This window comes from Vulpes vulpes, chromosome 6 (assembly GCF_048418805.1).
Source record: "Vulpes vulpes isolate BD-2025 chromosome 6, VulVul3, whole genome shotgun sequence".
Taxonomy (NCBI): Eukaryota; Metazoa; Chordata; class Mammalia; order Carnivora; family Canidae; genus Vulpes; species Vulpes vulpes.
In genome coordinates this window covers 96,218,372-96,499,015 of record NC_132785.1, presented here as the reverse complement: position 1 = coordinate 96,499,015, position 280,644 = coordinate 96,218,372, and the positions used below count along the sequence as shown (strand labels likewise).

At 37.4% G+C, this 280,644-nt stretch overlaps 3 protein-coding genes and 1 pseudogene across 20 annotated transcripts; 1 reads left to right on the top strand and 3 right to left on the bottom strand.

Annotated features, from left to right (window-relative positions):
• Positions 1-43,825: 43,825 nt before the first annotated feature.
• On the bottom strand, positions 43,826-45,083 carry LOC112921326 (myozenin-1 pseudogene; annotated as a pseudogene).
• A 23,498-nt stretch (positions 45,084-68,581) lies between these two features.
• On the top strand, positions 68,582-86,279 carry DHRS7 (dehydrogenase/reductase 7). Its single transcript, XM_026000578.2, has 7 exons — positions 68,582-68,820; positions 74,876-75,028; positions 78,086-78,192; positions 78,606-78,845; positions 81,182-81,304; positions 82,562-82,777; positions 86,055-86,279. Exons 1-7 carry the CDS (start codon positions 68,688-68,690, stop codon positions 86,100-86,102), a joined length of 1,020 nt encoding a protein of 339 aa, XP_025856363.1. The 5' UTR covers positions 68,582-68,687; the 3' UTR covers positions 86,103-86,279.
• A 636-nt stretch (positions 86,280-86,915) lies between these two features.
• PCNX4 (pecanex 4) lies at positions 86,916-133,213 on the bottom strand. Of its 4 annotated transcripts, none has more exons than XM_026000580.2 (12): positions 132,778-133,213; positions 119,226-119,967; positions 113,591-113,770; positions 112,992-113,500; positions 112,658-112,758; positions 112,411-112,533; positions 107,814-108,174; positions 105,028-105,131; positions 99,856-100,889; positions 99,245-99,431; positions 90,486-90,752; positions 86,916-87,938 (listed from the first exon to the last, which is right to left on the bottom strand). In XM_026000580.2, the coding sequence occupies exons 2-11, from the start codon at positions 119,912-119,914 to the stop codon at positions 90,501-90,503; spliced, it is 3,540 nt and encodes a 1,179-aa protein (XP_025856365.1). In that variant the 5' UTR covers positions 119,915-119,967; positions 132,778-133,213; the 3' UTR covers positions 86,916-87,938; positions 90,486-90,500. The 4 variants fall into 4 exon arrangements, with proteins under 4 accessions (XP_025856365.1, XP_072617782.1, XP_025856364.1 ...); XM_072761681.1 differs by having other exon boundaries at positions 90,674-90,752; XM_026000579.2 differs by having other exon boundaries at positions 86,916-90,752.
• A 22,053-nt stretch (positions 133,214-155,266) lies between these two features.
• On the bottom strand, positions 155,267-280,305 carry LRRC9 (leucine rich repeat containing 9). Of its 15 annotated transcripts, XM_026000583.2 has the most exons (34): positions 279,766-280,230; positions 272,107-272,162; positions 270,889-270,969; positions 270,359-270,577; positions 268,726-268,866; positions 268,129-268,192; positions 267,773-267,843; positions 262,948-263,130; positions 257,049-257,204; positions 254,335-254,531; positions 253,339-253,470; positions 247,010-247,186; positions 246,570-246,687; positions 232,090-232,219; positions 230,082-230,204; positions 229,057-229,172; positions 225,807-226,019; positions 220,460-220,579; positions 213,021-213,212; positions 211,775-211,900; positions 209,318-209,452; positions 207,974-208,151; positions 205,357-205,577; positions 203,721-203,843; positions 202,307-202,437; positions 199,739-199,847; positions 194,064-194,203; positions 190,123-190,259; positions 183,608-183,825; positions 179,500-179,568; positions 163,764-163,904; positions 159,444-159,588; positions 157,677-157,845; positions 155,267-155,548 (listed from the first exon to the last, which is right to left on the bottom strand). In XM_026000583.2, exons 3-34 carry the CDS (start codon positions 270,934-270,936, stop codon positions 155,401-155,403), a joined length of 4,590 nt encoding a protein of 1,529 aa, XP_025856368.1. In that variant the 5' UTR covers positions 270,937-270,969; positions 272,107-272,162; positions 279,766-280,230; the 3' UTR covers positions 155,267-155,400. The 15 variants fall into 15 exon arrangements, 13 of the variants coding, with proteins under 13 accessions (XP_025856368.1, XP_025856369.1, XP_025856371.1 ...); XM_026000584.2 differs by lacking the exon at positions 272,107-272,162 and having other exon boundaries at positions 279,766-280,305; XM_026000586.2 differs by lacking the exon at positions 163,764-163,904.
• Positions 280,306-280,644: the final 339 nt, after the last annotated feature.

The window sequence follows — 280,644 nt, the reverse complement described above, 5'->3', positions numbered from 1 at the left end:
ATTAGTGGATAGTGCCCCTAAACTAATTTTATGAGTGGGGGGTATGCCCCCCACCCTAGCCCTCTTTTCTCCATCCTCCCCCCTCCCCCTCCCCCTACCATATAGGGTCATGAAAACCTTATGTCTTGAAAGCACTGTCACAGAATAAAAAGGATTAGAGAATCCAGTCCTATGTGACATCACTGAGGCAGCTCCATTAGGGTGGAGCAGATGGGAGCCAGCAGTCTCATGTTACCTCTGTGACTTCTCCCCTCCTGGGCCTTTTAAGGAGAAATGTGGGTGACCATGAACACCACAGGCCAAATCCTAGGGAGTCTTTACAGTAGGCTCTCACCTACAAGAGAACTGTATATGGGGGCATCTAGGTGGCTCAATCTGCCATTGGCTCAGGTCATGATCACCTCTCTTTCTCTGTGTGTGTGTGTGTGTGTGTGTCTCTTATGAATAAATAAATATAATCTTAAAGAGAGAGAGAGAGAACTATAAATGGCCAGAGCCCCACAACATTGGTGCAGATCCTTTTGGACAAATTCATTTTTTCTACAGATAGCTATTATATGCCAGGCTGGTAGTAGATAAGGACATGAAGGGGCAAAAGGATCTGATACTACAATCAGGGTAAAGACAAAGAAGCAAACAAATAAGGAAATTAAAATTGGGATCAGTGCTATGAAGGCAATAGATTGGGGACATGACTTAAAATGGATGTTCAGAGAAGACTTTTGTAAGAAGATAGCATTTGAATTCAAGGGTGAGGGGGAGTCAACTTTGCAAAGAATCACGGAAGAGCTTTCTTGGCAGAGGGATCAGCATAGGCTAAGGGCCTGATGTGACATAGGCTTTGGCAGAAAGGTTGTCTACAGACCAAGAAGTTCAGTAAGCTCAATGTATATGTTTGATAAAGTCAGTCAAGTTTAGATTTTCATCCTGTGATATTTGGGATACTTAATCCAATTTAAGATTAGGAAACCATCTTGAACAGAGGGGCATGATCCATGCCAAATAACTTCGTGAATTGGCCCAAAAAGCAAAGGAGCTTGAAAACTCGAAATTAAAAATCAAAGGACCTTTATTCAATTATTGAAAATAAGATGCATTTTACAACCCCAGAGAGATATCCCCTCAGACAATCCAACAGCAGCTAGAAATAAGTAAAAAGAATCATTTTTCTCCCAACATAGATAGCTACTCTTAGTGGATGAAGACTAGCAAAAATTTGGATTTCTTAAGAACAATTTTTCTGGGTGTTTACTGTCTACTGTGGGCATTAGAGAAAATGTCAAAATGAAACCATATCTTTGAAAGCTGCAACACATTTTGCATCCTTAATCATGGTGGCCTGGTTGAAAACCAGTGCTGAAATGATCATCATATTAAAGGCTTTTTTCTGTATCTGCCTCTGCAGTTTTCGAAGCACTGTCACTTAGGCCCAACTAGTTTAATCCTCACAGCATCCTTTATGGGTAGGCAAGGTAAGAACTGTTCTAATCCTTTACAGAAGAGAAAACTGAGTGTAAGGTAGCAGCAATACAGGGGCACCAAAAGTAATACTTGGTAGCCAGGTGTTTCCCTGTGTGCTACAGATGGTCCTAGCTTTTACATGCAGTAAGGAGACTCGGTGGCATATGCAAGGACTTAGGGTCAACAGTGACATGTGGAACTGGCTTATACTACCTCATAAGAGGAGACTTAAATTTTCAGGAATTTTTCCAATTGTTTGTTAAACAGGATCATTATTAAAAATTAAATTATATAAAACATCTAATTAAAGAAAATGTAAACAAAGCTAAAGTATATTTAAAAACTCATCATTTCCAAACTTTTTAAATGTATCTTACTATTATCTATGCTCTTGAGGTTACTGACATGTATTGTGTCTGTGTGATGAAAATTCTCTATAATGTATTACTGCACATTTCTCCCCAATGCTGTATTCAGTGACTTTACTTTGGTAGCTTAAAATTGGCTATGAAGAAATATTTACACCATGGAAGTCACTAAGTGTCACAAATCAAGGCTTGACTTAGGCTTTGTTGATTGTCTAGACTTAAGTGACAAAGAAGCTGTTCATGCAGATTAAACTTTAAAAAGCGTGTTGTATCTATAGCTGTTATATGGTGAATGGCACAGAACATCCAATTCAACAAAGAAGCCCTCACATCATTGACAAGTAAGTTCCCATATACATGTTTACTGTTGCAGTTTTATCAAAATACTAACCAACAGCTATGTCAGAACTGTATTCGGAAAGTTGGTTATTAAATATTTACCAGCATACCAGTTCAGCAAAAGAGCACTCACATCATTGATAAGTAAGTCCTTGACCACCATGTCCTTCTTCCTTCTCACTGGTGGATCTTTCTCTCACTACAGTTTGAAGATGGATAATGTCTCTCCTAGTCTCTCTCATAGCCAGAGCACAGTTTCCAATCATTATGCCAGCACACACTGGTGTGTCTTGAATGATTTAAAGATATGACAATGTATTGATTCCTTAAGCCCTTGGAATATTTGAGTGAGGGTCAGCTGCTGAGACTGTCCTGTCTGGCCACAAGAAACTACGCCTTTACATCATAAAAACAGTATCTTTCTGTTTGCATCATGATGTGAAAAAATTGGGAAGTAGTGGCCTAAGACATGGGTATGTGAGGCAGTTCTGACCAATGAACCTGGGGAAAAGTCTTGGGAGATGGACCTGGGAAAGATTTTCTTCCTAATAAGAAGAGTCACCCAAGAGAAAATGCCTTCTTCAACCATGTGCGGTCATGTCTGTGAGTGAGCCTGGAACTTCTGAGCCATCTCCAGTGTAATGTGGAGGTGAATGATGACAAAAGGGTGGGTCCTGCATATTATTGAGCCTTTGAGCCACTCTTGCAACCGTCTACCTTGGGAATTTATTTTCGGAGTGGGAGTGGATAATATTTCTCATTGTTTAAGCCACTTTTATTTTTGTATTCAGTTATTTGTGGCTAAAATCATCCAAATACAGAATAACTGGTACATCCTTGACACCTAGAGCAGAACAAGAACCAATTCATGGGAATTTCAGAGAAGACCATTCTAGTTCAATATAAGGGGAAGGGAATGAACATGGTCTAGAATATGCCAAGCTCCATACCAGGCCCCTTAAGGGTGTTATTTAATTCTCACAATAACCTGTCAAAAAAAGATACTCCATCCCACCCCCCATTTAACAGAAGAGAAAAATAAGGCTGAGAAAGAGAGCTCTTTTCAGATCTGAGACCATCTGAGTCCAAAGGCACTCCTTATTTTGTCCCAGGGGCTGACTGGGCCCACTTGAGGTGACTTTCGGTCTTCTTGAGACCCTTTCCACTGCAGTTTTCCATCCAAGAAAAGAAGAACAAGTCCAAGCATGGTGCCTCTGCTGAAGATGTCTTGGGAAAGGAAGTACACAGCACATTGAACAGTAAAATCTTTCTCATGCTACCCGTAAAATCACCACTTACCTCAGAATTTTATTTCTAGCTGTCACCAATTCCATTCTCCTACTCTCTCTACTCAAGGAAAACTCTCTTGCCTTCTCCCAAGACTGTCTTTTCTTGTTGGCTTATTCTTTACAAATCCCACTTAGCAAGACAAAAGCCAGAATAACAGCATTGACCCCCAGCGCAGGGGTCCTTAGAGAGCATCCGGTCAATGATACAAACATGGCAGAGGCTTCCTGTAGAGAAACAGCAGGTAGAAGGAAGAATTCAGATTAGCGTCAGAGACTGACAACTCTAGAGCCTGTGGGAGGGGCCAGGCAGGCCCACTGCAAGTGTGAGACAAGGCCTGACATAACAATAGGCAGTGGTGAAAACTGTGGAGGAGGAGAACATATTTATTCTGTTTGAAGATATTCATAACAATCATTTTTAAATATTTTAAACATGTGAGAACCAAAAAGGACATCCCAAAGCCTATCTGTGCTCTGTTTATCCTGTGGACAAGTTATTAACCTCTCTCAGCTTCCATTTCTTCATCAGGAACATAGAAATAATCACCTTGCAGAAACAGAAGAGATCTTGCACAGAAAGAACCTACCACATTGGGACCCCTGGGTGGCTCAGCTGTTAAGCATCTGCATGCCTTCGGCTCAGGGTGAGATCCCCGGATCCAGTATCAAGTCCCTCATTGGTCTCCCTGTGGGGAGCCTGCTTCTCCCTGTGCCTATGTCTCTGCCTCTCTTTGTGTCTCTCAGGAACAAATAAATAAAATCTTAAAAAAAAAAAAACAACAACCACATTGCCCGATACCATGGTGTGTAGACACACAAGAAAACATAACTGTTTCTTTAAAACACATGATACTTTTCATAACACATTGCAAATGATTTGACACCTTTCATGCAATATTTTATCTCTTCTGTAGGTCTACATGGGTTCGCAATAGAGCTGTCGGTTGTAAGGCTAAAATTATTATTTTCAAAGCCTGTTTTGACTTCTAGACCTTAGGCTTCCTCAGAGCCTGTGGGAATGTATGTGTGACCTATGACAAGGATCCTCTGCTGGAGCGGTCTGCCACCCACCACATTGCTGATCCTTTCTAGTGATTTTCTACTTCATGTGGTTTACACCAGAGGTGATCATTTGGTTCTGAACCAAAATCAGAACTCTGGATTGTTCTTCTTATACTGCTTTAAAAGAAGGGTTCCAAACCCTGTATTTTATATGTTATAGTGTTTGTCATTTTTATATTATAGGCTTGAGTCACCACCATGCATTTTACCTAATCGATAGGTATTGAGTACTTCAAAAATGCCAGGCAGTGCTCTAGAGGCTAGGGATATTGTGAAGAAGAAAGGTAGTTTTCATAGGGCTTATTTGAGGTTAACAGGAAACAAACAAGATTCTTAGGAATAAAAACTGTAATAGATGTAAAAAAAAGAATGATCTGGACAAGCAGTGTGGAAGGGGGTGCAAAGGGAAGGTTCCTTTACACCAACTGGTCAGAGAAAGCCTGTTTGAGAGGTGGCTGCTGGGCAGGCCAGGATGACAGACGAAATCACCATGTAAAGCTGTAAGGGGAAAGCCCAGGCAAGAGCAAAGTGCTCTTGGCATGTCAAGGAACAACAGAACTCTGGGATGTCTGGGGCACAGTCAAGGTGCAGAGAGTGCTATGTAGGCAGGGTGCCTATAGGCCACAGCAAGCATTTTGATTTTATTTCAAGTTTGATGGAAAACCACTGGAGGTTTTCATTCAGGGGAATGATGTGATCTGATTTATATTTTGCTCTTGCTGCAATATGGAGAAAAGATTTTAGAAAAGTAAGAGTGGTAGTAGAAAAATCCTTTCGTGTCAGTTTCATAAATCCTTAAAGAGGAAGTGAAATTAGTTTCCAGCTTTAAATGGCAGAGAATGATTACATTTTGGTGATAGGAATGTGGTCTTTTAGACAGCTCTTATTACTGGAGCTTATGTTTTCATTTTCTGAGAACTATACTTAGATATTTTTGCCAATGACTCATCATGTAACCTTTCTTGGTTTGTATAGTAAAATGTAGCAAGGAGTACCCTGTAGGAGAGGTTAAATTAAGAGTAGGTAAGATAGACTCCAATTCAAGTGGTTCAATTTCAGGTGAATATCTAGTGCCCTCAAAAATACTCTCAACCATCCTCATTAATCTCTCCCTCTCCACTTGATGCTCTCCCAATACACATCTGAAGGCTGAAGACTCAAATTCTACCAGTTATTTATATCTTGTGCTATCCAGTGAAAATGGTAGTTTAGGTGTCCTTATCTAAGGCAGATATTTTTACATCTTAATATGAAAATCTTTAGATCTTTTGAATAGTCAAATTTTAATGCTTGGGAAGCAAGTTTTATTGCTGTGCATTAATGGGATAGGGTAAGGGAAATTTGAGAAGGAATTTGGTAAAGACCTCAACAAAATCAAAGATGAATTCTACTTCTCCCACAGCCATATCTAGTTTCAATCTTGCTCATGGACCAAGAATGAAATACAAATATTTCATGTTTAGTCTTCTTATTTGCTACTGAGTTTTCTTCCATTAATTTAATGGCCGTATATTCGCAATCTTCAAAGTAAACCTAGAATAGGTGTTTGATAAACAAGTTTATGTTTAATCTACATTATAAATACCCAAGAAATATTTCATGGTAAAAATTGTTATGGCTATTATATTACAACTGTAGGATATGTAGTCTGCATGGGTGGGCCAGACAACAATTTCTGCCTATGGTGCCAGATTCAGCCTGTGCACTAGATAGTGTAAATCATAAGCATCTATCACTGGTAAAAATAATCCGTCATTCAAAACCAAGACTGATTATGAACCTACAATTTGTCAAATGTGGTTAAATATGGAGAAGGATGCAAATAATAGTTGCTGCAACATATCGCAAACTTCCTATTTATCAGACTCTGGTATATGTCATGTCAATTCTATTAAAAATATCTGTTAGAAATAATATATTGTTTAAGTTACATTTTATAGCCATCGTAAGTTCTTGAAAGAATATTTAATAAAAATATATGGATCTGTACTTTTAAAAAACCATATGTACATCTCTTGGGGAGGGGCGGTCAGTAAAATTACTGACCTTTGTCCAAGTAGGCAAGACATACAAAACTCTTTTGTGTTGTCAATCACAACAAAAACATGGAAAGGTTAAACGGAACAATGTGAGTCCTTGAAACATGGGATGCCAAAAAAAAAAAAAAATCTTGGCTTGATATAAAATACCAGTGATTTATATGGACTGGTGAGTCATGTGTATCATATCTGGGTTATGTACCCATAAACATTGCCTTAAAGGCAGTCAGACTATTTGGACTGTCATCACTAAACTCATCATCACATGTCAGTCCTGCCTAAATTCAAAAGAAAAAACTAAAATACAGAAACACATGGAACTGACAACATATAAAATTTCTTCTGTCCTACACTTAGAGTCCCAAAGGCAATGTTACAAAAGGGTATTTAAAAGTCCATGAAAAAAAAAAGTCCATGAAATGCTCCTTGTAACTCTATCTAATTTGGATTAGATAGATCCTTTTTGATTATTAACTTTTGTTTGAAGCTATCAAGGGCAAGATATTTCACTGACTTAATAAAATGCTCTAGATAATGTAAATCACAACCTCTATACCTATGAAAAGAATTGTTAGTCAAACACCAAGTTTGGAATAAAAACATAGTACGTGAGATGCCTGGGTGGCTCAGGGGTTTGGCGCCTGCCTTCAGCCCAGGGGGTGATCCTGGAGTCTTGGGATCAAGTCCCACATCAGGCTCCCTGCATGGAGCCTGCTTCTCCCTCTGCCTGTGTCTCTGCTTCTCTCTCTCTGTGTCTCTCATGGATAAATAAATAAAATCTTAAAAAAAAAAAAAAGAAAAGTAGTATGTGTCAAATCCCATTAAACATGGCAAGAGATACAAATGGGGGCTACCATTTATTGAGCACTTCCTCTTTTGCTAGAATCTTGATTTCTACAGTATCTATAATATCCCTTTAAGGTAGCTGTTATTACTATATTTCACAGATGAGAAGTGGAAGCTCAGAAAGGTTAAGTCACTTGTCCAAATTCATAGAGCAAGGGAGTGGATAGAATTTGAATCCCAGGTGACTCCAAGTATTGCTGGTTTTTATAACATAAAATTGACGTTTAAAATATGATATTGGGGGCGCCTGGATGGCTCAGTGGTTTAGCGCCTGCCTTTGGCCCAGAGCATGATCCTGGAGTCCCGGGATCGAGTCCCGCGTCGGGCTCCCTGCATGGAGCCTGCTTCTCCCTCTGCCTGTGTCTCTGCCTCTCTCTCTGTGTCTCTTATGAATAAATAAATAAAAATTAAAAAAACAAAATAAAATATGACCTTGGTGTCTATTAAGACATCAGGTTATACAAAGACCCTCTAGCCTCGGAAGTCAGAACACAGGGTTTTAGTCTTGGCTCTGATACTATGCCATTGTGTACAACTTAGTCAAGTCATTTCATCTTTTTGAATTTTGAATTTCCATTTTTGTAAAATGAAGGTGTTGAGTCAAATAATCCTTGTAGTTCCTTCCACCTTCAACATTCCACTGCTCTAGCAATGAAAAAACCCTGACTCTGGAATTGAACTTCTATTTCTTCCACATTCCAGTAATAGTAATATACATTTCTTTAGGAAGGATCACCTCTTCCTCTCAGTATAATTCCTTCCCCTGATCTCAGAATCTGGTGCAAGGTTGGACACATGACCTAAGTGGACCAATTTGGGTAATTCCTAGGAATTGCTTGGGAGTCATTAGAAGAAAGACATCTTGTTCCTCTATGGTTTTTAGCAGTAAAGGTGATGAGAGTATGGAGCTTCTTGGGACATGTGCAAAGATAGCCTCTCCTCTGGAGTGTATAGTTTCTTGAGGCAATACATTCTCTAATTTATTAAGTCAGTTTAACTTGGAGTTTCTTTCTGGCTCATAGAGTCACAATACATGTACTCTTTGAAGGATAGGCTGGATTTTCTTTAAGTTGGATTTCAGAGCGGAAAAGCTATGCCCAGAATCTTTGAGATGGGCATGACTCTCTTAACTGGATTGGAAATGAAGTGTGAAGAGGTGATTGGATATCAGCAATGAAAACTGGTTTGTAATAAATAGAATCTTTAAAAAAAATAAAATAAAACTGGTTTGAGACCAAATTTTCAAACACATGTTGTTAAGCTGCCAGGAGGACTTTAGACTTGGATGGTTATGTCAGATTTTATGTTTCAAAAAAGGCCCCTATGATATTTCGAGTTCCACCTCTCCTCTTCCAAACCTTGACATTTTTCCATCAAAAGGTGGGAGAAGATTTATATCTTTTCCCAGTGATCCTAGATAAGTCTTTAAAACTGCCTCAACAAATTGAATGTGATTGAAGCAACACTGCATTACTTCCAAGGCTAGGTAATACAAGGCAATGTGGTTTCCATCTGGTTCTCTCTCTTTCAGAACATTTGCCCTTGAAACCATACTACCACGTTGTGAGCAGAGAACCATGTGTAGGTGTTTTAGTTGACAGCCTGTTTAATAAAGAATTTGGACTTTTTCCCCAGTTCCTGGGAAGTTACCTTTAAAACTTTGGAATGTCCTGGGAAGCCTGAGTGGCTCAGCAGTTAAGCGCCTGCCTTCAGCTCAAGGCATGATCCTGGGGTCCCAGGATCGAGTCCCACATCGGGCTCCCTGCACAGAGCCTGCTTCTCCCTCTGTCTATGTCTCTGCCTCTCTCTCTCTCTCTCTCTCTCTCTCCCTCTCTCTCATGAATAAATAAATAAAATATTAAAAAAAAAACTTTGGAATGTCACAAGTGATAGTATCTTTGTTATTCATCATGTTCCCTGATAGTTCATGCTGATTTGTTGACTAACAGTGGGACCTTCAATAATTTAAACAAATGTGATGACCCAGGATAGAAGCTGCCCATGCCAGAGAGACCAATCGTGTGAGTAGAGGTTTGGGGTTTTGAACTGGGTGATATTAGCCCAACCTACGTGAAGGGGTTCAGAACACCTAAAACACAGGCCAGTGGCTTTTAGACCTAGGAGCAGAAAGAGGGTAAAAAGACTTTGAGGAGAGTTAGTGAAGAAAGTTTTTTGTAGTATGAGGGGGCAGGGAGGGGGGATAGATTTCAAGCAGAAACAACATTTTGTGCATAGTATTGGGTAAAAAATTATGAAGTTCTCAAGCAGTTTCAAATAATAGCGCCTGCTTATTTTTGGGGGGAAGGAAGATAATGCAGTGAAAAATTATGGGTAAGAGGTGGGCCTCAGCTTAGTAACTAAGATCCTTGTATCAAAGTTTTATAGAAGGACATCCGTGAGCCATGCAAGAGTCAGTAGGGAAATGATAGGATTTGATAAGCCTTTTGGAAAGATAACACTGAAGGAAATGTGCAATCTGGGCAGGAAGGCAGTGATCATAATCACAGAGGTTTAACATTACGCACACAGTTGGGAGTCATTGTAAGGTTTGCCGACATCTAATGACTAGCAGCCAGAATCAAGGAAAAAGAGTTTGGGGGAGTCATAAAGAAATAGAAGAGGATGATCCCAGAGCCATCTAAAGTAGACAGCCTTCTAAGATGGCCACAATGATCCTCATCTCCTGGTATTCTTATCATTTTGTACTCCCCTTGAGTACGGGCTGGACTTAGTGAGTCCTTTCTAACAAACAGAATGTGGCAAAAGTGATGACCTGTTACTTTCAAGATTAGGTTGCAAAAGACTGTGGTTTCTGTCTTGCTAGATCTCTCTCTTTCCTTCCAGCTTGTTTGTGCTGATGAAGGAAGCTGGCATGGTGTGAGCTGTCTTCTCCATAGAGAGGTCCATTTGGCTAGGAACTAGGGGCAACCTCCAGCCAACAGCAAGTGAGGAACTGAGGCCCTTGGTCCAACAGTGTGGAGAAACTGAATCCTGCCAACAACAGCGTGATCAAGCTTGGAAGGGGATCCATCCCCCATTGAACCTTGAGGTCACAGCAGCTCTGTCCAACATTTTGATTTTAGACTGTGAGAAACCTTGAGCCAGAGGACCCAGCTAACCCACCCCCAGATAATTGAACAGACTGTGAGATGTGTTTGTTGCTTTAAGCCACAAAGTTTTGGGGGTAATTTTAAAGCAGCAATAGATAACTAATATAGCATCTAAGCCCATGATTTCTATACTACCTCTAACATTAACATTCCAATGCTGCTTAAAAAAATTTTTTTTGCAGCACAGTTCTTTCTGTGTGCCCCAATATATATGGTATATTTGTTTAAAGTTAGGGTGAATAAAAATAAGTTTCATCTTGACACATTTTTAAAAAGTTAACAATGTCTTTGGAAGTAGTTAGAGAAATCCTATAATGTCCCAAACCCAAGGGTGCCTATAATTTTGGAAACTAAAATGGACTGAAAGAGATTATATTCTCTTCTTCTCCAAAGATGTTCAAATCTTAGCAGGTTTATTCCAGATTTGTTACTTACCAATTTTTTAAAGATTTTAATTATTTATTCATGAGAAACACAGAGAGGTAGAGACACAGCAGAGGGAGAAGCAGGAGACCTACACGGAGACCGATGTGGGACTTGATCCTGGGACCTCAGGATCACACCCTGAGCCAGAGGTAGACACCTAACTGCTGAGCCACCCAGACATCCCCATTTTCTTAATTGAAAATCAGAATACAGATAGATCTAGAGTCCAGAATTATAAGTAGGGAGGATGTGGCCTATTAGCATCTTATAATAATAATTCTTCCTTAATTCTATGTATGTATATGTGTATATATATTTAAAGCAAATATTCTTACAGTGTGGTGAACAGAATAATGGCCCCAACAAAATATTCACCTCTAATCCCTGGAACCTGCAAATATATTACCTTATATAGCAAAAGGAACTTTGCAGATGTCATTAAGTTAAGGATACAGAGGTGGGATGATTATCATGGATTGCCAGAGGTGCAGTGTCCTTTTGGGAGTGAATCAGGAGGAGCAAAGTCAGAGAAGAATATGGGATGATGGGAGCAGAGGTCAGAATGATATGAAGAAAGGGTCTCAAGCCAAGGAGTTAGGTGGATCTCTAGAAGATGGAAAAAGCAAGGAAACTAATTCCTCCATAGAGCTTCCAGAGGGAACATGGCCCTACAGGTATGTATCACTATTTCTGATCTCCAGAATGGTAAGATAACACACTTATGTTGTTTGAAGCCACTGAGCTTATGGTAATTTTTAAAAAGATTTTATTTATTCATTCATGAATAAATAAATTCTCTCATTCATGAGAGACACAGAGAGAGGCAGAGACACAGGCAGAGGGAGAAGCAGGTTCCCTGTGGGGAACCTGATGCAGGACTCGATCCTGGGACCCCAGGACCACGAACTGGGCCAAAGACAGAGGCTCAACCACTGAGCCACCCAGGCGTCCCTATGGTAATTTGTTATAGCAGCAGCAAGAAGCTAGTGCATATACTTTACTTCTTTCAGATCTTAATTTGCTTCTTACTGCTATTAGAAGATATTTTCAAATATAACTAATTAATGGCATTTTATTTTTTTAATTTATTTTATTTTTTATTTTTTTAATTTAAATTCAATTTGCCAAGATATAGTTAATATCCAGTGCTCATTACTGTATGTGCCCTCCTTAATGCTTGTAACCTGGTTACCCCATCCCCCTATTCACCTCCCCTTCAGCAACCCTCCATCTGTTTCCGAAATAATGGCATTTTAGTACAGAAAACCAACTGAGCATCAAAATCACTTGGAAAGCTTTTTTTAAAAATACATTTCCTTGAGCTTCATCCCCAGGGATTCTTTGCTCCAGAATAAGTACGGCTTAAAGGGAGAGCCCACTGTAACAGGATGGATGGTTAAAGTGTAAATGGCAACTTTTTTAACCATTTATGGTTAAGGTATATTTTTAATGAAACTTTTACAATCAGGCTAATAGTTTTTTAAACCTAGGATCTGGACTTCTCCAGCATTCACAAATATCCCTTTTGATGACCTCTATCTGATGAATGAACTCGGATGCAAGCATCACAGAGATAAGCTGATTGCTATCCAGTGATGGTAAACAAAACAAAACAAACCTCAGTGCGACTGGAATAGGTCCTGACACAGATGCGCCAGCACCACAGTGGGTTGAAGATTATACTAGTACCCTGGGGCTACCATAACAAAATGCCACAAGCTGGCTGGCTTAAACAACCAAAACTTATTGTCTTACAGTTTGGGGGCCAGAGTCCACAATCAAGGTGTTGGCAGGGCCATGCTCCCTCTGAAGGCACTGGGGAGGAATCTGTTCTGGGCCTCTTTCCTAGCTTTTGATTGCTTAGCTTGTGGCAGCATAATGAAAATATTCACATGGCATTCTCCCTGTGTGTGTGTGTCTCCAAAGTTCTCCTTTCTTTGAGGACCTGGTCGTATTGGAATAGGGGCCCACCCTACCGTAGTATGACTTCAACTTGACTCATTACATCTACAAAGACCCCATTTCCAAATAAGGTCCTATTTTGCAGTACTGTCCATTAGGATTTCAGCATGAATTTGGAGAGGATGCAATTCGACCCAAAATAGGTATGAAGGTCCTGGGAGACTAAAAATAAGGCTTGTCAAAGAGATGGTGGGGTAATAACAGCCACCTTTTATTCTCACAGAGATTGTCCCAAGTAGGTGTTTTTCTCTCTTGCTTTGAGATGAGGAATCCGAGCCTGAGAAGGCCGAAGCAATTGCTCTGAGTTCACGCAGTTGGGGGGCCCAGCTGGGTACCAGCCCAGGTTTCTCTGGCTCCAAAGCCCGAACTATCAATCACTTTACCCCGCCACCTCCAGGAATAGTCACAAGAGCAAAAGACCTGGTTTGTAGGCCCAGTTCTGCCACAAAATAACAAAGACATTTAATAAATCATTTAACTTCTCTAGGGCTTAATTTTCTCTCCAGTAAAATGAGCCTAATAATAATATATGGGGAAGTAGAAAGTGCTTCATAGACTGTAAAGCATCCTGCCATTGTAATAATTGTTATTAAGAGCAGCATCAGCATAAGGCAAAGACAATTAACGTATTCTCAAGGGAGAATGAGGATATATTTCTGTTCCCCAGGTTTTTAGACTTTGTGTTGCTTTTATGACCCTCCACCCTCCCTACATGGGCCTCCCCATCAGTCCATACACCTATCATCTAATCTTTTACTCAGTTCAGACCTCCTGCTTTGAATGGACAAATGAATTCCAGCCTGTTTTTTTTTTTTTTATGATTTTATTTATTTATTCCTGAGAGACAGAGAGAGAGAGAGAAAGAGAGAGAGAGAGGCAGAGACACAGGCAGAGGGAGAAGCAGCAGGCTCCATGCAGGGAGCCTGATGTGGGACTCGATCCCGGGTCTCCAGGATCACACCATGGGCCGAAGACAGACGCTAAACCGCTGAGCCACCCAGGCTGCCCCTGTTTTGTTTTGTTTTGTTTTGTTTAATGCAAGTTTCCTGGGGTACCTGCATGGCACAGACAGTAAAGCGTCCAACTTTTGGTTTCAGCTCAGGTTTCCATCTCAGAGTCATGATCTCAGGGTGGTGAGATCCAATTCTGTGTCAGGCTCTGCACTCAGTGGGGAGTCTGCTTAAGATTCTCTCTGCCCCTGCCCCCTTGTGGGCGTGAGTGTATGTGTGCCTGAGTGTATGTGCTCGTGCGCACTCTCTCTCTCAAATAAATAAATAAATCTTAAAAAAAAAAAAGTTTCCTAAATTAAAATCATTGTTTTATTGAGACAGTTCTTTGAGTAGCTGAGAAAAAAAAAATACAGTGTCTCAGTTCAGGCTGTTACAACAAAGTACCACAGACTGGGTGGCTTATAAACAACAGAAATTTATTGCTCACAGTTCTGGAAGCTGGGAAGTCCAAGATTAGGGTGCCAACAGATTAGAAGTCTGATGAGGACTGCTTCCTGATTCATAGATAGCTGCCTTCTCTCTGTTTCCTCATATGGTGGGAAGGGTGAGGGAGCTCTCTGGGGTCCCTTTTATAAGGGCAATAATCTCATGCCTAAGGGCTCCACTCTCATGATCTAGTCACCTCCTCAGACCATCACTTTGGGGTTTAGGATTTCAACATATGAATTTTGGGGGGAAATATATGCATTTGGTCTGAAGCATACAGAAAATGGGGCATTAGATCTCTTCAGAAGCTTGCTAAATTTTCCACCATCCTTTGCAGTTGAATTATCTACTACCAAACTGCAAAAGGGAAACACAACCAAACAAAAGACCAATTAACCCACTTGACAATTTCAGATAAATCTATTTGGTTTTCTAATGTAGCTTTTGTTTACATTTTTGATATCAGCAAAAATAGTTCATAATATAGCATTAGAAGTTACCCAATAAAGGGGAGCCTGGGAGCCTGTCAGTGGATTCTCTGACTCTTGATTTTGTCTCAGGTCATGATCTCAGTATCGCGAGATTGAGCTCTGTGTGGAGCCCTGCATAGGGCTTGGAGTCTGCTTAGGATTCTCTCCCCCTTTTCCTCTGACCCTCCCTACTCCAAAAGAAAAGAAAAGAAAAAAGAAAAGAAAAAGAATTTACCCAGTAACTACCATGAAAAGAAAACCTACCAATAATTTCATATCCAAGAGAAAGAAACTATTAACATCTTGGTTATTTGTGAAAAAGTAGATTTTACTGAACATTTTGCTTTTTAAATTTAGTATTATGAGTATTTTCATACCATTGAATGTTCTTTAAGAATATGATTTTTAATTACTATATAATATTCCATGCCATAGATGTATTATAATCCATTTAACCAATTCCCCATTGTAGAAAGATTATATTCAGATTGTTTCCATGTTTTTTCTATTATAAACAGGGCTTGGAAGGATATCCTTTTATTTAAATGTACACATCTAATTATTTACTTAACATATGTCTAGAAAGTGAAATTACTAGGTTGGAAAGCTTCCTGTACATACTACTATATCAGTCAAACAACAGAAACCACTGCAGGAATTTATTGCAAGGTGTTGGGCAGCCCACAGATTTATCAGGAAAGCTAGAATCTCAGGCTTAGGTAGTGGGCAGGAATGGAGGAAAGCTGGGCAGCCAGAGCCCCAGCCAATGTCTAACCAATAACAAAGTGCAGCAAGAACTCCTCTGCCACTCCCACTGAGGTGGAACGGGACCCTGCACTTGCTGCCACTGCTGGCACTGGGCCTGGACATTCGACACCACGCTGGCACTGCTGCCCTGGTGGCTCTCGGACACTGGATGTGGCTATGGCAGCCAGAAAGAGTTCTGTTCTCTTCCAGTTTCTAGGCATGACAAACAATGGACACACAATCTTGAGTTGTTACATCTAAGAGCCCAAACCTAGAGGCTATGAATGACAGTACCGGTGTTTGTACCTCTTATGGGGAGAGATGCTTTCCACCAAGACTCACAAGATGGGAGAGTCCACTCACTGCCAGTTTGATAGGCAAAAATTAGTCTCTTTGTCTTCCTTTAATTTGCATTTATTTATTTGCTAGAGATGATGGATCTTTTGGATAGAACTATTGATAGCTTGTGATTTTTGTTGTTGTTAACTCCTTAATCACATCTTTTGATGCCTTTTCTATAGGAATATTTCTATTGGGGCAATATCTGTCCTTTTTGTAAATACTACTTTTAAGATACTATGAACACTTTAACAGCCAAATATGTTTTATCTTTTCCCCAACTTGATCTTTAACTTTATTTAGTTGTTTGTAATTTTATTTTATTTATTTATTTTTTCAGTATTGGTAATTTTATACTTAAATCTATCACCTTTTCCCATTAGGGTTTCTCACTTTGCTTTTAAAATTAAGCCTTCCCTAATCAGGAGTAAGAACAATGGTCCCCTATATTTTCTTGCTAATCCAAATAAATCTAACTTCCAAATTTTCAAGTGAACTGGTCAAACTGTCATAAAGTCGCAGAAGGGAGGTGCAGTTCTACATCCTAGAACACAGGAGAAATCTACCAAAATTCAGCAAACACAACATAGGAGGGGTGTTCTTTTCCCTTCAGCACTCCTAAGGGCATGTGAAAGCTTACTGCAGAAGTAGGTTAGAAGTAGTTGGGTTAGTTAATAGTGCATTCTACTCTGACCTTACTTTGATGAGCTTCCATGTTGTATGAAAGTGAAAAAATGAAGTGGCTTCTTATTCAGAGTAGTGGAGTTTTAAAAAGGTGTATTACTGTATAACTCTCTGACGTTTGAGTCTCCGTATCAGAAACTCCCTTTATTTCTCAGACTATGTGTTCATGACCTCAGCGCGGTGGGATGGATGTAGGAGAATATTGAAGAAGAGTGGAGGACACTAATGTTGCCAGAGAAAGACTGTGACACATTCAATTATTACTTTTTATTGACTTGAAGTTGCTTCTGAATTCCCCCCATGTTGTTGTTGGCATTGTAAGAGTTGGTAACTTGCTAAGTCTGAACTTAGTAAGGTGGGCAAGTCTGGGAAAATGCAGCATGCAGCATTCCAGAAGGGCAGCAGAAGGAGTCAAAAATCTGTAGGGAACAGGTGCATCCTAGGAGTGCTGAGAAGCAGGCACAAGAACTAATAACCTCGGGATGAACTTCAGGAATGGTGTGGGCTGTTTTAATTGCCCCTGCTTCACCCCATCCATAAGGGAAAGATTCCCACCCTAGGATGATGGGGATGGCTGTGGCACTTGACCCTGAACAGATGAGATCAACAGCAGTTTATTGGTCATTCATACTTAGCCTGAGGGAGGACACTCCATTCCACACAGGGCCACATGGGGGTTGCATTTAGGGTCAGAGTGGAAAAGCAGGGCCTATGGGAGGTAGACTTCATAGTATCAAGAGGATGAGGTGCCACTTGACTCCCAAGGGAAGATGTGATTGGCTTGTTTGAATAATTCTGTGGGCCTGCAGGGAAATGAAACCTACAACTCAAGGATGAGCAAGTGGTGTGCCTGGTCCCTATGATAAGGAGGGTTGCTTGACTAAGAGACCTTATCTGCGTGAAGAGGGCAGGGAGGGGAACTTGCAGTTAGGCCACTGGGGGACTTCTAGATTTTATAAGATGTCAAAACAGCAAATAATATTGAACCTTCATTTCATGTCTTATACCACGATAGCACTTCGGGAGATTGGTTGATGCTGGGCTCTAGTGGTGAGAAGGAGAGAAATTCAAGTTCTGGGCTGACGTTACTTTATGCCTTTAGAAATCAGGAATCTCTAAACCAAATGGCACAAACAAGTCAAATTATCAGGACAGGTTGGGAGTCAAATGTTTGAGCTAAGAAGGATCGCTCTCCCCTTGGTAGCAGTCAGGATGCTGCTTGTTGCCCCAAACCAGTGCCCAGTGCATTGAGTAAAGAAAATGCCTATGTATAACTTAACCTGTTCTCTACAAAAAGTATGTATCCCTCAGCCAACAGTGTGTGTGTTGCACTGTGAGAAAAGGGGAAGGGAAAGTGAATGCCATTGGACTGGTCTCCGGAGACCCACATGTCACTCAAGTGATGGCGGCAATAGAAAGCAGCCAGACAAACTTCTGGGGGCTTCCCAGGAATGTTTTGTCACAGTCTGACATAAGGTGCTGGGGTGGTACTTTCCAAACAAGCAACCCTATCTTGGACCTATGGTTAGCAGCATAAAATACACGGTCCCAGTGTACGGTCAGTGCTTCATGAAGTATTTGATGAACACTTACCAGACACCAAGAATTCCATATCAGGTCTGCATAGGACAGAATTCCTTCCCTCGTGGGGCTCCTACTTTGCTTGGGGGAATAATGAAATTTTTATATGAAATGATGGTGTAAGAAGGTGTATGTATACATTCCAAGAAGAAGAGCATGGGGAAAATGCAATAATAAGTCAGAATGTTTTCTTTGTAATTATATTGCTCGTATTCTATGATTTAAATAACTTCCCATACAAAAGACACTATATGGTGAAACATTTTCTTGACCTATGAGATGAATCTCTTACAAACTAATAATGGCTAAAGTTTATCATTGCTTTAGAATGTGTCCATTTTTGTCCAAGTACTTACAGGCACCAGTTAAGTGGGGTACAGTAGAGAGGTCTCCTCACTCTGAACCTTGCAATGAGCACATGGCCTGATAGTGTTCAGTGTCTCCAATCCTTCAGCCAACCTTGCTGAGATCATTTTCCTAGCTCCCTGTCAAGACACTACAGAGATATCCAGGGGAGATAGTTAGAGGAATACATTGAGATTTGGTCATTTGGATATCAAGTTGGATGAATCTAAAAGGTATAAGTCAGTTGGAGACTTTCCTAATATATCTTCCCCTATTCCAGATGAACTCCTATCCAAGGGTAGAGTTTGAATCAGACTGGGTAGATTTGTGTCCTTGCCATCCATGGAACTTGATCATATTGTGAGTCCCAGAGAATCTGCCCCAACTCCCAGTCATTCCTGACCCCTGGGTCGGTAGTGGGCAGTCTTGGCTGTCCCTTAGTCATCTGTGGGGGTTTTAACTATACAAGCCCAGTTCCTATCCTTAGAGATTCTGATTTAGTATGGAACTTGTGCTACAAAATCCATGTGTCAGGGTTGAGATGAAGACCAGGCATCCACTTTAATGTAAAGGGAAAAATTTCAAACAGTTATGACTGATCGATAATATGATCCTTTGTGTGAACTCATTGTTACTGGAAGTTTTCCAGCAGAGGCCAAATTTATGAACAATTACTTCTCTGTCTTCATCATAAAACGTAACTATACCCTAAAGTACCTTTCTACAGCATCTCATTAATCTGCACAAATGTCCTACGGGAGAGGTGTCATCATTATTCTCATTTTGCAAATGAGAAAAGTAAGATACAGGGAGTATAAATTATTTTTAAGAACAAATAGTCAAGAGAAGATGAAGGCAGAACTACTGTGAAGATAATTCCTGATCTACTATATTACCCTGTGTGGCCTCAATTCTGAAGACATGCCTTGGCTCAGGGACATGGCTGAGAACCTAGGCCACCTGTCAGTCCATTCAAGGACCCTCAGATCAAATTGGAGATCAGAGTGGTCAGGGGTGGGGTCACCACAGCCAAAGATCACAATACTGCAGATTTTCTTTCCTAGTCCCTTCTGCTTATGCATCTGAGGCCCTTGATTTCTTCTGCTCAGTAGTCACTGAGGAAATAATTACCATTTATTAAGGACTTCCGATGTATCCAGGATGTTGTGAGCTGATTTATATGTGCTCATGTAATCATTACAACAATCCCAGCAGGAAAGTATTAGATCCATTTCCCAGATGCAGAAACTGAGGCTGAATGTCTTGTCCAGGATCATACAGCTAGACCCTGAACCAAATTCAGATTTTTTTTGTTGTGAAAGCCTGTGCCCTACAAAGAGGTCACTCTGGGCAATAACGTTCTGAAAGGCAGGTAGGATCTATAGGAATTCACTGCAGCTTTGGAGTCTCCCACTGTCTCCCTGTGTAGGCTGGTGAATATTCATGTAGTTAGCCCAAGGAGTACCAAAAGATGACATTTTGTTGGGGTGTCCCCAATTAGAACCATTATTAGATATAAGAGGCTCTAGGATTCCTGGAACTCAACTGGCTGTTAGGGTTATAGCAGGTACAGATGCAATGTGCTCAGACGGAAAGCATGGTATGTGTGTATATGCGAGCGTGCATGCACTCACACACACACGCGCACGCGCGGTTATATGATGTACAGGATGTTAGGAGCATGAGGTTCTGGCCTTGTCTGCCACGTGTCTGTACATTTAAGAAAGTCCAGAGAGGAAGTAGAGAAGATCTAGGGCTTTCTGAGGACATGGGTTTTACTCTTCAGAAAATCTTAAAATAAACTCTTCAGTCTCCTCACCCTCTAGCCTCAAGCACTTTTTGGCAGCTATGAATCTCCCCAGGCCATCACCAGTTCCTTTCTCTGAGTGGGGTCTGGGGCCGCATCGCTGGCATGGAGGTGCATGGGAAGCCACGAGCGTCTGCTCCTGGGACCATTTAATGGCCACTGTCACCTTTCAGAGCTCAGAACCACAGGAAAATCAAGACTTCCAAAGGGTACTCCCTTCTGTATATGGAAGTACAGCCTACTTTAAAACATGATTTGGAAAATTATGTCCACTTTTGATACTAATTGTACTTTGAGTCCTGAAAGGTGTCTTGGTGTCCTGCTCCCACGCTTTCTAACACTGAACGTGACATGTGTGTGTCATCCTCTGGCTGTGCCTTCCCTAGGGCACAGAAGCCTTTAGAAACTAGGTGGTCTAAAGAGGCTATGCATAATGGCCTCTCTAGAGCACCTAAAAGCACAGGCCTTTAGAGCAGAGAGCTGTCTCCCCAGGGTTGTTAGTTTAGGACATGGCTTTGGACTCAGACAGACTGGAGTTTAAATTCTGATTCTGACCCGAGTAAGCTGTATGCTCTTGGGAAGGTCACATGCTCCTCTGACCTTTGTTTCCTCCTCTGGAAACCAAGGGCATGAATGCCTGCTGTGCAGTGGCCTCAGATAGCCTCTGGCCCTGACCTGGCAAGTGCTGACTGCACAGAGGTGGTGTGATTTTAGTGGCACTGAGAAGGACCCTCGGGCCAAAACAAACCCTTTCTCAATCAACTTCCTGACATGTTCTGGCCTCTACCCACCTCAGCTTCAAACAGGAAGAAAGTTCTCACTCTGCTTCTTGAATAGCACATGCTTTCTCCTAATGCCAGATATCGGTCTCTGTGTTCCCTCTCCCTGGAACGTTGATCTCCTCGCACTTCCTCCCTGTTCATCTGGTTAGTACCTTATCTTCAGGTGTCTTCAGGAGTCTCAGCAATGTCCCACCTGTGTGATTATTTTATTAATGGGGGGAAGACAAGCATTGTTTAAAGAACAGAAGCTTCATGAAGGTGCCCATTTTACCCACTGGTGCCTCAGTAACTATTTGTTGAAAGAAGAATGAATGAATGAGAGACTCATTCATTTAACTTAAGGGAATGCATTTGTCCCAGTGCTAGTGTCCCCTAAAATGTGAAATTATCCTGAGGGCACAAAAAAGTCCATGGTCAGATAAGTTGGGACACCTTGGATAAAACAAAATTAGATAGGTTCCTTCTCTGGGGCTTCTCCATACTTCAATATGCTAATGTGCACTGTGAATTTCTAGGAGGAAGAGGGTCAAAACCAAACAAGGGGCCATATTTGTCATTTATACCTCATTGTGAATGAGTGTAACCAACACTTTGCGAGTGAGTGAGTGATGAAGAAGTAGAAGATGTGAGTTCTGAAGATGAGGAACTCTGCCTCTCTGCCGCTGCCCCCAAACTCAGAGCCCACGGACTCCTGGGAGCAAAATCAAATCAAGTCTTATATATCTGAGGCAAGGAGATCATTCACAACCCCCCCGTCCCCACAACAGAATCTTGGCCCAGCAGTCTCAGCCTGGACCTGAGTTCTCCTTACTGCTCTTCTTACCAAGACTTCTTACTTACATCAGCGACAGAGGGATTTTATCTGTTTGTCATCTTCAATAAAAAGTGACTCCGGCAATGTGGTGTTAAGGTTGACGTGTCCCAAGAAACAGACCTGTTCTCTGTCTGGTTTTGTTTTCTTTTATTGCTTTTGAAATCTAACGTTCTTCTTTTTTGTTGCTGGCTTGGGCTACAGGGCAGTACTGGTTTCACTCAAATGGAATATCTATTTGGAGATGATTGAAAAAACAAAGCTGGCTACAAGAAGGGGCAGGCCAGTCCTAAAGATAATTACAATAGAAATAAAAGGGTGACACATAAGCCAGATGGGTATCCAAAACTTTGTCAGTTTCTATATTCCAAATATCAACTTCTGGGAAACCATGTTTGAGGAGTGTGATGTGGGGCAGTGCCTGAAGCCTCACAGCGCACACAGTGTGCGAATGAGGTTGGATAGAATGGAGTTGACATGTGGCTCTGAGTCCTACTGCTTCCAACATGTCCCCACAGTAAACAGGAGGAGTATTTATAGGCACATCAAAACTTCTGGGTAGGAAGAGTTTGTCTCCAGCCCATCTTTTCCACATCTTGCTGCCTCCTCACTCACTCAAGATTCCATTGCTGCTTCCCACCTCAGCCTGCTGGAGGAGCTAACTTATTTCCAATCCCATTCATTCAAGGTCCTGCTCCAGCTTTGAAAAACCAATGGATGAAAAATGCGACTTCTTTCAAGCTGAAGCATTTGAATTTTAACAAGGGTCTTCTGGCTGACACCAAACAGTGGGAAATCAGGCACTGGGTGGATATTTCAGGGTAGATTGTCCTTTGGTTCCCTTCGAGGCCTCCACAGAGGCAGCTGTCTGCTCTGGCTTGGCAGGGCTGGCACAGTGACAGGTCTTTGCTGTGCAGTAAAGGTGGGTGAAAGGGCGGTGGTGCACCAAGTGGAACCGAGAATAGAAAACAGCACATGGAGATGGTATTTGGTCCATGGATGGGGGATTACTATCCTAAGCAGCCAGGATTTTTCCAGTAGACTTTTACACAATAAAATAAATGTGTTCTGCACTTTTAGTGTTTAAATAAACATGAAGGATTTATTTCTAGCTATAATGTAAATTGGTGATGTGGAAAGTTATGGAAAGAGAATGCATGCTAAAACTTCAGACCTCCTGGTTTCTGTCACTGCTCTGTATACTTGAACAACACTGATTCCTACAGAAATAACTTACCTCTTATATAATATCTGTAAGATATTTTATTCTAAGAATATATATATTTATATATATAAAATTTTCCCCCACTGGAGTTTCTGATTTCCTATATTTGTGTTTAAAATTATAATTGGAGATTATGAGCCAAGATACACCGTCCTAAAATATACTCTGGATATTTGTCCCATTTTTTTACTTTGACCTGCAGTAATAAATCTATTTTTCCTTGTAATCTAACATACACACACACGCACACTCACACACACACACATACACATACACCGGAAAAAAAAGTTTCACAAAACTAAGCTTACACTTGTTAAATGCAATGCACTCCAGTATTTTTATTCTATTTTTCTCTAATTTATTTTTCTCTCTTATTTTTAAAAAAAAAAATGGATTGGGACCCTCAGTTTAAAAAACACTTCCTGAGAGGAACTCTTGCTCACATGTGTAAAAATGTTCATAGGAGCACTTTAGAAATATGAAAAAAAAGGTGGGAAAATTGCATCCAACCAATGATAAACATTGTGTATGGAGTAATGGCAGGGGTAAAACTTGGGTTGAGGTGTCAGGAAAGAACTTATTGAGGAAATGACATTTAAATTTAGACTGGAAGGCAAAGCCTGGAAAATAGCATTGTACACTGAGCAGATCCTGGATAAGCCAAGAACTTGGCGCTCTCAAGGAACCGAAGGAGGCTAATGTGGTTGGGTCACAGGGAGCCAAGGGGAGAGACACGTGATGAGACTGGGCTGGTAAGAGGGAGATAAATTATGCAATGCTTTAAAGGCAACACCAAAGTTAGCAGACTTTTTTTTTTTTTTTTTTTTTTACAGAAAACAAACTGATGGCTGCCAGAGAAGAGGGGGGTGGGAAGTTGGGCAAAATGGGTGAAGGGGGAAGGGAGATACAGGCTCCCAGTTATGGAATGAATAAGTCACAGGAATAAAAGCCACGGCATAAGGAATACCATCAATGATATTGTCATAACAAGGTAATGGGACAAATGGTAACTTTACTTGTGGTGAACATAGCATCATGTATAAACTTGTCAAATCAGTAAGTTGTACACCTCAAACTAATGTAACATTGTGTGTCAACTATATTAAAAACAAGAATACACTTCTGGTGATGAGCACTGAGTAATATATAGGATTGTTGAACACCTGAGATTTATTTTACATCTAAGATTAATACAACACTGTTTATTCATCATATTTGACTAAAAAATTTTTTAAAAACCCAAAGATAGCAGAGTTTTATTCGAGTGAAATGAGTAGCCATTGAAGGGGTGTGCTAAGCTGGGAAATGGCATGATCAACTTTATCTTTTCAATCATTGCCAGGCTTATGTGTGAAGAATGAATTAGAGAAAATATAGAGGAAAATCAGTTAAGAAGCTATGATAAAAGCCTGTGGTGGTTTAGATTGTTGTTAGGACAGAAACAACTAGAAGTGGATTGATACAGGGGATATTTTATTTTATTTTATTTTTCTTTATTTATTTATGATAGTCAACAGAGAGAGAGAGAGAGAGGCAGAGACACAGGCAGAGGGAGAAGCAGGCTCCATGCACCAGGAGCCCGACGTGGGATTCGATCCCGGGTCTCCAGGATCGCGCCCTGGGCCAAAGGCAGGCGCCAAACCACTGTGCCACCCAGGAATCCCCCAGGGGATATTTTAGAGGTAAAATTTGTAGGACTTGGAGATGTCTTATTTGGAATTGAAGTTGGGGTTGATGGAGGGAGGTGAGCTGGAAGGTAAGGGCCATGTCAAACACAAAGAAATGAAAAAACACAATTGCACTACTAGGTATTTATCCAAAAGATGCAAATATGGTGATTCGAAGGGACAACTCCCCCCCAGTGTTTATAGTGGCAACGTCCGTGATAGCCAAAATACGGAAAGAGCACAGATGTCCATCAGCAGATGAATGCATAAGGAAGACATGGTATATATTTACAGTGGAATACTACTCAGCCATCAAAAAACGAAATCTTAACTATTTGCAATAATGTGAATGGAACTAGAGGGTATTATGTTATGTGAAATAAGTCAATCAGAGAAAGACAATTATGCTCTCACTCATGTAAGAAATAGTGAAAGGGATTATAGGGAAAGGAGGGAAAATGAGTGGGAAAAATTAGAGAGGGTGACAAACCATGAGAGACTCCTAACTCTGGGAAAGGAACAAAGGGTAGTGGAAGGGGAGGCAGGCAGGGGGATGGGGTGACTGGGTGACCAGCATTGAGGAGGGCACTTGATGAGATAAGCAGTGGGTGTTATACTATATGTTGGCAAATCGAACTTCAATAAAAAGTATATATATGTATAAAAGGAACTTAAGAAACAAAACAGATAATCATAGAGGAAGGGAGGGAAAAATAAGACAAAATCTGAGAGGAAACAAACCATAAGAGACTTAACTAGAAGAAACAAACTGAAGGTTGCTGTAAGCGAGGTGGGTGGGGGGATGGGGTAACTGAGTGATGGGCATTAAGGAGGGCACTTGATGGAATGAGCACTGGGTGTTATACGCGACAGATGAATCAGAGACAAACTCTATCTTTGAAACTAATAATATATTATATGTTAATTAAATTTAAATAACAAATAAATAAACATTAAAAAAAGAAAAAAACAGAAAAACATTCCATGCTCATGGATTGGAAGAATAAATATTGTTAAAATGTCTATACTGCCCAAAGCAATCTACATATTCAATGCAGTCCCTATCAAAATAACACCAGCATTTTTCACAGACTTAGAAGAAACAGTTCTAAAATTAGTATGGAACCAGAAAAGATCCTGAATAGCCAGAGTAATGTAGAAAAAGAAAACCATGGCTAGATGTACCACAATTCCAACTTCAGCTCTATTACTAAGCTGTAATCATCAAGACTGTATGGCACTGACAGAAAAACAGACAAATAGATCAGTGGAACAGACTAGAGAACCCAGAAATGGACCCTCAACTATGTAGTCAACTAATCTTCAACAAAGCAGGAACACTATCCAATGGAAAAAAGTCTCTTCAACAAATGGTGTTGGGAAAACTGGATAGTCATATGCAAAAGAACAAAACTGGACCACTTTCTTATATTATACACAAAAATGAATTAAAAATGGATGAAAGACCTAAATGTGAAACAGACATCCATAAAAATCCTAGAGGAAAACACAGGTAGCAAGTTCTTTGACCTTGACCTCAGTAACTTCTTACTAGACATGTCTCCACAAAAACAAAAATGAACCATTGGGACTTCATCCAGATAAAAAGCTTTTGCACAGCAAAGGAAATAATTAACAAAACTAAAAGGCAGCCTATGGAATGGGAGAAGATATTTGCAAATGGCATATCAGACAAAGGGCTAGTATCCAAAATCTGTAAAGAGCTCATTGCACTCAACACCCAAAAACCCAAAAGTCCAGTCAAGAAATGAGCAAAGACATGAACAGACATTTCTTAAAAGAAGATATACAAATGACTAACAGACACATGAAAAAAATGTTTAATATCACTCATCATCGGGGAAATACAAACCAAAACCACAATGAGATACCACCTCACACCAGTCAGAATGGCTAAAATTAACAAGTCAGGAAACAACGGATGTTGGCAAGGATGTGAAGAAAGGGGAACCTTCTTATGCTGTTGGAGGGAATGCAACCTGGTACAGCCACTCTGGAAAACAGTATGGAGCCTCAAGAAGTTAATAGAGCTGCCCTATGATTAGGGCAGCAATTGCACTATTAGGTATTTATCCCAAAGATACAAAAGTAGTGATCTGAAGGGGCACCTGCACTCCAATGTTTATAGCAGCAATGTCCACAATAGCCAAAATATGGAAAAAGCCCAGATGCCATTGACAGATAAGGACCTCGCTCTGGTAGTCATCCTCTCTGTTTTGTATCTTCAGCATCTTACACAACTGAGAGTCAGCTGCCTACACAGATGAGATCATTCTGGGATGACAGAACAGAAGAAGAAGAAGAAGAAGAGGGATCCCTGGGTGGCGCAGCGGTTTGGCGCCTGCCTTTGGCCCAGGGCGCGATCCTGGAGACCCGGGATGGAATCCCACATCAGGCTCCCGGTGCATGGAGCCTGCTTCTCCCTCCGCCTGTGTCTCTGCCTCTCTCTCTCTCTGACTATCATAAATAAATAAAAAATTAAAAAAAAAAAAGAAGAAGAAGAAGAAGAAGCAGCAGAAGCAGGAGGAGGAGGAGGAGGAAGAGGAGGAGGAAGAAGGAAGAGGAGGAGGAGGAAGAAGAAGAGGAGGAGGAGAAAGGCTAGGAGAGAGCCATGAAGAGGGCCAACATTCAGAAGCAGCTTGAGGAGGAATCAGAACAGGAGTTTGAGATGCCTGGGCCACAGGAGTGGTAGTAAGCCATGAGTATGTGGTCTGATAGGAGACAGATAAGAGTGTCGTCAATAGTCAATGGTATCAAATGCTGCTAAGAAGTGAAATACGATAAGGCTGAGAAGCATCTGTTGGATTTAGCAACATAACTGTCACAATGATCTTAGTAGGAGTTCTTTTTTTAGATTGATGGCATAGAAGAAGGAAAGGAAGTAGAGAGGATGAGTGAGCCTTGGCTGGAAATGAGAGAACAATAGGAATACAGGCAGTGAAGAATGTATCATCAAGGGAGGTATTTTTTGTTTGTTGTTTGTTTGAGAGTGGAATATATAAGAGGCTTTGAATGTTGTTTGGAAAGTTTGGGTGGAGAGTAAGAGGCTGAAGATGCAAAACAGAGACAATGATTACCAGAGCAAGGTCCTCAGCTGGAAGGCAAACCACATGTGGCTGAATGACTTTCGATCAGAGGACAGATGTTCCCTCTACTGTGGAAGAAGGAGAGAAAGAGTGTGGGGGGTCCAAGAAATTCTGTGGGATTCACGGTTGGGAGGCACTGTCTGTATTCTCTGTGACAAATGAATAAGAGGGTGAGTCAGTTTGGGATGCTTTGGCTGCAAGTAACAGAATGCCCAACTAAAAGCTGCTTAAACAAATTAGGGTTTAGTTTTCTCCCTTAATCATAAAGCCCAGGACTAAGCAGTTAGAATTATGAGAATTGAGTATCTTCATCTGAGAGGATGAAGATAGTTCACATCCTAGTTTGCATTTAATGAACTTATTGTCCTAAACTTGAACATAAATAGAAACTCTACTTTTCATAATATAGTTAAATCTATGCTGTGAAAAGTTACAGAAAATAAGAGAGAACGAGGGGCAGAAGATAATGGGCACTTGTCAATTCAGGCTTACAAAATATGTAATGATGGTTGTTAATGGGACTGCCTGAGAATGGTGCTCCCTGGGGTTGTACAATGTTGTAGCACTAGTTGGTAAGAGCATAGTAGAATCCACTGCATATTTCTGTTGGGATAGTCCAAAACTTGTACAAGGATGGTAGGTATAAATCAACTAGCAAGGGCATGCTTGATGTAGACAGCCAGTTGAAGATGTTCACTTAAGGAAAAATGAATGTGGATTTACAATATTCAATAATTTTTTGGTATATAGTAGTGAAAATGTTATCCTACTAGTCTGAACAAATAAATAAAACATTAACTGTAATTCGTGGTATTTTACTCTAAGCTGTATTGTTACCTATGGGAAGTCAGCACAGAACCTTTCACCTCTTCTTCCTTGAAATCCAACAAAATACACAACTGAGGCACAATCAGAGACACAGATAAAAGAAAAGTATTCACCTGATACTTTTCACTACCGTGAATGGTAAAGATTCAGAGAGTAACTCTAATGCAGATTGGTACTAGCCAGCGTGCTTATTACAATCTTGAATATATGGAGGAATCCCTAGGTGGCTCGGTGGTTTAGTGCCTGCCTTCAGCCCAGGGCGTGGTCCTGGGGTCTTGGATGGAGTCCCACAACGGGCTCCCTGCAGGGGGCTGGCTTCTCTCTCTGCCTGTGTCTGTCTCTGTCTCTCTCTGTGTCTCTCATGAACAAATAAAATCTTTAAAAAAAAAACAACAATCTTGAATATATGAATTCCAAGAGAGGGAAATCCTGGAATCTTGCCAAAGACAAAACAAAGTACACCACCTTTAACATTTCTTAGAAGTCATTAAACGAAAGTTTTCATCCCTCCCACACTCTATATCATAATTCAAGATATCCTGACATAGATCAAATGTCCCATTTCCAAAACTATGCTTCACTTCTATTGGAAATATATCAAAAAGCCATGAATTCCTATCATAAGTTTATGATGCCTTAATTAAAGAAGCTTCTCTGATAATATTTTGAAATCTCCCTTGATTTACTGCATCAGAGCTTACAACACTGTACAATTCCACATGGTAAGATTTAAAAAAGGTGAAATGCATGAATTTATTCTATAAAGCCAAAAAGGGTAATTGCCAGAGTGATGTGAGAATAGAGGACCAGTAGAACATTTTCAGGCAGATTAGTGCAGAAACATTTGTTCAAATGTGATTCCATGTCACTGAAATAAAATCAGGATTTCATAACTAAGGACAAAACTACAATATCTGCTACAGGTGGTCTTCTGAGAGTCAGGGTCAAAGGAGGTCAGAGAAATAGTGGTTGGGAAGTTCAAACTTTCCAGAGAACAAAAGATTGAGTTCTTCATAGAGAACAAAGTAAACTCCCATTGAAATCTGTCATTGAGATTTTATTGTGATACTAACCTGGATTGATTTTGTGACTCTTGTTATAATACACAGTTGCTCAGGCACAGCCACAGGGGGAGGTGGGTGGTTCATCTAGGACTGGAGTCCTGTAAGTAGATGCTGTGAAAGAAGCAGCTCAGTAAGCCCAGCATATTTGCAACTGGACAAATATAAGCATGTGCCCAGGAATCTAAGCTGGTATGGGGGAAAGGAGGAGAGAAATACAAACAAAACCCTCAAACCACAAAAGAACCAAGGCAAAAGGATCCATGAATCTAAAAGCTCAATGAGGCCAAGTGGGAAAGCTACAAAGGGGAGGTCAGGGATGAGAAATGGGATGTCCGAAGTTATGATTTATGAGGTGATGAATTTCTGGTGGTAACAAGTACAGAATGCAACCATGGGTGGCTGTGGAGGAATGGAGATCATTAGGAATAGGGAGGTTAAGGAACTGAAATGGAGGGATGTTACACTCCCGCATGATGGAATCTTCAAGAGTAATGGTGGGAGCCATGTAGACAGCAAGGCCCTTCAGTCAATGGGAGCAGGAAGCAAAGAGGTGATCAGCAGAGAGTTATGCCAAGGTGGGTAGAGCATGATATAGTCTGTACAGTGTGAACCAAAAAGAAGAAGAGTTTAGGATGAAGAAGAATAGCCTGAAAGTGTCCCAAAGAGCCAGAATACTTCCACTTCCCAACTCTGAGGGGTCTGGTGCTTATCAGATCATATGAGCTCTTTGTATGCTAAACAGAATTCCACTTGCCTTCCAAGATTGAAGTAACATTATGATTGTTTGTAGTTCTCCTGAGTGTTCGCATGGGGTTAACCCTCAAACTTTGTATACCTGACACTGAGAAATAAAATTAAAGTGAAAAAGATTCAGTTGGCCCTTAAAAACCATACGACCCTTGAACTACAGGGTTCACTTATATGCAGACATTTTTCAGTACATGTATGTACAGGTCTGTAAATATATTTTCCCTTCCTTGTGATTTTCTGAATAACACTTTCTCTTCTCTAGCTTACTTTGTTCTACGAATATAGAACACACCATACAAAATATGTGTTGACTGTTGACGTTATTGGTAAGGCTTCCATTCAACAGTAGGCTATTATTAGTTATGTTTTAGGGAGTCAAAAGTTATATGTGGATTCCCTACTTGTGTAGGGATAGGTGCCTTTAATCCCTGTGTTGTTGAAGAGCTAACTATACTTAAAAATTCATATTTTCCAAATGCACGGATGCTTATTTTACAGAAAAGAAAAAACAAAAACAAGAGATGTTCCCAACACTTTAAAATTTTCAGCCACATCTTTGGTACTCTTTTTTCCTGAATTTAGGTAAGATGCAGACCTTCTTACTCTATGGAAAGATATTAAAATTTATTTTTTTCAAATTCTACCAACAGAATAATTTTGGATTCCATGGCCTGTACCTACTTTTTCCTTACATAGTGAGTGCCAGTCACTATGCCAGGCATGGAGTCAATGGTTAACAAAATATAGTTTTTCTCCCCCCAAGGAGATTAATTTTTTTTTAAGTTTTTATTTATTTATTCATAAGAGACACAGAGAGATGCAGAGACATAGGCAGAGGGAGAAGCAGGCTCCCTGCAGGGAGCCTGATGCAGGACTTGACCCCAGGACCTAGGGATTATGACCTAAGCCAAAGGCAGATACTCAACCATTGAGCCACCCAGGGACTCCCAAGGAGATTAATCTAAAAAGAAAAATAGTAAAGATTGACATTAGATACCTCATTAATATATTTATCTATCCATACATTGATTTATCCATCATTCTCCATTCATCCTTTTGTCAGCAAACATTTACCTTAGCAACTTTGATCATTGTGCATCTATAAAGATCCATAAACTGTAATTATGGGTCTGATCAGTAAATTCTGGTGTTCCTTAAGGTAAAAAGCACATTTTATTAAAACTTGGCATTTGGTAAAAGGCATGCATATGACCACCAAAATGCTCTAAGAGGCAGTAAAATGTGGCTAAGAGCCTGGATTTTTAAGTCAAATCGATTTGGATTTGATCAGATGTCAGGCAAATTTAATCTCTGTGCTCTTCAATTTCCTTATCTGTAGATAGGGAATAACACTCATCTCACAGAGCTGTTGGAATTGAGCAAGATAATATCCATCTAGTGGTGAGCTTAGTAACTGACATGATGCCATTGACAAATATTTATTAAGGCAAATAGAAACAGACAAGACTGTATGGCAGCACTCCATCACTTCTTTCTTGCCTTCCTTTCTGTCAAATTCAATAACAACCATTTTGAAAAGAAAGAATATGGAAAACACAAACATGCACACACACACACACACACAGAGATCTGTGAACCCGCAGGCAGAGTGGAGAGTCCTGACAGCCCACAGGGTTCCTATAACCTCTGTGACAAAAGGCTTTTTCCATTTTACCAAGGAATGAGCTGTTCAGAGTGCCAGTTGTAAAATCGCCTTGTCTAACAGAATTTGAATTACATCGGTGAGATGCTTCGCCTGAGGCTGAGAAAGCCACTGCTTCAGATCTGACAGTGTCAGAATTTTGCCATATTTCAGTTTCATGTTTTTGCCATCTTTGCCATTGTGGCTTCGCCTGATCAATGAGTGAAGGTTGTTAATTCCTATAGATCAACTAATACTTTAACTTCCTGTTGCACAGAGGCTTTTTAACTGCCTGTGCGTTAAAATGTTCTGATGCCAGGTCCCACCCACAGAGGTTCTGATCTTACTGATCTGGGATGCAGCCTGGCCATGGGGATTTTTTTAAGGTGCCCATGTGATTCTGATGAACAGCTGGGGTACAGAATCCCAACCCTAGAGCCTAAGCTCCAGCTTAAGTCACAGAGGAGTTCCCATCTATATTGTGAGAAGCAGATGGTGTCCATACACACACACAAAACACTCTAGCCATCTGCTATCTTTGCCACCTCACTGAGAAACCACAAAGTTTGTGTTCAGTCAGCAAGGTGGTTGAGGGCAAGACAGTTTTTCTATCTTGTTCAGCATCTAGAGGCAGGACTCAATGAATTATTCTCAGGCTTTTCTCCTGGGCTAGGGTTACGAAAGTGCCATGGGCAACAGCAGCTGCTCTTGTCATGTGAAAAGCCATCAGAGTCTCTTCACAGGCTATGGTGAAGACAGGACATCATGTGCACTTGGAGGTTCAGATTAGTGAAGGGCTGGAGAAAGGAGTGTGTGCTTTCTCAGGCCTTGAATGGGAGCCGTCTTGGTTGCTCACAGCTAGTCACAGTTCTTTCTATGGTTTACCGTGTGGAAAGCTGCAGACCTTCATGAGGATAAGCAATTGCTAGAGTGGAGAATTCAGATAATCGTGTATGTAGAAATCTCTTGGGAGACTTGGTAGTATGCAGATTTGTGGGCCTTGGTCCTCTTCCCATTCTGATTCATTAGGTCTGGGACAGGGTCAAGGAATCTGTACTCTAACAGGTGCCATAGGTGTTTTTCATGCAGGTGGTCCACTGATACCTGAGGACCCTAAGCAAATTGGTTGTCAATTATATTTAACAAGTCAAAAATATGAAGTTGCATTGGAGGAGCATACAGTCCAGTTACTATTAGAAGATATGTGTATATGAGTGTAAGAAACAAGGGCATTATAACAGGCCGTAGGATATAATGACTGTTATACAGAGATGCAAACCACGCATGTGGGAACTGAAATGAGACAAATATCACATTTGGCTTAGAGGAACAGCAGAAACTCCATGAAGGAGGTAGTGCTGAATTGGACTTGGATGTATGGATAGGCATTCTAAAGGTGGTAGTGGAATAGAGCAGAGGAGAATATTATTGTACCCTCACAGAAGGGACTGTCAGTAGGCAGGAAATACTTGACATCTCACACTCTAGCTGATTGGACAGTAAATCAGGTGATCCCACCATCTGGTCAGAGTTCATTAGACCAGGTATTGCCATTTCATTAGAGTGAGCCCACTCATAGGCTTGCCGGCTATCTGCTTTTGATATGATCTGCTCACAAAAATATGTTCTTCTCCTGGGAATAGGGAACTGGGAAACTGAGTGACTGAGTAACACTTAAAAGAAAAGTTATGTCAAGATAAGTTGTTTGGAGTTACTGGGAATTGTTTTGGGGCATAAAATAACCTATCTGTGTTTTGGAGGAATTTTAAAATTACTATTCAGTATATTAAAGTATACAACTTTATTAAATTAGGTTTAGTGAAGTATAATGAAGTGGAATGAGGGATAGATTAATGATGACAGGACAATTGGGAGGTTACTTTGATAGTCTAAGGAAAAATTAATAACAGCATTTACCTAGTATTTATTAGATTGCAGGCATAGTACTTAACATATTATTTCATCTAATCCCAACAACAACCCTATTAGTAAACGCTATTGATATTCCCATTTGAAATGGGAAATGAAGCTCAGACAAGTTAAGTACTTGCCTAAGGTTATGGCTTATAAGTAGTAGAGGCAGAACCAGAGTCTGAACTTAATATACCTAATTTCAGAACCTCTGCTTTGAGCCAGTACTCTATGCTCCCCAGACTACAAAAGTGAGAGCCTTTTGACAATGGTAACAACAGGCAGAGAAAGAAGGGATGATGGCAGGAGGCAGCATCCACTGGCATGTATACAATCATGGAATGTTGAAGTAGAAACAGATCTTAGAGACCATTTAGCCTTTCTATGGATATTGCTTTGAGACCCTGAAAAGAGAACACTTCTCCTGTGAGCTCATTGGGCTACAAGCAAAGTCTTAACATGGAGATGATGTTGAGGAGAAGGGAGAAGGAAGGGAGAAGGAATCAACAATACTTTGGAGGTTTGGCATCCAGATGACCAAAAGAAGGAGGTAGGGGCAGATCATGATGCTGAGTTTGAGGTAGTGATGGAGCATAAAAATGGAGATGTCCCATGGACCATAGGCTAAGTTTAAAGATTGCCCGAAGTCATCGGAGAGGGTGAGATCATTGGGAAGACCTTACATAGAGAAATGAAAGTCAAGACAGAATGAGTGACAATGAGAGAAATAAAATAATCCATAAAAAGTATAGGGAAGGACTAGTAAGAGAGATAGGACATCCAGAGAGTGTATGGTAGCTAAAGACAACATAAGGAAATTTCAGGAGGGAGAAGATTCAGTTTCAAATGCTACAAACAGCTAAGGGAGGATGTAACTGAGAAGGAGGCTTTGCATGGTGAGAACATCCTTATCAGTCAGGGTTTGTGGTGGCACAAACCACGTGGTACAAACCAACTCCAGCTAACCTCAAAAAAGGATTCATTGGAAGATTATTCGATAACTCAAAACAGTGAGAATGGAGAACCAGACTAAGAACATTGGCAGGAACCAGAGAAACTGAGAATTAGAGAACATGATTAGGATCTTGCCCAAGGGGCTGTCTGGTGAAAAATTGCCACGAGGTCCACCACTATGACATATTCACTGCATTTAACCAGAAAGTTCAATCTCACCTCTGCTTCTATGAACAATTTCTAGCTGATCTGTGTCCTTGCTTCATTCTCTCCTAAATCAGAGTTTCTTTTTCCTTTTTAGCCAATCCCATTGGCCAGATTTAGCTCATCTACTGACACCCTCACAGAGAGAAGGACAAGTCTTATCCTCTTCAACTTGCATAAAGGGTCAAAGAAATCTGCATCCACTAAGCCTTATGAATGGAAGCGTTCTCATATAGGAAGGTGTTTCTGTGCTGGATAACCCCACATGACCATCACACCACTTGGGACTTTTGAGACCAGGGTTGCAGGAAAGGCTTTAGTGGCAAAGACTGGTTAAAGAGTGAATAGATACTAAGGAAGTTTTAGCTGTAGTATAAACTATTCCCCAAAATGGGAGAACATAGTTGTAGGAAAAAACCTTTTAGAATGGGAAAGACAGGGATAATTTGTAGGTAAGGGAGAAGACATTCATTAGAGACAGAGAAGTGATAAAAGTCTCATTGACCATTGGATATTCAGCACCTAGGATAGGAAGAATGAAGGAAGGAAGGGGAGGGGGCAAGAAGAGAGAGAGAGATGTAAAAGAACAAAGATGTACAATATACAAAGTATGCTGGGGAAGAGAAGACCCTATGCTAGGCACATATTTGTTGGGTTCCCATCAATTTAATTTGTGACTTTCTTTAACAACCACATCCCAACACTGTCATGGATAATTATGGCCTAATTAGGATGCCCCTAACTGAGCACATTTCCTATTTTTCTTTTTTTCTCCCAGTGATTTTACAACAGGCATCATGGCCTGATTCTCAGCCCAGTCCAGCTCAGCCTGCAGTCCATGAACTAAGTATAATGCATTCTAATTTGCTCTGATGTTATGCTGCTGCTCTTTGATTGGAGCAAATAGATCTGTCCCGGTGCCATTTACATGGTCTTGGTTGGGGCTTCTCAAAATCTCCAGCTCTCATTTATTAATTCTGGCAAAGTTTAGAGGTTCAGTAGGGACTGAGGAAGAAAATGCAGCTAAGTGGCCCTGGAAGAGATTACATTCAAGACTTTGATCTCTTTATATAGTGTTCAGCACAAAGGGAAAGGGTAATCAATTGGTGTCAGTAGCTCCTTCCCAGAATCACTCATGCGATCCAAAATAATCAAGCTTAAAATGTGCACTTTTTCTACCTAACTCATTTTCACTAAAATGTTCATAAGGAAGATTTAGTTACATGACAATGAACACCAAGAACATACAGCCTCACTCCTTTGTCATGGCTATCTTTTCATGTAGACTTTTCAGTTGCCAGCAGCTTGATGTTTGATGCCCCTAGAAATAATTCTTTAAGATCTAAAGAATAAAAAAATGCCCCAAATATGAGAACCTGTGAGTTCCCTATTAACCTAACACACATTCTATAAATTGTGAAATGGAATAAGAAACAATAGGGCAAGCTTTAAAATGATTTCTGAAAAAAGATGATGCCACCAAGAGACATGGCAAAAGATACAAGCTAGTGGTGCAGATATAAAAAGGTACAATAAAATTTAATACAGCTCATATATATATATATATATATATGCACATATGTATAGAGTCATTTACCTTAGCAATTCTTTTCTTAGGAAATGAATACCTTGGGAACAATTAGTACAAGGATAATGTATAATAAAAAGGGATTGCAATAATCTAAAAGTCCATCAGTTGGGTTTGTTGAATAACTCATATACAGCAGCAAATACAGTGGGATACTGTAGAGCCATTAATAAAGATGAAGAAGTGCTTCATTTATTGACACAAGGAGATGTTCACAATATTAGGTTAAGTAAAAACGGCAATGACAGAACAGTGAGCTACCATTTTGAAGTTTGGAAGAGACATACTACAATGTGGCAGGGTAACAGGAGAAGTTCACTTTCTTCTTTCTCTATGTCATTGATTTTCTACAATAAGCATTCATTGCTTTTATACTCAGCATAACCACTAAAGCTATTCCACTCACACCTCCCATAAAACACAAAGAAATGAAAAATATTTGTGCAAGCTAGTAAAAATTTTTACACAAGGTAATAAAGCTATTGAACCCCCCACCTCTTTTCCCTGGTGTGGGATTTCAAGATCAGCATCACCGTGGTAGTGACAAATGGGGGAAGATTTGGTAGAGGCATGATGTTCCAAGAACTTTGTTGAAGAAACCCGCAGCCATGAGGATTTGAGGAAAGTCTAAAATGCTATCTCCTTTTATGGTATGCATGTGTAAGCTTGCATGCCGCTAGACAGAGCTTCTCAGGCAGCATTTCCAATGAAACTCAGAGCCTCTGGGTGAATGTCAAGGGTGTGGTCTCCCCTCATATTCCCTTCCTCTTTCCTAGATCTCCAGAGGAAGTCCTCCTTTTAGAATGCTCAGGTGATCCCAACCCTAGTCCTGAGAAAACTTCAAGTACAGGAGCCTCACCCCACCTCCTTCCTCTCCGTGGGACCCTCCTGCTCCTTCACTTCTGTCACATGAGGTTACTTATTGTTCAACTGGCTGTTTGTAACTGTGGTCTCCTACCACACATCCTGTACTCTTAGAGCCTTTCTCCTCTCCAGGCTCCAGAATAACAGCACCTTCTATTTCCGTCTTTCCTTTGGACTGTGATGACTTCTATCAGGTCAGGGATCATTTCTCAGCTGGGAGGAATTGAAATCACACCATAGTATAGATAACACATGCCCCAACAAGTATTATGTCACCAGGCTAGTTACACCCTAGAGAGTTACCCTTGAGTAATGAATTTGTAATAGTGGCATTTTTGTAAGACTTACAAACTAATAAGGAAGATATTTTTTTGTGGTGGTTAAGCTAGTTAGCACCAATAGAAGTACTAGAACCTAGTTTTCCTATTGCCCAGTTCAGGGCTTAGTTTTGCAGCCTCTTGTTTTCTCCTTTGTAGAGATTCAGAATTCTTAGCGCTATGCTATAATGTAAATAATGCTATAATGTAAAGAAAATTCTAAAAAAAGAAGAAGAAGAAGAAGAAGAAGAAGAAGAAGAAGAAGAAAGAAAGAAAAGAAAATTCTATCCTTTATCATTTTATTTTATTTTTTTTAAAGATTTTATTTATTTATTCATGAGACACACAGAGAGAGGCAGAGACACAGGCAGAGGGAGAAGCAGGCTCCATGCAGGAAGCCCGATGCGGGACTCCATCCCTGGTCTCCAGGGTCACGCCCTGGGCTGAAGGTGGCGCTAAACCGCTGGGCGACGGGGGCTGCCCTCCTTCATCATTTTAGAGGAAAAAATATATTGCTATAGAATAGGACATTGTTTTTAGTCATTGTAATATGAGGCTTATTACCTCATAATATTTCCAGTTTAATAAAAAAAAATCATCAAGATAATATTAGTCCTAGCTAGACTGTTCGACAGATAGTGAGCTCTGGACTGCCCGGACTTAGTGAACCTGGTATGCGCCATAGCTAGCTCAGCCACACACTAGCTATGTGACCTTGGTGAGCTTACTTAAACTCTCTCTGTTTCCATTTCCATTCTGTAGAACACAACCAGCGAACATACATAGCTTATAGGGTCACTGCTAATATCAAATATTAAATGAGTTGATGTGTGTAAAAATACTTGTGTGCCTGGCACAAAGCACTCAATAGATGTTCTCTATCAGAATTTAGCAGGCTGAGAAATGGAAGTACAGTGTATAATCTACATACACATTTAGTTGGATGCTCAAGGCAGTAAAAGATTTGTCAAATATGTTGCTAAAAATAGTCAGGAAAACTTTTAGAAGCATAATAATAAAATGAATGCTTGTATTTCCAGGCATTACAATAGACAAATCAATGCAATCAATAAAACAAAGTGAGAGTTTTCCAACAGTAAGCAAAATAAGGGGACACTACAGAAATCTTTGAAAGCAACTCCAAACACACCAGAATTTAGTATCTGACAAAAATGACTTTTAGAATGTGAATTTGAAGAAAAGTGAAGCCACTCAATCAATAATGGTGAGATGAATGGTGAACAAGAAAAAGTTGTGGTAAGAAAGAAAAGTTTTCATGGGGCACCTGGATGACTCAGTCTGTTAAGCATATGACCCTTGGCTTCAGTTTAGGTCATGATCTCAGAGTTTATCTGCAAAGATATTCATTGAAAATTTCTCACAATAGAGAAAATTTGAACAAAACAAGGGATTGAGTAAATAGATTATGATTTTCCCATATGAAGGAATTATAAATAGTCGTCAGAAATAATGATTATAGGAGATATAATGATATGGAAAACTGCTCACGGTATATTAAGGGAAAAAAAGTAGCTTATAAAACAATATGATACCAATATGTTTAATATGAATTTTTAAAAGTCTGGAAGGATATACTTCAAAATCTTAACAGTTGTTTATTTCTAGGTGATAAATTTGAGCATTCTTTTATTTGTCCTCTTTATATTTTTTCTTTGTTTTCTATATTGCCTGCAGAGAGTGTGTTTCATTGTTTCAGTTGAAATGTTAACTGAGATAACTGTATGCTCACATACAATTTTAAGAAATAATACAAGGAGATCCCAGGTACCCTTTATACAGTATCCCCCAATGTTAATATCTCACAAAAAATAGAGTATCACAACCAGAAATATTGACACTGATACAATCCGTTGGTCTTGTACAGATTTATTATTTCATTGTACTTGTGTATGTGTGTTGGGGGGTACTACACAATTTTATCACATCTGTTGGTTTGTGTGTCCACAATCATATGCAAGATACAAAATAGTTCCTTTATAGTAAGAAGCATCCCTCCAGTTCTCTTTCATACCCACACCTCCCTCCCTCTTCTCCCACCCTCCCTCTTGATCCCTAATCCAGGAAACCACTAATCTGTTCTCTGCTTCTCCAATTTCATATTAAATAGGGTAAATAAATGTTTCAATTTGTTAAATAATTTAAACTATGGAATGTTAAATGTCCAAAATGTTAAAGTATATTAAATTTTAAATTTTGGAATGTTAACATTTAAATGTTAAATAAATAGAATAATAGAGTATATAGCTTTTTAGGATTGGCTTTTTTTTTTTTTTTTTACTCAGTATAATTCCCTGGAGATTAATCTAAATTGTTGTATCTATCAATAGTTTTCCTCACTCTCTCACTTGCTCATTCTCTCTTTTTTTCCTGCTGAGTGGTATTTTTGATACGGCTGTGTTACAGTTTGTTTATTCATCTGTTGGAGGACCTCTGGGCTGTTTCCACTTTGGGGCTATTATGAGGAACATTTGTGATGAACATTTGTCAACTATGAACATTTGTGTACAGGTTTTCATGTGGGCATAAGTTTTCATTTTTCTGGGATAAATGCCCAAGAGTGCAATTGCTACATTGTATGGTATTTGTGTGTTTAGTTTTCTGAGAAACTATCAAAGTATTTTCCAAGAATGGCTGTTCCATTTTACATTCTCACCAGTAATGTAAGAGTGATTTAGTTTCTCCACATTCCTTGCCAGCATTTAATGTTGTCACTAACTTTCATTTTCATCCTTTCTGATAGGTGTATAGTGATATCTTACTGTGGTTTTAATTTGAATTTTCCTGGTAGCTACTGATGGTGAATATCTTTTCACGTGCTAATTTACCATGTTCAGTGAAATATCTGTTCATGACTTTGACCATCTTCTTGGATGATTTGAGGTGCTGGTGTTTTTTTTTTTTTTTTTAGTGTTGAGTTTTAATTGTATATATATTCTAGATCCCACTCCTTTGTTGGATATATGGTTTTCAAATATTTTCTCTCAGTCTGCAGCTTGTGTGTTTATCCTATTCACATGGTCCCTCACAGAGCAAAGGCTTTTGTCTTTCTTTCTCCCTTCCTTCCTTCTTTCCTTCCTTCCTTTTTGCCTATGATTGTCCAATTTATTTTAAAACCTATCTAGAGGGGTACCTTAGCGGCTCAGTTGGTTAAGTGTCCGATTCCTGATGTTGGCTCAGGTCATGATTTCAGGGTTGGAGATGGAGCCCCGTTTTGAGATCCATGCTAGGCATGTAGTCTGCTTGGGATTCTCTCTATGCCTCTGTCTCTTCTAAATAAATAAATAAATAAATAAATAACCTATCTAAAAAAATAAAACCTGTCTAAAGAATATTTCAGGGGGTGGGGCAAGATGGTGGAGGAGTAGGGTACTCAAGTCACCTGTCCCCACCAACTTACCTAGATAATTTTCAAATCATCTTGAAAACCTACAAATTCAACCTGAGATTTAAAGAGTGAATAGCTGGAATGCCACAGAGAGAAGGGTTTTCACTTCCAACAAGGTAGGAAGACAGAAAAAAAATAAAATAAAAAAGAATCAAGTGGGGGAGGGGCCCCATAAGGAGCCGGATTAAGGGGGGTGGCGAGAGCCTCCAGGCCAGGAAAGCCCAGTCCCAGAGAAGCGGGAACTTTAAAAATCAGCACCGAATTCTTCCTGGACAGAAAGATGCTGGCAGGTCCCCAGGAGGGGCAGGGGAGCCCCCAGGCTCCCAGGGCCACTAACAGAGGAGGTGTGCCCCGGGGGGAGAGGGCCCCACACACCGCGGGCTGAGCTCCCTAAAGGGCTAGAGCGCTCCCAGTGGGCCCGGGAGCAGCTTAGGCGCCGGCTCCGCGGAGGGGACTGTGCGGCCCCGGGAGTGCAATCCCAGCAGCGCAGGCCCCAGAGCCCAGGGTGCTGGGGACACAGCCCAGGATCCTGCGCTCCCCCCGGGACAGGCGGAGTCCAGGAGGACTCAGGACAGCGAGGACGCTCCTGCCACCGGGCGCCCCCGAGCTGTGCAGGTCAGCGCCCCCTGCCCTCCAGAGCATCCAGGCCCCTGTGGACTGGTTGCTGCGGGAGTTACTGCGGGAGCTGACTCCAGGGCTGGAGAGCTGGCCGCCACCAGTGCTGGTGTCCCTCCTGGTGTCACCCTGTGCCTGGGACGGAGCAGGGCGCCAGGGAACTGGAGCCTCACAGGATAAACAGCCCCCACTGAGCCCGGCACCCGGCAGGGGGCGGGGCAGCTACCCCAGGTGCACACACTTGAGACTCAGCACAGCAGGCCCCTCCCCCAGAAGACCAGCTGAAAGGACAGGAGAAGAGCAAGTTCTTGACTGAGCAGTGCTGGAAGGCTCCAGGGGAAGTCAAGGGATTATAGTATAATAGAACCAGAGGATACCCGTCCTTGTTTTTTGTTTTGTTTCGTTTTTTCTTTTTTCTTTTTTTCTTCCTTTTTTCAATACAACTCATTTTCACTCTGCATTGAGCAAAATGATTAGAAAGAAGAACTCACCACAAAAGAAAGAATCAGAAACAGTATTCTCTGCTACAGAGTTACAGAATTTGGATTACAATTCCATGTCAGAAAGCCAATTCAGAAGCACAATTATAAAGCTACTGGTGGCTCTGGAAAAAAGCATAAAGGATTCAAGAGACTTCATGACTGAGGATTTAGAGCTAATCAGGCCAAAATTAAAAATCAATTAAATGAAATGCAATCCAAACTGGAGGTCCTAACAAACAGGGTTAATGAGGTAGAAGAAAGAGTGAGTGACATAGAAGACAAGTTGATGGCAAGGAAGGAAGCTGAGGAAAAAAGAGAAAAACAATTAAAAGACCATGAGGAGGGGGATCCCTGGGTGGCTCAGTGGTTCAGCACCTGCCTTTAGCCCAGGGTGTGATCCTGGAGTCCCAGGATCCAGTCCTGCGTGGGGCTCCCTGCATGGAGCCTGCTTCTCCCTCTGTCTGTGTCTCTGCCTCTCTCTCTCTCTCTCTCTCTTTCTATGTCTATCATGAATAAATAAATAAACTCTTAAAAAAAAACATTTAAAAGACTATGAGGGAAGGTTAAGGGACATAAATGACACCTTCAGAAGGAAAAATCTATGTTTAATTGGGGTTTCCGAGGGTGCCAAAAGGGACAGAGGACCAGAAAGCTTAGCTGAGAACTTCTCTAACTTGGGGTGGAAAACAGGCATTCAGATCCAGGAGATAGAGAGATCCCCCCGTAAAACCAATAAAAACCATTCAACACCTCAACATTTGATAGTGAAACTTGCAAATTCCAAAGATAAAGAGAAAATCCTTAAAGCAGCAAGAGACAAGAGATCCCTAACTTACATGGGGAGAAGTATTACATTAACAGCAGACCTCTCCACAGAGACCTGGCAGGTCAGAAAGGGCTGGCAGGATATATTCGGGATCCTACATGAGAAGAACATGCAGCCAACAATACTTTATCCAGCAAGGCTCTCATTCAGAATAGAAGGAGAGATAAAGAGCTTCCAAGATAGGCAGAAACTGAAAGAATATGTGACTACCAAACCAACTCTGCAAGAAATATTAAGGGGGACTCTGTAAAAGAAAGAGGAAGCCCAAAGAAGCCAGAAGAACAGGGACTGAATAGGTATTATGATGACACTAAATTTATATCTTTCAATAGTAACTCTGAAATTGAATGGGCTTAATGATCCCATCAAAAGACACAGGGTTTCAGACTGGATGAAAAAGCAAGACCCATCTATTTGCTGTCTACAAGAGACTCATTTTATTTTATTTTATTTTATTTTATTTTATTTTATTTTTTCATTTCCTTGAAGTTTATTGACTGTTACCAGTGGCAGAGCAAATTCCATAAAAGAGCAGGTTCCATACAGAGCAAGTGGAAGGGGAGCTCTGAGCTGGTGAGGAAGGATGCTTGGAGGGGGGACTTGGAGTGAAGACTGGAAAGATAGATATTTCCCTCCTTTTCCCCTCCATTCCCACCAGGATACTGGATTTACAGTAGGGACATCTTGCTTAGCATTCCCTTTCAAATTGAACATGAGAAGAGAAAATTGATACAAAGTAGAGGAGGAAACACCTCACAGCTCCTCTGTTTCTCCATTCAAGGGGATGCCAATATCCATATTGTAATCTACTCATTCCCCAGAGCTCAGCCAAGGAATAGGGGTTCGATTGAAAGAAGGCCTGTTGGAGAGGCTCTGGTTGTAGAGGACCAAGGGTTCACTCAGTAGAGGCCCCAAGTCAAACTTGGGCATCTGGAAGGTCACGCATTTGGAGGCCTTCTCATATCCACCATAAGGCATTGCCGTCCTGTTAAAGGACTTATATTGGGGAAGTTCAGGTTTGGCCCCATAGGCCAGTAAGTCGATGCCAAGCTCCACTTTCTGCTGAGAGTCCACCCCCATGGCTCGCTCCCATGGGGAAATATAGGTCTTGAACACAGTGATATGTTTTCCTTCTCCACCCGTCAGGTCTCCTGTTCCTGTTTTGCCAACCCGTGCTGTTCCGGCAGCTCCTCCTCTGCCAGTCTGGCCCCCAGGACCACCTGTACCTCCAGATCCAGACCCGGAGCCCTGATGGTGATGCTGGTCAGAGCCATGATGTGTGGCAGAGCCACTTTCCCCTGCCTGGCCTCCACTGTTGCCTTTGCTGTTGGAGAATCCCTGACGAGCTGTGCCCAGCTGTCCCCCAACAGTGGGAAGGAACTTCTGGAAGTGATCCATTGAGCTGTCGGAGAAGACATCAGGGTGGTTTTCATAAATAAATTTCTCTACCCGCATCTGCCGCAGTTTGAACATCTTGGAGCCCCTATTAGTGAGCAGCGACAGCTCTTCCAACATCACATCCCTTGGGACACTGATCTTCTTGCCCAAGTTCAGGTCTGAGCTTTCCCATCCACCTCCAGTGAGTTCCATGATTAGCTTTCTGGGTTTCCTCTTCTTGTTGGGGGCTGGGGTTCCTGAGAGTGGCATTGTGGAGGCAGATTCAGCCGGCTGCTCAGGTGGTGGTCAGCACTCCCTGGGGTCCAGCAGCTTTGGAAGACTGAGCTGCTGTGACCGGAGAACTCGAGCTGGGCAGGCGTGGGGGCAGCTCTGTCTGCTCGTCTCTGCCACTTGGCAAACAGCTCCCCACCCCTGCCCTGCAGCCTGGTCGGCTTAGGGATTCCAGCCGAAGGGGTTGCCCCATTCACTAGCCCATCAAGGAACCCCCGAGGCGCCGAGACTCATTTTAGACATAAGGACACCTACAGCCTGAAAATGAAAGGGTGGAGAACCATTTACCATTCAAATGGTCCTCAAAAGAAAGCAGAGGTAGCAATCCTCATATCAGATAAAGTTTATCCCAAAGACTGTAGTAAGACATGAAGAGGGACACTATATCATACTCAAAGGATCTATCCAACAAAAGGACCTAACAATCATGAATATTTATGCCCCTAATGTGGGAGCTGCCAAGTATATCAATCAATTAATAACCAAAGTAAAGACATACTTAGATAATAATACACTAATAGTGGGAGACTTCAACATGGCACTCTGCAAATGACAGATTTTCTAACCACAACATCACCAAAGAAACAAGACCTTTAAATGATACACTGGACCAGATAAATTTCAGATATTTACAGAACTTTACATCCAAACGCAACTGAATACACATTCTTCTCAAGTGCACATGGAACTTTCTCCAAAATAGACCACATACTGGGTCACAAATCAGGTCTTAACAGGTACCAAAAGATTGGGATTGTCCCTTGCATATTTTCAGACCATAATGCTTTGAAACTTGAACTCAATCACAAGAAGAAATTTGGAAGAAATTCAAACACGTGGAGGTTAAGGACCTGCTAAAAGATGAAAGGGTCAACCAGGAAATTAGAGAAGAATTAAAAGATTCATGGAAACTAATGAGAAGGAAGATACAACCATTCAAAATCTTTGGGATACAGCAAAAGCAGTCCTAAGAGGGAAATACATTGCAATACAAACATCCCTCAAAAAATTGGAAAAAACTCAAATACACAAGCTAACCTCACACCTAAAGGAACTGCAGAAGGAACAGCAAATAAAACCTACACCCAGCAGAAGAAGGAGTTAATAAAAAGATTCAAGCAGAACTCAATGAAATAGAGACCAGAAGAACTGTGGAACAGAGCAACAAAACCAGGAGTTGGTTCTTTGAAAGAATTAAAAATATAGAGAAACCATTTGCCAGCCTTATTAAAAACAAAAGAGAAAAGACTCTAATTAATAAAATCACGAATGAAAAAGGAGAGATCACAACCAATACCAAGGAAATACAAATTATTTAAAAACATTATGAGCAGCTATATGCCAATAGATTAGGCAATCTAGAAGAAATGGACACATTTCTGGAAAACCACAAACTACCAAAACTGGAACAGGAAGAAATAGAAAACCTGAACAGGCCAATAACCAGGGAGGAAATTGAAGCAGTCATCAAAAACCTCCCAAGTCACAAAAGTCCAGGGCCAGATGGCTTCCCTGGGGAATTCTATCAAACGTTTAAAGAAGAAACCATACCTATTCTACTAAAGCTGTCCCGAAAGATAGAAAGAGATGGAGTACTTCCAAACTCGTTCTCTGAGGACAGCATCACCTTAATTCCAAAACCAGACAAAGACCCCACCAAAAAGGAGAATTACAGACCAATATCCCTGATGAACACAGATGCAAAAATTCTCAACAAGATACTAGCCAATAGGATCCAACAGTACATTAAGAAGATTGTTCATCATGACCAAGTGGGATTTATCCCCGGGATGCAAGGCTGGTTCAACACTCGTAAAGCAATCAATGTGATAGATCATATCAACAAGAGAAACAAGAACCATATAATCCTCTCAATAGATACAGAGAAAGCATTTGACAAAATACAGCATCCATATCTGATCAAAACTCTTCAGAGTGTAGGGATAGAGGGAACATTCCTCAGCATCTTAAAAGACATCTATGAAAAGCCCACAACAAATATCATTCTCAATGGGGAAACACTGGGAGCCTTTCCCCTAAGGTCAGGAACATGACAGGGATGTGTACTCTCACCACTGCTATTCAACATAGTACTAGACATCCTAGCCTCAGCAATCAGGCAACAAAAAGAAATAAAAGGCATTAAAATTGACAAAGAAGAAGTCAAACTTGCCCTCTTTGCAGATGATGTGATAGTGTACCTAGAAAACCCAAAAGACTACACCCCAAGATTGCTAGAACTGATACAGCAATTCGACAGTGTGGCAGGATACAAAACCAATGCCCAGAAATCAGTGGCATTTCTATACACTAACAATGAGACTGAAGAAAGGGAAATGAAGGAGTCAATTCCATTTACAATTGCACCCCAAAGCATAAGATCCCTCGGAATAAACCTAACCAAAGAGGTAAAGGATCTATACCTTAAAAACTACAGAACACTTCTGAAAGAAATTGAGGAAGACACAAAGAGATGGAAAAATATTCCATGCTCATGGACTGGAAGAATTAATATTGTGAAAGTGTCAATGCTATCCAGGGCAATTTACACATTCAATACAATCCCTATCAAAATACCATGGACTTTCTTCAGAGAGTTAGAACAAATCATCTTAAGATTTGTGTGGAATCAGAAAAGACCCCAAATAGCCAGGGGAATATTAAAAAAGAAAACCAGAGCCGGGGGCATCACAATGCCAGACTTCAGGTTGTACTACAAAGCTGTGATCATTAAGACAGTGTGGTACTGGCACAAAAACAGACACATAGATCAATGGAATAGTATAGAGAATCCAGAAATGGGCCCTCAGCTCTATGGTCAACTAATATTCGACAAAGCAGGAAAGACTATCCACTGGAAAAAGGACAGTCTCTTCAATAAATGGTGCTGGGAAAATTGGACATCCACATGCAGAAGAATGGTGAAAATTAACAAGACAGGAGACAACAAATGTTGGAGAGGATGTGGAGAAAGGGGAACCCTCTTGCACTGTTGGTGGGAATGTGAACTGGTGCAGCCACTCTGGAAAACTGTGTGGAGGTTCCTCAAAGAGTTAAAAATAGAGCTACCCTATGACTCAGCAATTGTACTACTGGGGATTTACCCCAAAGATACAGATGCAGTGAAATGGCAGGACACCTGCACCCCGATGTTTCTAGCAGCAATGTCCACAATAGCCAAACTGTGGAAGGAGCCTCGGTGTCCATTGACAGATGAATGGATAAAGAAGATGTGGTTTATGTATACAATGGAATATTACTCAGCCTTTAGAAATGACAAATACCCACCATTTGTCTCAACGTGGATGGAACTGGAGGGTATTATGCTGAGTGAAGTAAGTCAATTGGAGAAGGACAATCATATGGTTTCACTCATATGGGGGATATAAAAAATAGTGAAAGGGAATAAAGGGGAAAGGAGAGAAAATGAGTGGGAAATATCAGAGAGGGTGACCGAACATGAGAGACACCTAACTCTGGGAAACAAACAAGGGGTGGTGGAAAAGGAGGCGGGTGGGGGTTTGGGGTGACTGGGTGACCAGCACTGAGGGGGGCACTGGATGGGATGAGCATTGGGTGTTATGCTATATGTTGGCAAATCGAACTATAAAAAATATACAAAAAAAGAGTATTTCAGAAACTAGATATTTTTGATAGTGCTAACATAGATTGCTGGGTTATATACAAAACCAATTAATGTCCAAAGGGCCACAGTATAATATTTGGGGTTACCTGTTCCACCAGGCAGAAGTTATGTGCACCAGACAAGAAGCTCTATGTTCACCTCCACTCCTTCAGAGCTGTAAGTCCCCCAGACAACAGTATGTCAAACTTTACACTACAATGCAAGAGGATTGAGTAACCTTTTTTGCTTCTTCCCAAGTTTAATAGTGTGCCAGGAATACAAAATTAAACTAAAGCCAGTGAGAATCTTCAGATTTGAATTTGAAATGATAGACTTCAAATGCACAAGTAATCGATGCAAACTTCTGGTTCTTGGGAGAATGTTTAGTTTGGGGCAGATTATCCATGCTGACCAATCAATGGAACAAATTGCTCGGTGTTATGCTTTCCAAGTCAGCTTGAGAAAGGCTCAATAAGCTTAACTAGTATCTTCTTGGGCAGCTGTTCATAACCTGGGAGTGCTTTAGGTGGTTTCTCTGGTTGTAGCAAAATGTCATGACAACCCTCTACTCCTCATTACTCTCTCATTCTAGGTTCCATTAAAAATTGTTGGAGTCCTGCCTCCAGGCTAAGTCCCTGAAACCTTTTCTTTTTCATTTCAGAGAACTTCCAGAGGCCACAAGCCCTATGAGGATTGTCCAGATAACAAACATGCCTGTGTTCATAACTCTTCATGACTGCTAGAGACAACCTGAATTCAGGTACAGAAGCTGCAATCTCAACTTCTCTGTTGGCAGGAGAAGGTGCCAGCCTGCATGAAAAGAGGACTCCTCCCAGTGCATGAGCCTCCAGGACCTGCGGAGAACTCTCATTTCCACTGTATGGAGGAATTGTACGCTTTCCAAGGTACAATTCTTGCTGGTAATACCTTGCTTTGATGAATTCAAAAGACCACATTTATTTACTAGGTAATGATTCTGAATCATGTTCCTGGACAACCAAATCCTGAAGGTGGTTTGGTTTCATTAATCAAGATCTCCATTAATTTCTCTACCTTTCACTCCTACTTCAGTAACTTGAAAAAGTGGTTTCTGTTTCTAGAAAAGGTGATTTCTCAACCTCCTTACTCCTGACACACAGGAGTCTTCTCTCTTTGTTAGGGTCTCCTATTTTTTCTTTTTCAACATATAAACTACAAAGAAAGGAATATAAAACACAACTGTACCACTATTTAAAGTAAAATTTTAAAGTGAACATCTGCAAAACACCATCTCATCAAGAAGGAACACTTCCAGGCCAGAAGCCCCAGCGTGCTCCTTCCTTCCTTCCTTTCTTTCTTTTTCTTTCTTTCTTTCTTTCTTTCTTTCTTTCTTTCTTTCTTTCTTTCTTTCTTTCTTTCTTTCTTTCTTTCTTTCTTCTTTTTCTTTTTCTCAGGGGAGCCCAAAGCAGGACTTGATCCCAGGACTCCAGGATCACAAACCAAAGGCAGACACTCAACCACTGAGCCACTCAGGTGCCCTCAGTGTGTCACTTTCTAAACAAACTCTTCTTCCCTTCCCTCTCCAGAGGTAACTACCATCTTGACATCTGAGTTAATCATGTCCTTACTTTATAGTTTTGCCAGTTTTGTAAGCATCCCTAACTGGCATAGTTTAATTTTATCTGCTTTTAAACTTTTCATGAATGAAGTCATACCATGTATCTTGCTTCTTTCATTCATGGTCATCCTTATGAGCTTCATTTTTTTTAACGTTTTATTTATTCATGAGAGACACACAGAGAGAGGCAAAGACATAGGCAGAGGGAGAAGTAGGCTCCCTGCGGGGAGTCTGATGTGGGACTTGATCCCAGGACCCCAGGATCATGACCTGAGCCATAGGCAGATGCTCAACCGCTGAGCCACCCAGGTGTCCCTTCATTTGTTTTGTTAAGTCTAAAAGTAGTTTGTATGCATTCACTGTTATATAGAATTGCGTGATTACACTGTATGCTTACCTTTTTTTTTTTTAAGAAAATCCATTGTAGTGTTAATGAACAATTAGCTAAATTGAGGGGCACCTGAGGGGCACAGTCTAAGTTCCTGACTTTTGGTTTTGGCTCAAGTAATGATCTTGGGGTCATGAGATGGAGTCCCTTTTTGGTCTCTGTGCTTAGGGCAGAGTCTGCTTAAGACTCTCTCTTCCTTCCCTCTGTCCCTCCCCCTCCACCATGCTCTCTTGCTTTGATCTCAAATAAATAAATATATCTTTTTAAAAAATGAGCACTTGAATCGTTTTCAGTTTTTGGTGACTAGGATAATGTGACTGTAAACATTTTTGTATGTATTTACTGGTGTAAATGTGCCAATAGTTTTGCCAGAGTAAATACCTAGGAATGGAATTTCTGGGTTATGGTGTAGTTACGGTTATCTATGGTTGTAGATACCTCTGTCATTACTAGACAAAGCCAAAGATGTTTGCTAATGTACCCTTACCAGCAGTTCGCAGTGATCCATGTGAGCAGGAGTATTTTTAGAGTTCTGGTGGAAAGAACTATGTGGCTAGTGATTTCATAGAGTGATGCCTTTTTCCTTTGGTCCTGCAGATCCATGCACACTAAAGGAGCCAGGTTACCCAAAGCCCAGATTGAGTCTAACTCCAAGACAGTAAGTACCAAAGTCATCTTCACAGAGTAGGTAGCTATATTGCCATAATATCACTGAAACATTACCAAAGAAAGGATATTATGTTGACCACAAGATAATTTTGTAAAGCATAAAAATATTTGTCACACTGAGTGACATCAGCACAAAACAAGAATAAAATATTTTTTGACACTTCTGCCACTCAATGGATCACACTGTTTTTCTGTTTCCTTCCAGACCTAGCTCAATTTACTACTTCAGTTTTTTACAAAACTGTAGTCACTAATGGAGATATTTTGTCTTTTGCTCTATTCCCTAAACAAGATAGCATGAGCATTTTTTCCTCCCTTGCTACATAAGCTTCCTAATAATTATTTTATTCACTGTGCAATTTTCTGCCAGTGGTCACAGGTGTAGGGGAGATAATTGGGGTTTAATGTCCCCCAATCCCACTCTTCATTCCCCACAAGCAACCCCAAATAAATATCCTGTCTTAAAAAATAATATTCTGTCTAAGGAAGAAAACAAACATGTACTCTGTCTAAATGCAGCTTTGAGCCCTCTGGCCTCTCTCCAATGGAATTGTATCTTAAACCCTTACCATGTGGAAATGCTGGTGTTCTACTGATGGCCAAGGCCTTACCATAACTAACTTAATTGTTCCCTTGGTGGAGAGCGTTCAGATAGTTTCTCATGCCTTGAGATTTTAAATCATGCCCATTCATACATCCATTTTCCTTTCTTTAGATTATTAGCACAAATTCTTAGAAGAAGGTTAATGAGGGGCATCTGGGTGGTTCAGTCGGTTAAGCATCCAACTCTTGTTTTCAGCTCAGGTCATAATCTCAGGGTCCTGGGATTGAGCCCCATGTTGGGCTCCTGCTCAACAATGTGCCTGCCTGAGGATTCTCTCTCCCTCTGCCCCTCCCCCACCACGTGCGTGTGTGTGTGTGTGTGTGTGTGTGTGTGTGTGTGTGTGTGTGCACAAGTGCTCTCTCTCTCAAAAAAATAAATAAATCTTTAAAAAAAGAAGAGAGTTGATGACTCAGAGATGAATTTTTTTTGTGGATCTTGATATATAATACTAAAGCACTTTATAAAAGTGATGTTTCAGTTCATATTTGCACTAAGGATTTATAAATGTATATACTATAATATATACATATATACTATGTTAATCAGGATTCTTAGTTGCAAACTAAGGAATTTGTTGGTGCAGAGAGTAAGTCTTGGAGACTCAACACAATGAAGGATATCCATGCCACACTGTAGGGCTGTTCCAGAAAAGAATGTCGTCATCAGGAGATACCACCACAGCTCATCTGCTGAGTCTGGGCAATGGCTGATGCCAGAAACTGCTGCCTTCAAAGCTGGACACTCTGCTATCATCGCCAACAGGAAATGAATTCTGTGTGTCATCTGCTTCCTCCTATTTCCCTCTTCTATATCAGATTCCCAATTGGATGTATTTGTGGGTTATATGTTGACGTCCCTGTTGCAGAGGAGCTTGGGAAAATGAGTTGTGTCTTTTTTCCTTTAGAGACACAATTCATAATTTGATAACTTTTCCAAATATAAGAAATTTGTTCAAAAGATACTGGCGGCCACCAACATGAGATATGTCTGCCTCCCCTTCCATAGCTGTGAATGTTAGATAATTAAATTGTTTTTGCTGACTAGTTATAAAACAGTTCTTTTTAAAAAATTTATCTGATTACTATTTAAATTTCTTTTCACATTTCTACATGCCAGTTTTATATCCACTCACAGACTCTATCAGTCCATCTTCTTCATCAATTAGAAATATTAGAAATATTTCTACCAGAAATCTCTGTGAGTATATTTATTAATATATTTCCTGTAGCTGTGTAGAAACTTCATTATCCTGCAGAGATAAAACTTAGTTGTCAACATTTTTATCTTTCGACATCTAAATGTCATAATCATTTCTATGCTGGGTGAAGGCCAGGTAGGCTCAATCTGTCTGGTCTTTGTGTCCCTTTGTTGCCATGATATCGTTTATTCTAAGAGGTAGCTAGTCTCTTGAGACTTATGCCCAGAGGACTCCTGGTAACTCAAAAAAGGGAAGAAAAAAGTGAATCTGAAACAGCAATATTTGTTTTGTGCCTTTGTACATATCATATCATGACTCTAGTTATGTAAGGAGGCATGAGAATATTATGCCTGTAAGTGGCTGAAATTCTCATGTCTCAGGCGGTATTTTTTGAACAAGAGAGATGGACATGACCTTGACATCTTTCTCCTGGCTTCATCATGGATTGATGAGACAGGCAAGGGAAATATTTATTCTTTATATCTAATCTTTCATCCAGAGGATCATTAGTTTACAAACATGGATCTCAAACTGAACCAAAACCCTAATTCTACACTCTAGAAATGGCCATTTTACACGTATGGGATAAGCAGCTAAGGTATTTTATTAAGGTTATAAATACTTTACCGTCAGCGTTGTAAATTGGATATTTCTCAGTTTTGACCTTTATTATTACTATCTCATATGCTGTTTATACCAAATTGTACAACCGTCAAGTCACATTTTCAAGAGCACAAAAAGTGCAGGTTATCTCATAGACCATTGGGCAAATGCCTAAATCCTTCTGGATCAATCTGCCCACACTTCTGATGCACAGGGATTTGCCCTTGCTAATGCTGCCTGTGATTATAAATATCTATGGTAGCACTTTGATGGATGAATGGCACTTTCTACTTCCTGGTGAATTGTGTGCTCCCATGGATAATAAAAACAAATACAACCAAGATTATTGCATTTCAGACAAGGGGTGGTAGAGCACTGAGCAACCAATCAAAAGTATCTAAAGCACCAAATTATGCCCCTGAGGAGTCATCTTGCATATCCTTGGTTCTGTTTCCATGGTAGTAAGGATTGCTTGGGATATTCAAAGGCAATTTAAATGCATTTAGGCCACAGCTTACAAGGGGATAATCTTAGAAAAATCAGAAGTGAGTAAACATTAACAGCTAGTAAGAGAAGCAGTATTAAAAACCATACTCCATCTTGCTTGCTTTTTTATTTAGTGAAAAGTAAAAAATTTTTGACATCTGGAAATTATGTCTGCTTCTAACTTGGTCTTGGGATGACTCATTTCAAGAAAGTGCCACAATTTCCATATGCTAGAACACAGTAATTTGAGGCTGCTTGTTTTTTTAATTTAATTTTTAGGCTCAAAGGTATGAATTTGCATTATTTTCCCAAGCCAGCCTCAGGCACAGACGGATTTCCACCCCCCCCCCCCCATCTGAAAATACAACTCCTCACTGACATGTCAGTATTGCAGGTTCATTTCTTTCTTTCTTTCTTTCTTTTTTTCTTTCTTTCTTTCTTTCTTTCTTTCTTTCTTTCTTTCTTTCTTCTTTCTTTTTCTTCTTCTTCTTCTTCTTCTTCTTCTTCTTCTTCTTCTTCTTCTTCTTTTAGATTTTATTTATTCATGAGAAACACAGAGAGAGAGAGGCAGGAACATAGGCAGAGGGAGAAGCAGGTTCCCTGTGAGGAGCCTGGTGTGGGTCGCAGGACCTGAGTCAAAGGTGGATGTTCAACTGCTGAGCCACTCAGGTGCCCCGCAGATTCATTTCTTTCTTTCTTTTCTTTTCTTTTTTTTAAGATTTTATTTACTTATTCATGAGAGACACAAAGAGAGAGGCAGAGACATAGGCACAGAGAAGCAGGCTCCCTGTGGGGACCTTGACGCAGGACTCCATCCCAGGACCCCGGGATCACGCCCTGAGCCAAAGGCAGAAGCTCAACCGCTGAGCCACCCAGGCAGCCTGCAGATTCATTTCTTTAAGCTCTGATGATTTTCAGTCTTTCAGAGTCTCCAGGGGGAATTCAAAAGCCACTTGGAAAAGGAAGCTGAGATTGGCATCTTAAATGTGATCTGCTAACACCCTGGTAGGCACTCGAAAAGGGTGCTCAAGATAAAGGAAGAAGGAACCAAAAGAAGGAAGTGCAGGTAGGAAAGACAAAATGCCTATTTCTTAATTTTCCCCTAGGGCTTTGCTTGATTTAAAAAATGAGACAAAAGCCTCCCGAGGCTTTATTTATTTTACAATTTTGTTTAACAAATACTTGTGTAGTACTTGCTAGGCCTTAGATACCATTCCATGCACTTTATGAATACTAGCTCCTGTTGTTCCTCATGGCTACCTTAAAAAGGCACGTTTGATTATTTCCAGCAGAAAGATGAGGAAACAAGCACACATGGTGAAGTGTCCCAAGGGTCCCCAAGAACCAGTAAGTGGAGAGCTGAGATTTTTAGTTCCAACTCCAGATATGTCCCAGAGTCTCTGCTCTTAACCACTCCACGCTACTCATATACAAACCACAAAGTTTTTCAACTCTCTTTGAAAGCTTTGGCATTAGGGGCTGATGGAGGAGGAGAAAGGTCAGTTTAATGAAACAGCTAGCCCCCAGAATTCAGCTTTCAGAAGGAGAATGTATAATGTGTACAGAAAACTCAGGAGACAAGAGCCTTTTTTTTTTTTTTTTAAGAGTCTTGAAATCTAATTCCTTAGTTGGCTTTGCTAGCATTTGGAGAGCTATAGCAACTCCTGCCTGCCCTATTTATCTTTGAATGGAGATTTTGATGTTGATCAGATAAGAATCAAATTTTCATATAAAAAAAAAGGTTGAACTCCCCCAAGGGGCAATTGGGCATTAGCTTGATAGCCTGTGAAGGAAACCACTTTTTGTTCATTTGAAAGCAGAGAATAGTCCCATGGGAGGAAAAAAAGGGGGGGATTTGAAGTATTGTGTGGAATCTGAAACTTCTCTTAGCATCATGGGAATCATCTTGGTCTTTGCTGTGAAGGTGGCATGACCCCCTCTCTATGAGAGATGTGAATTATTCACCATTTCCAACTGTACAATTGCTTCATTATGTCCACACCCACATTTTTCTGTTTACAGCCAAAGAAAGGCCCATTGTTGATGCCAAATAACTACCTGGAAACCAGCATATCATAATTCACTTAAAATATCTTAGACTTTTCTGGGGAACATTGTATTTTATTTGACTCTGGGAAAGCATTTTCAATCATCCTTTACTTAAGAATATAGTATTAAATCTTTCTAGGTATTTTAAAATGACCTAGATATTTAAATGTGTTAAATCTTTGAAAGAATTGCAAATAATCTTTCCCAACCCTCAAAAGGTGTGTTTTACTTTTTAAAATGTTATGTGTCTTTGCATGTTAGTAGTTTATTCACAAAAACCTGGGTTTCTGGCCTTTGAGAGCTACAGGACACTGAAGTGGCTGTAAGCCATTGTTCAGAGACCAGTGCATACCAATATCTCAACGGAGAGTGATTTTGGTCCCCCCGGGGGACATTTCTTTGGCTGTTAACAGAGAACCGGTGGTGGGATGTTTTTACAGGCATTTAGTGGGTTGTGGGTAGAGCACCGCTAAAGATCATACAATGTGCCAGATAGGTCCCTATGACAAAGAATTCTCTAGACCACAGTGTTAATAGCGCTGAGATTGAGAAACACTGAAATAGAGATTTTCCAAATCTTAGTTGTAGGACTTTTTACATAGGCCTTTTATTTTATGTTACTTGCCTTATAAGCCCCCTGTAGGCACAGCTAGTCAGTCCATCTTGAAATTTACCAGCTTGTGATTGGGTGTCCAGGACCATCAGGAACTCAATATTCACAGAGGGTCAAAGAAGCACTATTTCAGGGCTTAAGCTTCCAAACCATATTAAAAACAATTTTGTGAGCTTGCTCAAGAGCCTAACTTTCACTTTATAGCTTAGAAAAAATACTTGAAAAGTTCTGGTCTTGGAATGAAATTTTGGCATGTACCTGTTCGAAAATTGGGTACCACCCCGATTGCAATCCTCAGTTCACATCCTGAGATAACAGATGTGTCTGCATTGTTCAATTTCACGCTCCGTAGCTCCTGGGAATACTAAAGAATAATCACTAGTAGTGGGATGTTCTGTCTGCAGAGTGCAAAGTATCATGGAGTGGGGGTATGATGATGGGCTTTGGATCCAAGTGTCGTCACTTTCGTGGTCTTCCTGGCTCTAATCATCAGTACATTCATCTGAAGACACCAATTTTTAAAGATTTGTTTGAATGACATCAAGTGGTTTATCCAAATCCCGTGCTCCAGTGTCTGGCACATAGTAGATGTTCAGTATGTGCTAATTCTCTTCTCCCTACCTATTTTTCTTGGAGAGAACACTTCCCTTCCTCTCCCAGCCCATCAAAATGAAATGACCATCCATTTCACATGGAGCTTTGTGTTCCCTCTGGGTAGATGCAGACCTCAGGGGGTGACCAACGGGCTTGATGAGCAGACTGTAGTTTATGCAACACAGACTCAAACTGGCATTCCTGTTTGGCTAATGAAGTGTGGGTTGGGTTTCGGGTCCCACCTGCCCCTTGGCTAGCACCCTGTGCAGGGGACAATTAAACTATTGTATACATTCTCCTTTTTAGAACTGCCCTGACTGCAAAGAGCACACATTTTCCTTTGCCCCTGATTCTGTGAGCTAGCACAGCTGGGTCAAAGCCTAAGGGTAGGCTTTCAGGGGCAGACCTGTCTCATCTCTGTGTTTGATAGGTATGAGGCAGGCGACTACTCAGCAAGCCTTGCCTAACTTCCAGGGTCTAGAAATCTACACTGGGGGGGATGGAATAGGAAGACTGATTTTGGCTCCTAAGGCCACATGGCACTCTCTGACTCCTAACTCTGTTGCTCTGTAGATGAAAGAGGTAAGATTAGCATTTCAGAAACTCCAACAACATATTATTAATCCATGAATCCATTTTTACATTTATTGCACAGATGTTTTTCGACATGTTCATATGACAGGTGCGATGCTAGAGCTTGGGGGTGAAACTTTGAATCAGACACAGTCCCTCCTTGAAAAATACCCATACCCCAGTGGGGAAGAGAAAACAAGTCACAACAACACTGTAACTCTTTAATAGAGGCACATGTGGGGGGCTCTGGAAACATGTGACCAGATCAAGAAGTTAAGTCAACCTGAGAGGAGCAGAAAAAACCACGCTCTTCTCAGAAGTGACCTCTGAACTGAGTCTTGAAGGCAGAGAAGGAATCTTTAAAGTATGTGAGGAGGTGAGCAGAAGAAGGGCATCTAGAGTGATGTTCAAATGTCTGACTTGGACAACTAGGTGAATAATGGTGGCTGTAATTAGGAAATAGGCAGGAGAGAAAGGAGTTCTAGACATGGTGCTTGGAAATGATGGCCCGTGTATCACCCAGAGGCTGTCTAATAACTGGGTGGATAGGGCAGCCCAGGTGGCTCAGCGGTTTAGCGCCGCCTTTAGCCCAGGGTGTGATCCTGGAGACTTGGGATCGAGTCCCACATCTGGGTCCCTGCATGGAGCCTGCTTCTCCCTCTGCCTGTGTCTCTGCCTCTCTCTCTCTCTCTCTCTCTGTGTGTCTCTCATCAATAAATAAATAAAATCTTTTTAAAAAATAGCTGAGTGGATATAGGAGTTTGGAAGGAAGACAAAAAGAGAAAAGGACGGTAGTTTTTAAAAACTTTTTAGAAAGATTTTATTTATTTATTCATGAGAGACACAGAGGCAGAGACATAGGCAGAGGGAGAAGCAGGCTTCCTGTGGGAACTCCTGACTGTGAGATCAAGACCTGAGCTGAGATCAAGAGTCAGATGCTTAACAAGATGAGTCAAGTAGTAATATCTTTTAATGACTCTTTATTTTTTTTTCTTATCTTAGAAGTCAAAATTTGGGCTACATTTCAGTCAGTTTTAATGCTACTACTATGTCAGGTATCAGGTATAACAGTTTGCTGGCTGACTCCCAACCAACCACAATTTAATCTGCTCAGGTAGGAACATACCATTTTCATAGCAGGAGAAGCGATCATTACAGTTGACTAAACTCAGCTTACATTTTGTCTCAAGAAGATAAAAAGTTTATCCCATGAGCCAGAATTAGCACACACATTAGAAGAACTGCAGCTGGTGATGTCACAAAGAAAGCATTTACTTGAGTTTATTTTTGAGGTTGCCAAAGTAGGAAACCAGTCCCCATGTGCTCAGATGAGAATTCATTTTCTCTCTCTCTCCCCTCTACCTTTTTGTCTCTCTGACATTTTCTTTGTTATTAATATATGTGAATTCATTTTTTAAACTTATGATTCTCAAAACTAGAAAATGAAGCCCTTTTTCTCGAGGAACTTTTTATCTCACCATATTAGTAGGTATGGAGGGATATCTAGACAGCTCCGATGTCCTAGTTTCCATTAGTTTTTCATTGATGTTAAGAAAAAAATATCAAAAATCCTATTTTAAAAATCATTTGGTGGTTATTTATTGAGTAATAAACACAGATCATCCAGTAGAGGGCAGTGCTAACTTATTCATGGATGCCTTCAATGAACGATGCAAAATTTGGTATATAATAAAAGCCTTAAAAAATGTTTTTAATTGTAGTTAAGACACAATGTTATATTAATTACAAGTGTACAACATAGTGATTGTATAAATCTATCCCTTATGCTATGCTCACCACAAGTGTAGCTGCCATGTCACCATATACAGTGCTATTACAATACTGTTCACTATATTCCCTAACTTTGTCTTTTATTCCCGTGACTTGTTCACTCCGTAAGTGGAAGTCTGTACCCCCCCCTTCATCCACTTTACCCATACCCCTTCCCCACACTCCTCTGGCAACCATCAGTTTGTTCTCTGTATTTATGGGTCTGTTTCAGATTTTTGTTTATTTTTTTATTTTGTTTAAAAAACAATTTTTTTAAAGGAAGCCTCTGACAGACAGCATTCATCAAACATGACTTTGTTACCAAAGAGAAGCATGGTCATCAGCTTTGTTGTCAGAACATCCAGGTTTCTGTGCTGTCTCAGCCCAGGCACTGATGAAAAGGTACCTTTCTGAGTGCTGAGCCAAGACTAGGATAGTATAGGCACTATGTCCCACACTCCCAGGGCCAGGCCCCATTAATGTTCCTTTATAGACTTAGCTATGGGGCTTGTGCTGGGGAAGATGATTCAGAGTACCATCTTGTCCCTACTGGTCCTTAGGCTGGTCTGTGGCTCCCATGAAGAGAAAGGTTTGAGGCTCGTAGGGTCTAGTGGAGTTACACAAGCTTTGTGAAGCTGATGGAAGAGAATAATACATAAGGCATAGGGGAGGGAAGAGACTCTTAGGGAAACCAGTGACTATCCCACAGAATGGAAATATTGGAGACAAAAGTCTTGATACCTAACTTGATGTTCTTGCAATGGTGGGTGGAAGCAGTGAGGTTTCCACAATTGATTCTGTAGGAGTCAGTCATGAACAAGTGGGAGTAGAGGCAAAAGATGAGGATAGATGATTTGAGGTTGTTGCTGACATTCTGCTTTGTAAGTCCATGTGAATTTCCTCTTTGGGGACACTCAACTATAGATGGGAGACATCATTTTTAAAATGATGTCATATCTTTTAAATTGAGATATAATTGAGATATTATATTAGTTTCTAGTGCACAGTGTAATGATTTGACATTTGTATATACTGCAAAATGACCGTGGCAGTAAGCCTAGTTAACATCCATCACCATATAAGATTGCAAATTTTTGTGTGTGATAATAACTTTTAAGACCTACTCTCTTACCAATGTTCAAATACACAATGCAGTATGATTTATTTTAGTCACTATAGTCGCTGTATGTTACAACTCCGTGACATTTATAACTGGAAGTTTGTACCTTTTGACTACTTTCACTCATTTTGCTCACCTCACACCCCATGCCTCTGGCATCATCAATCTGTTCTCTGTATCTATGAATTGGCTTTTTTTTTTTTTTTAAGATTCCACATATAAGTAAGATCACATGGTATTTGCATTTCTCTGTCTTATTTCACTTAGCATAATGCCCTCAAGTTCCATACACATTGTCACAATGGCAAGATTTCATTCCTTTCATGAATGTTCTAGTATATGTGTATAACACATTTTCTTGATCCATTTATCCATTGATGGACGCTTAGGTTGCTTCCCAGGCTTGGCTATTACAAACAATGCTGCAATGAACATTGAAATGCATTGATCTTTTCAAGTTAGTGGTTTTGTTTCCTTTGGATGAATACTCAGAAGTGGAATTGCTGGATCATATGGTAATTCTATTGCATTTTTTTAAAGGAATTTCCATACTATATTCCATATTGGCTACGCTGCCTTACATACAACCAACAATGCGCAAGGGTTCCCTTTTCTCCACATCCTTATCAACACATTTTTTGCCTTTTTGATAATAGCCTTTCTAACAGATGTGAGATTATAGCTCATTGTGGTTTGATTTGTATTTCTCTGATGTTTAGTGATGTTGTGCACCTCTTCATGTACATGTTGATTACCTGTAAGTCTTCTTTGGAAATGTCTATTCAGGGATCCCTGGGTGGCGCAGCGGTTTGGCGCCTGCCTTTGGCCCAGGGTGCGATCCTGGAGACCCGGGATCGAATCCCACGTCGGGCTCCCGGTGCATGGAGCCTGCTTCTCCCTCTGCCTCTCTCTCTCTCTGTGACTATCATAAATAAATAAATAATTTAAAAAAAAAAAAAAAGGAAATGTCTATTCAGATCCTCTGCCCATTTTTAATTGGATTGTTTGTTTTGTTTTGTTGCTATTGAGTTGTATACGTTCCTCATGTATTTTGGATATTGTCGCCTTATCAGGTAATACAATAGGCAGATGGTTTCTCCCATTCTGTTACGTTGCCTTTCATTTAATGGTTTTCTTTGCTGTGCAAAAGAATTTTAGTTTGAGGTAGTCTCACTTGTTTATTTCTGCTTTGTTGTTTGCTTCTAGTGTCAAATCCAAAAAAAATCATTGCCAAGGCCCATGTCAAGGAGCTTACTGCTTGTTTTCTTCATGCAGTTTTATGATTTTAGGTCTTACATTCTTTAATCCATTTTGAGTTAATTTTTGTGTATGGTGTAAGATAGTGGTTCAGTTTTATTCTCTTGTGTGTAGCTGTCCAATTTTCCTGACATTAATTAAAGAGACTGTCCCTTCACTATTGTATATTCTTGGCTCTTTTGTCATAAATTAATTGATCATATATGTGTGAGTTTTTTTCTGGGTTCTCTTCTGTTCTATTGATCGGTGTGTCTGTTTTTATGCCAATGCCTTATTGTTTTTTTTAAAATGGCTTTGTAATATAGTTTGAAGTCAGGAAGCATAATGCCTCCAGCTATGTTCTTTTTCGCAAAATTGCTTTGGCTATTTGGAGTCTCTTGTGGTTCCACACAAATTTTAGGATTGTTTGTTCCATTTCTGTGAAAAATGACATTGCAATTTTGATGGGGAAATTCTTCTACTTTATCAGATGTGTCTTTTATAATACTTTCTCCTTGTCTGTAGCTTGTCTTTTCATTCTCTTGACCTGGTCCTTGCCGAGCAGATATTCATTTTTTTGCATATGAATGTTCAGTTGTTCTATATCATTTGTTGAAAAGATTGTTTTTGCTCCATTTTATTTCCTTTGCCCTTTTGCTAAAGATCAGTTGACTATTTTTGTGTAGGTCTACTTACAAGCTCTCTATTCTGTTCCATTAATCTATTTGTGTATTCTTTCACCAATACCACATTTTTTTTTAAGATTTTATTTATTTATTCATAGACACAGAGAGAGAGAGAGGCAGAGACACAGGCAGAGGGAGAAGCAGGCTCCATGCAGGGAGCCCGATGTGGGACTCGATCCCGGGTCTCCAGGATCACACCCCAGGCTGCAGGCGTCGCCAAACTGCTGCGCCACCGGGGCTGCCCAATACCACATTATCTTGATTTCTGTGGCTTTATAGTAAGTCTTAAAGTCAAGTAGTATCAACCCTCCAGCTTTGTCCTTCATCAATATTAGGGTGTCTATTCTGGGCTTTTGCCTCTCCATATTCACTTTAGACTCAGTTTGTCACTTTCCCCAACATAACTTGCTGGAATTTTTATTGGAATTACATTGAATCTATAGATCACTTGCGAAGAATTGACACCTTGTTGAGGGTGTTTCTGGAAGAGATTAGTATTTCAATCAGTAGACTGGGTAAGGTCACCCTCACCATTATGGGTGTGCATGATCCAATTCATTCAAAAAAGCAGAAGAAGGGCACATTTATTCTCTGCTTGAGCTGGGACATCCATCTTCTCCTGCCCTAAGACATCAGTGCTCCTGGTTCTTGGGTATTTGGTCTTGGGTGGTGACTTACACCATCAGCTCCTTTGGTTCTCAAACCTTCAGACTTGGAGCCAATTACATCACTGTTTTTTCTGGTTCTCTCTCTTACATACAGCAGATCATGGGACTTCTTGGTCTCTCTGATTGTATGAGCCAACTACTATAATAGATCTCTTACACACATACCCATAGCTTTTGGTTCTGTTTCTCTGGAGCCCAAATGCACTCTTCTCTCTTAGCATATCAATTATACTTTTTAAAAAACTTTTTTTAAGTGATTGCCCTAGAATTTACATTGTACATTTATAATCAATCCAAGCAAACCCCAACACTATTTGGCTTTCCAGGTAGTGCAAGCATCTTATAATAACAAATTATTCCTACTTCAAAATAATTACAGATTTACAGAAAGTTGCAAAAATGGTACAGAGAAGTCCCGTGTACTCTTCACTCCATGTTCCCCACTGGTAACATTTTACATAATTTTAGGACAAAAACAGAACCAGGAAATTGTTATCAGCACAATTCATAGACCTTATTAAAATTTCACCAGCTTCACATATATGCATCTGTGTGTGTAGGTGTGTGTGCCTGTGCATATAATTCTAGGCAATTTTATCACTTATGTAGATTTGAGTAACAAACACCACTGACCAGAACAGTTATTACCAAATGTAAGGGGAAGTTTGAAATGAGACATTTCATGAGAGAGAAGGGGGAAGGGACAGAGACAGAGAAGGAGAGGGAGAGGGAGAGGGGGAGAGAGTGAATTAAGTCTAAGAGACTCAAGATCTTGTGGAAATCGGCTATCTAAAAAGACGATCGATTCAATGATATGCAAGAACTACATGTGGCCAACAGTACAGTGAAATTTTCTCATTGAGGAATCCCTTAATACTAAAGATAATGAAACAATTTATATGAGACACAAAGACACAAAACTATTCAGGTAAGACCAGATCTGCCTGCAAGAATATCAGAATAGTACACAATAGCCAGAATGCATATATAATAAGTCCAGGCAAGCAGATGCAGAGGAATGCGAGAATATCTCCCTTCATCAGAGAAGAGATCAAGGGGCACGTGTCCACCAAGGTTGGGCTGTACGATTTCTCTACAGGGACACTGGGGGCTTTTGGGGCCAGACAATTCTCTGTTGGGCATGCTCTTATATGCTGCCCAGATCTTTAGCACTTCTGGTCTTTGGCCACCTGACACCATGAAAACAAAGTATGTTCAACAAAATAAGTATCTAGAGGTTGTGATAATAACCCCAAGCAAAAAGCACAAACCCATTCTTCGTCAGAAGAATAATCTTCTCCCCCACTTCATCGAGGCTGTGTTTATACTCAAAGGGTCTTTCTTTTTTGTTGTTGTTGTTTTGTTTTTTTCCCCAGAGACAGCCAATAATGGGAGATCTGGAGTTTTTTTGGATCTGGATTTTTAAAGTTATTTTTATATGTGCTTTTATTATGGAAAGTGACCGTTTTCTTACACGTGACTGACTTCCATCTCTGCTGGTCTATCCTGAGTAGGCCTGAGCTCATACCACCAAAAAGTGAACAGTACTGAAAGGAAAGAAGGGGTTACCATTCTATCACAGCTGAAATTTAAAAATAAGGGTACAAATTATACAAAAGGCCTTGGTTGGGATTTTATTAAAGTATTTTAATGACACTCAGGGAAGATTGATTTGCTAAATTCTAGCAACGCTTATTCTATCAACTTGAGTTAAGAACTACAAGGAGGTTTAACTTTTAAGAAAAGGAGAGTTCAATTCAATGTGGGCTTATCCTTTGTTGTATTAACACTAAGCTAAGTATTGTAGACTCTTCAAAAGAAGTACTAGCTTTGGTACTTGATCTCAAGAAACTTAGTTTCATTGGGGTAATAATTTATTAACCCTGAAAATAGAGATATTAGATATAGTTCCCATCAGAAGTAATTATAAAAAGAGGTGAGCCTAGGGAAGAGGTGTTTATGACTCCTGAGAGGCACAAAAATCTTTCTAGAGGTGGATGGGAGTGGGGAGCTGGGGTAGAGGTTTGCAACAGGGTTGGAAAGGGAGAAGGAAGGCTGTTTAAGGAAACTTAGTTATTGCAGGTAATAGTCAACACATTTCAAGACAAAAGAGAGCAGAAGCTTGTTAAGCAAGACTGAAGAAATAAAATGTTGAGGAAGGAAGCCATTGTCTCTCTCACTTTCATCACTGTTTTAAAGTTACAGGCCAAGTAACAGCCTTTGACACCAGAGCATAAGAGGTATTCTAGGAATTAGAGAGGATGGACATTCTATTGCATCAACACCTATGACATTCTCCATTAGACTCTCTATGGTTCTCAGCCATGACCTAATTTCTATGCACTCTAACTAGGTTCCTAGGGGTCTTGTGGATCAATATCCCTTATTTTTATAGTCTTAATTTTAACACATGTAGGTGTTTAGAAGGAAGTAATTAAATGTTTTGAAGCACCTTTCTAGTGGAAATGAATCAAGAATAATATCTTGGTATTTTGTGTAATTAGTGCTGTTTTGATTATATTCTCTGTTTTTATTCTGCTGTTTCCTTTGGGAGGTAAATCACAGTGTGGGAACAGGGATATTTAGCACCCAACTAAAATTTGCTTTGCCAAAACAGATAGTTTGGCTAAGAGTAAGCTTGTGTGCTATCAGAAGCACATTGTAAAGCACTGAAATACGGCATGTGGCATTAGTCTTTTTTTCTCTAACTGTGCAAGGACCCTGTCCTGAGGGGCCATGGCCTTGGCTCATGGGAACTTGTGTGATGGCCACTTTACATCAGCACTGTCCTGGCTTCATGAAAAGATATGGAAATGTGAGTAGAGGGAGCAGTCGAATGTTCTTTCTAAGTGGGAATGAAGAAGGGGGTGAATGGAGAGTGCTTCTTTCTTCGACTCTGGCAGTCATTTAAGTTTCTCTGTTCATAATGGAAATAATGAGCTGGTATTTGAATCTACTTTTTAAAATTATTGGAATTTTATAAAATGATTGAAATTGTCTGTCCCTGAATGAACTAATCCAGTAGACGCTGGGGTTCCACTGTTCTGCCCATTGTCCCCTATGGGCCTCTGAGGAGTCCCTTCTTTTGTTTATTAGTCTTTTATCTGCTTTGAGCACTCTGGCTCCAGTTTTGAGATAAATTCTGCTCAAAATAGCAAGAGGCAATCCTGATGGATGCTACTGCATTAAGAACTTGCTGAGTATCTTCACCAGAGGCAGCAGATTCTGAGGCTGGATTTTTCTCACTGGTGAATAAAACAAATGAGGACAATTAGGCACTGCAAAGATACTCGCTGTCACAGTTGTTTTTCTGAGCATAGTGACTGCTTCTTTAAACATCTAATTGAATTCCAAAATGAATTATGCTTCCATTCAGGCAAAATGAAATTTATAATGAAATTTGTATATTAATCTATTTTTTAAAGATTCTATTTATTCATGATAGTCATACGGGGGGGGGGGGGGGGCAGAGACACAGGCAGAGGGAGAAGCAGGCTCCATGTAGGGAGCCCAGCATGGGACCCGATCTCGGGTCTCCAGGATCGCACCCTGGGCCAAAGGCAGGCGCTAAACCGCTGCGCCACCCAGGGATCTGAATCTGTTGTTATTTATAATCTGCTAGTGAGGTTAAATGACCCTGTGGTTTTATTAAAGTTTGTGTATTAGTCACAGTTTTCCATAAAAATAGCTCTGTTCCCCTTTCACCCTCCCCAGAGCTGGAGTTTGTGATGGAGAATCCAGAGACACATCCATTGTATGGTCTGGCTTGGGACACTAAATCTAATTCAATCCTTACATTTTACAGAAGGGGACCCAGGCTCAGAGGAAACTCTTGAAATTTTTTCACAGGAGTGAGATTCAGTGTGGTATTTTTAAGCACCATAGTTTAAAAGTCATTTATCATAAGACAAAACCAATATTGCAAAAGTAAACTAAAGAGGGCAGCTCTTGAGCAATATTATATCAAGTTGTAATTGAGGTAAACAATCGATCAAAATCTAAGTTTAGCTAGTGTACATATTCCTTGGAGAATGAGATCCCTATCAGTACAGTATCTGATACATCACAATTTAAACACTCTTACTGCTTTCACGAGCAAGGGCAATTCTATACGACCAGAATATAGCAGTTTATAAACAAAGTCCCTGTCTTTCAGGTTGGACTCTAAGAAGCGATAATTATAGTGGAGAAAATAAATAATAATTAATAATGACAATTCTCATAGTTATCAAAGAATGAATATAATCATTGCGTACGAACTACTGTGCCCTTCACTGGCATTTTATTTAAACCTCCCTATTCTTTGTAGCTACCGAAAGATAAATGTACTTAGGTTGCTGAGGGTGGAACCTGCTTGGGTCAAGGTCCCCAATCCTGCTAGTCCTCGTGGACGATCTTGACTGAAACTGCACTTTCTCGTCCAGCAAGGAGGCAACTCTCTTTGCAATTGCTTCCCAAATGTAAACCGACAGGGTGGCAACTCAGACTCGCGGTTATTTGGGTGGGGGCAGGGTGGAAGACAGTTTGATAGTTTGTTCGGTTCGTTTAGTTAAAAATAGAAAGGTGGGATCCCTGGATGGCCTAGTGGTTTAGCGCCGCCTTAGGCCGAGGGCGTGATCCTGGGGACCTGGGATCGAGTCCCGTGTCGGGCTCTCTGCGTGGAGCCTGCTTCTCCCTCTGCCTGCGTCTCTGCCTCTCTCTCTCTGTCTCTGTGTCTCTCATGAATGAATAAATAAAATCTTTAAAAAAAAAAAAAAAGAAAGATGAGGATGGAGGAAGTGGCGACCTTAAGTTGTTACATCTGTGCTCTTCCTTTGACACAACCCCAACCTTGAAACTACACGCCGTCAAATCAACTGTTAGAGAATCGTTCTTATCTCACACCTTGTGGCCGGTGCCCTGGCAGCAGGTGGCGTCCAGCCTTAAGCCGTCCACGCCTCGGGTCCCTCCTGCCGCCCTTGGCCAGGCGCGGTGCGGGCCCAGCGCGCCCCTCTCGCGGGGTTCCGCGGCGCGGGCGTCGCCCACACTCCCCGCCCAGCCCGGGCCGCCCCTCCTCCTGCCACTCTCTGGGCGGGGCCCGGGGGGCGCGGCTCTCGGCCGGGGGAGGCGGCCGGGCCGACTGCCGGGAGCTGCGGCGGCTCCGAGGCGCCCAGTCTTCCCCGGCGAGCCGGGCGCGCGCGGCCGCGATGAGCTGGGAGCTGCTGCTCTGGCTGCTGGCGCTGAGCGCGCTGCTCGCGCTCCTGGTGCAGCTGCTGCGCTTCGTCCGCGCCGATGGCGACCTGACCCTGCTGTGGGCCGAGTGGCAGGGGCGACGCCCAGGTGAGGCCCGGCCGCCCCCGCGCGCCCCGCAGCCCTGGGGGCGTGCAGCCTGCAGCCTGGGGCGGCCGGGGCGGGGGGCACGGAGCCGGGCCGAGGTGGCTGGCGGTCGTGCGCCGTGGTCTCCCGTCGGGGTCGGCGAGGGCTTGCCCGCTGGCCGAAGGAGGGGGCGCTGCGCTGGGCGGCGCGCGGGCGGGGCGCCCTCGGGACTCGCGGCTCCCCCCCGCTCCCCGCGTCCTGCTGCGTCAGCGGCGGCCCCGGAGTTTGTGGGCCCCAAGGCTTCTTTCGAGAACCGGAGCCCGGTTTTTCTACTTCCTGAACTTGTTCCTTCTCCCTGAATTGCGAAATAAAATGAGATAATCCGGAGTGACTCCCCTAACTAGCCACGGTCTAGAAGTATCACCCCAGTTAGAGCTGGATTTTGCGTGGCGTGAGATCTCTACTCGCACGCTCAGGGCGTTGAGCCCATCCCACTGTTATCTGTGCCCTGGTGAAAATTTGGTGTCGTTTACTAAACACATTCTTTGTGCGACAGCCATGTGCTCCGCCCTGCGCACACCTGACCTCTGGCCTTTACAGACTCTTACAAAGTAGGCATCATTCATCTTACTTTCCACACAGGGAGACCAGGCTTTGGATCCCTAAGGACTAGGGGCAGTGGGGTTTCCCTGGACTTTGTTCCCTGGACCCAAAAAGCATGTGAGGAGCTTTACTGGGAAGCGATAGCAGTTCAGAACACAGACTCCTCTTTCAAAAAGGTCCTGGGAGGGAAGGGAAGAGATAGGGCTCCTCAGGGTGTCAAACCTGGTTCTTGAGAATCAGATAAAATCTTAGATGGTACCGTGTTTTGTGTCCCTCCCAAGCCCAACCCTACTGGACAAAATTTTATTCCTTAATGTTTCGTTTCTCCCGTTGCATTTTCTTGGGAATAACATCTGGAGTGCTGCCATTATTGGGTTCATGGGAAATGCACCTATGCGAGGTCAACGCTACAAAGCTATGGCAAATAGATGGTTGGGATTGTCAGGCCTTCTCTCCATGGGTCTTTCTCTTGCCTGATGGCTGCCTTGTGGCTGCTTTAGTGGATATTTACATTTGACCCCCAGCGCTTTTGTGTTAACTTGGACTTTGAGATTACCTAAAAATAGCTTTTTTAAAAGGACTGAATTCTGCAAAAGTCATTGGATCCATCAGTTATGTCAAGTGGTGAAGAGGAAGAATGTTGACGGATGTCTGAATGAATGAATATCTAACAACTAGTTATATTAAGGTTTTCACCTATTAAGCAAAAATTAAAAGTTGACTAAAACTAATTTTTAAGAAATTTATTAATCTGTTCAATGTTTTGCTGGAAAAATAATTTTGAAGGATTTTAAGATACATTTAATTACATTGCTATTATTATGAACTTATGTAATAGGCTAATTTGCATACTAATTTGATAGGTTATCATTTATCTAATTAGGTTATCATTTATCTAAGTAGATAAATGACATTAAAAGTTATTCTGCAAATACTATAATAAAATTACATGGTAATGGCTTTTAAATTTTAATTTAACTTTTAACTTAATTTTTAAATTTAGTCATTCTCAAACCTGCATTGACTGAAGAATAAGCTTTCTTGAACTTCTTTTTTATGTATAAAGCAGAGATATATGTATGTACAGTACATAAACAGATATATAGTATATCTGGTGTTAAAATTTCATGGGGGAGTTTTTTGGAAACAAAAATGCTTAGAAAGACTACTGAGGTTTGGGAGAGTGATAATAAAACAAAGTTAAAGGCACATGGAGGGGATCCTTGGGTGGCTCAGCAGTTTAGCCCCTGCCTTCGGCCTAGGGGGTGATCCTGGAGACCCAGGACCGAGTCTCGTATCAGGCTTCCTGCATAGAGCCCGCTTCTCCCTCTGCCTGTGTCTCTGCCTCTCTCTCTCTCTCTCTCTGTGTCTCTCATGAATGAATAAATAAAATCTTTAAAAAAATTGTTTAAAGGCACATGGTGATGCACTCAGGTTCCCATCAGGTTCTCAGAATAATTTAGACTGGAAAGATGGGCAGACTCTATTAAGGTACAAAATATATATTTTTAAATAAATAAACAAATTCTCCTTGTCTTCTCCATAGGTTTATTGTTTTTGTCACCTTAAAAAATAGATAATATATTCACATGCTACAAAATTTAATGATACAAAAATAATATGGTGAAAAGTTGCCCCCAGCCACCAAATATGCCTCTCTGGAGGCAACTAATATTTCCCACCTAGAGAAATTCTAGAGAAATTCTCCATCTTCCAAGCATATATATCACATGGTAAAATTTAAGGGTGACTAATTTTAGATCCTGCTCCTAGTTCCAGAAAGATCCCTGGCACTAGTCCAGAGTAGGGAATGTCACCAGCAGCAGTGTGCCAGAGGAGAACTTGGGTTTTAGTTGGCAATAACCTCCATCTGAGTGACCTGTGAAATGACTGCCAAGAAAGATTAGGCAAGCCTAGGAGGTTTGTCATGTCTGAAGCAACAAATGGCAGTGCACAACAGATGCCTTCTAAATAACTGCTTGTATGTATCTGCTTCTGTGCTGGACCCTGGGACACCCCAGTGACTGAGCCAGCCATTGTGGAGACCCCACAGGTATCCTGGATCCTTTCTGGCCACTTCTCTTCAATAGGAATATTGACCAACTAGAGTTTGTGCAGAGGGATATGAGCCAAAGAGTGGGGAAACCTGAAGCCACGTCCTCTGAGGGAAGGTCGCAGACATTGGAAGTGTTTATTTAGCCTTCAAGAAGGAAGAGATGAGAGAATTTAGGGAAGACACGTAAGCCATCTTCAAATTGGCCAAGGATTGTCATGTGCAGTCAGGCCTGATGTATTCTTAATGTTGGCACAAGGCAGAGCCGCTGCCAACTGCCGCAGGGCAGGAGAAGTTAAAGGTATATCACAGTATAAGAAAGAATCCTTGGGGATCCCTGGGTGGTCGGCGGTTTGGCGCCTGCCTTTGGCCCAGGGCATGATCCTGGGGCCTCGGGATGGAGTCCCACATCGGGCTCCCGGCTTGGAGCCTGCTTCTCCCTCCTCCTGTGTCTCTGCCTCTCTCTCTCACTCTCTCTCTATGTCTATCATGAATAAATAAATAAATCTTAAAAAAAAAGAAAGAAAGAATCCTTGACCCCTTGAAGGATGAGACTCCTCCAGAAAAGGAGGGGGTGCTTTGGAGATAACTAGCTTCCTCATCCTGTGAAGGAATTAAGTAGACATTAGTCAATAGCTTGAGGAGAAAATTTTCAAACTGGGTTGGGGTTGAACTCTCGTGAAGTTTTCTTTCCAACTCTGAGAATCTGCTTTCAGAGACTCTGTAGGGGAGCCATTATGTCTGCTAGATTCTATGGAAGTGGTAAACAAAAATTGATGCTAAATACAAGTTTTCTTCTTCAGGGTGGGAAGAAGGGGGCCAGAACTACAGGTGAACTAAGGTCAGCATGAGCCTGGGGGGGTTTTCATCATTGGTTTTAAGTAATATTTGCTTAGTAGTGTAAACATGAAGAAATTTTTATTAATTTTATGCTGGTTAATGAGTAGTTAACAATATTTACTCTGTAGTCTTGGGTATTACAGAACTTTGGAACAAGGAGTCTTCAATGAGTGAATATACATGATTATCTGAATATACATTCTGCTATTCCCGATGGAGTCCTCTGTTGTGCATTTCCATAAAAGCACATCATATGATAGGAAGACGTTGTAGCCTAGACATAGGCTATTTGGGATGTTTCCAACTTTAGTTCAGATCTTTACATGAAACTTTTCTGAAGGCAAGGTGTATTTTCTTGAATGGCTAAGAAACAGTTGGGCTTTAAAATATTAATCATATTAAAATGTGGACACCATGGGCTAGTGGTCAGAGTGTGGGCTTTGGAACTAGATGTACTTGGGCTTATATCCCAGCCCTGCTAGGGTTGTTGGGTGTTTACTCAACAGTTACTGGGCATCCCCCGTGGCGCAGCGGTTTAGCGCCGCCTGCAGCCCAGGGCTGATCCTGGAGACCCTGGATCAAGTCCCAAGTCAGGCTCCCTGCATGGAGCCTGCTTCTCCCTCTGCCTGTGTCTCTGCCTCTCTCTCTCTCTCTGTGTCTCTATGAATAAATAAATAAAATCTTAAAAAAAAAATACTCAACAGTTACTGATGGAGTTCTTACTATATTCCAGGCTCTGTGCTAGGCCCTGAACAGTGAACAAGGCAGACAGGGTCCCATCCTTAAGGGAGTATGCAGTCTAGTTGGGAAAATTCATGTCTATGATCCTCAGTTTCCTTTTTTACAAAATTAAGAAAATTCTTATTTCATAAGTTTCTTGTGAAGGTTTTAATAAGGTAATGTGTTTAAGCACATAGAAGTCATAGAAATATATTAAGCCATTATAGTTAGTAACCCCATTGCCCCTGGCTGAACACATGAGAACACATATGTTATTGCGTGAATATTTTATGTTTTGCTGCTAAAAAGTCTATTTGTTAAACAGTTTAGCAATAATTAGTTGACATTTCATTAGGCACTGAATATGTATCAGACACTGCTCTGGAGACTTATTTTAACTCATTTTTCTCAACAGTGCTATGAGGGAGGTTTTATTATTTATCCAGTGGAAAATTAAGGAACCAAGTTTTCTCATGGAGGCATTTCATTGTTCTGGGTGACAGAGCCAAAATTTGAACCCTGGCCGTCTCCAGAGCTTATACTGTTAACCTGACAGTTAGGTTTTAGATTTGACTAAAAGAGTAAACTGATTTCCCAATTTTAATTTTTATGATCTAAAATCAGAAGTCTGTGTGGTAAGTGATGCCTTGTTTATTGTTTTTTGCAAAGATATTTGAGAAAGAAAGAGAGCACGAGCGGGGGGTGGGGGCAGAGGCAGAGGGACAAACTCATTCCCCATTGAGAAGGGAGACGGATATGGGGCTTGATCCCAGGATGCTGAAATCATGCGAAGTCCAATGCTTAACCGACTGAGCCATCCAGGTAGCTTGCTGTTTTTGATAACACATATTTTAATAAAGAAAGTACACAGGAGTGTTGTACCACAATGACTCTCTAGGAATTCAGATAGACAGTGGTTATCCTGTCCTACAATGCAACTTAAGTTTTTCATTGGAGAAAAGGAGAATAAACCACCACTCATTGCTTGAGTGCTATAACTTTTTTTACAGTCTTTAACAAGAACATAATTGGGCAGGCAGAGAATAGCATTTCATTTCTCTATCGTGTACATTTCATCTTGGGTGAGCAGTTATTTTCCAAGATGGAAGCTCAGGCATTTGGGGAGCACTTTTACAAAATGGCCTTCACTTGATAGGTATCAGATACGATTGGCAAATGGGGAAAACAAAAATCCAGAATGATTCCACCGTGCTGTACGGTAGAACTTGGTATATTCAGAGTCATCATCAATACCTCCATTGCAAGAAATCAGAATAATAGAATTCAAAACTGTCATGGGATCTTTAGTGATCATCTTATCTGAATCCTTCATCATGGGTAATGAAAGTGAGAAGGTGAGTCCAGACAGACTCTTTTTCCACTTAGTCTTACCTTTCTTAGTTGAATATATAGATAAATAGACCGTTGGAGTCAGACCATCGAGTTTACAAGGCTCACCCTAAATAAAGTCTGGAAAATGCGCCCAAGAGTGGAATATCCAAGGTAATGTGTTGATAACTGTTACTAGTAAGATTTGTATTCATGCTTTTTAAAAAAAATTAGGTAGGTGCTTTCTGAGGATATTTAATTAAAAACATTTTTAAGTCACTTTATTGAAGTATGATTAGCATGTTAAAAAACTGTATATTTAATGTATACAACTCAGTTAGTTTGAGGTAAGTGTATACCTGTGAGATCACCAGAATCAAGACCAAAATATAGGATATTAAAAATTAAAAACTCCACACATTGTGTGTTCATATTTAGTGGTAGTGTTTAAGACTATCTTTTTGGTAGTCTTTTATTTATAGGTATAATCCATAACTTATTTTCTGCCTTTGCTCTATACTTGTTTCTCACTAGAATGGGAGCTGACTGATATGGTGATATGGGTGACTGGAGCATCGAGTGGGATTGGTGAGGAGCTGGTTTACCAGCTGTCTAAACTAGGAGTCTCCCTTGTGCTGTCAGCCAGAAGAGTGCAGGAGCTGGAAAGGGTGAAGAGAAGGTGCCTTGGTGAGTAAATCTAAAATGGCAGCAATGCTTCCTAGAAATAAACCAGAATCCAAATTCAAATACAATTTTGAGAATTTTAGAGGAAAGAGTGGGATTTTCCTGGGCAATCCACTCTGGTTCCAAATGCTTCAAATGCTCAGATCCAAATCCTCTTCCTTTGGGCATCCTCTCATTAGCTGCCCTGGCCTTTTTCTTCTCTTTTTCTGACACCTTTCTACTTTTCTTTGTTTTGTTTTTTAAGTTTTAGTTTTAATTCCATTTAGTTTACATACAATGTTGTATTAGTTTTGAGTGTACAATGTAGACATTCAACACTTCCAAACAACACCCAGTGCTCATCACAAGTGCCTTCCTTAATCCCCATCACCTATATCCCCCATCACCCAGCCACCTCCCCTCGGGCCACCATCAGTTTGTTCTCTATACTTAAGAGTCCACTTCTTGGTTTGCTTCTCTCTCTCTCTCTTTTTTCCCTATACTTGTTTGTTTTGTTTTTCAGAGCTTGCTTTGGCAGCACATATACAAAATTGTTTTGTTTCTGAAATTCCACATATGAGTGAAACCATGTGGTATTTGTTTTTCTCTGAATGGCTTACATCAGTTAGCATAATATTAACTCTATTCCATCTACATCGTTGCAGATTCTTCCCATTTCTTTAGTTGGGTTCTTTGTTTTTTTGGGGGTTGTTTTTGTAAGTATCCAATATATATTTTGGATACTAGCTTTTTACTAGATATGTCATTTGGAAATATCTTCTCCCATTCCAGAGGTTGCCTTTTAGTTTTGTTGATTGTTTCCTTGGCTGTGTAGAAGATTTTTATTTTGGTGTAGTCCCAAAAGCTTTTGTTTCCTTGCCTCTGGAGACATAGCTAGGAAAATGTTGCTATAGCTAATGTCAAAGAAGTTACTGCCTGTGTTCTCTTCTAGGATTTTTATTATTATTATTATTATTAAGTAGGCTGCACACCCAGCCTGGAGCCCACCCAGCCTGGAGCCCACCGTGAGGCTTGACCTCAAGTGACCCTGAGAGCAAGACCTCAGCTGAGATCAGGAGTCAGATGATTAACCGACTCAGCCACCCACGCACCCCTCCCTTCTAGGATTTTGATGATTTCCTGTCTCACATTTAGGTGTTTTATCCATTTTGAATTTATTTTTGGGTATGGTCTAAGAAAATGGTCCAGATTTCATTCTTTTGCATGTGGCGGTCTAGTTTTCCCAACACCATTGTTGAAGAGACTGCCTTTTTCCTATTGGATATTCTTTCCTGCTTTGTCAAAGATTAATTGACTGTATAATTGTGGGCTTATTTCTGGATTTTTTCTGTTCTGTTCCATTGATTCATGTGTGCCTTTCTACGTTTCTTTTGCACTGACTCTTGGTGTTAGGGAGTGACCACCAATTCTCTCAAATGCTGGTGGGTTTTCAGTGACCACATATCTTACATTCTTTTGTCTTAAAGAATAGTTTGGTTCTTATGTATGGCATACATGTATGTAATCATAGAAGCTTAATTAGAAAGGATCCTTCATTTTGATAAAATTTGAGATATTAAAGTCATATGGGATACTATAAGATTTTTATCAAAATGAAAGAACAAAAAATGAAAGAACAGGCATTAAATTAGGTCTTAAGATGCAGCTTGAGATAATATTCGTATTTACAGAATATTGAGCAACAATGTTCATTTTTATTTATTTTTTGGTTTGAGTTTGGTATAGTTATGTTCACTTGAAAGCAGTCTCAAGTAATAAAATAAAAATGTCTCATGGGACATTTAGTACCTAAAATTAGATAATTTTGAATTTTCAAGCAGACCATTTTTTTGGTCATCTCTCTACTTGTCATTCCTTTAACATCTTTGTTTTAGTTTGCTGATGATGTTAACCACCCAAAAAAGAGAGTCAGTAGCCAAGGCCACAGGGCCTCTGAAGGCAGCTGTCATGAAAGAGGCCTCTTGTGTTTCGCACTGAGACACGTTGCCTTCAGAGGCCTCTTGTGTTTTGCACTGGAACACTTCTTATGGTGGTTGTTCCTCCAGCTGTTGAGAGTTTGCAAGTCCTATACTGGCAGAAAAGCACCATGTCAGCATTTCTTGGCTGATTATTTTCCTTTTTTCTGTCTGATCATTGGTGCAAACATTTCCATTTCTTTTAAAACAGGTCATGTTTCACAGTTTACACTTTGCCCATAAAACCTTTCTACCTCTTATGTTTTCCCTACTGGCTTATTTTTCTTATTGGCATTCTAATTGTATTTTGAAGTTAGAGTCTTATTCTTCTGATGAACAGTAATAGAAATGGCCAGTATAGGTCAACATGTTTCTTTTTTTTTTTTTTTAAGAATTTTACTTATTTATTCATGAGAGACACAGAGAGAGAGAGGCAGAGACATAGGCAGAGGGAGAAGCAAGTTCCTCGCAGGGAACCCGATGCGGGACTCGATCCCTGGACCTGGAAACACACCCTGAGCTGAAGGCAGATGCTCAACCACTGAGCTACGCAGGTGTACCTCAACATATATCTTGATTGGGAATTTCAGGATTGTGTCCTGTTCCTTGTTTGCTTCCTGGAATCTTTTTCTCTGGAAGGAAGATTCTGTGTGTCGCGTGACTGGGGAATTCTGAATGCCTTACGAGTATAAAACATAAATGGTTTTTATTTTTCAATGTGTGTTAAAGAGCAGCTATACTCTGTGAACCTATCATAAGACAAATATACCTCTGTACTTGAATAGCTCCAAAAAGATTTTTTTTAGCTTGTAGCATAATCTTGATTTCTTCTAGAGTCTGTTCCAGTGTTAGACTATATATATTCCAATTGAAGAGAGCCATTCTACTTCCTGTGTACCCAGCCAGCTTTTTGTCTGATAAGATGTTTCCTTATTACCACCAGTCCTCTTGGGCACTGAGAGAAATTCTTCTACAAGGCCACCCAGAAATGAGTTCGTTGCCAAGTCCAGTTGTAAGAGCGGGTGTTAAACTGAATTCAAGTAGAAAGAAGCTTGATTGAACTATCTCATGACTTCTACACTAATTTTTAAATGTTTTTATTTAGAGAATGGCATTTTAAAAGAAAAAGATATATTCGTTTTACCGCTTGACCTGACCGACAGAAGTTCCCATGAAGCCGCTACCAAAGCGGTACTCCAGGAGTTTGGTAAAGTAAGGAGCTATTTTGAATTGATAAGTCTTGCTTTGATATAGCAACAACAGAGATTCCTGTCTTTGTTCTATCATTGAAAGGGCTTGAGGTAAGTGGGTCCATGTAGTGAGATCAGTGCCCATGAGTCTCTTTGTCTTTATGCAATTAGTACTTTCCATACCTTAACAAGTGCTAATTCCTTGATATAGAACACAAGGAGGTAAAAATTCACTCTGCCTTTCATTTTTATGACATTTAGAAATTCCATAGGTGAATTCTGGTTTTTATTTTATCTCTTTATTGCTGACTTCTGGAAATTCACCATTCCGTTGATTTTCCAAGTTAATGATACCACCAGCCATCCCTAAGAATTCCATCATTCCATTTACAGGTCATCCTCAAAGTGCCCCTTTTTCTGATTTTATTTAACTAGATCGACATTCTGGTCAACAATGGTGGACAATCCCAGCGTTCTTTGTGTGTGGACACCAACCTGGATGTGTTCAAGGAGCTAATGGAGCTTAACTACTTAGGGACAGTGTCCTTGACAATGTGTGTTCTGCCTCACATGATCGAGAGGAAGCAAGGAAAGATTGTTACTGTGAATAGCCTCCTGGGTATCATATCTGCACCCCTCTCTAGTGGATATTGTGCCAGCAAACATGCTCTTCGGGTAAGGCTGCTCAAACTCAACTCTGATGGTACTGATCTAAATAGGCATATGGGAGATATGGCCATCAATGCAAGAGGTCATTGGAATTGGGCAGTGATGTAGGGAGACAGCAAGAGACCCAAGGAGACCTTTGGTGAGGACATCCCCAGAAGATGCTAAAAGACTTAAATCTCACATGCCTCTTCTGAATTCAGCAAACATGTATTGAGTATCTATCTACATTTTTGCCATGCCCTTGCACTGCCACAGATCCTGGGGATATAAAGATAAGAAACTGTCCCCACCCTCCAGAAATGTATAGTCTAGTCAACCTGTCACCCATATCCTCATGTCTACCACATTTTCATGGCAAATTTGGGATCTACCCCTCGTTTCTTCCGCACACACTTGAGGATGTACATGTCCTTCCTGTTTCTGTGACTTCTTTATCCTTCCCCATTGTAGTTGGTATTTATCACACACACACGCACACACACACACACACACACACAAATAGGAGCTCCCCATGGGATGATTAGCCCTAGGTTTTATATCCCTACTGGGACTGGGCTTGACTCTATTGACCAAGGCTTCACTGAAAGAAGAAAATCTAGTCAAAGCAGAGGCTAGGAGAAAATCTTGATTTGGGTTGCATAACTTACTAGATGTAAATATTGGAAGCAAATGCAGTTTTAGTGCTGGCTTAAGAGTGGATATGAAGAGTTATTAAATTGTAACATGGAACAAATTAGAGCCTAAAGCCAAGACACATAATTTATAGTTAATGATGTTGAGGGTCAATGTAAGTAGAATGTTTCACTGTTGGAATAATGAGATGCAACATCTGAATGGTCATCACACTTTCATGAAGATCTGAAACTTTGGTTCTTTAGGGTACCCTGTTTCTGCTGTGGAGAGCAAACGGTTGCAAACTGGTGAACCAGGATGCTACCCTAATGATTTCCCCATATTTGGTAATGGGGTAGTAGTCACTTCCTGCAAAACAACTGGGCAAGTCTCAGGCAGGCAGATGAGGGAAGGCAGCCAAGTTTCTCATTGACATGCACAGTGCTTTCAATAAAACACAACTGCATTGTCTGGCCTGGCTTCCAGGACTCACTGTTTTATTACTGGATTTGATCCTCTGATACAATGTAGCAGGTTGAGACTCTAGTTCCTTAAGCCAGTAGCTGAACACTGGCACCAGGAGGCACTTTTTTGAAGAACAGTTTCCTACCCTGATTCCTGATAAGCTGTAGAGTCAATTTGTTTATCATTAGAAAGTTCACACCCTATACCAGTTGTGACTTCAAACAAGGAGATGTATTAGCATCTGAAGGATTTGTGTTCATGGTGTCCTGTCTCCTCTTTTGTTATAGAAAGGCAAAAGGTTAAGGGTAGGGGAATTCCTGAATTTACAAAGCCTTTCTTCCTGTCCATCTGGGTCAGGTGCTTTGTAAGTCTGTCTGACAGTGTGAACCCTTACAGTCTGTTCATTAGTGGTCAGCATTAAGAGCTGGTAACTGTTTAATGTTACCATAAATGAACACACTCTGGGTTAGCTGTTTAGGCTTTTCAATAGTTAACTCAGCTTATACAAATGTAGTCTTTGAACATTTCCTAATTTAGGAAAAAGAGACGCGGGGAAGTAGATGTTTACTCCCTAGTTGGTCTGGAAATGGCCAGTATCTTTAAGTCTAGAGGGTCTGGCTTGTTTTTACAAAAGCCATCAAGTTAAGCAGTCATATTACATTTTTAACCAGCCATGTACTCTCTTGCTAACCCTAAAAATTTTGCTGAAATGAATTGTCCATTAAAATAGTAATAGAAATAGAAAAAGTTAAATCCTTCCTAATAATTTCTGTTAAGTATTACTAACCCCTCTCACTCCCTCTGGTGCCAACATTGGCACTGTAGACCACTTTGAGGGATAAAAGAAGCCCAACCTCAGTGATTCTTAAAGGAGAACATGCACCTTTGGAATGGGGAGCTGGGGACTGGTGTGAAGGTGTGTCTGAAAAATCTCCAGGGATAGTTTTTCACTTGTCTAGCACCTACCATAAAAAAAATCACTGATGTTATGAGCCACCACTGTCAAAGGGGTGAACTATTCATACCGGAAGATGATGACACCTAAGGATGCCTGTTCTAGATTCCTCCAGTATTACAGTTAATAATGTTTAATAAGCTTGCCGAGTTATATTACTTTGTCCTTTACTTGGCATTTCAAAACATATTTTGATAATGGGCCACTATTGTCCCTCATAAAAAGTTGAAGAAAAGTAATTCCATGCTAATAGCAAACATGAGATATGTATATTTAATTCTATTTGTTGCCCTTTTTTTTGGCCTCTTAGGGTTTTTTTAATTGCCTCCGGGTTGAACTTGCTGAGTACCCAGGTATACTAATTTCTAACATCTGCCCAGGACCTGTGCAATCAAATATTGTGAAGAACTCCCTAACTGAAGAAGTAACAAAGGTAAAAATGTCTAGCTGGAGAATAATTTGGATGCTTTATTAGTTATCTATTTGTATTGTACCACTCTGTCTCAGGGCTTAGAATTTTTTCTAACATGTTAGACTAACATGTTATCACATTATGAATTGTTTACAAAACTTAACTCATGGCATTAGGAACACTGTTAAGGTTAGCTGATGGTGCTTTGGCATTCAGTTTTAATAAAGGCTAAAGAAATTGATAAGATACTGCTTAGAAGTAATCCACTATTATGTGGGCTGTCAGTATTTTTAAAACCGAGTTTCTATCAATTCACAAGTTATAGCAACATTGAAAGGTTCTATGTGGCTGAGTTTTAGTACATCAAATCTTACTGGAATTTCAAAGAGGGGCTAAAAGTGAAAAAGCCTTGGTGAATTGTGATAATTTTAGATTAGCTTCACCTGTACCAACCAACCACAAGCTTGTGTTTCCCTTGGCTCATGGATTACGCATAGTGAGTTCCCCAGTAGATGACAAATGTCTTCTGAAGAATCCAGTATCACTCAATAATACAAAATCCCACTAAAGATCTTGAAATTTTCTTTCTTCTTCATAAAGATCACTTTCTACTGAGATGTAGATCGATTTATGATTCTATGTAAAAGTTTACAGATACAAATTTATATTTTCACATTTTCTGTGAGGCTCTAAGTAAAATAGAATGAGCATGCTATTATCGGAATCAAGTGATTTGAATGTAGACCTGGTTACTGCTAATGATCTGTGTGAGCATAGAAGAGTCACTAACTTCCTGGCCTCAGTTTATGTATTCATAGAGTGGTGGTGGGTTAACTAGATGAGCAGTAACAGATTTGTTCACTACCAGAAACTGCTTTTATTTTCTTCCTCCATTTTATCCCTATGAACTCCACGTTTTATAGAATTTCACTTGCTAAATGTATTAATTTGTTTAAAAACTTTCATTGCCAAAATGACATATAATTATCAGTAAATACATTAAAGGCGATCTAAGTAAAAGCAAAGAACTTTCATCTTTTATTTAGCCTGTACAATCTTATCTGGTAAGTGTATGATTTCTCTTAGCTTTTTGAAATTTTACAAATAGCTTATAGACAGACACTCATTAGTACCTGTGGGGCTACGAAGGGGAATGAGGTCCCAATGAAAAAGTCACTAAATGACCTATGCATCCTTTCTAGCTTAAAAGTTCTATGAAATATCTTGGTTAAAATACTCAGCATTCACTTATTTTTTTTTTTTTTAACATTTTCTTAGTCTGTAGGCATTGATACAGTCCAGTCCCACAAGATGGCGACCAGTCGTTGTGTGCGGCTGATGTTAATCAGCATGGCCAATGATTTGAAAGAAGTTTGGATTGCGGATCACCCTTTTTTGTTAGTGGTATATTTGTGGCAATATATGCCAACCTGGGCTTGGTGGCTAACCAACATATTAGGGAAGAAAAGAATTGAGAACTTTAAGAATGGTTTGGTAAGACCAATTTATACAATTCTTAATCAGTCTTGTAGTAAAGTATGGCATTTTCTAGTGCTTGAAAACTTTTTAGTAACCCTCCACCAACGTGATGTAAGAATTGTGTCCCCCATGCATATCTGTTGGTTTACTATAAATCACTACTGGTCTTGGAGAAAGAAGTTTCTACAAGGTAAAGACAAATCATACACTGCCATTTTATCTTCAACACTTCCTGATTGGTGTATGTGTCAGAATACTCTTTTGCTCCTGTTCTTCACAAGTTCCTACCTCGTATCATCTCCTTGGGTTGCTACCTGGCATCCCCTCCCAATTTCTCCCCAGGACATGTACCTTAGCTCTGTGCTTAATTCTCTCAAAGCACTCTTAACACTCACGTACTCTCTCTGTATAGTGCTGCTTCCTTTGGCCTCATTCTGGAAGCACTGTGTACCTATGAGATGTACCAAAATGTCCGTGTCTGAAAAAAATATAGTGATTATTCATTCTTTAGGCACTCATTCTTACAGAAAAGTGAGGAATGTTTTGAACTATTTCTCAGAAAATTGTGACCATCACAGGAGTTTAATGTATAAAGAGCACAGAAAATGTAATGGGTTAAGCTAAAAATTATGGATACAATTATGCAAAGAAAGCCCATTTCTGTGGATAGTTTTTATTGTTAAAGTATTTTTTCAATGACTACTAGAAATAAGGTAGCAGGGATCAATACATAAAGAGAATTATTCAGTGGGAGCATACCATATGTATCATTATATAACCTACCAATATTTAAACAATCCACAAATTGTTAGGCACTTAATTTGTTACCAGTTTTTGCAGGACAGTGAACATGAATCCGTGAAAAAAGCAAAAACAAACTAAAATACTTAAAGAGACTTAAAGATTATAAAACTTCCATGATACACTAACAAGTCCAGAGCTTGAAAAAAATCATAAAGGGGGCTATTCATTTCTACCAAGGTGTAATGTGGGCCGTTTATAAGTGTTTTGGTAATGTTGGGATATAGAAATGTGGGATGGCTCCAAAGGTAGAGCTTCAGCAAAGATTTACATGTGAATTTTAAAGTCAGAGGATAGCTGATATAGTGATATTGTGCCCATTGATGGATAAGAGTTGAGAAAGGAAGGCCTCCATACTAGGGAGGTGACATAGCATCCTGGTTAAGAGCATGGAGCCTCGTACCAGGCTCCCTGCAATGAAATCCCAGCTCTATCCTGTGACCTCATCCCTCAGTCTCAGGCAGGTTCTTTCCTGTAAGTCAATCTTCCCATCTACAAAATGATGCACTTAGTCATAGGATTGTCATGGGGATTAAGTGAGTTAGTTTATGGAAAGCACTTAAAACATATCTTGGAACGTTATGTTAGGAACTAGCCCTTAATGCTTTTCTTTTGATGGTAGTAGGATATTTAGCTAATAGTAAAGATCATAGAGTTAAGCAATAGGGTGAAGAGAGAATACATTATAGAAGTGATTGTTTTTGAAGGAAGAGGGGACCAGGGCTAGAGTTTTGGTACTACAGTTATCAATTGTGCTATTTGAAATGTCCACAGTAACATTATTTTGTTTGGTGTACAGATCATCTAACTGTAAAATGTAAATATTACTCAGTAAATCAAGCATTTGATTATGTCTAGTCTTTGCTAAAATGATGGCCTTTCTCTTCCTAACACCAACTTTAATATATTGCTTATTACATGGTCTTTTCTTTTTAAAAGATTTTATTTATTTGAGAGACAGAGACAGCAGAAGCAGAGGGGAGGGGCAGAAGCAGAGGGAGAGGGAGAAGCAGTTTCTGCTGCTCAAGGAACCCAACATGGGGTGGGGCTCAATCCCAGGACCCCAGGATCATGACCTGAGCCGAAAGCAGGTGCTTAACTGACCAAGCCACCCAGGTGCCCCTGCTTATTGAATGGTCTTATTGCTAATCACTTTTTTAATGATTATAGACAAGGCATCCTTTCATGTCCCAAGAACATTTCTGAAATAAAATACCTCATTTTTTACACTCCATATGAACTTAAAAAAAAAATTGTTCCTTTTGTCCTCAGTTTTCTCTTCCTTTTTCCCACCCATTATTTTGTATTGCATGTATATATGCAATACAGATTATATATATATATATATATATATATCTCCTTTATTAAAGAACTTTTAAAGATATTTTATTTATTTATCTATGAGACACACACACACAGAGAGGCAGAGACACAGGCAGAAGGAGAAGCAGGCTCTATGCAGGGAGCCCGAGGTGGGACTCGATCCCAGGACTCCAGGATCAAACCCTGGGCCAAAGGCAGGCGCTTAAGTGCTGAGCCACCCAGGGATCCCTCATATATTTATCTCCTTTTTGAAATCTGCCTATAAGGCATATATATTAAGGTAATGCCAATAAAGCTAAATGTACTTGTTGATAATACTTGAATTTCTGTTTAGAGTAGGAGCATTATGTCTGGAACTTTGTTTTTATGAGTGTATATAATTTTTCAGGATCAAGAACAAAAACTGCACTGAATTGTGTTATATTTTTTTTTATCTTAGTGCAAATTGTTAGAAGTGGTAAATGCATATCTTCCCAAATGAAATGTCATGTTTTAAGGTTTATTGAGTTACCTTGGTTTACTCTGTTAAGCAATGTACTAGAAATTCATACATCATTTTAGAGTTGTCTGCCAGATACTTAATTCTAAATACCCTGACCAATTCTTTGTATTTATTTAGTTTTCTTTTTTAAAGATCTATTTTTTTTTTGAGAGAGAGAGAGAATGCACATGCACAGGTGTGAGCAGTGGGGGAGGGGCAGAGGGAGAGGATCTCAAGCTGACTCCATGCTGAGTGTGGAGTCCCAATGCGGGGCTTGATCTCACGACCCCGATATCATGACTTGAGCTGAAATCAAGAGTTGGAGGCTTAACCATGTGAGCTACCCAGACGCCCCAATTCTTTGTATTTATTATAGGTATGAAAGACATGTTGGTCCAGAATAATAATAAGACGTTTCAGCATTTAAGAAGTGGCATGAGCAGATGCCAATGATATTTATGCCTGATAGAGGATGTAATAATACTAAGCCCTACAGAGATATTTTTCTATAGATCTAGAATTCTGGCTATGACTTATTCTAATTTGAGCATTTGCCAGGTTTTAAAAGGATTCTTAACAGTGAATCATAATGATATAGCTCCTAAAAACAGAAGGAATTGGTAAAATAAAACAAAAAAAAAATAGTAAATATGAGGAGTTGATTCATGTTCTGTCACTTTGTTATAGGATGCAGATATCTCTTACTTTAAAACCTGGAAGACAAAACATGATTGAAGGAGTGCTTGCATTTTTTTAGACCGCTGGAGGGAGAACTGAAAACTGCAATCTTCTTATACACTGAAGATTAACTTCGGATTTTATTTTTCAGTAGATAAAGCTTTTCTTTCAACATGTAATAATAAATAAAAGATTGCCACGAATCTTGCAATAAAGATATTAACACATGCTGCATTCTTGGATAAAATGGTTTTTTTTTTTTTTTTTTTGGTACTTGTTTCATTAGTTTCAGAGGTAGAGTCTAGTGACTCATCAGTTGCATACAACACCCAGTGCTATTTCAAATGTCCTCCTTAATGCCCATCACCTTGACAACCCATCCCCCTACCCATCTCCTCTCCAGCAAAAAGCATTTTGAAATGCTTCAGCATATATATTTAAAATCTAGGTTAGTAGAAATGCTAACCAAAAAATTATAGCAACCCACTAGACATAAATGTATGGACTATTATATGAAACAGAGTGCAGGATAATGAGCAGATATAAAGACGTAGCTGAAGTGGACCTGCCTCTAAGGTACTTACACTCTCAGAAGAGCTGACAGGTACAAGTGACTATAATTTGAAGCAATGGGTAGCTCATAGCAGCCATTATTAGACATCTGTCCTATGGCGTTTGCTGTTGAGGTGCTTTGTATGAGATAATTCATTTATTCCTAACAGCCCACTAAGGTATGCGTGGTATTATCCATCTTTACAGAGGAAGAAAGAGATGCTCAAAGCAAGTAGGTATTACTTTCCCAAAGTCACAGAGCTAGTAAGAGGTAAAGCTAGGATTAAATTCAACTCAGGAAAACTCCATTGGCAACTCTTTAGTTATTAATTTTACTTTTTTATTATGAGTTTTACTTTAATGTTTACCTCTTTATAGTAGAAAACATACATAAGTACAACAGAAAATCAGCAAATATTCCTTGACTACCTACCATCAAGAGGGATGTAGAGAAGAAAAATGTTTCTTTTTTTATAAGCAGTTAATAGTTTAGCTATAGTCAACATACATAAAATAACCAGAATAGTTGGGTAAGTTCGAGGCCACTCGGATGGCTATCCTTAACAAAAGGGGGAAGGTGACAGAGGTATACCATGGGGTACAGCAGCAATGGAATAAATGAACACATGGCAACATGCTTATATCCTAGGAGAGTGGCAATGAGTAGAGGACATAAATGATGAGCCATAACACAATTCTGTTTACATGCACTTAAATTTATGTGCATGGAAGGTAGTGCTCATTTTATAAGAAAACATACAATAAAAAGATATACATTAGATTTATTAAAATGGTAACTCAGGATGAGGAAGGCAATGAATGAGGGTACAGTATGGGGATAAAATATAATATACAAGAGGGCTCTTGCACAACCAGTGATGAAAACGGGCATTATGATTAATTGAATACACCACACCTGAGGTTAAAAAAAAATGAATTGTTGGAGCAATTCTAGAATGCTACAAAATAATATTGTCACATGGCATGGTACTATAAGCACAAATAATTAAGAAAAGGGAGAGATTTGAATATAGAATAGTGCAAGGTGAACATGATAATCACTATGCTATGGAAACCCCTCCGGGGCAGTTAGAATAGTGTGGAAATCCTTTGTGGAGAAGGTAATTTGCACTGAGCCTTGAAAGGGTGGAATTTAGACGAAGGTTTCAAGAGACTGTTATCCAGGTCAGTTCTGTCATTAAATCTCCAAGACCTTGTCATGGTCACCAATGTTTAGGATTTGTTGAGAGTATGCCAGTCTTCCAGAATGTCATGAATGAAAACTCATAGCACAGTATGAGGATGAAGGAACAATGAGTTCGGTTTGCTCAATTACTCCAGCTAATGAAGAGTAGAAGAGGCATAAACAAATTAAAATGATCTTTACAAATTCATCTGTATGGCGTTTTTTCTATGACATATACAATTATGTACCTTTCTGTGTTATAAACCCTCTCTTCCTCGGTCTTTTTTGTGAGCAGTCCGAGATGGAAAGGCAGCTTTTTGTCAAAGATAGTCAAGAGCTATGAAACCAACTGTTCACATACATTTAGAAGTTTATTATTTTGCTCTGACCTCTCATTTCCTAATCAGCTCGACTGGCCCTTTGAAATAGGAAGGAAATGATGTGCTCATTCTATCAATGCTGAAAGTGAGGCAGAGATGGGGTTGTGCAAGGTGACAACTGGTGAGCCGATTAGAAGAGTCACCAGCAGAAGCTATGGCTTCAGGCTTAGTCTGCTGACTACTAGGTGCTGCAGTAAGTCACATCAGACCTCAGGCACAATCAGTTATTCAGGGGCGAAATAAACATATCTTATTAAGTAAATAAATAACCTATTATTTTTAACACCTCTACTGAAGTATAATTGATGTACTATGGCTCCACATATTTAAAACATACAATTTGAAATGTTTTGACATACAGGCCACACTTGTGAAACTATTATTAGCACAATAAAGAGAGCAAACATATCCCTCAGCCTCCAGAGTTCTTTTGTGCCCCTTTTTAATTGCTGCCCCTGCCTATCCCACCCCAGGTGACCAATGATGTACTTTCTGTCACTATAGATTTGTTTGTATTTTCTAGGGTTTATATACATAATGCTGGTGGGAATGTAAAATGGTACAACTGATTTGAAAAAGTTTGGCAATTTCTTAAAAGTTAAAAATACACCTACCATATGATTCAGCCATTCTAGATCTAGGTATTTTCCCAAGAGAAATGAAAACATATGTCCATACAAACACTTGCAAATGAATGTTCGTAACAGCTTTTACATAATAGTGCCAAACTGTAAAAAACCCAAATGTCCATCAACAGATGAATGAAATAAACATATTGTGGACTATTCCATACAATGGAGTATTAGCAAGAAAAATGATCTATTGATACATGCAACAATATGGCTGAATCTAAAAGAAGAGCATCTGAGTCTGGATTATTCTTTTTCAGGAGATTTTAAATTAAAAATTCAATTTATTTAATGGTTATAAGATATTGGGATTGTCTATTTCATCTTTTTAAATTTTGGTTGAGTTTTAGTAGTGTGTGGCCAAAATCAAGAGTCGGATGCTTAACCAACTGAATCTCCAGGCACCAGGAAGCAGCCATAGCTTAATATTTTTTATTGGCTACAATGGATATGGAATTTAGAAAATGCTTACTATTTTTTAAAAATTGAAATATCACTGACAGATAACACTCTATTAGTTTTAGGTATATATAATGATTGAATATTTGTATATATTATTCTGAAATGATCACCACAGTAAGTCTAGTTAACTAACATCTGTCACCATACAGAGTTATAAATTTTTTTTTTTTTTTGTGATGAGAACTTTTAAGATATACTCTTAACAACTTTCAGGCAAGTGACATGGCATTATTAACTATAGTATCATGCCTCCCCATGACTTATTTATAACTGGAAGTTTGTACATTTTGATCTTCACCCATTTCATCCTCCCCTACCCTCTTCCTCATGCAACCATCAACTTCTTCTCTGCACCTATAAGCAGCAAAAGAATGAAAATTCTGTTCGTATTATGAAAATTTTTCTCCTATTTCTTTCTGCCTTTAGATACCTAAGACACTAGTAACCACTAGTCCTAGTGGGTCAAGTAATTCTCCAGAAGCAGTATATTTAATTGAGAAGAAATTCTTAAGGAGTCACATCTACAGAATGGTCTCTAGCAGTCACTCATTATGTTGTACCCAAACACTTAATTCTGATGAACAAGATAAACCATTTCCTTTCACATATATCAAAAGGATACTGGGAAAGGAAGGAAAATATTTTATTGGAAGATGTTTTATTAAAAGCTTTTAAGGTTTCTGAATTGAAGCATATGAAAAGAAAATGAATAGATCATATGAAGACACTCAGACCATGTTAAACGTTAAAACAGCACAAAGTTTGAAAATACTATAAAATTTAATATTTTGAATAAATATATACACATTATGCAACTTTCAATAGGACCCATTATCATTACATGAAAACACTGATATGTGTGTATATCTTCTAAGTAAAAGTCAACATTGTTGACTTCTGTAAGGCAAGTCACCTATCACATATTTAAGAAAACATTAAGAAACTCATTACCTATCTTATACAAATGTTTCATATTTGCTAAAGTCTACTATACTACAGTTCATAGGGCACAAATATTGGCCAACTAGTTCTAACTTTTATGTTAGACAAAGTTTGTTTGCTTTTTTAATCATTAAGATAGCTAAGAGAATCAACTTTACACAGCTTGCTTTTCCCAGGCATCTGACTTGTAGGAGGAAAAAGAGAAGTTCAGTGAAATTATAAGAAATAACATTGTTACTCTTCTAGAATGAAAAAATAAAAACATCTCAATTGATGATAATACACTTACAAGTCAAAATGGGCTCTAATACAAGTGTATGTGGAGAGGTTTTGAAGAATAAATTGGATATCCCAAGGGAGGATCAGCTGCTTGTACCGTAAGGTTTCTTAAAAGTAGTGGATGAGCTTGTATACTATATCGTTCCTCATCATCGTTTGTGGCATAAAGCAATTCCCATGAAAGATTGGCCCACTGACCTCTAACAGCTTCAGCATTTAACTTCCCAACTTGGACCAACATTTCTTGAAGAGTAAGTACTCTCCCAGTGTAAACTCCCTTTGAAGTATAAAAGGGGGATAAAGAGATTACATTCAAGCCTTTATATTTTATTTATAAACTCAGAGAAAAATTCCATTGTGGTTAGGCAAATTTAAACAGAAAGTAGTGTATTAAAATGTACACACAAGTTACTTGTCTTCATAATCAAGAATCACCTCTATTTGGTAGCTCTCTTGAAATGACACTCATTCAATAACCCAAACAGCAAAATCTCAGCCCTTCTCTTTCCTTTCCTTCTCTATTCCTTCATCCCATCCGGCTTCAACAGAGATAAGTCAGTCATAAATACTAGTCAGTGGATAATTACACAATAGACTCTTTTTAAAAACAGTTATTGAGATATAATTCACATTCCATACCATTTACTCATGTAAAGTGTATAACTCAATATTTTTAGTATATTCAAATATATATAAATATCTCTACAATTTTAGAACATTTTCATGACCTCAAAAAAGAAACCCTGTACTCTAGCAATTACCCTCCTATCCCTTTATTCTCTCAGTCAGAAGCAACCACTAATGTACTTTCCATCTCTATAGTTTTGCCTTTTCATATGAATGGAATAATAAAAAATGTGGTCTTTTGTGACTGGCTTCTTTAACTTAGCATAATGTTTTCAAGCCTCATTCATGCAGCATATATCAGTATTTCATTTCTTTTTATGGTGGACTAATATTCCATTGTATGGATAAAACACAATTTCTTATTGATTCATAGTTGATGGATACTTGGACTTTTTCCACCTTTTGTCAGTTATGAATAATGCTACTATAAACAATGATGTACAAGTTTCTATGTGGAACTATGCTTTCATTCCTCTTGGGTGTATGTGTACTTAGGAATAGAATTATTGAGTCATATGGTAACTCTAAGTTTAATCATTTAAGAAACTGCCAAAATGTAAAATGGTTGTATCATTTTACATTTCTGCCAGCACTATATTAGGGTTCTAATTCTCCATATCCTCACCAATACTTATCTGCTTTTTTAATTCCTGCCATCATAGTATGTCCTATATGAAGTGATATATCATTGTGGTTTTGGTTTGCATTTCTCTTATGCCAAATGATATTCAACATCTTTTCATGGGCTTATTTTTGCCGAATTGTATATCTCCTTTGAGTAGATATCTATAGAGATCTTTTGCTCATATTTTAAATAAAAATGCCCTTTTATTATTGAGTTTTAAGAGTTCTTAGAATATTCTAGTAACAAGTTCCTTATCAGATATATGCAAATATTTTTCCCTTTCTGTGAGTTGTCTTTTTGCTTTCTTGATTGTATTTTTTTTTTAAAAGATTTTATTTATTTACTTGACAGAGAGAGAGCACAAGCAGGCGGAGTGGCAGGCAGAGGGAGATGGTGAAGCAGGCTCCTCACCAAGCAAGAAGCCTGATGTGGGGCTCATTCCCAGGATCCTGAGATCATGACCTGAGCCAAAGGCAGATGCTTATCCTACTGAGCCACCCAGGTGCCTCTGATTGTATCTTTTAAAGCACAAAGGTTTTTTTTACTCTAGATGAAGTCCTATTTATTTTTGTTTTGTTTTCATGCTTTTGGTGTTATATCTCAGAATCCACGGCCATATTTGAGATATAAAGATCTACTCCTATGTTCTCTTCTAAGATTTTTATAGTGTTAGCTCTTATATTTAGGTCTTTATTTTGAGTTCATTTTTGAATATAGTATGAAGTAAGGGTCTGCAGTTGGCTGAATACTATATCTTAAAGAAGACATATCCCAGTCCTAATGGTAGCTGTAAATTTTATCTGGACTATGTCTTTGCTGATGTAATTAAGAATCTTGAGTTAAGATCATTCTGAATTTAGGTCATCTTAAATCCAGTGGTTGATACCCTTAGAAAGGGATGGGAGAACTGACATGGGGTATATAGAAAAGGCATCCATGTGAAGACAGAAGCAGTGATTGGAGTTATGCTGACACAAGCCAAGGAATGTGAGAGGTCACCAGCAGATGGAAGAAGAAAGATTCTTCCCTAACATCTCTGGACAGAGTGTGGCCCTGTTGGCATCTTGATTTCAGGTTTTTGACGTCCAGAATTGTGAGAGAATAAATTTTTGTTGTTTCAAGCCACTCAGTTTGCAGTAATTTGTTGCAGCAGCTCTGGAAACTACTAGAGTCCAATGGCATTCTTTGAATGTGGCTGTCTCAATACCACTTGTTGAACATGTTTGAAATTCCTATGAATTTTAAAATCAGCTTGACAATTTCACAAAAAGGCCAGCTGAGATTCTGATAGGGACCGTACCAAATCTGTGAATCAAATGGGGAGTATTGCCATCATATCACTTTGAACCACGAACGTGGGTTGTTTTTCCATTTTATTAAATCTTTATTTCTTCCAACGTTTTACAGTTTTCAGAGAATAAGTTTTGTGCTTTTCTTGTTAAATTTTTTCCTAAGTATTTTATTCTTTTTGACGCTATTAAGTAGAATTGTTTTAACTTCATTTTTGGATTGTTCATTCCTAGTGTATACAAATACAACAGATTTTTGTATGTTTATCTTGTAACCTGTAACCATGCTGAACTAATTAGTTTTAAGTTTTTTAGAGAATTCCTTAGATTTTCTATATGCAAGATCATGTTATCTGTGAATAGAGATAACTTTACTTCTTCCTTTCCAATCTGAGTATTTTTTTCCCTGCTTTATTACTTTGGCTAGAATCTCTAGTATAATGTTTAATAAAAATGATGAATAAAATCCTTGTCTTATTACTGATCTTAAGGAAAGCATTCAGCCTTTCATCAGTAAGTATGAATGTTAACTGTGGGTTTTTCATAGATATCTTTATCAAATTGAGGAAGCTCCTTTCTATTCCTAATTTAAGTGTTTTTAGTATGAAAAAGGATTTTGTTTGTTCTATTCCTAATTTAAGTGTTTTTAGTATGAAAAAGGATTTTGTCAAATGCCTTTTCTGTATCTACTGATATGACAACACAGTTTTTTTTTTTTATTCAATTGATATGGTGTATTATAGTAATTGATTTTTGGATGTTAAAGAAACCCCACATTCCTGGGATAAATACCACTTTGTCATGGTGTCTCATTCTGTTTATATGTTGGTAGACTCAGTTTGCTATTATTTTGTTACAGATTTTTACATCCATATTGATAAGAGATATTAGTCTGTAGTTTTCTCTCCTTGTAATGTCTTTATGTGACATTAAAGACATTTTAATGTCTTTAATGCTTTTGGTATCAGGGTAATTCAGGCTTCATAGAATGTGTTGGTAAATGCTCCTTTTTCTTCTATTTTTTTTGGAAGAGTTTTTGAAGAACTGGTAGTATTCTTTAAAATATTTGGTAGAACTATGTAACAAAGCCATCTAGTTCTCAGATTTTCTTTACGGTTAGTATTTTGATTATTACTTGTTATAGGTCTGTTCAGATTACTTCTTCTTGAATCAGTTTCAGTAGTTTGTATTTGTAGGAATATGTACATTTCATCTAAGTTATATAATTCACTGGCATACAAGTGTTCACAGTTTTCCTTGATCATCATTTTTATTCTTATAAGGTCAGAAGTAATGTTCTCTTTTTTTTTGTATTTCATAATCACCTTTCTTATCTTTATTAATTTTTCTTCTGTATGCTTTTAGTTTCCTCTTTTTCCAGAAGTGTTATAAGGTGGAAAGTTAAGTTATTGATTTGAAATCTTTCTTCTTTTTAAATAGGCATTTTAAAGCTACAAATTTTGTTCTAAAGACTGCTTTAATTGCCTCTTACAGGTTTTGGTATACTGTGTCTTCTTGTCATTTATCTCTTGGTATATTCTAATTTTTTCTTTGACCACTGGTGACTTGGCACATGTTATGATTTCCATATATTTGTAAGTTTCCTAAATTTCTTCCTCTTACTGATTTTTCATTTCATTTTCTTTTGGTCAGAGGATAAGTTTTGTAGAATTTCAATCCTTTGAAATGTATTTTGTTTTATGTCTTAGTATATGATTTATCCTGGAGATTGTTCCATGTACACTTCAGAAAAATGCATATTCTACTGTTTTTAGGTGGAATATTAAATAGATGCTTGTCTGCTGTTACAGGTTTATAGCGTTGTTCAAATATTTTTCTGCTGATCTGCCTACTTGTTCTATCCATGACTGAAAGTAGGGTTTTGAAATCTTAAATTATTATTGCTGAATTTTCTATTTCTCTCTTCATTTCTGTCAATTTTGCCTCATAGATTTTGATGATTCACTGTTAGCTCCACTGAACTGGACTGACACTTTTATCACTATAAAATGTCCCTCTTATTCTCTAGTAACCTTTTTTTTTGTTTCAAAGTCTATTATTTTATTCTTTATTTAACTTAAATTCAATTAGCCAATATATAGTACACCCTTAGTTTCAGATGTGTTCAATAATTTATCAGTTGCGTGTAAAACCCAGAGCTCGTTACATCATGTACCCTTAAAGTTTATTATCTTCTGACAATAGTCTAGATACTTCAGTTTTCTTGTTGCTGCTTGCCTGATATATCTTTTTCACCTTTTTACTTTCGGTTTGTTTTTTTTATCCAGTCTGACAATCTCTTTCAACTGTTTAATCTTTTAATGTTAGTAACTATTGATATAGCTGGATTTAAGTCTGTCATTTTCCTTTTGTCTTCTAATCTCATCTTTATCCCTCTATTCCTCCTTTACGGCTTTCTTTTGCCTTAAGTGAATATCCTCTAATGCAGAAGTTTAATTTATTTAATGATTTTTTTTTAAGATTTTATTTATTTATTTATGAGAGACAGAGAGAGAGGCAGAGACACAGGCAGAGGGAGAAGCAGGCTCCATTCAGGGAGCCTGACTTGGGACTCGATCCCAGGACTCCAGCATCAGGCCCTGGGCTGAAGGCGGCGCTAAACCGCTGAGCCACCCGGCTGCCCTGATTTTTTCTTTTTCTTTTTTCTTTTTTGCCCGATTTTTTCACTTAAAACTTTCCTCAGTGGTTGCTCTAGGGCTTGCCATGAATAATTTATTAGAATCAGCATTAGTTTATACTAATTTAGGTGAGATATATAAAAAATAATCCTGTATAGTTCTATTCTCCTTTTGCCACTTTTTGTGGTATTGTTATACATATTATATATTTAATGTTACAAACCCAATAGTATATTGTTATAATTATTTTACATACTTTTATATCTTTTAAAGAAACTGAGAAGAAGAAAACAAGTATATATTTATTGCTTTTGCTACATTAACTTATTTACTATTTCTGGTTCTTTTATTCCTATGGATTCAAGTTACCATCTGGAATCATTTCTTTTGCTTAGTATAGCTTTGTTTCCACTGACTTCCATTCTGCAATTATTGGCAAATACACCTTTCTATGTGATATAGACACAAAAATGCACTGAAATCAGGAAGAATGACGCCTTCAGCTTTGGTCTTTCTCAGGATTGCTTTGGGTATTTGGGGTCTTTTGTGTCTCCATACAAATTTTGGATTGTCTGTTCTATTTTTGTGGAAAGTGCCACTGGAATTTTGATAGGTATTGCAATGAATCTGTAGACTGCTTTGGGTAGTATGCACATTTTAATAGTACTAATTCTTCCAATCCATCTTTCCATTTATTTGTGTCTTCTTAAATTTCTTTAATCAATGTATTATAGTTTTCAATGTACAGATCTTTCACTTCCTTGGTTAAATTTATGCCAAGGCATTTTATTTTTTGATGTAATTGTAACTTGTTTTAGCTTCCCTTTCTGATAGCCTGCTATTAATGTATAGAAACACAATAATTTTTGTATATTGATTTTGTATCCTTACTAAATTTGCTTATTATTTCTAAGTTTTTTAGTAGAGTACTTAGGACTTCCTATACATAATATCATGTCATCTGCAAACAGTGACACTTTTACTTCTTCCTTTCCAAACTGGATGACTTTATTTCTTTTTCTTGCCTAATTGCCGGGGCAGGAATTCTGATACTATGCAAGAGTGGGTATCCTTATCTTATTCCTAATCTTAGAGGAAAGGCTTTCAGCTTTTCACCACTGATTATGAAGCTGGCAGTGGGCTGTCATATATGGCCTTATTATTGAGGTACTTTCCTTCTATATCCACTTTGTTGCCTACTTTATTTTCTTCTTTAAGTATGATTTCTTTCAGCCCTTTGAACACTTTTATAATGGCTACTTTGAAATCTTTGTTAAATCTGACATCTTAGTCACTCATAGGCAATATCCCCTCCCTGGTGCATGGGTCTGACTTTCCTGTTTCTTCTTATGTCTTATAATTCGTGTTGAATACTGGATATTTTATGTAACACCACTGCAATTCTGAGCATTGATCCTTGCCCTCCCCCCCCCGCCCCTTACCCTGGGGCTTGTTATTTATTTGCTTGTTAGTTTAGTAAGTGGCTGGATGACTTTAGTGAAATTAATCCCTAACCTTCCCAACAAGTATGAAGCCTTTGATGTAGTTCCTCAGGGACTGCAGCCTTGTGAATGTCCACAATTACGATGAGATGGCAGTGGTTTTAGCAGGGCTCTCTTCATCTATAATTGCTCACACTCAACTGCTAAGCTCCAATGATTGCCAGGTGGTTGCTTTGTTTTCAACAATGACCTGGGAAGTAAATTGTTTTATAGACTGATCCAATTAAACATGGGACACTTTTGACCCCAGGAGGGCTCTTCTATGGATTCTTCCCCTGGATCTATTTACCTATTCAGCCTAAAGTTTAGTTTATGTATCTAACAAATTTACCCGTAGCCCCTTAATTACTTTTTACCATAAGCTCCATTGTTTTTGAGAGCATCTTAGGTGTCAATGTATACATACTGCTGCAAATAAACTAATTTCCTGTGGGAGAAATTTAGAGTTCTCTTTTTCAATGGTCTGTTTCTCCCACTGGGCAAAATCTCTGAGCCAGAGCTCTGTATCTGGGGATGAGACAATGGCATGCTTCTCTCTGACAGACACCTCTGCTTTAGGAGGTAGAAGGGGAGCAGTAACCTCAGGCTTTCTTGGCTTGCCTCTCCCAGTGTGGAACCTCTACCTTCCAAGGAGGTAAGGGTGGCCAGGGCCCCATTATTCTCAGTGGCACCAAATACAGGGTAAAGTCTCCACCCAAAGTGATGGGGTGGCCAAAAAGGAATTCTCACCTCTTAACTATATATGCTCAGAATCTAACCTCATAACAGGCAGCTAAGATAAGAAACGCCGAAGCCCTGACTCTCCCAGGAAAACAGTCCTCCAACTAGATAGGAGCTGAAGTGAGAGGGAACTCTTTCTGTTCATATCAGTCTGGGTGGAATTTCTGTCTTGAGTTGGGAAGGAATGGTTCAAATACTGCAGTCCCTCACTCTTACTGGGTTTTAGTTGAAACTCTTGAATAAATGTTTCTTCATTTGCATATGCCCTGAGGACCATTCCAAGTCTTTAAATGGTTGTTTTTTAAAAATAATTTTTGGGTGCCTGGGTGGCTCAGTCCGTTAAGTGTCTGCCTTCAGCTCAGGTTGTGATCTCAGGGTCCTGAGATCAAGCTCCATGTCAGGCTCCCTGCTCAGTGGGGAGCCTACTTCTCCCTCTCCCCACTGCTTGTTCTTTTTCTCTCTCTCGCTATCTGAAATAAATAAAACCTTAAAAAAAATAACTTTCATTATTTTTGATGGAGAGCACATCTGTGGAGCTCCTCAAGCTGCAATACCAGATATGAAACCTATAATGAGCTTATAACATTGAATCACATTGTGCACACTTGATGACATTTTAAATGTAATGAGAAGAGCCACTAATTTCTTTAAAAAAAAAGAAACTCCTGGGGATCCTGGGTGGCTCAGTGGTTTAGCGCCTGCCTTTGGCCCAGGGCGTGATCCTGGACTCCCGGGATCATGTCCCACATCAGGCTCCCTGAACGAAGCCTGCTTCTCCCTCTGCCTGTGTCTCTGCCTCTCTCTCTCTCTCTCTCTCTGTGTGTCTCATGAATAAATAAATAAAATCTAAAAAAAAAAAAAAAAAACAAAACAAAACTCCCAGAGTCTCTGATTTTTCACAGGTCAGAGTTGCTTCAAATAAAACATAGAAAAAAAAAAGAAAATAAATAAAACATAGAAGTCAGCAAAAGGAATACTCTGCCACTTATAAATTAATTTTTCTTTTAGGAGTCAAGTCCAAAATGATAAGTCATGACTCAAATTTGGCATAGGAATATAATCCATGTAGTCAAATATGTTATAGCAATTTAAGAAATTAAGTTTACTTGGCTATCTTATAGGTCAGTTATTACACAATGGCTACACATTTTTAATTGGCTCACATTATGTTTCCAAAAGAAAATAGTCATTCTAGGATTGTACTATATTGGCCATAAAGTCACGGTTGCAAATGCCTTAACAAGATAATTAATATATCCATACCCAGAATGTTGTATCTCTATCAACTAGTTCAAATACTTTATAACTGATTTCTGTTCTTTAAGGTTAATATACAAAAAGGTTTAAAAACACATTTTTAACCTTACCATATTAGGGTCATATCCCAGAGAAAACAAGTATGGTTTTTCTTGTAAAACTGCTTCCTTCCACTTTTCATCAGATACCAAACCAATGTACCAGTCAGTTTCATATTCTTCAAGGCAGTTAGTCAGCTCTTTAAAGTCTTCTATTGAACCTAAACTTGCTTTATCAATCATTAATTTCAGAGTATACCTTAAAAATGGAGAAACAAAGAATTTTAGAATTTTTAATAAAATTTATCAAATCAACCTTATAGGTGAAATAGATTTTGTTCAATCAATATTTTTAAGACACTGCACTGAAATCATACATATTTTAGATAAAAAGATCAAGGAGAATGATGGAGTGAAGTGAAAGTGAAGAAATCCATTAAGTCATACGACAAACAGGTTCTCCACATAAAAAAATAAAAATATAAGAAGAAGTAAGTAAAATAAAAAGAAGTCGAAATTAAAATGTACTCCTGATATAATCACTGTATATGCTAAGCATCTTTTTCCCTATTTTTAGGAAAGTGATTATTTTTGAAAGTTAGAAATGAAGTATCTTCTTCTAGGTTATTTTAAAATAATCAGTATTTTCTACCAGTAATTTATATATAATCAAAATGAATTACCTGAAAGCTTTCAGTGCTAGTTGGAACAGTTCTGGCTTTTCTGTGAGCCAATCCAAGGCAAGAGACCAAGGCAAAACACCACTGTAAACTCTCAATAAATGACCAGGACTGGGAACCATATTATCTACTCCAAATAAACTAAAATAACAAGTCATTACTGCATGAACATAAAAGTCTTTTAAAACTTTGTCCTTTGCAATTTCTTCCAGTACATTTGAGGCATTTTCTTCTGAATGAAAACATTCCAACTGCCTTAAAACAAATTGATACCACTCTTCTGGAAATAATGAGCTCATCTCCCTCATTTTGGAATTAGGCAAACAATTAGATGTCCACTCTTCAGGTAAGCTTAACAAGTGAGAATGAGAACAACTGAACTCCAGGAGAGGGATATATGCCATATCTTTTGGTTTTCCTTTGTCAACCACAGGGTATCCCAATATAACTGACTTGTAAAGACTGCTTTCAGGAACTGTGCCTAAAAAATGATCGCCAACCTCCTGTGCTTCTAGTGATCCTGGAATAGGCAAATTTATACCTGGTACAACCTTTAATTGATCTTTTTCTTTTCCTTTTTTGATAGTTGGCTCATCGCCAAAAATATTATCATCAGACCAGTCATCCAAAATTTCTGAATTTAAACTATCTGTGTCTTCTGGGGATTGGGTTTGTGGTGAAGCAGTCAAAGCAGGCAGGATTATTGGGGATGCTTTCCCTTTATTTTCCATTTCGTGAACAACCTCCTGCACGTTGGGTCTTCTGGAGCAGTACTGAACAAGTATCCACACAAGTACTTTAATAAGGTCACCATTAAATTCCTTTAAATTGTCATGAGAATCGATTATGCCAGATAGAACATTCCTGGCATCAGAATAGAGTTTTACTGGCAAAACAGTACAAGGTGTCAAGACATTTCCAAAGTGTTCATTAATAGAACATATTCTTGAAGATTCTTGTTCAAAGGCACTTTGAAAAACTTCATCAACTCTTTGAGCTTCAGCAGTATGACAGGACGTCTCTTGCAATTCTAACCCCTAAACAGGAAATAAAAAGTACTTCAGTTTATGATCACTTATTACACAGAGAAAAGCAACTACTTTTGTATGTGCCCACATATTGGATTATAATTAAAATATAGAAAATGCAAAAAAAATTTAACTCAAGAACTATACCTTTACTCAAACTTATTGCCACTTAAACACACTTGATGCTGCATACAGATGAAAAATGCTATTTTAAAAGAAATTATAGAAATGCCACTAGAAATTACCAAAACAATTTAATTGACTATGACTGCAATTTTGAATGACTATATATATAGTCAAGGTCAAATTACACTTACAAAAAACTTTTTAATATAAAATTCTGGAGGATAAGAGGTAAAATTGGAATTATATAACATATACAGTAGTTTTTTATCCTACTTTATATGAAAGCATTATTCTACTGTATGGATACGCCACAATGATTTACTCAATCATTTTCCTGTTCCAGTTTTTAATTATAACATCATCATCATCATCATATAGATTTATGTATTTGGTTACTGTCTGTCTCATCTAACTATAATGTAAACTCCATAAAGCAGCTCTCTTTTGGATACTATACCTACAGTGCCTAAACCAGTACTTGGCACACAACAGGTATGCAGCAAATATATGCTGACAGAATGAATATTATGGATGTGTTTTTATTTACTTTTTACCTATTCCTTTTTATTTTTTTTTAAAAGACTTTATTTATTTATTCATGAGAGACAGAGAGAGAGGCAGAGACACAGGCAGAGGGAGAAGCAGGCTCCATGCAGGGAGCCCAATGTGGGACCCGATCCCCGGACAGTAGGATCACACCCTGAGTAAAGGCAGATGCTCAACCGCTGAGCCACCCAGGCATCCCCCTGCCAAGAAATGTTAAAGGGAGTCTGACGCAGGACCCGATCCTGGAACTCCAGGATTACGCCCTGGGCTGAAGGCAGGCAATAAACCGCTGAGCCACCCAGGGATCCCCTTATTTATTTCCTTTTTAAAGATGTATCCATTCATTTGAAGGGAAGGAGGAGTAAAGGGAGAGGAGACAGTACCAAGTAGACTCTGCACCCAGTGTGGAGCCCAATGTGGGGCTCAATCGCATGATCCCAAGATCATGACATGAGCCAAAACCAACTGTGATGCCCAACCAACTGCGTCACCCAGGACCCCTGAATGCGTTTTTATGTGAATTTTAAACACATTTTTGTTACTTCTCTACAAGGAACCACTTGAAGAGGATGAACCAGGTCACTGTTTTCTGTTATTATTGCTACCATTGTTCATTTATTTACACATATTTACAAAATTACCAGTGCCTTTAATAGAAGACAATGCTGTCAGGTTGTATTAGGATCCAAGCAGTGAGTCTGGAATGTGACATCAGAAGCCATTTTTAAATCATGGCTTTTCTTTCTCTTTCAAAGAAAACTAATCCTTGCACATAGGGTTATGAAGATTTAAGTAATAAAAGTGCTTTGTTGGGGTGCCTGGGTGGCTTCATCAGTTAAGCCTTGGACTCTAGATTTCGGCTCAGGTCATGACCTCAGGGTCCTGAGATCTAGCCCCAAAACGGCTCTGTGCTGGGCGTGGAGCCTGCTTAAGATTCTTTCTTTACTTCTCCCTCTGCCCCTCCCCTCTAACAATCTCTTTCTAAAAAATAATTTCTTAAAAAGTGCTTTGTAAACTTTAAAGCATACAATAAATAAATATCGGTAAGATGATATTGCTAAGCTACCTTGTGTCCAAATAAATGAAAAAGAAAAAAGTCTGTCATCAAAAAAGTAATCTTTACATATATGACAGAGCACAAAAGATCAATAAAGGATCCATATTATTAGGTATTATAAAACATACCATTTTAAAAATACAGCCTAAATGCAGTATGTCCTCAATATTTTGCATGAGTTTTTACCTTCTCTTACCTGTACAGGTTAGACTAGGTTCTCAAACGTAAGCTAAGTCAGAACCACTGGAGGGCAGTTAAAACAGACTGTCGGGACCCCCCTTCTTGTTTCTGATTCAGTAGGTCTGAAGTGGTGCCTAAGAATGTCCATTTCTAATAAGTTCCAGGAGATGTTAGTATTACTAATCTAGGGAGCTTAATTTGGAGAACCACTGGGTAAAAGAAAAAGCTTTTTAGTCACCAGCAATTTTATCCTGTTGGTGCTAAGACAAAACATTCATTCATTCACCACTACTCATTCAACAAATATTTATCAAGGGCCTATTATGTGCCAGACACTGTTCCAGGGGCTTAGGATATGTCTCTTCAGAGAGCCCTGCCCTTGTGACATTTACATTAGAGAGTAAAGGGGACACAGACAATCAACAATGAAAATAATAAGTAAATTATATAGTTTGTTAGAAGGTATAAGTGCTATAAAAATAAAGAAAAAGTAAAGCAAGCCAAAGATGACTGGGACTGCCAGGATGGGTGTGGGAATACAATTTTAAATAGGATAGCCATAGTAGATCTCACTGAGAAGGTGACATTTGAGAAAGACTGGAAGGTGGTAAGGGAGTTAGCTGTGTGCTTATGTGAAGGAGGGGTGTTCCAGGTAGAGAGAAGAGCCAGTAGGCTGGAGTAGAGAAGATTCAAGTAGTAAGATGAGGCCAAGAGGAAATAGAGAGCCTGACCATCCAGGGCCCTTGGCTTTTACTCTGAATTAAAAAAAAAAAGAGATACACTGTATGGTTTTGAGTAGAGAATTGACATGATATGAGTTAGATTTTAAAGATAACTCTAGTTGAGAAAAGACATAGGGAGGCACAGGTAGAAAGAAGCAGGGAGACCATTTAGGAGACTATTGCAATTACCTGAAAAGAGATAAAGAGAGCTAATAGTAGGGTGGTGAGAAATGGTGGGATATAGGACATGGCTTAAACACAGAGCCAACAGGATTCTTGTTGGAGTGCATGTGGGGTATGAAGTAAACAGGAGTGAAATATCACTGGACTAAAGATCAGATGCTTTGGGGCTGAGCAACCAGAAGTATGGGGTTGTCACCAAAGACTGCCAGGCTCTGGGGCAGTCTGATATTAAGAGGTCAAGAAAGGTACCTGGGTGGCTCAGCTGGTTAAGTGTCTGCTTTGGGCTCAAGTCATGATCCCAGGGTTCTGGTATGGAGCCTGGCATCCAGCTCCCTGCTCAGCAGGGAGTCTGCTTCTCTCTCTTCCTCAGCCCCTCCCCCACTCATACTGTCTCTCAAATATATAAATAAAATCTTAAAAAAAAAAAAAAAGAGGGATCCCTGGGTGGCGCAGCGGTTTGGCGCCTGCCTTTGGCCCAGGGCGCGATCCTGGAGACCCGGGATCGAATCCCACATCGGGCTCCCGGTGCATGGAGCCTGCTTCTCCCTCTGCCTGTGTCTCTGCCTCTCTCTATCTCTCTGTGACTATCATAAATAAATAAAAAAATTAAAAAAAAAAAAAAAAGAGGTCAAGGGAAAGAGAAGGAACCATTAAAGGAGACTGACAAGGACTGACCCATGAAATAAGCTAAAAAAAGACACTGACTGTGTCAAATGCTACAGACAGGTCAAATAAGACCAGGTCTGAGAACCAGTCATTGGATTTAGTAATGTGATAGCCACTGGAAACTTGGGACAGTTTTGGTACAGTAACAGGCAACAGGGTCAAAAACCTAGGGTAAGTTGAAGAGAAAATGGGAGAAATGAAATTTGATGTTTGATTATAAGTAATTCTATTAAGGCATTTTGCTTTAAAAAGAGGAGAAAAACAGGGTGAAGCAGTTAGGGGAGTAAGGATCCAGAATAAGCTTTTTAATTACGTTGAGAATGCTTACGTGATGTAGGAGTGAAAAAATATTACTGAGTCACACTTTTGAGATGCTCATCTAGATAAGGATAAAAAGAACAGGACTGGACAAAAAGAGGGCAGGTGTATTTTGTTACTATGCTCTATTATGCAATCAACAGTAGCCTACCTATCAACATGTGCATATTGAAATACACTTTAAAAAATCCCTAGGTGTTTTCACAGGTTGATAAATTGATACTCCTTTTTTTTTTAAATTGATACTCTTAAATTGAAATATTAAGTGTATGATATGTCTATAACAGGTAAAAAAATTTTACACACGTGCTATAAAAATACTAGAAAGAGGTTTCAAATGTACAATGACCTTAATGTTAATACAGCAGTACGTATAACCACATTCTAGAATCATTATCCATATTAAACGATCCTGAAAACGGCCCAAGTAATGAGACCCAGGTAAGAGGAGACCTAAAACAAATTAGAGAAAAAAGGTAAGTAATATTCAAGCTTGTTTTATTTTGCCATGTGAATCTTCAAAATTGATAGCACATTTGGAATGATTCATAGCTCCTTTTATTCTCTCTTTATGTCAAGAATAGAAACAATTATTCATTGCATATCAGGGGGCTAAATTAAAGCTCTTTACTGGAACTGGAACAGGAACAGAAGAGAAAATCTATAGGTGATAATACATAAAAATTCAAGGATATATTTTCTAGAGAAACAAGTAGAATCTGCTATATAAAATCCTAAATACAGTAGGAAAAATACTAAAAGTATAAAAGTATTAAATGTAAAAAATGTATAAAACTCAATTTCACATTAATTATTTACTTAAAGCATTTTGGACACTTTTATAGAGGCATATAAAAATGTTTTGTGGTGTTAAAATTTACATTAAATGCTAACTACCACACTGTACAAAAACTTTAAAAAATTAGTTTTCTCTCAACATTAAGTGTCTGAGATTTGCCCATTGTTGACTGCAAATAGCTCATTATTCATTGCACCTATAGTTGAGAATTCACTGTATGACTATAGCTTAATTTGAATATTCATTTCATTGTTAAAAGCACATTCAATATATTTCCTGTATTTCCAGTTTTTCTCTATCATAAATAATACTTCAGGGATTAGCTTTGTGTAAGTCTGCTTATACAAATGTGCTGTACAGTAAAGAGTTAAAATAGCAGAACTGATGGCTACCCTTTAAAAGTCCTACTTGCAAAGCTGGTTGATGGTGGTGACCCTGATAAAAGTCTCACCGTGCCTAAACAGGTTGTACAACCAATAGTTTATTATTTTTTTAAGATTTTATTTATTTATTTATGAGAGACACAGAGAGAGGCACAGACCTAAGCAGAGAGAGAAGCAGGCTCCATGCAAGGAGCCTGATGTAGGACTTGATCCTGGGACTCCAGGACCACACCCTGGGCTGACAGCAGGCACCAAATCACTGAGCCATCCAAGGATCCCCCTGTACAAACAATACAGTTTATACTGGACACCTGCTTTCCCTCTGGGAGTCTGGAATTTTGGTACATGCTAGGTAGAGGGTCTCAAATAAGCTTTCCTAGTAGTCACCATATATACAAGTTGTGACAACATATGGGTGGGGAATTAAGCACGTTCTGTGGCATTCTATTGGGAGAGGACATCTGGAAGCTTGCACCATGTTTCACTCTACCTAACTTTTCTGTTCATTGATTTTATTCCACATCTTTTTGTTATAATAAATCTTAGCCGTGAGTCCAAAGATATATTGAGCTCTGCCAGTCCTCTCGTGAATCACCAAACCTAGATATGGGCTTGGGGACCCCCAAACCACATGTGTAGAAGTTCCTCCAGAATTAGAATCTAATTAGAATTATGGAACCTAAAGCTAAATCCCTAGGTTATGGGATATGTACACCTTTACTACAGACTATTTACTCTTCAAGGTGGTTCTATGAATTTATATTTCCTTCCGGGAGGGTATGAAAGTTCCCATTCCACATACCCTAGCCAGTATTTGGTAATTTTAAACTTTTATATTTCTGCCAGGCAGATATATGTGAAATGCTATCTCATTGTTTTTTTTTTTGTCCCCAGGGAAACTTTATGACACACTTCTTTGCTGAGTATAACTGATTTGATTATAAAGTATTAATTTCTACCTATTTATTACTTCAGATGTAAGTCAAATCTCACAGGTATTTTTAAAAGTGGCATAGTATTAGATAATAAACATTAATTAGAAGTGGATGAAAAGATTAAAAGGGTATTTTCTTTGAGAAAGAAATATTATTCATTAAAAAATTTATACTACAAAGTTTTTCCTAGATTACCTAGCATATTTTAGATAATAGATAATTAGAAAAGTTCAATCCAAGTAAGCATTTCATTAAAATTCCAATTTGAAATTGCTATTCTGCCTGGAATAGGTTTGCCAAGATGTCACTGGAGATTTCTAAAACAAGTTTCAAGAGCTAAGGCATATGGTAGGAGACAACACACTACTGTCATCAGCTTGTGCCTAACCTGAAACTAACCTCAGAAGTTCAATATAGTTGAATTTGTAGTTGGCATACAATGAAAGCATTAATTCATAAAATTAGTTCATCCTCATCAAAAATATTTTTCCTTATGGATACTTGCATAGTACTTCATTTTTGGGGACTACCGATCATTGACCACAGCTTTTGTTATCTTGCCCTGTAACCTTGTCAGACTGCTTACATTGCTATACAATAACTAATAAGATATGAACAAACTCTCATAAGCCCTTCAATCTGATATTAAAGCTAATTTTTCCTATTTATGGATCTAAGCCATTGCATCTACTTGCTGTGAACACACTATAAATTCATGGAAATTTTGGGAGATAGGTGTTTTCATGGTATAGTGGTGGGATTAGAACCTGATTTTATTCAAGGAAATGTTTTTAAAAAATGTCAAAATACCTTAATGAAATTTTTTCTTACTATTTTTATTTTTTTATTATTTACCTCAAAATAAGAAGAGATATACTTCTATTTCATATTTAGTCCTTCTGCCATATATCAAAAATATTAAAATCTACATAATGGTTGGATAAAAGACTTTTCTCTATGTTCATGTTTTTGTACTTTACATTAGTGAGGATTTTTAAAGCACAACCCATGTACTTACCTAAACTTCCAGCTGCCATTGCAGACTGTAATGCAGTGGTCAAACTTGGGACCATCTGGTAGTAGTATACTGTATCTGCACACACGCAGGCTGTGGTGCCCACCGCTCCTGGCCAAATCTGAATAGGTCGGGGAAAGCCCACCAAGAACAAAGGAAGGGTGAAGAGGGGGAGTAAGGGAGAGGAGAGTAGTGTAGAAAAAACTATGAAGACCAACACGAATGGAAAGAAGACAATGTTGAGTATACATAAAGAGGTGGTTGACTTTCGACGTTTTTTCTCAGTCCACGATGCCAAAAGTACAGTCACAGCGAACTGTAGTTTAGAGATGAACTGAATCAGACGATCACGCATGATACCAACCTGTAGAAATGTAAAAATGATTTTTTTTTTATTTTCAAAGACTTCATGAATTTTCAAGATCATATAAGGAAAACTGTAGAATTTTATTATGGCTGTAACATTTTTGAGGAAATAGTCCTTATATCCTTATATGAGATTCTTTGTTATAATTTTTTCCAACCTTACAAATAATAAATGTCTACATTTTTAAAAGTTTGGGCTCTCTTAGAAAAAAAGTAATACTAAAGAGAACCAACAGAGTGCTAGCTATGTCTTAAGGTTGACTAACTTTTCTATTTTATGCTTGTTAGGTCACAAGAACCAGAAGTGGTAAATAGCTAAGTAACTATCCTTAATTCATCCTTATTTTAGAGTATTTTATAAATTAAGAAACAGAAGCCATGCCAAAGACAAACTTAATAGATTGCAGTTATACTAAGTTATGTTCATACAAATCATGCAAAGTATGTTTTTTTTTTTTTAAAGATTTTGTTTATTTATTCATGAGAGAGAGAGAGAGAGAGAGAGAGAGAGGCAGAGACACAGGCAGAGGGAGAAGCAGGCTCCAAGTAGGGAACCCGACGTGTGACTTGATCCCAGGTCTCTAGGATCACACCCCGGGCCAAAGGCGGCACTAAACCGCTGGGGCACTGGGGCTGCCCGCAAAGTATGTTCTTTAATCAAAACAGAATTAAATCAGCAATAGGAATAAAAAAAAAATAGAAAGACATCTTGAAATTAAAAGACACATTGCTGGGGTGCCTGGCTGGCTCAACTGGTAGACCATGCAAGCCTTGATCTTGGGGTTGTAAGTTTGACCACACTGAGTGTAGAGAGTTCTTAAAAATAAAATCTTACAAAAAAAAAAAAACTTACCAAAAAAAATTTAAAAGACACATTGCTAAATAACCAAAGAAGACATCAAAGAAGACATCACACAAAAAAAATGAGAAAACATTTTGAGATGAATGAAACAAAAATACAACATACCAAAACTTGTGTTTCAGCTAAAACATGCTCAGAGGGCAATTTATAGCTAACTTTAAATGACTACTTTAGAAGATCTTAAATCAATAACCTAATCTTCCACCTTAGGAAACTAGAGAAACTAGAAAACAAAACACAAACTGAACCTCAAGTAAGCAGAAGAAAGGAAATAATAAAGATTAGGGCAGAAATTAATAAAATAGAGCATATAAAAACAATAGAGAAAATCAATGAAATCAAAAGCTAGTTTTTTGAGATCAATAAAATGGGCAAACTTTTAGCTACACTGACCAAGAACAGAACAGAGAAGACTCAAATTATTAAAATCAGGAATGAAAGAGGTAACTTAACCACCAATCTTACAAAAAAAATTAGGATTATAAGAAAATACTATGAACTATATGCTGATAAATTTAATCACTTAGATGAAACTGGCAAGTTCCTTGAAAAACATAAAGCAACTCAAGAAGAAATAGAAAAACTGAACAGAGCTGTAAAAAGTAAAGAAATTGAATATGTAATTTAAAAGCTACTCACAGAGAAAAGCTGAGGCTCGGATGGCTTTCATATTATAAAATACTACATACCACAAAAATTTTAAGATACTTATCAAATAGGGATCCCTGGGTGGCGCAGCGGTTTGGCGCCTGCCTTTGGCCCAGGGCGCGATCCTGGAGACCCGGGATCGAATCCCACATCAGGCTCCCGGTGCATGGAGCCTGCTTCTCCCTCTGTCTGTGTCTCTGCCTCTCTCTCTCTCTCTCTCTCTCATTCTCTCTCTATCATAAATAAATAAAAATTAAAAAAAAATTAAAAAAAAAAGATACTTATCAAATATAATCAAACATTTAAGAATAATGTATGAAATTCCTAACTCATTCTATGAAGTTAGTGCTATTTTGATATTGAAACCAAAAAGATACGACAAGAAAAGAAAGTCACAGATACATGTAAATATCAACCACACAAAAATACTAGCCAACCAAATCCTGCAACCTATAAGCAGAATTAGACACCATGACCAAATGGCATTTATTCTTAGAAGGCAATGTTGGTCTAACAACCAGAAATCAACATATTACACCATGTTAACAGATAAAAAGGACAAAAACCACATGACACAGAAAACGCATCTGACAAAATCACTTTAAACACTCTTTATGATGAAAAGATCAACCAGATAGAAGGGAACTTCCTCAACGTGCAAAAGAACATCTACAATAGCTGATATTGTTCTAATGGTAAAAGACTAACATCAACTTAATGGAGAAAGACTGAATGCTTTCCTCATAAGATGTCTACTTTTTTCTTTTCTTTCTTTTTTTTTTTTTTTTTGATGTCTACTTTTCTACTCAATATTATACTGGAGGTTGTGGCAAGGACAAGTAGGTAAGACATTTAGATGGAAAAGGGAGAAGTAAAAATATCTCTATTATATCTAATTTGCAGATGATGTGATCTTACACACAAATTGTCGTTAAAAATCTACTAAAAATCTGGGCAGCCTGGGTGGCTCAGCGGTTTACCACCACCTTCAGCTCAGGGCGTGATCCTGGGGATCTGGGATGGAGTCCCACACCAGGCTTCCTGCATGGAGCCTGCTTCTCCCTCTGCCTGTGTCTCTGCCTCTCTCTGTCTCTTGTGAATAAATAAATAAAATCTTTAAAAAAAAATCTAAAAATCTGCTAGAACTAATAGAAGTTAGGTTTTAGGACACAAGATTAATATTAAAAAAAATCAACTGTACTCTAAACTCAAGCAATAAACAAGCTAAAAAATGAATTAAGAAAACAATTCCATTTATATCATCAAAAATAATAATATACTTAGAAAAAATTTAATAGAAGTGTAAAACTTGTAACACTGAAAACTATAAATCATTGTTGAAATAAAGATCTTAAATATAAAGACATGTCATGTTGACGGGTAGGAAGAATTAACATTTTTAAGATGGCAACTGATCTACACATTTGAGGTAATCTAGCAAAGTTTCAGATATCTTCTTGCAAAAACTGAAAAGCTGAAACAAATATTTACATTGTAATGCAAGGGCACTGGGTCAAAACAATCTTAAAAAAGAACAAAGTTGGAAGACTCACACTTCCTGACTTCAAAACCTACTACAAAGTATAGTAATAAAGATAGGATAGTACGAGCATAAGGATAGACACACAGATAAATGGAAAAGATTTGAGAATCCAGAAATAAACTCTTACATGTTTCATTTGATTTTTGACCAGATTATCAAAAAAAGACATTTCAATAAATGATGCCAGGACAACTGTATATACCATATATAAAAGAATGGATTTGGAACCCCACCTCACATCATATACAAAAATAAACTCAAAGTGAATCATAGACTCAAATGTAGGACCTAAAACTGTAAAACTCTTAGAAAAAAACACAGTAAATCTTTATGATTTGGGAATAGGCAGTGTTTATTAGATATGACCCCAACAATACAAGAGATGGAAGAAAAACAAAATAAACTGAACTTCAGCAAGATCAAAAAATTCTTTGCTTCAAAGCATATTATCAAGAAGGAGAAAGACAGCCTAAACAATGGGGGAAAATTTTTGCTCATCATATATATGTCAAGGAACTTGTATCCAGAATATATAAAGAACTGTTAAATTCAACAATAAAAGAGCAAGCCACGAAGTGGAAGTGAAATCCCAGTCCTAGGTACATATATAGTTAAAAGGAATGAAAACATGTGTCCAAAAAAAACCCTATGTTCAAAAACATGTACACAAATGTTCATAGCAGCACTACTCATTATAGACAAAAAGTGAAATCAACCTAAAAATCAATCATCTGATAAATAACACAACCGGAGAAACAGAAAGTACAATAATGGTTGCTGGGGCTGGAATGGGGGGACGTGTGAGATGGAGAGTGGAAATAGGAAATGACGTTAATATGTGTGAGATTTCTTTTTGGGATGTAGAAAATGGTCTAAAATTAAGACTGTGGTGATGGTTGTAGGATTCTACTACTGAACTAACAGAGTAAGTGGGTGATTTACGGTATGTGAAATACATCTCAATAAAGCTATTAAAACACAGGATGCCTGGGTGGCTCAGCGGTTGAGCGTCTGCCTTCAGCCCAGGGCATGATCCTGGAGTCCCGGGATTGAGTCCCACATCGGGCTTCCTTCATGGAGCCTGCTTCTCCTTCTGCCTGTGTCTCTGCCTCGCTCTCTCTGTCTTTCATGAATAGATAAATAAAAAAAAAATAAATAGAGCTATTAAAACATATGCTTACCAGTAAGAGTCTGATTCCTGTATCCAGGCTTCTGTTCCACCACACATCCGTACTGGAGATCAGCAAGTGTACTACTGACACAATGACTGTCTCCAATAAAGCATTTTCTGTACTCTGCCATACCTGTAGTACCAGAGTATCCACTTTATTAGGTAGAGTTTAATGATTTAAGTAAATTGGTAGAATAAACAACATTGCAATTATATTTAGCAGTACAAAAATACTGTTGGGTGCTTATCTGGATTACCTTTCTAAAGGCTCTTGTGAATCCAATGGAGACAGACACAGAGTGGAGCCCCTGTAAGGAACTGTCCAGTGAAAGAAATGCTATCATAGCAAAGGGTGACACTAGGACCAAAAAAAAAAAAAAAAAAAAAGAGAGAGAGAGAGAGAGAGAGAGAGAAACAAATTTAAAGCAAAATAACTGCTTCTACCATATTTTATTTTGGCTAATATGATTTTTATGAGCACATTTAAGCAATTAACTGAAAAAAAATTAAGAAACAAACATGAAAGAATAAACACCTACATGCTGTATATTGCAAAAATATGGGAATTCCATATAGATTTTATCTTCCTACCTAGATTTAGCAAAATCCGTCTGACAACACCAATCTTCACGAGTCTTGTTTGCTTCTCTAAGAATAAAGTCACAGTTTGCACATCCTTTGGATACAAAGGGTTTCGGACAATTCCAAAGATATAAACACTTTGAATTTCTCTAAGTATCCATAGTATTATAAGCAATATCATCAAAATATAGCCAACAATAGCCTGAGGACTGTTATTGGAAATCTGTGGGAAACAAGCAAAGTGATGCAGCAAACTAGTTTCTGTGAGAGCCAAGACTAATATGATGATGTAGAAAAGGCATTCTTTCCAAGTAAACTGTTTTTCTGAACCACTGGGTGAAGCTTTAGATTTGGTTCCAACTCTGGTGACACTGTGTTTGAAGACAAGACTCATGTCACTTAGGTTAAGACTTAGTAAGAATCCCAGTCCAGTCATGAAAAGAACCACACCAACAGTACTGGGAATGAAATATGATGTTACAGCTGTTCCAGCAGAAATGGTGAACATTATTAATAACCTGTAGAAAAAAAGAAAGACTTGCTTTAAAAATTTAAAAGTTATACTTTAAGAATAAGTTACATACAACTTTAATATTTAAGATGATTACCATAAGTGAGTTGACATAGATGAGCCTCCAAGGCCGAACTCTAAAACCTGCTCCATTGCCCATAAGAAAAGTGCATCAGGTGGGGGCAGAGTCCCAAGTGCCCACAGAAAGGGTAAAAATATAAATAAGATGTGTAAAATCTGATTCATTTGTTCTAGAGCTGGTACATTTACCATAAACCTATAAGAAAAAGGATACATTTAAATCATACCAAATGATATACAGAAGAGGATATTTCCAGGAAAAACAATGCATGTAACCCACTCCCCAAAACAAAGGAACACTTACAAAAAGATCCTAGTCCCAAACTGCAAAAGATCGACATTAATAAATTGTGACCATTGTCCTTCCCCTTTATCAGTGACTATCCTTACTCAATTGTGTAGATTAGCACTTAGAAAATATGTGGATTCAGGGATGCCTGGGTGGCTCAGTGGTTAAGCACCTACCTTCAGCTCAGGGAGTGATCCTGGAGTCCGGGGATCAAGTCCCACATCGGGCTCCCTGTGTGGAGCCTGCTTCTCTCTCTGCCTGTGTCTCTGCCTCTCTCTTCTCTCTCTCTCTCTCTCTGTGTATCTCTCATGAATAAATAAATATTTAAAAGCAATTTGTGGATTCAAATGTAGAAAGAAGGAAGAAGTCAATAAAAGCAATTTACTTAGAATATAATTGAATTTAGGGATTTGTAAAGCTGAACTGAGCCCAGAGCAGAAATATTTCACTCTTAATTGTCTAAACTACATTGGCTGAAACTCTACCAATGATTCTTGAGTTTAAAAATTTCTAATTTAAAATTGTAACTCTGGGAAAGCCAAAGCCTTACTGATGTTCTTACCATTAGTTGCCAACAAAGAGAGCTTTTCTTGCTTCCTTCCATACTGTCTTAACCCCCAGACCCAGAATTTGAAGTCAGTAGAATTAGTATCAGGAGTCGAGAATATTACGTTATGAATGTGCCTCTATGGGTTAAAGCCTTGGAACTTAACTAGCATTTTTTTTTAATTAAAAAAATTTTAAAACATCTTATTTGACAGAGAGAGAGAGAGAGAGAGAGAGAGAGAGACTGTGAGAGCACACAAGTACACAGAGTGGCAACAGAGGGAGAAGAAGCAGGCTCTTAGCTGAGCAGAGAGCCTGAAACGGGGCTTGATCCCAGGACCCTGAGATCATGACTTGAGCTGAAGTCAGATATTTAACCTACTGAGCCACCCAGGTGCCCCGTAACTGGCATTTATAATACTGTTTTTATTTTATATAAATAGTGGTATGGAATTGAGAATACAAACTTGTAAAATAAAATCTCATAAATTAGAGATGGCTTCTATAAGGTGGAGAAATCGGTTCTTGGTACAGCACTTACCAGTTAAATATAGTATTATATGGTTTTAAATAATTTAACAAAAATGTAGAACATAAGAGAATAAACACTATGAATATCTTACTAATTCTTTAGAATAAAGTTGACCAAACACTTTGCCTGGAAACCAATAATGTCAGAATACAGGTTCCAAAAATAACTTGCAAAAGAGAAAACTAAATCTCAAAACTTATAGCATAATTGTACTTGAATACCTAAGCTGCTAAGAATCAAAGTCAAGGAGAAGGCACCTTCTGTAATAATTACCCACTTAAGTGTATGTTAACAGCCCAGAAGCAAATGTATAGCAAATATGGATTATAATAAGGACACAATGTGTTCGATTACACAGATATCAGGACTATGTTGGTTAATGCACACTGTCTCAGAATGTATGTCCTTCAAATTTTATAAGCAGAGAATTAATGAATACAAGGTTAACAATGTGATGCTAAATTAGAGGACAATCTTTTTTGTAGTATAGTTTTAAAATACATTTCATTTTCATTCTGGGAAGAAAATACTCAAGTAACAAAAAAAAAGGAAAATCAAACCACACATAATAAACTGCAGGAAGGTCAAGGAAAACATGCAGATCTGTAGTTATTTTTCTTGTTAACGACAACATTTCTAACATATTCAACAACAGTATAATTTATGTAAAATAATGTATACTCAAGAAATATTTTACCCAAATTCGATTTAACCTCCTCAAATCTTCTTGTTCTTAAGCAATGACACAGAAAATCTGTCTATATAGAAGAATATCATACACAAAAATAAACATACATAACTTAAGCAACCAAACACTGTGATCACTTTCCTGTATGACTTAGACTCAAATAATGATTATTGTGGTTAAGTCTTTCAAATAATATGATTATTGTGGTTAAGTCTTTTTATATGGAAAATATGTTTAAATTCTATTTCTGATAATGTAACAGGAATTTTCTATGGTAAAATATCTCAGCTTTCAAGAGATATTTTTGAATATCTAACAGTTATAAAAACATTTCCAATTCTGTATACTCACTAAGATCCACATGCCCAGAAAAAAAGTATTTATAGTAACTAAGATGATATAAATATGCATCATTCATTGAAACAATTCCTGAGATCTAAGAACTAAAAAGCACTAAAGATTTAACACGTGTCTTTAATAAAAATGCACAGAAAAAGTCACTTAAAATTATTAATACACAAGTATACTGAGTAGAATAAACAACAGGGAAAGAGAAAATATTATTATACTGTGACGCTGGTCTCTTCGACTTTTACATTCTCTGAAATAAAATTAAGACACAATTTGATTTATCTGACAACTGTCCAAACTTCAACAGTGCACACATTTCATACATTATTTATCTACAGAATCATACCTACTATATAAAGATCATCTTGATTCTTATTTTGTTTAAATTTCTAAGTTAAGTGGGAGGTAACTGTTATGCACAAATATGTCAATCTTTTTCTATAAAAATAGATTTTGGCCTGCTTTTGTCTTTTCCTTTTAGTTGAAAAAAAAAAAGTGAACTGTCTTTGTAATGATCAAACTATAAACATTAAAACTGTATATTAAATCCAACTAGAATTTAGTAAAAAAACATTATGCTTTTTCATTTAGAAATGGGTAATGCACAGAGTCAAGGTAACCAAATTATAAATTAACTGAGATTTAAAAAAAATTTCAAGTACTTGGGGCATCATTTTAAATGTAAAGATGTAATATAGACAGGTATGGAATTTCTGATTTCAAAAATAGCACAGTGAGACAATAATTACAAAATCTAAATTCTCGGGGTGCCTGCGTGGCTCAGTCGGTTGAATGTCTGCCTTCCACTGGGTACATGATCCTGGGGTTCTAGGATGGGCATGGGACTGGGAGTCGCAGAGTCAGGCTCTCTGCTCAGCGGGGGGCCTGCTTCTCCTTCTCCCTTTGTGCTCTCTCATGGTGGAGAAAGAGAGAGATAAAGCTCTCTAGTTTTTCTTCTTATAAGGGCACAAATCCCATTAGAATAGGACTACCCTGATGACCTAATTACCTCCCAGAGACCTCCATCTCCAAATACCTTCACATTGAGGGGTTAGGGCTTCAACATATGAATCTTGAGGGGGCATATACATTTATTCCATAACATTCCACCCCAGTCTCCCAAATTCATGTTCTTCCTACATGCACAATACATTCATTCTATCCCAACAGTCTTAACAAATTCCAGCATCAACTCTAAAATCTATAGTCCAAAGTTTACCTAACTACCATCTAAATCAGATATAGGTGATACTTGAGGTACACTCTATCCTGAAGCAAAATCTCTCTCCAGCTGCGAACCTGTGAAATCAGGCAATTTATGTGCTTCTAAAACAAAATGGTGGGACAGCCCCAGGATGGACATTCTTATTCCAGAAGGGAGAAATAGAAAGGAAGGAAGGGGGGGCAGGCTCCAAAAAAGTCCCAATAGCAAGGCAAATTCCATTAGATCTTAAGGCTGGGAAAGAATCCTCTTTGGTTTCACACTCTGCCCTCCAGGCCTCCAGGGTTGCAATAATTACCCAAACAGCTCTAGGTGGGGGGGTCCCATTCCCAAGGCTCTGTAGCAGCTTCTAGTTTGTTGAAACCAAGGAAAAATATCCCTGACAATCTCTGAATCACTTTTGGGGTCATTTTTCCCTCTTCTTAAACACCTGTCAAATCTAAGAAATCTAACAGCCTTAGTTCATTCATCTTGTCTCTGACCCCTTTCATTGAAACTGACAGTATTTTTGGTCATACAACCCCATAAACTATTTAGTGGTAGTCCAGTCATACTCTTGGTGCTCACTTCAGAACACGCTTTCTAATTTTTTTTTTTTTTTTTTGGTAATACAGATAGGCCAAAAATTTTCCAACCCTTCAAGTTCTGGTTCATTTTTACTTATCAATTCCTTCTTCAATTCATCTCTCCTTTCATACAAGCAGTCAGGAGGAATCAAGCTGTTCTTTCAAACACTTGCTTAGAAATATCCTCACCTCTATATCCAATTTCATCACTCTCAAGTTCTACTTTCCACAAAACTTTAGAAAATGGTTTGGCCAAGTGCCACTTTATAGCAATAATCACCTTTCCTCCACTTTCCAATAATAGATTCGCTTTCCTAACACTTCACCAGAAATGCCTTTAAGTCCATATTTCTAGCATGTACCTCAAAACTCTTCAGCCTCTACCCATTACCCAATTTTAAAGCCACTTCCACATTTTTACTTATCTGTTATAAGAGCAACCCACTTCTTGGTATCAAAATCTGTCTTAATCAGTTTGGGCTGCCATAATGAAATGCCACAGACTGAGTGGTTTACATAACAGAAATTATTCTAGAGGCTAGAAGTTCAAGATCAGCGTGCCAGCACTGTCAGGTTCTGCTGAGAACTCTCTTCCTGGTTTGCAGACAGCAGCCTTCTTACTGTATCCACATACAGTGGGGAGAGAGAGAGATAGATTAAGCTCTCCAGTGTTTCTTCTTAAAAGAGAACTAATCCCATCAGACCAGGGCCCCATCCTCATTTTCCTAATTACCTCGCAAAGACCTCATCTCCAAACATTGTCACACTGGGGGATGGGCTTCAACATATGAATCTGAGGGTGGACATGAATATTTAGTTTATTATATGCCTATACATTTCTACCTGGACACAAACTTGTGAAAGAGAAAGCTACAATCTATAGAAACAGAAAAATAAAAGATTTAGAAAAGGCAAGTAAAGAGGGTTATCTAACAATTATATAAATAGTTTGGTAAACACTTTTGTTTAAAAACTCTATTTTCTATTTTTCTACTATAACATAATTATCACTATTCCTTCTAATAGTTACAACAGAATTAGAAATGTTATTCATCTTAAATTTACTTAATCTGTACATAATATTTATGTGTATAATTTAAAATTCTTCATTAGACCCTCATAGGAAAGTTTCATCTCTTTTCATAAGTCTCAGCCAGGCTATCTTACAGATTCATAGATCCTTACTTAAAGCGAAACAAAGAACTGAAATTTTGCTTATTTATCTTACCTTATAAAGGATTTTCTTTTACTTTTCAATAAAGTTTAGAGACTGTGTTAGCATGCATGTTTTAACAGAGATTACTCCTAAGAGATTAATCATCAAAACAATCTTATCATCCAATGGTTTGGTCTTGAAGATTTCAATTCATAGATCCATTTTTTTTAATACTAAGGAGAGCTCATATTATGCATGCTTAAAAACAAAGCAAGTTATAAAGTATTTGATAACTTATTACCTGTGTGCAAGATCTACAGAAACAAAGACAAAAATATAAAGAGGTCTCATAAGAGGAGTGATTTCATAAGTATCCTGGGTTTGGAAAGTCGCAGTCTCTGCAGCTGTGTTTACAATTAATGAATATTCTCCTATACATAATGTCATCCATCCAAAGACAAACAGTAGAACAGTGCCTCCTGCACTGTTATACAGCAGGGATATTCTATTTGGGAGCAGATACCATGTTCCAAGACCACACATTAACCCAGCAAGAAAAGAATGAAGAACTGTATTGGCTATGTATTTCTTGCCAGGAATTAGAAATTTGATCGTTTCAGCACCAGCACAACTTGTAAAGTCATGTTCATCTTCCTCTGCTAAGATATCTGTGGTTAGCATTCTTTCTACTGAAACCGATTTGTTTCTGGCATATAAACTTGTGAACTGGACGATAAATGCAGCAAAAAGCATTAGTCCACCTGAAAGTGCTGCTGTGTAGTAGTCTTCCAAAATGCCCAATTGATACAAAAGTGTTCCTAAACCACCCCAAACCCATGGCATCAGAAAAAGGATAATTTGATTAACATATACATAAGGAGGGGCACAATAGCCTAATTTGAATCGAGGGCCTCCAAGAAAAGTCTGTGGAAAACGCTTCAGAAAGAAGTCCTGTTTGTAATCATTCAGCAGAGGCACATCCGGACTCATCCTTCTTATTCAGGATTATTGTGAAAGCCGCATCTTCTTTAACATAGCAGTCTCTAAGAAAAAGAAAAAAAGTCACTATTTGACCATGTCATACTTAAAAGATGGTGAGGGGAACCCCACATTTCTATTTTATCTCCTTAATTCCTTCAAGGACAAGATTTATAATTTCACCTCTCTAGCTCTTCCCCATTGCCTCACACACATGGGGCACTAAACAAATAGTCATGAAGTTGTTTTTTCACTTGAAAAAGAATCATTCACTACTAATTTACTTAGATATTTGGGATTAGATCTTAAATTAGCTAACATTTTTAGATTTTTAAGTCAAAGAAAAGTGCAAAAAGCCAGTTCTTCCAATGCAAATCCACCAGTGATTTAACTGTTTCCCTAATAGTTTTTGATGTTTGTTTTTAAACTTTCCCTCTATTATAATGGTTAGTAAAATTTTTCTCTAAGGCCTGAAGAGTAAATATTTCAGCTTTTGTGGACCATATGATCTCAGCTACAATGACTCAATTCTGCTGTTGTATATTTGACAGGAGCACCAAGACCATTCAATGGGGGAAAGGATGGTCTTTGCAATAAATGGTGCCAGGAAAACTGAGTATCCATGTGCGAAAGAATCAAATTAGACCCTTAACATCATATACAAAAATTAACTCAAAATAGACCGAAGTGTAAGACGTAAAACAATAAAGCTCCTAGAAGAAAACATAGAACAAAAGCTTCCAATACTAGATTTGGCAGTGGCTTCTTGGATATGACACCAAAGGTAACACACAGGTAACAAAAGGAAAATAGACAAATTAGACTTCATGAAAATTTAAAAATTGTGTGCATCAAAGACACTATCAACAGAGTGAAAAGGCAACTCACAGAATGGGACAAAATACCTACATATCTATCTGATAAAGGATTACTATCCACAATATATAGACAGCTCCTAAAACTCAACAATAAAACAATTCAATCATTGGCAAAGGACTTGAATAGACATTTCTCCAAAGAAGATATACAAATGGCAATAAATACATGAAAAGATGCTCAACACCATGAATCATTAGAGAAATGCAAATCAAAACTATAACAAGATACTACTTCACACTCATGAGGATGGCTTCTATCAGAAAAATAGGAAACAAGTATTGGTGAGGATGTGGAAAACCAGAACTGTGGACAACAGTATGATGGTTCCTCAAAAAGTTAAAATCGGACTACCATATGATTTAGGTATTTGACTTCTGGCTATATACCCAAACAAGTGAAAGCAGGGTACCAAAGATATATTTGTAACTCATGTTCATAGCAGCATTATTCACAATAACTAAAACACAGAAGCAACCCAAGTGTCCACCAAAGGATGAATGGATAAACAAAATGTGGTATATACCTATAATGGATATCATCCAACCTTAAAAGGAAGGAAATCCTGCAATATTCTATAACATTGATGAAACTTAAGGACATTATGCTAACAAAACAAGTCAGTTACAATAAGGCAAATACTGCATAATTTCACTAAGACAAGGTACTTAGTGTGGTCAAAATCATAGCAGGTTGAATGGTGGTTGCCATGGGCTGAGGAAAGAGAATGGGAGTTCCTGTTTAATGGGCATAAAGTTTCACAAGGTGAAGAGAGTCACAGGGATGAATGATGGTAATGACTGCACAACAATGTGAATGTATTTAATACCATGGACTATACACTTAAAAATGGTTAAGACAGTAAACATTGTATGTATTTTACCACACATGCACAAATTTAAAGCCATCTTATTTTTTTTTCCTTTTTTAAAATAAATTTATTTTTTATTGGTGTTCAATTTGCCAACATATAGAATAACACCCAGTGCTCATCCCACCAAGTGCCCCCCTCAGTGCCCGTCACTCAGTCACCCCCACCCCCCGCCCACCTGGGTCACTTTCTTCTTAAGATTTTTTTTTTTTAATTTTTATTTATTTATGATAGTCACACACACACACACACACACACACAGAGAGAGAGAGAGAGAAAGAGAGAGAGGCAGAGACATAGGCAGAGGGAGAAGCAGGCTCCATGCACTGGGAGCCTGACGTGGGATTCGATCCCGGGTCTCCAGGATCGCGCCCTGGGCCAAAGGCAGGCGCTAAACTGCTGCGCCACCCAGGGATCCCCCTGGGTCACTTTCTAACCAAAAATTCAGACTGGGTAGCTTTGCCACGCACTTCAGGTCAAAATAACACAAACTTACATCAATTTACCAGAGAAACAGAATAAGAGGAACACTCCTAACACAATATCTGAGGCTAGCATAACCTTGATACAAAAGCTTCACAAAGGCTTTAAATAAAAGGGTGATGAAAGTCAAGTCTATAATCGCTAAAGAAAATATTACAAAAGTTAATGATATAAAATGCTATCAAAATACCAAACACTATTAAAGGGTAGTATAATTTGATCACATAGACTTATTCTAGAAAAGAAGATTGACTTAGCATTCAAAAATCTACTTAAGTAATTAACCTCATCTACAGAACAAATGATCATGTGAGTGGAGTGAGAAACATCATCGCATAAAATTAAAAATCCATTCATGATAGAATGGAAAAACCTTTGGCAAACTAACTCTAACCCTAACCCTAACCCTAATTAACTCTAACCCTCACCGCTCACCCTCACCTTAACCATCAGTCATCCCCAGAACCTGAACCCTAAGCTTGACCCTCACCTTAACTCATGCCCTCAAATCAGCCCTCCTAGAAGGTCTGTAAATGACAGGAAACAGTCCTCTAGACTGGCTCACAAGCTCTAAACCTAATACTAGCCATGGCCCTGGACCTACCTGGGCTGCAACACTTAAAACAGCCTTTCTTCCTTTCCTTTTCCTTCCTTTCATTCTTTTCTTTAGTTTAAAACAGTCTTTCAGGGGCACTTGGGTAGCTCAGTGGTTGAGCATCTGTCTGTTCAGCTCAGGTCATGATCCAGGGATCCAGGGATCGAGTTCTGAATCAGGTTCCCCACAGAGAGCCTGCTTCTCCCTCTGCCTAAGACTCTACCTGTTTCTTTGGTCTCTCATGAATAAATAAATAAAATCTTAATCAAAACAAAACAGTCTTCCTGCAAGTCAGTTCTACTCAACCAACATCAGTCCTAGAGAGAGCTTGCAGGCATCATGAAAGTTTTGAGGGATGCCATTAAGAATCACTACCTTAGAGTACCTCTTGTTCTACTGTTAGGAAGTTCTTTAAACTGTAAACACCATTTTTTTTAAATCTTTTGGCCATTGGTCTTAGTTCTACACAGAACAGGTCATAGCTTTTACATATGTGACAACCCTGCAAGTACTCACAAAATAAGAGAACTACAGGGCCAAATGGAACCTTAGTCATTGATGGTTCAATCTCAAGGAATAAAAAGTAGTCTCCCCTCTGGATGAGCTTAACTCCTGTCTGGATGTCAGGTTCAGTGTACTCCTCTATTCTAATATGATTGTTCGAGGCGACCCGGATGGTTCAGCGGTTTGGCGCCGCCTTTGGCCCAGGGCATGGTCATAGAGACCTGGGATCAAGTCCCACATTGGGCTCCCTGCATGGAGCCTGCTTCTCCCTCTGCCTGTGTCTCTGCCTCTCTCTCTGTGTGTCTCTATGAATAAATAAATAAAATCTTTAAAAAAAAATATGATTGTTCTATAGAAGCCAAAGGGTAAGTAAGGGCATACTCCTGTGAGTGGGTATAAATATTTTGGTTTAAATTATCCACAGAAGATGCCATCAGAAGGGAAAATGAACTCAGATGTCTGGCCTGGGCTTTTTCAAGAGACTGGATGTGCCTGGAATTTATTCAGAGTCAGGTAAAAGCTAGTCCTTTCTGCTCCACTGAGGCAAATCAGTCAGGAACAAGGTGAGATGGCTTGCTGGGAAAGGAAGCCAGAAACTGAAGACACCTTATGAACCAGATTATCTAGCTGCATATTACTACCCATATGCATTTACCTTTTACTACTTTGGAATCTTTGGTAGAGCTTAGTTGAAATGTTATTACCCATTTGATGGAATACTCTGTGATTATATTCCAAACTGAAATATTCTGAAGATCTGTTGTTTATGTGGAAACAGAAAGGTGCCATATGTTGTAAAGTGAAAGACACACTGATGATCCCATTTGCACTTTCAAAAATAAAAAGTACACACACTTATGGTTGTATACAGTTTGTATAGGCGCAAAAAATTCCAGATAGTATACACGCTAGGGTGTGCTTGTGTGCCTGTGTATTTTACATGGAACATTTTGATACCTCCTCAAATTACCAAATAACCTCTAGGACTCAGCCCCATGCCCCGCAAACAGGTTCATCCAGTCTTTTCTTTCTGGGTACTTCTGCTCATGCCCTCTCCTTTGCCTAGGATGTCCTTTCTTTTGCTCCCTAATTGGTATTCTTGATCAACTTTCAAGATTGAGTGTAATCCTTTCTGAAAATTCCCCAGAGTACTCTCTTCTCTTTGCGTATTAAACATTGATTGTTCATACCACTCATCTTGTAACATATATCAACATAGGGCATTTCTTCTATTGTTCACCTCTTTATGTGTTATTTTTTCATATATACATCTTTACTAATACGTTATTTGTGGGCAGGGGTCAAATCTTGAGACACTTCCAATTCTCCATTAATATTTAGTAAAATATCTTGGCATGGAGAGAAATGTGATACATTAATGGTGTAGCTTAAATAAGATGATTAAAATTAAAACATTAAATACTGCTATTTACAAGGGAAGTTGGAAGTGTTTACTGTTTTTGTTTTGTTTTAAAGATTTTATTTATTTATTCAGGAGAGACACACAGAGAGAGAGGCAGAGACACAGGCAGAGGGAGATGCAGGCTCCATGCAGGGAGTCTGACGTGGGACTCGATCCCGGGTCTCCAGGATCAGGCCCTGGGCTGAAGGCGACGCCAAACCACTGAGCCACCTGGGCTGCCCAGTTCATTGTTTTTGAAAACCTCTTCCTACATACTCTGCTTCACTCGCAACAATAAACTTGTAAACTCTTTATTCTTGTTTTTTAAATGTTTAAAAATATCTTAATTTATTTTTAATATAGAATAAATACTGAAAGTACTTATTGATAGTAATAAACATGGCTAGGTTTCTGCAATGGAGAAGGAAATGGCTGGAGAATTTTAACATGTCAGAAATCCACGCTACATTTTAACTTCCTTCGTTATCAGGAAAGAGAAGCTAGATCATACTAGTGAAGAAAAGCAGAGATAAAATAGCAAGTACAAGAATGAAAATGAGGCAGGAGCAATCAATAAAGAAGTGAGAGCACATTGAGAAGTATGAAAAGAGTGTTCATACTCGAGTTCCCTCAAGACATCTTAGAAGCATTTGGGAGAGGGGCACCTGGATGGCTCAGTTGGTTAAGCATCTGCCTTGGGCTCAGATCATGATCTCAGGGTCCTGTTCAGCAAGGAGTCTGCTTCTTCCTCTCCCACTGCACAGGCACTCTCTCAAATAAATAAAATCTTAAAAAAAAAAAAAAAGCAGCAGCAAGTGGGAGGACACTGAGATGGTGATTTGAATTATTTTTAATGTGACAGTGAAAAGCAAGGCTGTAGTATACAGAATTATTTGCCTTATACAATGTTTCTTAAAAGGGGGCTCATGGCCAAAGAAGTTTGAGAAATAACACACTAGACTGTTATCTTGAAGGGTCACAGTAGATATCAGCAAACTGAAGACTTCGAGACATCTTTGAAGTTAAAAAGAAAAAACAAAACACAACAACACACTACTGCAAACCTGCATTAAATGTATCATTTGAATTTTCCAAAATTACTTGAACAGGGAACTCATCTTTCCCAAGATATCTAGCAACAGTTCATGTGTGTAGTGTTCTATTTAAACCACTTTAAGAGGGGATCCCTGGGTGGCGCAGCGGTTTGGCGCCTGCCTTTGGCTCAGGGCGTGATCCTGGAGACCCGGGATCGAATCCCACGTCAGGCTCCCAGTGCATGGAGCCTGCTTCTCCCTCTGCCTGTGTCTCTGCCTCTTTCTCTCTATCTCTGTGTGTGTGACTATCATGAATAAATAAATAAAATCTTTTAAAAAAAAATAAAAATAAAAAAATAAACCACTTTAAGAAATATTGGTCGAGCCTCAATTAGGATCTTAAAGATTTAGCTAAGCCAAGAGAATTTTTAAAAAAGATATACCAATCAAGTAGAAATTCACAAAGGTAGACAAGGAAAGAGATTATGATAGAAATTTGACAAGTGACAAGTATATCAGGTTGCTGAAAAGCTTATTTCTAATATGGGTATATTTTCCCTAATATTTTAAGGATAAAGGAAGATTGTAGGACAGATGCTAGAAATTCATTAAAGCAAAAATTATGATAAACTGATACTGTGATTTTTAATTTAATTACAGATTTAAATATTTAAAAAATATTTTCTTCATAGGAAGCAACACTTAACATTTATACAGAGACCTTCTAAATCCTAATCTGGATTACTGGAATGGAAAGTAAAATCAGAATAATTAAAATTTAACTTCCTGAATGAAATTTTTGCATATATTCTTAGAGATAATTCCTAAGCAGACTAATGCATTTGTATGGCTGCTGCCTCCAACAACAACAAGTTAAAATGAAATGTGTCTCAAGGCTTAGGGGAAAAAAAATGCCATAAAAGAAAGGTTAAGGGATAAAGATGGCATCACAACATTGATTTTGGCCATATGCTTTCTTCATATGCTACTCTGAAAGTGGGCCAACAAAGTAGCCATAGAAACGCTGCTTTGTTTGGAATTTGAGCCATGTTTCTTATGCATTATCCAGAAGGCTGAGAAATAGATCAATTTGGCAATATGCTAGGAGGGAATTCTTAATTTTCAGCTTTAACGCAGGAATCAGGCAAGATATCAACCTGAAAAACCCCTTTAAAAAAAAAAGATAACAAAAAGTAGCATTTTGGTGGGATTACAATAAATTTATAAACTTATTTAAACTTCTTAGTTTGGCAAACAGAATTCCTAAAAAAAGAAGTTTTAGCCAATTGTCTGATTTTTATTTAGTGAAGTTTACTTGTTTTTAACCTATATTATTTTTATTGATTGGTTACTTTCATTCATTGAACCCACAGTTTTTTTTCTGTTCTATTAGATTCAGATTTTTTTGTTGTTAAGAACACTTAACATGAGATATATCCTTTTAACAATTTTTAAAAAAGATTTTATCTATATATTCATGAGAGACACACAGAGAGAGGCAGAGACACAGGCAGAGAGAGAAGCAGGCTCCATGCAGGGAGCCCGATGTGGGACTTGATCCTGGGACTCCAGGATCACGCCCTGGGCCGAAGAGGGGCGTTCAATCACTGAGCCACCGAGGTGTCCCCTTTTAACAAATTTTTAAGCGTATAATACAGTATTGTTAAGTAACAATAGAATGCTGTAGAGTAGATCTCTAGAACTTACCTTGTACAACTAAAACTTTATATGGCAAGTCTTCCACTTATTTCTTCCTCTTCTAAGTTCCTAGTAATCTTCATTCTACTGTTTCAACAAGTCTTTGTCAGACGACAATTTTAGATACCTTATATAAGTAGAATCCTACAGTATTTGTCCTTTTCTGACTGGCTTATTTCACTATGTCTTCAAAGTTTACCCATGTGATCACATATGGCAGGATTTTCTTCCCCTTTAGGGCTAGCCAATATTCCATCATATGTATATAAACACATTTTCTTTATCCATTCACCCACTGACAGATACTGGGTTCCTTCTACTTTTTGGCTAAGGCGAATAATGGTGCAATGAACACAGGAGGCAAGTATCTCTTCAAGATTCTGATATCAATTCTTTCAGATAAATACCCTTAAGTGGGATTGCTGGATCATATGGTAGCTCTATTTTTAATTTTTTGAGGACCTTCCACACTATTCTCCATAGCAGATGCATCATTTTGCACCCTACCTACACTCTACAAGGGTTCCAATTTTTCTACATCCTTGCCAACATGTTATTTTTCTTCCTTTTTTAAAAAAAAATAATTGCCATCCTCACAGGTGTGAGGTAACATTGAATCCACATATATTTATTGAGCACTTCTGCACTGTGCCTCAACTGTATTTTATTATACTTTCAGGAAACTTACTATATCCTAATATATTTGTCAAATTTTATTAAATCTGCTCTCATATTTTATTTTTTTAAATTTTAAAAAGATTTTATTTATTCATGAGAAATAGTGAGAGAGAGAGAGAGAGAGAGAGAGAGAGAGAGAGAGAGGCAGAGACACAGGCAGAGGGAGAAGCAGGCTCCACGCAGGGAGCCTGATGTGGAACTTGATCCCGGGACTCCAGGATCAGGCCCTGGGCTGAAGGCGGCCCTAAATTGCTGAGCCACCTGGGCTGCCCTTATTTTTAATTTTTAAAAGTACATCTTTAATTCCTAGATGTTCCCCTTTTTATAGGATCCTATTATTATTTCATTAATATGGTCTTTCTGAGAATATTCACTATACATGAGTGTGTACATGCAGATAAATGTCATTTAATTTCTCTGTAAATTGTCTCTTTATGTCCTTTGCCCCTTTTTCTTTTAAAGTGTTCATTTCTCTTATTAATTTGAAAAACTTTTTATATATGAAGGATATTAAGTCTGACATATGTTCTAATCTTTTTTTCTCTCCCTATGTTAACTTGTGCTTGAAGCACTGTTAGAAGATGCTGGTAAGAATTAAAGAGTTCATTTTGACAGTTGTTAATATAGACATGTTAACCTTCCTTTCATAGAGAGATAACTAAATGAAAATTTAATACTCTCCTCATATTTAAACTTTTGAATTCCTACAATGTACTAGGTAATGGTAATAAGACTGCTATCTGATCCAAAGAGGTTTATAATGGGGGGGGGTAGTTTATCATTTCCCTCTCAAATAATTATTACTGGTAAAAGTAACTCTGGATTTACTTTCATTTTCATTATCAAGAGAATAATACACAGTTTATAAATAATATAAAATTTTTAAACATAATTAACTCATCAAGAAAAATTAATTTCTACTTTTTTTTTTTTTAAAGATTAAAAAAAAAATCTTTTAAATCCCGGGATCCCCAATTTCTGCTTGTTTAAAAAATGCCTACACAAACTTTATCAGTAATAAATACAATGTCCTCATCCACGTTCCTAAAAAAGTATTTTTAAAAATCTGAAAGGAAAAAAATAAATAAATAAAATAAAAATGTGAAAGGAAATATACTGAAGTTCTACTTTTCTAAGCATCACACCTTTATTAATTTGGAAAAAAACACAAATTTGGGATGCCTGGGTGGCTCAGTGCTTGAGTGTCTGTCTGCCTTTGGCTCAGGCTGTGATCCCAGGGTCCTTCTCCCTCTGCCTATGCTTCTCTGTGTGTGTTTCTCATGAATAAATAAATAAAATCTTTTTTTTTTTTTTTTAAAGAGGGGATCCCTGGGTGGCTCAGTGGTTTAGCGCCTGTCTTTGGCCCAGGGCGCGGTCCTGGAGTCCCAGGATCCAGTCCGTCCGGCTCCCAGTACGGAGCCTGCTTCTCCCTCTGCCTGTGTCTCTGCCTCTCTCTTTCTATCATGAATGAATACATAAAATCTTAAAAAAAAAAAAGAAAACAAAAACTTCATGTCTGGAAAAGAAACGAAATGGTTTACTCAAAAACATTCTAGAACACAACCTAATTCTCGTTTGCACTGGATACAATGACTTGTTACTGTGAAAGAAGTTCTAAAAAGCAAAAACCTGTGGACTTTTTTTTGATAGCCAAGTGCTAACAGTTAAGGATATTAATAGGAATCTAGAGATGCAAAGATAGCTACCCCTATAATCCTGAAAATACTCTATGAATCTTAACTAAATGCCATTCAATGGACAGTTAAATTCTTGAAGAGCCTTTTGAAAGACATTTAGTGCTAAAACATGAAAAACACATTTCATGTTATAGTTTATCAATTATGTAGTAAGCCCCCAAAAGAGTCTTAAAATGAAAGGTTGTATCATCTCCTTGATCTACAAAATGGCATTTATTCAAATTCAAGATTTTAGAAGGGTCTTTGACTCTAAGAGCTTTCTGTAAATTCACAGGAATTAGAAAACTATAACTGGATGGAAAGGGTAAGTAGATAGCTCATAGGATCTATTTATTGCAGAAATTGGGAAAGCTTCACAGGTAGAATGATGAGTTGTCAGTTCTAAAATTCACCTTTCCCAAGTGCACAACAGTAGAATACGAATTGTTAGCATTCTGTTACTTTAGGGAAAAAATAAGATGGTAGAAAATAGCCAAAAGTCACATCCTAACATCACAAATGTGCAGCAGGGCCAGCTGACACGTTTCCTTCTCTCCCAATTTACCCTTTCCACACTGTATATCTTACCAATTATAAATTCAATTAATTCAACTTAATTAATTCAAGTTTTTCTTTCAAAATCAAGTATCAGGTAAATGAAGTCTACCATTCACATGGAGTACTAGAAGTAAACCAACTTACTTTACAGAAAACTGAGAACCAGTGAAATTAAGTGACTTAACCAACACACCATGTCAGTTGGTGCCTGAGTTTTTCAGTCGTACTAAGTCATTGCCAAATGAAAGGGAATTTTATTTTTTGAGGCTAGAAAAAATAGAAGGTAATTTGGGAGAAACAGTTTTCAGGGAAAAGAGGGCCTAAGAGGAATCTCCAAAATGTCAAATGGGAAACTTTTGTCAGCTAAGCCGGCATGAGGACACTGGCATGCAAGCAAGACTCAATAAGAGTTAACAAGTGGGAAAGTGTCTAGAAGAAAAAGGTTCTCACTATCAAGAAAATGAAAACAACCCATAGAATGGAAAGAAACATTCTGCAAATCACATATATGATATGGGACTTACACCTAGAATATATAAGGAACCCTTATAACTCAATGGTGAAAAAAACAAGTCATTTTAAAGGATTAAAATAGACATTTCTCCAAAGATAATATACAAATAGCCAATAATCACACAAGACAATGCTCCACATCAGAAAAGAGAAATGCAAACCAAATCCATGAGTTATCACTTCAAACCCACTTGACTGGTTATGAAAAAGATGGACAATAACAAGTATTGTTGAGATTGTGGAAAAAATAGAACCCGCAAGTCGCAAGCTAAAATGGCCCAGCTGCCTTCAAAACTAGTCTGGCAGTTCCTAAAAAGGCTAAACTTAGAGTTACCATATGACCTAGCAATTCTATTCCTGGGTATTCACCTAAGAAAAATAAGAATATAAGACTACACAAAAATCTGTACAGGAACTTTCACAGCAAAAATATGAATAGTCAAGAAGTGGAAACACCCGAAACGTCCACTAACAGATGAATAAAATGTAATAAATCCACTCGACGGAATATTATTAGGCTACAAACAAGAATGAAGTCCTGACATATGCTACAACATGGATGAACCTTGAAAACTGAATGCTAAGTGGAAGAAGACAATCACAAAAGGCCACATGTTGATGTTGTATGCTTTCATTTATATGAAATGTCTGGAACATGCAAATCTATAAAGACAAGAGAACAGGTTAATGTTTGCCTAAGGCTGGAGAAGATAGTGACAAAGATGGGAGGGAATAATCCTAAAGGCTACAGGGCTTTTTTGAAGGGAGATGAAATGTTCTAAAATTGACTGTAGTTATAACTGCACAATTCTCTGAATATACTAAAAACTGTACACTTTTTAAAATGTTTAATACATCCAAAAATGTGTAATGTACACTTTTAATGAGTAAATTCACTTTTAATGAGTGAATTATACGGAATGTGAATTATATTTCAACAAAGTTCTTACAAAAGAAAAAAAAAAAAAAACAGATAAGTTCCCCAACCAGGTCTTGTCTAATAACTCGAAGGAAACTTAAGAGTGGCTGACAGATGTCTCAGTTAAATTATTAAAATGGCAGTATCTCTGGTCATGAGTCTGGCTCTGGATGTTACGATAAAGGTTTGGAGATTTGGCATGGGTGGCAGTGGACACTCAATAATATAAAGGATAGCCTTTACCCTAATCGTAAGAATGATTTGAAAAAAAAAAAAACAACAACCCTCACCTAACATTATATAGTTGAATAAAAGAGAAATGGTTGGTAAAGAACAAATAATCAGGGTAGCCCGCGAGGCGCTGCGGTTTAGCGCTGCCTTCAGCCCAGGGAGTGACCCTGGAGACCCAGAATCGAGTCCCACGTCGGGCTCCCTGCATGGAGCCTGCTTCTCCCTCTGCCTGTCTCTGTCCCCCTCTCTCTCTGTGTCTCTCGTGAATAAATAAATAAAATCTTAAAAAAAAAAAACAAAACACCCAGATAATCACTCCACAGGTCTGATAAACAACCTCTGTTGCTGCAGATTTCACTGAAGTAAACGCTGGTCCTTGATAGGGTTGTGAAGAGACCAGCAGACGGTCATTCATGTTCAAGGGGCCAGAAACTGACTACGTTTGGGCAAAAGTGGTTTACTGGAGGTAAGGAATGAGCGCAGTATTACCCTAGGGACGCAATTTACAAACTTTATTGAGAATAACAAGGACATCACTAAATCAAGACGCAATGGGCCACTGTCCATTTCGCAAGCATCTCTTAGAAACAAAACGCGGCAACTCAACGGGCTACAGCAGTCGTTTGAAAGAAAGTTAAAGTCCCACTGTATAGATGCCTCCAGCCACTGAGTTCACCTTCTGTCTAGAAAGCGCAATAACCGCACCTAAAGGTCGTATAACGAAGAACGAGGAAATCTGTGGGAATCAAAACTGCAAAGAAACGCGTAGCTCTGCACGGGCTTGGAAATCAAGGTGGGCAAGAAGTCCCCAGGTGGGTGTCGGGGAATCAAACGTACCTCGAGTCACCCGAGGGAAGAGGCGAGGCGAAGGAATCCCGGGAACTGCATTTCTGCAGGTATACCCGGGGTGGGCGACGCCGCCCGGAGGCTCCCTGCGACCCGAACGCGGAGGCGGAGAAGCGCAGGCGGCCGCGCCGCCAGCTCCCCGCGCTCGCCCCGGAGCCCGCTAAGCGTTTCCATGGCTAACGTCAACTCCCGCGCGCTCCGCCGCCGCCGAGGGCTCGCCCCGCCCCTCGGCTTGCGCTCGCCTCAGGGGCGCTTCCCCGCTCGGCGGCTGGGCGGGGCGAGGCGGGGCTGGCGGGAGAGGCCCACGCTCCCTCCTCAACCCGCGACGGCGGGCGGCGGGAGCCTCTCGAGTTCCGGCCGCCCCCGGGGCCGCGAGGCCTCCACCCGGACGAGAGAGAAAGGTCTCAGCCTCAGCCGTGAACTTTCACCCGGAGCCCCGCCCCTACGCAAGAGCGCCGTTTCCCTGGTGACGTGACGTGTCCGAGGGGCGGGTGGCGCTTTCCGGCCGATTGACGTGCGTGCGGCCGCCATTTCGCGAGCTTTGGCTTCCCGGAGGTCTGCCTGCCGACTTCCGCTAACCGCGTCCGCGCTTTGCCTGTCCCTCCGCAGCTCGCTGCCGGTGATGCTTGCTTTAAAGGGCTGCTTCCTACGTCCTCTTCGGCTTGGAAGATTGGAGCTGAGTCGATGTGCCAGCGGTTGCCCTTTATTGCCTGTTTCTTTTCTCCCTGAGGAGGTTTGTGGCGCATTTTAAATGCAAGGAACCAGAATGTCCTTCACTCTGCATCATTGCTACTAAGGAGGCGTCTGTTTAATTAATAAGGCAAAGCCCCCCCGAGCTCCCGGCCCCCCGTATCCTAATCGGAACAAAACAACAACAAAACCAAACTCCGTGGCGGACTGTTGTCCTTAGAGGCAGTTTAAGATGCGGGAATCTCTACAGGGTGGCCACAGAGTCCCAGTCCCAGTTTTGCTGGTTTAAAGTTACACGTCCAATGGAGTTAGAGTCCTTGCCCGTGTTCTGGACATCACCAGATTGCCAGTTGGAAGCCCACGAGGCGGCCCCTTAGAGCGTTAAACAGGTTCGTTGGTCTCCAGTGATTTAGAGGCTTTTTGAGGGAACTCTGAAGTCCATTTGCCAGTGTTGAGGTACTTGGGTTTCCCTAAGTGATTGACACTAGCAGTTCTGCCTACTTGGGACTCCTGAGCGCTCCAGGACGGCCTTGTTTGGGTCTCTTTAACCTCAAGGCTGTAAATGCGGCCTTTGTTTGTTTTCTGGCTTTCCTGGAGATGATGTCTTAGTTCTTAAATATCTAGGTTTTCAGGCCATAATAGGACGACTTTTTGTGCTAATATGAAAAGAAAGCCAAAGCATTCTTTTATATATAGATATAAATATATGTAAAAGGTACTACTCTATAGATATAGATACCTATATACAAAAGATACTACTCTATTCAGAGGGAAAGTGTAGTTTATTTTACGTGTGTGGAAGACAACCCTGTGCAGTTTTTTTTTTTTTTTTTTTAGGTTTATTTATTCAGAGAGAGAGAGAGAGAGGGGCAGAGACAGGCAGAGGGAGAAGCAGGCTCCATGCAGGGAGCCCAACGAGGGACTCGATCCCGGGTCTCCAGGATCAGGCCCTGGGCTGAAGGTGGTGCTAAATCGCTGAGCCACCTGGGCTGCCTCCCTGTGCAGTTTCAATGATGTACATACACTTGTCTTCAAAGACACAGTTGGTGGATAGAACCTTTCACGGTTGGATCTGAAGGGGGAATGGACTCTGTGTTTCCCCACATTGTGGGGGAAAGACATAACCTTAGTCATCGTGGGTCAGGGTACCACATTAAGCATCTTTGGGGCATCTGCAACTGCTAGGAAGTCAGGGTAGTGTGTCAAGCAAGAGTAGAGGCTCTGGAGTCAGGAAGCCCAAATTGTTGGAACCCTGACATCACAGCTCACTGCTTGTGTGATACAGGATTGTAAAGTAGTAGTAATAATAGAGACAATTTATTGCGCAGGGAATTGGGTAGATTGGATTACATTAACTGACGATCGCTTAGTTAGGCACAGCTTCAGTGCTTAAACTATTCTCTTTACATAGCGAGGCCGTATTTTTGTCACCTTAAATTAGTATAATTCAATCAGAATATTTTTGTTTTTGCGGTACCTGCTGCAGATATTTGGTTGTTAAAATTTTCTCTTTTTTCTAGTATGTTTATTACTTTGCACTAGGAATAAAATTAGTAAATTTACAGTACAAGGCCTTTGGTTACTTGTATATAAAAAGTATTCATTCATCATTATTGAAATAGTGGAGGCTGTTTGCCAGGAACCATGCCTATTGCTATAGATACAAAATCAAGTAACACAAGATCTGTATCCTCAAGGAATTTACCAGAATATAATGAGAGACTTAAGGACATCAGTAATTACAGAGTGTGTGATAAACAGGCACTACAGCCATAGAAACACTGAAGTGGGACATAGGAATCATTCTAGGGAAATTCAGGATGGCCGCAACGGAAGTATAAAAAAATAAATACTAGTTAGCTGGTGAAGATGTGGGAGAAGAGGTATTCCAGAATGAGGAACATTATCCATTCAATTAGTAAATATTTTGAACATAAGTCAGGTATATATGGACCCTATTTAATCTTGACCCTATGGAGGTAGCTTATTCTCATTTCATATATAAGGACTCTGAGCCTCAGAAAGTTAAGTGAGATTTGGAATTGAGCCTATATCTGTATGTCTTCAAGATCCATATTTTTTCTGTTAACTCTGCTGATTGACACAAAATTAAATATTACCAAGAATCTGAAGCTGCTGCTTCAGCCAGAGAAAATGTTTAACCCAGCCATTATCATGGCATACATGTTTTTGTGTAATGGTGATGCCTGTTTTCAAGTTACTCCTCTTGCCAAAAAGTAAAAAACAAATGAACAAAAGAATCCAGAATTATAAAATCCTCACTCTGCCCTATTGCCCACAGACCACTGACCAGAGGGCTCTGAAAATAATACAGAGCTGCAGCACAGGGTAAGATTATTTAAAGTGGAGAAGTGGCTTCAGGGAATTTGGAAGCTGAGTTTCCAGGGCAAAGAAACAGAAAAGCTAAAATGTGGGAAAGGTTTGAGCCTAAGCTTCAAGCTGTGTGACCAAAAAGTCTGAGGTGCCCCAAAGTAGGCATAAGAAGAATAGATTTGGAAAGAAAGATCATCCACTTGAGACATTATGTGTTTTAAAGGCCTGTGGGACATGTCCAGTTGCAGATACAGGATTAGACCTTGGTCACGACCTAGAGATTTAGAAGTGTTCTACGCTTAAAATAAGTTATATGAAATCATGAGATTGAAAGAGAATGCCAAAGTTTGGATATTAGTAAACATAAAGGAAACCATTAGGAGAGAGAAAAGGGCCTACAAAATGAGATGATTTTTTACACGGCTTTTGAAATTCATCTAATTTCTTTATGTCACAAAACATGATATGTATATAAATGTATATAAAGACCCTGTGAATGGGCATGTCATCATAGGTAGCAATTTTAGTATGCTCACAGGCATATGGGTTGGGTGACATTGAATTATGAGGATATTAAAGACAGGGAGTAGGATATAATGGGAAGTGAAATAAAGTCCGAGAAAGACAAATACCACATGCTTTCACTTATATGTGAAATCTGAAACAAAAAGCAGAAACAGATCGATTAATACAGAGAACAAATTGATGGTTGCCAGAGCGGAGGAGGATTGTAGGATGTGCAAAATGGATGAAAGACAGCGATTCAGGCTTCCAATTAGGGAATGAATAAGTCACAGAGATAAAAGGCTCACCGTAGGGAATACAGTCAGTGGTATTGTAATAGGATAGTATGGTGACAGGTGGTAGCTACACTTAAAGTGAGCATCGTATAACTTATAAACTTGTCCAGTCTGTGTTGTACACCAAAAACTAATGTAACATTTTGTATCAACTATATTTTAATAAAATAAGACAAGGAGTGACCAATAGTTAATTATAAAGTTTCATATTGAAACTTCCTTTAATATAAAAGAGAATTTCATGCTAGGTAAACATTCATAAATAGGACCATAAACAATACATAATGTAATTGTAGCTTGTTATTAATTAGTTTTAAACTGTCGTAAAATACATTATATATGAAATTACAATTCTGAAAAGTTTAATTTCTGATGAGCATAGGGTGAAAAGGATAGAATTTCTCAGATATTGGTTTTAAGAATTTTTAATTTTCTCAAATTTCATTATTCACATCAGTAACTTAACAGATTAGATTTTTAATTTTAGGAGTGCTTTAGTTAATACTATTTTAAAAAGTTGTTCCAAAAAACATTTTAGGTATTCATTTAAAAAGAGCACAGTAGAATTATTGGTAGATTGAAAAATCACTAAAATTGAAATATTTAAAAGGCCAGAGTTTTGTTTTTAAAATTATGTTAAATTTTGTAAGAGTTTGTGAATATAACTTTCACTGAAAGATCAAACTCTGTAAATATCCACGTGTATTCATGATTTGACTCTACAAAAATTAAGGTACACATGGATCTGAATTAAAACAATTTCCAAAGGAAAAAAAAAAAACAATTTCCCCTTATTTTGGCACATGTAAATAAGAACTGACTGCAAATGAAATTTCATAATCTATTCCCAGTGTTCTACACTAAGATTGGAACATAAATTAACTTCTATTGATGCAGTTACCAAGGATATGTCTTAGTAATACTAATTTCTAAAGCTAGAGGTGGAGTTCTTAGATGTCCTTTTCCTGGCATTTAACTGATAACTTCTTTATTTATAAATGTACGGATTGTTTACGATTATGTGAATGTTATCATCACTTTCCTTTAGAATGAACATATAAGGATGTACAGTGAGCAAGTTGCCTGATAAAATTTCTGTTTGAAATTGTAATTGAATGTGTGTGTCAGGGGGAGGGTGGAGAGGAAGTTCAGTGTAATTAGTCTAAAGGTAGAAGAAAGTTTATATACTCTCACAGTCTTTCCAGAGTCATACTATTGCTGTTGAATGGAAAAGTCCACACTTGTTAGAATTACTTCCTACAGCTTATGTTGTGATGCCTGCTTTAGGTTAATAAGTTTAAAAATATAAAAATTGGAGGTTACTCACAGATAAATATTTAAGGGAAATGAAACCACATCTAGCAAAAAAAAAAAAAGCCACAAAAACCTTGACATAAACTATATCAACAACAAAATTTATACATGAAATATAAATAACAGCAATATCAACAATAACCAGTGTTGGTGGGTTAGTTAGTAGATTGCAAACTTTGAAACTTAGCTTGGCTCTTTAGTTCCCTTTGACAGAGAAATTTCATTTCTAAAAAAGATATCCCACCTTTACAGATTTCTCACCTAAATATGCAGTGATATTTGTACAAAGATATACTCAGAACTTAGCAAAACACAAAACATTCTTCAATAGAGAGCAGGTTAAATTAGGTTAAAAGGGAATATATGTGTGTGTGTGTGTTGCTCTGCAAACGTGTCTAACTTAAAAAATTTAAAAATTCCAGCTTTTATAAAGTTATAATATGATCTTATGTTAAAACCTAGATGTAAGCATGAGCATGCTTTGGATATGCTTATTTTGAAGGCTACATAAGGAGCTATGAAAGAAGTCAACCTTGAGAAGTTAATTGGGGATTGATGAGAAGGGGAACTTTTGCTTTTTATGTCACTCTTTTGTGCTATAAATGTATTTTTACAACACATATTACTTTTATCATCTTCAGATAAATAATTATACACAAAACTAAACTGACAATAAAAAACATCTCTACACTTCCAAAAAAAACCCACTTGGCATAGGGAGTTTTGTTTTTTATAATAGTACACTTATCCAGAAAATGACTGGAATATATAGTTGGCTAGTTTCTAATGAGTAAATGATTACAGTATTCATGCTTTCATGGGGAGAGAAATGCTGTTATTTTCAAATGTTATATTACAGTTGGAAATCATAATAAGTTACTTGGCATATCAGTGCATTTTGAGCTCTGGTAATCTGGACTACTCCAATGATGTATCTGTAGGAATCCCTAAAGTGAGTTTATTTTATACTAAATGAGAGCCTTTGGGCTGAATTTATATATATATTCTCAAGATTAGAATTTCTTTGTAATGTTGCACATAAAATTTTTAGTATGTAAATTTTACATGTATTAGTGTTATTTATACAGATATGTATATGTAAACTACTTGTACATACGTAAAACATATATATAACAAAATATATGGGAATCCTATTTTATTGAACTAGCAATAACTAAATGTTAATGGAAATTTTCATATGTGACTTATCTTTTAGCAATATAATTTTTTTGTAAGATTATACTTTTATGTCATCTCTACACCCAACGTGGAGCTTGAACTCACAACCCTGAGATCAAGTCCCATGCTCCACCAATTGAGCCAGCCAGGTGCCCCTAGTAACATAACTTTTTAAAAACAATTTTATTTAAGAGAGAGTGAGTGAGCAAGAGAGAGAGAGCACCAGCTGGGGTTGGGGGGAGGGTGTGGGGAGCACAGGGGGTGAAGAAGCTGGAAGCTGACTTCCCACTGAGCAGGGATTCTGATGCAGGGCTCCATCCAGGGATTCCAGGATCATGACCTGAGCCAAAGGCAGACACTTAACCAGTTGAGCCACCCAGGCACCCTTAGAAACACAATTTTTAAGTACAGCAATTTTGGTGGGTGCCTGGGTGGCTCAGTCAGTTGAGCATCCCAACTCTTGATTTCGGCTCAGATTATATCAGGGTCATAGATGGAGCCCTGAGTTGGGCTCCGTGCTAGGTGTGGAGCCTGCTTAAGATTCTCTCTTTCCTCCTCCTGTTGCCTCTCCCCACCCCACCCCTAAAAGAAAGTACAATTTTTAATAAAACTTATTCCAAGAATTAGACAAAATTTTTTTAAAATGAGAGCTGCATTTTAGGCTTATAATTTAAATGAAAACCAATGTATAGAAATGAATATTAAAATAATAATTAAACCTACTGAATTAAAATACTGTTACAGGGACACCTGGATGGCTCAGCAGTTGACTGCCTCAGCTCAGGTCCTGATCCCAGGATCTGGGATCGAGTCCCACATCAGGCTCCTTGTGGGGAGCCTGCTTCTCCCTCTGCCTATGTCTCTGCCTCTCTCTCTCTCTCTCTGTGTATTTCATGAATAAATAAATAAAAATCTTTAAAAATAAATAAACTGTTACGTATCAATTTCAAGCCAAATATTGGATTCACTTTTTACGTAGAAATTTTCTTCCTAGGGATCCCTGGGTGGCGCAGCGGTTTAGCGCCTGCCTTTGGCCCAGGGTGCGATCCTGGAGACCTGGGATCGAATCCCACCTTGGGCTCCCGGTGCATGGAGCCTGCTTCTCCCTCTGCCTATGTCTCTGCCTCTTTCTCTCTCTGTGTGTGACTATCATAAATAAATAAAAATTAAAAAAAAAACTTAAAAAAAATTTTCCTCCTAAAAGACTTTGTAATTAGAAAACATATATAACAACAAAGAGCAGCATGCAGGAAAGATGTATTAACTTGTGGAAGCAACCATGTATTAAGAACCAAACAGGGGAGGTAAGTGGGGGGGGATAGGGTAACAGGTGATGAGGATTAAAGAGGACACTTGTTGGGATGAGGGTATGTAAATTCTACACCTGAAATGAATCTTAAACTGCATGTTAACTGGAATTTAAGTAAAAACTTGGAAAAAAAAAACTATGGATCATTTTTGTGTTTTTTTAAATATAAAGCTAGTCTGAATTTTTTTTTCCTGTGAATCTTCTCCCTTATAACTTTTCCTCTTGGCAACAATGAATAAAATTTTAGAAACAAGCTTTCTTTAAGGGCACATAGGTCCAGTCTAACATGTGTAATAAAAACCAACAAATATGGGCTGCCCTGGTGGCGCAGCGGTTTAGCACCGTCTGCAGCCCAGGGAGTGATCCTGGAGACCCTGGGTCGAGTCCCACGTTGGGCTCTCTGCATGGAGCCTGCTTCTCCCTCTGCCTGTGTCTCTGCCTCTCATTCTCTCTGTGTGTCTCTATGAATGAATAAATAAAATCTTAAAAAAAAAAAAACCCAACAAATAATTCATGTTCTCTGCTGAAAAACTCAGATGAAACTATTTGTATTCAATGGCACAGTTAGTGTAGAGGCATATACTTGGCATCTCATGAGTCAGTACGTATCCCTGTGCAACTTGTCCCTCCATCATTGGTATGCTCACATACACTCTGGGCTAGAACATTGGACTAGGAAAACTTACAAGTTATATTTACTCTGTAAAAGGACTTCTTTTTTTTAAAATCTGTGTCCCTTTCCCCCAACATTTTCTTTAAAAATATAGTACATCTTAAAAATTCTAATCTGAATGTGATGTGGATTCCTCCAGGAAAAATTTTTATTAGTTTTTGTTCTGGTGCACATAGTGAATAATGTTTGCCTTATGAGAAAGTGAACAAGTAGGGCCCTATGCTAATTTCCCCTCCTTTCAGTTACAGCATTAATATCCCATCCATTATTACCTCCTCCCAAGGAAAAGGACCCATTCTGTTCAGAAACAAAAGTAGTCCTACTGGAGAATGCTCTGAAATACTTTGTCCCTTTTTCATAATCCCTATTTGCTAGACAAATATTTTCTTCACCCCTTATCAAAGCATTAACTTAAGTGATTTCTTCCCTTTTGGATAAATGGACATGGGAACTTCAGATAACAGCCTGGAAATTTAAGAAAACAGTATTCTTAGTGTGAAAGAAATTCATGCAAATTTTTTAAATAAAGATTTTATTTATGAGAGACGCAGAGACTTAGGCAGAGGGAGAAGCAGGCTCCCTGTGGGGAGCCCCATGTGGGACTTGATCCCAGAACTGGGATCATGCCCTGAGCCAAAGGCAGATGCTCAACCATCGAGCCACCCAGGCGTCCCAAATTGATGCAAATTTTTAAGGTGTGTAACTTTTCTAAATAATCACACTTTAAACATAGGAATGGGCTTTATTTACTGTTAAGCAGGCCAAAACATGATTATCATTGGAAAATTGAATTCTACTGACTTCAGTATTGACCACTTTTCCTGGGACAGTGATTGCTGTCGGTATTAACATTAGGTAATTTGTCACCCTAATCAGAATTCATTAACAATTTACTGAGGGCTCTCTCTTTAAGATCAATTAAATAAAAATGTGAAAGCCAGTATTGTTAAGATTTCTGGTACATAATAGTCAAATTATTTTATGTTTAGCCTCTTTGATTAAAAGTAATGGTCAAAGATGTTGAAGCCATGGAAGGTGATTTTGAAGATAGAGAAGTGCTGGAGCTATCCAGGCAGCAATCAGAAACAATTAGGAAAAATGTACCAAATGCTTCATTCTTTCTCTAGGCTGCATGACAAATTACATTTAATATTTCAGGCTTGTTGCATTTTAAAATAAAGGCCTCCAACTAAGCAATTTTCAAGATAACTCCAATCAAAAGATATTGCTTAAAATTTTCTTATTGCCATAGAAATGAAAAGAGTGATTGTCTATGTTGATTAAATTGAAGATTGCTTTGGGAAGAATTTGACAGTTTTGTAACATTCCCATTATCATTTACAACCCGTGAAGAAAAATTGAATACTACATTGAATATCAGGATAGTTTAAATCTTTTTATTTGATAATTTTATTCTAGTAGTTTAACATAAAGAGGGTACCTTATGTGTATTTTTAATGGATATATAATTTATTTTTATTGTGATTCTTTAAAATTATTCTCAATTAGATCAAATAAAATATATAGCATAATATATATACCAAAACTATTTGTTGATTCCTACTATGCAAAATTTTGTCAGTTTGGCAGATACAAAGATGAAAAAGAAACATTAATGTCAGAAACTCAGTTTAATGGCTAGAAAATTCACAAGAAAAAATAAGACAAAACTTAAAACCAATTACATTTTGGTTATGATGAGTTGATGGCTGATACTATTTTGTTTGCTTATACATAAATGCTAAGTAGAGGTTATATCTACCCAATACTTAAGATGGCAAGTTAGGAAAGTGGCCCCACAATACAATTTTATGTTTATTTTTTTTAATTTTTATTTATTTATGATAGTCACAGAGAGAGAGAGAGAGAGAGGCACAGGCACAGGCAGAGGGAGAAGCAGGCTCCATGCACCGGGAGCCCGACGTGGGATTCGATCCCGGGTCTCCAGGATCGTGCCCTGGGCCAAAGGCAGGCGCCAAACCGCTGCGCCACCCAGGGATCCCCAATTTTATGTTTAGAAAGTTTGTAATTGAGTGAAATTTCATTACACCTGGAAATGTATAGGAAAATATTTACATACCAAGAAAGACCTTTATGCTGGCAAGAAGATTCATTTTTTAATGGACCTTCTGATTTGCAGGCCAAAAATTTTTTAAATAGTTTATTTAAGCTAGTCTAAAATGCAATGGCTATCGTAAATTAGCAAACAAAATAAAATTCAGTAATGCTGAGGATTAAGTTAAATGGAATTCTCACTTATTTATTCTTGAATTCAATTAGTAAACATAGATTGTGTGTTTGCCAGGTGATAGGCAGCTTGTTAGAGAATTAGAGATGCCTGGAAGGATAACTCCCTCCAGTCATGGGTCACTGCAGTGAGACTGCTAGGGTAATACAAATTGTTATGATCCCTTTGGAAATAAATTTAGTGATATTTGTCAACTCTATAAAAATGTGTAAACTTTTTAACTGATTAATACCTTCCTATGGAAAATATTCAACAGAACAAAAGGATTTATGAACATAGGTTTATCACATATTTCTAATGTAAAATTGGAAGCAACTCGAATATTCAAAGTTTCAATGATTAAGAAAATAATAGTATCTCCCTTTGGTTGAATATAATCCAGACATTAAAATGATAATTTGGGGCTTTGTAATATGGAAAATGCTTAGATGTATAATGCAGAAAAAATAAAAAATATAAAGTATTACAGTTCTGTAAAAATAAACAAATGAGAAAACTTTTGGATTTTAGAAAATAATAGCCATGTTAGCATGGTTAGATGATCATTTCAGTGTTTTTGAAATGCACACTATTTAAAAATAATAAAATATTTTAGTATATAAAAGTAGTTCTCAACTGAACTCTTGTGCATTACCTGTGGGAATATAAAATGGCACAGCTGCTCTGGAAAATGGTATGGTGGCTCCTCAAAAAATTAAACATAGAATTACCATATTGCCCAGAAATTCTACTTCTGGGTATATACCTCAGAGAAGTGAAAGCAGGGAGTTGAAGAGATATTTGTACAACAATGTTCATAGTAGCATTATTCATAACAGCAGCATTATTCCATGAAAGGTGACAGCAAACCAAGTTAATTGATGGATGAATGGGTAAGCAAAAGGTGGTATGTACCTAGCATGGAATACTATTCAGCCTTAGAAGGAAACTGTGACACATGCTATGACATGGATGGACTTTGAAGACATAATGCTAAGTGAAATAAGCCAGTCATAAAAAGACAAATACTGTATGATTCTACTTATATGACAATAATCAAATTCATAGAGACAAAATAAAATGGCTTACAGGAGGGGGAATAGGGAGTTGTTTAACGGGTACAGAATATCCGTTTTGCAAGGTGAAAAGAGATCTAGAGATAGATGGTGGTGATGGTTACACAGCACTGTGAATGTACTCAATGCCACTGATCTGTACAATTGAAAATGGTTGGGGATCCCTGGGGGGCTCAGTGGTTTAGCGCCTGCCTTTGGCCAGGGTGTGATCTTGGAGTCCCGGGATTGAGTCCCACATCAGGCTCCCTGTGAGGAGCCTGCTTCTCCCTCTACCTGTGTCTCTGCCTCTCTCTCTCTCTCTCTCTCTCCCTCATGAATAAATAAATAAATCTTTAAAAAAAAAAAGGTTCAGATGGTAAATTTTATGTATATTCCACCACATTTGAAAAAAATATTAAAATGGTAAATTTTGTGTTCTGTATATTTTACTACAATAAAAAGTTTTTAAGTGGTTGAAGCTACGAATGGATTTCTAGATATGCACCAGAAGTTGAAAAGAGGGCTAGTCAATAGATTTAAAAGTACAGTACGGTGAAAAAATGAAAAGCATAAAGCGGTTGGAAAAAGAATTTGATATCATCAAATTCTGTTGCATTATGCTCAAATTTATTATTTGAAATTTTTCTACTTACTCTTCATGCTTTTCTAAGCTTGTGTATGTTGGTAGTAGCCGAGAAATTTAATTGTCAGACTGAAATGAACTTTTAATGTTCAATCACAATTTTAGGGGTGAAAAGAGATGCTTGTGTTAGAGGTGAGAAACCAGAGGTCCAGAGAAGTTAGGATTTTATAGATGGGTAATGGATCCTTTGACTTTTATTACTATATTATTTAAGTTGTATACCACCTTATACAGGCCAGATTGTAATCTTAAAAAAAAAACAAAACCTTATGAAACATTTAATTATTTCTTCCCTGTTAAGAAAGTCTTATATCAAATGTGATTTCCTATGGTATAGCTTTACTCTATGTCTTACTCCTGCTTTTGAGTTTCTCAAGCAATTAACTTCGCAGCTTTTCTTTCCCCAGGCCATTGTTCCTTTGATCCTAAGAGAAGTTACATTTTGTTTACTTTTAAAGCTAATCTGTTTTATGAATTGATGACCAAATATCCTTACTATTGTGGGAAGTGGGGGAATTGTATTTCTTCGTTACTCTTTAATTGTAGAACTCAAAACAGAAAGGATATCATCTTCTACATCTTATGCATTGCACTATGTCAGAACACTTTCGGTTGCAAATGACAGCAATTGAATTCCCCAAATGACTTATCAATTCATGTAGGATTGATTAAGGATAGATCTTAAGAAAAAACTGCATCCAGAGGCTCAAAGACCATGGTCAAGACTTTCTCCACTTTTGGTTTTGCATTGCTTTATTCTTCAAATAGATTCCTAATGGCCTACAAGTGCCTTCAGAGGCTTCACACTCATAGTGGAAAAAATAAATCACTGTCCCGATGTCCATATCTCAAGTTCAGGTGTGCCCACCCCTATCATCAGCAGCCCCAACACTAACCTGATTAGAAATTATTTTCATCAGTAAGTTAAGGAAATGGTAGAGACGTTTGTGAAAGTTACAGGAAAAACTGTATGGATATATTATTTGTAGCATTGTCTACTGCTGAGAAGAGCACAATGAATAATCCAGTTATTTTTATTTATTTGTAGGTTCCATATGATTTTTGATGGAAGCAAGGAACTTCTGTGTTGACTCTTAGTCCTAATCCCACTTTTCTATTTGTGCAGAATAAACCTGGGCCCATAGCAAAGGATGGGGAAAGCTATGTAAACAACAAAGAACTGGAACTCCCTAAATCCCCAGCCAACTTATACTTGACAGGAAGATAATAAGCTCCTTTATTTTCTCAATGTAAAAACTCTTCCAGGTTATGATTGCCATAAGTACAACGGATAAGTTACTATGGATACATAACACTTGATTACATTATCTGATTATATACAGCATAAACCACACTCAAACTTAACATCCCCAGACATTTTCCCAATATAGAGCTAGCCAGAACGTAAGTTATTTTGCCTTTAATTCTCATGTACTTCATGTGTGTGAGTTTGGTTGTTTTTGTTTTCATCATAATATCACTTTCATATGGTGGGGCTCCCATTGCCAGGACAACCTATAGTAGTCATGAAGAAGTCTTCACCAAAACCTTAATCCTTGGTAGGTAGCATCCTTAGCTTTCTTTCAACTCCTTGGGTTGAAAAAAATGCAAAACATTCTTTATTTCTGTTGGGTTTCCCATTTTGTCTAATGTTCCTCAAAGTTTCTATGTATATACCTCTTGAATATACTAATCAAACACATTTCATTTCTACTAACCTTGATAAAAACCAATCTTTAATACACTACATTCCCTTTAGATTGATATAGCTTTACTCAGCATTTTGGACATTAAAGACACACATGAATTATTTTTAAGTGTTTAGGAAAGACATGAAAATCTTCATTAAGAATTTCTAGATTAAGATAGGCAAATGAATCACTGTCCCCCAATTTCTAACAAAATAACAACTACAACAACAGAAACAATAAAAAAAAAAAATCACCATCAGCAACCACAGAGGAGGACCTAACCATAAACCTTAAATACTGGTTGCCAGTAAAGGAAACAGAAAAATTCTGGAGCATGGCACAGGGCTACAGCTAATAAGATTTAATAATAAAGAAAAATAATTCTTTAGGCTTTTAGCCCAAAATAGTAAATTACCTACAATTGAGGAGGGAAAAAGCCACAGTACAGTTGGCGGTGGAGTGGGGCCGGGAGCTTAATGAGCTGGATGCGCAATGCTATAGATTGCTGTACTGCACAACAGATTTGGTGCTTAGTCAAGCATGGTTTTGAAGAGAGTTTTTTCAACCAGGAAAACTGATTTGTGCAAATTATCCACAAGATTCTTGGCTCAGATCACAAATGAAGATTTGTTTAAGGACAGCCTTTTGGCAGATATTACATCTAAATGCTCTGAAAATTTCTCGGGAAAGACATTCACTAGTAGTTACACAGATGTATGGTTTACTTTACTCAATCCTAGAGAAATTTAATCTTTGCAAACTTGACAAGGGTAGTCTGGCCCCCTTACTTAGGCTGAAATTAACTTCCAGAAAAATCAGTGATGGTCTGATGACACTTCTAAAATTATGGACTTTAAGACTAAATTTCAATGTTTACAGGATTTCAAACTTTAAGAATATGAACTAATTGTGCAGTTTTCTCAATAATGATAATGAGAATGAATAGTTATAAGTGGAATTTAGTGAATTTAAAATTAAATAAAGTGACATTGGAGTACCAGAATTCCATAGACTTTGCAGGAGTAATATGTAAAAATACTGTGCAAAGATTTTTATCCATAATTAAAGTTCCTGTATTTGGGAACACTTTATTTTCCCATGAGGCTGATTTAAAAATATGGCTCCCAGAATTGAAGTCTGTATTTTATGCAGCACATCACAAGTCCAACCTCACATTAACATCTTGCTGTAGAAGAAAAAGATGTCAGGTATCAGTTCCAAACAGATGAGTAACAAATAATAAAAGACCAGCTTTGGTGAAACATTACAAATTTGCAACCGCCTTACGCCTGAAGGTAAGAGGAGGGAGTTTGCTAGAATCCAGAAAGTTTTAGGAGAGCCCAAGAGGAGCTGGGGCCCTTGTAAAGGAATTACTACTAAAGCCTAAATTTTATTCTTCTCCCTTTCTTTGATATACTGCCAGTGTCTCCCATTGGCTAAACCCACCTGCCAGATAGAGAGACAGAGAACCCTAATTGATGTTGTCAATTGATTTTTGTCAATTGATGAGTCATTCTCTAGAATCACAATGTAGGAAAAAGGTGGTGGGTATATCTGGAAGGGCAAATGGAAGCTAGCACATTTTATTTTAGTAAGAGTGCAGTCAATTATATTTCTGGCTGTTAATTTTTGTTTTATCTGATCTCCTTTATTTAGGTTATATGACAGGTCCCTGAAGTCTTCTAAGCTTGTAATTCTTAGGGGAAATAATTTCATAGATCATGGAATTGGCTCTGATATTGTTTTCTTTGTTATACTGATATCTTCAGTTGAAGATTTGATACGGTATATTTGTGAGTTTTTGGTCTCCCAGATGGTGAAGTATACATCTTTTATAAATGTAAAAGAACAATAATAGTATAATGTCAGGAACTAGAAATGATCTACTATGTGGAAAGACAGCTCTTTGATTTATATATTTCTTTTTGTTACTTGTGTATCTTCTATTCTCTGCCAAAACATTATTCATGTGCTTAGCTCTTTAATATATAGGCCATTTCGGGGTACCTGGGTAGCTCAGTCGGTTAGGTGTCTGCCTTTGGCTCCAGCCATGATCTTAGGGTCCTGGAATTGAGCCCCATATCAGGCTCCCTGCTCAACGGGGAGTCTGCTTCTCCCTTTCCCCCTACCTCCCAACTGGTGTGTGCATGTACTCTCTCTGTTTCTCAAATAAATAAATAAAAATATTAAAAAAATAGTATATAGTCCAGTTAGCTATAGTAGGCTTGATCACACATACATGAAAAAGTGACACATATCAAAGGAATAGTATCAATTTTTAAAAACTTATAAGCCCATAAATTTCTAATATTTTTTAAATAATCTTATACCATCAGTTAAATTAGTGAGTAGATTTTAGAATTTTTAAAAAAAATCATTTTTATTCTTTTCCCGCCACATATCATTGAAGGACTCATTATAAACACAATAAATACAATTATAAAATTCAGTGAGAAACAAAACAGTATATATTAATAATTGTTCTCTGGGTAAAATAAATGTTTATGATCCAATAAAGGAGGTAAACTTCTTTATAATCAATATGAATAAAATTACCTTGATACCAATATTCTGCTTTGTTTTCACTTGATTTTCCTCATCTAGACTTCTCATAGTATTCTTTTTTGATCTTTTGAATATGATTGAAAGTGATTAAAAATATGCAGCATCTAACATTAGAAACAACTACTTCACTTTCTGAGTTATAAGAGAAATGGCTTCCAACCAAAAATTAATTTTCTTTCATTTTTTTGTTTCTGCCATGAAAATGATACTCTTTAAAAATTAAGTTTGGGGATCCCTGGGTGGCGCAGCGGTTTAGCGCCTGCCTTTGGCCCAGAGCGCGATCCTGCGGACCTGGGATCGAGTCCCACGTCGGGCTCCCGGTGCGTGGAGCCTGCTTCTCCCTCTGCCTGTGTTGTGTCTCTGCCTCTCTCTGCCTGTGTGACTATCATAAATAAATAAAAATTTTTTAAAAAAATTAAGTTTGGCCTTTATTATCTTTAATAACTGTTTTTGATTATTTCTTTTCTAAGTATTGAAGTCAACCAAAATACTCATGTTGTAAGTACATATTTCTACTCTTATTTTCTTACGATGCACTGAAAAAAATCTGAAATTAGCATTGTATTGAAACGGTTCTTGTGACACTAAGAAATCTTCAGTGTTGTAGAAGTCCATTGTAGCTGTTGTTTAAATCCTTGATAATGTCAATATTAGTCAGTTAATAATACTAAGTCTAAAGAAAATAAATAAATATGTAGAGCACTTAATAACAGAAAAAAGGATGATGATTATATGGCTAATTCTTTTTTTGAGAGTTAACAAATAGCCCAACCTGTTAACATTAATACATGTTTGGATTTTAGTCTTACTCAATTTCTAAATTATTTATAGATGTTTTAGATTTGGTTCCATAGATATACCTTCATTCAAAACATAGTAGTAATATAATACGATATTAGTTCTTGGCCATAAGCAACTTTCAAGATTATGTCCTCAGTACAGGACATACTTTATACACTTTCTTCAGCTATATTTCTGTAAAATTGTAAATTATTAACAACTATCACCATGAGGCTCTCACTATAAATCATTGAAAATAAAATTTTATTTATTTTAGTTACCAAAGCAGGAAAGTATATTGATACATTCAATAAAAGTTTCCCCAAAATGTAAAAAAAAGTTTTCTGATTGACTGTCAGCTAATTAAGAAAACATTAGGCCATTCAATCACTCCACAGTATTCTGTTCTATGTGTTACATGTGTTATTCTAGATTAGTTTTCTTTTTCAAGTTTTTGTAATTGTACACTTGCATCTTTGTCACTAACTCTAAATTAGCCTTGTTTTTAAAGAATGGTAAGTTTGACATATATAGTGTACTTATTGCTGTAGTCTATAATGTTAAATTGTTACAATTATATGAGACCTATGTGTTGTATCTTTATTTGCATGTATATGTGTATGTGGTATGTACATATGAAATTCACAGATGTACACTATATTGTTGCTTAAAAACTCCAAAGGTGGCAATTTAAAGACTATTTTGTTGCTAATAATGGCTTAATATCTAAAACTGAACAGAGTCCTTCACAAGGTAAATTAACCAGGGAAATATGCCAATTTTGACTTCATTTCCATCCTATTGAATGACTGCATTCATTCTCTTTAGATTTAAAGCTCTTCATTCTACTGTTCCTCAACACTCTTTATAGAATTCCAGCTTGCTTTTCACCTTTTAACAGTTTAACATAGATGGCTGGATCAAGTCCATTGTTCCAATTGTATGTAGCTTAAAAAGCTCTGCAGTATTTTACTCTTTCCATTGTATCTGGCTTCCCTGAGTGCTCTGCTCACTGCATTTTACTCCTACTCTCTCTGTTTTCTAAATCCATTTATGCCTATTCTTTCTCAAGACACTTGTTCGTCTGGGAGCTCAAATTGACTTCTCCCCATTCTATTTCCTTAACTAAAAATGCACCATTAAGGTTGATTGAACTCTTTTAAAGCACTTCATAAAAAAGTGAAAGACCATAAGAAAGTAGGCTACCAGTGTTTGTAAATACTTGTTTTCAGTCAAAATGATGGGAAGAAATAAGAAATAACTAGAAACTTTAAAATGTTATTGATATATTTTTTTACAGATTAGCCTCTTTTGGTTGATCTTTGAGAAACATACTTGCAAAACATTTTGGGGAGGAAGAAAAGAGAAAGGGTACATTATGCTATAATTAAAGATTATAATTATGTTATAATTAAAGATGGAACTAAAGTTTAGTAGAGCTAAACTGCTAAAATGAACTAAAACATTTTCTAGAAAAGAATGTTTTATAGTAAGCAAGGTGTAAAACATGCAGGTCCCTGATTAAAATCTACAGCTTTTATACCACATGATCTTATTTTTTTTTAATTTAAAATAAAGATGTTATTTAAAAATAAATGTAACCAAAAATGGCTTACAAAAATAGTAAGATCATCACTAACCTTTCCCCCCTCTTTGTTATGTTTAAAAATCTAACTCTTTTGGTATGAAATATATTTAAACATTTGTAAGTTAATTAGAATGTTATCCATAGCCCATGGAAATACTAATTTTTAATGAGAAAAAGAAAAATCTATTTTAATTTTAAACAGCATTTCAGAATCACATGTATTTTATATAGAAAATGATGATGTTGATGAATTGGTTTTTGATATCTTGAAGAGACCATACAGTTAAAGAAAGGCCTAATAAATAAAACATAAATGGTTAATAATTTGATTTCAGATGCTTACCACTTTCAAAGCTACTTCTGAATTCCTTTGAATATTCTTTTTTTTTTCTTTTTTAAAGATTTTATTTATTTATTCATGCTAGCCACACAGAGAGAGGCAGAGACACAGGCAGAGGGAGAAGCAGGCTCCCTGTATGGAGAGCCCAATGTGGGACTCGATCCCGGGACTCCAGGATCACACCCTGAGCTGAAGGCAGACATATGCAACCACTGAGCACCCAGGTGTCCCTCTGGATATTCTACATTCAAGTTACTGCATTTCATGTTTTGGCTATAAAATCATTCATGTTATCATAATTGTAAGGAAAAATCCTCACCAAAACAAAAATTTAAGATAGAAAAAATGCACAAATTTTTTTTAAAGACTTTATTTATTCATGAGAGATACAGAAAAAGAGAGGCAGAGGGAGAAGGAGGCTCCATGCAGGGAGCCCGACTTCTGGACTCAATCCCGGGACTCCAGGATCAGCCCTGAGCTGAAGGCGGCGCTAAACCACTGAGCCACCCAGGCTGCCCACAAATTTGGTTTTGAGAAGTGTCTTTTCAGTATTTGCAAAACATTTCTTTCTTTCTTTTTTTTTTTTTTAAAGAAGGAGGGAAAGGAGGGGCAGAGGGAGAGAGAAAATCTTCAGCAGGCTCCATGCCCAGCACAGAGCCTGACGCTGGGCTGGACCTCACAACCCTGAGATCATGACCTGAGCTGCAATCAAGATTTGGATGCTTAACCAACTGAGCCACCCAAATGCCCAGATTAAAAAACATTTTTATTCATCAATAAAATAAAAATAGTAATAAAGAATATTATAATTCATATTTTTAAAAGATAAAAACTTCTGGAAATAAAATATTACTAAAAAATAACCGCGTGCTTCTTGACTTAGTTCTTAAAGGCGACTGTGAACTAAAATTCCAATTTTTTAAAAAAGATTTTATTTATTTATTTGAGAGAGACAGAGAGAGAGAGAGAGCACAAGCAGGGGGAGGGGCAGAGGGAGAAGGAGAAGCAGATTCCCCCCACCGCAGTGGGGAGCCTAACTTGGGGCTCACTCCCAGGACCCTGAGGACCTGAGCTGAAGACAGATGCTTAACTGACTGAGCCACCCAGGTGCCCCCTAAAATTGCAATTTGTACAGTTTTTCTTTAAAACTATTTCAAAACAAAACAAAACAAGAAACTATTTCAATAGGGGCACCTGGCTGGCTTAGTTGGTAGAGTGAGACTCTTGATCTTGGGGTTGTAAGTTTGAGCCCCAGGTTGGGTGTACTTAAAAAAATAATAAAAATCTTAAAAAGTAGTATTCAATAGTGAAGGCAAGCACAGAGAGATGAATAAGAAAGCAAGTAAGCACTTGGAAGTCATCCAGAAGCTCTAAGTATTATAATAGAGGAATCTAACAAATCAGCCAGTTTCTACCTCATAAAAAAATTGATTTGATCTGATTCATTGAATAGCCAACAGAACTTGGCCATAAGTGCTTGCTTCTACTCTTATAGAACTATAAATATTTTACTTCTTTTTACGTAACATTTAATTGAAACTAAAAGCCTATAGCATGACTAACAATAAGATCTAATGTTCTAAAACAAACACTTCTCATAATATATGAAAGATACAAATAAATAATGAAATGGCATGTTACTTAAATGTAAGGATTATTTTAAAACTGGCCATGAATGCCTACAAACATACATATGCAGTGCACATTAAATATTCTAAGCAAAACTATGTTCACAACCATAGTTAATTTTGTGTCAATAATCAGAGAAGTCTAGAACTATAAAATTAGAAGTAAATAATAAATTTCTTATTGAATAATTATAGTCAATCTTCATATATAGAAACTGAAAGATCACTTTGATATTGTCTATATTCAGTTCAGCATTGTAGGCTCCTCATTTATAAAGTGCCCTAATTTTTAGCTTTCCATATTGTTTGTGGAATTGTTTTTAATTTAAAACAAGTCATGTATTCATGCATATGGCTACATACAAAATAAATCTATCAGGACATTTGCTGGGAGCAAAGGACTAATTTTACTGTAGAAATTATGCATTTTCCCTAAGCTAAATACACTGGAAGATAATGATAGTTTACAGTTTTTAATATATTAGGGCTCTATGACAGCTGGTTACATAGCACATGAATAATAATTAAATGTTGATTCACTCATAGTAATTGAAAAAGTAATGAATTGGGAGTTGAAAAAATCTAGGATTTGATATGATATCTACTCTTTTTCTTATTCCCATTTCCTTATATATAAATGGAGAAAATACATTTCATATCTACTCCATAGAGTGGGTTATTAGGATAACCATGTAAAATATGGGCTAGTGGTTTGTAAATTTAAAGTACTACTTGCCTGTTTTATCGTAATCACTTGTGAAGTATGTTACAAAAAATTTGTAACTATAACTTAAATTCCTCAGTGTGTGTATTATTTACTTAAATAATTCAGGGCAGATCTAAAGTCACTCTTATAAAAACATCCCTCTTGTTCAATTACATCTTTTTGTTTTGTCAAACAGGAAAGGGATGAAGTTTTAGCTATTGTTTTATGAACTGCACATAACCAATGGCTTAACGCATCTAAGCATTCCCAGGGGAGCATGTTGTCTTATCATGTCAGTGTCATCTGCTCTCATGGCAGAAAAGATTCAGAACTGTGAAAATTATGCTAGTAATCATCTCCCTCATTGCTTTATATGAAATTATTTAGCATGTATTCATATTAAAATGTTCTAAAGGTTGGATTCATGTCTGTTTTCTGTATAGTACCTAGCAATGCCTAAGCACATGTTGACATTATTTTTCGTGTTACTATCAAATTATGTATTATTACTGGGGTCCCTGGGTGGCTCACTTGGTTAAGCATCTGACTCTTGATTTTGGCTCAGGTCATGATCTCAGAGTTGTGAGATTGAGCCCTGCATGGGCTCTGTGCTGAGCATGGAGCCTACTTAAGATTCTCTCTCTCTTCCTCTCTTCCCTTCTCTCTCTCTAAAAACAATTAAAAAAAAATATGTATTACAAGTTAATTTACTTTCAAGAAGAAATTCAGATATAATTAAAAATTTACAATAAAATGGTAAGATATATCTAAATTTAATGATGTATAGTACATAAAAATCAAATAAGAGATCTCAAATATATTACAAATGCATAGAAAAAATGGCTACAAGAAAGTGTGCTAAATGTTAAAGGGATGTTGAATAATGAGGTATGTTTTTCCTGCTTCATACTTTTCTGATTCTTGAAAATTCCTTTTCTCTAAGTGAAAGACAGTTACATTTACTTTTCCCACCCAGTTTATTATTTAAAGATAATTGTCATTACAAAAGCAACATATATTCAGTATTTCATTTATACAAAATCATAAAAGAAAAAAGCCGATGATACCAAGTTAGTAACAGAGAACAGACCATCATTGGAGCACTGCAAGGAAAGCAGTTGTCAAAACTAAAGAGCAATAAAGACATCTTCTGGACATCTTAAGAACTGCATAGTTGTTTTTTAAACAAAGGATCTTATTTCCACCTAAGAGCAATAGTGGTTTAAAAACCACCCATTCTCTGGAAAAAATAAAAAATAAAAAATAAAAAAAAATAAAAACCACCCATTAAGAAGTATCAAATCAATCTATTAAGTTTGAAATTTTAAATGTTACATGATTACTTCATAAACATACAGCATTTAAAGATGAAAAGATACAAATTATTGCATATGCATTGGAATTAGTTTCCAAAATATCTTTCAGCCTATTTCCAGGTAGATTATAAAATACACACATTTTAGTAAAAATTTATTTTCATGTAAGGAACATCTAAAATAGTAGGAAAACTACATGCAATGTTGAACCAATACCTGGAAAATTTTAGTAGAATAATTCATGAATCATACAGGCCATTTATATAAAAATATGATTGGCAAGTGAGTCATTAATTTAAAGAACTATGTTTAATAAAACAATGTAATTCAAAACCATATTTGATTGATTTGTGATCTGTCCGAGTACTATGCAGCGTAATGTTTTAGAAAAATTATTTCCAGTGAAATACAATTGTTAAGGGTCTTGAATTTAAATGTGTCCACTCAGTTTGTCCTTTTTAGCCTAAAACTGCTTGTAAAATTATATTACTATGGGTACAATTAACAAATCCTTTATTTGAAATAGTATTTTTTTATTCTTAGAGCATGAATACATGGTTGCACCAACTCTTAGCCACCTTTAGAATGTACTACTGATGCCCATAATTTGCATCTCTAAACAAATCCTAGGGAAGATACGGTTTAAGGTATTTTTTCCCAATTATAGTCCTAAAATACTAATTTGTAGCTCAGTGAACAAAGTTCAACTTGCTTTAGTAATAGTTGTGTTTGGTAAGAAATGTATGCTTTAGTTTTAGGTAACTCCAACTAAATAAATATTCAACAAATAAAATATACTTATTTGCTAGAATTGCCTTTTTTAGTATCTTAATATGACAGTCTACAATAAGATTTTGTAACTAAATGCTTCCAATACTAGGACTAAATATTTGATTCTCTGTTTTATGTCACTTCTATCTTTTCAAATTGTATGATATAATGGTTCATGGTTTTTCTAATATAGGAATTCAAATGAATAATAAAGGTAATCATAATGAGAGTTTAAGAGGGGTGATATTAAATAAAATTCAACCAGGGTGATAGAGATTATATTCATATGGAACTGAAGTGCTTCAGTAAAATAAGTAACATGATTATCTCATATTTTTTTTCACCAGCTTTGTCTGCTAGTTTTTGTATAACTCCTAAACAGAAATAGGTTTCTTTGTGTATATTCATTTCTCTAGGCAGTTTCATTTGATTTGATCTTGGGAAGTACTGCCAGGAATTCTATCAGAAATAAAATATTTATGAGTCAAATAATTATGACTTATTTTCTTAATGGATCAGCTAATTTAAGGTAATTTTACAGTAAAAAATTTTATATGTGTTCAATTTCAAAAAGACAGTACAACAGAGAAAGTGATCCTATTCTTGGCCATCTAAAAATCAGGTTATCCTAAGGAGTCCGCAGAATGTGACCAGACTAGCAGGGAAGTCAGTAGAGCGAGAGCCAGGCCTACCCTCGGTCTGCTGCTGAGTTGGTCACTGATATATGACTGGAGCTTGGCTATCAAGAAGCTGGTGGACAGGAAATAACTGGAAATCTAGGTGGACAGGTGTTGAGCAATAGAGTGGATTCCTGATGAGAAGTTGCAGGTTCTCAGGCATTGAGCTGGCTACTAGGGCTAGCCTCTCCCAGAGGAGAGGCTTGAAGAATTTAAAAAATTCTTGGGCTTTGTGATTTCAGAATTGAATTTTTCTCTTGTTGAAAATACAAGTGAACTGCTTTGCATATTTGAGAAGTGATTTGGGAGAGAATGCAATTACAAGTGTTTATTTCAGTGTTCATATAAGTATTAGATGAGAACTATTCTACTTCAACAGCCATTACTAAGCCTCTTAGAATTATGATCTAAATACACAGGACTTTGGGAAAGTGGGGTGAATGTGGGAGAAGAAGCCTTATGCTGACAGTTTTTCCCAGCTCTCAGTAAGCAAATAATAGTAAAACACAATATTTCCTATTTTTTTATACATGACTAGCAGATTTGGGGAGTGTTTTTTTTTTTTAATGATGAGAAATGATATTAAAACACAGAATAATTTTACCTTCCCTCATCCGGGTTGCTCTGGTACATCTGTGTAGTTGGAGATGCCATACTCTGATGTGATAAAAGAGGTGGAGAGAGATTTATCCCTCTGAGTTGCCGAAAAGCTATTTCTGCATGGATGCTCCGAGGATTATTTGTCAGAATGCCTGCATTCTTGTTTTTTTTGTCTGAAATTAGGAATTGTGGAACAATGAGAAACACTAAGTAATAAAATGAATTAAGTAATAAAGCTTTGTTGCCCTTTTGTTGAATGTGCACTGTACATATTTCATAACATGTATTAAACATCTTAAATAAAAATACAGAATTGGAATAGATTTCTAGCACTTAATGCTGCTTAAATTTCTCTGAGTTCGTGAATCTATTTGATTGTTTCTAGGTAATTTTTAAAAATATAAATATCTAGAGCTCTGTATCATAATAAATGTACAAAGTGACCATAATTCTATTTTTTTTTTAATTTATGATAGGCACACAGTGGGAGAGAGAGAGGCAGAGACACAGGCAGAGGGAGAAGCAGGCTCCAAGCACCGGGAGCCCGACGTGGGATCCGATCCCGGGTCTCCAGGATCGCACCCTGGGCCAAAGGCAGGCGCTAAACCGCTGCACCACCCAGGGATCCCAGTGACCATAATTCTAAAACAAAACAAAACAAAACAAAACAAAACTGCGGCAACAGTCTGGAAACAGGAGAGAAATTACAGGACTTTTCAAGAAAAACATAAAAAATAGTCACACTACAAATCCTGAAGACAGAAATCTGAGAAGGATGTTATGGAGATGAATCCAGGGTTGAACTAGTGCCGAAAAAAAAAAAAAAAAGATATTAATGACATTCCTGAAGATGACGTTGTACTGTTGAGGAAGCTAATAATTTGGCATTATCTCACTTTATTGACAGTTATGTCTACTAGACAAAAGCATAAAAATTCTCACTATGACTAAAATCTTAAGTATTTAGAAGTATGAGATATAAGTTGAACAAAAAATAATATCTTAACAAAGTAAATTATTTTGGGTTTCTTTTGACTGAGCTTCCTTTAAAAATAATCACACAGAGCAATCTATTATCCTTAGTAGACTCTTAGACCATTATATAATTACTGTGATTTTGAATTTTATTCTCTAATAGTGATCCCATGCAAAGTGGGATGTAATAAGGAATGGAAGAGGTGAAGATCTGGAAATACACAAAGTCTTGATCAACCCTAAACTAAAATGTATATAATAGAAGGAATTATTTCCATGCCCTGTCCTTTTAATGGACTCCCTGCTTTAGAGCTCTACCTCTTGAAACTCTTCTCTAGTATTAGCTTCATGGTTTACTTGTGGTTTCAGGGATAAAGTCTGATCTTCTCTTTGTGCTCCAAGAATTGTTGTCACAGATAGTTTTAAACCTTTGACTTTCTACTTTTAGAAGGACACACAGATGAATTGGTTTTAGCAGTCATGTGCTATGAAATACATAAAATGAAACAAAAGCTTTGAAAATAAGTAATTCAAGAAATAATTGTGCAAGTATCACAAAGTTCACATTATGAGCAAATGTTTAGGTACAACATATTAGTAGTTGAGCAAAACCTCAAAATACTGTAGTCTCTGAAGTCAGAATGACTACATGAAACTTGAACAAATGTGCAATTTTAGGAAATGTAAATTTAAAAATGCAGTTTTAAGAAATAATGGAAGTCAAAGTGAGATTTTTGTTTCAAATGCAGTGTTTTGTTCATTTGCTTTTACATTCACTAAGAAACTGTGAAAATACCTTCAACTTCAGGAGTTAAAGTGAAGTCAGATCCCAAGTAATGGCTAAATCCCCCAGGCATTATTACATTCGTAATCTTCATGGGAGGAGCTTTCACTTGGCCAAATGATCCACCATCCATTGGTGAGCTGGTAACAGGAATAAACTACATAATAAAAGAAAAAGAGTTAAGAACGGCTCACCTTCCAAAACTCAGATCAATAGATTCAGTCCTTACCACAAGCCCTATTTGATAATCAACTTAAAATTCTTTAGTTCAAGAGTTATATGACTAAACTGAGTTGGTTTGAGGCAGAACCTGTGAGAGACTGTTGAACCTTTAACCTCCCTCAGAACCTTACGTTCTGGCTTTTCAGATGGCGTCATCCTCATCACGTATGATGGTGCTTCCCCCTTTCCAAAGGGTCTTAACAAGGTAAGTGCAGAAAATGAGAATAAAGTTTTCCCCCCTTTGTTTCTTTTTTACTGAGCGGGAGTTTTCAGTTGGTAAGAGTTCTATCTTCTACATCTTCATTTTCCTCATCAGGTGCCTTGCAGTTAGTTAATTAGTTTTTCAAAAACAAACAAGTAAATAAATTGGGGACTAAGGAAAGCATCTTATAACAATCACTTCTAATGAATGAGCTCTCTAAATGGTGTTTACATTTTAAGTTAGTTGAGGATTAGGAGGCTTTTAAAAGAATTTCAGGAATCAGCAAACAGAAGAGGGAAGTATTTTAGACTGGAGACTCTTGGTTTCTCTAGAATTTTATGCTTGCTCTGTCTTCATTAAGACTGACCTTGTTTCTATTTTTAAAAATATGAATTCTTAATAAAATGATTCAACTTATTCAGACATACAGGCTTTTGTCATTTGTGTAAAATGACTGATTGCCCTGTTTCAATAGGCGTTACCAAGAATGTAGCTTTATAATAAGCACTGAAGTATCAGGCTTTTTACTAAAGCTAGTTGTCCCAAATTCCCTAACTAATTCCTTTGTAGGAGTTCCCATCACTAATTTAGAATGCTGTCCAATTTTCTTCTGAAGCCAAAAGCACCAGAATCTTCTAGTTTAAAGGTCAACTTTAGAGTTCATGGATTCCCTCTTTACTTGCTGTTAGAAAAGGAAGAGCAGTAACTGAAAGAAAAATAAATTAGACTGAACTGACAAATTCTGTTTTTGTGTCTCCTTAGTAGCTCAGTTTTGTTCTATCCATGAAAATAAACATTATTATTGAAATTTTAAAAAGATTTTATTTATTCATGAGTGACACAGAGAGAGAAGCAGAGACATAGGCAGAGGGAGAAGCAGGCTCCCTGCAGGAAGCCTGATGCGGGACTGGGCCCCAGGGCCCTGGGATCACCACCTGAGCCAAAGGCAGATGCTCCACCACTAAGCCACCCAGATGTCCCTGTTATTATTGAATCTTAAAATAGATTTCTCTAAAATAAAGACTTGAAATATTCCCTTTATTTTTTTAACCTGTATAGATGAATCATAAAAAAATAATGATTTTTAATAAAATGTTCACATATAGAGTAAGTGGAAAAATCATTAAGTTCTTACAGATGGCACTGATTCAAATGGCAAGATTATGTGTCTAGATCCACTCAAGACATATTAATGTATCATAGTATGGTAATGGGAAAAATCTGACTTTACTATGTGAAAAATGGAAAAGAATAGCCAAGAAGCAAATCCTTTAGTGAAATACTCATCAATTAAAATTTGAGTTTATGGACTTTTTCTGCTATATGAAACTAATCAAAAAATACTTATGAAAATTGGGATCTTTAAAGCTAAGTGATTTCTTTATATGTAATTTAGCGAATTTATACATAATTTTTCAAATTTAGTCAACATTACCTTAAAATAGAATTTATAAATTTCAATGTGATAGTTTTTATAGGTCTCTCACTGGAGCCCTTACAAATATGGTATGGGAGGCAGAATAATGCCCCCTCAAAAGATGTCCACATCCGACTCTCCAAAACCTGTGAATACATTACCTTCCATGGCAAAAAGGGACTTTACAAGCATAATTACATTGAGTTTAGAGATGGGGAGATTATCTTGGATTATCTAGGTGGTGCCAGTACAGTCACAAGAATCCCTATAAGAGAGATGGATCAGGAGGATCAGAGACAGAGAAGATGTGATAATGGAATCAGAAGTTGAAATGATGCTATTGCTGGAAGAGGGCCATGAGCCAACGAATGCAGGTTGCTTCTAGAAATTTGATAAGGCAAAGAACAAATTCTCTCCTTGAGCTCCAGAAGGAATGCAGAACTAACTGCCAATGTTAAGCCCTGTAAGACTAGTTTTTGGTTTTCTGACCTCCAGAATTGTCAGATAATAAATTTGTGTTGTTTCAAGCCACTTAATTTGAGGCAATTTGTTGAAGCAGCAATAGCAGGCTAAAGTTTCCTTTAGTTTTCCACTTCTGGAAGTAAGAAGTGACTTGCTCCTGGAATACAGAATAGAGAAAAGGAAAGGAGGCTTAAATCACTGACCTAATTTTTATTATTATTATTATTTTCTCTCTTTTGAAAGACTGGGGCCTGCGACAATAATTTCAGTAGATCACATTAGATGGTGCTCTTTCTTAGTTATAGCATAGAAATAAGCAGCTAAGATTTTTTTCACAAAGCATAGTTTTCAGAATAATTTTTGTAGATATAGCCTACAGATGAACCAATTTCCTTTGCCTAATCCAGATAATCTTTATTAACATTGTACAACTTTAAGTCTTGCAGGTCTCTGTGGCTACTTTGACCTATAATAGAAACTCCTTGGTTAACCAAAAAAAGTTAAGGTTAATGAAAATATTCAGGGAATAGTAAGGAATTATGTGTATAATTCATGTCTATTTTTAAAATTTAAAACATAAATGCACATGCACTCATCAATCTTGTGATGAAGGGCTAAGGCCTCTTCTGTAAGTAAGAGTCCCTCGATTGGTATTTTATCTAATTGTTTGTAGACAAATGCATCCTTAGAGTTTTGCCTACAATTTCCAGTTTGGGTTTCTTGAAAGTACCAAGAATTTAAAGACATGTGGAGAAAATTTGAACACAAAAGCTGTCAAAATTTTAAAAATAATTTTTCCACATACTGTGCCTGAATTTTTATAATTTTCCCCATATTTTACAATTTTTTCCCAACTTAATTTGACATTATTTGTGCATGTATGTTTGAGATTGATCTTTACCCAGATTTTTCAAAGTATCTCATTTTGGTTTTCATAGAAACATAGAAATAATAATTTTAAATTTGCATTTGTAGCATTTCTGTTTATTTAAGATAAAAGAACTGACACGTAAGTTTTTGAAAAAACATAGCCAACTCTTGATAAATGTGTGAATCTATTACTGAAGGCAGAAGTGGACTGGAGAGGAGCCTCTAGTATCAAACTTCCAGTATGCTCTGAGAATCCATTTGGTTTGCAGAAGGGATGGAGAGTATTGGGGAATCCACTGACTTTAACTAAAAGTATCTACAGTAGTCTTACCTCTTTTCTCTTCAATATGCACTTTAAGAGTAATTTTTGTTCACTGACTAATGTCCTTGCTCTCTGACTTTCACTTACATTAGAGGTTCACTTATCTTCTTACTGCCCCACCCTAGTCTAAATCTTATAATCTCCCTCTTGGATTATTCTAAAAGCCTCTTAACTGGTTTCCCTGCTTCCAGCCTCTTTCTCAAACCTTGCAAAGGCACAGCTCTATTAAGGTTACTTTTTGTTCAGAAACCATAGCTTTTCTTTGTCTAGTCTTGTGGAGGATGGTCATGAAGAATCCTGGTGGTCAAGGACATAATTTCCTAATGATATCCTTTTGTGGCTTCTGTCTCTAATCTCTTTCATGTCATGGTCAGATACCTTTTTAGGGTTTGTGGGTAAAATGTGCAATTTTTCTGGCCAAAAAGAAAAGCAGTTCACATCTCCCTTCTTAGATGAACTGCCTAGTCTGGAGAGCTGAGGTCACAACTTCCCTTCCTATCTGCTAAACTCTAAGAGCTTGTTAGTTTCTGTTTATAGAAGTGATATGTTATAGATTCTTACTCTCTAGCATTATCTTGTATATTGAACAAGAGATACACAGATTTTAAATAATTTTCTTTATGCCAAATTACATTATGGAAAAAGGAGCTTCCATGGAAATTTGTGTTTGTGTGGATGTGCTCTATTCACCAGGTCAAGGTGCTTTTGACAGTAATCACTAAAATACATATTAAAGAAATCTACAAAAACATCTTAGCCCAGATTTACCCAGTAAATTGATTTTAATTTACTAATAATTATATATTTTAAAAGGAAAAGTATAAATAGAAATATTACCGAAGTTTTCTTTGCTTGTAGCTCAGAGAAGTGAAATTCAGCTTTTGCCCTATCATCTGAATTCACAGGAATTCCATCTAACATCTGTAAGTTAGGCAACCGAAATATGAGCACGTGGCGATGTAATGTTTTTCTGCAAATCTGAATAAAGTTAAAAATAACAATTTATTCCTTTAAAAAACCTTTTATTTCAAAGATTAACCTTTATAGAGAGGGCAATTTAACACAGGTAGTAAAAATGACAAGTAATAGCTAATTTGTTATAGTAGATGATACAAATATGGGCTCCCTTTTTGAAAGTTTTCTCAATTCCCTATTATACTAAATGAAGATCCAAGCTTTTCTTTATTGTTATTTTTTAAAATTTAAATTCAATTAGCCATCACCAGTTACACCTACCTCCCCTCCAGCGACCCTTGTTCCTTTCCCATAGTTAAGATTCTCTCATGACTTGTCTCCCTCTCTGATTTCTTCCCATTCCGTTTTCCCTCCCTTTTGCTATGCTCTGTGCTGTTTCTTATATTCTTCATATGAATGAACCATAAGATAATTTTATTATACCCTCCAGTTCCATCCACATTGATGCAAATGGTAAGATTTCATCCTTTCTGATGGTTGAGTAATATTCTGTATATATATATATATATATATACACACACACCACATCTCCTTTATCCATTAATCTGCCAATGGACAAGTCAGCTCTTTTCATATTTTGGCTATTGTGGACATTGCTGTTATAAACATTGGGGTGCAGGTGCTCCTTCAGATCACTACATTTGTATCTTTGGGGTAAATACCTAGTAGTGCAATTGCTGCCCTAGTCAATTAACTTCTTGAGGAACGTCCATACTGTTTTCCAAAGTGGCTGCACCACCAGTTTGCATTCCCTCCAACAGTGTAAGAGGGTTCCCCTTTTTCCACATCCTTACCAGCATTTGTTGTTTCCTGACTTGTTAATTTTAGCCGTTCCAACTGGTGTGAGGTGGTATCTCACTGTGGTTTTGATTTGTATTTCCCTGATGCCAAGTGATGTTGAACATTTTTTCATGCATCTGTTGGCCATTTGTATGTCTTCTTTGAAGAAATGTCTGTTCATGTCTTCAATGGATTTTTTGACTGGATTATTTGTTTCTTGGGTGTTGAGTTTGGTAAGTTCTTATAGATCTTGGAAACTAGCCCTTTATCTGATAAAGAGATTTGCAAATACCTTCTCCCATTCCATAGGCTGCCTTATAGTTTTGTTGTTTCCTTTGCTGTGCAAAAGTTTTTTTTATCCTGATGAAGTCCCAATAGTTCATTTTTGCTTTTGTTTCTTTTGCCTTTGGAAACGTGTCTAGTAAGAAGTTGCTGTGGTCAAGGTTGAAGAGGTTGCTGCCTATGTTCTCCTCTAGGATTTTGATGGATTCCTGTCTCACATTTCGGTCTTTCATCCATTTTGAGTTTATCTTCGTGTGTGGTGTAAGAAAATGGTCCAGTTTCATTCTTCTGCATGTTGCTGTCTAGTTTTTTCAACACCATTTGTTAAGAGACTATCTTTTTTCCATTGGATATTGTTTCCTGCTTTGTTGAAGATTCATTGACCGTAGAGTTTAGGGTCCATTTCTGGGTTCTCTATTTTGTTCCTTTGATCTATGTGTCTGTTTTTGTTCCAGTCCCATACCATCTTAATGATTACAGTTTTGTAATATAGCTTGAAGTCTGGCATTGTGATGCCACCAGCTTTGGTTTTCTTTTTCAACATTCCTCTAGCTATTCTGGGTCTTCTGGTTCTATACAAATTTTAGGATGATCTGTTCTAGCCTTGTGAAAATGTTAATTTTATTTTGATAGGGATTGTACTGAATGTGTAGATTTCTCTGGGTAGCATAGACATATTAACAATATTTGTTTTTCCAATCCATGAGCATGGAAAGTTTTTCCATTTCTTTTTTTTTTTTTTTAAGATTTTTATTTTTATTTATTTGAGAGGGAGAGAGAGAGAAGGAATGGGGGTGGAGGGGCATAAGGGGAGGAGGAAACTGACTACCTGTTAAGCAGGAAGCCTGATGTGGGGCTTGATCCCAGGACACTGGGATCATGACCTGAACTGAAAGAAGACCCTTAAGTGACGGAGGCACCCAGGTGCTCCCATTTCTCCATTTCTTTGTGTCTTCTTCAATTTCTTTCATAAGCACTCTGTAGTTTTTAAGAGTACAGATACTTTATGTCTTTGGTTAGGTTTATTCCTAGGTATCCTATGGTTTTTGGTGCAATTGTAAATGGGATTGACTCCTTTAATTTCTCTTTCTTCTGTCTCATTGTTAGTGTATAGAAATGCAACTGATTACTGTGCATTGATTTTATATCCTGCCACTGATGAATTCCTGTATGAGTTCTAGCAATTTTGGGGTAGAGTCTTTTGGGTTTTCCGTATAGAGTATCATATAATCTGCAAAGAGTGAGAGTTTGACTTCTTTGCCAGTTTGAATGCCTTTTATTTCTTTTTGTTGTCTGATTGCTGAGGCTAGGACTTCTAGTATTATGTTGAACAACAGTGGTGAGAGTGGACATCCTGCCATGTTCCTGATTAATTGTAAAACTGAAAAAGCCATGCTTTTATGCATGGAGGACTGTATCATTTATTGATCCAAAAATTTTGATCAACCTTAGGAGAAAAGCTCTCAATTTTTCTCCACTGAGAATGATATTCACTGTGGGGTTTTCATATATGGCTTTTATGATATTGAAATATGTTTCCCTCCATCCCCACTCTGTGGAGAGTTTTAATCAGAGAAGGATGCTGTATTTTGTCAGGTGCTTTTTCTGCATCAGCTGAAAGGATCATATGGTTCTTTTCCTTTCTTTTATTAATGTGATGTATCATGTTGATTGATTTGCAGATGTTGAACCACCCTTACGTCCCAGGAATAAATCCCACTTGGTTGTGGTGAATAATCCTTTTACTGTACTGTTGGATTTTATTGGCTATATCTTGGGGAGAAGTTTGGCATCCATATTAATCAAGGATATTGGCCTATAATTCTCCTTTTTGGTGGGGTCTTTGTTTTTTGGATCAGGGTAATGCTGGCCTTATAGAATGAGTTTGGAAGTTTTCCTTCTATTTGTATTTTTTTGAAACAGCTTCAGAAGAATAGGTATTAATTCTTAAATGTTTGGTAGAATCCCCCTGGGAAGCCATGGCCCTGGACTCATTTGTTGGGAGATTTTTGGTTACTGCTTCAATTTCCTTACTGGTTATGGGTCTGTTCAGGTTTTCTATTTCCTCCTGCTTTAGTTTCAGTAGGTTATGCATTTCTAGGAATGCATCCATTTCTTCCTTGCCTAATTTGTTGGCATATAGTTGCTCATAATTTCTTAAAATTGTTTGTATTTCCTTGGTGTTGGTTGTGAATTCTCCTCTTTTATTCACGATCTTATTAATTTGGGTCCTTTCTCTTTTCCTTTTGTTAAGAAAGACTAGGAGTTTATCAATCTTATTCTTTTAAAGAACCAGCTCCTAGATTCATTTATCTGTCCTACTCTTCTTTTGGTTTCTGTTTCATTGATTTCTACCCTAATCTTTATTATTTCTCATCTCCTGCTTGGTTTAGGCTTTATTTGCTGTTCTTTCTCTAGCTCCTTTAGGTGTGTGGTTAAGTTGTATATCTGAGACTTGTTTCTTGAGGAAGGCCTGTATTGCTATGTACTTCCCTGTTAGGACTACCTTTGCTGCATTCCAAAAGTTTTGAATATTTGTGTTTTCATTTTCATTTGTTTCCATGAATTTTTAAAATTCTTTAATTTCCTGGTTGACTCGTTCATTCTTTTAGTAGGATGCTCTTTAACCCCTAAGTATTTGAGGTCCTTCCAAATTTCCTCTTGTGATTGAGTTCAAGTTTCAAAGCATTGTGATCCAAAAATATGCAGGGAATGATCCCAATCTTTTGGTACCAGTTGAGACCTGATTTGTGACCCAGTATGTGATCTATTCTAGAGAATGTTCCATGTGTACTTGAGAAGATTGTGTATTCTGTTCCTTTGGTTGGAATGCTCTCAATATATCTGTGAAGTCCATCTGGTCCAGTGTGTCATTCAAAGCCCTTGTTTCCTTGTTGATCTTCTGCTTAGATGATCTTGTCCATTGTGATGAGTAGGGTGCAAAGTCCCCACTATTATTGTATTATTATCAATGTGTTTCTTTAATTTTGTTATTAACTGGTTTATATAATTGGCTGCTCCCATGTTAGGAGCATAAATATTTATAATTGTTAGATCTTCTTGTTGGATAAACCCTTTAAGGATGATATGGTATCCCTCTTCATCCCTTACTAGTCTTTGGTTTAAAATCTAATTTATCAGATATAAGGATTGCTACCCCACCTTTCTTTTGATGTCCATTAACATGATAAATGGTTCTTAATTCCCTCACTTTCAATCTGGAGGTGTCTTTGGGCCTAAAATCAATCTCTTATCTCTTTGTAGACAGTATATGGATGAATCTTGCTTTTTTAATCCAATCTGATACCCTGTGTTTTTTGATTGGAGGATTTAGCCTATTTACATTAAGAGTAACTATTGAAAGATATGACATTTAGTGCCACTGTATTACCTATAAAGTCACTGTCTCTGTATATTGTCTCTGTTCCTTTCCAGCCTATGTTGCTTTTGGGCTCTCTCTTCATTTACAAGATCCCCTTTAATATTTTTTGCAGGACTGTTTTAATGATCACAAATTCTTTTAGTTTCTGTTTGTCCCGGAAGCTCTTTATCTCTCCTTCCACTCTGAATGACAGCCTTGTGGGATAAAGTATTCTTGGCTGCATATTTTTCTCATTTAGTACCCTGAATTTGTCATGCTAGTCCTTTCTGGCCTGCCAGGTCTCTGTGGATAGGTCAGCTGCCAGTCTAATGTTTCTACATTTGTAGGCGGTTAAGGATCTCTCATCTCAAGCTGCTTTCAGGATTTTCTCTTTACCTCTGAAATTTGTAAGCTTCACTATTATATGTCAGGGTGTTGATCTATTTTGATTGATTTTGAGGGGGGTTCTCTGTGCCTCCTGGATTTGAATGCCTGTTTCCTTCCCCAGATTTGGGAAGGTCTCAGCTATTATTTGTTCAAATATGCCTTCTGCCCCTCTATCTCCCTATCCTCTTTCTCAGAGGAAATAGTTATTCTAATTATTCTATAATAGTGTTATTCTAATAGTGTTATTTTAATAGTGTTTAGCTTTTATGGTATTGCTGATCTCTTGAAGCTCCCCTACCCCCATGAACCAGTAATTGGTAATTGTTTATCTCTCTTTGCCTCAGTTTTCTTATTCTCCATGATTTTATCTTCTATATCGCTGATTCTCTCCTACGCATTTATCCTAGCAGTAAGAGCCTCCATTTTTTATTGCATCTCAGCAATACCCTTTTTTTACCTGATTAGATCTTTGTTCTTATATTTCTCCAGAAAGGGATTTTCTAGTGTCTTCTATGATTTTTTAAGCCCAGCTAATATCTTTATAATTGTTATTCTGAATTCTACCTCCAACATTTTACCAATATCCATATTTATTAAGTCTCTGGCAGTGAGTACTGCCTCTTGTTCTTTTTTCTGGGAATTTTCCTTCTGATCATTTTGTTCAGAGAAGAATAGATGAACGAAAAAAGAAAACAATAAATAAAAATATCAACCATGAGCCTAGTAAAATATACACTAGACAAATCAGAAGAGATCAGAAATGAAAAAAGAAAAAAAAGGGGGAGGGGGAAAAGAGAGAAAAATATAATCAAACAGGTGGACAGAACAGAGTGATACATTTGGCCCTCAGTGTATTTTGGTCTGTTTGTTAGAAGACCCAGATCCCAAAATTGTAAAGAAAGAAAAACTTTTATATATAAAGAATAAAACTGAATACAGTGAAAGGAAGCCAAAAATGAATTACATTTACATATCTATAAAATGTAAATGTAAAAGTGAAAATTTAAAAAAAGGCTTAAAAGAGTTAATAAGAAACTAATTGAAAAGGAAAAAAAAGAAAAAAGAAAAAATCTTAAACTGAAAGACTAAAGAATCATGAGGAAAAAACCTTGAATTCTATATACTATTTCCCCAAGCGTTGGGGTTTTTCAGTTCTGTGTGATCTGTAAAGTTGGTATTAGCTGGATGTTCCTGTTGGTCTTCTGGGGGAACGGCCTGTTACACTAATTCTCAGGTGTCTGCCTGGGTGGAGTTGTACCACATTTGCCAGGGGGCCAGGCTCAGGGTAAGTTGCACTGGATTGCTCTATGTGCCTTTTGTTCCCTAATGGTTTTCTGCACCTCTTTAGAGGATGAAAATAAAAATGGTGGGACCCTGATCTCCAGCCCTGGAGCTGCAACATCGCAGCCCCCACTCTTCAGTACACCCTCATGGAAAAGCAGTTAATTAATCACTTTTGTCTTCCTGATTTCCAATCTCACTGTGTTCACCCAGCCTGTAACCAAGCATTTGTTTGTTTGTTTGTTTTGTTTTTATCTGAGACACGTGGCCCAATTTTGAGTCTCAAAGCCCTGCAGATTCTTGCCTTGCACACTCACACCACTCCTTCCTGGGGAAGGGAGAGGGTCTCCCTGCAGTTGTGCCACTGGCCGGGCCCCTGCTCAGAAACTGGTCTCCATATTCTGCCCCAGTTCGCAGTTTATGGCAACCCCAAGCTGAAGACCCAGCCCTGTGTTTGCTAATTGTAGCTGGCTTCCTCCCCTCCAATGCTTGGGATCTCTGCCACACTCAGGCCCCCTCATTCTTTCTGTGACCCTGGGGGTTCCTAAGACTACACTATTCCACCTAGAATTCTGTCCCGATTCATTACCTGAGCACCTTTCAGGGATGTTCCTCACCAGAGCAGACTATTAAAAGTTCAGATTTTGTGCTCCGCTGCTATATCACGTTCCAGTAGCCAGCTTAGGCTCACGGAGGCTCCCTCCCACCCTGTGGTTTATCTTCCAATAAATCCCCTCAGATTCACTTCTCTGCACTGCCTACCCTACAAAAGGTGGTCCCTTTTCTATTTGTAGAGTTGTAGCAATTCCTTTTTTTAGATCGCAGGTCAAATTTACAGGTGTTCAGAATGATTTGATAGCTATCTAGCTGAATTCATGGGACCAGATGAAAACTAGGATCCTCTGTTCCTCCACCGTTTTCCTCCCTCTCTTGAACTTTTTAAAATTTTATTTAAAAAATATTTTTAAAATATTTTATTTATTCATGAGAAACAGAGAGAGAGAGAGAGAGAGAGAGGCAGAAACATAGGCAGAGGGAGAAGCAGGCTCCATGCAGGGAGCCCCATGTGGCACTCAATCCGGATCCTGGGATCATGTCCTGAGCCAAAGGCAGATGCTCAACCACTGAGCCACCCAGGGGCCCCTGAATTTTTTATTTTTTAATCAAAACTACCATTTAGAAGTTTAGTCTCTTTTTAGAGTATATAATATTGTTCATTAACTATAGGCAACCCAATTCATGGATAGATTATATTATAAAAATTCACTTATAAGTAATTACTTTGAAACTTATATAGTGGCATCCCTGGGTGGCACAGCGGTTCAGCGCCTGCCTTTGGCCCAGGGCTCGATCCTGTATACCCGGGATCGAGTCCCACGTCGGGTTCCCAGTGCATGGAGGCTGCTTCTCCCTCTGCCTATGTCTCTGCCTCTCTCTCTCTCTGTGTGTGACTATCATAAATAAATAAAAATTTAATAAAAATAAACTACAAATTAAAAAAAAAGAAACGTATATAGTATTTTCCCATAGGTACTATCCAATATAATTCAATACACGTCTACTGAATTGTATTGTATGATCCTCACTTTGTAGTTTGTCAGCCTACTCTAAAAAATATTTGTATGTGTGCATAAGAAGGTATACAGAAGGGCATTGGTGGCGCAGCGATTTAGCGCCACCTGCAGCCCGGGGTGTGATCCTGGCGACCCAGGATCGGGTCCCATGTCGGGCTCCCTGCATGGAGCCTGCTTCTCCCTCTGCCTGTGTCTCTGCCTCTCTCTCTCTTTCTTTTTTTTTTTTTCTCTCTCTCTTTCTATGTCTCTCATGAATAAATAAATCTTTTTTTTTTTTTTTTAAAGAAGGTATACATTAGGGCATCTGGGTGGCTCTGTCAGTTAAGCATCCAATGCTGGACCTCAGCTCAGATCTTAATCTCAGGATTGTGAGTTCAAGCCCCATGTTGTGAGCCTGCTTAAAAAAACAAAACAAAACAAAACAAACAACAACAACAACAACAACAACAACAAAAAAACAGAAAGAAAAAGAAAAGGTGTACGGAAAGAGTTAATGTAGTAGGCCTGAAACTGCTGTCTTTAGAAAGGTCTGCTTGTGGGGATAGCTCTTGACTTGTGTTTTGCACTTGAATTTTGGAAGTGTTCCTACCATTCCTTAACTGATTAAGGGTAGTTCATTGTGCCTAGATTGCTTAAAAAAAAGATATGACTTATGTTCAACTTGCTCTCCTTCTGGGAGTCTGGAATTTTGGTATGTGATATGCATAGGGTACATATGTGACCAGCTTCCCACAAAATTCTTGAATGCTAAGTCTAATAGAATTCCCTGGGTAGAAACATAAACACATGTTGCTGCATTTTTGTTGCTGGGTGAAGAGTGAAGAATGTGTCCTGTGTGACCCCTCATGAGGGAGAAAGAACATAGGGAAGCCTACATATCAACTCCTCCAGACTCTGCCTGTGTCTTTCTCTATCATCACCTGGCTGTGTATCCTCACTATGTCTTTGTAATAAATTTTAGCCATGAGTACAATTATATGCTAAGTCCCATGAGTCCTTCTGGCAAATATCTGAATGTGGGGGTGATCTTGGGGACTGACAACACAGAAAAGCTATGTAGCACTGTTTGTGATCATGAAAAAAAAGAAAAAGAAAGAAACTTTCATCAAAAGGGAATGAATAAACAATCTATTTTTTAATGTAGTATATAAATAAACATTAATGGAGAGAGATCTCTCTAAGATATATAATGGAGTTAAACATAATTAACTGCATTCTAGGCCAGAAAGAAAGTTTCATAAATACCAAAGAATATATAAAATAGACTCTTCTCTGATTAAAATGGAGTAACAGAAAATGACAAAAAAGATAACCAAAAAAGCCTCATAGGTTTGAAAGTCACACACACACTCAGACAGATACCTCTCAATCATTCACGAATTAAAGAAGAAATCTTTTGGAGATTTTAAGAAATAAAGAACAGGAGAAACATGACATATCAAAACTTTTAGGATGCTGTTAAGCATATTTTGAAACCTAAAATTTATTCAGTTAGAAGAAATATTAGAAATTAATGAGCTAGATATCCTACTTAAGATTTTTTTTTTAAAAGTATATTCCAGGGCAGCCTGGGTGGCTTAGTGGTTTAGTGCTGCCTTCAGCCCAGGGCGTGATCCTGGAGACCCGGAATCGAATCCTGCGTCAGGCTTCCTGCATGGAGCCTGTTTCTCCCTCTGCCTGTGTCTCTGCCTCTCTTTCTATGTCTCTCATGAATGAATAAATAAAATCTTTTTTTAAAAAAAGTAAATTCCATTTTAACATTTGTTCTTCCAATCCATGAGCATGGGATATCTTTCCATTTGTTTGTACTCTCTTCAATTTTTTTCATCAGTTTTTATCATTTTCAGAGTACAGGTTTTTCACCTCTTTATCAATCTTAGCAGCTTTTTGGTGGAGTCTTTCAGGTTTTCTATTTAGAGTATCATGTCATCTGCAAATAGTGAAAGTTTTACTTCTTCCTCGCTGATTTAGCTGCCCTTTATTTCTTTTTGTTGTATGATTGCTGTGGCCAGGACTTGCAGTATTATGTTGAATAAAAATGGTGAGAGTGCACATCCCTATCTTGTTCCTAACCATAGTGGAAAATTCTCAGTTTTTCCCCAGTGAGGATGATATTAGCCGTGGGTTTTTCATAGATGGCCTTTAATATGTTCCCTCTAAACCTACTTTGTGGAGGGTTTTTTTTTTTTAATCATGACTGGATGTTGTACTATGTCAAATGCTTTTACTGCGTCTATTGAAATGATCATGTGATTCTTACCCTTTCTTCTATCGATGTATTTGCACATAATGTGAACCACACTTGCAACCCAGGAATAAATCCCACTTGACGGTGGTGAATAATATTTTAAATATTGGTAGATTTTGTTCGCTAATATTTTGTTGAGGATTTTTGCATCTATGTTCATCAGAGATATTGGCCTATAGTTCTCTCTTTTTTGTGGTTTATTTATTTGGTTTTATTTGAAAGTTTTCTATTTTTTGGATTAGGTTGAGAAGAATAGGTAATAACTCTTCTTTAGATGTTTGGTAGAATTTACCTATAAAGCCATTTGGTCTTGGACTTTTGTTTGTTGGGAGCTTTTTGATTACTGATTCAATTTTTTTTTTTGTTGGTTATTCATGTATTCAAATTTTTTATTGCTTCCTGCTTCAGTTTTGGTAATTAATATGTTTCCAGAAATTTATCTATTCTAGATTGTACAATTTCCAGGCATGTAGTTTTTCATAATATTCTCTTATAATTGTATTTCTGTGGTTGTTGGCTGTGATTTCTCCTATTTCATTTGTGCTTTTATTTGAGTACTTTTCCTCTTTTCTGTTGGTAAGTCTGGCTAGGGGTTTATCAATTTTCTTAAATTTTTTTAAAGAACCAACTCCAGATTTCATTGATATGTTCTACTGGTTTCTTTTTTTTAGTTTCTGTAATATTTATTTCTGCTCTAATCTTTATTATTTCCTTCCTTCTGCTGGTTTTATGCTTCATTTGTTGTTCTTTTTCTAGATCCTGTAGATGTAAGGTTAGGTTATTTATTTGAAATTTTTCTATCTTCTTGAGGTAGGCCTGTATTTCTATATACTTTCCTTTTAGAACTGCTATTGCTGTATCCCAGAGGTTTTGGACTATCATGTTTCCATGCTTTTTAAAATTTTTTTCCTGACTGACCCATTGATTGTTTAGTAGCATGTTATTGAACTTTCCATGTATTTGGAGGTCTTTCCAGATTTTTTCTTATGGTTGACTTCAAGTTTCTTTTCTTTTCTTTTTTCTTTTCCTTTCTTTTCTTTTCTCTTTTCTTTCTTTCTTCTCTTTCTTTCTTTTCCTTCTTCTTTCTTTCTTTCTTTCTTTCTTTCTTTCTTTCTTTCTTTCTTCTAGATTCATTTTTTGAGAGAGTGTGTGCACAGGGGCAGGGGCAGGGGCAGAAGGAAAGAAAGAATCCTCCAGCAGACTCCCCACTAAGTGTAGAGCCTGGTGCAGGGCTTGATCTCAGGACACTAAGATTGTGACCTAAGCTGAAATCCAGAGCCAGCCTCTCAACCCACTGGGTCACCCAGGTACCCCTGATTTCAAGTTTCATAGTGTTGTGGTCAGAAAAGGTGCATGGTTTCACTTTGATCTTCTTGAATTTGTTGAAACCTGTTTTGTGGCCTAATTTGTGATCTTTTCTGGAGAATGTGTCAGGTGTACTTGAAAAGAATGTGTGTTCTGCATTTTAGGATGGAGAGTTCTGAATATATCTGTTAGGTCTATCTGGGCCAGCGTGTCATTGAAAGCCATTGTTTCCTTGTTGATCTTCTGTTTAGGTGATCTGTCCATTGATGCAAGTGGGGTATTAGAGTCCTGTACTATTATTGTGTTATTATCAATTAGTTCCTTTATGTTTGTTTTTAATTGTTTTATGTAGTTGGGTCCTCCCATGTTGGGTGCATAAATATTTATAATTGTTACATCTTATTGTTGGATTATCCCCTTTATTATTATATTGTGCCCTTCTTTGTCTCTTCTTAAAATGTTTATAGTAACCATAGCAATATACACATTCAATGCAATACCTATCAAAATACCAATGGCATTTTTCACAGAGCTAGAACAAACAATCCTATAATTTGTAGGGAATCACAAGAGACCCCAAATAGCCAATGCAATCTTGAAAAAGAAAAGCAAAGCTGGAGGCATCACAATTCCAGACTTTAAGTTGTATTGCAAAGCTCTAATAATCAAAACAGTATGGTATTGGCACAAAAATAAGACACATAGATCGATGAAACAGAATAGAAAACCCAGAAATGAACCCACAATTATATGGTCAATTAATCTTCAACAAAGCAGGAAAGAACATCCAATGGGAAAAAGTCTCTTCAACAAATGGCGTTGGAAAAACTGGACGGCTCCATTCAAAAGAATGAAACTAGACCACTTTCTTACACCATACATAAAAATTAATTCAAAATGGATTAAAGACCTAAATATGAGAACTGAAACAATAAAAGTCCTAGAAGAGAACACAGGGTAGTAACTTCTTTGACATCAGCCATAGCAACTTCTTTCTGGATAAGTCTCCCGAGGCAAGGGAGACAATACAAGCAAAAATAGACTATTAGGACTATATCAAAATGAAAAGCTTCTGTACAGCCAAAGGAAACAACCAATAAAACTAAAAGACAACCTACTGAATGGGAGAAGATATATGCAAATGACATATCTGGTAAAGGATTAGTACCCAAAATTTATAAAGAACTTAAAACTCAACACCCCAAAAATGAATAATCCAACTAAAAAATAAACAGAAGACATAAATAGACATTTTTCTAAAGAAACATACAGATGGCCAACAGACACACGAAAAGATGCTCAACATGACTTATTATCAAGGAAGTGCAAATCAAAACCACAATGAGATATCACCTCACATCTGTCAGGATGGCTAAGATCAGAAAGAGACGAAAGGTGTTGGTGAGGATGTGGAGAAAAGGGAATCCTCTTTCCCTGTGGGAATGCAAACTGATGCAGCCATTCTAGAAAACAGTATGGAGGTTCCTCAAAAAATTAAATATAGACCTACCCTATGATCCAGCAATCATACTACTGGGTATTTACCTAAAGAATACAAAAGCACTAATTTAAGCATATATGCCCCTTGATGTTTATAACAGCCTTATGTACAATAGCCAAATTATGGAAACAGCCCACCTGTCCACTGATTGATGAATGGATAAAGAAGATGTGGTACATAATGCAATATTATTCAGTCATAAAAAATAATGAAAATTTGCCATTTGCAATGACACAGATGAGCTAGAGAGTATAATGCAAAGTCAAATAAGTCAGAGAAAGACAAACACCATATGATTTTACTCATACATAGAATTTAAGAAACAAAAAAAAAGGAGCAGAGAGAAAATCAAGGGAGAGAGACAAGCAAACCAAGAAATAGGCTCTGAACTACAGAGAACAAACTGATGGTTATTACCAGAAGGGATGTGGGTGGGAGGATGGGTTAAATAGGTGATATGGATGAAGGAGTACAGTTATAATTATGTAATGAGTACAAGGTGATGCATGGAAGTGTTTAATCACTATATTGTACACTTTAAACTAATATTATGCTGTATCCTAACTGGAATTTAAATAAAAACTTAAATAATTAAAAGCTGAACCATAGAATCAGTATTATGCTAAAAATAGTTTCAATAAGTAATGCTAAAAATTTCAATAAAAATGTTAAAAATAATAAAGTCAGAAAAGTAAATTCCAAGAAACAGAGAGAAGGAAATAATAAAGGGTGGGAATTATTGAAATAAAAACCAAATAAATAAACCATTGAGAAACCCAAAATATGGTTCTTTGAAAAGATTAATACAATAGACAAACCTTTAGCAAGACTTATCAAGAATAAAAGAGAAAATGCAAAAATCAACAAATTTAGGTATAAAAAAGATGACAAAACACAAATATAGTGGAGATTTTAAAAATTCATCAGTTTTATGATAGCAATACATTTAAAATTTATATAAAAAGGACAAATTTATAGAAAAGTATAAATTCTCAATATTGACTTTTGAAGGAATAGAAAATATGATTGAATTGATAGCCATTAAATAATTTGAACAGGTAGTTTTAAATCTAACTCAAAAAATACTGAGCCCAGATTGTTTTAGAGACCTAATTATCCTTCAGGGAACACATGGGTTTTTCCTATATAAGCTAATTCGTAGACTAGCAAGAGAGAGCTCCCAATTAATTTTATGAGGCAAGAACAGCCTTGACAAACTTAAAAGAATAGCATAAGATGATAATTATAGAACAGTTTTACTTATTTCCATAAATACAGATATAATACCTGAAATCTTAGCAAACTGAATCCAGCGAAGTGTAAAACATGACCCAAAAGTATTGAACTCAGGATTAATGATGGTTTAACACTATTGTCTATTGATGTAATTTACCTATTAACAGATTAAAGAGGAAACTGCATTGCCAATTATTCAAAATCCATAAACATTCATGATAAAAATAGGTAGTAAACTGAATTAGAAAGGAGCTTCCTTAAAATGCTGAAGATTATCTACCTACAACCTATAGCAAACAATATTTAATAGCAACAATTTCGAAGCATTTTTTAAAAAGATTTTATTTATTTATTCATGAGAGACACAGAAAAAGAGAGGCAGAGACATAGGCAGAGGGAGAAGCAGGCTCCATGCAGGGAGCCTGAGGTGGGACTCTATCCTGGAACTCCAGGATCGCACTCTGAGTGGAAGGCGGAAGCTCAACCCACTAAGCCACCCAGGCATCCCTGGAAGCACTTTTTTTTTTGTTTGTTTTAAGATTTTATTTATTTATTTATTTATTTATTTAGAGAGAGAGAGAGAGAGAGAGAGTCAGGCAGAGGGAGAAGCAGGCTCCATGCAGGGAGCCCGTTGTGGGACTCCATCCAGGGTCTCCAGGATCACGCCCTGGGCTGCAAGGCGGCGCTAAACCGCTGCGCCAATGGGGCTGCCTAGAAGCATTTTTTGAAGTCAGTTACCTAAGATCAGTGCTTCTATTTAACACTTTTCTGGGTGAAAAGAGCTCTCTGATATGGCACTACTGGGCTCTCTCAACCCCTTTACCCCTCTACTAGGAGCAGAGTGACCTAACTGATAAACTTGGGAAAATTAAACTGAGCATGTTTATTTAGCTCGTCCTTCCTGTCTTGGGAAGGAACATATTGGTACAGAATGCCCTCTCTTCCTCCAGCAGAAGCTCTTCTCCTATGTGGAAAGAATTTGGTTAAGTATTTCCTGTTTCTGGGAGATCATGATTACCTATTTTTGGGATCTGTTAGCAGGCCTGTTTGACTTTCTTATGAAGCTAAGCAAAATATTTTCACCTCTCCATCTGCCATGTCATATTTGCAATTTGTTCAGATGTTAAGTGAAAAGGTGCTACTTATTTGATCCCTCCAAAGCCTCCAACAGCAAAAACAGCAGATTTTTCCTCAAATTAATTTACATAGTCCATGCAATTCCAAATAAAATGTCAACAAGACTGTCACATAACTTCAAAGGCTGTTTCTTAGAACTCTTAGTAAATGTAAAGGGTCAAGAACAGCTGAGACAGTGAGGAGAGAAAAAAAGGAGAAGAAGGAAGGGAAGGAAAATTGGAAGCACTTACTCTACCTGACACCAAGACAATATAAAACCTTAGTAATTAACTAGTATAATATTGGTACAGGGGTTGACAATAGTCCAATGACTAGAACCCTGAAACAGATCCTCTTATATATGACAATGGCAGATTATATTATCATCAGTTGGAAGAGGACAGTAAATAAATTATGCTTGGATAACTATCTATATATATGGAAACAAATAAATTCTCACATATAAAAATTGATTATGTACAACTATAATTGAATTAACCGACAATTTAGAAAAGTAACATACTCACTGGATTGCCATACACTGTAAGCTCTCTGAGAGAAGAGATACCATCAAGTTTTTCCAGCTCTGCCATATCCTATTGAAAAGTTAATCAACAAATTACTTAGTGGTTAGATCCAATATCTTTAAATATATGCTGATTTGAAGTAATCATATGGAAGTACTGGATTGCAGCTAGCTCTTGATTGAATTCTCCAAAGTGAGCTTGAGTGGCACATTCTGTATTGTTAAGAACAAATCTATGTACTATTGATTCCAAATGTATGACTGGTAAAGATGATATTCTAGCAGGGGAAGTTGGCCATGTGGCAGCAATTGCAAGAAAAGACCAAATTTCTTCTCAGAAAATTATGGTCTAGGTCTGAGATTATATTTGGTTAATTCCCCCAGAGGATTGACCCAGAAGTGTGGAAAAGATGGTGAATCCAGTCTAAATAATTTTAAATACATCCCTAACCGTAAAGGAACATGTGATATTGAGTGGACTACATCCTGATATATTTTCTTAGAGTATATATAGTTGAAAAAGTATTTTTCTAGTGGAATGACTTGTCTTCCCTACTGGATGGGGTTATTTATTATTACCTATTTAACACTGGTGAAAGTTTGCAAGTACATTTTAACTTTTGCAAAATTATTTTTAAAAATGCTATTTCTGACAAAATTTAGGTGACAAGCTCAGTTTCAGTTTGCTGCTAGTTTATAGTATTAAAATAAAATTATTGATATGCTCCTATTCTTATTTGGAATGACAAGTAGACATAGCAAATTCACCCAGTAACTATAAAGAAACTTAGACTTAATTTTAGACCTTTGGAAGTGGAATTTAAATGCTGATTTTCATAATTTTGATCTTAGAAGTATCATAAGGGAGGACTCTGGAAAAGCTTTGATAGTCCATTATCTATAGAGATATTATGCATTTGACCCACAGGTAGTTCCTGTATGTGGAACCAAAGCCTGACTGGAAAGCACAGAAATGTGAAAAGTCTTCTGAATTATTTTCTCAAATTAAACAGATTTTGGCAGTGTTCACTAGTGAAATATTTCTAATTAAAATGTTTGTTTCTCCTGGAATATGTTAATATGAGAAACCGAGTGTTAAATTTGTAGAGGATAATGCTGGTATAAAGAGACATCAAGAAAACTAATATGTTCATAATTGGGGAAGAGGGCCAATGGCTTCCCAATTTTAATATAGAGTAGTTTTTACAATGGAGTTGTTGTACCACCTAGATTTGGTAAATTTTCAGGAATTTTGTGAGATGGTGTTCAGCTTGAAATTGACCATGGTGGAAAAAATTATACTGCCAATTAAATTGGCAAATGCTATCGATAAGGACCCCCTCCCCTCCTGAAGAGCAGGCCATTAAACATTAACCAGCACACCAATAGTGGTTACCTTTTGAGTACATTTTCAGGATTAAGCTCTATGGCAATCATGGTAATAGTTAGACTTAGATTGGCGCCTTTCATTTAGGGCAAGAAATAGCAGTGGATTATTTCCTGGAGTCATTTCTAGCTTTAGGTGATAACTGAGATGTTTAAAAGCAGACACGGTTGTTTGATCCCAGATAGGGGAATCATTTAGACACAGAAACCAAATAGGACTGTAAAGCTGATTAAATAAGTCACCTTTCAGTCATGTTTCTGGGCTTCTATCAGCAAAGGCAGGACTATAGGCAACAATTTTCCAAATCTACATTATAGGTCCTGATGGCTAAGTGAAAAGCTTCACACTGGAATCTTATCAAGAATATGCAGTTTATTAAAGTTTTTAAAATTGGTTAATGCAGGGCAGCATATACCTTCATCTGAAGTATTGTTTTCTTAATTTTTCTATGTCTTTTCCCTCCTACTCTAGACATCTTTATCAACCCAAGGGTTATAATCTGATTTCCCATTTGTGGGAATTAATGCTGGTGTTAGCTTACCCATGTTGGTATGAATCTAGAGAAAAAGATCTCTCCCATAAAAGAAAATATGAATGGAGAGTTAAGAATTTTGAAGAACATAATATCTTCAGTAGAATTAAACAGAATCTCCAACTCAACTTCTTACTCCTCTTAATGTTTCCCAGCTAAATGTATGTTCATATTAAGGTACTATAATATTAATAGAATGAGTTTGATTGTATAATGATCAATCTAAATTAAAGGAAAATACTATTTCAAGGATAAAAATAATGTTGGGTTGATCATTAAATAATCAATATCCCTTCATTCCATGTTATATGCATAATTTCTCATGATTTATCATATAGGTTGTCTATTAGCTACATTAAATTTTTATAAAAAATTACCTTGACTAGGCATTATCCTGATTTTTACTGGGTTGGAAGTTGTTACAACAGCGGGTCTGCCATTCATTCTCTTCTTTTAGTGGGTTAGAAGGGTGGGGATGTGAGGCAAGGACACTCCTGGGGAAAAGCAGGTTACCTGGTCTAATCACTTTATAATTATGTGGATAAATAGCTCTGCTGTCAAATAGACCAATGATATTTAATAGGAAGAAGGTCCTTATTTATGAAATATTCTTAGTACAGGATCTCCCTGGTTATAGTGAATAAACCTACAACAATGGAATTATCAAGCATGGTTCCCTATAAAATAATCACATAAGCACAAGAAGAAAATAGAGGTATTTCATAAATGAAACATTCCCTTTTATATGGATCACTCAAAATCTCTCTCTCTTTTTTTTTTTTAAAGATTTTATGTATTCATGAGAGGCACAGAGAGAGAGAGAGGCAGAGACACAGGCAGAGGGAGAAGCAGGCTCCATGCAGGGAGCCCAATGTGGGACTTGATCCTGGGTCTCCAAGATCACACCCTGGGCGGAAGGTGGCGCTAAACTGCTGAGCCACTGGGGCTGCCTGGATCACTCAGTCTCACTTGGAGATCTTATATTTTACTCTAAGCTAGAGAGTATGTAAAAAGAAAGGACCTGAGAAGCCACAGGAGTGTTCCAGATCCTGTGTATCCTTGAAATTATAGTAAAGCTTGATACTGGGTAAGATCTCTTAAGTCTGATATGACAATCCTTTGCATCAGCTTAGTTGCTATCACTGGAAAGATTTCCCATAGGATTGCAATTTTCCCAATTTAGATTTCCTCTGGATAAAGCTTTGTAAGAATCATTGCATTTGGAAGGCTTTTCTCAGATGAATGTTGTTTGAATTTTGAAAAATTAGTTGTATGCCATTTTTCTCTGTATGTATATTTCCTAGTTGCTATGTAGGACAGGGCTCATGATTTTTTTCTAGCATTGACAGGCTTTTATATCACCCCCGAAGGGGCTCCCCGAACTCTAGCAAGTAAAGCCACAAATATTGATGGCATAATTACTATGTACCAGGTACTATGCTACATACTGATACAAATGTGGGCAAGATATAGTTGGTCTCTGTTCTTGGGTAGAAGTCCACATTTCATTTTGTCTTTGAGATTGTTTAGAGGTATGGGCAGAAGTAAAATTGGTAAAAGGAGGGCTAACATCATCATCAAAACACTGAGAGAAATGTTAAGGCTGTGTAAGGCTATGTATACCTTCAACAGTCTTATCTGCATACTGTATCAGGAGAGAGTCTGAGCAGGCTCAGTTGGGATAGGGCCTAAAGGAAATAGGTTGAATTCTGAGCAGGTAAAACCAAAGCAGGACCTTATCTAAGGGAAGCCTTAAGTGTGTAGAGATGGAATATTAAGGCTAAATAAGGGCCATTATCAGGAACCAATTCAAATGTCAGTCAGATCAAGGACAAATGCCAAGTTTAAAGGGCCACAGGAAGGCTGGGATTGAGATGCAGAAATAGCTTGGACCAAGAGTAGCTAAGAACAAAAGAGATCTATTAGAGAGAACTGCTGAGAGGAGTTTAGAACATTTAGAGTTAACTCTTTTTTTAGCAGGTGGATGCATGTGGTTTGGTTGAATTTATAAGTCAGAGTGGACATCTTTGCATCATTTGACTATTTATATGCCTTTGTTTCACAGAGTATTTACATGACATAAAACAAGTTAGCACATTAGCAAAGTTTTCATTGGTGTGTTTGGAACTTTTATGTTTAAGAGGAGTTAAGTCTTATAAATTTCATTTAAAAACTCCAAAATAATGTTACCTGGATTTTATTATATCCTAGGAAGAGTTTCTCTAATTTTACCAAAGGTTGTAATCTGCTCAACTCTCGTAGTCTGTTTTCCTCCAGGTGAAGTGCCAACAGAGAGCTTGGTTTGGCAAAGGCACTGTCATTAAATGCTCTGATGCGGTTATGGTCCACAACCAATTCCTGAAGGACTACTAAATTGTCAAGCCCTTCAATTTGACTGATTTCATTTCCTGGAGAAATATAAGTCATGATATGTCAGGTGAGCCCAAACTTTCTGAATAAAAGGTTACCCATTTTACTTAAAAAATTTTTTTTAAAGATTTTATTTATTTATTCATAGAGACACAGAGAGAGAATGAGAGGCAGAGACACAGGCAGAGGGAGAAGCAGGCTCCATGCAGAGAGCCCGATTTGGGACTCCATCCAGGGTCTCCAGGATCACGCCCTGGCTGCAGGCGGCGCCAAACCACTGCGCCACTGGGACTGCCCTTTACTTAAATATTTTTTGTAAAATGATTTCTTAAAAAGTAAAACTGTTAAAAAGAACATATTTCCAAGGAGAAATAGAATGTATTTCTCCATCTCCATTTCAGCCATCATCATCAAATAATATTTGGTAAAATTTCTCCTTTATGTTTGAAAGACCAAGATATGATGTATTAAATGTATGTAATTGACCCAATCTGTCTGTTTAGTAATTGAGTACTAAAATAGACAAAAGTAGATGTATAAAAGTGCTGCAGAAGAGATACTTCCTGAGTATCTATTATTCTAATATTATTCTATTACGCATTCAAATAGGTATATTTAAGTATTTATTAAAATAAATGAATTATTGTGTTTTAATTTGGAAAAATGTACCTTAGTTATGCTGTTATTTCCTTTCTAAAATATTTTGCACCACAACCACATACAAAAAGTAAAAATGAATTAAACGTTCATTACATTCTTTGAAATTTCAATCCTTTCTTTATAACCTGATTTCTCTCTACTATAGCAATCACTAACTTTGTAAGTATTAATGGTAATGATAATTAATGAGAGGGGGACCTTGAGTTGACAAAATGCTTATTTTTTTATAAAGATTTTATTTATTCACGAGAGACACAGACAGAGAGAGAGGCAGAGACACAGGCAGAGGGAGAAGCAGGTTCCATGCGGGAGCCTGACATGGGACTCGATTCCAGGTCTCCAGGATCACATCCTGGGCCAAAGGCGGGTGCTCTACCGCTGAGCCACCCAGGGATCCCGACAAAATGCCTTTATACGTGTTTTCTACTAGACTCTCAAGATAGGACAGGGAAAATATCATTTTTTAAGAATCAGAAAAATGAGGGTCAAGAATTAAGTAACTTGGACATAGACATTAAAGTGGCCTAACCTAGACAGCAGGCCTAACCTAGATCTTTACATTTTAAGCTCAGTGTTGCTTCTATTATACCATACTATATATGTTGGGAGCTGCGTGCCAGGAAGGGGTTAATGGATGGAGCAAAGGCTCTCTGTTGACTCTTCCAACCTCGGCCCACCTGTCTCACCCTTGTTGTTGAAGGCTTGTGGCTCAAGGACGCATACTATTGCTATCTATTCAAGGGCGCATACTGTTGCTGTCTACTGTGAAAGGACATATCTGGAGAACTAAGCTTAAAATATCCTGTTTGTTAAACAACCCTGCTTTATAAAAGAGTGACCATGCACATGAGAAAATGCTCTGCATCACTTGCCATCAGGGAAATACAAATCAAAACCACAATGAGATACCACCTCACACCAGTGAGAATGGGGAAAATTAACAAGGCAGGAAACAACAAATGTTGGAGAGGATGCGGAGAAAAGGGAACCCTCTTACACTGTTGGTGGGAATGTGAACTGGTGCAGCCACTCTGGAAAACTGTGTGGAGGTTCCTCAAAGAGTTAAAAATAGACCTGCCCTACGACCCAGCAATTGCACTGTTGGGGATTTACCCCAAAGATTCAGATGCAATGAAACATCGGGACACCTGCACCCCGATGTTTCTAGCAGCAATGGCCACAATAGCCAAACTGTGGAAGGAGCCTCGGTGTCCATCGAAAGATGAATGGATAAAGAAGTTGTGGTCTATGTATACAATGGAATATTACTCAGCAATTAGAAACGACAAATACCCACCATTTGCTTCAACGTGGATGGAACTGGAGGGTATTATGCTGAGTGAAATAAGTCAATCGGAGAAGGACAAACAGTGTATGTTCTCATTCATTTGGGGAATATAAATAATAGTGAAAGGGAAAAGAAATGTTGGGAAATATCAGGAAGGGAGACAGAACATAAAGACTCCTAACTCTGGGAAACGAACTAGGGGTGGTGGAAGGGGAGGAGGGCGGGTGTTGGAGGGGAATGGGTGATGGGCACTGAGGCGGACACTTGACGGGATGAGCACTGGGTGTTTTTCTGTATGTTGGTAAATTGAACACCAATAAAAATTAATTAAAAAAATAGAAAAAAATAAAAAAAATAAAAGAGTGAATAATACAAATAAAGTTGGCATTGTGGCTGAATCCGGCCATATGTCCCTCCTGCTCCCACTCTGTTTATGTCTCCTTTCTTTTCCTCATTCCCTTACCCTCAGCCCTGGATGGTTGTCGCCCCCAGCGCGCGCGACATATATATCATTTTCATTCACTACTCATCCTCCTCGTTTGTTATGGGCGCCTACCAAATTCATATATTGAAGTCTTACCTCCTAATATCTCAGAATGTGACTGCATTTGGGAATAGGGTCTTTAAAGAGGTAACTATGGTTAAATGAGTTCATTGAGGTGAGCTCTAATCCAGTATGACTGGTATTTTTGTAAGAAAATATTCGGACAAAGATACCCATAGAGGGAAGACCATCTGAAGACACAGAGGTCATCTATTAAACCAAAAAAAGATGGGCTCAGAACCAACCCTGCTGACATCTTGATCTTGGCCTTCTAGTCTAGATCTGTGAGGAAATAAATATGTTGTTTGAGCCATCCAGCTTGTTGTACTTTGTTATGGCAGCTCTAGCAAACTAATACATCACTGAATGTTGTGATCCTGTGATCTTGGAATTCGTCTCCTTGAAATGTAACATATTTTATCAAATTTAAGGCTACAAAAATTGTTCAGATATGTCAGTATTTATGTATACTAAGAAAGAAAAAAATTGGTTAGGTAAACTATGACATGCTATCAATTAATAACATAGCCAGATTTCAGATATGTTAAAGGAATAAGTGTCTCAAAATTGGTGAACTATGGTAAATTTATTTTGTACCATTCTTATAAAGAAGTTTATAAATCACAACCTTCAATAAAATTGCTCACATAACTAAATCACAGACTTTGAAACTTTACCAGTGCCTTGCTTATAAATGAAAAAAAGTTTATTCAAATCAGATTGAGAGAAAGTGTCTCAGTTGTGTTAATATATTAATTTTATAAGATTATGTATTTAGACTATCACTTTTAATATTTTAAAGCCAGTGGTATAAAAATTATACAGAATAGTTTCAAGTGCTAAATAATGTCTGCCATAGCATATTTTTGGCCACTACTCATTTTAGAATGCTTATTAAACATATTTAAGAAAGGAAATTCCAAAAACAACTATACGGAATGTGATTTCAGGGATCTTACATTTCTTTTACTAGGAGCATTTACCATTGTTTGAAAAACTCCCACTTACTTAACTAAATAGTTAAATTTTAGATAAATTTGACTTCTAATCCTTAAGATTCTAACTTGCTTCCCTACAGCCTCACTCTGCCCTTCCCTAAAGATCCCACCTTCCCCATATTCTTGCAAATTTAACACAACAGATGAACTGTAGGTTCATAGGCTCTCTCATGGACCCTGGCATGGCCTCATCTAATCACTGCTTATGTTTGTGTACTCTCCTACAGCTTATTCCCCTCTTGCCCCTTTAGATTGATCTTAGAATTATCTTCTGTTTAGTCATTAACCTAACTTATCTCTTTATAAACCTCCAAATGTGTTCTGAACCTCATTAGCCACCTTCTGAATTCTTACCTTCTTTTAAGGGAGAAGCTTCTTGAGTATACAACCTCTATCTGTTGCCTGTACTATCTATGCAACCACTTCCCTCTACATTGTTTTTGAGTTTTACTCTTCCCATATTTCCAAATTGGATTCTCTAACACTTACCAGTGGTCTTCTTTTTGTTGAATCCAGTTTTCTTTAAAAAAAAAAAAAATCCAACACTTTTTTTTTCAAAGGTCTCATTCTTCCCATCATTTGACTTTGAGGACATTTATCCTTTCTTTTTCTGACATTTAGAGTCTGCATTTCTTGGTTTTCTTTCAAAATTTCTTGTATGACTGCTTTGCTATTTCTTTTTTCACCAGCCTTCTTAATGCTGGGTCGGGGGCATAGTGGGATGTGTGTATGGGGGTTTGTCTCCACACCTCTTTTGGCCTTTCATTCTTTCTCTATGCTTTTTTTCCTAAGTAAACACATAGACTTCACCTGTCACCTCCTTTGGTATAATTCCAAAATACACATTTCTAGTCCTAACCTGTGGTCCAGTACTACTGCTTTAAAAAGTTTCCATTTTTACATCTCAAAATTATCACAACACAAACTGATTGTTCCCTATTGCAAATTAGCAACCTTTCCCAGTGACTTTACCTAGCTTTAGTACCTCCTATTGCCCAATCTCCTAATGAAATAATGAAAACATCTTGAACTATTTTTCCTCTCCTTATATATCTAATTAGTCACTAAGTCCTACTATTTCTTTCTTTTAAAATGCATTTTTGAATTACCATTTACTCCTCCTTTCCACTGACACTACTCTAGCCCAGACCTTTATTATGTCCTTTGTGTTGAATAGAAGATGCATGTGCTTTGGAGTCAGACAGAGCTGTGTTTGACTCTGCAACACACCATTCACTGGTGCAAATGTTGGCAAATTACTTAACCCTACTGAGATTTAACTTCTTTTTTTGTAAGATGCATATAAAATTATTTACCATGTTGAATTACTGTGAAGATAAAATGAGATAATCTATGTAGACAAATACCTTGCCTAATGACTCAATAAATGATAACCATAATTGTCAGAGTCAATTGCCTCAGTCTCTGTATAAGGCTGCTCCAATCTGATTTGCCATGCTAGACATGGCAAAAGAACACATTCCCTTTTTACATTATTAGATTTAAACAGACTTTCCAGGGTTAAGTTGTCTGCTTTTCTCATATGTTACTGTATCTTTTAAAAGATCTGTCATCTGTGCTCATTTTCTTATTCTTTTAAGGCTAAGTCTCTGTGTTTTTGATGCAATTCACAGGACCTTTGATAGGCAAAAAGGTGCATTAAAATTTTTAAATATGGTCTAGAAAAGCCTGTCTTTCAGAAAAAAGTTACCATACGCAGATCAACTATACAAGTATCTCCCCACTTGTCTCAATGATGGGTCTTCCAACCTTACTTCTATGTCATTAAATAATTGTTAGACTAATGTTCCAAACTGTTTCTTCCTCATTCCACTTTTCTAAAGGTTTATAACTCCTACCCATTTTCAACTGCAAAATGAGCATTCTATATCAAATTGGTCATGTTTAGAGGCTTTATAACTCTCTCAGAGAACTGCATACTCTTTGTTTTTATCAGGTTGGTCCCTTTTCAAATGCTGGCCCACAGACAACACAACTGTGCTCTTGTGACTTTTTTCCTCCCCACCACTTGCAAAACTCTTGGTCATACTTAACCCCAATATAAATTCTATCAATCATTCAAAAAGTCCCGTATATGTTTCAATTTCAGAGAAAACTCTAAACTTCTACAGCACTTAGGGACGCCTGGGTGGCTCAGTGGTTGAACGTCTGCCTTCGGCTCTGGGTGTGATCCTGGAGTCCTGGGATCGGGTCCCGCATCATGCTCCCTGCATGGAGCCTGTTTCTCCCTCTGCCTATGTCTGTCTCTCTCTCTGTGTGTGTGTGTGTTTCTCATGAATAAATACATAAAATCTTAAAAAAATAAACTTCTACTGCACTTAAATTAGTAACACATAGTTACTCAGAACTAATTCATCATTAAAAAAAAAAAAAAGAACTGATTCATCTTTCTTTCAGTATGTCTCCAGAGGCAGATCTTAAACTAGTTTAGAATAAGGATCTCAACTATATGTAATGACAATAATATAGTGTTTCTGTATATTTCTTATACTTAGCCCAATTCTGAGTTTAATAAGTACTTGTGAATTACTGGTTACTTCTATTGGTTTTTTAGTTGAATGTGAGGTAAAAGTAAATTATGATATAATACCATATACAGCCCCAGAACATTGCATTTTCTAGGGCTAGAAACACAATATTCTCTAGCCCTAGAATATTGCATTTACATTATTTATGTAAATAACCCAAGAAAAACCAATTTGTGATTACTAAAACATTTTTATCAATCTGTTTTAAGTAAATGTTGATGCTAATTTTGCTTATTAAAACAATATTTTCAAATCAATTTAATAAAGACTCACACATTGACAGTGTTGCTACTCACCCTGTAGAAAGAGGAATTTTAAATTTCTTAGCCTATTAAGCTGTAGCTGAATTAAATTACAAATTCCATTGTAGCCCAAATGAAGCACTTCTAAACTGTGCATTATTGGAGGCAAATTTTCACTGCTCATTATATCTCTGAAACACAAGCATAAGTTTGAGCCCATAAATTTAATTTCAAATGAGTTGTATCAGAAAAAAAACCCTGATATGTACTTACTATAAGTTGAAGTTTAAAAATATTAATTTAGTAGTAAATCAGAATTAAATGATAATCTTATCTCTGTATTTCATATAATAATCACTTTTTATTCTTTTTTAAATTTAAATTCAGTTTGCCAACATATAACACTCAGTGCATTATGCACTTTTTATTCTTAAAAAAATATTTTTATATGGTAAAGAACAAAGTACAGAAAGACTTAAAGACTTACTTGAAATGAAAACCAAGTACCAGCACAATCAATCAAAAAAACAGAAAAAAGATGCATCCAGATTGGAAAAGAATAAGTAAAACTGTCTTTATTCTCAGATACATGATTTTGTATTTAAAATATCCTAAAGAATCCACCAAAAAACTATTATTGCACTAATAAATGAGTTCAGCATGATTAATATACAAAAATTAATTGAATATCTCCATATTATCAATAAACTGAGAATGAAATTAAGAATTCTACTCATAATATTTTATAAAAGAACAAAAAATTTAGCAAAAAATTTTTTTCAACAGAAAAAAAATTTAACAGAAAAAATTTCAGAAAAAATTCAAAAAAATTTAACAACAGTTGTATAAAACGTATACACAGAAAATACGAAACATTGCTGAGATAAATTAAAGATTATGTAAATGGAGAAATATTTTATGTTCATTGATTAGAAGACTCACTATTACTAAAACAGCAGTTCTCCCCAAATTGATCAATTGATTCAATGCAATCTCCATCAAAAGTCTAGCAGGATCCTCCCCTCCATTCAAAAAATGTCCTTATTTATAAGGAAATGTAAAGAACTCAGAAAATCCAAAGCAATTTTTAAAAAGAAAAAAAGTTGGAGGGTATATAATCTCTGATTTCAAAACTTTTAAGCTGCGGTAATCAAACCAGTCTGGTACCGGCAAAAGGACAGACAGTTCAATGGAATATGATTAAGAATCCAGGAATAAGGGAATCCCTGGGTGGCTCAGCAGTTTAGCACCTGCCTTTGGCCCAGGGTGCGATCCTGGGGTCCCGGGATCAAGTCCCGCGTCGGGCTCCCAGCATGGAGCCTGCTTCTCCCTCCTCCTGTGTCTCTGCCTCTCTCTCTCTCTGTGTGTGTGTGTCTCTATCATGAATAAATAAATAAATAATTTTAAAAAAATCTTAAAAAAAAAATGAATCCAGGAATAAATTTTACTGGTCAACTGATTTTCAACAAAGATACCAAGGCAACTTAATGACAGAAAGGGAAAGGATGCTTGGACAAATGGATAGCCACATACAAAAAGAAGAATTTGAGCTAACATTATACCTTGTAAAATACACAAACATTAATTCAGAATGGATCTTAATCCTAAATGAAAAAAACATAAAATTGTTTGAATAAAATGTGAGAAAATCTTTTTGATGTTAGGGTAGCACCAAAATCACAATCGGTAAGAGGAAAAGTTGATAAATTGGACTTAGTCAAAATTAAAATTCCTTTAAAAGACACCATTTAATTAAGAAGGGCACATGATGTGATGAGCACTGGGTGTTATACATAACTGATGAACTACTGAAAACTGCATCTGAAACTAATGATGTACTATATGTTGGCTAATTGAATTTAAATAAAAAAAGACACCATTTAAGAAAAGATAAGTCCTTTAGAGAAAATGCTTAAAAATCATGAAATACCACTTCAAATCCTTAGAAAGGCTATAGTAAAAAAGACAATAACAAGTATTGGTGGGGATGTAGAGAAATTAGAATCCTCATAAACTGTTCTTATTAATGAAAACTGGTGTAACCACTTTGGAAAATAGTTTGGCAGCTTCTTACAAAGTTAAACATGAAATTACCATATGACCCAGAATTTCACTCCTAGATTTCTACTAAGAAATGAAAACATAAGTGTTTCCAAAGATGTCTACACAACTGTTTATAGCAGCATTATTATTATTACTAGCCCCAAAGTGGAAGCAATCCAGATGTCTATCAACTGGTGAATGGATAAATGGCATGTGGCATATCCATCCAATGCAATACCCAGCATATTCAGCAATAGAAAGGGATGAACTACTAACAGTTGCTATAGTATAAATGAACCTCAGAAACATTATGTTAAATATAAGAAGTCAGATACAAAAGACAACATATATGATTCTATTTATAGGAAATGTCTAGAAAACATAACTCTATGGAAAGTGAATTAGTGGTTTCTTAGAGCTAGAACTGGGAAAGGGAACTGACCAAAAATGGACATGATGATCTTTTTTGGTGTGATGGAAATGTTCTAAAAGTGTATTGTGGTAATAGTTGCACAACTATGAATTTAGGAAAAATTATACACCTAAAATGAGTGAATTTGGTATGTAAACTATACTTCAGTAAAGCTGTTGAAAACTATGGATAGTCCCAATATAAAGGATATGTACAAATCAAATATTCATAGTAGCTTTAATCAAACTAGCCTCAAATTGGAAACAACCCAAATGCCCATCAACAATAAATGGATAAACAATTTGTCATATAATCTATAATGGTATGCTACTAAGCAGTAAAATGAAATGAATGGCTGACACTTGCAACAACATATATGAATCTCAAAAGAATTATGCTAAGTGAAAGAAGCCAGACACAAAAGACTCCTTATTAAATGATTGCAATCATAAGAAATTTTAGAGAAAGGCAAAATTATAGTGATAGAAAACAGATCAGTGGTTGTTTCCAGGATCCAGGGTGCTGGGGAGGAGATTGCAGAAAGATGTAAGTTTTGGGGGTGGGAATAGTTTACTTTGATTGTAGTAATGGGTGCTCGCTTCGGCAGCACATATACTAAAATTGATTGTAGTAATGGTTATATGACTGAATATATATATTTTTAAAGATTTTATTTATTTATTCAAGAAAGACACAGAGAGAGAGAGAGAGTGAGAGAGAGAGAGGCAGAGACACAGGTAGAGGGAGAAGCAGGCTCCCTGCAGGGAGCCTGATGTGGGACTTGATCCCGGATCTCCAGGATCACACCCTGGGCCAAAGGCGGCATCAAACTGCCAGGCCACTGGGCTGCCTTGACTGAATACGTTTGTCAAAATTCATTAAACTTAAGTTGGTGAGTTTTATTATATGTAAATTATACTTCAATAAAGGTGGGTAAAACCACAATTCCTCATTGGAGTAACTGGAAAGAAAATATTCTGTGTTGCAGATATGTGTATCTCTTCATGTTCTACCAAAAATGTGTAGGAAGGTGGGAGTTAAGTCCTCATCTTCTTTGTAAAGAATCTTTTCCATTGAACTGGGGCATTAAGTGACCAGATAAATAATTTAGGAACACAAACAAAACAAAGGTTAAAAGAAACCTAAGTCCATGCTATTTTCATGGGGTGATGAAAACACTTTGGAATTAGATGGTCATAGTGGTTGCATAACTTTATATATATACTAAAATACTCAGTAAATTGTATATAAAGGATGAGTGTTATGGTTTGTGAATTGTATCTCAATTAAAAAAGCATTAAACTTAGAATATCTTTTCCTTTTTTTTTACAATATAGGTATGAAATGCAGGAAGCAGGGAAAAAGCAATGACAAAGGACTATTTTGAATATCTTTTTATTTGTGATATTTATTATTAGAATATAGCTATTAAATAAGTATTAAAGTAAGATAAATGTAGATTACTGCTATCACTAATGTGACTAACTGCTTTATAAACTCCCAACCAAAATTGTTTATAATTGTGAAAGAAAGATAGTACCTGTTTATTTTTGAAGTTCCTTGTTGTCCATAGCCACTTGAAGGCACTTTCTGGTAGAGTAACTGCCTGTTGGTCAAGTGAGTCTGAGGTTTTACTCTGGGTATGATGGATTCAATATGATTATAATTGAGGCACAAGACCTATAGAAAGAACACCTTATTAATCAGACATTTAAATATGAAAACTACTGTATATATATTTTTGGTTTAGATTATTAACATCCTAAAAACTATTAAGATGGTATAGGTAAAATGTGAACTATCCAACATAATTTAATAATATATCAGTGTTAAAAATGACATACATTTTTATATCCCAAATGGTCTGGACTTGGCTTTGAATGTGTTTTTTTTTTTCACAATCTGACTTACTGGGAAATGACAATATTTTAAACAAAATAATGGAGACCCTAGAAAGCTGTTCAACATTCTCAATTAGCACTTCTGACTTCTTCAAGCCTGATATAGGTGAAATAATTCTTTGTTGGAGAGATCACCATTTCCCTATGTTTAAAAGGCCTTTGTAGATGGCTTAGCCAAAGGTATAGGACAGGAGGCAATAAGGTTGCTTTAAGAACTTCAGTATCTTCCAATTTCATTCCATACCTGCTCATTATAGAGGAGCCCTTCCAAAATAAATGATAGCCTCAGAAGGAAAAATCTATGTATAATTAGGGTTCCAGAGAGTGCTGAGAGGGACAGAGGGCCAAAAACCATATTTGAACAAATCATAGCTGAGAACTTCCCTAATTTGGGGAGGGAAACAGGCATTCAGATACAGGAGATAGAAAGATCCCCCCATAAAACCAATAAAAACCATTCAACACCTCAACATTTAATAGTGAAACTTGCAAATTCCAAAGATAAAGAGAAAATCCTTAAAGCAGCAAGAGACAGGAGATCCCTAACTTATATGGGGAGAAATATTACATTAACAGCAGACCTCTCCACAGAGACCTGGCAGGCCAAAAAGGGCTGGCAGGATATATTCAGGGTACTAAATGAGAAGAACATGCAGCCAAGAATACTCTATCCAGAAAGGCTCTCATTCAGAATAGGAAGGGACATAAAGAGCTTCCAAGATAGGCAGAAACTGAAAGAATATGTGACCACCAAACCAGCTCTGCAAGAAATATTAAGGGGGACTCTGTAAAAGAAAGAGGAAGCCCAAAGAAATAAGCCACAAAAACAGGGACTGAATAGGTATTACGATAACACTAAATTCATATCTTTCAATAGTAACTCTGAACGTGAATGGGCTAAATAATCCCATCAAAAGACGCAGGGTTTAAGACTGGATGAAAAAGCAAGACCCATCTATTTGCTGTCTACAAGAGACTCATTTTAGACCTAAGGACACCTACAGCCTGAAAATGAAAGGTTGGAGAACCATTTACCATTCAAATGGTCCTCAAAAGAAATCTGGGGTAGCAATCCTCGTATCAGATAAATTAAAGTTTATCCCAAAGACTGTAGTAAGAGATGAAGAGGGACACTATATCATACTCAAAGGGTCTATCCAACAAGAAGACCTACCAATCATGAATATTTATACCCCTAATGTGGGAGCTGCCAAGTATATCAATCAATTAATAACCAAAGTAAAGACATACTTAGTGGGAGACTTCAACACAGCACTCTCTGCAAATGACAGATTTTCTAACCACAACATCACCAAAGAAACAAGACCTTTAAATGATACACTGGACCAGATAAATTTCAGATATTTACAAAACTTTACATCCAAACGCAACTGAATACACATTCTTCTCAAGTGCACATGGAACTTTTTCCAGAATAGACCACATACTGGGTCACAAATCAGGTCTTAACTGATACCAAAAGATTGGGATTGTCCCCTGCATATTTTCAGACCATAAAGCTTTGAAACTTGAACTCAATCACAAGAAGAAATTTGGAAGAAATTCAAACACGTGGAGGTTAAAGAGCATCCTGCTAAAAGATGAAAGTGTCAACCAGGAAATTTGAGAAGAATTAAAAAGATTCATGAAAGTAATGAGAATGAAGATACAACCATTCAAAATCTTTGGGATACAGCAAAAGCAGTCCTGAGAGGGAAATACATTGCAATAGAAGCATCCCTCAAAAAATTGGAAAAAACTCAAATACACAAGCTAACTTCACACCTAAAGGAACTGGAGAAGGAATCGCAAATAAAACCCACACTGACCAGAAGAAGAGAGTTAATAAAAAGATTCAAGCAGAACTCAATGAAATATAGACCAGAAGAACTATAGAACAGATCAGCAAAACCAGGAGTTGGTTCTTTGAAAGAATTAATAATATAGAGAAACCAGTCTTAATAAAAAAGAAAAGAGAAAAGACTCAAATTAGTAAAATCATGAATGAAAAGGAGAGATCACAACCAATACAAGTAAATACAAAAGATTTTCAAAACATATTATGAGCAGCTATATGCCAATAGATTAGGCAATCTAGAAGAAATGGATGCATTCCTGGAAAACCACAAATTACCAAAACTGGAACAGGAAGAAATAGAAAACCTGAACAGGCCAATAACCAGGGAGGAAATTGAAGCAGTCATAAAAAACCTCCCAAGACACAAAGTCCAGGGCCAGATGGCTTCCCTGGGGAATTCTATCAAACATTTAAAGAAGAAACCATACCTATTCTACTAAAGCTGTCCCAAAAGATAGAAAGGGATGGAGTACTTCCAATCTCGTTCTCTGAGGACAGCATCACCTTAATTCCAAAACCAGACACAGAACCCACCAAAAAGGAGAATTATGGACCAATATCCCTGATGAACACAGATGCAAAAATTCTCAACAAGATGCTAGCCATAGGCTCCAATAGTACATTAAGAAGATTATTCACCATGATAAAGTGGGATTATCTCCAGGATGCAAGGTTGATTCAAACTCGTAAAACAATCAATGTGATAGATCATATCAACAAGAGAAAAACAAGAATCACATGATCCCCCTCAATAGATACAGAGAAAGCATTTGACAAAATACAGCATCCATTCCTGATCAAAACTCTTCAGAGTGTAGGGATAGAGGGAACATTCCTCAGCATCTTAAAAGTCATCTACGAAAAGCCCACAGCAAATATCATTCTCAATGGGGAAACACTGGGAGCCTTTCCCCTAAGATCAGGAACACGACAGGGATGTCCACTCTCACTACTGCTATTGAACATAGTACTAGAAGTCCTAGCTCATCAATCAGGCAACAAAAAGAAATAAAAGCATTCAAATTGGCAAAGAAAAAGTCAAACTCTCACTATTCGCAGATGACATTATACTGTACATAAAAACCCAAAAGACTCCACCCCAAGATTGCTGGAACTCATACATCAATTCAGCAGTGTGGCAGGATACAAAATCAATGCCCAGAAATCAGTGGCATTTCTATACACTAACAATGACACCAAAGAAAGAGAAATGAAGGAATCAATCCCATGTACAATTGCACCCAAAAGCATAAGATCCCTAGGAATAAACGTAACCAAAGAGGTAAAGATCTATACCCTAAAAACTACAGAACACTTCTGAAAGAAACTGAGGAAGACACAAAGAGATTGAAAAATATTCCATGCTTATGGATTGGAAGAATCAACATTGTGAAAATGTCTATGCTACCCAGGGCAATTTACACACTCAGTGCAATCTCTATCAAAATACCATGGACTTTCTTCAGAGAGTTGGAACAAATCATCTTAAGATTTGTGTGGAATCAGAAAAGACCCCGAATAGCCAGGGGAATATTAAAAAAGAAAACCAGAGCCGGGGGCATCACAATGCCAGACTTCAGGTTGTACTACAAAGCTGTGGTCATCAAGACAGTGTGGTACTGGCACAAAAACAGACACATAGATCAATGGAACAGTATAGATAACCCAGAAATGGACCCTCAGCTCTATGGTCAACTAATATTCGACAAAGCAGGAAAGACTATCCACTGGAAAAAGGACAGTCTCTTCAATAAATGGTGCTTGGAAAATTGGACAGCAACATGCAGAAGACCACGTCTTACACCATTCTCTTACACCAGACACAAAGATAAACTCAAAATGGATGAAAGATCTAAATGTGAGACAGGAATCCATCAAAATTCTAGAGGAGAGCACAGGCAACCCTTTTTGAACTTGGCCACAGCAACTTCTTGCAGGGTACATCTATGAAGGCAAGGGAAACAAAAGCAAAAATGAACTATTGGGACTTAATCAAGATAAAAAGCTTCTGCACAGCAGAAGAAACAGTCAAAAAAACTAAAAGACAACCTACAGAATGGAAGAAGATATTTGCAAATGACCTATCAGATAAAGGGCTAGTATCCAAGATCTATAAAGAACTTATTAAACTCAACAGTAAAGAAACAATCCAATCATGAAATGGGAAAAAGACAAGAACAAAATTTCATGGAGGAAGGAAGACATAGACGTGGCCAACAAGCACATGAGAAAATGCTCCACATCACTGGCCATCAGAGAAATACAAATCAAAACCACAATGAGATACCACCTCAAACCAGTGAGAATGGGGAAAATTAACAAGACAGGAAACAACAAATGTTGGAGAGGATGTGGAGAAAGGGGAGCCCTCTTGCACTGTTGGTGGGAATGTGAACTGGTGCAGCCACTCTGGAAAACTGTGTGGAGGTTCCTCAAAGGGTTAAAAATAGAGCTACCCTATGACCTAGCAATTGCACTGCTGCTGATTTACCCCAAAGAGACAGATGCAGTGAAATGGCAGGATACCTACACTCCAAAGTTTATAGCAGCAATGTCCACAATAGCCAAACTGTGGAAAGAGCCTTGGTGTCCATAGACAGATGAATGGATAAAGGAGCTGTGGTCTATGTATACAACAGAATATTATTCAGCCATGAGAAAGGACAAATACCCACCATTTGCTTCAACGTGGATGGAACTGGAGGGTATTATGCTGAGTGAAGTAAGTCAATTGGAGAAAGACAAACATTATATGGTCTCATTCATACGGGGAATATAAGAAATAGTGAAAGGGATTAAAAGGGAAAGGAGAAAAAAATGAGTGGGAAATATCAGAGAGGAAGACAAAACATGAGAGACTCCTAACTCTGGGAAATAAACAAGGGGTAGCGGAAGGGGAGGTGAGCAGAGGGATGGGGTGACTGGGTGACAAGCACTGAGGGGGACACTTGACAGGATGAGTACTGGGTGTTATACTGTATGTTGGCAAATCGAACTCCAATAAAAAAATATACAAAAAAGGGGGGGGGGAATCCTTCCAACTCAGCTCTACTGCAGAGTAAGATTTATATGACAATCATATATAACTGAGGTCAACTGAAATAGTTTTGGAAAGTAATACTTTTTCTTTCTTGGCAAAAAAACCCCGTTAGGAATAATTTCTCTTCTTTATTTTTTTTAAAGATTTTATTTTTTAAATTTATTCATAGAGACAGAGAGAGAGAGAGGCAGAGACAAAGGCAGAGGGAGAAGCAGGCGTCATACAGAGAGCCTGACTTGGGACTCGATCCAGGGTCTCCAAGATCACGCCCTGGGCTGCAGGCGGTGCTAAACTGCTGAGCCACCGAGGCTGCCCAATTTCTCTTCTTTAATAACATTAAAATGAATTTTAATCCAAAGTAAAGATTACAACTTGCACTGAGAACCTTGAAAGAAAAAAATTCATGAATGACTCACCTTCACATTAGGCAGATAGATTAATCCACTGAATGACGTAAGATTATTGTTTTGTAGGTTCACATTACATACATTTCTAAATTGGTCAACTGGAATCAAATCCACGGTTCTGAATTTAGATAAATATAGTCACAATTTTAATAGAAAAATTATGTAGGGGAATCATTCAGGTACAATCCCAAAAACATTTTATTTTTTTTTTTTTTATTTATTTATGATAGGCACACAGTGAGAAAGAGAGAAGCAGAGACATAGGCAGAGGGAGAAGCAGGCTCCATGCACCGGGAGCCCGACGTGGGATTCGATCCCGGGTCTCCAGGATCGCGCCCCGGGCCAAAGACAGGCGCCAAACCGCTGCGCCACCCGGGGATCCCCCAAAAACATTTTAAAAACAACTCTGACAAATGCTACGAAAAAGAATTGCCTTGGTGTAAAGTATATGGGTCAAATAACTGGATAAATATATGTTTTTGTTGGACACATATGTAAGAAAGTGACATAGAATTTGATTACTTTAAAAATATCCATAAACATAGCACTATCACAAAAGAAACTTTTAAAATAAACACCTACAATTTCTTTATAAGTTTATATACATGTTCATGAAATTGCAGTGCAGTGATGGAGTAAATCATAAGATTTTCAGGTTATAAGCTGCGGTTATAAGCCCATTTTATTTTATGTGAAACACGTTATTTCTGAAATACCAGGAAGAGGTTAGGGATGGGAAAGAAAAAGGGAAAGAAAGCAGGTGAGGTCTTTGGAAAAAGAGTTTTTTGTGAAATCTCCTGAAAACTTTTATGGCATTCCATCTTGTAAGGATGCTTTCATAATTAAAAAGAATGCTTGATTCCTAGTCCATAGCTGTACAACTGTTCCACCTTTCTTTAAGCCATGATAGAGAAGATTACCTGCCTTAACCACTTCTTTAACTAAATCCTAAATCCTGTAGTTAAAATTATGACATACTTTTATCCATTAAGAAGGCATTCATTCAATATATTTTTATTAGTATTTTCTAACTACAGACTATATGTTTGGAAAGGCTACAACAAATATGAAAATGCACTGTCTCTGCCCTCATGAAATGGGATCCCCAAAAATTAAAATAATAATGGAAAGTGAATATACTAGAGTTAGATGTTATGGCATTTTAGGGAAAGAAAAACTGATCTGGAAAGTCAGGAGTCACTTTACAGTGGAGAAAGATCTTAAAATGAGCCTTGGGAAATTTACAGGGATTTGTCAGGCAAATTAGAAGAAGAGTTCCAGATAGTGGAACAAGCATAAACAAAGGCAGAAAAAGAATCATAGCATCTTGTGATTGAGATTAAGGAACTGAATATTTTAGAACTTCTGGAGTATAAAGAGTAATGGGCAGTAAAGGTAAAGATTATAAGAGATAAAAATAGATAATTAAAAGAGTCTTCCATGCCATATAAAGGAATTTTACATTTTATTTTGTAGACAGTGGAAAGCCACTGATCAATGTTGAGAAGGAAGTGATCTGATAAATCTTGCATCTTAGAATAATAAATGGATTTGCGAGGAAGTTTATGAAACACAAAAAACCCAAAACTATCACCAAGAGAGTTTCTAAAATAGTTCATTTCCCAATGTAGGCCAGAGGTGGTGACTGTGGAAAGAAGAGGGGAATTATGAGACATACTTACAATATGGACTCTGAAGAACGTGGTGATCAATTACAAATGGAAGACAAAGGAGAAAGAAATGACCCTTAGATTTTTGGCTTGGGCAACATCAGGGGGATGTTGTCTTTTAGATGCTATTTGAAGAGCAACTGAATATTCAAGTAAAGAGCTCAAGTTTGGGCTAAACTTAAAGGGCCATCATATAAATTAAAAATATGGCTAAAATGTCTGTCTGTGAAAAGTACAGAATAAGAAACAGAGACGAGAGGAAAGATTTGTCAGGGGGACAGTGAGAAGAATAGCATCAGAGGAATGATGGCAGTAGAAGCCAGACTGCACTGGGTTAGAGTAATATGATGACATCTTATTTATTTTTTTAAAGATTTATTTATCTCTTTGAGGGAGAGAAGCAGACTCCCCACTGAGCATGGAGCCAACATGGGGCTTGAGCTCACAACCCTGAGAATATGATGACATTTAAAAATTTTTTTAAAAAATATTTTTATTTACTTATTTATGAGAGACAGAGAGAGAGAGAGGCAAAGACACAGGCAGAGGGAGAAACAGGCCCCATGAAGGGAGTCTGAAGTGGGACTCGATCCCGGGACTCCAGGATCACGCCCTGGGCTGAAGGCAGGTGCTAAACTGCTGAGCCACCCAGGGGTCCCTATGATGCCATTTTAAATCATAGTGCGTGATAATGCATTTCAAAGAGTGGTGAAGTTACCATGAGATTTTATTTTATTTTATTTTTTTATTATTATTATTTTTTTACCATGAGATTTTAAAGTAGGGAAGATGATTTTTTGAATTATTGGTTATATCTGGATAAGATGTATATTAAATTCTAAGCCTTAGAAAATGACAATAATTACATATTTATAATTTCAAAAAACATATAATGAAATAATTGTACCTGATGGATGATGAAGTCCAATTTAGTTCTTGCATTTCGGTGAAGTTTGAATGTCCTTGTCGTTCTGCAATCATGTCAGAAGTAAGTCTGCCACCAAATAAATCTTTTGCACATTCAGTCTCTGGTGCTTCCTATATATGAGGACATTTAGAAAGTGATGTCTTCTCTTACAGATGACTAAATGGCATTAATTCTTTGGTTTTAGGTAAAAATGGAGCGGACTCATTTCTTCTTATTCCTCGTCTTAAATACAGCTGAAACTCCTACACATTATATATATGAAATAAACATAAAGTAGACCAAAAGGTGCAGAGAAGGTAGACCAGCTAGGAACCTTGGGACCTGAGGAATGGCACTGTGGTGAGTTCCCTGGCATATTATTGTGATTTATAATAAATATATATTTAGTTTTTATCCACTGTTCCTGGCCTGGCCATGTGGTTAGGCAGGAGAACAAGGGAAACCTGGCCTATTAAAGGGATGCCTATAAGAGTCAGGGCCCCATGGAAATTTAAGGAGTACAGTACAATAGGACACATTGATGCCTATCAGAACTCCCTTCCAGGTTTGAAAGGTGATGGGAATTAACAAGCAGATATCCCCGTATGCTCACTTAGGGTGGCCACCTGGCTTTATGAAATAGACACTGGAGGGTCTGCAGCAATGCAGAGGTGGTCTGAATCTAGACATTTTTCTCTTGCACCCTCTGAGGCACAAAATACCAATAAGTACTGTTCTGTCTGCCAGAAAAAGAGACCAAGACTACAGATGACTATGTGGCAGATCTCCCTCATGGGAAGGCCTTGAACATAGCTGGCAAATCAGACTGATTCTGGTAGCCCTAAGGACTGCAGAAGGGTCTTGACAGAAATAGAAACTGAATCTGGACTGGGTTTTGCTTACCCAGTGGTAAATGCAAGTGCTCAGAGTGCTATAAAAGAACTGAGACAGAAGATATCAATGCCAATTTAGACAACTGACTGTTCTTTCTTCAGACCAAGGCACACATTTGAAGCCCAAAATGTCCAACAATGGGCAGTAAGATCTCTTCAAGAGTAATTGCTTGATAGAGAATTGGAATGGGAATTAAAACATTGGTTGTCTATAGTGGGAAGATAAAAGCATGAAGGGCTGGTTTACACATCTTCATGAGAATGCTCACACTCAGTGTGAACATGAGTGAGGCTAAAGAGATGTCCATAGATTTCTGTTTTTCTCCTGGTTCTGAGGAAGTATGCTGGTATGACTGTGCTATTCTTGCTAAGGGAAGATAATGCTCATACACCACTATCCTCTTTCATTCAAACCTAAGTTTGGTATCATATTAGTCATAAGGCAATGTTGAAAATGATTATGGCCTATGGATATATGAATATGAATTGGACCAAATGCTATGAGTCATAAAACAGCTTACAATAGAGATTCCATCCAAAGCTTTCAGTTCTGGAAGATGAAATATTACAAACAACCGGTAGTTTTCTTGATTCCATACAATAATGTTTCCATACATGTCGAGAATGACCAGGTTGCATAAACCCTGGGTAATAAAAACACATACATTTAAAAATATATCTATATATCTCTATCTATCTCTGTTTCTATCTCTACCTACCTACACACACACACATACGTGTAGCAAGTTTTTTCTACTACTCTAGCAAGTTTTTTCCTCATAAGAGTCTAACCATCCTTGAATTTTAATAGTTGAATTGCTCTATCATTTAATAGTGATTTCAGTGTTTTTAAGTATATATTTTATTGCAGGAGTTATCTTTGCAGACCAGTAAGTTCTGATTTTATATAATATTTCAGTGGGATGTGTTAGATGATAAGAATCTCTTTTAGGATGCTGTTGCTAAATGTATTATCAGTAGTAAAGATGTGGAAGGAACTTTGGTAAGTCTAAAACCATATGTTTTGTGTATGGGATAATAGTCTATTAAATACTATGCATGTTTGTATATAGATATAACAGGAATGAGAAACACTGCTTTCTGATGAGGGATAAAACTGATGTGCTTCTATCTTTTGAGAAAGTGGCAGAATCCATCTTAAGGGAAAAGTGCTTTCTTATTAGACAGGACATGCCGATGTGCCTTCACTGCGCAGGAAGAGCTCAGAGCAGAGGTGGATGGGAGAGGTTAAGACCAGTGGGAGTAACACTACTCTCATCATGATGTAAAATGGTTTATTTTCCTGCTGCTATCATTGGTTAGGTTGCCTCTGCAGCTTTAGAAGAAGTAATTATATTGAGGGAGTAGGAGGGGAGAAGACTGAACACAAGGAAAGATAGAAAATGGACATAAGTTTTTGGTAGGAGGTAAAGTACTACCTAGTGATATGGTATCAGCAAACAGAAAGAGGCCATCGTGAAAGTCCCAGTGGTAGGGAATGGCCATTGAACTTTAGAAACAGTGAAGTCACACAATGCATTTGAGCGATTTCCTATTCTGTGCTATAGTAAACTTCCCTTTTATTCAAATTTTCAGATGGGGCACCTGGGTGTCTCAGTGGTTGAGCATCTAGATGCCTTTGGCTCAGGTTGTGATCCTGGGGTCTGGGATTAGAGTCCCGCATCAGGCTTCCTGTGAGGCGCCTGCTTGTTCCTCTGCCTATGTCTCTGCCTTTCTCTCTGTCTCTTATGAATAAATAAATAAATTAATTACTTAAAAAATTTTCAGGAAAGCCTATTATATAGTAGCCTTGACTTAGACATTTCGTTGGGAGAATTAAAGAGGACAAAGCTGGGCAAAGTCATCCAAAAAGAGTTGGGGTCACCAGTAAGAATCGATGAGAGATAATCAAGAATTCCTCTGAGAACAGGAAATGTTAAAGACTCTAACTCCCCAACCACGGGGACATTATACACGTTTATGTATGTATAAATAGAATGCAAATACGTTTTAGTAAACCTTGTTAGTCTTGATTTTTACTTTCTTTATATTTTTCTATATCTTCCAAACCTATACATTGAACATGCATTATTTTCATAATATAAAAAGACAGTACATATTTTAAAAAACAAAAACTTTACCACCTCAGATAGTCACCTTTAAATTGTAGATCTCCTGATTGAGAGCAATATAGTTGTTGCTTATGTATAATTCAATCAGAGTAAGAGCTTTTTGTAAACCACTCAATGAAGTTATTCTGTTGTTCTCAAGAGAAAGGGAGTGAAGATGAAGCATGTTATCAAAAGTATGTTTTTCCAGACCAGTGAGAAGATTATTATTTATGCTGAGGCGGGTTAATTTAGTCAGCCTGGAAATGCCTAGAAAAATAAGCAAATACAAGAAAAAATTCAGATAGCACTGAAAAGCTCATATAAAAAATGGCTGGCCATTTTACTCTTTCTCTTTAGACTCTATAGTATTAGCTATCATTGTTTTAACTTCTGTTTAAGATGGATATAATGTATTCCAGCTAATATATTAAATTCCGGTTTTGGATTTCTAAGTAGACTCAGTCTTCTTAGGTGTTAAGGGAAGCTATTATGTAGGAAATATTGAGTTTTGCTTTCAAATAACCTTCAAATAATATAATTAAGATTTTCATCATCATAGTCACACAAAGCTAAAAAAAAATCACCAGCCCCGATTTTAAAACATTTAAAATAAAGCACTAGATACACCACTTTGGAAAGTATTCCTCATTGTGGCATCATTTGTATTAAAAAGAACCATTTGGCCTAATTCTACCTTTAGATGCTTAAAAGTACTTCAAGACAGAATTTTATTTTATTTTATTTTATTTTTTTTAAGACAGAATTTTAGAAAATGCCACCCCTTACTACCTCTAGCTCTTATGAATACTAGGTACTGGAGGCACTTTTTAACTATATGTAGGTAGGATGGTGCAAGTTGAAAGATGAGAACTTTGGGAGTCAGAGTTTGTTCCAAAGTATTACTAGATTTGGGATCATAGGTATATCATGTAAAATGTTGTAATTTCTGTGCTTTGTTTTCCTCATCCATAAAAAGAATGTACTAAGGGGAGCCAGGGAGGCTCAATCGGTTGGGCATCTGACTCTTGATCTCAGCTCAGTTTTCTATCTCCTGACTGTGAGTTCAGTCCCCATGCTGGGCTCCACACCTAGCTTACTTTAAAAAAAAAAAAAGGACAGACTGAAATCTGCTTCTTTTTTTTAAATTTATTTTTTATTGGTATTCAATTTGCCAACATATAGAATAACACCCAGTGCTAATCCCGTCAAGTGCCCACCTCAGTGCCTGTCACCCAGTCACCCTCACCCCCCGCCCACCTCCCCTTCTACCACCCCTACTTCGTTTCCCAGAGTTAGGAGTCTTTCATTTTCTGTCTCCTGCTTCTACGGGGTTATAGAATCAAATGGAATGGCATTTGGAAAACATCATTTATAGTTTTGGCAAATACATTTTGTGTATGCTGGATTTTCACACCAGCCTTCATCATGGGACTACGCAATGCTAAATTAACCTGATCTAGGGCAAGTTAGGATAAAACCATCACAGCAAAAAATCCTTAGATGGATATTAAACCTATCTGTGTCTGGAGAAAAGAAAAGAAATATCTGTTAAAGTTGAGTGAGGTAAAACTATCATCTCTGAAAAATGGGTATAGGAAAAATATAGGTTAGAGGATTCTTCCCTTCAGTAGGCTTATGGATGAGAATAAAAAGGAAACCAGGTTCCCATTATACATACAAAGCAAAACTAACACCTATTGTATAGGAATGGAAGACTAGTGATGGTTCTAAAGACAGATGTCTGAGCTACTCCCAGGTTTACTCAATTGAAATCTACAAAGGAGAGGCCTGTGAATCTGTATATTCAATAAGTTTCCCAAGTGATTCTGATGATCAAGTAAGTTTTAGAAGCAGATTGTTAAGAGTAAAAATAAAGTATAACAAATGTTATACATACTGTTTTTTAAAGATGTTTATTACTTGATTTTGCATATGTAATTTTTTGAAATAGAAATTTTCTATTTTATGAAAAAGCACACACACACACAAGCTGAAAAGAATCCAACAATTCAAAAGTGAGTAAAGTATAAATTAAGTCTCTTCCAGCCATGATTTTCCAGATCTTACCTTCTCTCCTTGACAAGAACAAACATGTTAGTGAAATGCACAACCAGAAATATTCTATACCTAGATAAACCTAACATTAGTAAAGCTGCTCAACAATACTTCTTTATATGGATCCCTATAAAAGGTTATATAGTACATTTGCTTTTCAACCTCTAGTGAATAAAGTTTTCATTTTTGTTAAAGTCTTCACATTTCCAAATGTAACTTTAATTCCATATTTTGAAAAATGAACTGGGCTGCTTTATCTTTTTCAAAAGCACACTTCATTCATTCATTCATTCATTCTTCACATTCTATAGATATTAATTACTGCCTAGTTTGTAATGCGCTAGGTTTGGTAATAGGTGGTAGACACTGTCACAGAAGAGAGGAGAGGAAAGTTAGAGGAGGTAAAAGTCTGCTAGCTGGGCTCATTACGTATAGCAACTGGTCACAGATCCTACCAGCACGAGTGTAGAACGCTCTGCCCCAAACCTTCTTGGAACTTCTCTAGACATCTTCCTCCTCAGACTCAGAAATTCTGTCCTCAGTGTTATTCATTGTTTGCTCTTGTTAATTAGACGTTCATACTTTAAGATTTTCAAATTCTCAGATACCTTCTATCTTTGAGATGCAGTTTCCATCCAATGTGAGCTCTTCCAAGTTAACACAAGATTCTAAACCTTCCATTTTGGTGAGATTATTGTTGCTGAATGATGCCCATTTCAAATTTTCCAATTTTTCTAAGTTTGTGATTTCAAAGAGATGTTGCCCATCTAAATTTAAAGCAGTTATCTGTAGAATAATTCACATTTTATATTACTTCTGAATCTTATCAATAAACTCAGTGCTACAAAAAGGCTAATGAAATAATTAGTGACATCAAAGGAATTAAAAACACAGTGAAGCTTACAATAGAGTAAAATTTGATAATATTATAACTCCAAGAGGACTTATATGGTTTTATGGACACTGTGCTGTGCCAGATTCACACCAAAGTGAAAGACTTGTCCCAGCTGCTGAGAGTGCTGCTAGCAGAAAGCCTTTGGCTGTCAGTGCCTTTTGGGACAGCCTCAGCTGCACAGAGCTGTTTTGACGAAGGTCATGCTTTTTCCCAGGCTGGACCACATCCAACAATAGAGGGATATAAAGGCCTGGCCATCTCAACCCAACCTGGGGCAAATTTATAAGGCCATTAATTCTAAAATTCACTGTGGGGTCAGCCAGAGCTGTCACTGGGCCTGTATCACAGCTAAATATATATATATATATATATATATATATATATATAAATCATATATATATATATATAATCTGGTAATAAAAATAATGTATAAGACTGCTTTGTGCAGCAAAAAGAAGCTGGTGGTGCTCTATAACCCTTTCCCTTATCCTTGGCTGAATTCTGACCAGTTTCCCTAGTCCAATGCCAGGATTCTTAATTTCTTTTACATTGCTGCCCAAACTTTTGGCTTGATTTCTGGTTCTGAGCTTTAATGCTTGCCTGCTTATTTTGTATTACCAAAACATACCTTTTGGTCTTACAGTGTATCTTTATCTTAAATCTCCAGTTTTATGATGACCACCATTAATGTCTAGTCCCTGTGACATTACCACTCATGACTTGACCTCTCTGTCCATTTTATTTTTTAAATTTATTTTTAAAAAAGATTTTATTTATTCATGAGAGACATGGAGAGAGAGGTAGAGACATAGCCAGAGGGAGAAGCAGACTCCTCGCAGGGTGCCTGATGTAGAACTCAATCCCTGGACCTTGGGATCATGCTCTGAGCTGAAAGCAGACACTCAACCATTGAGCCTCCCAGCCATCCCTCTCATTTGGCTTTTCCAGTTTTCTGCCCCTTACCTCTTTGTACCCTCTTTATGATGCACAGACCAAAGCTGACTAAAAATCAACTGAATTAAGTTTTTATATTAGGTTTAATAGAATTAGCTTTTACCTTCAAGTACCAATTTCCACTCAGATGTAAATGTGGTCCTAACTTGGAAATCTGTGTCAGAATTTTGGCAGAAGGCCATATACTAAGTATCCGTGGTCTCTCCTCTTTAATACTAGAATGCCGTAAGAGAGATAACTAATAAAATAAAAAACACATGATGAATAAAGGAAATGGCATAAAGAAGGGTCATTTATATACAGTTAAAAGTATTGTTTCCTAGATGAGTGGCCCAATGTACAATCTTAAAATGTGTCATTTTCTTTGCCTTAAAATGTTTTCAGTATCTAGATATATGTTATGTATTTTACTTTTTGTATTAGCAGATATTTAACCATTAGAAAATAATATTTATAGAACGATTAAAGGATTGCTGTAATACAAATATCCATATAATCTATCCATTAAACAAGTTCCAGAGCTAGAATATTCCTCCCTGTGTGCCCATCCTAATCCTTTTCCTCTCCTTCCCCTCAGAAGCTATCACTCATCTCCCATGAATCAATCAATGACCTAAGAAGCAAATGATCTCCAATTTTATATCTACCATTCATTTGCTTTATAGACCTATGTTTGTGCCCATACATAATATATCATTTAGTCTTATACATATTGGAACCTAATGCACATTGAATAATAAATACATATTCTTCTATGGGTTGCTATTTTGCTCAACATTGTGTTCATGAGATTCATTTGTGCTGCTGCATGTGGTTGTAGTTCATTCATGTGTCACTGCTCTCCAGTATTTCCTTAGTGATTCTCCCATCAATGAACACTGGGGCTGATTTCAGTTTCTCACACTGTTGATATGAATATTCTTGACTCCTGTTGCATACATGCAAGAATATCTTTAGCGTATATACAACTTGCTGGGTTTTAGGGGAAATATATATTCAGCTTTCCTAGATAATGCAAAATTATTTTCCAAAGTGGAAAATACAGTTTCCAACTGTAACTTTTACTTCAAATTTTTGCTAAAACTTGATATTGTCAATAAAAAGAAATAATTCCTGAAGAAGAGTTGGGGATTTACCCTACCAGAAATCAAAACTTACTAAAATTGCCAACTGGTGGCTATAATCGGTAGATTATGTGGTTTTAATGTTTATTTTCTTGAATGCTAATGTGGTGAAGCATCCTTTCCTGTTATTTGGCTGTTCTGATTTCCTCTCCAGTATCTTTTGCCTTTTTTTCTGTTTGGTTGTCTTTTTTCGGATATGTTCTGAATATGTAAATAACATCTTTTGTCAGTTAGATGTGTTGCAAATTTTTCTCCCAGTATGTAGCTTGCTTTTTCTCTTTCTTTATGGTGTGCCCTTTATGGAACAGATATATTAATTTTAACGTAGACAAATCCAGTCTTTTATATTTATGTTCTTGTTTTCTTGAGTAATAAATTCTTCTCTCATTCAAAGTCATAATGATAATCTCTGATCTTTACTTCTAAAGCATTCTTGATTTTGACTTTTACAGTCAAGTCCTTAATGGACCTGTCCCAGTGCCTTTTATTGACTAACCTCCCTGATCTGTAAAGGTAGCTCAGTTTGTTATTTATCAAGTTTCCGTGTATATATGGGTCTACATTGGTTCTGTTCTCTTGGTCTGTGCCAAATCTACATTTTTTTTTTAAAGTAGGCTCCACACCCAGCATGGAGGCCAATGTGGGGCTTGAACTCATTGACCCTGAGATCAAGACCTGAGCTGAAAATCAAGAGTCAGACACTTAACCAACTGACCCACCTAGGTGCCCCAAGTCTATTGTCTTCAGTGATTTTATAAGTTTTGATTTCTGGTAGGATAAATCCCCAGCTCTTCTTCAAGAATTAAATATATTTTTATTGACAAAGGAAGTTCTTTCCTTCATTTTGAATAGATCCCAAATTAAACACCATATTAAGAAACTAATATTCAAATATCTCACAAAGAGTAAATAGCTAGAGAACTAGAGTAAAGATATTTAAGATTAAGCTACTTTGGCCAAAGTATAGCATTCTTAATCTGGATAATATGAACTTTCTCCATGCACCCCAAGTTAATAGGTTATGTGTTTTTTATTTTGTTTTTTGCCAGATACATATCATATCACTACTAGGTAGGTAGTTCACTAAGTGCTTTATTAAGGCCTCTAAGCTTACCTTATCCACAGAAAGTTATTTTCACTTCTATAAAGGACTCTGGTGAGTTCAGGTTGACTAGGAAAAAAAGTTACCCTAGAGGCATTTTTGTTGATTTTTAGGGTAGTGCATTAGGGATAAGTATCCACACAATCAGCTGGTATTTAAACGGGATATATTTAAACAGGAAAAAAAGTTCAGGTGTATGATTGTTATATATTAACTGACTTTTTTATTAGAATGCTAAGAGAGAATACAACATCTTAATAACAAAGCAAGAGTATGGACAATATAATTTGTATATTCTAAATTGCACAGGAAATATTAGACAGTAAAACCCAACCTGAGTAATCTTTGTTCCACTAATAAATTTCATAGCTGCTGTTGCTTCTTCTTCAGAAATGAGGAGTCCATCTAAATGAGTGAGAGTCTTTAATCTGCCAATAACACTCAGCCTTAATGTGGCTGGCTTGGAAAAAATAACAAAAAGTTAATTTTTACAAAATATATATAATTATGGCATGGAAAGGAGTGCTTCTTCATTCCTTCCCATGTAACTCAAAATTATGCATCTCCCACTTTATTAGATATATCTACAAATAAGGGATTAACTTAGTTCTTTAATAGCTGAACTTAAATTATATTTAAGAACTAATCTGTTTTGTTTGAAGGTAGATGGCTCTATTCTTATGAAGGAAGGGAAGTCCTATAACCTGTCGAAAAGTATGGTGAAAAAAGTGTTCAGAGAATTGCAGTGTCTCTGCTTATCCAGATCAGCAGTTAATCAGCTCTATTTGTGATTCTGTATCGATCTTTGACATTTAGTTTGGCAACAGGAAGATAGCTGTACTATGTCCAGGCACATTCTGGGTTTACTTTGGCAAAAGAAAAATATCCTTCAATTCTTCTGAGCAAAAAGGAAGAGATACAACAATGTAAACACAGTAATATGGCAAATTTAATAGAACCAATCATTAGCCTTTTTTGAAAACGTTGAACACAGTCATATATATTTTTGAAAAGCAAAGGAGGATTTTTGAATATATAAAGTTGGGGCTTATTTTAAATACTTGAAGATTCTTAAACCTAACTATTGATACTGAAATTTCTAGCATGAATCTATGTCTTTTTGTGATGAGAAGAAAATAAGTGTTCAATCAAATTTCCATTTACAGCAGAACATTAGCCTTTATAATACAGGTTTATCATGGGAAGTGACAAATTTGTTCCCCTGTAATGGTATGCCTCTGTCACTGTATTCTATTATCCTTGACCCCACTGCCTCATTACCATAGGTTTTAGCACACTGAACTATATAAATTCTCCCAAGGATTGTAAATGGCAGTGGTATCTAACGCTCTTTAAGCCATAATACTCTCAAGCTATTAGAGCTTATCAAAAAAATCTTTTCTTATGTAATATTTGATTCATTTGATCACTACACTAAATTCAGCTTATGAAATACTTAAAGGAATTCTAACAAAACACAGATAGTTTGCCTATTTCTGGCTATTACTGAATAGTAGTAAGAAACTGGCTTTGAAATAAAAATGATCGTTTGCTTTTTTATAAACACATCTGCTGCATACCTTTTGCCATGGATTATGCCTAATATCAAGAGTAAGAAGGCTTGTGGTGTGTTTGCATAACATATTTATTTCATCACCAGATTTTTTCAGTTGATTCCAGCTCAAGTCTAAGTGCTTCAGTTTCATCAGACCTCTAAATCCCTCCAGGGTTATCACATGGTTATGGCTTGCATCCAAATATTCAAGGTTATACTGCAAAACATACAAACAGAAGTGGTGCAAAAAAGGATCATAGATTGTATTTACAGAGTTATTTTCTCTAAGATTCACTAAGTACTTTATATAATTTTTGGTAATTCTTACAGAAAACCTACAAAGTAGATATATTGCAATTATGGTATCAGTCTATGTATTATTCCAAAGAGCTACAGGCATTTTATTTGTAGACTTTTCTTAATTCTCAATTCACCCTTATAATATAGAGTGACCGTGTTTGTTTTCATAGAAAAGAAGGTGAAGAGTAACTGATAAGATAATTTGTCCCTAACAAACAAAGAATTACACATCATGCTCTCTGGGCACTGACTTATACCATTAAACCCATACATAGTCTGGCTAAAAAAGGTTCATCTTTAGAGGTAGAAATTAGGCCTATTCTATAATTCTCTCTTTTAAAAGTACATGACTTTTAAAAACTTGAAAATCATTAAATTTATGCACATTCTAAATTGGAAATTTGGGAAATATAAATAAATTGAAAGAAAAATAGAAAGCACATATAATTCTATTGCTCAGAAGGAACCACTGAAAATCTGTTTTTAAATTATATGCACATATTTTCTTACATAAAACAGACTGTATTATATAGAAATTTGTATCCCTTTAACATTCACACATAATTAAATATTCTTCAAAATTGTTTTTCACGATTGTATAATATTTTAATCAGTGAATTATTAGGATTATTTCAAACATTTTACTATGAATAATTATGTGGCTTTAATTATTGGCAACATGACAACAAACATCCATAATCATGATACTTTAACTAAGACTCTACTATTTTTTCAGAAAAGATTTTTAGAAATGAGATTATTAGTTTTAAGGATTTCTATATTGTTAGATTTTTTTTTTTTTTTTACATTTTCTTTTTCTTTGAAGTAAGCTCCATGTCCAGTGCAGAGCCCAATACAGGGCTCAAACTCATGACTGTGAGCTGAGATCAAGAGTCCGATGCTCAATCAACTGAGGCATCCCTATATTGTTAAGATTTTTGATAAATGCTGCTAAATAATTTTCAAGGAAGTTTGTACCAATTTTTTCTTCCAACAGTAGAATATGGGAATGGTCATTTTCTTAAATACTAATTGAACTGCCTTTTTAAAATTTACATTGCTTATTACCAGTGAAGTTGAACATCTTTCCTAAGTTTTGAATTAGTCATTAAAATTTTTTTTTGTTTATTGTTTTTCTTATCTTTAGCCATTTATCTGTTCAGATCTTCATCTAATTATTTTTAAGAAGTCTTTAAGATTTCAGGGGCAACTGGGTGGCTCAGTTGGTTGAGCATCTGCCTTTGGTTCAGGTCATGATCCCAGAATCCTGGGATAGAGTCTGGCTTTGGGCTCCTTGCTCAGCGGGGAGAATGGTTCTCCATCTCCCCATCCCCCTCTCTCCTCTTGGTTGAGCTCTCTTTTTCTCAGATAAATAAATAAAATCTAAAAAAAACCAAAAAACAAAAAAAAAGAAGTCTTTAAGACTTTAATTTGTTACAAATAAAATTTTCTTTTTTTAACATTTTATTTATTCATTTGACAGAGAAAGAGGGAGGGTGCACAAGCAAAGGGGAGTGGCAGGCAGAGGGAGAGGGAACCATACGTCATAAAAAGATAACTGCCTTCTTTCCTTGAAAATGGGGATGGGGCCTTCATGTTTATATTCTCATGGGATAAAATAGACTCTATGAACTCGGTAGTTATTCATGGAACAATATTTTCAGTTTGGTAGCAGAGGTCTTATTATTTTTGTACTTGAGTTTGTCTTTCTTAAATTATAATACACTAAAGCCAGCTTACAAAGACTGAAACCTACAACACCTCTTTTCAGTATTCTTAGAGATAAGGTTCATTCTCTAAGTATAAATTAGCTCTCTCTAGACATCAGGGACACTTTAGCAATATATTTTTCATTGGAAAAGATAAAATGGAACTATGATCTCAAAAAAATTAGCACATAATCTACATTAAGATTGCAAATAGCCATACATATCTGTCTTTCTCTGGCCAACTCTGACTGTGGTGGAACTATTTTCGGAGAAAAAAAAAAATCTCTTCCTGTTCCTTTCTCTTAGATACTCTCTTTCCCTGATAGTTCAGGTAAGAGAATGACAAACATGCAGCTTAGGACTTTTAAATTTATCTTATATGGATGTCTTGTTTAGAGTTTTAAAAACTCTATAAATATCATACTGTGTATATCTTTTTCCACCATTAATGAAGCCTAAGTCTTCCATTATATAAGCAATGTTAGGTTGGGTATTTTGATTTAAAAGTCAAGGTCTGGATGATGAACATTTAAGAACAATATATTTACTTTCTGCAACCTAGTAGAAGCAACTTCTAACACACAAGAAGGGAAACTCTCCATGTTAGAGACATGCTTAAGGGAAATGATAATAAAAATGAGATATCTCAAAAGCAAATTAAAAAATTTAGAAGATAGGGATGCCTGGGTGGCTCAGTGGTTGAGCGTCTGCCTTTAGCTCAGGGCGTGATCCCAGTTCGGGAATCGAGTCCCATATTGGGCTCCCTCCCTGCTTCTCCCTCTGCCTATGTCTCTGCATCTCTCTCTGTCTCTCATGAATAAATAAATAAAAACTTAAAAAAAAAACTTAGGGGGATCCCTGGGTGGGTCAGTGGTTTAGTGCCTGCCTTTGGCCTAGGGCATGATCCTGGAGTCCTGGGATCGAGTCCCATGCCGGGCTCCCTGCATGGAGCCTGCTTCTCCCTCTCTCTCTCTCTCTCTCTCTCTCTCTCTCTCTCTGTTTCTCTCATGAATAAATAAAAAGCATAAAAAAAAACCTTAGAAGACAATAGGAATGACAGGCAAGTGATGAAATTAGATCATAACCTTTTATAATGCCAGGATAAACATAATTCATATATTTTTAAAAATTATTTTATTTATTTATTTGACAGAGAAATAGAGAAAGCCAGAGAGCACAAGTTGGGGAAATGGAGAGGAAGAAGGAGAAGCAGACTCGCCACTGAGCAGGGAGCCTGATGCAGGGTTCTATCCCAGGACCCTGGGATCATGACCTGAGCCGAAGGCAGACGCTTACCTGACTGAGCTACCCAGGCATCTCCATAATTCATATTAAACATACATACAAAGCTCAGTACTGGCAGCACGTTTTCAATGTCTCTGAAACCCACATGAAAACAGAATAAATAGATAAAACCCAAATTCTATGGACATTTCTAACAAAGTTATGTGACAAGGTAGCCTCATAAGCCCCCAAAGAAGTTGTAAGGATAAACCACCAACAATAAGATCTACATAGTATCCATGTCCATGTGAGAGGAAGAAGGAAGTATCAGGGCAGTATCTGATCCTAAGAAGAAAAGAGCCCCCATATAGCCAGCCAATGTTTCCTGGAAAGTATGGGAACCAATATGATACAGCCGGGAGGAGTTTTGCCAAATGAACACCTGGGACCCACAGGAGAAAGGTCTGAAGCAGCTGGAGTGGTATAGCACTTACAAACCCTAACACTGCCCTACCAAGGCTCCCTCCTAGAACAGAATCCTTCTCAAAGAAGCAACTGTTGAGGTTAAGTCAAAAATTAAACAGGCAAAAAAAGAAAAAAGAGCAAAAGAGAGGAGAGAGAGAGAGAGAGAGAGAGAGAGAGAGATATAGAGAGAAAGTAGAAGGGAATAGAATAGAAAAGAAGGAGGAGGAGGAGGGGGGGGAGAAGAAGGAGGAGGAGGAGAAGGGAATAGACTCAGGAAATCTCACTACAGGTTTTTTTTTTTTAAGCCCATATAAACAAGAGAGGGAGATCTATGAAGGTAGGAAAGCTTTCCCAAACCTCACTTCATTTTAAAAGTTAAAAAAAAAAACTAACTTCACTAAAAAATGAGCAACAGAAAAGTATTGAGATCAAATCCCAGACAAAGCTAGGGAAGCTAGCACAGGAGTGGGAAGGAGAGGGAGGGAGATGGGGGTGTGGAAAAAGAGAGAGACATTGGTGTGGGCAATAAAAGTACACCAGAAAGATATGCTCGAAATTTATGACTATTAACTATTTTAAGACAAGCAAAAAGATGTTAATGATACAAAACATAAAATAACAAATATGGATTAGAAAAACTCAGCAGTGAGGTAAAAGAACCCGGAAAAGAATTTGAAATAAAATAAAAGCATTTCAGGAACAAAGACTAAATAGTCAAACACAAAAGCAATTAAACACAATAGATAATGCTTTGACATAGAAGGTAAAAAAAAAAGAAAAACTATAAAATCAAATCAATTTGAAACTTTAAGAGATAAAAAGGACTCAAGAGAAAGTGATAGACAGTGAAGATAGCTAAAGATTCAGCATATGGATAATGTGAATCCCTGAAGAAAACCAAAGTAAGGAAACAGAAAAATAGCTAAAAACTTCCAGTTTAAAAAAAGAAAAGAAAGGGGGTACCTGGGTGGCTCAGTTGGTTAAGCATCCGACTCTTGGTTTCAGCTCAGGTCATGGTTTCAGCTCAGGTTATGGCTTCAGGGTCATGGGATTAAGCTCCAGTCGGGCTCTGTACTTAGTGGAGAGTCTACTGGAGATTCTCCTTTTCTCCCCATCTCTGCGCCTCCCCTCACTAGTGCTTGTACTCTCTTTCTCCTAATTTATTAAATAAAATCTAAAAAAAAAGAAAGAAAGAAAGAAAGAAAGAAAGAAAGAAAGAAAGGGAAAGAAACTAGGGCTCCTTGAAGAAATAGCTGATCCCATGTCTACAAAGAAAATACAGAAAATGTATGTGGAATATCTTTTATGCTAGGTGGTAAAGAAGCTATCAGAGACCACTAGGATCATGGCAAAAGAAACTAACTTTAAGATGCTCCCATTGGCTAAGGATGAGACAATCTGAGCTTCAATCACGATAATAATTGCAATGGATGGACTCTCATCAAATCTATTTAAGTCTCTCCATTCCTAGTGATATTAAAAAAGGAATTGCTCATCTTTGGGAAATCACAAAGAACCAATTCATTATCTTCAAAATTGGTAAATAAAAGCAAATAAGCATCTATTCTGCACTTTTCCCCTTTTTCTTTAGGTAATTCCTGCACCCAGCATGGGGCTCAAACTCACAACCCAAGATCAAGAGTTGCACGCTTTACCGACTGAGCCAACCAGGTGCCATTATTCTGCATTTTCTGTATGACTGGTACCACTGGTAACCAACTAACAGATAAGGGGAAATGTCTACTCAAAAATATTCCAACTAATATATGAAAAAGAAATGATGGAATAGAATATTGCCATTTTGTAATCATTGATGAATTAATGGATATAGGCATTAATAATAGCTACTGGCATCAGAAAAGTAAGTCAACAAGGATCTTCTGCTTCCTACACAGTCTTGCCAGAGGAACAGAACCCGAGTCCCAATCTTGGATCTAGTTGCTAGTTTACAGAAAATATGGTGGGTGGAGGGCATGTAGGGTTTTATTATAAGCAAATCAGCAGAGTCCAGACCATGGGACACTTTGGGGATTGGAAGGTTGAAGTATTTCTACAGATAAACTACGGGGAGTGAAAAGGGACAGAGGGAATAGAAAGGAAATATATAAGGAAATCTATATATTAAAAGAGATTTACACAATTTTTAGGATAGTAAAACCACACTGGGGATATGCTTTTGGGTGATGGAAATACGGGGGGAAATGCAGGGAGAGGATTACCATAAAGTCAAGATAATGGTTTCTTGAAGGGAAGGGGAACATATAGAAGGGGCTTATGATGTAGGTTACAAATTTCTATTTCTTGACCTGGGTGCTAGAAACAAGCACATTCACCTTATAATAATTTACTGAACCACATGCTATGTAGTTTTCAGTATCTGTGTTTTATTTTACAATAAAAAGGTGAAAAAATACACATAGAGTACCTCCTCTCTCTGATCACCCCTAACATCCCCACAGTCATTTTTTGAGACATTTATTTATGTCTCAAAATCAGATACCTGATGTTTGAGAAGTTTATATCTAGCTACCTTTGCTAATCTTAAAGTTTGAAAATACCACTTGGGCATAAAAATCTGTCCAGTTCTCTTGTCTGTAAAATGGCCACAGTCGTATTAATCCAATAAATAGGCTGTGTAACTACGAAGTTAAAGGAAAATCTTTTGGGCAGCCCGGGTGGCTCAGTGGTTTAGTGCTGCCTTCAGCCCAGGGCGTGATCCTGGAGACCCAGGATCGAGTCCCATGTCAGGCTCCCTGCATAGAGCCTACTTCTCCCTCTGCCTGTGTCTCGGCCTCTCTGTGTCTCTCATCAATAGATAAATTTAAAAAAAAATTTAAAAATAAAAGAAAATCTGTCCATCTAAGAGGACAATGAAACTGTACTGCAAATTATATGCTGAGCAGCTGGCTAAATTCACTCACTATCCAAGTGCCTTGTGTGACTTAAGAGTTTACTTTTTTTTTTTTTAAAGATTTTATTTATTTATTCATAGAGAGACACACACAAAGAGGCAGAGACACAGGCAGAGGGAGAAGCAGGCTCCACACAGGGAGCCCGATGTAGGACTCAATCCCAGGTCTCCAGGATCACACCCTGGGCTGCAGGCAGCGCTAAACCGCTGCACCACTGGGGCTGCCCCAAGAGTTTACTCTTTTCAAAAAATATTTATTTATTTTCAAGAGAGAGGGGGAGAGAGAGAGAATCTTGAGCAAACCCTCTACTGAGCCCAATTTGGAGCTCAATCTCAGGACCCCAAAATCATGACCTGAGCCGAAATCAAGAGCTGGATGCTTAACTAACTGAGCTACCCAGGCACCCCAAGAGTTTGCTTTTTAAATTTTGTGCCTAAGCAAAATCATGACTGTCATTAACCTCTGGAACCACTGGAAAATCATCAGAAAAAAGTTAAATAAAAAATGCCAATGATTTACATGATCTTGGGACCTCTATTAAAGTACTTTTTTTCTTCACCTACATATCAAACCCAGACTATCAGGGATTTGTTAAACAGGACTTCAGCTTACTAAAAGAAACAAGGATGAGGATTTAGTACTAAAAATTAAGGTCAGTAAGCAAAGCAACAGATCCCACCACAGTGGGAGAAACAGCAATGTAAGGGCTTTGATATGGTTGAAAGGAGGTAGGGAATGAATAAGAGCTGAGAATGACAATATATTCTGAAAAGTTAGGTCAGTGGCTTGGGGCCTTTATCTATTAAATTGATAATTTTATTTTACTTAAATAATTTCAAAAGGACAGTTCTTACCAAGTGGTATACATCATCTAAACAAGTAAATTCATTAAAGCTGATATTAAGTTTTCGAAGTCCTGTTAACTTGGAGAGATCTTTAAGTTTACTCAAGCTGTTTCCATGGAGATTCAGACTCTGAAATAAAATGAAATGTAAATAAAAAAATAAGATTATGTTCTACATCATAGTTATTTAAATAACATTAAGAGAGAGCCAATAAGAAATAAATCTAATGTATGATTTTAGAAGGTAGAGTTTATAATAACATTATTGGACCCTGTTCTGGATTGATTTGCTTTTCCACTTGGTCTAAAAATTCTTTTAGAAAACAGGTAAATACATTGTTAAAGTATTTACTGGGGCATGTCTATTTCTCAGGCTAGCCAGCGAACAATGTAGGCCCTGAGGATTTGGGGTATTGATTAGGATACCTCTCAAGAGAGAAGATGGCAAGGCTGTACCTTGACTGCAGGAAACTGTAGGAGGGCACTGGACTAAGGAGCAAAGGGTGAGGATGTGAAAGCAGGAGGACAGATGCTCAAAGGAGGAGGCAGGAAAGTGTTTTCCATAATCAGAGATTGGCCTAGACTTTCCCTGTCCATTTGATCCTGGGCTCAATATGAGTAAGTGTTATTACAGTTTTACATTTGGGGATATCCTGATGATGACATATTTTTCTGTCTTTAGACAAAACCATTGTGAATGATATCAAGTGAAGGTTACATTTATGCATAGTCTACAGCATAAGTAGTGGCACAAGAAAATATATTAATATAATTGACTGCAATATTCACAAAAAATGGTTATTATAAGAAAATCAAGTGTCTACCTCCCAACTCTCTTCACTCACCACCACCATCTTATACCTTATTATACTGTGGACATAACATACATTCCTGGCAGGGAGAAACATCTAAATGTCATATAGTTGTCAAAACTTGGTTAAATAAATTGTTAAGAAATTGTAAGATCAATTTACGCAGAGTAGTTTATTCTACAGGTCACATATAGGTAACATCTATGATAGATTCTACAGATACCTTTTGCTTAACATGTCCAAAATGAATTCATCATTTTCCCTATATATATATGCCTGGCAGTCTATTTTTTTGGTCCTGATTAAGTTTCACTGTCCAACAGATATTGTTGACTACTCTCTTTACCTCTTCTCCATATACATTTGATTCTAGAAATGCTTCTCAAACCATTACCACTACAAGTGCCTAGTTTAGACTACTATTTGTCCTTTGGACCACTGCTGTAGTTTCCAATGGATATCTATACATCGGTCTGACAAATCTAACCACAAATTGCCAAAGCTGAGGTCTTTAAAAACACAGAACCTGTTCCTTAAAGAAAATGTAAAGTTTATAATTTGCCTTCAAAAATCCATCCTGTTGTGGTATAACCTCCTACTCTTCTAGCCAGAGCTTCATTTATCTTCCTTGTATTCCAACCTACACCTTTACCCTCCTACCAGCAGTCATCCTATGGTTCCCTGATAACTCTAGGATCTTTCAAACCATGGGCTTCTAGATAGAGTAATTCCTCTGCCTAGAAGATGTAAACAACTAAATTTCTCGTATCCTTTGAAAATCTGCACAAAACTTTTCTCCTTCTGTGGAGCTCTCCCAGCAACCTCAGGCTTTCTATGTTTGTTTACATATCTGTCTCCTTCACTAAAATGATGTCCTTGAGACAGGGAAAATAACTAATTCATTTTGAACTCCCAATACTTACCTCATTGCCTAAAACATAGCCAATGCTCCGTAAATGCTAGATGGATTTATCATTGCAAAAGCCAGACATGCAACCAACAACTCTATTTTTCTTATTCAAGTAAAATTAACATACAGTATTATATTAGTTTCAGGGGTATAATGTAATGATTCAACAATTCTATGGTCAATAGAATTGCTCAATGCTCATCAGAATAAGTATACTCTTAATCTCCTTCACATATTTTACCCATCCCTCCCCACCTCTCACCTTTATTTCTAGATATTTTATTTATTTTTATGGATGTCCTCAAAAAACTCCATCTAGTGGAGAAAGCTGAAAAGAAAATAAGAGGTATGTACCCTGAATTTCTCTTACAGTACTGGCACAAAGGAAGGAGAATAAAGGATGTGATGTCTAAACATTCTTATTGTAATATCAAGCATTCTTACTAAAAGCTCTAGGTTTTTCTGGCTTTTCAGCCATATAGGCAAATTTAAGATGAAAAGTTCTTTCACTCTTATGAGTGTTGATTAAATGAAGGCAGTCAGGCGGAAGTTGTGAGCAAGCCAGAGTATTCTGAAGCTTTATACTCTCTGTTTTTTTTTATCTTATAAAAGATAAGTTGGTAAGATTATTTTACCAAAGATAATAAAAAGGATCTATTTTATTTTTTGTTTAACTTTTATTTAATCCCTTTAAATCTATAGAAATATTTGTTGTAGAAGCTCAATCCAATGAAAATTCATTTATTAAACCTTTCATTACTAAAGGTTTATTATCAAAAATAAATTACTAACATATGAAATCCTGACATTATAGTGCAGAGACAATAATTTCCCGATACTGTCAGCTCAAAAATTGTTCCTGCAATCACTATACTGTATAATTATGATACAGATGGTGATATTGTCATCACATTATGAAACTTTCCTTCCTCTCTAATAATAACTAAGGTCAAAACGTAATCTTTTAGGCTTTAAGATTTGGTAGATAATGCTGATATAGTTGGACAAAAGCAATCCCATAAACAACTTGAAAAGAGATGTTTTTTAAATATTTTCAGAAGCAAACTCAAAACTATCCACACGTTATTTTAAAAAATATTTTTGCATTCTTTTTGTTTCACACAGTCGCTTGAAAAAACTGTCATCATAAACAAGCGATCTAGAAATGTCACGTTGGAACAATGTGGTTGACTTTCAAGATCAAAATCATTTCTGAATATTTTTTTATCTGTAGCTCAGTACACACATTAAATAGCATCATGTGAGAATAACTTGTTGGGCAGCCTGGTTTAGCTGCCTCTAGTGGTTTAGCGCCGCCTTCAGTCCAGGGCCTGATCCTGGAGACCTGGGATCGAATCCCATGTCGGGCTCCTTGCATGGAGCCTGCTTCTCCCTCTGCCTGTGTCTCTGCCTTTCTCTCTCTCTCTCTCTCTCTCTCTCTCTGTCTCTCATGAATAAATAAAATCCTTAAAAAAAAAAGAGAGAGAATAACTTGTCTTCTCAAATATTTTTATCAGCATATCAATCAAATATCAATTTGCTTGCTACTTCTGCAGGTTCAATCAAACCCACTTTCTCTGTAATAAACACTTGCTACAAACATTGAAAAGATACTTTTTTTTTAATGAGTAGCTGAGGTGTGCCAGGTATTGTGCCAGAGAATGGCAGAGCTGATGCTAGTCTACACAGTGTTTATTAGTAAATTAGAAAATGGATTTCATCTTTTCCTTGAGACACCTTTATTTTTAGCTTTTAGAAAATTGTCCGGATATGCTGATTTTGTTAGTACAAAAAATTTTATGAAGAATTATCAGAAAATTGTAGTAAAGATACTCTATGACTTCAAGGGTACCCATTGCATATGGCCCTCTTGTGCAATGCATGCTGCACCACCTTACGTTGTTGCCTTGGTACTGAGGATATACATATTGGAGAGCAGCCATAGCCTCCGCTCCTGTGGAATTTACAGTCTAGTAAGGATACAGAGCATATAACAAAGGAATCTGGCCTTGACTCAGAGGTAGGAGAAAAATCTAATGCTTCAGTATAGACCTAAAATGTGTGTGGGAGTTTACCAAGAAAAGGGGATCAGGGGAGAATATTCTATGCAGAGGACTAGCAAATGCAGTGGCTCTGTGTTGGCTGCAGACAAAATGCACATAAGAAACAGAAAGGAGGCTGAAAACAGAGAGCTAAAGAGAGGGTAATATGAAAAGAGACTGGAAATGTAGGCCAGGGATCAGGGCATGCAAAATCGCATGGGCCATATTAAGGACTTTGATTTTATTTTATTTTTGGTTTTATTTTTAAAACAATGGAAAATCATTTGAGGATTTCAAGTAGGAGTGGTGAGGGATGACAGAGATGTCATGATCAGATTTGTTTTTTGAAAATATTGTTTTAGCTTCAACACGGAGAATGAGTTGGGGGCTCAAAGTGAAAGCAGGACAGGGCCTCTGTTGCACAGTTCTAGGAGGCACTCCCTAACTCCCATATTGAGTTATATTCAATCAGATAATGAATGGCACCCAAAGAATGCATTAATAGAATATAATGTGAATTGCATTTTCTGGAGCTGTGCAATGGTATGATGGTAGATTGCAGAGAGTCCTGTTAGAAGGCCAGGCCAGTAATCTAGGTCAGGGATAATGGTAGTTCAGACAGAATGGTAGCAGATTTGAAATAGATAGATCTGAAAGTCAAGGTATGGAGGTAGGCTTAACATCTCAATAGAATTGCCTCAGTATAAAGTAAGTTGCTTCAACAGTAACTCAAATTCTGTTGATTAATTTTGTAAAGATAAAGCTCTGATAGTCTATGTTGATTAATCCTGGAAACTGATTTGAATCTTATCTGTCTTAATCATTTAAAGAGAGCTTATTTGCTATTCAGGAATAAAATACCTTGTAAACTAGAAGGCTGTCCTCTAAGTCTACGCTGTCCTGTAATGGTAATCACTAGTGACATGTGGCTATAGGGAACTTAAAATGTGATCAGTCTGAAAGTGCTTTAAATGACAAATATATTCCAAACATCAAAGACTTAGTTGAAACTATCCGATTAATGACTCTTCATACTGATGGTATACTGAAATGATAATATTTTAGATATATTGGATTAAAATTAATCTTACCTTTTAATTAAAAAATTTTAACACGGCTAATAGAAAATTTAAAACTACACGTATGGTTCATATTCTATTACTATCAGACAATACTGATCTAGATCCACATAAAAGGAAAGCCCAAGGCATTTTTAACTTTTTTTTTCATTTTTAACTTTTGACAATACTGAGGGCTGGCATCACCAGATAGGTGTTTTATTTTTTTTATTTTAATTTTTTAAATTTTTTTAATTTTTAAAGATTTATTTATTTATTTATTCATGATAGACATAGAGAGAGAGAGAGGCAGAGACACAGGCAGAGGGAGAAGCAGGCTCCATGCCGGGAGCCTGACGCGGGACTCGATCCCGGGACTCCAGGATCGTGCCCTGGGCCAAAGGCAGGCGCCAAACTGCTGAGCCACCCAGGGATCCCCCAGATAGGTGTTTTAATATCTTTAGACTTCATATGATAGATTATGATTCCGAATTGAAGGTTTCCATCCCCAAATTTTATTCCTTATAATACTCACCACAATATGGCTGTAAATGCTAGTCTTGGCAAGAGAAAGAATTGTTTTATCATCCAAACTAGTAAGTTTTGGTCTGGCCTTGATCCTGGGATCCATTTTTATAACTTCATCATCAAATTTCAAATCCTGGGACAATACTGATCCTTCTGAGTTTTTTTTGCTTTCTTCTAGAATAACATTGTTGAATGAGGAAAATAAAGAGTGAGCCTTGACCTAAAAAATTTATTAAAAATATTGAAAATTTGGTTGCTATCATTTTGAACAAGAAATAGGCTATGTAGCAAAGATAAATTATCTTTTGTTCAATTATATAGTAATACCTATGATGATTAGAATCACATTAGGAAATCCATGAGAGTAGATTAAAATTGTGGACTAAGAATAAATGGATTCATCCTCTCCCACTGAAAATTCCTTAAAACTGGCAAAAGTTAATTTTTAGTTTTTCAGAAATGAGAGGGCACCAACAAAAGACTAGAAATTGTGAGATATAAATGAGAAGGGACTGAATTGAATAGGAGGAGAAATGTAACTTGTAGTCAAAACATATATAGGAGATAATCACTTTGAACAACAGACCCAGAGAAACTTGGTGTTCACAGTGAATAGGTAAAATAGCAGTAGGATGTTCGAGGTAATTAATAGGTAATTAAATAATTATGGTAAGAACTGTAGATGAATGAGCACAAACAACATAAACAGAAATGGCTCTACAAAAAACTAAAAGGTCCATAAGAGAATTTTTTAAAATCCGGGAGAATAAAGCATTTAGAATAGACTGCTATAGGAAAGAATAAACACTTTAGAGTCAAAATAAAAACAATTCATGAAATAAAGATAATCAATAAATGCTCAGAGAAACCAAAATGGATATGGCAGCAGATCAAATCAGCAAGGTGAGGCTATTATTAAGGAAATCTTCCAGAACAGAGAATTTAAAAATGGAGGTGTGTAAAGTATGAGAGAAAAAAATTTTAAAGTCATGGAAGATCAACTCAGAATGTCCAATGTTTAATCAAGCTTCCAGAGGGCTGAACGCAGGATGCAAGAGGAAAAATAATCAAGCAATTAAGAGAAGAAAACTTCCCAGAAGTGAAGTGAGACCTCAATCTTCAGATGGGAAGAGCCAATGAAGTGGCAAGGAGATGGATGATGGAGCTAAAGTCTCTGCTGACATCAATCACAGCAGAGTCATAACAGCTGGGTCTGCTCACCTCTCAACTTCTTGTTATTTGAATCATTTTGCTTACTATTTGTCTAGGCTGCTGTGTCTTTTTGCTGGAAGCATATTTGATTGAAACAGTCTTACTCATAATAACATTATAAAATATAAATGCCCAGAAGTATACTTAACACTTGTATGACAACTGTAAGAGATGACTTGAGTGAATGGAATCACATCTCATGTTCCTGAATGAGAGGCTTTGACGTTGCAAAACAGTTCACCCCAAATTAAGTTTTAAATTCAACAAAACCTCAACAAAGTCCTAAAAAAGATTTTTAGAACTTAACAAGCTGATTCTCAATTTTATTTGTAAGAGAAAGTGTTCAAGAATAGCTGAGAAAATTTTTTAAAAAATGAGTGGGGGCAGAGGAAGGGAATTTGCTCTATAACATATCAAAGCGTATCATCGAGGTTGTGATAATCAAAACAATATGGTAGGGGTCGAAGATTAGATAAGAGGACCAAAGGAACAGATAGAAGGATCTATAAATAAATCTCTTATTTATGAAAATAATTTTAAAAATAAAGATTGTATTTCAAAATAGAGCAAAAAGATGATGCTTGGTCAAGTAGCTATCCATTTTTAAGGAAAAAATTATTTGGTGGGACGCCTGGGTGGCTCAGCGGTTGAGCGTCTGCCTCTGGCTCAAGATGATCTGGGATTGAGTGCCGCATTAGGCTCCCTGCATGGAGCCTGCTTCTCCCTCTGCCTCTGTGTGTCTGTCATGAATAAATAAATAAAATATTTTTAAAATATTATTTGATCCCCCTCTCTTGCAAGATATAAAAGAATTTCCAGATGGAAGTTAAAAAAGTTGAAAGCTGTAGAACTAACCTATATTAGTATTGGAAGAAAATAAAGGAGAATATTTATATAAGCCTTCTGAAATGAGACATAACTCTCAGAATCCATAACAGAAAAGATGGACAGATCTGACCTCTTGAAAATGACAATTACAAATTAAAATGACAGGTAAGGTTTTTTGCTACAAATAAATTTAAAAGACAAGTGACAGAAAATACTTGCAATGTATATATAAGATAAAGGTTTAACATCCAGAATACATATAATGGTTTTTCCAATCATATGAAGAAGATAGAGTCCAAGAGAAAATGGTCAGGTGATATAGGTGATTTATAAAACTAAATAACCCATAAGCATTTGAAAGAGTAAAGTATCCTTTTCTTGCCCAGCAGAGTGGAAATATAAAAGATTAATAATATCTTATTTGGGTAAGGATGCAAAGAAATAAACACTGTCACATACTGTTGGAAATTTGTAAAATGGCCAAGCCTTTGTGGGGATCTACCAAAATTTAATAAGTGTATATACTTTGACTATCCAATCTTTCTACAAATCTATTCTGCAGAGAAACTTCCATTATTTGTATAGAAATGCAGTGATAATAATGTTCACTGAAGCACTGTTTTAAAGAGTAAGAAAACTGGAACAACCTGTATATTTCATCAACAGAGGAATAGTTAAATGAATCAGAGTATGACTAAGTAGTATGCAGTCACCAAAAGAATAAAGTATACACCTATATGCATTAAAGTGGAAATATGTCCAAAATATATTGTTAAAGGCAAAAAACATCACAAAATATTTAGATCTTGATTCTACTATGTAAAATGGTATTTGTTGTTATATATGTAAATACACAGAAACAGGATTAAAAGCAACCCACAAAGCTATTAGCAGTGGATTTCTTCATGAAAGGGAGTGGTGCTGGGGTTGAAGTGATATCAGATTTTCACATTTACTGTATACTTTTCAATATAGTTTTAATCTTTTTTCAGTGAGACTATAGCTATATATTACTCAGGTAATATATTTGTGCATATATAAATATTTAGGTGTCATAATGATTTGTTTTGAAAATTAAACCCTCCACCAAATAACCATTATATATTTATTTATGTATAAATATATATATAAGTATCAACTTGACATTACATTATTAGACTTCAAATTACTGTTCTGTTCCTATTTAAGGAATTCCAGTTTTAAAAATATATCCATACCACTGTAATATACTCAAATTCAACGATGTATTCTGGCAAAACAAGGTCATGATCAAAGACAAACCACTTGCATTGTCGAATGCTGCAATCACAGTTTCTTTGTCCCATGATGGAATCTAGAGTAAAATCAAAAACAAAATAAGAAAAACACTCTTCAAAGTGAAACATAATATACTTTTTTATTATTACATAGATTAATAACAGTATTTTCCAACTACGGTTATTAAGAGTGTTTTATTTCTTATATTTTTCCACCCTTCCTAGACAGTTTTTTAATTCTAGAAATACTAATCACCCTTTCACTTTGTAGACTAGTAGGGTTTAATTTTATTCATGTCCTTTTCCTTTTCATACTTTTCCATTTTTCAATTCAATGTGTGGGCCATATATTTTTGACAAATGTATTATTTGAAAATCTTTATTGTTAAATGTGGGTGGGTTCTGGGTGCCTGTGTGGCTCAGTTGGTTAAACGTCTGCCTTCAGCTCAGGTCATGATCCTGGATTCCCAAGATTGGGCTCCATATTGGGCTCCCTGCTCAGTGGGGAGTCTGCCTCTCCATCTGCCCCTCACCCTGCTCATGCTCTTTATTGCTTTCTCTCTCAAATAAATAAATGAAATCTTTTTAAAAAGTGGGTGGGGTTTTTATCTTTTGAAATACATATACATGAAATATACAGACTACATGAAATACATAAAACATATACTATATAATATACATAAAATATAATATATGGGAGACATATAATATATAGTATATATGCACAATATATATGAAATATGTTTAACAGTATGTATGGGTCTGTGAATATAAAATAAAAGTTTGCAAAATAAAAAATCTGCATATATACAAATGTTACTGCAGTGGGAACAGAAAAATAGAAGCTTATTAGTAGCTAGCAAAGGATTTTTTAGAAAAGTTTACAGATTTTGTTAGGTAGAGGTTAAACTCTACACATCTGTATTAAATACAAACATTTTATACTCAGAAAAATTAAAGCACATTTATCTTTATGGCACACATACTTAGTATATATTTTCGAGGAACAAACACTGAATTAACCATTGGATAGTTAGCTTGATTGATGGAGTCCTGTTCACGAGCTTGAACACTCTGGCCAAGGAAGACCTTTGTAATGAGGAGGATGCCTAAATATGAATAAAAAAATGTTTAACAAGAATTCATTTTGGTAACTTTCCCATATCACTTTACTTATTGCTCCCAGACTTGACCAGATGTTCTATAAGGGAAGAAATCCTGGCTACCTAGTTTGCCATTGTATAGTAAAACAGAAGCTCACTAAATATTTGTTGACCAAATGAAATAATTATGAAAGAGGATTCTTGTGGTTATATCAAGCAAAGCTTTATAGAAAAAGGAGGAAAGAAAATAATAAGCCGGCAATGTTTTTTACTAAGTAATCTAAAGTAAGAAACTTTTTGTTGTTGTTATTTACTGGGTAAAAATTTATCTCTCTATCAGGCACCTACCACATACCTTAGGTCCTAGGAGGCACTCAATACATGTCTACTGAATGGATAAACATTTCTTTTCCTTTTAGATTCCTAAGGAATCTTTGGATTCACTCAATCCTAAGGATCTCTAGGAGTCAGTGAATCCTATAAAGTAACTTGTAATCACTAGACAGAAAACATTTAGATGGCTTTTTTTTTTTTTTACCATGTACAAGTTATAAAATACAAATTAAGAGAACCTAATTATTTTGGGAAATATATTTCAGAAGGAACTAGAAAAGACATCATGAAATGTTTCTTAAGATGGGAATAGAGGAGAATGAGAAAAAAGTAGCAAATGGTTTTTTCAAATAAGGAGTTCTTTCTAGATTCAATAATCCCTTAATTTTCCGATTAACTGAATGAAAGACTGCAAAACACATGTAGTTCAACATTAATAATCATAGCAGAGCTATTATCTGGGACCTAGAATATTACTCTTGTTGACTTAACCAAATTTCTGACTGCCTAGTCTTTGTAGGTTGAAGAGTGGAGACCAAAGAATAGGTGTCCCTTACTCCCTGACCTGTTTAATTCCCCTTATTATATGTGTGATTATTAAATGTTTGTCAATACCATAAAGGCGCCTGTGTCTAGTTTGCATAGACTGTATCCCTACTACCTACTGAGTGCCTAACGTGCATGCAGTAAGCATTCCATAATATTGGTAGAACTGAAGAATGAACAGTGGGAGGATGAGGCAAGAGGACCTGATGAACTGTTTTTTTCCTCAATATGTGGTTACCGGGGGACTTCTCCCAGACGTCCTGCAAATTGGCTCATATGCTTTTATTTATCTGTATATTCAAGATGCAAATAAAGAGTACTGATCGCTGTGAATAAATTAAAGTACAAAAAGTTTATCTTCTATGATGCAATTTATAAAGCAGACTCTACACTTGTTTGTCTTTAGCCAGTTTTAGATTTACAACCAGGTTTTCTTATCTTCTATTACAATGATTAAAGACAAATAAGGCCTGCCTTCTCAAGTGCTTGGGTATGATGATGACTGCATAATTAGGCCAGGTTCTCTTTTCTCTTTCCTGTGAATTAGGGGTGTGGTGTGTGCCTCTGTGTGTGTGTGTCTGTGTGTGTGTGTGTGTGTGTGTGTGTGTGTGACATGCATATATACTGAGTTTATTTTTAGGACACAAGTTAATGAAAAAAGGAGACAGAGAGAGAAGTTAAAATGGCAATGTAGTAGGAGGGCCCTTGTCTCTTGTGTCTCCAGTGAACAAAGGAGACTGTGAAAAGCGCTTGTTCCATATAAATTGGATTAAATATGAGTAACAAACAAGTCCCATCCTATTAAATTGACACTATAATTGTAAATATTTGTTCACAACTTGCTTAAAGCAATAGATCAGAGAGTCATATATTACTACACTGGTAAGTAATAAATAAAATAGTTTATAGAAAATCTTCCTGATTGATAAAAACCAAATATTAAAAATATTATGAAAATAATTAATGAATACTTAGAGCTAAAAAGTTCATAAATACTGTATATTTGTATTACCATGCCTGAAGAGCTCATGCTCAAGGGAGTTCTTCTCATCCTTATACTTTTGCTGTAAAAATTCAATTCTGGGACATTCACACATACTGAGGCTGTTAGCAAGAATAACAGCTTCTTTTCTGAGAGGCACCTATGATTAAAAAACAAAGTCTGAGTATTCTTATAAAATTGACAGTACTTCAGCTTCAATACAGATGGTTTACTGGTTTATGTTTATGAGTCTGGGCAAAGGGAAGTCAGGTTAGATTCGCTGAAAGGAAGTAGATGACCTTCACATGCAATTTTGTTGTGTAAGGCCATTTATATTTTAAATTTACATGCAAAAAAGTTTATGAAAAGTGATACAGAATAATATTTGTTCCTGTAAAAGCAGCCAGAGTCAAGATTGACAACACTGTGTGGTGAAGGAGCTGTAGTTTTTAATCTTTTCAACGATCCTCCACTAGTAATCGTTCAAATTACAAAAAGAAAAGCCTGTGTGATATTTTATGAGTGAAGGTTCTAATTTAGATGTGATGTATACATATAGATATGAGATATATAAATAAAGATTTGGTACAATAGCGGTTTTGGCTTAATAATCTACACTGCTTTCCAGATATATCTCATTGTGCTAATGCATAGAAATCTTAGTTTATGCTGTGACTAAATTTATTTCTTGAAATGTTTTATCAGAAATACAGTACTACAGTAAAATTCACATTGCTTGCTATGAAAGCAGCTCTGAAAAGCAAATAAAATCTCTATTTTTAGTAGTAGGAAACCTAGAAGTAAGAGAGATTAAACAATCTATCCAAGAACAGAAGTAAAAATTAGCAAACTCATGATTTGAACTCAGGTCTGCATCTCCTTGTCACTATCTCAGAGTTTTGAAATTATTACTAGTTTAATACTAGTAGCCAAATTATCTAAAAATATATGTTTTTTATAAATATTGAATTGCTTATATATCTTTTCTCATTGAAACCTGTTATCCAAAGAGGATTTTTAAAAAAATAGAGGAGGAGGGGCAAGATGGCAGAAGAGTAGGGTCTCCAAATCACGTGTCCCCACCAAATTACCTAGATAACCTTCAAATCATCCTGAAAATCTACGAATTCGGCCTGAGGTTTAAAGAGAGAACAGCTGGAACGCTACAGTGAGAAGAGATCGCGCTTCTATCAAGGTAGGAAGACGGGAAAAAAGAAATAAAGAAACAAAAGGCATCCAAGGGGGAGGGGCCCCGCGAGGAGCCGGGCTAAGGCCGGGGCGAGTGCCCCCAGGGCAGGAGAGCCCCGTCCCGGAGAAGCAGGAGCTGTACCAATCTTCCCGGGCGGAAAGGCACCGCAGGGAGTTAGAGCAGGACCTCAGGAGGGCGGGGCTGCCCTCAGGCTCCCTGGGACACTAACAGACACCTGTGCTCCAGGGAGAGTGCCCCGAGCTCCCTAAAGGGCTGCAGCGCGCCACGGCTGGACCGGGGAGCAGCTCGGAGTGGCTCGGGCGGCGGCTCTGCCGAGGGGCCTGCGGGGCGGAAGCGGGAATCCAACAGCGCAGGCCCGGGAGCACTGGGTGCCAGAACACAGCCCAGGATCCGGCCTCCCCCTGGGACAGGCAGAGGCCAGGAGGGCCCAGGACAGCAAGGACGCTCCTGCCCCGAGATGAGCAGATCAGCGGCCCGCCCCTGGAGCCGCCAGGCCCTGCAGATGGAGAGCTCAGTAGTTACTTTGGGAGCTGACTCCAGGGCTCCAGAGCTGGCCGCTGCCACTGCGGTTGTTCCTCCTGGGGCCTCACGGGGTAAACAACCCCCACTGAGCCCTGCACCAGACAAGGGGCAGAGCAGCTCCCCCAAGTGCTAACACCTGAAAAGCAGCACAACAGGCCCCTCCCCCCGAAGACCAGCTAGATGGACCAGTTCCAGGGGAAGTCAAGGGACTTAAAGTATACAGAGTCAGAAGATACTCCCCCGTGGTTTTTTTTTTTTTTTTTTTTTTTTTTTTTTTTTGCTTTTTGATTTGTTTGCTTCCCCCACCCCTTTTTTTCCTTTCTTTCTTTTTCTCTCTCTTTTTCTTCCTTTTTTTCTCTTTTTCTCTTTTCTTTCCTTCTTTCTCTCCTCTCTTTTTCTCCTTTTCCCAATACAACTTGTTTTTGGCCACTCTGCACTGAGCAAAATGACTAGAAGGAAAACCTCACCTCAAAAGAAAGAATCAGAAACAGTCCTCTCTCCCACAGTTACAAAATCTGGATTACAATTCAATGTCAGAAAGCCAATTCAGAAGCACTATTATACAGCTACTGGTGGCTCTAGAAAAAAGCATAAAGAACTCAAGAGACTTCATGACTGCAGAATTTAGATCCAATCAGGCAGAAATTAAAAATCAATTGAATGAGATGCAATCCAAACTAGAAGTCCTAACGACGAGGGTTAACGAGGTGGAAGAACAAGTGAGTGACATAGAAGACAAGTTGATGGCAAAGAGGGAAACTGAGGAAAAAAGAGACAAAGAATTAAAAGACCATGAAGATAGATTAAGGGAAATAAACGACAGCGTGAGGAAGAAAAACCTACTTTAATTGGGGTTCCCAAGGGCGCCGAAAGGGCCAGAGGGCCAGAATATGTATTTGAACAAATCCTAGCTGAAAACTTTCCTAATCTGGGAAGGGAAACAGGCATTCAGATCCAGGAAATAGAGAGATCCCCCCTCTAAAATCAATAAAAACCATTCAACACCTCAACATTTAATAGTGAGCTTGCAAATTCCAAAGATAAAGAGAAGATCCTTAAAGCAGCAAGAGACAAGAAATCCCTGACTTTTATGGGGAGGAGTATTAGGGTAACAGCAGACCTCTCCACAGAGACCTGGCAGGCCAGAAAGGGCTGGCAGGATATATTCAGGGTCCTAAATGAGAAAAACATGCAACCAAGAATACTTTATCCAGCAAGGCTCTCATTCAAAATGGAAGGAGAGATAAAGAGCTTCCAAGACAGGCAGGAACTGAAAGAATATGTGACCTCCAAACCAGCTCTGCAAGAAATTTTAAGGGGGACTCTTAAAATTCCCCTTTAAGAAGAAGTCCAGTGGAACAATCCACAAAAACAAGGACTGAATATATATCATGATGACACTAAACTCATACCTTTCAATAGTAACTCTGAATGTGAACGGGCTTAATGACCCCATCAAAAGGCGCAGGGTTTCAGACTGGATAAAAAGGAGGACCCATCTATTTGCTGTCTACAAGAGACTCATTTTAGACAGAAGGACACCTACAGCCTGAAAATAAAAGGTTGGAGAACCATTTACCATTCAAATGGTCCTCAAAAGAAAGCAGGGGTAGCCATCCTTATATCAGATAAACTAAAATTTACCCCAAAGACTATAGTGAGAGATGAAGAGGGACACTATCTCATACTCAAAGGATCTATCCAACAAGAGGACTTAACAATCCTCAATATATATGCCCCGAATGTGGGAGCTGCCAAATATATCAATCAATTAATAACCAAAGTGAAGAAATACTTAGATAATAATAATACACTTATACTTGGTGACTTCAATCTAGCTCTTTCTATACTAGATAGGTCTTCTAAGCACAACATATCCAAAGAAACAAGACCTTTATTTTTTATTTTTTATTTTTTTAAATGCTATCTTTTTTTTTTTTAATTTTTTTTTTTAATTTTTATTTATTTATGATAGTCACAGAGAGAGAGAGAGAGAGAGGCAGAGACACAGGCAGAGGGAGAAGCAGGCTCCATGCACCGGGAGCCTGACGTGGGATTCGATCCCGGGTCTCCAGGATCGCGCCCTGGGCCAAAGGCAGGCGCCAAACCGCTGCGCCACCCAGGGATCCCGAAACAAGACCTTTAAATTATACACTGGACCAGATGGATTTCACAGATATCTACAGAACTTTACATCCAAACTCAACTGAATACACATTCTTCTCAAGTGCACATGGAACTTTCTCCAGAATAGACCACATACTGGGTCACAAATCGGGTCTGAACTGATACCAAAAGATTGGGATCATCCCCTGCATATTCTCAGACCATAATGCCTTGAAATTAGAACTAAATCACAACAAGAAGTTTGGAAAGACCTCAAACACTTGGAGGTTAAGGACCATCTTTCTAAAAGATGAAAGGGTCAACCAGGAAATTAAGGAAGAATTAAAAAGATTCATGGAAACTAATGAAAATGAAGATACAACCATTCAAAATCTTTGGGATGCAGCAAAAGCAGTCCTAAGGGGGAAATACATCGCAATACAAGCATCCATTCAAAAACTGGAAAGAACTCAAATACAAAAGCTAATCTTAGACATAAAGGAGCTAAAGAAAAAACAGCAAATAGATCCTACACCCAGCAGAAGAAGAGAGTTAATAAAGATTCGAGCAGAACTCAACGAAATCGAGACCAGAAGAACTGTGGAACAGATCAACAGAACCAGGAGTTGGTTCTTTGAAAGAATTAATAAGATAGATAAACCATTAGCCAGCCTTATTAAAAAGAAGAGAGAGAAGACTCAAATTAATAAAATCATGAATGAGAAAGGAGAGATCACTACCAACACCAAGGAAATACAAACGATTTTAAAAACATATTATGAACAGCTATACGTCAATAGATTAGGCAATCTAGAAGAAATGGACGCATTCCTGGAAAGCCACAAACTACCAAAACTGGAACAGGAAGAAATAGAAGACCTGAACAGGCCAATAACCAGGGAGGAAATTGAAGCAGTCATCAAAAACCTCCCAAGACACAAAAGTCCAGGACCAGATGGCTTCCCAGGGGAATTCTATCAAACGTTTAAAGAAGAAACCATACCTATTCTACTAAAGCTGTTTGGAAAGATAGAAAGAGATGGAGTACTTCCAAACTCATCCTATGAGGCCAGCATCACCTTAATTCCGAAACCAGACAAAGACCCCACCAAAAAGGAGAATTACAGACCAATATCCCTGATGAACATGGATGCAAAAATTCTCAACAAGATACTAGCCAATAGGATCCAACAACACATTAAGAAAATTATTCACCATGACCAAGTAGGATTTATCCCCGGGACACAAGACTGGTTCAACACTCGTAAAACCATCAATGTGATAGATCATATCAGCAAGAGAAAAACCAAGAACCATATGATACTCTCATTAGATGCAGAGAAAGCATTTGACAAAATACAGCATCCATTCCTGATCAAAACCCTTCAGAGTGTTGGGATAGAGGGAACTTTCCTCGACATCTTAAAAGCAATCTACGAAAAGCCCACAGCAAATATCATTCTCAATGGGGAAGCACTGGGAGCCTTTCCCCTAAGATCAGGAACAAGACAGGGATGTCCACTCTCACCATTGCTGTTCAACATAGTTCTGGAAGTCCTCGCCTCAGCAATCAGACAACAAAAAGACATTAAAGGCATTCAAATTGGCAAAGAAGAAGTCAAACTCTTCCTCTTTGCTGATGACATGATACTCTACATAGAAAACCCAAAAGCCTCCACCCCAAGATTGCTAGAACTCATACAGCAATTTGGTAGCGTGGCAGGATACAAAATCAATGCCCAGAAATCAGTGGCATTTCTATACACTAACAATGAGACTGAAGAAAGAGAAATTAAGGAGTCAATCCCATTTACAATTGCACCCAAAAGCATAAGATCCCTAGGAATAAACCTAACCAAAGAGGTAAAGGATCTATACCCTAAAAACTATAGAACACTTCCGAAAGAAATTGAGGAAGACTCAAAGAGATGGAAAAATATTCCATGCTCATGGATTGGCAGAATTAATATTGTGAAAATGTCAATGTTACCCAGGGCAATTTACACGTTTAATGCAATCCCTATCAAAATACCATGGACTTTCTTCAGAGAGTTAGAACAAATTATTTTAAGATTTGTGTGGAATCAGAAAAGACCCCGAATAGCCGGGGGAATTTTAAAAAAGAAAACCATTTCTGGGGGTATCACAATGCCAGATTTCAGGTTGTACTACAAAGCTGTGGTCATCAAGACAGTGTGGTACTGGCACAAAAACAGACACATAGATCAATGGAACAGAATAGAGAACCCAGAAGTGGACCCTGAACTTTATGGTCAACTAATATTCGATAAAGGAGGAAAGACTATCCATTGGAAGAAAGTCTCTTCAATAAATGGTGCTGGGAAAATTGGACATCCACATGCAGAAGAATGAAACTAGACTACTCTCTTTCACCATACAAAAAGATAAACTCAAAATGGATGAAAGATCTAAATGTGAGACAAGATTCCATCAAAATCCTAGAGGAGAACACAGGCTTTGAACTTTTTCAAAAAGCCCTTTTTGAACTCAGTCACAGTAACCTCTTGCAAGATACATCCACGAAGGCAAAAGAAACAAAAGCAAAAATGAACTATTGGGACTTCATCAAGATAAGAAGCTTCTGCACAGCAAAGGATACAGTCAACAAAACTAAAAGACAACCTACAGAATGGGAGAAGATATTTGCAAATGACATATCAGATAAAGGGCTAGTTTCCAAGATCTATAAAGAACTTATTAAACTCAACACCAAAGAAACAAACAATCCAATCATGAAATGGGCAAAAGACATGAAGAGAAATCTCACAGAGGAAGACATAGACATGGCCAACATGCACATGAGAAAATGCTCTGCATCACTTGCCATCAGGGAAATACAAATCAAAACCACCATGAGATACCACTTCACACCAGTTAGAATGGGGAAAATTAACAAGGCAGGAAACCACAAATGTTGGAGAGGATGTGGAGAAAAGGGAACCCTCCTGCACTGTTGGTGGAAATGTGAACTGGTGGAGCCACTCTGGAAAACTGTGTGGAGGTTCCTCAAAGAGTTAAAAATAGACCTGCCCTACAACCCAGCAATTGCACTTTTGGGGATTTACCCCAAAGATACAGATGCAATGAAACGCTGGGACACCTGCACCCCGATGTTTATAGCAGCAATGTCCACAATAGCCAAACTGTGGAAGGAGCCTCGGTGTCCATCGAAAGATGAATGGATAAAGAAGATATGGTTTATGTATACAATGGAATATTACTCAGCCATTAGAAACGACAAATACCCACCATTTGCTTCAACGTGGATGGAACTGGAGGGTATTATGCTGAGTGAGGTAAGTCAATCGGAGAAGGACAAACATTATATGTTCTCATTCATTTGGGGAATATAAATAATAGTGAAAGGGAATATAAGGGAAGGGAGAAGAAATGTGTTGGATATATCAGGAAGGGAGACAGAACATAAAGACTCCTAACTCTGGGAAACGAACTAGGGGTGGTGGAAGAGGAGGAGGGCAGGGGGTGGGGGTGAATGGGTGATGGGCACTGAGGGGGGCACTTGACAGGATGAGCACTGGGTTTTATTCTGTATGTTGGTAAACTGAACACCAATAAAATTAAATTTATTAAAAAAATAAGAAAAAATAAATACAAAAATGTGGCTCCTGTTACTATAAGTTCCACATCCTAGTAAATACAACCTTCTCAGATTTCCAATAAATACCACTAAATATCCATTAGATACAATGTATGTGGATGGCATTATGCAGCTACATACAGAATATTCTCAGCCCTCATGAATAAGAAGGAAGGACCCTGGAGAGAGTACAGGCAGTAATCTTTCTGATATCAGCTATGGCAACATTTTTCTAGCTATGTCTCCTGAGGCAAGGGAAATAAAAGCAAAAATGAACTGTCAGGACTACACCAAAATAAAGTGTTTCTGTACAGCAAAGGAAACAATCAACAGAATAAAAAAGGCAACCTACTAAATGAGATAAGATATTTGCAAATGATTTATCTGATAAAGTGTTAGTATCCAAAATATAAAAAGAACTTATAAAATTCAACATCTAAAAACCAAAAACTCAATTAAAAAATGGGCAGGTGACAAAACATGAGACTCCTAACTCTGGGAAATGAACAAAGGGTAGTGGAAGGGGAAGCGGGTAAGGGGATGAGGGAAACTGGGTGACAGGCACTGAGAAGGGCACTTGATGGGATGAGCACTGGGTTTTATATTATATGTTGGCAAATCGAACTTCAATAAAAAAAATAATCTCAAAAATTCGGAGAAGATATGAATAGACATTTCTCCAAAGAAGACATACAGATGGCCGCAAGACACATGAAAGGATGCTCAACATCACTTATCATCAGGGAAATGCAAATCAATACTACAATGAGACATCACCAAACACCTGTCAGAATGGCTAAAATTAACAACACAAGAAACAGCAAGTGTTGGTGAGGATGTGGAGAAACGAACTTTTTTTTTTTTTTTTTTTTGAGAAACAGGAACTTTTGTGCACTTTGGATGGAATTCAAACTAGGGCGGCCAGTGTGGAAAACAATATGGAAGTTCCTCAAAAAGTTACATATAGAACTGCCCTATGATCCAGTAATTGCACTACTATTTACATACCAAAAACAAAAGCACTAATTCAAAATGAGTCATACACCCCCAAGTTTATTGCAGCATTATTTATGATAGCCAAATTATTAAAACAGCTCAAGTATCCACTGATAGATAAATGGATAAAGAACATGTGGAATATATGTACAATGGAATATTATTCAGCCATGAAAAGGAATGAAATGTCATTTGCAACAACATGGATGGAGCTAGAGAGTATTGTGCTAAGTGAAGTAAGTCAGTCAGAGGAAGACAAATACCATATAATTCACTCATATGTGGAATTTAAGAAAGAAAATAAGCCAGCAAAAGAAAAAAGAGAGAAACCAAGAAACTATAGAGAATAAACTGATAGTTACCACAGGGAAGGTAAGTGGGGGGCTAAGGGAAATAGGGAATGGGTATTAAAGAGTACACTACATTGTTATGATGAAAAAATGATTTAAAAATAAAAAATACAATCAGAAGATGTAAAAAAAAAGAAAGGGGGAGACAGAAACAATACCCACTAATTAAAAATAAAAACCATCAAAAGATATGTCAAATAAGATCTCCCTTTTTTCTTTTTTTTTTTAGGTGGGGGAGGGGCAAAGGGAGAGGGAGAAAGAATCTCAACCAGGCTCCCTGCCCAGCATGGAGCCTGATGTGGGGCTCAACAGGGCTCATTGTGGCTTGATGCAGCTTGAATAGGGCTCAAGTGAGGCTCAATCTCACAACCCTGAGATCATGACCTGAGCCCAAATCAAGAGTTAGATGCTTAACTGAATGAGCCACGCAGGCACCCCTCCTTTTTGAAATGAAATGATTAAGAACAAGTTTGTAGAGGTAAGGGATCAGTGCCAGGCTTTGAAGATTAGACATAATTCCAATAATCAGAAATTTTAAAGGAAAGTCTTTTTAAGAAGAGGAAAGCATATGAAGGTATAGAAACAGGTATGATTGTTATCCACCCACCTATTCAACTATCCATCATGCATGAATCAGATTTCCACTAAGATCTCTTAAGAAAGTCCCTGTCCTTAAGGACTTGTAGAGAAATGCACACACAATTGTATTTCAATATTTGAATATTTTTCAATATAACAAATGTGCTACAATTCTCAACTGCCACTGATTACCACTTAACAAGCTTCTACTTAACCAGTACACAGAATTAAGTAGTATTTCTATCCTTTCTAGAACCTATGGTATAGTGATAGTTCAAGGATAAGACAGCACTTTAAAAAATACTGATGTGCTAGCAAAGGGTCAATAATACTGTTAATAATGTTGGTGACAGATGGTAATTACACTAGCGGTGGGGGACACTGAGTAATAGACAAAATTGTTAAATCAGTATACTGTTTACCTGAAACTAATATAACATTGTATATCAACTATACTTCAGTAATACAATTTTTTTAAAAAGCATATGTATTTCTATTCCACCCAGGTGTATTGCATGCTTATGAGAAGTCAATTGTGTTCCTAAACTTTTTTATACCAGTTGTATTTGTTACTGAAATTATACAGATTAAATAAAACAATGAAATATGAGAAAAAATGAGAGCTGTTTCTCTGAAAACTAAGTGGAAAGCTTTGATAAGATTGCAGAGTGAGTAATCATTAAAAGCTTCTGGTAAAGCATGTGTAGGTGAGGCAAACACAAAAGTTTGGTGGTGGCAGGGAGGATCATACAAACTAGAACTAAATTGATTTTTGCACTTGAGCTGCTTTGCAAGAATCTTTAGTTCATGCTCAACTTTGAAGAAAATGAAACTAGCATGTAATATGGTTGTGGTTGTGGCCTGATCTAAAAAAGATTATCAGGAGTTCCAATCTCATATCAAAGGCTTTGGCCCCACATAAAAAGATAGACAAATGAAAGGGTGCCTGGGTGGCTCAGTCAGTTAAGCGTTGGCCTTCAGCTCAGGTCTTGATCTCAGGACCCTGGAATCAAGCCCCCAGTTGGGCTCCCTGCTCCATGGAGAGTCTGCTTCTTTTTCCCCCTCTGCCCTTCCCTTCCCCCTCTCTATTCCTGCCCCCCACCTCTGCAACCCTACTAGTGCTCTCTTGCTCTTTCTCTCAAATAAATAAAATGTTTTTTTAAAAGACAAATAAGACAAATGTAATCTAAGTTTATATGTTTTTTTATTATTTTTTTAAAATTTTAAGTAAACTCTACTCTATACATGAGGCTCAAACTCATGACCCTGAGATCAAGAACACATGTTCTCTCAACTGAACCAGCCAGGTACTCCTATAAGTTTATATGTTGTAAGTCTTTTTTTTTTAAGTATTTTTTTAATTTTTATTTATTTATTTAGGATAGTCACAGAGAGAGAGAGAGAGAGAGAGAGAGAGGCAGAGACAAAGGCAGAGGGAGAAGCAGGCTCCATGCACCGGAGCCCGATGTGGGATTCGATCCCGGGTCTCCAGGATCGCGCCCTGGGCCAAAGGCAGGCGCCAAACCGCTGCACCACCCAGGGATCCCTATATGTTGTAAGTCTGCTAAAGGGGTGCTCATGTTGGCAGCATGTATATTAAGTTTGCTAAAGAGTTCTTTAAGTAATCATTTGTTTATAGTTCCCCATATTAATTGACTTTTTGTTAAACCTGTAAACTAGGTAGGAGGGCTCCTACTGTTTGAGAACTCAGGGAAGGCTGCATAAAGGTGGAAGTCCTTGAGCTGAGACTTGAAGGATAAGTTTGCCATAAGAGCATTTCATCAAAGGAAGCATGGCATTGAGGTGTGTTTAGGAGAATCACAAGGAAAGTACATATTTCATTTGAGATATTTGGTACTAGGGAGTTAGGTTGAAGCTAGATTTTGAGGGGCCTTAAATGCCAGACAGAGGGATTTGGATTTCATTCTCATGAGTAATGGAAAGCTACTGAGGTTTTTTTTTTTTTTTTTTTTTTTTAATCTTGAAACAGTGCGGTGTGAGCTATGAAAATAATATTTTAGGAAAGATTACTTTGTACTATTAAAGGAGATGGACTAGAGAGTAGCCCAAGGGCAAGGTTGCCTACTAGAAAACTACAAGCAAAGATTAGAGGGAAATTATTATTATTTTTTTTAAAGTAGGCTCCACACCCAGCATGGAGCCCAAGGCAGGGCTTGAATTTATGACCCTGAGATCAAGACCCGAGCTGAGATTAAGAACTGGACACTTAACCGACTGAGCCACCCAGGTACTCCTAGATGGAATGTTCTAAGTGGTGGCGGGCAATGGGAACAGGGAGGAAAAGGAAGAATGCAAGTGATACAGTAAAAGGAAAAATCACTACAAACTATAAATGATTAGATACAGGGGATGATCGAAGAGGGAGTGTTCATATGTGATTTTAAGGCTTTGAATCCGGTGGGTGGAGAGAATGACAACATTAAGAGTAGAAATAAGACAAGAAGACAAGGAGAGAGTTGCTTATGGGCAAAAGATGAAAGGCTGGTTTTAGATATACTGTATAAGGAGATAGGGCAGATTAACCAGGTAGGAATGGCAGCTGTGGGAGTCGGAGCAGAGATCAGGAGGCAGGCTGGCTGAGGATGTACATTTTGGAGAAAGCCAAAATGGAATAAATGATACTTTCTATGCTATTGACCAAGACCTTGGATATCAAGGAGAGTATCTTATCTTCCCCTCTGCCCTCCAGCCCTCTGCCTTACAAAGTCACTGCCAATCTAAGCCAGATTAGTCTTCTAAACTGCTTATGCAGCTCATGTTTTTAGTCTTATTCCATCTCTTAAATGATGCAGTACATAAATATTTATTTTTGCTCCTTGCATGCATACCATAGCATAAAAATCTAGTTTATCAGATCTATGTGCTACACAGTGATTTTTCTAGCCAATTATGTTCCCTTGTTTCTAAGATTTTAACAACGAGAGTAATTGGTAGTGTGTGGAGGAAAAAGGGGAGATTAGTGAACCTTAATCTTGTGGTATTCTCAGGTTTAGAGAGAAGGGGAGGAATAAAAAGAAAACAAAGGCAGGACAATCAGAAAAATAGGAGGGTAACAATAGTGTAATATCATGGATGCCAAAGGAGAGTTTCGAAACAGAAAGAGCAGTCAATATTATCAGATATCTTAGATAATAATGGTAAGTTTTACATAAAAACTTTCCATGTGCCAGGAACTGGTCCAAGAACCTTTGGGTAAATATTAAGAATACATTTTATTTAATCTAATATATCTGAAATATTATCATTTCAACATGTAATCAGTATAAGTAATTATAGTCTTTTCTCTATACTAAGTCTTTCAAAACTGGTATTTGTTTTAAACTTTTAGCACATCTCAATTCTGATGAGTCACATTTCAAATGCTCAACAGTCACCTGTGGGTAGTGGCTACCATACTGGACAGAGGGCCGGCAGAAGGTTTATAGATACTGTATCTCTTAAGGGAGGTGCAGGAGATAAAGCAGTAGCAGTGTCAGGCAAGCAGAAAACACCAGGAAATGTTAGCCCCAGTCTTTCTGCCAACCTTTGTGCCCATGGTAGCCCACACACAGTTCTCTGGAAACACCCTGAGCACTCCAGTGGGCCTTCAAATCCTCTATTCCTCACCTCCTTCTCACCTCTCTTCCAGAAAGTACTGTGAGGGTACTCTCACCATACCACCTGCTAAAGCCACCACCACCTCTAGCATGAGCTGCTGCAGTACCTCCCCCAGAAACTGCCTCTGTCATCTTCTCCTATGCCCTCTAGTCCCTATTCCACTGAGTGGCTGGAATGCTCTGTTGGTGATTTTTCTTTATTGTGGTAAAAAATACATCAAGTAAAACTACCACGCTAATCATTTTTAAGTGTACTATTCATTGGCATTAAGTACCTTCACGGTGTTGTGCAACCATCACCATTACTCATTTCCAGGACTTTTCATCATCCCAAATAGAAGCTCTGCACTCATTAAACAATTAACTCCCTATCCTTCCATCCTGCTCATCCCTGGTACCTCTATTCTGCTTTGTCTCTACCAATTTGCCTATTCTAAGTATCTCAAACAAGTGGAATTATACAATATTTGTCCTTTTGTGTTTGGCTTATTTCATTAGCATAATGCTTTCAAGGTTTAACCATGTGTCATAATTTAATTCCTTATTATGGCTAATACTCCATTGTATGGATATACCACATTTTGTTTATCCATTCATCTGCTGAAGGGCATTTGGGTTGTTTTTAGTATTTGGTTATTGTGAATAACGGTGTTATGAACATGGACGTACAAGTATCCAAGATCTCTTTAATGCTTATCTCACTAAATCCTAACAACAACTCTGTGGAATACATACTATTATTACTTTCATTTAGATAGGAAGAGACACAGAGAGGTGAAGTCACATAGCTGGTGAGCAGGAAAGCCAGGATTTACATGCAGCAACATTATCATTTCACATGTGCCATGCTGTCAAAAGGATTAGGAAGCACTGCTTTATACCTGTGTGTTCCAGCTGCCTCATCAAGAGGGTGGAAGACTAAGAAAGGATGAATGGATACTTTAGAGCTTAGAGGACCAGGCGGCAACAGGGGACAATGAAGTAGAGAATAAAGAAGTGGTGGCAGTAAAAAAGAAAAAGAAAAACAGAATGATAGCTAGACAGCACAGCAATGTTGAGTGAATGGATTTCTTTTTTCAAAATGGGGAGTGTTTTTAAGATGGACATTAGAGAGTTTAAAACAGAGAAGTAGATTTCAGAATCAACAATAACAGGATCACAACAGAAAAATAGAATTCCTAGAAATATTGTATATGTACATGAAATATATGTACAAAAACGTGAGAGAATTAATTCATAGCAAGAGTTAAACCTATATGGGAATACAGAATATATATATATATATATATATACAGAAATATTAGATAGTCAGACAGATAAAGTAATTGAGGGACTTACTCTGGTATAATACATAGAAGGAAGATGCTATACTTTCCAGCACCAAGCTCTCTGTGAAACAGCAGTTTGCTATAAATATGGATAAAAGGATTGAGAATTGAATCCTGTCTAACCAGCGGCAAAGCTTTATTCATTAGGAAGAAAACATTGTTCTGAAAGACATTTTATGCTACCTTGCTTGTTTCACTGTCTTTGAATCCCTTTTCAAGTATTTGTAGCAGATGCTTTTTCTTCACTGTAACTTCAGGATCAAAAACATAGAAAAGACATTCCAGCATCTTTCGATAGCTCCTTAAAGATAATTGAGAAAAAAAAGAAGTTTGAGAATTGATTTCAAAGTTTAGCTATAGACAAGGCAACCGTATATCCTGCCCAGGATATTTCGCATTTACAATGAATGTTCCAGATTCATTATTAAGCCTCCAATCCCCCTCAGTCTCACAAAGAGCCTCAGTGTGGTTATCCCACTAGTCATCCTAGTCAAGGGAGACACATGAAAAGGAAATATTTACCAACACGGTATATTATCAACATTGTAAACTTTTAAAAGACTCTTTTACACCATAAAATCAGACTTCTATAAAAATGTTCCTTATGGAATTTAACTTCTTACTCTGAATCATGCATTTCTTCATTGTCAAAAAACTTTTGGAATTTCTCTTCAAATTTTAGTCTCAGAATCCGGTTGTTAACTTTGATGACACGTTTTACTTTCACTCCCGTAATACCATATGTTCTGAAGTCCCATGTACAAAAACGTGAGAGAATTAATTCATAGCAAGAGTTAAACCTATATGGGAATACAGAATATATATAAAGAAGACAACAGATTGTCCTTAAAATGTTGAAGAACACTAAGTTACACATGATAAAAGTTACAGCCCATATTTTATGTTTTTTGCTAAAGATACATTGTCCTATGTAGCTCTGTTTTCAAACTAGGTACACTTATTCAATCAATAAAAGAGATGCTAAACTTTGAAACATAAAAGTAAGAGTTGTTTTACTAATTATTATATATGTGCTTTGAGTAAAAGATATATTGGTTGAGTAATCCTCTATTATTGAAAGACTTTTTTTTGGCTTCCGTGAAACTATACGTTTTTGGCTTTCTTCTTATTTGCTGCTCCTTCATGGTTTTCTTTGCTGATTATTTTTTCCCTGACAGATTTCTAAATGTTGGATTGTACCAGGAATCCATCTTTGGCTCTCCTCTTGCTTCCATGAACACTATCCCTAGGTGATTTCATCTGGTTCCTTGGCAATATATAGAAAAATACTTTTTATATATACCAATCCAACATTTTATTTCCAGACTTTATCTCTACCCAACTTAGGTGGATACCCTGACTTGAACATCCAACTGCCTACTTGGTATGTTCACTTGCATATGGAACAGGCCTTCCAAACTTATTCATCACCTGCCTCTGAGCCTGCTCCTCCTGAGTGTTTTCCATCTCAGTCTATGGTACCAGCATCTAACTGGTAGCTTAAGTTAAAATCCCAGGAATAAACCTTGCTTCCTCTCTGCCCTACCACTAACCAATTCTTCAGCAAGTCTGTTTGGGCCCTATGTCTAAAATACATCCTGAATATAACCTTATGTCATTAGCATCACATCTCTCATTAGGACTACTGCAAATAACTTCATAATTAGGGATATAGATGTGAAAGGGGCAGGGTCCCTGCTCTCAGGGAACATCTAATGCAAGAAGTTGGCCAATAAATAAACAAGACATAAATAAAATCATTTCTAAACTGATAAGGACTTTGAAGAGAGAGAATTTTAGGGTAAGGTTTGGAATGAGGGCTACTTAAGACTGGTCTTGGATGAGATCTTTCAGAGAAGATATTTGAACTAAGAAAAGAAGGAGGGGCCAACTATGTGAAGATCTCAAGAAAATGTATTGGAAGTGCTCATCTGCTCTCTACTGCCCTTACTGGGCCATGTCCTGTCTTAAAGTAGCACAGAATTTGGATTAAGATGAGATTTTAAAGTGGATCAATTTGAAAATGTGAGTGATCTTATACAGGATACACTCACTTGTAATGAGATGTCTGGTTCTTACTGGCTTATCAACCAAGGCCTGAGTAGGGTGTGGGCTAAGATCACAAAGGTGAGCTTCTGGGTGGGTGGTCTGTCCCTGAGACAAACCTCTTTAAGAGTGTTTGCCTTTCTTACTAGCAAAGACTAAATCAGTACAGCTAGGAGTTGCCCAGTTACTCTTCCTTTGGAATTGAAAAGTGAGCTGCCCAAATCAAACCATTCCCACAGGAGCACACAGTCCATTAGGAGACAGAGATAAGTAGTATTGCAACCAGCATCATGCACTGATAATTAGTTCAGAGGTCTGGCTAAATAGCATCATCATCATGAAGAGTGGGAAACCTAGTCTCATGTACAGAGGGATCGTTCCAAGTCACCAGTTATCTTTACTGATTGATTAGCAAATACCAAGTGCCTATTACATTCAGACACTGTGTTAGATGTTGTAGCATAGTCTAAAATGAATGTTATGGAGACCTGTGTGCATGGGATCTGGGTCACAATGGAGAGGAGAGAATGAATGCAAGAGACATCATGGAAGGTCTTGGCCTGAATGGATATGGATACTGGGAGTCAATGTTTGTTGAGTCTGTGTGACTGGTAGGATGGTAGCACCACAAACGGGAATGGAGAAGTCAGTAGAGAGGGATGGTTTATAGGTAGGAAGAGGGAAACAAAACCTAAATATTAAAAACTAAGCATTTTCACATGATCTTATTTAATCTTAGCAGTAATATTTTGTGGTAGATTTTTTTATTTTTCTCATTTTTATAGATGAGGTTCAAATGACTGTTTCAAGGTTATGTAGATAGAATTTGACCTAGGTTTTCTAACTTTACTGTGTATTTTATTATTCACAGCTGAGTTCTCTTTTGAATGTGTTGAGTTTGCCTTGCCAGTTGGACATCCAGATAGAAAGATGTAACAGGAATAGAGTAAAGAAAAAAGACTGTAGCTTTAAGTATTTTTTTAAAATTCAGGAATACAAGCAACTGGGAAGAGGATATAGAAAGGAAATAGAAAAATATCGAAGTACAAAAAACAAGAGAGGTGAGGGACACCTAGGTGGCTCAGTTGATTAAGCATCTGCCTTTGGTTCAGGTCATGATCTCAGGGTCCTGGGATCAAGCCCCACATCGGGCTCCCAGCTCAGTGGGGAGTCTGCCTCTCCATCTACCTTCCTCACCTGGCTCGTGCTCTCTCTCTCTCATATAAATATATAAAATCTTAAAAACAAACAAACAAACAAACAAAGAGAGGTGAAGTTACAAAGAAGGAATAGTTAGCAGCATCAGGTACAGTAGAGGCCAGGAGAGTGAGGGCCCATCATTTCATTGGGTACTGTCACTCATCCAGTGGTACCAGAATTTGTGAGCATCCCTAGTGGTGATGATATACATCATTGACTGAGATTAGTTACACAGAGAGATGGCTATAATCATTCAATAATCTCCAAATGATCTACTCATTTAGTAAATGTACAATGCCCATTTTTAAAATGGCTGGAACTCAATAAAACCTATTAAAATATACATTAAAATCATAAACAAGGGTTTAATAAATACTGTCAACTTACTTGCTGACTTATATTAATATCCTCAGTATAAAATAAGTTTATGCTGCTGTAACTCCCTGAAATAGTACAGGAAGAATGAAATCTTTATATATGAGTTAGATTACAGAAAGTCATTATATATACAAAAGTGAAACCATTAAGTATATATTAAGTGATGTGGAAACAACAAATAGTAGTTATTTATGGAGTTATGAATTCAGCCAGCCCTATGCTAGGTGTTGTGATTTATGAGGTACATGAAACATTTTATCTGTCCCCAAGGAATTTACATATTGTTTTGTGATGTTTTGAACTTATTTCTTTAAATTTTAAATGCCCCATATCTATAACCAGGTTCAAAGCTTCTCAAACACAAGGACAGTGTCTTTTATGCTTTGGAGTCTTGACCAATGACATCTGTTGTCAATGGCTAACTCAATTGGTAATACATAGATAGATAAAATGAATCTGTAATAATGACACAGTGGCAAAAATCTACTCATCAAGGAAGTCTATAAAATAAGGTCTTTTTTAAACTGAAAAATATAGTCCTTTTATCTCATAAAATAAATGAAGCTAAGAATATATAATACACAATTAGAAATCTGCAATGCTCTTTTGCTAAGAAAATAAAGGCTATTTTGGCAGAAAATCTTTGTATTTGGGTTTTAGCTCTACTTAGTTTTTTAATTTAAATCCTAAATCATTGGCTTTAAAAGTATTAATAAAAGAGAAGCCAGTGTTTAAATAAAATAACTAGATGTTTAGCACATAGAGCAATTTAAAGCACTTTAGTAGTTATTTCCTTTTTTTAAAAAGTAATCTCTACCTCCACCGTGGGGCCTGAAATCATGACCCCCCAGATCAAGAGTTGCAAGCTCTTCCAACTGAACCAGGCAGGCACCCCAGTACTTATTTCTTAACATCTGTAAAAAATCACAGCTAAGGTGGTCAAGCTTGTGGTACACTAAAAGTAAAAAACAATTCTTCAAAATCTGCCAACATATATTTGATTTTCTTCTTTTTAAAACCAAGTAAAAAATTCTAATGCTTATCAAAATCCATCAAAGTTGGGGCACCTGGGTGGTTCAGTTGGTTAAGCATCTGACTTCGGCTCAGGTCATAATCTCAAGAATCCCGGGATCAAGCCTGACCTGATCCTGGGATAGAGCTCTGTGTGGGCTCTGTGCTCAGCCTGCTTCTCCCTCTGCCCCTCCCCCTGCTCATGAGCTCTCTCTCTCTCTCTCTCTTATATAAATAAAGAAATAAATAAATCTTTTTAAACAATCCATCAAAGCTAATTTACTATCAGGCTGAATAATTACCTAAATGGCTTTTTAGTCATTTTGCTTTTATGTATATTTTTTCTCTATAATCTACTTGTTTTGCGAAGACCCTCCTCTTCAAGAAGTTAAAAAGAAACAAAATAATAATACACAAATCTGTGTAGGTTGAGTGAATATACATGAAAGACTGAAAAAATATTCATGCATCCTGTAGGCAGACACCATTCAATGTTTGCACTTGAAAAATCAAGGCCTTTGTTGATATGAAAATTGGGATGAATACCTTTTATATCTTTGTACATAAAAATCAAGTATTGTGTTTAAGCAAGCAGTGGTAACTGCTGGGCAAATGGATGCAATGACACAAAAGAAAGTATTTTAAAAGGTCTCTTTCTCGCTGGGCAGAACTTCCCAGACTTTTCTACCAATGTACCCCCAAGGCCCTTGAGAAGCTTTTACTCACAGAGGTAAGAGCCACATATAATACAAACCAGGGGTTTGTTTTAAAATAATCCATAACAATCATTTATTTTTCTTTATAAAAAGTTAATGCAAATGTTGCATTTTACTCCATAAAAGTCGGTGTTTGTTTCAACGCTGACTGTGAGTAAAATCCTCTGGGATGATATATCAAGTCCATTCTGTAGCTTTATGTGCTTCCTGGTTTCTCACCACACACCCAGATTTGCAGTATGTTTCTAGGATTCTATGGCAATCTTTGGCTTGTTCGTGGGCTCCCTAATTTTGAGAAAATGATTGCAGAAATGTGAAAGTAAAAATTAGTAATATTTTTGCGCCGCAAATTTTCTTTCCCTTCTTCCTTCCCTTGTTTTTCCCTTCCTTTCCCCTTCCCTCCCTCTCTCCCTTCCATTCTTAAGAATCACTTCCTTGGTTGTACCCTGGAGTTGAGGCAACACAACCACTTCTTTTTTTTTAATAATAATTTTACTTTTTATTGGTGTTCAATTTGCCAACATACAGAATAACACCCAGTGCTCATCCCGTCAAGTGCCCCCCTCAGTGCCCATCACCCATTAACCCCCACCCCCCATCCTCCTCCCCTTCCACCACCCCTAGTTCGTTTCCCAGAGTTAGGAGTCTTTATGTTCTGTCTCCCTTTCTGATATTTCCTACCCATTTCTTCTCCCTTCCCTTCTATTCCCCTTTCACTATTATTTATATTCCCCAAATAAATTAGAACATATAATGTTTGTCCTTCTCCGAACACAATCACTTCCTTGCCTATACCAGTAGGCTTCGATTTTGAAGTGTGTGTATGCCTGTTTCCTGCTTCTGTTTCTGGTGGCTCTCTCCATTTTTATCTAAATGGGCTTTCCACCCAAATTCCTGGTTTTTAAGTATATGCCTTGTTTTAATTTACAGGGTCCATGTGCACTCTGACCCTGGCTACTTCTGGACAACTGGTTTGACTTTTATGGATCCCCAGGAAATTTGCTAGGGAGCCTTCTCCAGTGTTTGCAACCTGCTGTTGCCAATCCTGCTTTTGCCTTCCTTCTCTATTCTAGCTTCTTAAACAATATTCAAAATCCAAGGCTATGTTCGGTTCAGAAATGAACAATATAAACTCATATAAAATGAATACTTGGCCACAGGCTTTTAAAACTTTTATTCTGGCAACAGAAAATGTACTGGAAGCAAATTAGGTAATGGCCAATTTACAGTGGATGAATATTCTATATGAGAAGTGTTTTGAAAATTAGACATTTTGGGAACCCTGGGTGGCGCAGCGGTTTGGCGCCTGCCTTTGGCCCAGGGCGCGATCCTGGAGACCCGGGATCGAGTCCCGCATCGGGCTCCCGGTGCATGGAGCCTGCTTCTCCCTCTGCCTGTGTCTCTGCCTCTCTCTCTCTCTCTCTCTCTGTGTGTGACTATCATAAATAAATTTAAAAAAAAAAAAAAAAAAAAAAGAAAATTAGACATTTTGAGACTTTATAAGTTGATATTTTGGTTATCTTAAGCACCTAAAATTATTTTGAAAGCTGTAACTAAATTTCAAACAGATTTACCAGTAACTAAATTTCAAACAGATTTACCAGTCATCAGATCGAGTGCCTTCTTCAAAGTGGATATTCCCCACAGTCTCCAACTCAATTGACAAAAATGGGATCAATAATCCATGACTTTTCTTCTTTTGCTTTACTTCCACACGATAAATTGCTTCAATTCTATTTAAGAAAAAAAGAAATTAGTAAAAACAAAAAATTACATTAAAATTAAAATAGATTTTCTTTAAAGCTGATATTAAAATATAAGGCTTTTGTCAATGGATAAAGAAAGCCTGGTGTTAACAGTTAAACCAAGTAAAAGACATTCTATTTCTGGCAATTAAAATCACTTCAAATTAGATTAACTTCAGGATACATGAAGATTAGAAGGCTACCCTGGCTTCACCACGTATGGCTCTCAGATTTTTTTATGCTGTATAGTAAAATGGGAATATTAATAGTACATACACCTGAAAAAGCTTTTTTGAGGATTATATGCAAAATACTTATAAAGCTCTTAGCAAAGAATTTGACACAAAGTAAGAACCCAATGCATTAGTAGTAGTAGTAGCATTTACACGGCAAACTAACTTATCCATTTAGTACCCTAGTAGATAAAAAATTCACGGTATTTACTAAGTCTTTCTGATTTCTATTTCTAGTTGATACTCAACCAGTTTGTTTCTCCATGATTCTAGACAACTGTGTATGTGCTTTGCTCAGTCAGATCTATGTGATGAGTTTCTGCATCAGTAGCCTCTCTAATGTGTTTAGTCTGCAGACACTAGAGCAGTGCTGTGACAGGTAGCCACTGGGGGGAGTTTGCTGTGCCTAAGTATTGATTGCCTCTGGAAAAAAACGAGATATGTCAGCTTTGAACCAATGATGTCTAGCTCTACTGGGCCCAGAAACACATTCCATGTTTTACTTCATAATATAATTCTTTCCACGTGTGGAGAAGGGAACGGAGCTCAACCAATAGCCTACAATGTTCTATTCTCTCATGTTTCAAATTTGAACAACTAGACAATTCATAAAACATACTCATCTAGTTTTTTGTTCCAGAATGTTACCCTTTCATTCAAGGCATTTAGTTTGGTCACTATCTTCTGTTGAAGATTTGGTTCTTCTGTGACAGTTTCACAGTTCTTTGATTTTTCAAGTTCAGTTACTTTATTGTTATTGGATCTATCATTGTGCCCTTTGCCAGGTCCCTTGAGCTCAGCAAGTTCCCGTTCCAGCTGTTGAAATCAGTGTGCCAGAGAGCAAAAACTTTTAGTGGAATTATTAAATATATACTTAATGTAAATGAACAAAATAAAAATCTAGATAATAAGTAGGTCAAACTTCATAAAAACAAGCTAAGCATGTGATTACAACTTCAGTACAAGTTTAGTCAGCTAATTTCTCTTGACCAAGGGACAGTCTTAAATACTTCAAATGTGGCAGTTCTTTTAATCAAATATGAGAAAAAGCAAAGAAATGGATTTTTAAATATTGAGTGATGAGTTTGCTTCTATTAAAGCCAAAGTAAAATTGTAACAAATAATGGTTTTGGTATAAATAAAATATCTAAGCTTCAAATTAATGTGACTTCTAGCACACCTACTTCTCAATTTTTCAATATTTTTTCCAAGTACTTTGATATTCTGAGGGAAAAAATCCACTATAGAAAATATACAAAACATATATATAGAGAAGCATATTTTTCCTTTTGCTTCAGTCTCCTATATATGGCTCAACATAGCAAGGTCTTTATTTAACATTTTGATATTTTGTTTTTTCTTGTTCATATTGAGCTTTTTTGGCATTCATTTGCATTTTTAAGAAATATTGTATTAGGTATGAGTTATTGTGATTACTGAAGTTTTTAGCATTCAGATTTTGGGCCCACAGTGAGTGCCTCACTTGCCTTGCCTTAATTCCAGCTTTGCAGGTTTTCAAGATAAATTGTACTATACATGGAGAGGTGTATATAAATAGAAATTTGCTAATTATCTGTACTCCCCCTCTCTAATGGCTATATCCAGCTGTTAAAAAATAAATTAAGCATATTTATAAAAATGTCTATGGTTTATCTAATCTAGAGGTATTATTTTTTCACATTTGCAGGTTTTACTTTAATACATGCATTTCCATATAAAAATAAATACAAAGTGATTTCTACATACTGGCTCATTTTTTATTCAAAAATAAATTTTGTTATTTTTGCTTGTTTTAGAAATATAGTATGTTATATATCAATATAATTAATTATAATTAATGTATTTATAAATATTAAATATATTTTTAAAACTTGGTTTTTAATGGTGGTATACTATTCTATCTTAAGAAGGAATAATTTTTTTCTATCTGGTTAAACATTTAGGAAGTTTCCAATTTTTTTGTTTATAATAGTACAGTGATGAATATCTTATGTATGTAAATATTTATCCAGATCCTTAGAGTGCTACATATAGATTTACTGCGTCAAAGGCTACAAGCATTTTCAGATTGTGAATACATACGACCCAAATTACATTCCACCGGTGCTGTAGTAGTGTCACACTCTTGTTCATCAGCCTGAGTACTATCATGTATCATGCTTTGACAATTTTATAGGCAAAATGGTTGTTACCTTAATTCACATTTGGAAATAATAATCAAGTTGAGCTCTTCTTTCAAATATTTATTAGTCATTTTTATTTCTTCTTTTATAAAATAGAAGTTTATGTGCTTTGCTCAGTTTTTCTATTTGAATATTTGCTTTTTGCTTTATTTATGACTGTTTATACTAAGAATATCATGTTTGTCCAGGATATTAGTTGAAGACATTTTTCAGACTGTCATTTGTTGTTTATTTTTATTAATGATGCTTTTTTAGTACCAAAGCATTTTACTTTTATTTTTTGCAATCAGATCCACATTCTGTTGTGATTTCTAGTATTTCTTTTATTTAGCAGGCTGAAATCAGGTAATATCATCTGTATATCTTTTACATTATTCTTCAGTTTTTCCAGGTTTTTAAATTTTTACATTTAGTTCTTTTTTTCCCACTGGCATTTATTTTTGGTAAAGTGTAAATTAAGAATCCAATTTCCCTACTCTCAAATAGTTTATTTTTCTGACACCATTTATTGAATGATTATATTTTCTTGCCTTAAAAAAAAACAGTAAGTTCTAATATATACAGAGTTCTATTTGAGGTTAATAATCCTTAATTTTTCAGAGTCTACTTTTGGTAAAGGAAATCCAATTTACTCCAAGTAAAAAAAGCACACATAATATAACTACTAAAGTATAGCTTGATTTAAAGTTCCCACCTTGTTTTAATACCTGAATAGTATAAACAAAGGGCTATTTTAGCACTTTAGGTAAAAAAATGAATTTTGAGCACAGCCTGAAGATATCTAATAAAAATGCAACTGAAAAAAAAAAAAATAAAAATAAAAATAAAAAAAAAAAATAAAATAAAATAAAAAAAAATGCAACTGAAGAAACTTTAATAAATCTCTAAAACTTTTGGAATCATACTGAATTACGCAGCTTTTAAAACGTTTATAAATTAATGTCTATACCTTTTTACAGTTGCAGACTTCTAAGCACATAACGAAGCTTAGTCAACATGTGGAATCAAAAGTTTGGGGACAAACTTGGAAATATTAATAAAATAATTACTTCTATACATGTATGCAAATATAAAGTTTAAAAGATAATCTTGTCTTATCACCAGTTTTCTTAAGATATGGCTACTGAAATTTTACAGTATTATAGCTTACATTTTTTTTCACAAAGCTAAATAATTTTATTCTTTCTTCTGGCAACTTCTGTAATTTGCATTTTCGATCATTCAGTTTTTCAAGGTCTTCATTAAGATGCCTCTGAACAGTTTTTATACGCATATTGTAATACATTATTTTTTTCATTGCTGTGGTCTAAAATTGAAAAAAAATAGATTAGCTGAAGCAAAAAACATTATAAGTAATTATTAGTGGCATTACAGAAATGTGCTATGTTCTATATAACCACTGGAAAGTTTTGTATGCTCAATACTAATAATGATGATAGTTGAAATGATAACGGCTACAGAGTACTGTATTTATTTATTTTATTTATTTATTTTTTTAATTTTTATTTATTTATGATAGTCAACAGAGAGAGAGAGAGGCAGAGACACAGGCAGAGGGAGAAGCAGGCTCCATGCACCGGGAGCCCGACGTGGGATTCGACCCCGGGTCTCCAGGATCGCGCCCTGTGCCAAAGGCAGGTGCTAAACCGCTGCGCCACCCAGGGTTCCCCAGAGTCCTGTATTTAAACTTAATAAGCAAAATACAAAATTCCAAAGATTTTCTTTGTGGGTAAGTGTAAGGCATATTCGCATTTATTTTGAGGATGACAACATAAAGAGCCTCCAGACAGAATTCAGTTTACAAAATATCATTTGGCTTAAGAGGTAGTACTATCAAAGCAAAAATGTAACTACATTATTCATATTTGATTATTTTAGGGAAAAACACATTGAAAAGCATTAAAAGCAAATGTAACATTATTCAATTCAGTTTTTTAAAGCATAGCTAAGAAACCATTGATTTGATGGAGATTTTTCCTCAATTCTCTAAAAGGATGCTCTAAATAAACTTGCTTTATTTAGATTGAGCAAATAACTAGTTGTCAATCTACTCATTACCCAGATACCTTAATAAAAGTGGATCACTCAGTTATTAATAAATACATGATGACAAATCAATTATTGAAAAGTACACCAGCTATACTAATACTATAAACACAGCTAATATTCATAAGCAATATTAGTAAAAAAAGAACTAGCTGGCGACAAAGTAAACAAATCAGTTGCACTATTAAATGTGACCTAGTTTTAATTGTTTACCTGAAATTCTCTTCATTAGGAAACCTGTACCTCAAATAATTTGGAAGGTTTCTACACTGTTCTGGGATTGTATTTTCAGATGCAGGCTCTTGTTATGTGATTTATTTGGTAGAGAATGGATAATCAAGGCCCCATCAGAATTATTTGGCATAAAAGATGGAACAAACACAAATATGTGGCATGATGAACAGGCCAAAAGAATTCCTTTGCCCACGCATATTATAAAGTTTTGAAATTGAAAGCACTACATTCCTCCACAAAAATAAGGTACTAATAACAGAACAGTTCGGGAGGAAAATGTGTTTTAGATCATGATTAAGATATAAAAAACTTCCTGATAAAAAGAGCTTATTTCGGAAGTGCAAACTGAGTTTGAAGAAAAACTATAACTAAGGAAATGGCAAGTCATGTTTCTTAATTATTTGTCTATTTGTAGAAAATGGAAAATCCAATAAAGAACGCTTTGAGTCAACAGCAGCTAAAAAATTTCTAATGAATTCTTAAATCTAAAACAAGAGAACGTGGGTAGAGACAGGATTGCTAGATCAAATATAAGATGCCAAGTTAAATTTGAACTTCAGTTAAACCATAAATAATATTTGAGTATAAGTGAATAAGTATAGCTAAGTTTAAGAAGTATGATATTAAGACAATATTTGTTGCTTATCTGAAATTCAAATTTAACTTGGAGTCCTTAGGTGGGGGACAAAAAAAATACTGCTTTTCTTTTGTTTTTAATTTTTTAAAAATATTTTATTTATTTATATGAGAGCAAGAGAGAGAATGCATGAATTGGGGAAGGGGCATATGGAGAGGGAGCAGACTCCCCACTAAGCAGGGAGCCCAAAATGGGGCTTGATCCCAGGACCCTGGGATTATGACTTAAGCCGAGAGCAGATGCTTAACCATCTGAGCCACCCAGGCACCTCTAATTTTTATTTTTGGGTAAGTAATATATTCATGTTTCTAACACCAAAATAATTGAAAAGTATATAATGAAAAGTCTACTTCCCACACCTGTTTCCCATCTGCCCAGTTGCCCCACCTTCCACAGATAACTACTGATAGAAGTTTCTAGTATATCCCTGCACAGTTTCTTCCTCTGTACTTTTGTGTTTTATTAAGAATATGTCTTTACCTGCATTTGGGCACACACACTGTGATATTTTACTCTTCCTGAACACTTTCAAAACCACTTACTGTATCATAACAATAAATAAGAGTCATCAATCAGGGTTTTTCGTTCTTGTTTGAAATTATATACTAAGACTTTGGAAAAGTAGGGAAGATTATGTTGTAAGTTATAAATACATGGCAAATCAACTTTGTAGGCTTACTATATTCAATTTGTTTTGTGTTTGGACTTTTGAGAATGTCAAAGTCATTTTTCACTCAAGTCCACTTTGGTGGAATTACTTGATTACAGTAAAAAACTTTTTTTTAAAAAGTCTAACTAAAATGGTAAGTCTAGTTGCATGTTTGTACTAACAAACAAAATTTGTTCCATTTGCTTCTTTGATTACCAAAAATAAAGAAAAGTCATAGGCTTAGCTACAGTTTCATAGTGGTTATTTTTATAGCATTTAACAATTAAAATGGACTTTTATGCCAATTAACTCATTGGATCCCTACAATAACACTCAGGACAGGTACTGTTTTTTATCATTACTATTTTAATAGTTCAATAAACTTTAGTTGGGAAGGGAAAGGCCTTGCCTAAGTGACAGGTTGTAACAGATACAACTGGAGCTTGAATCCAAGTCTTCTGTTTTGAACTCTCATATTCTTCCCTCTTTTCCATGCTGACTCTCTGGTGGTCCTCTTGACTTTACTTGCCATTTATAGTTTACATAAACACCTCCACGAGTGAAAATTTGAAGAATCAACAGTACTCTGCTCAAGAGTTTATCACATCAGAGAATTGCCACAACCTAGCACAACCTGTCTTCTTATGAATGGTAATGAAGAAAAAGCATCTTGAAAATTCATATGCAATAATAAATACTTTGAACTTAAAAAATCATCTTGATCTAAATCAAAACTTGAGCCATATTATATATCTTATTTTTGCCTTAAAAGGGTGAAGAAAGAGAAGATATAAGGAATTATATATAAGGAATTGCATAACAATTCCCAATTTGTTCTTTTAATGATACTACTGACATACACAAAACTAAACCAAATGTATGACAGTCTTACCCAGAATGTCAAAAGAACCTGCCTCTCTTAGTTCTCTTCTTCCATCTCTTCTGCAAATTCCTCCTCTCTCTGCAGTTTCTAGCACTCAAATGACACACTTCCCCATTTATACCATTCCCTTAGTGATTTATCCAGTCTCTAGCTCTATGCACCATCTTTCTGCCTTCAACCCTCATATTCATATCTCCAACCCAGGCAACTCTCTTGTATAACAGACTCATATCCCCAACTATTTATTGAATATATCCTCTTAGATGTTGAAAAGATTGCTCAGAATTTACATGCCTAAGGGGCACCTGGGTTGCTCAGTTGGTTAAAGTCCGACTTTTGATTTTGGCTCAGGTCATGATCTCAGGGTTGTAAGATCGAACCCTGTGTCAGGCTCCATGCTCAACAGAGAGCCTGTTTCTCTCCTTCTCTCTCTGCCCCTCTCCCCACTCTAGCACAAGTGTGCTCTCTCTCTAAAATAAATAAATCTTTTAAAAAGAAATCTTTTACATGCCTAAAATTAAACCATGATTCTTCCTTTTAACCTACTCCTTCCATATTCTTCCTCATCTCATCAAAGAGCAACTTCTTCCCTCCTGCTGCTCAGGCCAATAACTTGGAACTATTCTCTATTTCTTTCCTCTGCACTTCACATCCAATCTATCACCAAATTCAGATGGGTGAATCCACCTTCTACTACAGAATTTGACTACTTTTCACCACCTCTTCTATTAACACCTTGTATCAAACCATCAACATCTCTCATCCAAGTGACTGGAATCTAACTGGTTTCTCTGTGCTCACCTTCTCCTTCATATCCTCCATTCTTAATACATTAGCCAAAAGGATCCCTTTAAAACAGAAGTCAATTTGACTCTCCTCTTAGAAATTTTCCAGTGGCTCCACCTTATTCAAAGTAAAAGCCAAAGTCTTTATAACATCCTACAATCTCATATGATCTCCCCTCACCACCATTCCTGTCTTCATCTTTTCCTTCCTCTCACTTACTCAGCTCCACCCACACTAACCTCCTGTTCTTTAAATATGAGACGTATGCTCCTGTCTCAAGTTCTTTACATTTGCTGATCCCTGAAAAGCTTGCTCACTTACTTCCTTCAGGTCTCTGCCTGACTGTTGTCTGAGTAAATCCTCTCCCAACTCTTCTGTATCCAATAGCCAACATTCCTCCCTCTGTCCCTAATTAATAATCCTGTTTCCTTCGTGCTTGCTTTATTTTTCTCCATAGCATTTATCACTACCTGACGTACTAGTTGTTTTCCTATTTGTTTGCCTACTATTTGTCTGCTCTCACAAGAATGTAAACTCCAAGCAAGCAGGGAGTTTGTCTGTTTCGGCTACTCTATATATCTAGGGCCTGATCTGTGCCTGTAATGTAATAGGTATTAAATATTTGTTAAATAAATTAATAAGCCAAGTAATTTCATGAAGCATGAACCAGGTCACCTTTGAAGAAACTGCCTAATGTAAAACTCTGCAGATAGTAATGGACATTTCCAAAAATGTATTACTGTGAAGTTGTACTGTTATTTCTGACTCAACACTGTTAGAGAAGACATTCTTCTCTGAATCTCTAATGACTCTGAACATCTGCTAGTAGACAAGGACTCTAGCCCTTTGCTTTATATTGCAAGACAGTTCACTTTTTATTTTGGGGTAGGAGAGAGGATAATCTCAGTTACAGAAAAGAGAAAGGAGAGAATGGAACCTAAAATAAATCCTCAGGATAGCAAGAGAAGAGAAACAAGACAAATAGACAAAGGCATGCTTTATGTTGAGATGATGGATGAACCACAAGGAAAGGATGGGAGGGCTCATGTGGGGGCATCCTCATGCCTGGCACACTCTAGATACTCAAAACCTATTTAGTAGATGGTTAACTCAATGAACGAATGTGGCCCACTGGCCTGGAAGGAGAAGAAGAAATATAATATAGAAAGACTATTAATAAATATAGAGAATTACTATCCATTCCATTCTAAAATTATAGATTCTTCGATGGCATGCGCAAGTAGCCCCTTTACTGTGAGGTTCACCATCAGTGGCAGTCTAGGAACAGCTCTCCTCAAGATTTGAGAGATCTTCCAAGATCTTGGCAGTATGGGCAGATCCACCTATATTTCTGGGGAATCCCAAATCATCTTTAATTAGATTAAAATCTACCTAATCCTGGCATACTACCAACAACCATGGATATTTTCTACTTTTGATATATAGTATTACAAATGAGAGGAGGTTACTTATTTCATTTGTACTTTAGTTAGGCCTTATTACTTTTTGTATAATAGCGCAAATTCAATTATTCTTAACACTCATGATAATTTTTCAGATTTCTTTCTTTTAGTTTTGTATAAATTCTAATGTTTTTCTACTAACTCAACTTCCAGTACTGTCATCAAATTTGAGATTCTAGTACTAATATTATTATTTATACATGTTTATTTGAAATATCCAGCTCACTGGGGCAAAAATAGAGTTGGTGACAAGACTTGACAAGATAATACTACCTACCATATGTGGACACAGTCAGAAAGAAGCAGTTAATTAAACTTAAGGCACAGATATCTGATTAAGGATGCACTTACATCTGCCAGTTCCTTGATCTGTTTTGCTGACACATCAAACGTGTCAAGTCTCTGAAGGCTAGGCAAGTGATACAATACATGTGTGGAATAATTACATAGCAGACAAACTGGATTGGTTTTATACTGAGGATCATTCAGGCACAAATCCTTTAAGCGATGCAGCCTGGTTAAGTTAGTAAGGTCCTAAAACAACAGCAATAATAATGTTCAATTAATTAACTGAAACTGATAATTTCTAAGGAAGGCATTTAAACGCTTAAGATCACCCATAGCTTAATGTAATGCATTTTAATATGTGCTTAAACATGTTAAAGTGATTTGGATGGATAAAATGTTTTTCTCTAGTGAAAAACATGTCAACTACATGAAGAATAGAGAGTAATAATTAAACAGCAGACTCTTCTATAACTATGTATTTTTAAATACAAAAGGTCAAAGAATATTTACTAAATCATGTATTTTACCTGGAAACTTGGAGCCAGTCACCTGAACACATTTATTTTTTATTAAGACAATGTTGCCTCCTCTGCACACCCCAGTGTATCTGTACTACTACTAACAATTGACCCCAGTGTATCTGTAGGTCTCCTGCTTCCTTTGCCACCATTTCCCACACTTACCACTCTAGTAACACTGCTCACTATTCCCCCAGGCCACCAATCTGCTTTTCTCATCAAAGGTGAGGAGACTCCAATTCTATTATAATCATCATTGAATTCCTGATTTTTAAGGGGTTTTGTTTCTTTTTCCTGTAAATGTCCTTTCTACCAGTTAATGGCAACTGAAACCTAGCTTTCTCCTCATTTTCCTCACACTCCAAGGAGGGAGGTGGGATTGATAATGCATTTCCAGACCTGTGCTTCCTCCGAACACCTTTGATTCCGAGGTTTAAGCCATTGTTTACACCTTTCTTTATTTGGCATCTGGCCCTTGCTTAACTCGTCTGTCTTGTCTCTTCTGCTTCAACTCTAACATTTCATGTTTTAGCTGTACTAAACAAGTGGAAATTTTAGAATGTGCCAGACCGTATCTTATTGTTAAATCCTCACTCATCTTACTGCCTTTCATCCCAGTTTCGCCTCTTAATCTATCAAGACTCAATCTAGTATCATCTTTTCTGGAAGTCTTGTTTCATCACCCAAGCTTGAGGAAGATGCTCCTCCTATGAACTCACTTTGCCACTAGGTTTACCTTTGTTATAGAATTTATCACAAGTCAATTACCAATTGCTTATGCATATAAGGTCTATAAGCTAAAGGTCTATATGGGCTTTGGCCCTCAGTCTCTAAGCTAGGAATGATGATTATATTTCTAAAGTGTTGAAAAAAAAAAAACAAAGAAGAATTCACAACAGAGGCCTGGTAGAAGAGGGTATACTGTGATGGGGTTGGCCTTAAACTGATGTGATGCTAGTTAGTAGAGTCAGAATCAGAGTTAAGGGAAATCCAAACCAAACCCAGGAGGCATTAGTTCTAAAGATGGTGTATAAATGGAATGGGGAAGTAAGTAGTGAAGTCAGGCCGCTAGAGTAAAAAATAACACAGGGTCAGGTAGCTAATGTGTGTCCAAACTCTCTCTGGCAAGTGAGAATTTGGCTCGCTGGCTAGCCTTGAGGCTAGTACTGGGCTCATGGTAGAAGTAGAACTATGTTTAGTTCTCTGTTGAGTTGCTCTGAAATGGATAGAGTTGTGTAGAGAATTATTTGGTCAAGTTCTGCAGGGGCAGGGAAGTAACCATCAGACTTTTCCAAGGAGTAAACACTCTGATTTCTGGGTGGCTATGTTGCCTTTGACCATCAGTCTGGGCTATGCTGGGTAGGAACTTTGAAGTTTTACACAGGAACCACTCCCCTTCAACTCCCCACCTATAGTCAAAAGTCAGATGACATTGGAGTTTATGAAAGCACAAAATCTCCCTGAAAATTAGTGTTGTAGTACCTATTATGGACAGAAAGTGGAACAGAAATTATCCCATCACTACCACTATAGTATCTTTTTAGAGTGGGTGGAAAAGTTAGAGATAAAAATTCAGGATAATAATAGTGTTTCAGGAACATTCTTTTTTTTTTTTTTTTAATTTATTCATGATAGATACACAGAGAGAGAAAGAGAGAGAGAGAGAGGCAGAGACACAGGCAGAGGGAGAAGCAGGCTCCATGCAGGGAGCCTGATGTGGGACTCGATCCCGGGACTCCAGGAACAGGCCCTGGGCTGAAGGCAGGTGCTAAACCGCTGAGCCACCCAGGAATCCCCAGGAACATTCTTAATGTGAGAAGAGTAAAAGTTGTTGTGAATCATGTTTCAATGTTTTTCTGAAAAACAGTCATATTATAACCAAGAAACTTTTTAATTGTATGCCATATAATACATTTTTATAATCCAATTTTTATCCGCATTTTTTATGAGGAGATTGAAACAGAATAGGTTAATGTAATTAAGGAGATAGTAATCATAATATAGCATATCTATTGAGTGCTTACTGTGTGCTAGTCATTATTTTGAGAGCTTTACATTATTATTTTGCTTAAACTTCATGTTAATACACTACAATGCTGCCTCTGGCTTGTGGTAGTGCTAGAAGTGACAGATTATTCTATGAAGCTATGCTCTTCAGCACCACAAGGCTGAAGCACCACATGCCAACCAGGCATGGGATAAACTTCTACGTGGCTTCTTGGTAGGACAAAACCTTATCCAGACAGTATTGTGTACTTATTTCTTTCAGTTTAACTCATGATTCTCTCCCTCACTCTGTTCCAGCCACAGATTTCTAGATTCTTGAATTTGCCATGCTCTTTCCACCACTTAGGTCCTTCACACTTTGCCTGGAATGCTCTTTCTCTAGGCACTTCCTACTCATGTCTCATACGTTAGCTTAAAAATTACCTCCCACAACATTCCAAATTTATCTTTCATAGCTCCCTCTGCTCTCTTCTGCTGACATTACTCAAATATACCCCTTGATTTCTTACCACCACATCTTCATGCATATTGTTCTCTCCGTCTTAGAATGCCTACCTCCCACCATATGTATATATATTCTTTTCAGAAATCTCTCCACCCAACAGGAGGCTTGAACTCAAGATCTCAAGATAAGAGTCTCCCCCACTGCATTGTAGATGATCCTTCTCCAATGCCTGTTGAAATTCTGTCAGTCCCTCAGTGTTCACATCAACTATTTCCTTTTGAATTTGACCAATAAAATTTTGTTTAAACTTTTTATGTTTTTAAAACTTCTGGTTAAAGCCTTTATAATATTCTGCCTAATCCTATAGCTTTTTGGAGTCTTATAGTCTTCTCTGAGTAAGAGAATATGTATTTTAATAATGATCAATTCAAAATTATTTCTATAGTGAATTTACTCATCTTTCTTCATTACTCTCTAGAGGAAGTATTCAAGTATGCACTTTCAATTTGACACTGCCAAAATTATAAATGCCATATGTTTTCACCTACATTATATGCCACAAACATGAAGTCTTTTTGTTTTCCTCTCTTTCATTCAAATGTTTTTTGAGATTTTACATGTCAAGTACTGTTTTAGGTATTGTTGATACAGCAGTGAACAAAACAGGCAAGATTCCTATACTCATGGAGCTTGTATTCTAGTAAGGAATGTGGATAAGTGCTAAGAAGAAAAAATAAAGAAAGAGTGATGGGAATGCCTCAGGTTAGGGAGGGTAGTAGGAGTTATTGATATTTTACCTAAACTGGCCAAGAAAGGTGTCACTAAGAACATAACATCTGAATAAAATCCTGGAAGAAATGAGATGAGCCATGAAGATATTTAGGGGAAGAATATCCCAGCAAATGCAAAGGCCCTAAGGTGAGTATGCTAGCTATCTATATTCAAGGACCAGCAAGGAGTCCAGAGTAGCTGGAATGAAGTAAACAAGGGGGAAAGTGGTAGAAGCTGTGGTCAGAGACACAGTGGGGGTGAGGGGACTTATATAGAATCTTGTGGGCCAACATAGGAACTGCTTTTTCTCTGAAAGAGATGAGAAGACAAGGGAAAGTTCTGAGCAGAAGTTTTTGAAGGAGCAGGTTGCTGTGTAGAAAACAGACTGATAGTAGTGAAAGGGTAAACACAGGGAGACCTGTTTGGAGGCTTTTCCCCCCCAAAATGCAGGTTAGAGACGATGGTGTCTTGAACAAGGTTAATAGAGATATAGGTGGTAAAATAGTCAGACTGGACAATCTAAAGGTAGAGCCAAAAGAATTTGCTGATGGATTGGATATGGTTTATGATGGAATAAGAGGAGTAAAAAAATAATCCTAAGCATTTTGGCTTAATTTTTTAGAAAAATAAAGATGCCATTTAGAGAGGTGGAGAAGGCTGCAGGAGAAAAGGATCAGTAGAGAGTAAGTCAGTCTGAGTTAGGATACAAGATGTCTATAGTTCTGGGGAGTTATTAGGGAAAGTAGAAACAGAAATAATTGTTAGGGAGAGTAGAAAGTTAGGAGTAATAAAAGGTATTTAAAGCCATTAGATGATGAAATTATTTAAAGAATGAATGCAGATAGTAGTGAGAAAAGATCCTGGACTAACCTGGACCAGTTCATGTTTTAGATGCTAGGAGAAGATGAAAAAGCAGAGGTGTAGCCAGAAAGATCAGAGGAAAACTAAACCAAGTAAATAGCTTCTTGTTTGGTTTTAATAGTGTCAGATCATTAGGGTCAACTTAATCAGCTGCCTCTAAAATTTCCTAGAGTATCGAGTTGTCCAAAATAATTAAATTCCTCCATGAAAGGGAACTATTTAGTACATTTTCTGCAATAAGCTGGTTCATCTAGGTTGGTAAATAGACTGTTCCACTTAAACATACCTTGAAGGAACATATTTGGTTACCAGAAAGGTTTAATCTTTCCAGCTGTTCATTGGGATCAAGACATCGACCTTTAATTTAAAAAACAAGATGAAAGAACAATTAAATTTCTTATTTTGCCTGTTGTTCATATCCTGTAATATTTCTTGCCTATAACTAAGACTAACAGTAACACTGTATAGTTAGTAACAATTGATTAATGGGTAATATTTTCACATCCTATAATCATAGATTTAGAGATACTATGCAAAATATCATACAAAACAGTATAAAAAAAGAAATCCAAGGATGTAGTTTTCATACCAATGAAAAATTATTGTAGCATTATTTCATATTCCAAGTGAAATAATACATACCAATGCTGCTTATTAGATTTCCAGCAAGATTGAGGTCATTTAAATTCTTCAAAGTTTGCAAGCCCTAAACATTTAGACAACATATCATTTAGAAGTTAGTAAAATACATATTTATAAATGATCTGATCAATCTGGTTAGTTCTCCAGGTGTTCTGAACTGGGTGCTGTGTACTTCTCAAGCACAGGGCTAAGTGGTGCCTTAATGAAATCATGTTTGTTTCTCTGCAATGTGGGGAGAATTATTGGAGGAGGAGGGAACAGGGAGGGAAGGGGAGAGGAAAGGAGAAGATGAGTAGGAAGAAAAACACATCAGAGTGTGTTTATAATCTTTGGCAAGTTATATATATAATTTCTCTGAATCTCTATATATTTAACCTTCAAAGAAGAAATAATACCTTACCTCCAAGGCTTGGTGGGAGCAATAAAGAAAACAATATATATGAAGTTTTCTACACATTATAAATGCTGTATACATGTTAGTTTGTCTTAACAATAATTAAACTAGTCCTAATATGTCCATAATATGATCTTGGACTTTGTGGTTAAAACTCCACAGGACTAACTGACTTTACATATAAATTATCGAAATTATCTTACCTCAATATTTTTAATTGTATTGTGGTTCAGCCAGAGAACCTCCAATCTGAGTAATTTCTCTAAATTTTCTATTTTGGAAATTTTATTATAATATAAATACAGTTTTTCTAAATTTCTACATTCTTGAAGACCTCCAATTTTCTGTAAAAAAAAAGAGAGAGACTGAATAGTGTTAATTTATGGTTTTGGAATTATCCTTTTTAATAAAATAGATTTTAGATACAATTTCTTTTAAAAATCATATTTTATTGCAAAGTGTATCCAACAAAATGAACTAAATATTTTAAATATTTTATTTATTTATTTTAGAGAGAGAGCGAGCACCCACCTGTGAGCAAGGGGAGGGGCAAAGGGAGAGGGAGAGAGAGAGAGAGAGAGAGAGAATCTCAAATAGATTCTGCTCTGAATGTGGAGCCTGATGCAGGGCTCCATCTCATGACCCTGAGATCCTAACTTGAGCTGAAATCAAAGAATTGGACACTTAACTGACTGAGCTACTATGAGATAGAACTAAACATTTTATTTATTTATTTATGTATTTATTTATTTATTTATAAAGATTTTATTTATTTATTCATGAGAGACACAGAGAGAGGGGCAGAGATATAGGCAGAGAGAGAAGCAGACTCCCTGTAGGGAGCTTGATATGGGACTTGATTCTGGAACTCCAGGATCACACCCTGAGCCAAAGGGAGACACTCAACCACTGAGCCACCTAGGCGTCCCTGAACTAAACATTTTAAAAGAATAAACATGGAATCCCTCCACCTAACTGCAGTATTTTCAATATTTATATTCTTTCAAAAATTTAATCAACTCTATACTTATTTTTATATTATAATCATAATACCTATATGATTTTGTGGATTTTTTTAAACTTAAGACAATCTAAAATGTTTTCATAATCATTCAAATAATAATATCTAATAATTACAAAATATTTCATGAAGTTATAACAACTTTCTTAAAAATACCTGTATGTGTGAAATATTTGTTTCAAATTTTTAGCTCTTATAAATAGTACTGCAACGAATAACTTCATGTTTTTCTCTGCTGTTGAATTACTCCTCTAGGTTAAAATCTTAGAATTAGAGATTTCTGAGTCAAAAAGATTTTTCTTAACTAATTATACACTTTGCAATATTGCTTTTCAATATAAGTGTTACAATTTTTTTTTTTTACAATTTTCTTTTTTTAAAGATTTTATTTTTAAGTAATCTCTACACCCAAGGTGGGCTTAAACTCATAACCTCAAGATCAAGAGTTACATGCTCCACTGAGCCAGTCAGGCTCCCCTAGATGTTACAATTTTCATACAACCAATAGTGACTAAACCAATTTAAACCAATTTACTATTAAGCAATACTGGATATTATGTGATTTGATCTGATTACTAAAAGGTAGAATATGTCTATATTTTGATTCTTTATATGTATTTTCTCCTTTGTAGAAATCTATTACCCGTTTATCTGTTTTGTTCACTGGGTAAAAGGTTTTATTTCAATTCATCATGTATGTCCCTCCCCAATCATCTGTTTTGATACATGACTCATGCATGTATTTCAAGAACTATTTTTCCAAAGCCAAATAATTCAACATAAAATACTTCATTTAAGGTTATATTCAGGCTTACCTCTATGCAGCATTCAGCAATCCAAAGTTCTTTTAGCCGTGAACAAGTTTCTAGCCCTGAAATTTCTTTTATGTCTTGAGCAACAATTGTGAGGCTTGTTAAATTAGGAAATAATGACAATCCAACTATACGGGGATACCCTGAGAAGAACATCTCCAGTTTTGACATATCTGATCCTTCTTGTCCAACCATCTCATAAGACAAACCATTGCATAAACACTGTTTCAAAAAAAAGAAATTGGGTTTCCTTTTAAATATATTTAGTACTTAAATAAATATTACTTTTTTAAAATAAAAAAATTAAAAATTATATTTGCTGTTAGAAATGACAAACTGTGACAAGATGTCACAAGAAGACATCTTGTGATGTCTTCACAAGAAGGAAAGCTATACCATATATATGATTTTTCTCTGCTTCCAAAGGTCATGGAGTAGAAGAAATCTCTAGGTAAGCTCCAGAAAGGAGGGTAAAAATGTTCCATTTAATGCTTATGCAAATGTAATTGAAAAGAAATTTGGCTTTGACTCACCAGTTCCTTAATTATTTCTTCTTGGTTTAGGTTTTCACATTCAATCATCTTCCATTAAAAATAAAGATCATAATAATATATCTGTTAAGGAAAATGAAAAGTTGAAATAAAATAAATTCTAGAGTTCTGTCAGTCTAAGTTGAAGGAGGCTTAAAGCTACTTAGGTGGAAATTTTCATTCAGTAAAATGAAAATTGTGGCCTGAAATTTTCATACTGTATAATACCACTGTTTGTCTAGGCCCCAAGACAATCCATTCCATCTCTAAAATTTTCTATTAGAAAGTCATTTTTTATTTTGAATTTAATTCTGTCTCTCCATAACTCCAATCTATTGTTATTCTACCTGCTGAGTTCAAATAAAATAGTATTTTTTTCCTACACTGTAAGCCTTTAATACTTGAAGAACATAGTCATCTCTCGTCTACAACTTTACCTCACTCCCCAGTTCATGTCTTTCAGTTCTCTCACTAGAGATATCCCTGTTTCTCTCCTTTGAACATGCTCCAGTTTATCCTTCCCATTGTACTGTTGTGTACAAAAGTGAACATAGCTCTCCAAGTGTATGAGCAAAGAAAAGAAACCTCAGGGCTTAGTGACATACCTGGCATGGGAATAAGTATTTATTAAAGTTATCCAACATTTTTGTTTTAGATGTTATGAACTAAATACCTAAGTAGCTACAATAAAACAACCCATTTTTTGGTAATTCTTAATATATTCTTTATATGATTCCAGACATACACTATTTTTAAAATACAAGGATCTAGGTTTTACTTATTTATTTTTTAAAAAATTTTTATTCACTTATTCATGAGACACACACAGAGAGAGAGAGAGAGAGAGAGACAGAGAGAGACAGAGACAGAGAGACAGAGACAGAGACATAGGCAAGAGGGGAGAAGCAGGTTCCCCGCGGGGAGCCTGATGCAGGACTCTGTCCCAGGACCCCAGGATCATGGCCTGAGCCAAAGGCAGACGCTCAACCACTGAGCCACTCAGGCATCCCATATTAAAACCTAGGTTTTAATATGATGACACAACAAAGCAAAATGTAGGTATGATATTACTGTGATCTTACTTTTTACAGAAATTCCCCTGTAGTTATATATGGGTGTACATCTGTGTGTGTGTGTGTGTGTGTGTGCGTGTGTGTATACTCCTTTCTCTGTAAGGAGAAAATATGTAAAGATACATACTAAATTGTTAACATGAGTTACCTTGGATGCAGGTAGTTTGGTTATAATAGGCATCGAGAGGTTGGATAGGGATAGATCTAGGTAAAATGGAAAAGAAAAAACAACTTAAAATCATGTTTAGTATTGTATACTATGAATATATAAGCCATTTATTTATTCATTCTACTATTAGTAGACATTTGGAATGTCTCCAAGCTTGAAGGTAAATAGTGCTTCCTTGAATAGTTTTATTATGCAAGACATCTGGTACACAATTAGTCTGAGTCTATACCTAAAAGTGGAATAAGAAAGAAACTATTGTATACAATATGGATGATTCCCATAAACACAATGCTGAGCAAAGGAAGATACACATACAGTGAGATTTTTACTCTGTGGCTCTGTTCACACAAAATTGGAAAACAAAACAATTTATGGAATTAGAAGAAGTCAGGATTGTGGTTACCTTTCAGGAGTAAGTGACTAGGAGGAGGTAAAGAGGGGCTCCAGAGTACTGATGATGTATTTCATAATCTGTGTGCTGGCTAACGGAATGCATTCACTTTGAGAAAATAAAATTAGATATCCAAGATCTGTGTGATTTCTATATATATGTTATACTTAAAATGAAATTTTACTTAAATATTTATTTAAAAAGTATATGTTTACTTTCGTTCATTCATGCAAAATTATACATTGTACACATAAATTTAAAATTTTAAGAAAAAAAGATGGTGACTTTGTGTCTATCTACCTACCTTCTCTCCCCAAATACCACTAAAATGACTAGGAAAATATGAAAATAAGAAGGGAATATATAGCAGTGCTAGGAAAAGAGCATGATTGCCAGAGATGTTGAGAAAGGTATTTTGTTGTTATTGTTTTTATTTAATTTCCAGTATAGGTAACATACAGTGGTAAATTCGTTTCAAGTGTACAATATAGTGATTCAACAATTCTATGTATTATGCAGTGTTCATCATGATAAGAGTACTCTTAATCCCCTTCTCCTATTTTATCCACCCACCCACCTCCACTTTGTTAACCATCCATTTGTTCTCTCTAGTTAAGAGTCTGTTTTTTTAGTTTGCTTTCTTTTTTTCCCCCCTTTGCTCATTTGTTTTGTTTCTTAAATTCCACATATAAGTGAAGTCATATGGTATTTGTCTTTCTCTGACTGGTTTATTTCACTTAGTATTATACTCTCTAGATCTATCCCTGTCATTGCAAATGGCAAGATTTTATTCTTTTTTATGCCTGAATAAATAACATTCCATTGTATGTGTGTGTCTCCTCTCTCTCTCCCTCTCTGTGTATGTGTATATATATGTATCTCCATTCTTTATCCGTTCATCTATTGATGAACACTTAGGCTGTTTCCACAGTTTGGCTATTATAAATCGTGTTGCAATAATCATAAGGGTGCATATAGCCCTTCGAATTAGTGTTTTCCTATTCTTTGGGTAAATATCCAGTAGTGCATCCACTGTATCATAGGGTAGTTGCTAAAAATATCATAGCTATTTTTAATTTTTTAAGGAGCCTCTATACTTTTTTTCCACAGTGGCTGTATCAGCTTGCATTCTCAATAGTGTATGAGGGTTCCTTTTTCTTCACATTCTTGCCAATAACTGTTGTTTCTTGTGTTTTTATTTTAGACATTCTGACAGGTGTGAGGTGATATCTCACAGTAGTTTTGGCTGGCATTTCCCTGGTGATGAGTGATGTTGAGCATCTTTTCTTGTCTTTTGGCCATCTGCATGTCTTCTTTGGAAATGTCTGTTCATGTCTTCTGCCTATTTTTAATTGGATTATTTGGTTTTTTGGTGTGTCAATAGTTTGGATACTAACCCTTTCTCAGATATGTTGTTAACAAATATATTCTCTCATTCATTAGGTTCTCTTTTAGTCTTGCTGTTTCCTTTTCTGTGCAGAAGCTTTTTATTTTGACGTAGTCCCAATAGTTTATTTTTGCTCGTTTCTCTTGCCTCAGGAGACATATCCAGAAAGATGTTGCCACTCCAATGTCAGAGAAATTACTGCCTGTGCTCTTTTAGGATTTTTATGGTTTCAGGTTTCACATTTAGGTATTTAATCCATTTTTAATTTATTTTTGTGTATGATGTAAGAAAGTGGTTCAGTTTCATTTTTTGCATGTAGCTGTCCAGTTTTCCCAACACCATTTGCTGAAGAGACTTTTTCCCATTGCATATTCTTGCCTCCTTTGTTGAAGATTAACCATATAATTGTGGGTATATTCCTGGGTTTTTAATTCTGTTCCATTGATCTATGTATCTATTTTTGTGCCCATAACATCCTGTTTTGATTACTGCAGCTTTGTAATATAACTTGAAGTCTGAATTGTGATACCTCCAATTTTGTTTTTCTTTTTTAAGATTGCTTGGGCTATCTGGGTCTTTTGTGGTTCCATATACATTTTAGGATTGTTTGTTCTATTTCTGTGAAAATTGCTGTTAGTAAGTTGACAGGGATTGCATTAAACGTCTAAATTGGTTTGGGTAGTGTAGACATTTCAATGATATTTGTTCTTCCAGTCCATAAGCATGGAATATCTTTCCGTTTCTTTGTGTTGTCTTCAATTTCTTTCATCAGTGTTTTATAGTTTTCAGAGTACAGGTCTCTCACACCTTTGGTTAAGTTTATTCTTGGGGATTTTATTAAGGAAAAGTCTTTTGAATGGAAATGAAGTAGACAGATTGAGACTGAGAGAAAAGCCCATCAGTACAAACCAGCCCCCAAAATTCAAGGTACCAGGAAAGAAGTTTTACAAAACTATCTTTAAAAATTCCCCAAACTTGGAGCAGCAGTGACTGGGAAGGTGGCGGCTGTGAGCCACCCAAGGGAACCAAATCAAAGGGCTTTGAGATCTGTGTCAGAGTCTATTTGTATTCAGGCTTTGTAAATTGGAGACACAGGTTGACCTTGCTGAGTTGAGAAGATGGGCTCCAGCTAACATCACAGATACAAACAGCTAACATCACAGACATAAAAAATACAGCCAGAAAATTATCCTAGAATCTCTATCTATTTATCCACTCATTCATTAATATTTGTGTTGACATACTGATAATCTACCTGTCAGAAAGTGATAGGGGTAGGAGGAAAGAAAAAACTTTTCCAATAAGGTAGCATGTGGGCAAAGAGCTGAAGGAAATGAGGGAGTGTGAGCTCTGAAGAAATCTAAGAGAAATGCATCTAGGCAGAGGGAAGAGCACATGCAAAAAAAGAAAATTGGGTAAAAGGGTACTTGGCATGCTTGCAGAATTGCAATGAAAATGATATGGCCAGAGCACAGCTAGGGAAATGGAGACTGGTAGGATGTGACACCAGAGACGTACTGCGGGCCAGATCATGTGCTAGTTTGATTTGGAGGCCCTTGTGAGGATTTTAGATTTTATTATTATGAGTAAGATGGAAAGCTCTACAAGGACTTTGAGGGGGAGAGTAATGTGAGCTGTCTTAAGTTTTGAAACGTATTACCCTCAAGGGATCTGTTGAAAATAGACTGTAGGGGTCTAGGGTAAGAAGCAAGGAGACCAGTTAAGGGATAGTTGTAATAATATAAAAGAGAGAGGATGGTGGTTGGAGTGGGGTGGTGGTAGCGGTGGTGGTGAGAAGTAGTTAGATGATGGATTTACACTGAAGGTAATACTGATCTTTCCTTTTATTCTTGCCATCAGCAACTGTCTCTTTACCCCATTCTTTGGTACCCCCAAGATATTACAGCACAGGCTGCAGGAGTGGCTAGGCAAGGGAGCACTTTGCAAGGAACAGCTTGAAAGAATTTAGAGACCCGTTAGAGGCCCATATATGGATGCAGGCCACAGTCATCCCTCCCTAGGGTTATTCGGATGCCATACTAAGGAGGGCTTTGTGCCACCACTTCTCATCAGAAAAGAAGCCCCTACATGCTGGTTTAATGTCTGCACACACTAAATGAAAGCCTGCCTTCCCACTACCACACAAGGAACAAAGCCTGTTCTCAGTACATCCAAAGTCACCCAGTGGTGACCCAAGTTATCTAGTCTATATCCAAGACGTCTACTCCAAAAAAAATTAACTATTGTCCTTGTTATTCACTAAATTACCACATATATTTGAGCCTAATTTTGGACTTTTCAACCTGTATTTTCCCTTAGCGCTGTCTTTTCCTATAGTATCATTTTTTTTTTTTTTTTATGATAGTCACAGAGAGAGAGAGAGGGCGTGAGGTAGAGACACAGGCAGAGGGAGAAGCAGGCTCCATGCACCAGGAGCCCGACGTGGGATTCGATCGCGGGTCTCCCAGGATCGCGCCCTGGGCCAAAGGCAGGCGCCAAACCGCTGCGCCACCCAGGGATCCCAATTCTTGGCTATTCTTTCACATTTACTTTTCCAAATAAAATGTGATAATTTCATATTTAGTGTCTAAAAATTCACTTGAGGTTTTGAGATTCTATTGTAAAGCTTAATTTAGAGAGAACTTCCACCTTCACAGTATTCTGTCTTCCTTAAGAACATGATATAGCTCTCCATTTATTCAAGGAGACTACTTTGTCTTGATAGAGAAATATGCATATTTTGGATACCAACTTTACTTCTCACTTCATTTTATTTAGGAAAAAATCTGTTCTAATTCAATAGTTAATCAGCAAAACAATATTCAATTAAAACGCCTCCAATTCTATAATTTGCATAACTACATCTGCATTAAGTGGAGCCTGAACCTCCGTGGTACTTCCAAGCCTCCTATGTTTCTTCAGTCACAAGTGGGCCCAGGGCTTCCAACTCAAGCTTTTGATTCTGTCAAGAATCAAGAAATGTGTCCTGTTGGCCAGCTTGTACCCACTCTCTTCCACTTCAGGAAAGTACTTTTCAGGGCCTGACCATCTAAAGAGACCACAGGTCTTCTTCTCTAGTCCCTTTAGGGAACCAGGAGGCACCAGGAGCTTCTAGAGCTTTCATCTTTAAAATCCCAAATTGATCCAGTCCCCTCCCCTCCCCTCTCCACTCTGGAGTGCTACTGGATGATTTCACATAACCAGGACAGAGCTGAAGTCACTGCAAATGCATGGTCTCTAACTTTATCTGGATCTTCAACGACAGATATTTTATATTTTCCTCTTTGACTTTGCCTCCTAGAGAGCAGGGCTAGAGATACAGGTCTGGGATTCATGACATAGGGACTATTCTTAACTTCTACCACTCTTCTCAAATTCTCCTTCCCACCCTTCCTCTGTGGATGATCTTGTTCCCTCCTTAACAGAGAACAGTGATACCATCAGATAGTCATTCCTTAAATTCCCTTTCCTCCTAAAAAGGTATTTCTTTCCCATCCTGACTCCTGTCTTAGTAAAAGTATTCTTTCTCTTGTCTAAAATGTGTGTTCTGATCCCATTGTCTTCAGTCTCTTTCAGAAGACTGTTATGTCCAATTTTCCTCCTCCTCATTTATTCCCATCTTTTCTTCTCTAGGGTCTCTCTTTTCTCCATATATGGATGTTAGATCATTTCTGTCTTTAAAAAAAAAGAAGTCCTCCTATCCTGTATTCTATGAATAGCTGGCTTTAGATATTTTCACAGAAAAATTTTAAGATACAGTAGTCATTATAGCAACACTTCACTACCTCCACTCAATTCTTAACTCACTGCAATCTGTGGATAGGCTACTACTGCTTCTTTTGCCAAAGTCAACAATAATCTTCTAGTTGCCAAAGACACTGGACCTTAGCATGGCATCTGACAATGTTGATAACTCCCTTCTTAAGTTGTCTTCTTTGGTTTGACTTTTTCTCCTTGGCTTCTCTTTGTTATTTCAAATCTACTTTTCTGATCAATTGTTTTCCATCTTGATGAAAAATTACTAATCTTTATCTTCCCTTTTCCTGTACAATAAATCCAACTTTCCATATGGAAAGCTACATCTGAATGTGTCATAAGCATCTCGAATTCAGTGTGTTTGATACTGAAGTCATATTTTCCAGCCAGCCTGCTTCTCCTAGTGTATGCCTTCTTTTCTTGGCAATGGCACATCTTTGTAAACATCCATATCAGAAACACAAGATTTAGCCACTCTTTTACTCTTTCTTCCAAGTTCACTCACTCATTAAATCCTTCTGCATGCTCTTTCTCTCTCTCATGAATAAAATAAAATCTTAAAAAAAAAAAGTAAAAAAAAATCCTTCTGCATGTACCTCTTAAATGTCTATCATTTTCCCTCTATTCTCTATTCTATTTGCCTCTCCATTCTATTTGCCTCTTTTGGGTCAGGACTTCATTACTTCACCTTAATCAGATGCGCTCTTTATAGTCCTACATCCCTCCAGTCCATCTTCTACACTACTGTGACAGCCAGCCTCCTCAAAGGTAAATTTGTTTAGGCTACTCCCCTTGGAAGGTATTCACAGTATCCATGCTCTGACTCCTGCCTACCTTTCAAGCTCATTAACCACAAACTCCCAACACCCTAGGGTCTGGCCATAACTGGAGTTCTCTGTATGGGCTGAGGTATTTCTATATTTTGGCATATGCTGTTTTCCTTCCCTAAAATGTTTTTTTTTTCCCTTGACTTTATGGTATACTCCGTACATCCTTAAAGACTTAAATCAAGGGTCTTCTTTGGGAAGACTTTAGTTCTCTCTGGTAGTATTACAATCATTCTCCTCCTTGTGATTCCAGTTAAGGCATGCATATGTTCTTTTTTTTTTTAAGATTTTATTTATTCATGAGAGGCAGAGAGAGAGAGAGAGAGAGAGAGAGAGAGAGAGAGGCAGAGGGAGAAGCAGGCTCCATGAAGGGAGCCCGATGTGGGACTCGATCCCGGGACTCCAGGATCATGCCCTGGGCCGAAGGCAGGCGCTAAACCACTGAACCACCCAGGGATCCCCGCATATGTTCTATATATAGTATCTGTCCCACTGTATTGTGATGCTTGCAGGTCTTTCCTCTCTACCAGGTTACAGTTTTGCTAAAGGCAGGGACAATAAAACTATCACAGGCCTGGCATTTGCCTGGTGTTCCATAAAATTTGTTGAATAGTTTGAATTACTTGCCATGCTACAGAGTCCTATTATGGGATAATTTGGAATATAATACAATAATATATAAATATTTGCTGTACATGACCAGAGTATAATTATAATAGAATATAAAGCACTATGTTTCTATCTGCCATGAGAGCTGGGTGGGGTATTATCCTGAGAAAATCAAATTTCTTTTCTACAAACCAGAAGCCCCGTATGATCAAACTGTCTGCTTCCTTGGATAGAAAGAGATGAGAATCCATGTGTTGGCACTAATGGGCCCAACAGACGCCCTTTGGGTTGTAGGTGAACAGTGTCAACTTTGGCCAAGGAGCAGTTGGTTTTCTCAGTTCTATACCTTAACAAAGGCTGCACAGGTGACACCTTCCCTTTCCTCTTCCTCTTAACCTTTGCTCTGGACACCCTGAAGGCTTCCAATAAAGACACGTCACTGTCTCATTATTACTGTCATCTCCATTGCGCCATTACTGGGGTCCTTTGACTTCGACGTTGCTTCTCTCCTGTCTTCCACCGGGGGGGGGGGGGGGGGGGGGGGGGGGCGGGGGGGGGAAGGGGGGGAGGGGGGGCGGGCAGGCAGAGAGTGAGGAGAGGAGAACAAAGACTCCCGGGGCCCGCCCACAGGTGATGTAGGCCGGGAGGCGACAAGGTGACACACTCACCTAATCCCAGAAAGATGATGGATTCCAAGGCAATCCGACACAAACCAGAGTCCACTCTGACCTCTCAATCCCTGTCTTGCAACAGCAGGCACGACACCTTCTCTAACCCGGGGCCTGGTGTGTATACACTCCCAGCTCCGGTTGCCTAGGAAACCTGCCCTCCGCCTCGCGCGACCTTGGAGTGGGGAGGGGGACCACAGAGGCGGGGAAAGCGGCGGCCGAAGCCGTTTCTGGTCACGTGGCGGCACCCTCCAGCCAATCAGCAGAGGAAGGGGTCCACCCGGAAGACCCCGCTGGTGCTGCTGGGAAACCGTGGGGAGCGGCGGGCCCGCGGGTGTCTCTGACGTGGAGCATCTTTCCGTCTGTCTGCGCTGGGTCAGGGCAGCGGTCCGGAAGCACCGAGTTGTGGGCATAGTGGCAGGGACCTAGTCGCGAGGCCTCCTCCAGCCCCGGCTCTCTTTCATCGAAAGCCTGTGGCCCTCGGGGCCTGGAAACCCGGAGCCTGGCTGGGCTGGAACCTCAGAGTCCCGGCGCTGTGACGTCATAAGGCGAGCAGCCAGGCCGGACCGGCCGGGGTCGCCCGGAAAGCGCCGACGAGCCGGGGGGAAGCACGGCCCGGCAGAGATGGGCCCTCCGAGGGACTTCTCAGCCGTCCTGGGCCGGCTCTTGAGGGTCCTTTCAGTAATTCCAAAGTTCCTGAAAAAAAAAAAAAAAAAAAAAGCAAAGTCAAAGTAACTGTAGCTGTCATTTCATTTCCTAGACCTGCCTGCCCCATGTGGGAGCCACTAGCCACGGGCTCGCGTGGCTCTTGTGCTCTTCTCCTTCCCGACCTAGTCCAAATTGAGACGTACCCTAAACTACGCGCTGTATTCTGAAGGC

Excerpts from the sequence above, each read along its gene's own strand:
- PCNX4 (XM_026000579.2), bottom strand. The coding sequence starts at position 119,914 with ATGAGTCCGGATGTGCCTCTGCTGAATGATTACAAACAGGACTTCTTT. Across the intron at positions 112,534-112,657 it reads TCACAAGAGCCTTTAGAAAG|GTATGGCAGAGTACAGAAAA; the intron begins GTAATCCAGATA and ends CTGGTACTACAG. Across the intron at positions 100,890-105,027 it reads ACTGCTGTATTAACATTAAG|GGGTTAGAATTGCAAGAGAC; the intron begins GTCATTGTACAT and ends TTTCCTGTTTAG.
- DHRS7 (XM_026000578.2), top strand. The coding sequence starts at position 68,688 with ATGAGCTGGGAGCTGCTGCTCTGGCTGCTGGCGCTGAGCGCGCTGCTC. Across the intron at positions 75,029-78,085 it reads GGTGAAGAGAAGGTGCCTTG|AGAATGGCATTTTAAAAGAA; the intron begins GTGAGTAAATCT and ends GTTTTTATTTAG. Across the intron at positions 78,193-78,605 it reads TACTCCAGGAGTTTGGTAAA|ATCGACATTCTGGTCAACAA; the intron begins GTAAGGAGCTAT and ends TTATTTAACTAG.
- LRRC9 (XM_026000584.2), bottom strand. The coding sequence starts at position 270,936 with ATGATTGAATGTGAAAACCTAAACCAAGAAGAAATAATTAAGGAACTG. Across the intron at positions 163,905-179,499 it reads TTACAGTGTATGGCAATCCA|ATTTGCAGAAAAACATTACA; the intron begins GTGAGTATGTTA and ends AACTTTATTCAG. Across the intron at positions 155,549-157,676 it reads AGCAACCCGGATGAGGGAAG|AGAATGGGTGGTTTTTAAAC; the intron begins GTAAAATTATTC and ends TATTTTTTCCAG.